We start from the raw sequence: 283,166 nt of genomic DNA, 5'->3' as shown, positions 1-283,166 counted from the left end.
ATCTGTTCCCATTCCCACTGACATCAGAGGAAACAAAATTCAGTGTCTGAACACAACACTTTTTTTTAACCATTAGTGCCTGCGATGGCATCTCAGTGTATATAGTAATTATAACATCAGTGAATTTAAATTAACTGAAATACTTAGAAAACTGTGGACTGGCACTTACACTTCTGAATCTCCTTGGCATTTCTGAAAATCCCAACTTCTCTAATTAGCAATTTCTGATATGCCACGTTCTTCCTGTGTGGACAACCCAATAAAACCCTGTGACCTCCCCATATGACTTTGGGACAACAGACTGTAACTGGATGGGATTTCTAATAGGAAGTGGGTTTTCTAATAGGAAATAGCATTTCAAGTAAAGCAGTGAGCTTGGGAAACCTTTTGTTTGCATTTTTTAGGATGCTGGACTTCAGAAGTACCATCCTTGAAAATCCTGGTCTCCATAAAAACCTCTAAGTTTTTTTTGGAAGTATCCAGCTGCTTGACAAACAGGACATTATGAACAGACAATAAATCAGCTGGTTAAAAGAGATATAAAGATTGTATACCATATTCTTTTTTTGTATCTGTGTGAGGATTGGTAAAATACATTCCAAATCTCTCATCAAAAAGCCTTCAAAACTGAAATTAATCCAAATATCCAACACTGCTGTGCTCCTCCCTGTGCTTCCTCTCAGAGAAGAATCCTTCCCACTAACTCATTCTGCTCTATAAACTGGATCTGAGGCTTGAGACTAAGGGAATTATCCTGGCTTGTTATTTACCTCCATGTTTACAGTTCAGCATTGCCAGAATAACTGCTGCAGGGTACTGTTGTTACAATTATTACTAATAATATTAATAATAATCAATATCTAAAGTATAGAGATTGAGAACACGACTTACCATAGGAGTTCTCTCTCCTCTCCACAATTCCAAACCTCTACAGAATTCTATAATAGTAGGTGGACAATAACAGAATTTTATGCAGCATAAAGTCTTTAGTGGAAATTAAGTACACACTTGGTAAAACTTCCAAGTTACCTCCTTGTTAACTGTGTGTGCTATGTCTCCAAAGTTCCATATTGTTGCTTCCTCACTTTTCCAGCCTTTTCTCTTGCATTGCTCCATAGAGAGCGCTTGTCACTGATCATCCAGGAGCTCAGTGCCAGCACTGATGGACCTTTTTGATATGGACAATATGGAAAACCATCTGCAGGGCAAACAGGCACAGGTTACCTGGGAATAACACAGATTACCATCTTCTACAGGTTTATAAAACAACTCTGCTGTTTGGTTTATATAATAACAGGGCTATTTTTAAAGATGAACTTTGCACTGCTTTGACTGAATCTGGAACCAGAACATAATGGCAACTCTGACCTTAAATCTAGGCACATTACATGTCACCATTTTAATTTAGCTTTTATTTTCCTTTTGCTAATGTGGCACTGTATCCAGAAGTTCATGTGCAGGAAACTGCTTTTTCTATACAGTTGAACTAGAGGTGCCATCCCCCTGAAAAAATCTCACACATTTATTTTTTTATGTGTAGGGTCTCTTGAAATCTGTTAAGGAGCCCTGTACCATTGTGTAAGCACATAATCTGTGTAAACTTCAGCAGGGGCAGCTCATGTTGAAGCAAAGCCTAAATCAGAAAGTTTAGTAATTCCACTATGTGTTAACAAAATATTTTCAGATGAAATCATGGTGTATAACAAAGGAAGAGGAAAAAATAAAAAGGAAAAAAAACCAACAAAACCTAACAAAATCAAACAATACAGTTTAATAAGAAGCAGATTCTGTTTGTTTTAAAAGTACTCAAGGCATGAAAGCACGGACTGAAAAAATCCTCCTGCTACATCAGAACTGACTCTGAGGCACAGAGTGCCCTCATTTCCCAAAGTCATCAATGTCCTGATCCTGCTACAATTAGCAGCTGCTAATGTAGGTGATGAGCAAAAGGGAGCAGGATTTTGGCACAGTACAGTACAGATTTCGGCACAGTACCCAACCCAGCAGCAGCAGGACAAACCAGAAGTGATTAAAAGACAGAAGACAGAGTGAAGGAGAAGGACAAGGTGGGAATGCCAAGTACTGAACACTTTTGGCTCTTCTTAATTTCAGAGAAGGGTCCGAATTCTCTGGAGCAGCACTGCTGCTACCCAAGTCCTCCTTCAGTCATTCAGTCCAATGTTGCAATTGTGCAGGTAATTTCATACCAGTTGGAAGCCTTAAACTACAAAACTAATCCTTGTTCTTAATAAAAAATTAACACATTTGATATCTCTATGACAAAGCACGACAGTGAAGAAAAGGTGTGCTCTAGAAGCAATAACATTTTATTTATGATTAATCTTTCCATGAGCTCTTTCATGATTGTTGTGAAGGTACTCAACTGCTTGTTCAAACTAGAAAAGGTATTTTTAAGTCCTTTGTTATCCAATCCATGGAAATAACACTAGAGCTCATTTAGAATTGTATGATTGATAAATTCCAACACTAAGTGAAGTCTTTTCTTTCTGCTTAAATGCATTAATCAGGTTAACAATATCCTTATGATGAAACCATTGTTGGTGAAAGAAGAAAAACACTTTCTACCATGGCTTTTATTTCAGTTCATAGAGACTTCTTCTAAAAGGCTGACAACAAAAACTGTAATTTGCTTAACCAAAGACTGTCATTAATTTGAAAACATGCTAAAAGTCTTTGTTTCTGCTCCCTCAGCCTTCCTCCAATATTCAAACATATTTACTACATTACTTTTTATGGTGCATCTTCAGGCGCTGAACCAATACAGCAGCACCAGGAATACAGCAAAGAAAGGAGCAGCTCCTTTCACCAGCTTAAAAATATCCTCTTGAATGTGTTTTATTTACAGTAATAAATCATAGATAAGAACTCCTATATTAAAAGAATCACAGTAAAAATATACTTTTTCCCACTGAGATCCATTTGCCATTTAATTTGTACAGTACTAGCTGCTGATAATTTGAAGCAGTTTTAGGGTAACTACAAAGCTGGTTTTAACTCAATATAGAAGTATGTTATTTTAATTACACCCCCTCCCCCCTTTTTTTTAAATTGATGGCTACACTCTCACTGGTGCCAGGTCTCCTTAGCGCTACAAAGTGCCAAGACATCAGTCTGTGTTTAGAGGGAACTTTGAGGGAGGCTGAGGAACCCATATGGCAAAATGTGCCATTATCCCTAATTAAAAATTGATTAGAACTAAATTTTTAAAACATCCAGTTACTGCAAAGAGTGGAAATGGAACGGATATAAAGTACAGAAGTAAGAATCCAAATAAGTAAGAATCTAAATTTATACCCTTGCAATCTGACCACAAGTTATTGTTTCTGTACTTTGCACAAGTTCATTTATATCACAGTGAGCTGCTGTGTCTGGCAAGGAGAAAACCCAACCTGACCCATGTCCAGACTGAAATTCTCGTGGGCTTTTCACAGGCAGAGGACTGAACTCAAACTGAGCATTTAGGAGAAATCCCTATAACAATGCTGAAATATCTTTGTGAGGAAATGCTTGTGGATAATCCCGGTGGTGTTGGGGGATGGCCCAGCCCTGGTGCAGTAAACACACCGCCCCTGCCGTGGCCAATGTGTGCTGGGGAGTTCGGGGAGGAACAAGAGCCTGGTGATGCAACCCACGGCTGGCACAGGGCCCTGGGGAGCCTCGGGCACAGGGCAGGCTCCAAGGATGGCCCCGAACTGCAGGGCTGGGACAAGCCTCTCAGCTGGCTCTGCTGTCCCTCCCCATGGCCGGCTCTGCTGTCCCTCCCACGGCTGGCTCTGCTGTCCTCCCTCCCCATGGCTGGCTCTGCTCTCCCTCCCATGACTGGCTCTGCTGCCCTCCCCATGGCCAGTTCTGCTGTCCCTCCCATGACCAGTTCTCCTGTCCCCCCCATGACCAGCTCTCCTGTCCCTTCCCACGGCAGTTTCTTCTTCCTGTCGTGGCCACAATCCCCTGAATGGGGAATAACCAGCACTGACTCCATGACTGCAGAAGGCTGATCAATTGCTTTATTGTGCTATACTGTATCATTCCATACTATTAAGAAACTTGTAACCCTTACAGACTGTCTGATACAGCTTTGACCTAATTTGTCAATCAATCCAAACACCATCCAGTGTCCAATTAAGAAACCACCCTCTGATAAACAATCTCCATAACACATTCCACGTGGGCACAACAACAGGCGCAGCAAATGGAGATAAGAATTGTTTCTCCTTCTCTCCTCTGAACTTTCTCACAGCTTCCCAGGAAAATCCTGGGAGAGAGCCATGTCTCTTTCTCTGTTCAGAGGATATGTGATTAGCACAGCTGTCCCTCTCCCATGGCTGGTTCTGCTGTCCCTCTCCCATGGCCAGGTGGGGCTGAGGACACCCAAGAGCTCCGTGATGGAAGCACCCACAGGAGTACCCAGGCAGGACACCAGGAACTCACCCAGCTCACACACATCATCTCATGATGGGTCAAAGTCACCTTAAAAATCGTTTGGGTTTGTGAAATGCTGCAGAAGAATCTAGTACTTACTCGAGATTAATATAGAATGTGCTGTAAAAATTTAAATTATTTTTTAAAGATAAAAAATAATCAAATATAAACAAAAATATATTAAAATATTAAAATATAAATGATAAAATATTAAAATATAAACCCATATTTAAATATATTAAATATATAAAACTATAAATATATAAAATATGCCCTATCAAATGGCAATTTTTAAAAAAATAGAAATAAAAATTGAACTTGAAACAGCTTCCTGATTAGGAAGTTGTTATATCCATCCCAATATTACTCAAGAAGGAACACATTACTTTCTGTTCTATACCACAGACTGTGTAAGGACTTTTTCCAAGTGTTTGAAGCAGTTACAGTGGATAGCTTTAATGGTTACACACAAAAAAACCTCTCCAGGAACCAAATGACGAAGTTAGTGTTGAAATTGTTGTTTCCACTCATCTCTGGAAGTCAGTGGGTTACAAGTACCTGATAAATTGAAAACATTTGAACTAAAATGCCCATAGTGACATTATAATGGCAGTGATGCATTTAAGTTCATTAAGCAAGGAAGTACTGGAAATAATTATCAGCAAATACAAATCTAAAGTGGATATTTAGTGCAGATTTCATTTTGAGACATATTAAACCACCTTCGCAAGGCCAGAGCTTATCTTTTATTGTTAGTTGGGACTGATTTTTTTAAAAGTAGCTTGGGATATATTAATTTAAAAACATATATGTGCCATGCAATCAACAGAACAGAAATTGCACCTAGTTCTTCAGAGGAGAAAAAAAAAAAAGCACTTTTAATTTATTATTAAAACTACCAGCTACACATGTGACTGCCAAGTAGGATTAAAATATTCCATTAGATAACATCAATACACTGTTCCCTGGTGATGTCAGAGGAGAAGAAATATTGTCCCTGATGAGATATTGCTGAAAAAGTTCCCAAGCCAGGTGAAAATACCAAAGGGTTTCAGACTCAACTCCAGTTTGGTGCTTGTGTTAGGTTTTTGTGTATTTCCCTACACAGGCTGAGGGTGACTTGGGCTTCAAAGGGCAGAGAGCTGCCCTGGGGACAGGGGATGCCCTGTCTGGGCTCTGAAGCACTGCCTGCTAATACTGAACTAATTAAAGTTGTTAAGTGACCTTCATTTTGTGTACAGGTCCAAGCTTGCATTGGTTTTTACAGATTGCTTTCTGCCTTCTACGTTAACAGGAGGAAAATTAAAGCTGTATAAAGGTAAAGGAGCAGTGGAATGAAAAAAGGAACCGTGTGTGGTGGGAGGAGGAGGAGGAGAGTCCAGAGCAAAGGATTGCTTGCCAGGAACCATTCCTCACTAGTGTGGGGAATAATGTTTTAGTGGCTGGGGTATTATAGTTTCCTATTACCAAGCCTTTGGGAAAGGTTGCTCCCCTGCAGTACCAGGCTTTGTGTGAATTCCTCACTTTTGGTATCTGACTATTTGCACTAAGGTGGGACATTGGATTAAAGTGGTCTGAGTAAATCTTTGCAGAGTTAAATGCCATCCCTTGTGAAATGCAAATTCCTCTTCTAAGTGACCCAGTCAGTGGTGCTGCTGCAGCAGGGCTGGCCCTAGCTCGGTGAAAAAGCAGCACTGAGCTTTGTGCTGTTAAACCCTGGGCTGCTGTTCCATCACCCAGATGGCTGGAGGCAAAGGGAATGGGCAGGGGCGCAGACAGTATTTATTTCTGTCATTTCGAGTCCCATGATGTTTTGACCTCCTTAAAATCATCTGAAAGAAAAGCAGGGAGGCACATGTAACCACACAAATCCAAGTTCAGGGATAACTTCCAAGACTGCATGTAAGAACTGGGTCATGACTTCAAAGAGACCTGCTCTGTCTGTTGGAGTAATGGGATTTTTAAAAAGGGCTGAGAGCCAGGACATCAGTCTGTATTTAGAGGGAACTTAAAGAAATGCTGAGGGACCCATATGGCAAAATGGACCATTATCCCTAATTAAAATTTGATAAGAACTAAATTTTTAAGACTTCCAGTTATTGCAAATAGCGGGAGAGGGCTGAATACACAGCACAGAAGAATCTAAACGTTCAGCCTTGTAATCTGACCTCGAGTAATTGTTTGTGGACTTTGCAGAAGTTCAGCTAAATCACAGTGAGCTGGTGTGCCTGGCAAGGAGAAAATCCCGCCTGAGCCAGGCGCAGGCTGGAACGCTCCGAGAGCGCCAGGCAGCGCTGCTGCCCGCCCGGGCCCGGGGCCGGGAGTGCAGGGTGCGGCAGGACCGGGCTCTCCCGGACTCTGTTCCGCCCGGCAGTCCCAACTCTATCGTAGACCCTTTCCCGGCTCTCTTCCGGACCCTGTGCCGCCCGGCAGTCCCGGAGCCATTCCCGGACCCTTTCCCGGACCCTATGCCGCCCGGAAGTTCCGGAGCCATTCCCGGACCCTGTCTCGCCCGGCAGTCCCGGTCTTTCCCGACCCTTTCCCGCTGCCTGCTCCCCAAACTCTGCGGAGCGCGGAGCCGCCTCCCGTCCCCACCCCCCGCGCGGCGCGATGGTGCGGTCCCACCCCCGCCGCCCCCCCCTCCCTCCCCCGCTGGCGTAGTGGTGCGGCCGGCGCCGGCCCCGCCCCGCGCGCGGAGCCGCCATTGCGGGTTGTTTGTGCGGGCGCGCAGCGATCGCGGGCGGGAGGCGGCGCCGCGGCTCCGCCATGTCCACTCCGGCGCGCCGCCGCCTGATGCGCGACTTCAAGAGGTGAGCGTGGCCCACCGCTGCCCCGCGCCTTAGGGCCGGGCCGGGGACTGGCACCGAGCCCCCCGGGCAGGGCAGCTGCAGTGTCGGGGGGAGCGGGGGCACCGCCGGGGGAGCGCGGGGTCCGGCCGGGCAGCGCCGGCTTTGTTCGAGCCGCCTCGCCCGGGCGCCGACGGCTGGGTGCGTGTGAGGATAGGAGTTGGAGCGGTGGCTGCGGAGCCGGGAGCGCCCGCGGGGTCACGGGGCGCCGGGCTGGCTGGGGCTGCGGGCGCTGCCGGGCCGGGCCCGCTGGCAGGGCCGTGCCCGTGCCGCCCGGCCCGCAGCCCTGAGAGCGGCCGGGACCCGCAGGCTCCGGCTTTGGGGTAGCTCGGGCGGAATTCAGAAGTGTTCCGCGCTTGTTGGGTCGGGGGGTCTCTCTGAAAATAAGTTTGTTGTGATAGGCAGCTGGAAACGAAGCGCCAAGAGTTAGTGAACGCTTCGTTTGTGTGTAATAGGAACCCAAATGCCCTTTAATGTTTTTATGCACAATCATGTGATACTGTGTTTAAAGTTTGCAGTCGTGAAGAATCTTGTGTAATATACGCGAACTGCTAAAGGAGCGGATATTAGTTGCACTCTTTTAAGTGTTAATGACTGAACCACTGACTCTGGAATAAATTATTTCCAGTCTGACACGTAAACTTAGAACAGAGTGTGGAAAAGGGTGGGAGGTTTCCTTGTAGGATGTACAGTAAGAGTTCTCCAGACTGGGTCGCTCAGGAGTAGTTGGAGGTGAGTCAGCTTTGATAGTGTCTCTTTTTTTAGCATAGCTATGTTATACCAGGCTCTGAAAACACATCAGTAAACACTTGATGTGTATTGTAGTTGCTTTACGTGGCTGCACGTAAAGCAACAGCGACAAAAGCCTGATTCGTGAATCTAGAAGCAGGAGGAGGTTTTTGGGAAGTGGAGCCCTCCCCTGCTGTTGAGTGAGTGTTGGTGTTTGTTAAGTGGGTGTTGCTTGATTCCTGTTCAAATCAAAACAGGATATTCAGACTTTTTATTGTATTTGCTTACACAGATGAACCAGTGATTTTTTTTTTTAGGCTGACTACCTCAGTTTTTCAAAATTGCAATCAGATGTGGGTTTTATGCCTTTATATTCCTACAAGGACTGGTTTAATAATTTTGAAGTTATTGCTGGAGAGAAGACTCTAAAGCTGTGGAAAAATATAACCAAGTAGACAATGTATATCAAATCCATTTGTCATGGCAACTTTGATATTCCAAAACTTACATAACTTTTTCATGTCAGTTGTTGTTTTAACTTGCACCACAAAAGAGCAGAGTATGTATTTGTTTCTTATGTTACTTGTACTTCATACTGAAAAACAGACGGTGTGCTGTGAACTCTGATTCACTTCATCAAGTAAAAACTGCTTTTGCATCCTGTGATTGTCAGGAGCAGTCAAGAGAGAAGAGTTCAGCAGATTTCTTACCTCCTCTAATTTGTTTGAATAAACCAAAAGAAATAAAAGCTTATTTATTTCCTTTGCTGATAAAAAGGGAGCACTCAAACCACATCTCCCCTGCTGTTTAGGACTTTCAGGATTAGTCCTATTTGCAGTCCTTGCCAGATCCTGTCTGTAGTTAGACCCTGTGACAAGTAGGGTGCACACTGCTTTGAAGTTGATCTAAAAACCAAAGTCATCTCCCAGATGCATTTGTCAGGCTAATGCTCAGGCACTGCTGTTGGCCTGCAGCCTGGCTGTCATGTAGGAAGAAGTGCTGTTCCTGCTTTCCCTGACCAAAATAGTAGGTGGATTATGCTGTTTATACTCAGCTGTCTGGACTGTGTGTGCTCAAAGAGCAGAGATGTAAACACAGAGTTTAAGGGGGCTCTGAGCTGCTCTGTAGGGCAGCAGGTACTGCTCAGCATCCTTGGACAGCACATGGTGTTACCTGAGGCTGAGGCAGTGCAAGTGCAGGGAGGATTGCCTGGCTATGCTGCTGACAGCTCTCAGTAAATCTGCCTTTGCATATGGCATTTAGCTAGAATTTGTCCCTTGCTCTTCAGAGCTCTTTTTGTGGTGACTTGTTTATAAGTATGCTGTGATATTATCAAACCTCATGGTAACACTCAAGAGTTGTTTGTGACACAAGGGCAGTCACTGCATTTTTCTTATTCTTGCATAACTGTGGAGGTAAAACAGGTGAGAGAAGTAGGAGCTGTCACTGAGGGGGTTTGAGCAGGTGGATTGATTGGGGCCTGCTGGTGTACATTTGTCAGGGTCTTGTGATCCTTAATATGGATCAGTGATGGGCAGAGGGGGGCATTTGGATCCTGTCCTTTGGCTGCAGTACATATTTCTGGTTCAAGTTTGTGAAGCTTTCAGTGAGCAGCATGCTTTTCCGTAGTCCGAGGATTAAGGAACTAAAAATAATTTTAAATGTTCCTGTAATTGCTTTAGAGATAAACACATTTGTGGGGCTGGTAAGAGGGAGTAGCAGCACGCAGGTTTCCCCTTTGCTCCCTTTTGAAGCAATCAGCTTGTCAGTCAAAATAGGCTTAACCAAATATAGCCACTTGTCATGCATGGATCTGGGTGTGCAGGAAAAGCTCCCCTGATGGTCTCTTGCCTTGAGTTGGGACGCAAGAGCAAGAATGCTCTGTGTGTGTGTGCCACTGCCTGAATTTCAGCTCTTGCTTGTGGCTGCGGCTTGTTCTCTTCACTGTGGCAGCCAGCAGGGATTGCTCTCTCATAGTTCAGAGTGTAGCACCATAAATCCCAGCTGTCCATGGTGCTATAAGTTATTCTTACAGTTAATCCTTTGCTCCCTGAACACTTAGACCTCTTGTGCCCTTGTGTCTCGGTGTAAAACATGAGAAAATCTTGATGTGAGTTGCCTTGTAGGTCTGTCTTAGAGAGCATTGATCATCTGCGTGTAATGCTTTGTGTATTCTCTGATCTGGAATGAAAAAATATTTGTAAAATGTGGATATTACTGGTAAATTATATCTGCAGGTGGAAGTATTTTATATATATGACTTGTCATTCTATGTTTGTAATTCTTAGATTGCAAGAAGACCCTCCTGTGGGTGTCAGTGGTGCACCATCTGAGAATAACATAATGCAATGGAATGCAGTTATATTTGGGTAAGAGTTTTTGGTCACTATGAAATTCAGTATTAGAGGGCTAAATATAACAACCTGATGTTTGTTTTTACAGTTGTTCTCTTGTTTCATGTATGTAAAGTTAGTGAACTTTAAAAAAATGGCCAAGGTAAAAATCTCTTTTCACAGATAACGGGGAACAGTTAGGAAGGGAAAAACTTAAATTTTAAATTTGTTTCGCTTTTTTGTTGAAAAGGCTTGCATGTGGCTTAATAAATAGGTTATACTGTGTTATGAGAAAAGCAGAATTACTCCTTAAAGTACATAAGTGCCACATGTTCTCAGCCATTAAATCCAGATGTATTAGAGATTGGATTGAATCCTAGTAGGACAAGGCACAGGATCTGTCTGGGAAGCTACATTATATATCCTGTGGAAGAGGAGGTGCCTTAGTATCCTTTCGTCAAACTGAAGTGTGCTTGTAAATAATCTGCTCATTTGTTCCAAACTAGTCACCTAAAGCCATATGTATTATTTGGGATGATGATAAAGTTGATATCCCAATTAGCAGGTGACTATGGGACATGTCTTAAATATAGCAAAGCTCTCAGAGGTTACCTATTCATGATTCTCTAATAATTTAAATTATTGCTTCTGCCTGTATCTTGGATAGGATGAGAAAGAAGATACACATTAATTGTGCCTGTGTGGAAGTAGATAATGATTCCTTTTAACTGGAGTTTTTTTTTAAAACCTTGCAGGCCAGAAGGGACACCTTTTGAAGATGGTAAGTTGCTAACTTCTGTATTCTTTGTCATTTTAATAAATGTTAACAGTTCTAACATTGTTCTGCTTTTGAAAAATAATAGATGCTATCTGTGTATAATTTGAAACAAACCAAGTAAGTGAAGCAATGAGGGCAATAAAAATATGTATCTTGATCTAAGCAGTGTCTCATCATGCTGGCTCGTGGTTGGTTGGAAAGCTACGAAGCAATGCTTCTATCAAGGCTTTTTCATACATCCTCACAAGAGCTTTTAGCAGGGCTTGTTGGCCTGACACTGCCAGTTATGTTTGCACATGTCTTTAGCTGAGCTCAACAAGAGCTTTTCTCATTTCATCTTTTGGCATGTTTGATTCATCACTCTTCTCCTGATGAAGAGCAGGTGAAAAACCTTGAGGTGTTCTCAATATAGAACTCAGTGAGGTTGAGGGAATCCCAGATTTGTACATAAACATGAAAGCTGGTGTGTAATGACCCTCCCTCAGGCATATGAGGAATAATGAGTTTAATAATTATAGTATTTTTGCAGTAATTGGCAGCAGATGGGTTTTTCTCTGTGTTGGGTTGGAGGAATTACAGTAAATTATTCACTGATCCATAACAAAGGTTTTCAGTGAATCAGTTGTGAGCTCCAAAGACTGAGATTGCTGATTATGAAATTCCAGGGTTTCTTTGCTGGCACCACAATGCCTTCTTAATGAAACACCTGAAAGTCACCCGAGTCCATGGACCCAGCATACCTGGGTCATGGAAAAGTGGGATAATGTTGGATAAAGCTGGCTTTGCCATGTCTGCAGTGAGTCTCCAAGCTCCTACCCAACCCACTACTGGGTTTGTTACTCTAAGAAGTAATTCCATAGTTCCAATATCATTTGAAATAAAAAAAGCAATCAGATTCAATGTTGGTTTTTTTTTTTTTAGATAATGGTGAGGAGGAATGCTGGTCATGGAGCACATAAATTAATTTGTTGTCTGTGTTCCTGGATGTGTTCTTTTGTTGTTAACTATCTCATTTTATTTATCTTTGTTTGGACAGGTACTTTTAAACTAGTAATAGAATTTTCTGAAGAATATCCAAATAAACCTCCAACTGTTAGGTTTTTATCAAAAATGTTCCATCCAAATGGTGAGTAAACCATCTTTATTTAGCTGTAATACTCATTAAATATTACAGTATGGTCATGCATTCTCTAAAGCTCCAGAATGCTTAATCTCTCTTCACTGCCATCTCCTAAGTAGATGTCTAGGACAGCAACTGCTTGACGAAAAATTGAGAGTTATGATGCTATTAAGACGCAGCTATCTGCCTCTTACTAATCAATATGTAGCCTCAATAGCAAAGCCTGTGAGTATTTTCAGCAGCAGCAGCTGCACTTAGGTTGGTTTAAAGAGGCAGTTCTGGCTGCAGATTCCTGCCCCCTTCCATTTAACAGCAGCCGTGTCTGTGCAGCCACAGCATGAGCTGCAGAGAACTGCTGGAGCCAAGTGTTAATTATTCCTGGCAGGTGAGGTTTCACCCAAGTCCCTGCTTTTATCTGGTGCTCTGTGCCCTCCAGGACCAGCACAGGGAAGAAAATGAGGATGCTCAGTCGTACAGGAGGCGTCTGACCCCATCTCAGTGATGAGGGCAGCTATGAGAGTGCACTGTGCTGCTTCCTCTAGCACTGATAGGTTTTGCTGAGTGCAGGAAAAGACCTGCCTGCTGCTTCTCTGTAGAAATTATACCTCACATAACTGTGCAGGCCAGTTTGTCTCTGCCACAAGGTCTGTAATTTGTTGGGAGCAAGCTGGAAGACAAGGGTGTAGAAGTTTGAGCACTGAGTTTCAGGTTCACGTGAACTCCGTCAGACTGATAGGTATACAGACAGAAGTAATATTTCAGGCACTTTTCCATATTTTCTACTGTCTGCCTTGGTGCCTCTCATAGTGAGTGTAGAGTGTGAAAATGGGGCAGGAGCTGCACCTGCTTGTGGTGTGATGGTGTGAGGGGTTCCACTCCTGCAGTGAAGGCCTTGCTGTTCTCTGGGAGGCTCTCCACTGTGACAGTGAGGGTCAGTCACACTGGAGGAGCAGGACACCAAGTCTGCCCCTTCCTGTGTTAATGCCGTAATCTTCAGACCTTCCTTCTCTCCCTCTTAGGTGTTCTGTTAATTTCAGTAATAAATCTTCAAAGTATGTGTCAAGCCACAGAAGATGGTGAGAGAAACTGCTGTTCTCTTCCCTAAAGCATTAATCTCAGGCACAGACTGAATTGGAACAATAACTCTGCCCTGAGCAGTGCCATAAATCTGACAGTTTCTAAGTGATACCTGTGTTGTATTTACAGTGTATGCAGATGGCAGCATATGTTTAGATATTCTTCAGAATCGCTGGAGTCCGACATATGATGTTTCATCTATTTTAACTTCAATTCAGGTAACTTTGCATCTGTTTTACCAAATAATTATGGTATTGTTGGTCTCTATTCCAGAATTCACAGCTCAGAGATGAGGATAGCCAGGTGTATGTATCAAGGGGAGCTTCAAATCCTTATGAGCTAAGCAGTATTTTTTGATCAAATAAAGACAAAGATGCTACATAATCACCAATTCTGAGATACAGAACTGTCATAGTATATTTTTGCACAGGAAAGCAGTGTATTGGTTTGTGTTCATTTTTAACTGTTTTTACTCAAGATAGGATATCAGATGCAGAAAATTGCCTTGTGTTTGAAACATTTAACTTTACTGTGAAGCCCTCAAAGGGACAATATTGCTGAAACACACTACTTGGAATAAGTAAAACTGGCCTGGCACAGTGGAAATGCACAATTCCTTTGCTCCTGTGTGATTGTTCTAATTATTCAACAGTGATGTTTTGTAGGAGACGTCTTAGCTCCTCTTAAGTCCTGAATGACAGTATAATGTAATTACCAAATAGTCATTTATCTCCATAGTGCTGACTAGCACAAACTGTCTCTGTTTGGTTTGTGAAGCTACAAGTGTGTGCAGCTTAGACAGGGTGTAATTTGTGGGTCAGTAATATAATTAGGGGTGCCTAACCATGTATTTAACTAGGATTTTTAACTGGGCCATTCAGAGTTGTCTGCCTCTGAAACACATTTGACTTGAAAGTAAGTTGATTTTTTTTCTTGATTTACATGTGTTGGTTTGTCTCACATTATATTTTCCCCTTTTTCCAGTCTCTGCTTGATGAACCCAATCCAAACAGTCCAGCAAACAGTCAGGCAGCACAACTTTACCAGGAGAACAAACGTGAATATGAGAAAAGAGTTTCAGCTATTGTCGAACAAAGTTGGAATGATTCGTAACAGCTGCTGTGTTACTCTCCATCCTCATAATCATTATGTACAATTTAACTCTCAATAGAAAGGCTACCAGAAATTTCAAGTGCCACAGTTCTATGAATTTGCATAAAAACTAATTTGCAAACAAAATTAAGCCCTCCAGTTTAGGGGAAGCTAAAAGCTTGTGTATCTCAATTAACGTCCTTTTTATTGCATGGTAAGAACTAAGTTATTGCTACATAAATTTGTAATATATCCTGTTTGTATTTTTTTTCCAAGTGTATAATGTTGGTGTGGAGTTTTCATGACAGAATATACACATTTTGTAAATCTGTACTTTTTCAAATATTGAATGCCTTATTTTTGAATTCTTTAGATTTTTAAATTGGAGAAAAGCACTTAAAATAGTTTTTTATATATGAATATTTCATGTAAAACTGTTAAATACATAACCTTAGTGCAAGACATTCTGCTCTCACTCTATCTTTTTCCAAGGGCTCATTTTTTTTGTCCATGCTGTTGATACCCTGCACTTTGCAAACAGAAAAGTTAATCCACAATGCAACTGTCTTCATGGCATTACTTTGCTTCTGCACCACAGCTTGACTTGATTCTGTGTGTCCTCAGTTGTATGAGGAAGAGACATTTTGGTAGCTGCCAATTACAAATGGGGAAACAGATGTAACTGTTTTGCTAAAAGTCCCACCTTAAACCAGCAGCAGAATTGCAAACATAACCTGGGTGAGCTGGCTTGATGAGAACATATTCTAATAAGTTTTATTTTTCTGAAATATTGTATTTTACAAACCTGGAAATGTTGACATCTAAATCTGTCCTATAATCACATAGTGATACTGTAATATAGTTTTGAATATCTTCTAATAATTAAAGAGGTTTCCCATTAGTTTCCTTTGGGGGTAGGGAAAAAATTAATCACCAACAAAAGAAAACGTGTCTGCAGATTTAATGGAGTTATTCTTTAAAGCTGGACTGTGTACTGTGTGGTCAGGTCTCATGTCTGTATCACAGAGGCTCCACATATTCTTAAATTGACAGTTTAAAGAACTTTGGCTTTGTTTTTGTAAGTGTTGATGTGGTGGTAGTTTCTTACTGTATTCTGTAAACCAGGCTACCTGACTGCAGTAAAGAATTAAGCCCTTTTTTTTCTTCCACTGTTAAAATTGTAACAACTTTTCATAATTCCAGCCAGCATTACATATATATTAAACTTCCCAAATCCCATACCAAAATCGAGCTCAGTGATGCCTAAAAAGCAATGGGAATCGATTTCACCTAGAAAAGAAAGTTGTTTATTTACAGCAGTCATTACTAGAAGTTGTTCTCAATGCACTGAAACAAATAATATCAATTTACACCTCACACCTGCTTGTAAAGGTCTGTGGCTTCTAGGAGCAGCACTCAGGTTTAGAAATGGCACTCAGAATACTGTCCAACCAGACTCTGATAGTAGCTTGTGGAGTAAAACTGCTGTGCCTTGGATAAGCATTAGTGTACAAAGGCTCAGAAAATAGCAATGCTGTGTAATAACTTTGCTCTCATTAAGTCAGTTTGCTTTCTTTGAATTGCTGAATTTGTGTTTAAGAATTTTTCAATCTATGTCTGATTAATAACAGAAACTCTAAAGGATCCAATTTGCTTTTGGTTGTGGTGAAGTTACAGTAACACTGGCAAAGTGATGCTCCATGGCTTAAAACATCAATGCAAAGATTTTTGTCCATAAATATAACATGGAAAAGCTTCCCCCTTCTAAGAATTAATCTAAACTTTGATTTTTTTTTTTTTTTTTAATTTGCCTCCTCTTTCAGTATTTTTGTTCCTTTGACGTGTGCATGAGATGAGATTTGCTGTTCATTAGCATTCACATTAATTTGATTTTTCCTGAACAGCCAGTTTGGCCCAGTTATAGATTGATGATGCTCAGAACATGTTTTTGTGTCTCTGGGATGTGTGAGAAACAAAATTGGAGCAGAAGGGGGTTTAATTAATGATGGGCACTGCAAGCTGCCTGTGCTTGGATCCACACTGTTCAGGGACAGGTGTGTCTGAAAGTGTCTAAGAGCATTCTCTACCAAGGGCAGAACTTGGAGCCACACTCAGTAAAGTCTGGCTGGAAAATGTCCTGCTGTCCCTCAGACAGAGGCGAGGTGTCCCAGGGTGTGCTGTGAAGGAGCATTTACTTGCTCACCAGATTTCCCACAGTAACACTTGAAATGACTTTGCAAGCTGTGTGGGAATGTGGGAATGGTGAGAATTCAGCTCCATGGTGACCTCTGGGGGACACACTGGTACAGAGGAGCTGCTGTTTCTGCAGGTGGGATCCTGGAGCAGCTGGGGGCTGCACGGGGCATCTCCAGGGGATGTGGGAGAAAGGGTGACTTCTGTGAGCCCTCCACCATCCACCAATACACATTAAAAACAGTCAGAAAGCACAGGTTAAAATCTGCTAAAACTTGCTAGAAAACAGATCCATTACCAGGCAGAAGGAAGCAGGCCAGAGGTCATGGTGTTAAAGGATGCAATGTGTGTGAGCTGTCTGCACTCACTGGTGCTGCTCAGGGCCACAGATTCCTCTTGGAGCCTTCACATGCCCATGTTCAGCATTTCCAGTGGGTTTAGATGTACTGGCTGCTCAGGCCTGTGTGTTCCTTACTGTTCCCTGCTCCCACCCCCCTCCTTTTGGGATCATCTGGTCCCTGAGCCCTGCAGGCTGCCCTGAAGCTGTGTGTGGGTGCTGAAACAGCAGGTCAGGAGTGTGGGTAAGGGACAGATGAAAGCCCTTTCCCTCTACGAAGAGCAGGAGAGGAGTGATGACAAAGACAAGGTTCAAGTGCACTGATTCACAAGAGCACTCAGTAGTCACAATAAACTTTGTGGCACAGTTACCTTCTTAAATACTATACTGGGAGGCTTGGTTTTTAATGTTTTAGGAGGTGTAATGTACTAAGCTTGCTAGGACAGTGGGATTAATTAAGGGCTGATGGGTTCACAGTTTTGGATTTATAGCTTCTCATGGGGCTTTCGTTCATTGATATTAAACAGTTCATAATCACTTCTTTTCCAGTGGATTCATGTAAAGATTGCAAAACACAGTGAGGATGTCTTTAAGTTATTCACCCCAGAGTTTTTGCCCTATATATCCATGTCATTCCCCTGATTTTACGGGTGGACAGATGGAGGCATCCAGGTTTGCAGTGTTCTTGTGTCAGTCAGGAAGCCGTTGGTGGGGCTGTGGGTGTGAACCATTCTTGGCCATTCCCCAATCTGAGTTTCAGGTGTAAAACCACCTTTGCCTTCAGGTTTATCACACTAACATTATTCATAAGAAGACTCAAACACTGCACTGCTCGTGCTTCTTTCTTCACATCTCAGTTCCCTAGAGATGTCTCATCCAAATGCAGTCCCAAGCCAGAACTACGGGACTTGGATCTTCACAAATGTGATTAACTTCACTCGTGTGAGTCGTCCCATTGGGATTCTTCACCATAGTACAGATAAATGTGTGTAATTGAAGAATCAAGGCCTTAGGCTGTGAAAAGTGAAGAAATCACAGCTTGAGGTACTATATCTGCAGCTTCTTTGTGGGAGGTTTTGTATTAATAGTCAATTAATTCAGTGTGTCAAACAAATAAAGCTCTTAAATATTTAGAGATTAGGAGGTGCCTAATAAAAAATTTACAGGAAAAAAGGAAGACTCCCTGATCACTACAGGGGCATTGAGATATTCAAAATAAAATAGGTAGGATAATGTAGACAGTTAAATATTTCACATTTAACATACAAGAGTCTGTGAGAAGAGCTTTTGATGTATATGAAAATGCACCAGGAAAGGAAGCGACTTCTCATCCGGCCAGACTTCCCAACCTGTGTTTTTATTTGAGGTTTTTACTGTTTGTGGAAGCCGTCCCAGGCAAATACTAAGCTTTATTTGTTTGGAATTGTTTTCTGGAAGAGGAAAGGTGTAATCAGCAGGCAATCTGCTGTAATGTGTGAGTTGGCAAGGCAGGTTCTCCACCTCTGCTTTGGATGGGGCTCCATGGTGAGTGGCTGGTTGGACTGTGAGTGGGAAACAGTGACCAGAGACTCTGGGTGAGTGGGCAGCATTTGTGTGAGCAGTGCCAGCTCCAGCACTCTGTTTAATTTGTTGTTTAAGTATTAAAATAATTATCTGACCTCCTCTCCCTGATTTTGTTAATCTTTCTAATGGAGGAGCTTCAGCGGAATACAGAATGTGTGTGTCCCATGTTGTCACTCTGACAATGGATCACAGACCTTCCTCAGCACATCCAACTTCCTTAGAAGTATAAAGGGGTGTAAACCCTTGGATCCAGCCGTGGGCCATATGAACACCCTGTAGCTAGAGCAGTAAATGATTTAGGAGGTGTTCTTTTTATTTCATTAAAGTTTTGGGGATAAAATCAGTCCAAAACTAGAAGACCAGCAAAGAATATGTGTTATTGCAGGCAAGTGGACAGTTTTGTTGAACATAAATTGTCACAGATAATCTCTGGAAATCTCTTCATGATGGTGAAAGAGGTGAGAGGAAAAGGAGCTAAATCTTAAAAAAAAAAAAAAAATGTGTAGAATCAATGAACAAACCCCATTAACAGGTTGCTGCACTGCTTTTGCTGTGCATTCAAAGGATATGAGTCTTCCAGAAAATAATTTATCTTGGATTATGTGTGTGTATGTACACAGGAGAGGGCTTTTTGAGCTATTATAGAAACTTCAGGTAGTAGTATTTGAAAATAAATGGGCGGGCTTTAGGATTTAAAGGAGTTTTTTTGCTTAGCATTGTTACTGCACCTTGAGTTCATCTCATAGCTCAGCCACCATCAGCAGAGAACAAAAAATAGGCAGAACTTTTTAGACTTCCTGATAATGACTGTAATTAGCATCACAAGCTATGGAAATTGTGATATTCCCTAAAGGTTTCTTGTCATTATCCTTGGTCTCTGCATTGAAAATAAAGATTTTTAAGACAGGGTATCTTCTGTATTCAGTACTATCCCACTAATGGTAACATTCAGCCTCCGTGACTGCGTGAATCCATTCTTAATGCTTGTGTCTGCTGTGGTCTGTGTGAAAGCTGTATCCTGCCAGAAAGCAAACATGCTCCTCCCAAGCAGGAGATGTTCTTCAGCATCCAGAATGAGCCCTTTTTCATGATGTGGTCAAAGCACGTAGCATGGGATTTTCTGAGCTGGTGCAAATGTTATTAGAAGAAAGTTTGTTTTAAAATCCCACTATGTCAGTGTTTCAATCAGGAGTTCAGTGAGGTCATAAAATAAATTATTTTTGCCCTTAAACAAGTGCCAGAGCTGGGTCACACCACACTACTGCAATAAGGGAGATGTGGCTTGATGGCACTGATAACAGAGACTTGACTCTAGAGGCTGTTAGTGGTGAAGGTGGGCAGATGTCCCTGCCCCAGCCTCCACCTGTAGCACAGGGTGTTCAGTCCTCAGCCCCTAGAACTGAAAAGATCTTGTGTTTCTTCCCTTGTTTTTCAGTTTGGGTCATTAACTGCCATGTCTGATGCATTTCTAAGCTGAATAATTTTGACAGCTGCCAATTTGGTACACATACCATGGGCTGAGCTGGGAGCCACCAAGCTGGGGAGGATTCTGAAGCCTGAGCAGCGGCTCTACCTGGCACAGCAACAACCTCAGGCACAAAGGGGGCCCTAAATAGGTATTCATCAGGGAAAAAGTTGGTCAGAGAAAGATCACCCCAAGAGTCTGAGACCCACAGAGTTTTTATCCTGGATAAACCTCTGCTTGCAAAAATCATTGAACAAATTCACATTGTTTTCAAGGCCCTGTTGAACTTTTAACTGCTCAGTCTCAGTGTTAGATATTAATTACACTGTTCATTATCATCACCATTTATTTATTCCATAAATAATATTTTTTATATTTTCTGGGTGTTTTACATTTCTGTCAATTTTGAAATTGGTTTGGGTATGACTAGAAGATTATGGGTTCAGAGATTCATCTAGAATTCTGCCCAATAACTGCAATGTCAAGAAAATATAAATATTGCTATTTTATTACTTCATGTTAGTTCTATCATGATGGGACTTGAAGGATTTCATTCTGAAATACGATACTTCACACAGGCTGAGGCATATTGTCTTCAATGACTGACCAAAATGGGAAGAAGGCAGAAATGCCATCTCCTCTGAATTAATTATGAACCACACAGCTCTTGCTATTATCTGTTTACACATTATTGGCCTTGTGATGTGCTGGTGAGAGATTTTCTTTCACTGTCTGGTCCAAACGTACATTAAGTCCAATTTCATTAAGAAGGCTGCTCGCCTGCCTTGTTGAAAGGGTCATTGTGTAGTTATTACAGTGTTTTCTTTGTGCTGGCTTCCCCCAAATTCCAGTAACTATTTTGTAGAAAAGTTTGAAAGTGAACTTTTGATGCCTGTGAAAGCTGCTTCATTGACTTTATTGACTCCAGAGCCAGAAGTTCTTTATCCACAGAGATCTTTTAAAGGACACTAAAAAGTTTCAGCCAAAGCTTATAGAATTTGGTACTTATAGTATAGTTAAGTATTATAGACCCAATGCTGTTCCCATGGAGACAAAGGAATTTTTCCATTGAATTAAGTGGTAGCAAAGCATACCCTTTATTGAGTGGGAAAAGGACTGGACTGGAGAACTCCATTTGTTGTTCCCAGTTTTGTTTGTGTGCTTTCTCTTCTGTATAAAGAAATAGCAAAATTAAATTTAAGGTATTTTCAGTGAAATTTTAAGCATTTTCATTGTGATTCATCTGCTTTGAGCTTGTGTTTGGGAGTAAGGGAGTGTGTTGTTCTAGGGTGATAACCCATGGCAGGCAAAGGCAGAGCTCTCCTTTCACTCACTGCTGGTGCCTTTCCCTGCAGTCTGGGATGTGAGGAGAGTTTCAGTCCCCTACTCTCCTGCTTGGGAGAGGTCAGACAGAGCTGGAGCTGTTGGCAGGTGGTGTCAGTGCATCTCTCTCGGGTTCTGTGACACCTGTTCTAGAGAACACTTCATGTCAATTTGTGGAAATACCAACTTGTTAGTGCTGGAATTCCAATTGTTTACTTAAAGAAATCCCAGGTAGACTCATATTTAGAAAGAGTTTTCCCATGCTGGAAGTTTGGGATATTGCTCAAAGGGTTGTTGAAAGCCCCTGCTCCAGCCATGGCTTCAAGTGGGAGCTCTACTGCAGGCACATGGCCAGATCCTGCAGTTCTGGGGTATAAACTTACAGAAAAAAATTAAATTGAGCCCTCAGATTGTACAATATGGTGCTAAAAAGTGGTTTTGGTTGAAGCTGTGTCATTAAATCCTTGGCTACTGAAGTCAACAGATTTATGATTGATTTAAGCAGAGTGAGGGTCTTGTCTATAATGAAGTCCTTTCATTTTGTCTCACTGAGATTCCTCTTGTTCTTTCTTAGTGCCTTATGACACATTCACTCCATCCTTGCCTCAAACAAAGAGAAATTATACTATCATGATAGCCCTTTAAATATTTTCTATTTGAGGACCTACTGAAAAGGCTCCAGAGGCAAATTCTTGGTTTAGAAGTTGCTATTTCTGTCTAGACACATCTGAATGTTGTTACTCTTTGAATGTCCTGGATTGCTTGCTGCTTTCTTTGTAGAGATGGATGAGTCAAGAGAGAGAGTGCATTATTTTAAATTAACTTGAAATAAGCTTTAACCAGCTCAGGGTTCTACTTGTTGCAACTGGCTCCCTTGATAAAAATACATAACAGAATAAGTGACACCACAAGGAAAATCCTTATTTATTGATGTTTTAAAGCAGAGCAGAAACAGGTTCTCAATACATGGCATTGGATTCTGTTTGCATGTCATTATTATTTGAATTATTATAGTGTCTCAGACTCCTGGATATGGCAAGGAGCCTACATAGGCTCTACACAAACAAATCCAGTGCCTTGTCTTTACTCCAAAGGACTTCCAGCACAGGTGTAAGGCAGGTGATGACAGGGAATAGTCAGGCACAGAAGGGAAGAAAATCACAAAATCACAATTAGTGACAAGCGAACTACTGATCTCTTTTTGCTAACCAATTATCAAACATCATAATAAATCAATATTTGAGCTTGGCAATTTAGATATTTCATTAGAAATATGCCCACCTGAAGTAGAAAGCCAGATTGTCCTCAGTGTGTGTATTTCAGCTCCACAAGCAGGTTACACAATACAATTCTCACAGACCAGGTGACCTCCACCTCTGTTTTTCTGCAGGTCTGCATTTCTAAAAGTATTGTGAAGCACCACAAGTTAAATTGCTGCTTGTTTCTGTTCTTTCCTGCAAACTGTATTTGCTTACCAAGCAGGTGAAAGTTATGAGGGTCAGCATGAAGAGCAGCCTGGCTCTCCAGCTGTACTGGTGCATATCCATCTGAAAAAGGATGGACTCACAGCTCTGAAATTACACCTTCCTTGCTGTTTTGTAGGTATTTCTCTCACAGCATTCCTGGGTGGGTTATATTAACAAATACAGAGTTCAATCACAAGACTTCTTGTTTCTGAATTTGGTAGAGGCAGGGCAGGACTCGCTGCAATCTTAGGAGGTAAAATGTTAGGTGTGTACAGGTACAGACACAGAACAGAACCATGGAATCATTTAGGTTGGAAAACACCTTTTAAATCATTGAGTCAAACTGTTAAAATCTCCATATCTGCCCTGGACCTCAGGGGTGGAGCTGCACAGACACTGAGTGTCTGTGCTGGCTCTGACATCCACACTCAGCTCAAATGGAATGTTTGGGCAGCATCTCCAGCAACATTTCATCCTCAAACCCAGCAAGATAGAGGCTAGATGTATACAGGAGAAGTGAAACTCTGGGTTTACATCACTTGAAAGACCACAAAATGTCATTAAATCTCTGCATATTAATTTATCCAGCTAAATTATCTCGCTGCTGACTGCATGCTGGGTTACATTCATTTTCAAAGGATGAAGCAAATATTTCAAATGAATGATCAAAAGAATATTTTTCTCTTTTCGCATTCTGAGTATGGAGTCTATGAAACATTTATTCAGGAAATGAAGTATTAGGGCCTGACAGATATCTCTAGTGTCACTGAGTAAGCAGGTTATCTGGAGATTTTTAGTGCAAACAATCCTGCGCTTTGATGAATACACGTGTAATTGCCATTACAAGGGGTTGAAAGCAATATTAGATTGAAGTTACAGTCATTTCAGCAATTATAAATAAACTCAAAATTAAGTTGATTAAAATGAGAAATATCTTTTTTCATCTGTGCATTTTTTAAGCAAAGAATAACAGAGAATCGTGCTTTAGAGTGTAAATAATAATATTTTTGTTGAGCAGGGGGTTGGATGTAAGGGAACTAGATTGATGCCTGGTGTCTTAGGGAATTCTGCAGGAGGATCTGTGAAATGCTGCAGTCCTATGGTCACAGCTTGTTTGTCCTTGATTTTGTGTATGACATTCGTCTGGGATTTTGACACTTTATTTTCACTCAGTGTTGTCGTCAAAATGATGCAGACCTTCTCTGTTAACTTAAGTGTTTAGGAGCTCTGAGACCTTAAATTGTAATTACATTGCTTCAAATGTCAGGTTCTTCAACATCATATCAGTGCTGGTGATAGAAACCTAAGCAGCTCAGGTGATATGAGCTTCACGATGCCATATAATGTATGGGGAATCTCCCTGCACAGGGAACCTGATAGGGGACATCTGAGTCACAGTGACAGCCTCAACAAGCAGGCAGGAGGGGAAGGCAGGGAGGGTGTGATGAGCTCAGAGGAGGTGAGCTGATGATTTGCTATTTATAGATGCACAAAGAGGCTCAGAGACAGGAACTCCAGGCAGGGCCACTCTGCGCTTGCTACGAAAATGATTCCTCGTCAGAGCTGCAAGCAAAACACAATTTGTAGCTGGCAGAGTCTTAGGGTGCCCTCATTGTAGGAACACACAGGCATGCCACAGCAGCAGCAGCTTCTGATGAGAGCCTGAAATACAGCACGTTTTAGCAATTCACTGCTGAATTTTATCTTTCTGTTCCTTGGTGTGTTTTGTTTTTAGAGGGAAGGAATGAAATGATGCTGTGTATCCTCTACACTAAAAGCAGCATCCTCTCATTATTTTAAGCTGAAGGAGTGCCAATTTAGATTAGATATAAAGAAGGTTTTTTTTATAATGATGGTGGTAAAATACTAGCACAGGTTGCCTGGAGAGGTGGTGGGTCCATTGAAACATTTAAGTTCAGGTTAGACAGGGCTCTGACCAACCAACACCATGTCATCAATGTCTTTGCTGATTGCAGGGGGGTTGGACTGGAAGACCTTGAACAGGTCTCCCAACTCAAATTGTTCTATGATTATGATAGGGTACTATTCAGGAAATTAATTATTCCAGTTTAATTTACTGGAAGACTCTCTTCTCAGCCAATTCTGGAAACTAGAGTTGTAGTCCTTAAATCCGGTAACCTGCTCTTCAAGAAAACACTGATGGTTTCAAAAACCAGTTGTAGCTAGCCCCCCCATCACCTTCAATCAAAACAAAGAGATTGTGTTTGTTTCAGTCACTTTGTAAAAGGGTGTCATGGTTTAATGATTTCCTTTAAAAGGGGCAGAAAGGGCAGACTGAGTCCAGAGTTCCAGCTAGAAGCCTCACAATCATTGCTTGGAGACCATGAGCAGTAGTGGTGGCACTATCCTGGACCATTTGTGTCCTAGGTAGGGCTAAAGAGTAGTTTGGGCCATTTTCAAGCCATGGTTTGGCCATGCCCCTCTGCGCCAGGAATGGGAATGCTTTAATAGGTGACAGCAACCCCAGTTCCAGAGAGGGGTCCAGCACTTTCCGTGCAGTTAGGGAGGCACCCCCTTTTTTCTTGAGAAAGGAAAATATTCAATTAAATGAAGCTATAAACCAACAGACATGATAATCTTACAAGCAGGTTGGAAGTTTTGTCATAAATTATTTTCTCAATACTCACAGAATCATAACATTATTTGGTTTGGCAGGGCTCTTACAGATCATCTCATTGCAATCCCCCTGCCATGGGCAGGGACACCTTCCACTAGCCCAGGTTGCTCCAAGCCCTATCCAGCCTGGCCTTGGACACTTCCAGGGATGGGGCAGCCACAGCTTCTCTGGACAGCCTTTGCCAGGGCCTCACCACCCTCACAGGGAAGAACTTCCTAACATTAAGCCTAAATCTCTCCTCTTTTAGTTTAAAACTGTTCCCCCTTGTTCTGTCACTGTCTGCCAGTATAAAAAATCCTTCTCCCTCCCTTTATAAGCTCCTTTTAGGTACTGGAAGGTGCTGTAAGGTCCCCCTGGAGCCTTCTCTTCTCCAGACTGAACACCCCCAATTCTCTCAACCTGTCTTCATAGGAGAGGTGCTCCAGCCCTCAGAGCATCTCCATGGCCCTCCTTTGGAGCTGCTCTAATAAGATCTTTTCTGCCTTTCTGCCGCAAGAAAAAACCACTTCCCCACCCCACCCCTGCATGACTGAGTGTAGCTCTGCTTCTGCTCTGGCTCAGACCCATCCAAGTCCAGGATCAATGTCATGCCTGTTTCCCAGATGCTGAGCCAAGGGCTTAGGGCTGAACCCAGAGCCTGCACACTGTTAAACCCCAATGAGCTCGGAGGGAGCTCATCAGAGGGAGCTCATCACCTCGGCAGATCAGGCGATACTGAAGCACTGAAGCCCCTGTCACATGCTTAGAAAGGTCAGTCCCATTTTTACAGAAGCCCATCAGAGTGTAATTGTGCCCTGATTGAGATTATACTGGAAGGAAGACCTGGCTGTGCTGATGTTGACATGATTTCCTGAGAAAGTAAAATTGAGGCATTTATTTCTGATGGTTTTGCACAGCGCAGAGCTCTCAGCCTGATTTGTATTCAGCTGCTGCATATTAAGACTGGTCATTGCTCTTGTAAATGGTAGATAGGAAGAATTGCTATACAGGGAAATATTTCCTCTGTTTTAGGGTAGACTTTAGCTGTAGCCCTTCAAGTCCTGATAACCAAAGCCAGAGTGATGTGTCTGGCATTCTCTGCCCTGCACTCCCAGTTATTTATTATGTGATGTGCAGGAAGGAAGGAGATGTGTGCAATCTCCATTCTTGTTACCAAGAATTGTGCACTTAATTCTCTGTGCATTGTACTGAAAATGGACTAGTAAGATGTGTTCTGCATCAGCAAAAAGGTTCCCTTATTCAGCTGGAATGAGAACATACACACTTTAACTTGGGAGTAAAGAAAATCGCTGTAAACGATTTCTTTAAACAGAATCTGTTGGGTTTTGCCTTCAATTTTTGCTGAGAGTGAAGATTCTGCAGAGTTTTTTTCTCCTTTTTCCTACCCAATTGCTAACCTTGCTGTTGCATGTGTTTTTGCTGCTTCTAGCACTTTTCATTCTGATGGCAGTTTTTCATCTCTTCACTAGCTTATGGCTAAAACAGTCCTTGTAACAGGAATTTCAGTTACTCACTCTCCAGAATAATTATTTCCATTTGTTCCCACTCTGGTCCGGGGGCAAAGGGCTTCCTCGTGTCTTGCCTTGATGGATCTGTCCTCCCAATTCCTCTGCTTTGTACAAATGTCTTTTCTGCAGGTGTTAACACCAGGTAACAGCACATCCCTGAGATGTATTTTAAGAGCTAATATGTGGCCTGTACATATTAGGACTTATTACTAGGACTGGAATTTCCCAGCTGGCTACTCAATTAATAAAAATGCATCAGCATACACATGCATAATTATGGAAATGTGTGTAATGCTGTGACTTATTCAGTCTGAAAACTTTGCAGAATGCTTCACAGACGGGCTGTGAAGTACCACTAATCACAGCGCAAACTCCAGACACACACAGGGAATGGAGTGGGCTCTCCTCACACTCTTACTCAACAAGTCCCTAAAATAAGCAGGGAAACACATCTAAATCAGGATCTCCTCACCCACTGTTCTTTGTGTTAGCTACTACCTAGATCCAAGGTGTGGTTTCTGCAGCAAAAGTTAGAATAGAAAATTGCAACTCAAGAGTTTTTTACTGAAGTAATTGCTGCAGTGTGTGATTGTCTAACAGTACAGACCTACAGCTCTAAAATTACATGTCTTGATGAATTTCAAGCATCTGAAGCTGACAGATATCAATAAATTAAAGAAACACTAAAATTAGAGAAAGAGTAGCTTCTTATCTGCTCCCTCCACCTAACAGCTGAGCACTGCTCTGTACAATCCTTTTTCCCATCAAGGTGTGTGGGGTGAAGGTAAAGCCACTGCAGGTCTGTAAAGGCAGATGCTGGGGTACAGCATGAGTACCTCCACACCAACCAAGCATGTACCAGGGAAAGAACCAATATTTGGAGCACAGGAAAGGCTCTGCAGAGATGGCAGAGAATCCCTCTGGGGACAGAGCCCCCTGTGCTGGCACCTCACTGAGCTGTCCTCAGCCACACAGCTCAGAGATCACCTACAAGAGAAAGCCACCTGCTACACCTAATCTCTAAATTTCAATCAATACATGTTAATATCAATTTTTCCTGGTTTGGTTGGGCCACATTTGACTAACCTATAATAAGCCACTTTATATGGAAATCAGTGTCAGTGCAGTACTTGCTCCAGTCAAGCTGTATCAGTTTATGGATTCACATTAAGTTCTGCAGCAATACAACTTTCTTCTGCAGCAAAGCCCTCAGAGAGTCATCAGCTTCCTGTAGCATCAAGGCATGGAAATATGAAGTGAAGGCTTAGGACATTTCAGCTGTATCAAAGTTATGAATTCTGCCTGAATTCATGAGGCTGCTGTATTATTTAATGCCTCACTGTATAAAGACTCAGAGCTTTGTTTCAAAATGTATGTTGTCTGCTTCAGGTCTGAGCTTAAAGAGTTTTGAGAGGAACAGCCCAGTGTCACTTACTGCAGTGATCTGCTGGAGGGAGGTGAGGATGCTGACCTGGGTGAAAGGCAGAGGAAATCTGGGCTCTGCAAGCGAGTGACAGCAGTGGAAAAGCCCCAGCAGAAAGGAGTAAAAGCAGATGTGTACTTAAGGGCTGTGAAGAGGGGACCTATCTGGTGATGGGAGGAGCGGTTACAAACACATTGAGGGCAGGAATCATGAAGCAGCCTGTGCCCACAGAGGCCAGGAGGCAAATGACAAAATTAAAGCAGAAACCAAGTGATGATGTGGGTTCTGAAGGGCTCAGAATTGCCTGGAGACGTTTAATATGCCACTTAAATCTGTGTGCACGCTCAGCCTGTGAGTGAGTAAATGCTTTGTGAGCCTGTCTGCCTTCCCCTGAGAGCCCTCAGCACAGCGTGCTGGCTTGGGCTTTATTCCTCAAGGGTTAAACTAGAAACTGATGTACCCTTGACTCAGAGCTGAAGTGAGGGTGGGTTTGAGTATCCAACAGTCTTATAGCAACTGGGATGTGGAGTCCCATTCCTGAGCAGCAATGCCTGTGCACAAAAACTGTCTGCAGAGACACATTGACAGCAGAGACACACTGACAGCAGCTCCTGGGTTTGTGTTGGTCCCAAGCCCCCCAGTATTGATCAGAGGGGTTTCAAGGGTGCTAGCCTGCATAAAAGGAAAAGGGCTCTTCAAATACTAAATAAAATAGCCATTTAGAGTTTCACCACTTTGAGGATTTTTTTGCTTGCTGGGAGCAAGGTCTTGGCACTCATGGACTGTAGAGCTGCTCTGCTTGAGGAATGAACCACGATGGATAAGCACACACAAACAAAATACTGACTCCAGCTCAGAGCTTCTACATTTTATCCAAATCCCTTTGGCTAGTGTTTCACACTGGTCAGGCTTTGCTGGCAATAGGCACAGGGACCAGAGCAGACACTTCACACTTTATGATAAGAAGAAAGAAGAAAGACTTCACCCTTTATAGAAGTAACCATGTGAAGTCAGAACATTCCAAGAGCAAAGGCCTCCTTTGGCCATTTCCAGCTAATTAACATTGTAAAAGTCAGTGCAGGCACCTTGGGTGGGAGATCTTCCTGGGGTGCAGGGGCTGGGACACTGACCTCAGAGCTGGTTTTGTGTCTGGCCTCCATAAGACCCCAATACAGAGGTACCCATGAAATTGCCTTTCAGGTTATACTCAGTGAAAGGATGGTTTTCCTTCACTCTCCAGGGTTTACAGTGGGGATTTGCACACCTAGGCTGGAGAACAGCAGGTTGTGTGACCCTGTTCACCAACATATCCACACATAGGGCCAGATTTCTTTATTTTTGGCTGCCTTGTGCCTTTTTTTTTTTTTTTTTTTTTTTTGTCTTCAGTCTGGTGACTCTGTCCTGGAAAGGAAGTGTATTTAGGGAGGTATGTCTATAGTTGCAGCCTTTTCATCATGTTCACTTTCCCCTGTAGAGAATATTTCACTGCTGCTGCTGGAATGATTCTCCAGTGGTTCACTTTACTAATTATTGAACACCCATTACAATTAAAGTACTCTCTTCTTTCAACCCTGGGGATAAATTCTAGACTATTAAGATTTATTTTCTTTTTTTTTTCAAAACCAGTGCAAAGCTGAACTTTCTGTTTCACACTGCAAACTTGGTCAGTCAAGCATGCAAAAATCTGGTAAAATAAACCCTGGACGCCAGGTTTTAAATGGCCCTTTCACCATCCAGAATTTTCTTCTGCTGAAAGTAGTTGCCCAAACTTGGCACACAAGTTTTAATAATAATTAATTACTCTGTGCCAGATAATGAAAAAAGTGATGTGGACAGACTCCATGTACATGTACCAGTTGAAAGCATTAAATTTATTTTCTTCTGGTGCAAACCATCAGTAATCAAATTTCCATTACCCAGTGATGGGTGTGAATGGTCAAGAAAAATACTTAGTCAACAGAATTCCAATTAGAGATCTGTGAGTATCCTGCTTTAAATATGGCAAAGTAAGGGAATATTTTCCCAAGAGGATGGTCCTCTGATGAGTAAGTGTGGTTCTGGGTATTTCACTGTAGCAAGTATTTGGCAGGAACAAGATGAGTGAAACAAGCCTCTCTCAAGTGACTGAAGAGAGAAGGAGAAGTGGTTTCCTTTGTAAATGAATCAGTCTTGCTCTGAAATTTTCTATAAAACATGGAGAAGCTTAAAACTGTGGTGAGACTGTCTCCCAAACATGACTTTTCATGCTGTATTTACAGTACAATACTATTTATTCAATTTCTTCTGATTTGGAGGCACTGCTTAGATTTGGATGGTTGTTTGTGCCAGGTGAAGGATGCCATGAGAAGCTACAGAGCATGATCATTCCTTGGGAAAACAAGAGCAGCCATCCTTGCAGCTGGGGAGGAGGCAGGGTTGGGTTTGGTCCCAAAGATGAGGGCGTCAGGAGAGGGGAGTTCTGACTTCACTGCAATCCTCATGCCTTTCATAGTCATCTAACTGGGGTTTGCCTCGAAACTGGATGTCTTAGCTACATCACACAAGAGTCTGAGACACAATTAATATTAATAAAGCCCATTATGTAAAATTAGCCATAGCCAGGAGATTCTTTAAAAGGTGAAATCATAATAGTCATGACCGGAGTGTCTGTGTTGCTGGGAAACTGGGAGCTGTCCTGGGCTGCTCCTCAATATTTGCCTTTCATTGCAGATCTTTCCTCCCTACTTGTGGAAAATGGGGTTTTAAAGGAGAGAAACAAAGATGACTACAAAGAAAATTCTTTCTCTGAGTTTTGGTATTTTTTACAGTTGGGTCTCAGGTCTGGCAGGTAAAAGATATGGAGATTCCTTAGCAATGGTGCCCTGCAAGGAAAACCAGCAGCAGCACAGCTGGGTGTAGGGCATGATGCTTGTTTGTTTGGGAGTATTTTTGGGGGATCCTCATTACTCATTCTTCCATTTTGTCTTCAGAAATTGTGGGGCAAGTTCCCAATCAGGTGCTGGATCTGCAAATCCCTCCATTTCCCAGCACAGACTTTGGCCACTGATACGCAAACACCTCCTTCAGCCACCTCAATATCTAGATCTGCCATGAGCATTTAGGTGCAGCCTTCAAATAAAGCAGCTATACACTTTTGAAAAACCTGCAGTAAAAGAACCCAAGCTTAAAAATAATCCCACAAGTGGAGCATTCAGCTAATCAGGAGTTCCGATTGTCTCGTGTTTCTGCTCATAAATCAGTTGTATTTCAGAAGCTGAAGCAGGGAGTCACCACTGGAGCCTGATTACAGATTTTAAGTGCTGCCTGATTAAATTAAACTTGGTGCTGTTTAAGGCTGATTTTGAGCAAATGGGAAAAATCAGAGATGCAATCCAGGCACTTTAAGCTGATCCAGATCTTGAGAATGAAAAATTCAGGACTCAGACCTAGATCCAAGTTTTATCCTGAGGCCCCTGTCTTCAGAGTCGGCTGATTGAAAATCTTGCAAGGAAAGTCTCTGGGCTATTCCCCTGTAGTAAACTTATATTTGCTTAGGAATAAGTGACTTAATTCTTAAGGACTCTGGAAGGCTTGTGTCCTCAGCACTGAGTTCACCAGAACAAAAAGCTGAACCACTGAGTGGTTTACTCAGACACAGAAATAGGCATCAGAAGGTATTTCATCAGCTCCCACAGTACAATCCAACCTTTGCAGGTTGGCACATGTATTCTCTTTCAGCCTTTTGATTAACTGCATAGTACCAAAATCATACGTATTTATAGCTTGCAGAATTAGATAAATTCTCCAGATGTGGCTTCCTTTTAGTTATGCTGAGATGACTGGAGATCAAAGCCTTTGATCTTCAGCCTGACTGAAACCTGCTGCTGATATAAGTCTAGAAAATGATGCAGTGAGGGGAACTGGCCACTCTCAACTTGCCCCAGAAGCATCTCAAACAAAATGTATAGGATGAAACTTTGTGAAGGATATTTCTATACACACCATTGAGTCTCTACTCCTGAAAGTACAAGGCAGATTTCAATGAACCTTTTACTCTTAACAACATATTTAAATAGATTGATTTTCTGTTCCAGCTCAGAAATGATTTAAGGCTTTTCAGTGCATGCATATCCTCTATGATACACAGAACTGGCAGGAAATGTCATTATGAGCTAGTTTATAACCTCAATTAAGGCCATTTCCATTGCTCCAGATGTGTAAAACAGACTTATAGCTGAGTTCCTGGTACAGGGAACTCCCTGATGCATCCTAGGCTCAGCACTGCCAGCTCAATGATATCTTCTTCATGACCCTTGGAAAAAATGATGAATAGCCAGGGAATTGCAAATTCAGACTGAATTCTGGCAACACTATCACTTTGCACAAGTCTTACTGGCTAGGCAGATAGCACAGTCTGAAAACCCTTATCTGCTACCACAGGCTCTTCCAGCAGCCCCAGCTGCAGAGCAGTGCAAAGTTCTGTGTGGCCACTCCTGCCTTCTCTGCCCCTGCAGCTCCCCACGCCCCACAGCAAGGCCACAAACCCTCAGCTCTTTGGGTGATGCTGCCAAGAGAGTTCTGACTCCCATGGCCACTTTAATGAGCTGTTTTCTGTAAAAGAAGCAGATAACAAAACAAAACACAGAGAAAATAAACCCCAACAACCAACAACAACCAAAAAAAACCCACTCAAAAACCTTGTATTCAAACTTCAGTAAAATCAGAGAATGGACAGATTTTCATTGGAGAGAAAAGGCAGAAATGTACTACCCTAGAGAGAGCACAAGAAATGCAATTTATTTACTAAATCATAAATCCTTTATCAAGGATTTATGATTTAGTAAATAAATTTATTATATCAGTAAATAATTTATGATATTTAGTAAATAATTTATGATATCAAGGATTTATGATCAGAAGAAAAAACTATGATGTTACTGAAAATAATCATAAAATATTAGCTCAAATACATAAGGGAAAATTCAAATGAAAAAGGTAGAAAACAAAATACAGTCAGCAAGAGACATCAGTGTCAACAAGAATTAATCCTTAAGCCCATTAATAATGTGAGGAAAAGCAAATGAAAGGTTTGTCCTCATGAGGCGTTTGGACTAAATGATCCTTACAGTGCATTCCAACCCATTCTGTGATTCTATGATTCTATGAATTAATGCCTATTTCACAATATTCAGTAGAAGTAAATAGTGAATAAGAGTTTACTAAATTAATACCAAGGAAAAGAAAATTCAGCACAGATTATGGTAAAATCAGGTTAAAGAATACTTAGGTAAATCAGAGATTTTGAAATTGGCTGGGGCTGACTTAATCCTGCAGTCCTTGAAAAACTAATCTCAGAGCTATTAATGGTATCTCTGAATTCCTGGATGGGCTGGGGTGATACCAGAAGACTGATGCATTGCCCATCTTTAAAAGGTGGGAGAGGTGAGAGAAAAAAGAACAGGAGGATTGTACAACAGCCAGCTTACCCTCAAAATCTGGAAAAATGCTGGAGCAAATAGACACATATCTGGAAAATAAGAAGATGAGCAACATCCAATACAGATTTGCCAAGCATAAGTCATGTCACTGTGCTCTAATTTAATTTTAAAGAGTAAAAGGCCATGGGGATAGAAGTAAAAGAGGAAATATTAAATATATTGACTTCAGTAATACTGATGGTATTCTGCTTTTTGTCCCATGCAGAATTTCCCTTTCTTAGATAATTTCCTTAAAAAATAATCCAGAGGAAAATTAAAATTTAATATCAACCAATTTAAAAGACCCTTTTAAGTTTAACAATTCAATATAATGCATAAAACTTAAGATAAAGTTTACAATTTGTGAAGGGTGCCAGGACAAAATTCCCCCCACCTCTCAAGAGCTCTTATGGGGGCCCACACCCCTCTGAGGTGATGAGTTGTTAGTGCCTGTGCAATCCATGAACCCAAGGAAAGATGTGAGGAATGAAGTGCCTTCCCATGGCAGGCTCCCCTTAGCTAAGGAGACACAGACACCTCTCTTCTCTTTTTTCCTGGTGTGGGTGTTTGGTTGTTGTTTTTTGTTGTTGTTGTTTGGGGGAAGCTGTTTTGTTTGTGGGGTTTTTGTTTGTTTGCTTGCTTACTTGTTTTTGAGGGTTTGGGTGGTTTTTTCCTTTTTTCCTTTTTTTTTTTTCCTTTTTTTCTGTAAGTCTGCTGTTCTCAACTGCTCTGTTACAACCTTACCTGATGGAGACCAATGGAAATAGGGAATAGAAAAGGTTGAAGCTGTAGAGAATGAACAGTGGTCTTGTTTTTGAAATAAGCACAGTGCAGTAGTGTAGGGGAAGCAAAGATGAGCACAGTAGAAAGTCAGCAGTAAGCAGAAAGATAAATGACAAGTGCACAGCTTACAAGCCAAAATATGGCCCTCTGGAGCTGTACAGAGTGAGTAATGGGCACTTGCACCAGGCATAATGTGTGGTCTGAGCCCTCTAACCTCTCTGGGCTGCTCAGCTGAGCTGAAGCCAAGAGCAGGAGTGCTTTGTTGTCTCCTGCAGAGCCCAGGTACCGCCCTGTTCAGCCAGCACTGTGCCTCTCAGTGGAGCAGACTTTGCCCTTCAGCCTTTATGTGATGTCCTGCTGTCATGCCAGCCCCAGCAGCATGCAATCACCTTTTGCAATTTTATCTCTATATTTTTATGGCATCCCCCTCCATCCCACTCCACCTGTCTGTCCTCATTGCTCTTGGCTTGCAGCTCTGGAGCACACAGCTGCCTCATCAGTGCCTCTATCTGTAATGAAAAAAGTTTACAGTCTCCAAAAGGCCCAAGCCCATATGGTTCAACATCTGATTTCTTTCAAGTCACTTAAGTCACAAGCTGAAAACCCTCCCATTGAGCATATGCCTGGGAGTCAGGGTGTGGATTTCTCCAGAAAAAGGTCTCGTGTCTGCCTTTAAAGGGAGCAGCTTTGCCCTTGATGTAGCCCTAGGTGAGGAGCTGGCCTTGTCTCACCGTGTGCTCCCTTCACATATACCTTGGCTGCTGGGCATTATTTACAACTCATGCAGAAAACCAGAAGCAGAGTCTCACAGCACCCTGCTAACCCTGCCCTGGCTGGATTTAAAAACTCCTGAAGCACAGTACAGATGCAGGTTTGGGTAGTGTCACATGCAAAGTACAGACATTGTCACATATTCTTCACTTTTAAGGGAAGTGAATGTTCTCACAGCTCCACGGTCAGGTGTGGGCACTAACAGAGTTTAAAGACCCAGAGCAGCTGGTCCCTTTCAGCTGGGGACACCCCTCACCCTCCGCCCAGGAGCCCATTTAAGCTCAGCCCAGGACCCTCCATCTCTCCCTGAGCTGTGTCAGGGATGTGCTGGGCTCCAGCTCAGCCTCAGGCTGTGCTGTCTGTCCATCCTCTCCCTCAGGCTCAGCTCCATGGACCTTCTGCCACGATGGCCCTGCTTGGGAAATGCTGGATGCTGTCTGACCTGGATCACCTTCCCTGGATCTCTCCTTGACCTGTTGTCCTGTCCTTTGAGCTGCCCCATCCCTGATGATGTGGGCTCTTGGCTGAGCCTGGCTGTGACCTGTGTGGCTGCTCTGCTCCCCTTGCTCAGGTACTGAGGGCTTTGCTGGGTGTGTTACCAGGATGGGCTCCTGCCTTCCATCCCTAGAAGCATTTTTAAACCTTACATCTCTTTGTTTGAAGTTAAGTTTAGTAAAATGACTTGTGGCAGAGGCTGAAGAAGTTAGTGAAATATGAGCCTTCCCCAGGACTACAGGGCTTGTGCTGGGGAGGTGATGTTGTCCAGGGCCACCTTCTAGCTGGTAAATGAAAGTTTTATTTTTGGGTGTAGGTGGATTAGGCTTACTAGTGTACTGTGGGGTATGACATGCCTTTTTTGGGGTGCAGGAGGGCAATGGGAATTCAAAGGGATGTGGAGTGTTCAGATGCACCCACAGACTCCAGCTGACACATGCTCCCAGAACCCTGTACTCCTGAAGTATTAAGAATTTTTAAAAAGAGAAAAAATATAGGTGATAGCAATGGTTAAAATCACAGGCACTGTGTGTCTGGGTTGTCAGTCTGGAAGGTGTTGCCTGACCCCCTGGCATCCCAGCCAAGTCTGAAACCCAGGGCTGCTGGTGTTACCAGGAAGGGAGGCAGAGTCAGTAACATCTGTGAGGCACTCCTCAAATGTCTGACATTTTCCTAAAGAAGGCTACATGATATCAAAACAATTCATTTTATTCTGGTGGACAATGGAACTGATCAATCCAAATAACTGAAGGGTTTAGCCCAAACTGAAGTTGAATCTAACTTCTGTGACTGCTGCCCACAGCTTGCTTTTGTACTTTGAGCCATTTCTGCTGCCTTTGCTCCCCTCCCTAGCCGAGGCTTTCCCTGTGAGCCTTGCAGACCTTCACTGCTGTCTCATGGTTAGCCAGTTGAGCACTGCTCCCATCTTTCTGCACCTGGTGCACATCCAGTATTTTGGATTAGCCTGGTTTAATCACTGGCTGTAAGTGTTCTGGATTGCAAGGCAGGATGTATTCTATTACCATCTGTATGGCAGTTGTCTAGGTGTTAAGTGGGCAATTTCCCCTTATCTCTCTCCCTGCGAGATCACAATCACTCCTCCCTCAGCAGGGGGCATCCCGTGATAAGAGGCTATTGAATGTCACTGCATGGCTGATAAGAACTGTAACATCCCATTGTGAGATGCTCCGCCCAGAGGGAGGAGCCGAGCATTGCTATCCAGATATAATCAGGAGATTCTGACACACCAGCACAGCTTCTCCACTGGATTCACCAGAGGAACAGCAGCTGCTTCTACTTCCACGGATCTGTGGAGGAAGAATCACCCTTTTTATACAGGACCCCCTGCTCCAACAGAACCACACCTGACACCTCAGGAGGACTGCAGCCACTTTTCCAACTGGACTGCTGCCAGCACCCTGACCAACAGCGTGTCAGGTTGAGTTCTGACTCTGTCATTTTAGTGTACTGCATTGTTTTTATTATATCATTTTATGTTTTTTCCCCCCTTCCCTATTAAAGAACTGTTATTTCCTGCTCCCATATTTTTTTGTTGCCTGAGAGCCCCTTAATTTAAAATTCATAGCAATTTGGAGGGGTGGGGAGGGTTTGCATTCTCCATTTCAGGGGAAGCTCCTGCCTTCTTTAGCAGGCACCTGTCTTATCCAAACCAAGACAGTAAGTTACAGTTTTCTGCATCCTAACATTGGCACTGAGCTCTGTCGGGGGTGGGGGGGGCGGAAAAAACTCTTTTCTGATTATTAAATTGTCTATCTGAAGTTGAAGAGTGTGTTGCAGCTGAAATGCTGACAAAAGCCCTAAATGTGGAGCTTGCTAATACAAAGCTATAGCAGCAATTTAGCTGGTTATCAGGCAGTAAATAAGACTTACCTGCTATTCTTTGATCAACCTTTTTTCTGTTACGAACTGCATGTGTTGACAAATTATGTCACCAAAAACAAATCCAAGTCTTTGAGGAAAAAACAGGAAACATGCATGTGCTGGAAGTCTAAAAATTTAAATAAAACTGCTTTAGGAATTTGGATAGCAGTGGTGGATTTGCTCAAGGTGCATGAGGAAGGGCTGGGCTGGACATTGTGGGGCCAGGAGAAGCTGGAGTGGCCTCAAAGTCACCCTGAGCTCCATACAGGTTTTGAGCAGTGTTTCCAGAGCACTGGAACTGCAGCCACCAGATGTGACTGATTCTCTTTGGGTTTGTAACAACAAACTGGCAGTTTTCATTCTGTAAATGTGTGGAAATGGATGCCTCTTTAGAGGATGGGTGCCTCAAAGAGAGCTGCGCTGTGCAGTACCCCATCGTGATAAGCAGCTCTTTAAGGGTGAAATTTGGATCCAGGACTCTGAGACATGAAATATTATTATTATTAGAATGCTAACAGTGGTGCTTGAAGGGTGCAGTGGAGCTTAGACATGAGTCTTGGTCAAATTCCAGCTTTCTGAACCATTTCCCAGAATATTAGGCAGAACTGAAACCAATAGGTTTCCACAGCTGCTTCTTGAAAAACACAGCCAGAGAGCCAAGTGAAATGAGATACCACAACAAGGGAGAAGTGTGAAGTTGGAAAGCACAGATTTGGACCTGAACTCCCCCAGAGTCTGGAGGCTTTTAGATCCAAATTCTTCATTTGCTCCATCTCAGAATGTGAGGCTGCCCCTTGCAAAGTCTCTGCCTTGAATTCTTCCCAAGTGCAGGAGAGAGGCTGCGACTCTTTCTGAGGTCAGTTTTTTCTGCTGTAACTGAGCTCTGCAGTCAAAATCTCTAAAAGCTGCTTCTTCCCTAACTGTAGGCATGTGACTGAGATCAGCTTCTGTCAAGTGTGAAAGGTCTCAGACTGTGCCATGCTGGGGTCCAGCTGGCTCAGTCTCTCCCTGTCTCAGAGGCTGCAGAGAGCATCCAGGAGTTGTGGTGGTGGGCATGTGCACAAAAGCCTGTTCCCCTGGAGTATTTCCTCCCCCCAGATTTGTTAGTCTTATACTCAGGGGGACTGGCTGAAAACTTAATCCTTTCCCAGGCTGTGGCTCTGGATGTACAGTTATATTTACCCACTCAGGACTTGGGGCTCTCCTTGGTTGTTGCTGATTTATGAGCACACAGGATTTCTTCCAGCGGTGTACTTTATCAGTTTTGAGTTCCCCTCTTCACCTTAATGAACATTAATACGCTATGAGATCAGATATGAGGAAAAAATTCTTCCCTGTGAGGGTGATAAAGTGCTGGAAGAGGTTTCCCAGAGAAGCTGTGGCTGCCCCATCCCTGAAAGTGTTCTAGGCCAGGTTGGAGCAACCTGGTCTAGGAGAAAGTGTGGCAGAGGGATTGGAGTAAGAGGGGCTCGAAGGTCCTTTCTAGCCTAACCCATTCTATCATGATTAATTAAACAATATTACAGTTGAATTATCCTTTATGTAGTAATATATTCAAATTAATAAGAATTAAGCCCAGAGGAATTAAACAGGAATCTTTCACATATTTTTTCCAGTGTTTCCAGCTCTCATTGATCTGAGTTCTCATCCCTTTCTACTGAACATTTCCCATGTGAATGGGAGCTACTCTGCCAGAGTAGCACTTCAAATTGACCTTGTCCAGCACATTTTAACCATGGGTGCTCTAGGAGTGAATTCATTTCTCCTTCCCCACTGACTGGCACATGCAGGATGGTCAGGTAGACCCTGCAATTAACAGGGAGAGACTCACAATTCATCTTAATCTCTCTCACATAGAGTGCTCAATAAATGCATTTGATTGCAGCTTTGATGGAGCTGCTGGAGCTCCAGAGGGCTCATGAAATCAGTGTGTTCAGTCAATTTTTAACCTGCAGAAGAAACCAGTGAAAGGTGTAGATCCATTTGTTGGGAAAACAGCTGAGTTGGAGAAATGAAACATCTCACCAGGAACAAATATTGTTGGACAAGGTCAGGGGTAGCAAAATACTTTTCACAGTATTCTTCTGCCTGAGGCACCTCCCTTTTGCTTCCAGTATAACATACAGGAGGGAATGATGGTAACAGTGCTGAGGTGGGGACAGCTTTCCTCTGTTCTTTCTTTCTTTGCCTCTCATCACAGCCACCAGCACAGCATGGGGAAAAAACCCTCAGTGGGAAGCTCCTTTGCTGCCTTTTTGCTAAATTAACCTGCACAGGGGTGATAGCCATGGAGGAGGAAGGGGATTAGCCTTTCCAAATCCCTCTGATCCTCAGTTCTGCACGAGTCTTGAGATTCCTCTAGAATTTTTCATTTGCAGTAAGTGCAGAGGCGTCCATGGGCTCCTTCCAAAGGTCAGGAAGGGTCACTCAGGAAAACCAACCTACTGCAGCCTCTTAGGGGAAATACTGGGGGTTTCCAAGCTGGGGAGGCTGCTGACCACCCCTTGGGAGTGGAGGTACAACCAGGTGGAGCTGTGTCCCTGCCTGAGCCTGCTTACTCCTGCTCCTAGCTCGGGGCTGTGCTGCACAGACTTGCCAGCTGTGGCTGCCCACAGAAGCAGGCTCTATAACCTAAAGGGAGGTTTGTGATTCCAGACAAGCCTTGCTGCACCACCTGTGCTGGGGCAGGTCTTTCTCCTCCCCTCTCCTAAGAATTCACCCATTTGTTTTGTCTGCATCTGCTGGATCTGGCAGGAGAGTCTCTGTAAGTCCAAAGAGTAGGAGGTCACAGCTATGCAGGAATCAAGGACCTTTTTAATTTAGGAAAGGGCTAGAACTGCCATGGGAAGCCTGGGATGGATTTCTTCTAAAGCTTTTTTGTACTATTTGGGTGATGTGAAGAGGACTTGACATAACCTGACTTCATGAGAAAGCCAAGAGACCAGCCCAACTGTGGTAAAATGTCTGTGGTCTCCAAATCTGCCCTAATTTGAACTTGAAAGTGAGCTCCAAAGCCCTGCTGCTCACTTTTGAAACTACAGCCCTCTCCTTGTGCAAGTGAAGTTCAAGCAGTCCCCAGCTTGAAGGCTCTTAGATCCCCATCCCTGTAAAGAATAAACTCTGCCTTCCCACCACCCCTCTCTGCAGGGGAACATCAGTGCCTGTGGATGAAGCTCTGGGAGGATTTTTTTAAGCTTCCTGTAGTTATCTCAAACCTTCATCTCTTAAAAGCAAAGGCTTTTATAGCCTTTGTATTCTATTAGTGTAACACTGAATGCCCTGGTTCTTCAGGTATTTATAGCAACTTCTGCAGCTCCCATAATAACTCTTGGTGGCTCAGCACCTCACAACACGATGTCTTGTTATCCCCATTTCACAGATGTGGAAATAGGGCACACAGAAATGAGGTGATTTCTGCAGGATCTCCTATAACCCCCTGCAGTGCCTTGACTGTACCACCACCTTCATCTGAGTTTCAGCTCAGGTAGGATATTGTGGGCTTCTGCTATTCTCTTCATTTAAGATTATATAAAGAGACATAAATGCTAATTCTAGAGCAATGCCCTGATTTTCAGCAGTTCTGAGGAACCTCAGATGTCTCTGGACTCAATGCAGACATCCAGGAACTCAGAAAATTAGGCTGAGTTTTAGTTGCTTAAATACTTACTGGCGGTGTACTTGCTGGCTGAGCAGGGGATTAACAGGAGGTGGAGGGTTTGGTTAATTCCTGCAGCTCCCTTGGTCTCAGTCAGGAACTGAGCTGCAGGGGAGCCAGAGCCAGGCCCAGTGAAGCAGGGCAGAAGTGGAGTGCAGGGCTCCCCAGGAACTGTGTGGGCACACATGGGATCAGGGGATGGAGCAGCAAGGCTCTCCCCCTGGCCTGATGAGGCTGCAGGACCCCAAACACATTGCTCTCCCTCCATGCCTCAGTTTCCCCACCCACACATCATGCATGGTAACAGTTAACCACCACATTGAAGTGACATAGAGCTGGATCATTTTCCAGCTTAAGTTTCAGGTCTTTGACTATGTGACAAGAGTGTGATGTAGGGGCTGGACTATTTGGATACTTGATAAGCACGATGTTGTTTCGCAAGGTGCTGACACATTATGGATTAAGTTCTTTGTTCCCTAACGATGGAGCAGCTTTGGAATGCACTGTGCATGCAGGCAGTGAAGGATGACTGCTGGGCAAGGGGCTGATGTTGGTACAGGAATCTTTCCCTAAGCTGATGGATAAACTGCTGCTGTGGGATGGTTTCATGCATCCAGAGATGTTTCCTTCTTTTTTTCTGCACAGCAGACCATCACAAAGTTTGTGCATCACCAAAGTCCCTGCTTTGTTTGTGCCATCAGGAACAACTCTGGCTAATCATAGAATCACAGAATGGTTTGGTTGGGAGGGATCTTAAAGATCATCTAGTTCCACCCCCATGTACTGGGCCGGGAGACTTACACTAGACCAGGTGAAAGATCTAAAGAATGGCACTGGACAGAGCTGGATTAGCAGGTGCTCAGCATGACTCCCCATCCTCCTCAAAAAAACATCCAAAGCTGAACCTTCAGCTTTTTTGAGGAGAGCTTGCCTTGTCCCGAACCACACTGCACTTGAGACTATGTGGGGAAACTCCAGGAAAATGGCTTCTCCCAATAAAACTGTATGAGGACAGCTGTTGGTAAGGTTTTCATTAACCTTGCTCTGGGAATGTCTATTACTTCCAGCCACAGTGTCTGGTACTGCTTGGTACTGAGCACACGTGGAACAAACCCCTCCTGCCCCAAAAGAGCAGCAGTGCAAAGCTGTGCCTGCTCTGGAGCCCTTAGCACAGGACATCAAAGCTCTGCAAACCCCTCCGTGTCAGTGTGCTACACAGATGGAATCTTGGAAAACTGGCAGGTACCAACACAGGACATTTTTAGAAGGATTACATTTGGTGCATCACAATAGTCCTTTATAGCCAGGGCCTTGATGTGCTGCTGGTTCACAATGGCAATTAGGTGGATTAAGTTGCACCAACACAAAGTATTAATGAGACAGTTACAGTAAATGGAATGAGCAGCACTCGGCCTGTGCCAGCTGCAGGGGCACTGTCAGGCATTTGGGATGCAATGTTTGTGGCACTGGGGAGGATGCTCACAGCCAAGCCATGAACATCCACCTGCTGTGGTAGCCTCTGCTGCTAAATAGAGCAGGATGGGGAACAGCAGCACTGCTGGCATCCCAGCAGGCAGGCTGGTTCCAGCCCCCAAACAGGCAATGACAAACACTTCATCATGGGAGAGATGAAGGGCTCAGAGGAAAAGGTGAAGCAGCAAGGCTAGAAGTAGGACATAAAATCAGATTACAGCTTTGCTGTGTTTGAATTGCATTGTTTAATTCCAGTTTCTGCTGCTCTAAGACTAGACATGAAATAGAATGTTAAAATTATTTGAAACCAAGCTACAAGTCTCAACATCAGAATGCCTATTATACTTATCTGTGACCTTCTCACCATTAAAACCACCATATTATCATTATTGTACATTTTCAGATTATTATTAGGCTTCTGAACTCTGCTGCAGCTTGATTTATAGAAACTGCTTAGTCACTGGCAGCAGTGCTGTGCTGGGAGTGGGAGAGATGCTCACTGGTGTTTCAGCACAGGCTCCTGCCAAGAAGCAGACACTGCCCTTGACAGATCATTGAGAGCTGGTGAGCATTTCCCTCTCATGTAAAACTTCTGGAATAGCTGCAAACCAAACCAACCTTCTTCCCTACCAAGAACAGGGGTGAAAACGTAAGGCTCAATTAATGCATCCCCTCCAATCGTTTTGGGCAGGTTTATGTTGTCCTTTGCATGGAAAGTGACCTTCTGGTTTGCTGTGTGCCTTGCTGGGAGCACTGCTCTGGCCTTTGGGGAGGCAGAGCTCCTGTGGAATTGGGATTTAGGCTTTGGAAGGAGCAGTCTGATGGGACAGAAGTTGTCAGCAATGTGGGAAGGAGCCAGGTTGGGATGGGAGGTGGGGGGGCTCAGCAGGTCCAGGCACCAGAGCACTGAGGAGCACATCCAAAATGAAATGTGGAGAGGGCACCTGCTGCTTCAGGACATTAATGAGGGTGATGTTTCAGGGACCCCAAGCAAGGAACAAACACTCTGAGCAGAAGTTGCAGGACAGGCCCTTACATGAAGGGTGTTTTCCCTGGCTTGTATATGCACCAGGGCATAGTAAATGCTAATAATTTACAACCCTCTGAACAAACCAAATTACAAACCTGCTTCTTTTAGTTATTTGCTGACTAATGACTATGCTGAGCTCTTTATAAAGTGTAGACAAAATCAAAGTCCTCAGCCCTGTATGCCCTGAACAGGTAGGGAGTGATGTTCACCACTGCTTCAGTCAAACTTGCATCATCCCGAGGGCTGGCTCTCCAGAGCCCTTTGAAACCTGCAACTGAATTGAACTGAAAATAAAACAATAGGTATCAAACACTTCCATCCTGATTTGAGGAAATGTTTCAGCAGCATTAATGAAGTGTGCCTGTTTGCAACATGCTGGTATCCTGGAGATTCAAATCCAACACTTCAAAGAACACACATTGGTTAAGTAGCTTAGTCTGTGGTTTTATTCATGCTGGAGTAAACCACTGCCAGGTATTTTCAGGAGCTAACAGGAGAGAAACAGTGGCTCTATTTGGCAGAGTCCAGTGGATGAAAAGTATAAAAGTATAAAGTCCTAAACTGCTGAAAAAAGTGAAAAATAATGGCTTGGTTCTTCTCTCCTGACTCAATACCTTCATTCTTTTTGACATTTATTTTTTAATTGCCTTTTCTCCTCTAATGCGTTGTGGTGACTCATGTGAAAGGTCTGTAATAATGTTCCGTTGTGAAGTCACCAGATAACCACTCCTCCTGCTCAGGCCCTACACACTTATGTATGTTTAGAATATAGCCAGAAATGGGCTGACATTAATAGAACAAGGTAAAATAAGAGGTGGAAAGAGCATTTAAAGCAGGTTCTGAGGAGTCACACACCCAGAAGACAATGATTTATACATCTGTTGGAAATCAGAAAGGGCATACAATGATCTGGGAGATACACAGAGATATTTCATGGGATAGCTGGTGCCACAGCAGTTCACTTCTGTCTTTCTCCTGTTCAAATAACTGCACTTGCTCAGAGATACAATGCTTAAGTCAACATTTTTAGGAACTTTGCAACTCAAGCCCAGACCATATCTGGCACTTTTTGCTGTCTCAAAGAGCAAATCCCATTCCATGTAGATCCTGCAGATGTGCAGGACTGAGCAGAGATGAGGCTCTGGAGAAGAGACCCTTTGCTTGGTTCAGCCTTGGATTTGGTGTTCAGGAGGGAGGTGCCACCTCTCTTAAAGTCTCTGTGCCCAGTTCTGAGTTTTCCAGTTGGTTCAGATGCCTGGGTGTTGCTGTAAGGAGCAGAGACCCTGTTCCCAGGGACTGAACTTTGCTCTCTTAGCAGGGACAGCTGAGGGCCATATTCCAAGTAGAGACATCATGGCTTTGCCTAATAATAACCCTATTGACTTAGGGCATTTGGGGGCATGAATTCAATAAATTTGTGTTTTACTGAACATAATGGTGGCCAAGTCCCTTCTAGCCAAAGGCCATCTCTTCTGAAGCAATCAGGGCCTGAAATGCAGCAAAATAGAAAATTTATAACTAAAAAATGGAGTGAGGAGTGCTGGTTTGACAATATTGCAGAGTCCTGTCCCAGTCTGCATTCAGTTCTCAGCTATTCTCTGCCTGCAGTTCAATAGTAAAGTCATATTTATTTTCTTGGCTCGGCTGTGTTAATGAAAAAGCCACTTAACAAAACAAATAGAAGGAAGGACATTTGCAACCAATTATGGCATTGCTGATCAGTCACATTGTGCTGGAAACTACACACTGAAGTTCAACCCAGGCAGCTGATCAATGACCTGGTAGCTTGGCACCGGTGCACACTATCAACTTAATAAATCAATGTAATTCCAGTCCCTGTGCCAGCATATATATGTGTAGTCAATATGACATCAATATTATATAATGATGGTTAAAACTAATTGCCCAAACACTGAGGTCTCTTATCTGCTGTGCAACCCCACCAGAACCTGCTCCAGCAGGCAGGGTGAAATTTAGTACTGGCTGTTCCTTAAACATACCCCTGGGCATCACTTAAAATCATGGGGTTTAAGCCTTTTTTTCCTTTGGAAACCACAAGGGAAGTCAGCACTCCAGCATGTCATTCAGGGTTGACCAAATTGCCAGGCAGCTCTCAGCCCCTGGGAGGACGTGGTGTGCACGCTGGGCCCTGGCACGTGTTGCAGGAATGGACTTTCTCCTTGGTGGCAGATGCACATCTTGGCTGCTTTATGCATGGCTTCCTCTTCTTAATTAGCTGTGACATTTTAGCTGTTGGAATATGGGTTTGGCTTAGGAGTTGAGGCTGAAAACTCTGGGAGTTTTTTATTGGAAATGAAGTTGGGTTTAAGTGCAGGGAGTCTGGGATGCTTCTAACTGTGTTTGAGCTTTGTGGACCAGAGAACTACAGGAGCTTCTGAGTGTGCTGGGGGTCACTTCCTCCCACACCTGGTACCTCCAGCTTCAGTGCTCTCTGCCTTGTAGCTCACTCTTGTCACAGAAACTACATAGTTTGTGCTTATAAAAAACCTGCCATTTATATTAACTATTTAGAAACAGCTTTTTTAAGGGTATCTGGACTCTGAAGACATCCTAATAGGATTTTTGTAAGTCCCAATCCTCTCCAGCCAAGTGACTTACTCATCTCCCCACCTTTTATGTTTTATACACAATATTCTAGCTGGAACCACAGCAACATCCACTCTGGCACATATACCAAGCCTCTTACTTGGCCATGGATTCAGCTTTTCTGGGAACACACCTGGCCCTGTGTTATGTGGGACCTGCTGTTTGTCCCACATCGTGACAACAGGAAAAGGGACATCTGGGCAGTACAGATCCACCTTGGCACTGGTGTAACTTTGGTTGTGTCCTCACAGCTCAGCTGCATTTCTCAGATTTATCATGTCTTGGAGTCACTGGAAAGATATGTGAGAGATTTCTATCTCGTTCCTCTGTGCTTAATTCTTATTAATTCAAGTTTTTACTACATAAAGGATATTTTAACTGTAATAGTGATTAATCAATCATCAATGAATCATGATGGAATGGTTTGGGTTGGCAGAGACCTTAAAGTACATCCTGTTCTAACCCCTGCCATGGTCCAGGACATCTTCCACTAGATCAGGCTGCTCAAGGTCCCATCCAACCTGGCTTTGAACACTTCCAGGGATGGGGCATCCACAGCTTCTCTGGGCAACCTGTGCCAGGGCCTCACTACTCTCACAGAGAAGAATTTCTTGTAGTAACCAACCTCTGTCAGTTTGAAGCCATTTCCCCTCGTCCTGACTCTCCAGGCCCTTGTCTGATCAGTCTGATCTCCTGTCCCCCTCTGCTCTGTGCCAGTGACAGCTGCAGTTCACTGGTGGCTTCCAGCTCTGCTGCACCTTTCCCCCAGGGAATGCTCTGTTATCAGCACATGTTTATATTCTGGGAGTCTGTACAGGAATTGAGCCATGGCTCTGCAAGGTGCTCTGAAAGAGTGGAGAGGAAAAGGCAATCCCTGCCCTGAGTGTCTTCTGTTCTGCAGGCACTAGGAGCCAAGGGGGTACACAGCACATGCACACACACAAAATAAATGTGTGTGTATAGATACATATGTGGCAATGACCTTTCTTTAGTAGCATAATTTGCTTTGGCTAATGCTTAGCTGAAAGCAGAGATAGGGAGCAAGGAAAGGAGGGAAGAAAATCCTGATTCATGTTGCCCAGCCACAGCTGAAGCTAGGTTTGGCTGGGATTTTGGCAGAAGTGAGCTGTGAGGATAGTTTTGAAGGAGGAGAAAGGAGTGGCTCTTCAGATTTTATCAGGATGGTTTTCCCAGGCTTAAAAGAAAGCTGGGCAGAATGTGAGTCTGAGCTTTGGGAAGGAGCTGACAGCAGGATTACAGAGCCTGGTGGGGCAAAGGTTGTGGGCTGGCCATGTGTAGGTAGGTTGTTGGTTCAGCCAGGTAAGAGGAGATGTGCAAAGGTAACAGGAATAAAGACTAGAAGGCAAGAAGCTCGTAAATTATGTAACTGAAGGACTGGTATGGTTGTGGAGTGAATTGATGTGGCCTTGAGGGTAGCTGCTAAACCTGAAGTTTGTAATAACTGATGTAAGAAGAGAGAGGCTGGGAGGAGATTATTTTAAAAAACAAAGTTTTAGACATGATAAAAAGAGTGCATTTGAGACACAGTTCCAAGAAATCCATCCTGGTAGCACTTCAGTGAGAAGGAAATGGAGAAAAAAAGGAGGATGGCAGAAAACAACCTATTCCTGTCCGAGTGGGGTGTGTGTGTGGTGGGGGGGAAACACTGACTGGGCTGCTCTATAGATCTCTTGCAGTCTTTTTGAGTTATTTGGGTACTTCCCCAATTTATTTTTTTGATTAATGGATTTTTTTTTTTAAATATTGTAACTGATCCTGGTAACTTACCCAGTGTCACAAAACATTGGTGACTGTGGGTGTACCCAGCCTGGCTCTTCCTCATGGGACACCAGCTTCACACCAACTTGGTTTCTTTTGATATTTCCAGAAGTTCATAGCAGAAAAATACTCTGAGAAAATTTTGTCTTGTGGTGGTTTATCCTTTATAATTCTGGCCATCACTCAAATAAAAAATGGCAGCGGTGTGTGGAAAAAAAGAAAAATAATTGAAAAATTGATTCTTACTCATGTTTTTCCAAACCACCAGAGCAGTTTACCATTTCTGGGAAAAGATACAATCAGGCACCATTTCCCTTAATGTCAGAATGCAGAATAATGCTTAGATGAATTTTTCAAAGAAGACGCTTTAATATTTGTGCTGTCAAATGGAGAAGATAGTCAGCTTTTTCTTTCTCTTACCTTAAATATTTACATCGAGAAACATTAAGTAGATTTGTTTTCCTTCCTTAGTGTGCTTGGTTTGGAAAAAGAATGGGATTTTACATTGATTTTTTTTTTTTTTGGGGGGGGGTATGTTCGTGCTGGAGTATAAAACCAGAATGTAGAGCAGTTGGAAATGGGTTGGGGGATTTATCAGTTACACTTGGAGAGCATCATATCTCAGTATGGTACAATGGGAAGAAGGTGTGAAATCCTGGATCCAGTAGCATCAGCAGCAATCCTTCCTTCAGTTTTCATTACCTTTATTAGATAAGAATAATAGAATAACTTGTACTCTTTCAAAGTTTCTCCAAAATAAGTGACTTCTTTGTGATTATCTCCAAATTGGAAGCTGCCTGACTCTGAGTTCCCAACCACAGCAGTAACACCTGTGTTGTTTTGTGGAGAAACCTTCATCACAGCCTTGGCTCGGGGTTTGCACGAGGGGACCCCAAACTCCTCCTGCGGCTGGGCTGGGGTGGGGGAGCAGAGCTGCTCCTGATCTCTGGCAGATGTGGATCACACCTGGGCTCGTGTGGCTGTGCTGAGGAGGGAGCAGCTCTGTGTGCTCGAGGCATCACCTCCTCCTGAGAGCTCTCCCTGGGGCAGCTGTGCAGCCAGGAGCTCTCTGAGGCTGGCAGGAGCCTCTGGACCTGCCCCCTCGTGCTGTGACAGACATTTCCTCTCCACAGATGGCTGGAGGGGGAGTGATGAGGAAGATGAAGTGATTCAGTCCCAGACTCTTGCCCCCACCAAGAGATGCAGCTCCCGAGGCTCCAATTTGACCAGTGGACCCCCAGCTCTGCAGGAGCACTCTCTGCTGAGACACACAGCCCCAAAGGAGCCCTGTGCCTGCCCTTGCTCTCGGCTGGCTCGCACAGATGGGCATCTCCATCAGCCTGAATTCCAGCTCCTGGCTCTGCCATCCCGCTGGCTGACAGCAGTACATTTGCATGAGGAGCCAGTGGGTGAGTAATACCTGCCTCTGCAGCCAGCAAATCCTGCAAACACCCTGTGGTAAACCTGCTGCTGCTCAGGGAAGGGAGGATGCACTTTACTCTAAAAGCAGAGGATGAAAGACTCTGTGGCAACGGCTTCTCTTTGAAAGGGCTGAGCCCAATCCTCTGCAGAAGCAACTGTTTATTATCAGAATCTCTGATCTCCAGAGCATTAATGCCCCTGCCTGCACACACTGCAGCCTCGCTGCCTTCTGCCGAGTGTCTCAGTATCACTTCAGCAATGTTGCTGCTAATTGCAATAAAATACTGGATTGAAGGAATTCACCTGCTTCAGTCACCGTCAGGTAGGCTCAGGATGGTGCACAGTGACAGCAACAGCCTGAAATGGCTGCATTTGCCCAATTCCTAAGCTACAGGTGTGCAGCCAAGCAGACCTGTGCCTGTCAGCACAGAACTGTCTAAAAATTAACCAGATTTGCACCTTCCCTATCTGTCTGCAGATAAGAGTGTTACCTCAGAGACAGGCAGGGGATATTGCTGATAGACTGAACCTGGGTGCTGGGGAACTCCTGACTTTGACCTTGGCACTTATATCACTGGGGCAAAATTCTGCATGCTTCTGTTTGCTTACATGGAGATAAGGATACTGGTCTCTGGATTAAAAGTGTCATTAAGGAGGCACATTATGATTATAATTATTATTTTACAAGCTGGCGGGGCTGCTGCTGAGGCTCTTCAAGGAGTGTGTGCCTTTGCAAAAGACTGGAAGAAACTGTACAGGAGGATTTTCTCATACACAAGCTGAGGAAAAGGATTATCTGTGAAACAGCTAACAGTTTTTATTTACTGTGAAAATCTGAGTCTCACTCTCAATTTCCCATCAAGATAAAATGCAGGCATTTGGTTAAAATGGTAACTTAATGCTCCAGAGGTTTAATTACCACCACTCTATAATCAAAATCAACACAGAGTGCAAGCTGTAGCTCCCAACTCCAATAAGAAATGCAGCTTCCCACAAAGCAGTCAATAAAAAGAAGATATATAGCATGTGCTTGGATTTTGTGGTCCTTCCCACAGCTGAACTTGCAAATCTGCTATTGCTAATGGTTTTCTTTCAAACCTCAGGTTTTCCCTTAGCTTTTATCAAGTTCCAGAGCCCCCTATTTCTACATTTTAACTTTCTCTGTGTATAATATCTATATACAAGGTAATGAATTAAGGGAATTTGCAGTGCTGGAAGTTAAATTTCAATTTTTTTTTCCCTGTACCAACAGAAAGCACTGAACTAATATCCATAGTGGTTATTATTGAAACTTTATAAGGGCCTTGGTTGGAAAAAGTGTCAGAAAGCAGGGATGTCTTCTGGGCTGGAGTGATCCCTGGCATGGTTCTCCACAGATCAAATGATCCATCCTCCTCCATTGCAGTTCCTGGTGCTTTTCTTTAAGGACTTCAGGACTTCTGGGTCATAGGACCAGCTTGGGTCTTTCTTAGGATAGATTTCCCTCTGCAAATTGAGATTTCTTTTCTCCAGTGCCTTCTCCAGTGCATTTTCTGAATGGGGCTGTGGTGCAGTGCCAAGTGATGATCCCTGTGAAAATTGCACATGCTCTGTATTTTCTCTGTTCCCTTGCAAGTCAGGTTTCTTGTGAGCAAAGCTTTTACCTGTCCTGCAGCCATGCCCCTGCCAGGCAGCAGGGCAAAGGTGTCCAGCACAGGTACTGCTAACAAAGCAGTCCTCTGCCCTCTGCCAGGGGCTGAGCCCTGAATTTACATCCTGGGATGCTCCCAGATGCTGCAGTAGCAAGCACAGAAGTTGCTCTCCAAGAAAAACTTTGCTATGGTTTCTGCCCTCTAAGCAAGGGTTAATTTTCCTCCTAATAAGCCCCCCCAAAAAGCAGCACATTTTGTGAGCTGCTCCTACCGACTTGTGGAAATAAGAGATACCCTATTAGCAATCCCTGTCCAAACAGTGTTGGACTGGTTAGTGCCAGCACTTTCCATCCAGCACTAGTATTTGTTTTTCCATGCTCTTAATCTTAGAAATTGAATTGAGTCTGATAAAAGTGACTTCCTGAATATTGCATAACAGTTTACGTCTGTCAGGAGGGAAGACAAACAGACCTGACCTTGAACTTGAAAAGTTTCCTCCCAGCAGGTAAAAGCTCCCAAAAGTCTGAGCAGAGGCTCCGTTTCTCCTCACTGTCCTGGGACAGCAATGAGGCTTCCCTGGCAGCCATTCCCTCCATAAAAAAAGCTCTTTAAAATGCTTTGGATCCTCCTCTGGGACCTGAGAATCCCCCGGAAAGAGCCGCAGCAGGAAGGCAGCTTCATGTTCCTGCTCCGAAAAGGAGGCAGAGGAGAAATCCTGTCCATATCTGGCAGGGTTTAGCCTCCAGGGATTAATTAAAGGCTTTTTCAGTTTTTCTTTCAAACCTCACAGCATTCATCCCCGCCTCACTGAATAGGGAAAAGGGAGAGGCATTTTCTCTGGTGAAGCACCAGCCTGTTGTTTCAATTCTCAGTTTTACATTGCAGTAATATGCTTTTCCTAAGGGAATACCACAGGAAGGGCAAACTTTGGCTGCTCACCATTGGAGCATTACGTCATTAAAACGGGCTGGAAATCTGAGCAGCGGGCAAAACAAATTCCCTAAACTTTATTATTCCCCATTTCCCTGGTGCTCCTGTCCCTCTGCCCTGCCCACAGGCAAGGCAGGTGGAGGTGTTGGCAGAGCCAGCGTGGGATGAGGACCAGTCGACTGAGGAGTGGGTGATGATGCTACAGGAGCATGGAGGTGTCCTCCATCTTCTGAGCTGCTGGCACTGCTGGGGTTGGGACTAAAGGAGCTCTGGGGCAGCCAAATCCTTTCTTCTTTGACTCAGGCTTTTGGTGGTGGCTGCAGTGGGGGGAGAAGTGGCTCTCAGGATTCCCTGTGAAAGCTTTGGGGTCTTTTGCACAGCTTTCCCACTACCAGAAAAGTGCGGGGCTTGGCAGACTCTGGGTTTTGGGCAGTATCCCGAGGAAGTACCACAGCTCCCAGCCCAGCCCATCCCAAGTGTGTGCGTGGTGCCCTGCAGAGCCCCTGGCTGTGCCCTGCAGTGTTTGTTTTCTGACCCCATTACCCATTCCAGTTTGGTTTTCAGCTGCTTAGGCTTGATTATTTTAAACCCCTCTATCTGATTATCAGCAGCCCAGCCAGGCCAGATATGGGGATTCTGGGGGATCCCCGGCAGTGTTGCAGAAGGATCATTTGCCTCTCATTCATGCTTCTGAGGACGCTGGTCAGCTGAGAGGGCAGGGAGAAGAGTTACAGGGATATTCCAAATGGGGGAAGGCAGCTCCCCGGGCAGCCCTTGTGCCACAGCCTGATGAATCTCAAACGTTGCTGCAGGATGTGGTACCTTGCTAGATCTCAAACTTTGCAGGCAGGATTCAGTACCTTGCTGGATCTCAAACTTTGCTGCAGGATGCAGTCCCTTGCTGGATCTCAAACTTTGCTGCAGGATGCAGTACCTTGCTGCCGTGGGCGTGTGGGATCTCCAGCACCCCCAGGAGATCTCGGTGCTGGGCACCACGGCACACACCAACCCACACTGGCACGGCAGGATGCTTCTGGAAGCACAGCCCAGGGACACGCTCGCATGGCAGGGCACTGCAGATGCACCCAAGCCAGGCATCCCCGTGCAACTTTCCAGAGCTGCCTTGCTCTTGATTTTCGGCTTCCTATTGTTGTCCCAGAGCTGTTTCCCTCCTCCCCCCAGCAGGATGAAGAAGCCTCCAGCTGGCCTAGGAGGCTTATCAGTTCTGTCTGGCTGGGTGTTAACAGTTTATTTGCATAAGTACCTGTCGCCGTCATATGCCGCTTGCCTTTGTGACTCACTGGAGCTGTTTATTTTTCCTCCAGCAGCCAGACTCGCGGCTGCTGCTCCCTGAGGTATGCCAGGGCAGATGCCACCACCCCAGGGCGTGCCTGGCACACTTGGGGCAGGAGCTCACCCTCGCTGGCTCACCCGCTCCTCCTGCCCTGCGGGACCAGCTTGGATTTAAATGTGTAACTGGTCGGGTCCTGATTTCTCCTGGCTGTCAAGATAAAATTAAACTGCCCCCCCCCCCCCCCCCCCCCCCCGCAATTTCACACCTCAGCAGCTGTCCCTGGCTGGGGAGAGCAAGGCTTCACCTGGGACCACAGTCCCAGCTCCTGTTGCAGGGAAGGGTGATGGGTAGCTGCCTCCTCCCTGCTGACAGCACTCTTTGGAAGGGACCCACACAGATCATCGAGTCCAATTCCTGGCCCTGGACAGGACAATCCCAGAAATCCCACCATGTGCCTGAGGGTGTTGTCCTAAGGGAATTTGGACATTGTCCAAATGCTCCTGGAGCTCTGTCAGGCTTGGTGCTGTGACCATTCCCTGGGGAGCCTGTTCCTGTTCGTGATCACCCTCTGGGTGAAGAACCTTTTCCTGATATCTTTATTTTACAGAGCTGAGACCCTTAAAGCATTTTCTGAACTCAGGTCTCGGCTCCAAAGGCAGAGGCAGTGTAACCTGCCAGACAAACTCTTGGGGCTGTGCTAAAGCAAGCACTGTGGAGCTCTGCTCCAAGTGTTGGTGGTGACCGTGGAGTCACCTCCTCAGCCAGAGCCAAGCAATCTTGTTTCTGCTCATTAGCTCTGAAAGGTTTTTCCATCCATAATAAGAAAGTCATTAATGTTAAACTTCCACTGCCAAGTAGGACTGATTTGAAGATTATAACCACTATAAAGGGGGGATGCATCACATATACAATGTGTTAAAGCCCTGGTGTGCAGGAATTGTTGCTTCAATGGTTGCCTGTCATCTGTGGAACTCACCAAAGCTCATCCATGGAGCTCAGACAGATGTGGGACTGCTCAGCAGCCTGGAAGGGGTAGCAAAAAGTGGCTACTTTCAAAGGGAAAAGGTAAATTCAAATCAGTATCATCCTCTACAGAAGGGCTGTTATCCTGTCCTAGGAGACGACAGAATTAGTGATCTAACACGTCTCCATGCTCTTGTTGCTGTGATATTTTATTAATATGGTGCATGGCCCAGAGGTCCTCAGTTCACAGATGGGAAATGCTCAGTGTGGGACCCCCTCTCCAAGGAGCTACCAAGACTGACTTATCTTCTCCTGAACGTGGCCCAGAAATCTGGGTGCAGTTATGTGGTGTGTTCTGCCGATGTGTTCTGCTTCCCCTCCGTGGCTGATGTGTCAGTGAATCAGCTGTCCGTCCATCCATCCATCCATCCATCCATCCATTCATCCATCCACTTCTTGGATGTAAAAGTTATTTTAGACATATATCATTCATCATATAAAAAGCTTTTGACAGTGAACTGTGCAGGTGTGTGTTGCTCCTCTGACTGGGAGATGGGATGGATGGATGGATGGATGGATGGATGGATGGATGGATGGATGGATGGATGGATGGATGGATGGATGGAGGAACCTGGTGAGCAGAAAGAGGGATTTGGCTCAGCTCAGCACATCCAGCCTCAGCTCTGCCTGTGTGATGTTACAGGGCAGACCAAAGTGTGTGAGAAAGAAGTGGGCATGGTAAGGCAGATAACCAGTAATTTGCTATGAGTATGATCACAGAAGAGGACCAGTGGATTTGGTTTGTCCAAAGAAAAATGCAGAGAGAGAAAACAGAGAGAGAAAGAAGCAACCAATACACTGTGTGAAGCATTCAAAAAGTGGTTAAAGGAGCAGAACCACAGAAAGATAAATTCATGAAGCCTGGAGAGTGCTGCAGAAATCTCATTATAAATATCATGTTAAGTTGTAGATCAAGAAATCCCCGACTTTCCATCTTTATCTCTTCTCCTTAAATGCATTAGCAGCTGACTTGTCCTTCTGGCTACTCTCAGGTCTTACTGAAATGTAGTTTCCCATTCCATGTGCTTCCCTCATCCAGGCTGGGTTTGCTGCATGGCAACACTGATGAAGTGTCCATGTCAGCCCCCCTGTGGTGGCTAAAACCAACCCTGTAAGCAAAGCTTCATAATTTTATTTATGACTTTTGGATGAGATAATGGTTTTCCACTTTGAAAAGAAAGCTCACTACTTCAACATTTATTTTCTATAAATGCCATGGCATTTATATTGCAACAGGAGACTATTCAGTGACATTATCTGATAAATATCGTGTTATACAGCTGCAATTTACAATGCATATATTTTTAACGGTGCTTCTAAGCTAAATTAAATGCTTCTAAAATATGATACTTAAGGAAAACAAATGTCTGTTCTAGCAATTTTGTTTTTCAGGGTGCACTATTTTTTAAAAACCAGATACCATCTTCATCCTGTCAGGCAGTAAATTATGCACTTGCACTTTCATAAACTCTCCCCTTGGGAACTTAGTCAATGAAATGGAAATGTCTTTTTCACACCCTCCAACTCCAGAGAAATAAAGGGAAATAGCCAACTTGGTTATAAACTGAATATCTAGAGGGAATCCATATAAAATGCGAATTAATGCAGTCCTGATGCATGTATTGTTTAGCATATGTACCATTCACTCAAATGGTGCATTGAGTTGTGACTGGGATCATTAATGTTTCCCCTCCTTTTCTCTGAATTGGGAGAGTAATTGCAGGTTCTCTGGTGGGATCTGCAGGGACAAAGACACTCACTGGCACTGGATTGTGAACCTCCCTTCCAAGCCAGGACACCTGCAGGAGGAGGAAAGCTCTGCTGGCCTGCTCAGGGAGTAAAGCACGACAGCATTTACACCTCAGTTGGTCTTTCCTGTGTTGTGGGGTGGGATTGGGCAGGACAAGGGCTTGCAATGGGGTGTTCTGCCTGTGGGACAGCCTTTCACAAGGAGCAGCAGAGCTACTGAGGCCACTGAATTTGATGTTCCTTGTAGGTCCCTTCCAACTGAATTATTAAAATCTACTTCTGTTTTTACCATCTATCACCCAGAACCACAGAGTTTTGCCTGTAGCAGTCAAATGCCTTCATATGAAGCCCTGTGTGGTCCAAGGAGTTGTGTTATCCCCTCACCACATCACATGTGGAGAGTGTGAGAAGCCAGCAAAAAGGCAGTAAGGAAAGGAAGCCAGGAAGGGATTTGAAGGGAGTCTGCTGAGATGCCCAGGGATCCCTCAGGAGCAGGAGGAGCTACAGCAGCTCTCCTGAGCCAGGAAGGGCACTGAAGCTGTTCACCTGACTACTGATGGTCCTCATTTTCCCCAATCTACCCTTGAGAGCCCTCTAAAAACCCCAGCTCTTCACTCTGGGGAACGCATGAAATGTGAGATGTATTAGATGCATTCAGCAATGGCAGCAAACTTAGAGAAAACAGGAAAATCAACAGCAACAACAACAAAAAAGGAATCTTGAAATTTGGCAGAAAAACATGCAATGCAAACCCCACAAGAACGTGAGTATCTTTGCACAAAGCCACTTACGGATGCATTCCTTAAAGGTAATCCCTTCAGACAGTGTGAGGCTGCCATTTTTTTGAAAGATATTAAAGCAGCTGTTGCTAGAACACAGAGAATTACTGAGCTATCTGCCAAGGGATGGACATTTGTAATGCTATATCTACTTTTTTTTTTTTTAATTTACAGTTTATTTTGAGACCAAATTTCCAGCTAGTGAAGGTAATTGAGACTGCAAACAAAATCTCACTATCCACTGATCTGCCAAATCAAATTTTTTCTCCTGTAAGTATAGTGCTTTTCCTTAGCTTCAGAGAGGAAAAGAATTATGCAGAATGAATGAGAAAGAAAAGGGGTTCGTTTAGGAAGGGATTAGTTTATATAATGACCATAGCAGCCATCTCTCTGTTGATCTGTCATAGTTCATTCCTGAAGATGTGAATTATTACCATTAAATTACCATAATTTAGAACAGAGCTTGTCCATTTTCCTTCTGCTGCATCTGCTTACCTCTCTCCAAATTAACACATATTTTAATAAAAATTAAATATCCTGACTATAGCTGGGATATTGGATGACCTCAGCTGGGATATGGATGCAGCAAGATTCTTATTATTTTGTGTTGCCCTCTTGGAATGACTCTGCACTGCCCTGGTCCTCCAAAGGAATTAAAGTAGCCATGAGGCTGTTTTGATGACTTTTGGCTACCAGAGGCCTCAAAAGAGGGCATCTAAGGCAGTAAATCAGTAGCTATGTGTCTCCTGTGCTCTTTTCAAGTTGCGTGGTGTTTCTGAGGGGTCTCTAGGAGCCCTCTGTCACTGGAGCATCTCCCTGCTCCATGATGTCCTCCCGCACCAGCACTGGGGCTGGGTGGCTGTCACAGCAGGAATGGGCTAAGGGAGCTGAGCTTCCTTCGTGGCCTTTTCCCTAGCCAATGTCAGAAAACAGAATAGTTCTAAAGATCTTCAAAATTACATTGGATTTTTGCTCTCTTTGGGGACTACTTGCACTCCCATGCACCACTCCCACCTGTCTGGTTCTCCTGTACTATGGTAATCTAATTTGATGCCAACATGGCAACTGGTCTTTCCTCCTTCTCTCTCCTGTCTGGACTGAGATTTTCACTGGTCTCAGCTCTTACAGAGAGGTGTTTTTCAATCTAAGTGTTGAAGAGTAACTAGTTCATATGCTTGTTCTCCTGAAGTTGCTTTAACAATTTTGTATCTCCAAGGTGAGCCAATTCACCCCTAAAATTCAAGTATTCACACCTCATCACTCCAGCAGGATGCTCCTCCAAGGTGGGAAAGCAGCCCTGAGGTGACAGCTCTGCAGCACTTTGGGGGACTCAGGGTAAGTGATGGCATTTGACTCTGCAGAACTCACAGAAAACTCACAGAGACTCTGTCCATCACTTCTAAACATCTGTTAATTCTACTTGTGTGCTCATCATCGAAAGGCTGCCTATATTTTTCCTTTCAGGTTTGTGAAAATAAGCACCAGTGAATGAAGATGAAAGAGAAATGTTGCTGGTTTCTTCCCTGGAGATTGTATTTCTTACTTGTTGCATAACTGCTTATTTTAGCATCAATCAGCCAAGCCTTTGTTGTGCAGACAATTCTGTCCTTTTAAAGGATTTGTGCAGTATTGTTTTTTCCAAAATGCTTTTTTTTTGTTGTTTTTATTATTAGATTTATTTCCTCTCTTAGCAAATGCCAACTGACAACACCCTGCAACACCCTGTCAGAGCTCTTCATAAGTGTTACATAAATGTCATACTATGTAAACTGAGTGTTGTATATAACATATACATGACCTTTCTGGAGAGCCATCCATCAGGTGCTCTGTGTGTCACGTTTATGCATTTGTACACAAACTGTGTTTAAGTGTGCATATATGGTAGCCAAAAATCTCTTAAGGGGAGAACCCAAAAGCAGAAATGTCCGAAGTCCTGTCAGTGCAACTTCATCTACTCCTTTTTGCTGAAGCAGAACAAGACTTTAGTTGCGTGTCCAGACACTCTTTTCCTTCTGCATGGCTGTGTGTGCAGTGAGATGGTCAGCAAGGGGCTCAGCAATGCCTATTGTTCAGCACATGAGCCTAGGCAGAGCACATTATCCAGAGCATTATTCACATGTCTGACCACTTTTGGATTTCACAGCAATAGAAAATACAGCTCCAATATTTCTCCGTGCAGTTTTCAAAGCAGAGCAAGGTGCTCATGTTCTGGATGGTAAAAATCTACTGAGGTTGCAACCAGGCATGCTGTGGACCTGCCATGCCCTGCCGTGACCTTCTTTAGAGGTGTACTCCAGAAATCCTGGAGAAATGGCCCAGAGGGTGGTAAGGCTGTAGCATGCTGCACAGGACCAGAGCAGGGACCTGCAGGCTCCTCAAAAGACAGAATTATTAATTTCCTCATGACTTTTTCTATAGCACTTTCCACTAGACTGCCTCAGTGCTTCAGCACCTTCATTAATCCTCCCCAAACACTCATTCTGAAGATGGGTCAGAGTGACACATGGATGGATAAAGGTCAATTTTGACTAATTCAGGGTACTCCATCTGAAAAGCATAACGTCTGCGGTTTCAGAGCATTTAACATGATACAGCACTTCATACATGCAAGCACAGCACCTACTGCTTCCAGCTGCACAAAGATGGATGTCAGCAAATCAGGCTAAAGGCTTCCAGCCACGCACCACAGTGTGGGCAATACAGCCATCAGCAGCCAAAAGTTTGGGTTAATGACTTGTAGCGTTACACAGCCTGTGGCAAGGACACGGAAAGAATCCGCTTCTTTAGGAGAGTTCTGTCCTTTTGTCACAGTCTGCCTGGGTCCTGCAGCCCTTGCATCTGCTCCTCGGGCAGTCTTTGGTTATGGAGGTAAGACGAGAACATGGCCAAAATTTGTTTTCTTTTTGACTTACAGAGCAGGTCCCTGCCATGCAGGTGTCACAGAGAAATCAGATTGTGACAGTGTAACCAAGAACTGCATTGGAGTATGTGTGCACAAGAAAATCTCCAGAAATTGGTATGGAATGCCTCACTTTGGACACTTCTCATGTCTGGACCAGGTAACACAGCGACCTTCACAACATCCCTTAAGGCAGACTGTGCTGTAGATGAGGTGGGATCTGTAGGTGAAGTCCTGTCAGGGTCTGAAAGACAGGGGCTGTGCTCATGAATCCCATTGCTCTTGTAATCCAAGGAAACGCTTTTAGTCAGTAGCTGATGTTTCCTGCTCCCTGGGGGGCTGCTGAGAGGGCTCTGAGCACCTGAAGCAGCAGGTGCCCCAAGAGCAGCATTTTGAGAGATTTCAGCTGCCAGAGCTGGGCATGCTTATTGCTGTGTGGTGAACTGCTCTTCAAAACCCAGTAACATGACTAATTTGGGTGGCTTTATCTAAAAGCCTATAAAAGGCTGCTTCATGCCAAATTTCACGACGTTATTTCCAGTGTTAGCCCTAAGAACCACAGCAAGCAAGAATGACCAAAGTGATGCTCTTCCCCTACTCTGCTTTCATCCTTGGAAGTGCCAAAGGACTTGGAACGTTCGGAAAACATCCAACACAGACTGCCAAGGCAGAAAGTTACAGCCTAATTCATTCAAGTTTGGTAATTCATAACAAGCCACAACAGGGATGTAAGCTGGGGAGCATCTGGCTATTGTAGCTCTGGTTCCTAATGGTTTATAATTGGTAAATCACAGTTTTAGGGCTGACCAGCTTAATGAATTGAAAGAGATGATGGCAGATTGTCACTGAAAGAGTCTTTACCTTGAATTTTAATCTTCTGCAGCAATGATTTAAAACAGTGCAAGCCAACTTCTGTAGGGCCCCTGGGAGTTGGGGTAGATGTATGCTGTACATCCAATTATTATTATTATTTTAATTTAAGAAGCCGTTTCCATCCCGAAAGCACTGCTGTCGTTGTTTCTAATCCTGTGTTAAACAGCTGGCAACAGGCAGCCCTGAGCCACCCAGAGCCCAAAGCACTCGTGTGGGGAGCGCACAGCAGGGTCACCCCGCGCGGAGTGCGCGGCAGCCGCGCCGCTCCGCACCTCTCCGCGGAAATTCTGCGAAGTTTTTTTGGGGGAACACGCACATGCACACACACGCACGGGCCAGGGGGGTTCTTGTCGCGGCCGCATCCCCAGCCCCGCCGTTCCTCGCCCCTCCAGAGCGGCCGCGGTGCCGGCGCGGAGGCTCCGCGTCGTCGTCCCCCCCGCCAGCCCCCCCGGTTCCCACGCCCCGCGGCCGCGGAACTTCGCTACGCGGGTGCGGGAGGGAGGGAGCAGCTCCGCACCGCGGCCCCCGCCCGCCCCGCGATGGGCAAGAGCCGTCTTTTTGACGCAGGAGAAATGGCAAATTTTAAGTACGTCATTAATATGGCGCCAAAACCCTTTTTTTTTTTTTAAGTATAAGCTTTTTTTTTTTTTTTTTCTTTTTTTTTTTTTTTTAAGGTTGGCGAAGCCGCCCCGTGTACGCGTGTGCACAGCGCGGAGAGGGGGAGCGGGCTGGGGGGCGGAGAGCGTGAGTGTGTGCGAGTGTGAGTGCGTGTGCAGGGCCGGGCTGCGGGGCGCCGGGGCTGCGGGCGAGCGGCGCTGGGGCTCCGGGCAGCGCCATGGGGCCCCGGCGGCCGGCGGGGGGGTGACGCGGGGCGGGCGGCGGCGGCGGCGGCGCGGCCCGCGATGGGACCCGCGCTGCCCGCACCTGGCCCTGCCGCGGCGCCCGGGGAGGGGAAAAGGCAAAGAAATTGAAGATTTGGGGCGGCCGAGGCGGGGGGGGGGTGGGGGGGGGGGGGTGGAAGCACCGCCACCATTATCCGTCCCCGCTCCGAAAGTCGCTTCCCCGCCTCCCTGCCGGAGCCGGAGCCCGGGCGGCGGCGGGGCGCGGAGCGCCGGAGGAAGTGCGGGGTGAAAAAGAAAGAGAAACAGGCGGGCAGCAGGGCTTGCCCGGCCGCGGCGGAGCGGCCATCTCGGCTGGGAGCGGGACCGCATCCATGGAGTTACCGGGCGGGCGCTCCTAAGGCGGGCCCGGGCGGCGCGGCCCTGGCAATGACACCGGATTGAGCCGCCGAGGGGGCTCTCCCGGCCGGGGACTGCGGGAGCATCCCCCGCCCCCGCCTCCTCCCGCCTGTCACCCCAGAGACCGGCGCAACTCCGGGCCGACACTCCTGGCCAAGGTAAAGGCTCGGCGGGGTGGCGGCGGGAGCGGGCTGGGTTTGCAGCGGATGGTTATTTTGCAGCTCCCCCTGCTTTTGCTGTATATATGTGGGTTTTTTATTTATTTTTTTTCCCCTCCCTCCCCCGGCTGCCGGGCGGGGGATGTGCAGCATTCCCGGGGCGGATGGCGCACGGTGGTCACTCTCCTTTGGAAGTGCGGGAGGGAGGCGGCGGGGACGTAAACAAGAACTTTTCAAGGCTCGGTTCGCCGCTTCGCCCCTTTATTCCCCGAATTAATGACTGCGGCAGCGGCCCCGCGCCCTGCCCTGCCCGCCGGGAGAGGAGGGGACGCCCGGGCGCCCCGCGGGGCTCGGGCGGGCAGCGGAGGCTCGGCGGGCGGCAGCGCGGGCCGGGCAGCGCGGTCGGGAGCGGAGGGGCCGCGGGCGCGGAGCGCTGCGCGGGGCCGGGATGGCGGTGCCCGGGGGCGTGGCGGCTGCCGGCTCCCGCCTGCCCTCCCCTTCCTCCCCCCTTCCCTCCCCACCGCGGGGCTTTCCCCGCCGCCTTCCCCCGCAGCACCGCGCCGCTGGGTCCCGGGGCTGCCGAGCCCGGAGGCTCCGTCGCCCCCCCGCACCACGGCATCACCCGCGCTCGGAAACATCCCGTTGTCCCCCCGGGCCGCCCCTCCTTCTCTTCCCGGCCACCTGCCCCCTCCCAGGGCTCCCTCCTGTATCCTTCGGGGAAGCCGGCGGCGCCCCCGCCGCGTTCCTCCCCTTCCCCACCTGCCGAGCCGCTTCCCAGCCGGGATGCGGGGCTGGGAGCGCCCCCCCGGCTGCCCCGCGCCCGGGGTGGGAGCAGCGAGCTGGAAGTTGGGAAGCGCTGTAAAGGCGGAAGGCTGCTGGATTGTCAACCTCGATTGCAATTAGGGGAAAATAAATTTCTCTCTCTCTCCATACCTATACATTTTGAGCGCTATTTGAGTGGGAAGAGAAGGATGGCATGGCATTCACAGGGAAAATTCTCAGTGCCTTTCTCAGCCCCCACAGTGAAAATTGTTTTGAAGGGCTGAAGCCAGGACCCTCTGACCGCTTGGACAGTTTTAAGAGGAGGTTTTGCTTGGGGGTGGGGGAAACCAATTATCTGATCTCAGCCTTCTCCCCAGGGGTAAGGAGCCTAGCTTTTAGGAATGGTGTTTGACCTTTAAGCATTTATTGGCTACTGGGGTTAAAATAAGCTTGAGATAGGAGTAAAAATAGCGTGCAGAAAGGTTAAATCGAAGGTTAAATTTGTTTTTCTTAAGAAAATTGAGGCTGATGTTCAAAAATGTAGGCTTGGAGCAAAGGATGGAGGGTACATGTTAGGGGGTCTGTAGGCAAGGAGATGCAATTCCATAAAGTATTGGTGGCTGCTAATAGTGTTTGACACCCAAGTTCTGCAAGTTGGTGGGTGGGTGGTCCTTCAGACCAGCTCTGGTCTTTACCTTTCTGTGGGTTTTAATCTTTCATGAAGATTGGAGTGTCTGTAGCTCCTGTTGATTTCCTCTGAGTTTTTGATACTTAAGAGACCTGCAGGATGGGACAGCTGGCTGTGGGCATGGAGCTGTGCCTGGTGTCCCTTCTCATGCCTTGTGTCGCTGCCTGCACCTTCCCCCAGGAAGGCAGGGGTGGCCCCAGTGCCCTCAGTAACCTTTCTGATTACCTGTGCTCCCTCTGGGCTTGCCAAAGAAAAAATAGATAATTATAAGGTAACGAGTCAGAAGAGGCAAGTAAAATTATAAACGTGAGTAGTAAAGAAAAAAAGCCCCTTGTAGGTGTGGAGAAAGGCAAAGCACAGGAAGTAAACGAGGGCTTGTTTTGTTTTAAATTGAAATGAGATTAAGTTTTGCCCTGGGGAGCCAAGACAGCAGCGTTGGTATGGAGGAGAGGAGGGATGGCTTCCTCCTCACCTGGGCACCTGAGCTTTTGCTGGAAAGCTGGGGCTGGCAGCAGCCTGTAGAGGAGGCGAGGGACAGACGAGCCCCGGCAGGCAGGGGCAGGCTCCTGCTGCCCAGAAAATGGTTGTTGTAGGTACCAGGATCCTGCTCTTTAGCATTTACACTTTGCAGGGTTACCAGGGAGGTCAGGAAAAGTTCTCCTAGATGCAGGGGCTGAGCACGGTTTGCTGCGGGTCTTGTTGGCCCCGCTACTGTGCATCCTTTGGTCCAAAAGTTTGTCCTGTTACTATGATATTGGGGCTGTGCCAATTTGGGGGATGCTGCTGCTCACTCAGAGCTTCCCATAGTAGCGCTTGGCTCCAGAATTTGTTCATGGGAAAAGGCAATGGGACGAGGACAGCCCTCCCCTGGCGTACTGACTGAGATGTTCCAGCCCTCCACCCTTTTTATTATACTTTCTAACAACTGGCTGGTGTTCCTAGACAGAGGGAAAAAACACGTTTAAGGCAGAGGGGAAGCGCTGAGGGGATGCGTCGGGAGCAGCCCCAGGGCTTGGTGTCAGCCGGCGGGCACAGGTGGCTCCGGGACAGGGTCCCCGGCGCGGGGTCGGTGGCCGGATCCGTGTGCGTGCCGCTGGGGGCACTATGTTCTGTTTGTGTTCCTATTTCTGGGCTGGAAGAACAAACAGGGAAGTGGTTTTTCTGCAGTCTCATTGCAGCTCACAAACAGAGCACATCATTCAGCCGGTGTTGCTCTCAGCGTCAGAGGTGACGGCGCGGGGACCGAGCGCGGCGCATCCCTCAGCCTGCGGGGAGCTGGGAAGAGGTGATGAGGTGATGACCAAATACTTTCCTTTTTTTTTTTTTTTTTCGCTGCAACTTATGCAGATTTCAGTGCCTGTTCCCTGAGGAAGTGGGGAGCACAGGCATGTATGAATTTCTCTGTTTGCTTGCCACAATTCAGAATGGTTCGTTCTTGGAAACAGTGGAAACAGCCTCTGCACAGGGTGCTGGGATGCCGCTAAAAATCTCCCAATCGCACGTGGAGTTGATGTGGAGAAGAGTTTGCAGGGAGCTGGGAAACATCAGGGGGCTCTCCAGAGCACAGGGCTGGTGGAGGGGTCTGCAGAGGAAGATTTCTGCACTAGCTGAAGGCTGGATGAGGCATTTCGGTTTAGTGTGGATGGAAGTGGGTGCCTGTCCCTGGCCTAGCTGAGCTCAGGATCTGGGCACAGGCATCTCTGTGTGCCAGCAGTAGTTGCCTTCACCTCTCCCAGGTTGCATGGGCTGGGCAAAATTACATTCCCAAGAGCTCCTCTCCAAGCTTCCCCTGCTGTGAGGCAGGACCAGCCAGCCTGAGGCCATCATCTCCATTTGAACACCAATCGTGGTGCTAATTTGTCCAAGGACATAGTGATTTACATTTGTTTAGGCTGATGAAGGGCCATCATCTTCCTTGGTTTAGCATTTATCTGCCTTTCTCAGCACTGAACAAAGGCAATGCTAAACATGTGTTGGTTTGCAAGCAGCTCAGTTTTTGGTTTCCAGGCATTAGCCAGGGCTATGCCTGTGGATTTGAGTTGCAGACACTTCAGGGGGATGTTCATTTGTTTATAAAAGAAACCCACATCTGTTTCTGTTTGAATTTTTTAAGCAAGCCTACATAGAAACCTTTCACTTGGTTTTTGGCTCTGTAAAAACTAGATTTTGGGCCAAGTTTGACCTTTTCAAAGTATTACAAATTTTTTTGGTATTTGTTTATGACTTTATTAATGATGCCATGTGGGGAATGGGTCAGTTAAAGGTGAAATTAACTTCTAATGTAAACGAAAGATTAATTTTGGAGCAGAGACGATATTTTGTGGGGACTTAAGTTGCTCAGTAGTCCACCAACTGAGTTGCTCCTGAGAGCTTTTGGGAGCTGGAACTCCAGCCCTGGGAGGGATGTGGGCAGTGACTCCTCCCCACCCCCCAGCCACCCCCCTGCCGTGGGTGCCAAAAGGGGGAAGCTCAGCCACCATCAGACTTTATAACTCTAGGATACGGATGGGGAAATGGCCCAATTACCCCTCTACAGTAAATTCCTCTCTTAAGTGTCATGTGGTTTACTACTGTTTGGCTGCCCGAGATGAGTCCCTCAGAAAGCAGCATCTTCATAGCACGGCTTGGAATGTAACCATTTTCTGGAATGGCCTGGTTTTGGCCAAAACTTTTGCTTCTTTCAGTCACATAGTGCCTTGTGTGCCATCCTCTACCCAGCCTTTCAGAGATGTCTGTACTTTGCTCAAGCCAGAATTTAATTCACAAATTTAATGCAGTTTGGTTTGGAGGATGCTGTCTTGCATCCTGCCAAACAGTGGCAAAATGATTTACTGAAGTACAGATGCTATTTTTACCTGCAATGTGAACCACTTCTGTATGTGAATATCAATTCATCTTGTTACCTAGTGAGTGTGTTAATTCTGTAGGACAGAAGCAGGATGCAGGGACCAAGTTTGGTGAGAGGGATGATCAGTGCATCTCCTCATACATATCAGCCAAAACCAGTGCCAGCCTCCTGCTACCTGAGCATTGATTGCAAACCTTTTTCCCTGCTTTGGAAGGAGAGTGATGTCAGTGATGCTGCCTTGCTGTAAAAGCAAAGATGGGAAACCTGGGAAATCTCACTGGCTATCAGTAGCATTCCTCTGCTTCACCTCAGGTGGTTTTTTCCCTCCTCTTGGCTTTGGCTTATTTAATCTCTGTGATTAGGAACTCCAGAATCAATAAAAGCATTGCCCTGTCTGTGCTCCAAATGTCTGTTTGTCGCTTCAGACCAGTAGGAACCAGTTTTAAAGGTTGAGGTAGGATTTTCACTAAAAGTAAGTAAGCTGCAGTTAGAGCTTTCTTCAAGTTCATTTCCCCCAAGCAAAATCTAATGGCTGTTTGGAACAAGGCTGGTTTAATAACATCTGTTTCCCCTTGAATCACCAGGGGAAAGGTATTGATATTGCCATATTCTTAGGGAGTGTTTTAAGTCACATTTTGACAGGGCAATGCCTTACCACAACACTGATAGTTAAAATGTTTAGCATATTTTGTAGTATTTTCCTTTCTAATGCTGTGATAGCACATATATTGTAAAATACAGCTGTTACAAGGTTTTTATATGCTTATGTGGAACAAACCCAGTGTTTGATTATCATTCCCAGTTGCCGTTTGTGGAAGCAATAGTGGGTATAACATTTGAACACATTCAGATTCGTTGAAAATATCTCAGAAAGTACTAGGAAGATTTTCATGAGGTTAAGACTGTTTTCTGTGGATATATTCTGGCTTACAGCCTGTTGGATAGTGGGCTGGTCCACAGGTAGCCCTTTCCATCCAGAGCTGCCCAAGCCCTGTATTGGAAGTCACATTGATCAGCCACCAGCCACATTGGTAAAATTTGGATTTTCAGTAGTTAGAATACCTTTCCTTTTTTTTTTTTTTTTTTTCCCCTGAAGCACCTACTTTGAGTTCCGAGTGCTTGGTTCCCAAGGGGCGAGTTCAGGAGAACCTGCTGATTTCAGGCACTCCTGTGGCTTGTTCAAAGTCTCAAAGCAAATCAGCTGAGCTTGAAACGGGTCTCCTCATCAGTGCAGTGGTACCTGCCGCTGTGATTTTAGCTCTGGGAGGACGGAGAAGTCAGGGCAGCTGAGCAGAAGGTGCTTGCCCACCCCTGGGAGCTCCTGCAGGGCAGTGTGCAGGGATGGGAGGTGCTTCCTGTGTGACAGCTACTCCCGGCTGAATGGGAAGATGAGTCAGAGGGTAAAACCCCAGGCTTGTGGTACACAGGGGTTTTCTTCAGCTCTGGGATGCTTGTACTTCCCCCTGCAGACATACCGAGAGTGTGCATTTTCCATTCTCCTGTCTTCACACTTCACTTTGCAGCTTGGGCAGGTGGTTCCCTGGACATATCTTCTCCCATCCAACAGCACCATGGTTCCTTCAGGACATCCCCCAGTCCTGTTGGTGCTTCTTCCCTTGGCAGTGCTCTTGCAGTGGAAGAGACGTTTGGATGCAAATCCCGCACAGACAAATTTCCATGCAAAGCTGAGTGATCCAGATGCACCCACTGTAACTACTGGGAGTGGGAAGAGATGGTAGAAAGACAATTAAAGTTTTTTTTTAAATCTGTGAGAATTGTTTTCTTGCATTTTTTTTTTTTCAGCCTCTGGGTAGTTGTCTGTCCTGAGGGTAAGGACTGACTGGTGCTGGGGTAGGAGGGTGTGCAGATACTCATGTAGCAGTGCTTTGGTGCTGAGATGAGTTTTCTGGACATAAAGTGTAATGTTCAATTTCTTTTGTTACAGATGGAAGAAAAACGACGCAAGTACTCCATCAGCAGTGATAACTCAGACACCACTGACAGTAAGACCTTTCATTCAAAGCTTTGAACAAGATTCACCTCCAGCAGTCAAAATGCTTGAATAATTTCTTTACAAAGAGTGGAGGAAACTGCATTTACTGGGCAGTCTCTGCACAATGAATAGTGTGCAGGGCTGGGTTTGTCAGAAATGCAGCAACAAGCTGATATCAATTTATTTAAACACTTGGCCGTGGCTCCTCTTAACTGATGAGAGTGTCTCCCTCGTGTGAGGAGTCTGGGCGAGGAGAGCTGCTGATTGCAGATCTGCTAACGAAGCAGCAAACACCCTTTGTAGATGAGTTGTCCTTTCCTGTGAGCTGCAGCCTGAGACTAGTTTGCTCTTGATTTGGGTTGTACCAGGGGAGAGGGAAGTTTTCACTGGAGTAAGAGTAAAACTGGAGCCGCATTGTTCCCTTCTTGCAAACCTGAAGAGTGATGTGGGAAAAGGGATAAGGCTCAAGCCAGCAAAACTTGCAAGCCCACGCTTGCTTTTCAACATCTACCTCATTTCATCCTCATTCAGGAAGGCACAGAAGCATGTGTTCAACAATAAACATGTGCAAGTGTGCTGAATTTTGGCTATAAATAGAGCACTCTCCTCTCCCACTTATTCCAGGGTTTCACCCGCTGCAGACATACCGCAGTGCCCCGGTGTTCAGTACCCTCAAGGCACCAGCCTAATCCCTTGTCTGGGCTCTGGAGTTTCTTACTAGTTGCTCTTGGTTTCTTACAAATGTCACAGTAATTTCATCTGGGCCGTGCTGGGAATTTGCTCTCCACACTTTACAGGATCTGGCTGCTGGATATCCGAGAACGAAAGGGACTTTAGTAAAGACACTAAACTTCTGGGCTTTTTCCTAACAGGATGATGGAGAGATTACAGGGGGTTATGGAAAGGCTGATCTTTCTGGGTTTGGCTGCTGTTCCCACAGCTTCAGCCAAAAAAATTGTCAGTGTGAGTGGAGTTTGCACCACAACCGCCGACGGGAACCTGCTGTTCAGCTGCCAGCGGGGACCCCCATCCTGCTGGAGCCCAGGGGGCCTGGCGGCTGAGCTGTGCCTACAGAAAGTGTTTCAGGCTCTGTCAACACCCTTGCTTCTCATAAAATGAAACATCTCTATCTCAGAAAGGAGTTTGTTTTGGAAGCCATGCTCCAAACTTCCCGTCTCCTAATCCCCAGATGCTCAAAGGCTTATGGTGCCAAGCTGTGCTCGCTGGCTTCCCTGCCTTGCAGGGGTAAGGCATCTTTAATCATGGTATTAAACAACATGGCCTTATCTCTATGGGGCTTGGATATTTATGCTGCAGGTGATAGCCAAGCTTTTGACAAATGCTCTCCTGCAGGATGGTTGTAAACAGAGTGGTGACCTTCTTTTTCATGCCACTGCCAGGAAAGGGTAGCTGTGGTGTGTTACCAAGCCTGTATGGCTGTAGCATCACATTGTAGCTTGAGAAGAGGGGGCAAGGTGGAAATTAGTGGCTGATCTCTCCATGAAAGCTGTGGAGCTGCTGCTGCTGCGCTCCTTGGAGCAGCTTGCTGAGTAAAGCAGTGTGTCCGTGGGGCTGCAGCATAGGGGAGTCTGCTCTGGTCTTTGTCTACACAGTCCTGTTATGCTCTGAAGTGTTGTAAAGAATTTCATTTGTATGGAACCCTCTTTAATAGCATGTGGCCTGCAACTTCAAAAAACAAGCTGTGTTTTGGGAACAGGTGATGCCCCCCAAGTTTGGCCTTCATTTTGTGAAGTGCAAGAAAGTGCACTGCAAGTAAAGAATACAGGTTGAGCTGGTGCCTCTTCCCCTGCCAGGAAAAGTAGGCATGTGAAATTTACCTGGGCTCAGCTGCCTGAGCTGGTAGAAGAACAGTTTCTCACTGCAGTGGTACCACAGCCTGACCCCTGAGTCAGCTCAGCTCCTGGCTCCAACGTGTTTGGATGTTGCTTATATGCATAGTGCTGTTTCCTCCTATTTAGTCCTCCAAGGATAAAAGAAAAAAAAATCAGTGTTAAATAGGCCTCTTGGTAGTTATTTTGTTGCAATCTCACAAAAACATTTTTATATACTGTAATATGGAGGGGTCCTCCTATACAGAAGACTGAACTGTCATCGTTATTTTACAGAAATTCCAATAATCAGTTTGTTATTTATTATTAACAAATGCAGTGTTACTTTTAAGTGATAATGACACAAATGGGTTGGAAATAAAGATCAGTAGTGTATGGTTCCAGCACATTTCTGGCTTTAGCTACCCTTTCCTTTTGGGGGTGGCAGCAGTGGTGATGATACTGTCCAAAAAAATGTCATGTCAAAGTGTTATTCCATCTTAGTGCTGACCCAAAGTATTGGCTGGGGCTGGAGCAGGGGGGCTGGTGAGGTAAGGAAAAGCTTTGACTCCTTCCCAGGTAACCTGTCTCTGTTGCCTTGTTGCAGGTCACACCACATCCACCTCCAGATGCTCCAAAATTCCAAATACCAAATCCCCCTGGTCGCGGCAGAAGGAGAAGAAGCCCTCTGAGGTACGTGGGCTTTTAGGCTTTTCCCAAAGGAGAGTTTTCCCATGGGACTGCACTTGCCCAGATGTGGCAACCGGTGTGCCCATGGCTTCTGTGGGTAGTGGGTGCCAGGACAAGGTATCCCCATCCTGCAGAGCCACAACTCCCAACAGCTGTGTCAACCCAGCTCCCCTGGGGAGGGAGCTGATGGGGACACACATGGAGCATCTCTGGAGAAGGGGGGGGGTCCTTGTGCCCAGAGCCACTGGGGTCCTTGTCCCCACTCCATCCCTATTGAGACAAGTAAAGAGAAGTTAAGTTTGGTGAGGCTGGGAGGTCCCACAGTATTGGGCTGTCTGCATACCAAGATCCCCTGGTTTGGGTGCCCTCCTGGGTGCCCTTTTATTAATGGCACAGGTCACAGCACTGGTGGCAGGGGAGGGTGACGTGGAGACTCCTCCCATGAACAAGTGGGAGGCATGGAGAGCTGTGAAATGAGAGACAGCACAGCTGAGTTGCAGATTGTGCTGTGTTGGTTTCCCCTTGTCATGGGGCTCAAGGACATTAGGCAGAGGCCATCAGAGTCTGACCTTGCTGCGGGGTTTCCCCTCGCTGGTGTGGGCAGTGCTGCCATTCTGGGGACACTGCCCAGGTTCACCTGCTGGCTCTGTAGTGCAGGGTCTGGGCCGTGGCTGGGAGAAGCTGTTTGTCCCCAGGACTGTTGGAAGGGGTGGTGCTGTGTCCTGTTTTCCTTTTGTGCCTCGGATACATTTCCACTAGCCATGGAAACTATACCAGGCATGAGCTGCTGTTGTAGCAACCGCAGTGTTTGGCAGTGGTCATCTTCATTTCAGCAGCAGCCTGAGCAAAGCCAGAGGGACATTGTTCTCACATTCCCTTCCCTCTGGACTGGAATGTGCTAAGAATAGCAGCAGATGAAGCTGGCATGGCTCATGTGAACTCCCCATTTCACCTCTCCTGATGCTGTGGCCTGGTGGGCACAAACCTCTGCGACATCCTCCTTTTGCATCAAGCTGAGTAGAGATTTTGAGGTTTTCCTGTGGTCACTGCCTGAATTACAGCTGCACTTGGTTCTTACTGCTCTGATAGGTTTACATTGAAATATCTGTGTTGGCAAAGGACACACACTGAAAGAGTCTAAGTTATTTGTGCCTTGGGTAAAGAGAGGGACTGGAAAGCTGCTGCTACCAGCTGAGTTAGTTGGAAATACTCGAGAGAGCAAGAACCAGGTGTGCAGATGTTGGAAAATTGAATATTAGCACCGGTAATGTTGGGTTTTGGCTATAGATGTGTCTTTCAGTGTGGGTGCAGGGGAGATTTCTGTGAGCTGAATCCTCCTTTGGAAAGTGAAGCATTTGGGGCATCTCCTCCTGTGGCACTGTTACCCCTCTCTGAAAATAACTGCCCATGCCTGTGCCTGATGTGTCTGTAAAGGCCTTGGGTGAACCCTTTAGGTGCTGTCAGGAGTCTCTGTCCCAGAGATGCCTCATGTTATATATGAGAAGATGTGACTCATGTCGCAACAGTGTCACAGCTGCCACCCTGCTGCTGCCCAGTAAAATCCTTCTCCAAGAGTTGGGACATCTTTGCCTCACTGGTGCAGACACATTTTTGTCTTTAATATGAGTTAGTTTAATCAGCCATCTAGGATTTTACCTGGCTGCTACTGAATATAAGTCCAAGATTCCAAGTGAAAATGCTTCAGGACTTGATGAATTGTGGTAAGAGCTGGATCCAAGTTGCTGCTCTACAACAGCTGGGGTGAAAACTAGATATTAGTCCATGGCACCTGGGGAGACATCAGATGCCTGCAGAGGGCTCCTCCCTCTGCTTACTGCTCCATTATCCCCTGAGGAGGGTTCTCAGTGGAATGTAGCTGTGGAACAGATAAAGTGGAGCAAAAGCTGAACAGGTCCCAGCTTAGCAACAGCTGGGACAGAAAGTGAACCTCTGTGGCTTATGTGAACTGAGACTCTAGGGGAATTTGGGGAGGCCCTGTGTGATTACTCAAGCTGGAGTTTGGCCAGGATGCTCAAGCTGACAAACCATCTTTTACAAAAGCATGGTGGGCACACAGGCAGATGGAGCAGCCCAGGTCTCAGCTGTGCTCCCCTCACTGTGCATTGCCCCTGCACTTGCTGGTGTCTAGGTCTGCTGGAAATCAGAGCCAGCTGAAACTCAGGGCTCAGGGCATTGTTGGAGGTTGGATAGAGTTTCACCCCAAGACTTGCAGCTGTGCTGGGAGATGGTTTGGAGATCACTCCAGTATGAATTTCCTCTCCAACAGCATCTTCTAAACTTTTCCATGAGTGATCCAACTTCTGCTCTTCCTGTGAGCACCCATGAACGTGTCTGGTCCAAGCACTGTGGGGTTTGTTGCATCCTCCCAGGAACTCTGGGGAATTTCAGGCATAGACTGTGGCAGGCATGATGTCCTGTTGGAGCAAGTACTGTGAGATGTAAAACAAACTACACCGCTGTCAAACTACTTCACATGAAATAGTGAATCACCTTTTCTTTTGTCCATCCTGCTGAGGATGGATGGATCATCACTGAGAGATGGAAACCACAGGAGAATAATAGGGAGAGCAGGATGAATGCATTAGCAGGTATTGAACCCCCATCCATTTTGGGTCTGGACACATCTTTTCAAACTGTATCTCAAACTCCAGGTTTACACATTGTAGCTTTATCAAGAGCTGCCGAGGGTGCAGGCGTGTCCTGAGGGATGGCCATGCTGGAGGATGGGCTGGGCAAATGGCAAATGGCCACCAACCTGTCCTGACCTTCTCTCAGTCATGTCCCCATTTCTCTGGGAGCCACTGTCCCAGAGAAACAGGCATTCCTCCTGACAGCCCGGGCAGGAGATAAAAAAATCAAAAGCATTAGTGTTACATAGTTATTAGTCAGGTCAGGGGGTGATGTTTATTATGAAAGACTCTGTGAGAAGGGATTAACTATACACATTAAAAACCGTCGGATACAAGGCATCTGGAAAAACAAGCTTCTTAACATGGAAAAGTACTGAGCTGTTTGTAAACATCCGCAAAGGGGCCATTGCCAGGGAGGGTGATTATATTTATCTGTGCCTGTCATGGGGCTCTGCCCGGGCTCTTTCCTGACTGTCCCAGGCACCAGCCTCTGTCTTGGCTCTGTCCCTTGCCGAGGTGGCAGTTGTCCTTCCCTGCCCCTTGCCTGGGCAGCGGAGCCTTCTAGGCTCAAACCTGATGCTGATGGTGCCCTGGGCATGGCTCTGCTGCACTGCTCTGCCTGAAGGCAAGGATGAACGTGGGCAGCTGCCAACAGCTTCTTGCATCTGCAGCGATAGCAGTACCAATCTGGTGATTTTAATTAATCTCATTAGTGCTCGTGTGTCTCTTAACTTGTCTGCAAATGGAGCGTGGTGGCTGGTACCCATCTCCCCGGGTCCCTGCAAGGAGCTGCTGCTCATGCTCCCCACCCTGGGAGCTGGAAGGAGGGGATGCTCGCTCAGGTTACCCCTGCCGTGGATCTGGATCTGCAGCAGGGAGTAACACATGCCTGAAGCACGGATTTCTGCTTCTGTTAGTGGCACATCAGTGCAGTCCTGCCCCCGGCTGTAGAGCTGCTGGGGATGTGAGCATGAGCCTCGCTGGTTTGACTTCAGTCTTCAAGCCTCTCTCCTGTTCCTGACAGGGAACTGTTGTCAGTGTCTAAGGAGAGAATCTAAGAGCAAGGCAAGTGTGTAATGATAGTCTCTGGTTCTATCTGCCAGCTCCCAGCCATCAGCAGCCCAGGGACTCCCTCGGATGCTGCCTCTGAGTCACTGCCTTAGCTGCTATGTTAGTCATTACCTCCAGAGCTATTTGAGATCCACAGCGCTCACCTGCGCTGCTGGAATATATTTTGGAGGGACAAAAGCCTGCTTTTTTTGTGCAGAACACCTGCCTGGCAGCCCTCCAGCCATCCTTTCACAGCTGTAGAGCCCTGCACAGTCTGGGCTGTGCTGTGCAGGTGCTGCTCATCCCACCGGACATCCTGGCTGCCCTTCTCCCTCACTCCAGACCTTCAGAAGGAGAGGGGACTGCAGCTGCAGGCAGGGCTCAGGATGAAGGGGAAACCACAATTTTATACAATTTACATTATTTTCTGCTTGCCTTGTTTAGATATTACTTCCGTGTTTTGAAAGGCCTTTTTATATCTCTTTACAAGGATTTAACTCTTTTCCCTTCTAAAAAGTCATTCTTCCTGCATTGGATCGTAGTTTTTTCCTCCTGCATTAGGTATATAATGACCCAGTGCAATGTGAATTCAGTTCCAGTACTCTCCTGTGCTTGGAGAAGAGCTTTAATGGATGTGGCCAAGCAAGACTGGACATGCTTTTATGGGGCTGGATGGGGAGAACATCCCTCTCTGTTGAAAGGTTTGACTGCAGTTTGGCTTTGTCAGTTTTCCCTTGCCAGCGTGGGGATAACAGATTAAAAACATTGTCTTCTGAATGCTGAGAAGGGCTGGACAAAAATGCTTCTTGTTCCTATTTTGAGTTCTGTTGTGCATTGAATCTTTAACATCCAGCATTTCAAGAGGAAACAAGACTAGATGAAGAGATAGGAGGCTGGCTCCCCAATTGGACATGAGAGTTCAGGATTTCTTCCCCCACAGGCAGATAATATCTCCTTGCAAACACACTCCTGGCACTGCCACATTTCAAAACCTTGCTACTGAGTATCAACTCACTTCTCATTTTGGAAAGGGTTGGAAAAATGTGATAGAGCAGCAGGGATGTAGGACTGGGAGATCCAGAAGGGAGTGGGGTGGGGCAGCCAGGGCTGCACCCACAGAGGTGCATCTTGAGCTGATATCAAGACAGTTTGTACAACCAAAACCTATTCTCAGGGCTCCCATTGTTCCCATTGTTTTCTCTTTCTCTAAAAATCCTTGTGACTCATGAGCTATAACAAACAATTTTATGCTTGAGAGAGTGAAGGGCTAAGAGAGCTGGCTGGCAGTGAGGAGGGAGTCCTGTGCAGGAGACAGCTGGAGACTTCCCTGGTCACAGTGTGGATGGAGGAAGATGGTGGTGGCTGGGGGTATGCAGGAGTCAGCTGCCAGGACTGCAGCCAGGGAGGGGAAAAAAGAGTGTTGAGCCAAAACCTGAAGAAAACCTGTTATCTCAGTGTCAGGAAGCAATCCCACACCCTGTCTGCAGTGACCTGCTGCTGCCCCTGCTTGGGAGCAGCGCTCAGAGCACCCACCGCCCCTGCTTGCTGTGGAGGGGTCATCACTGTGAGATACCACGTGGCTGCTGTGGGTGTGAGGCCATCAGGGAGGATTACAGTTCTGCTGGGTGATGGAGGGAGTGAATTCAAAGGTGAGATCTCAGATGCAGGCTGTGACCATCCCTTCTCACCTCTCCTGCCCGTCCTCACCCTAGTGAGCTCAGTGTTTTCTGCACGCACTTCATTTTGGGCTTCTCTTCTCTTACATTGTGTACCTCTGCTTTGGAAAGAGTTCTTTTCACTAAAACTTTTTAGGGACAGAGATGTCATTGTGTAGTAAAAAAATGGCATCCCATCCTGGGATTTGAAGGAAGAGGGATTGAGTTTATTCCCGTGCCCCAAAAGCAAAGTCTGAAAGCTCCAAAGTCAGCTGGGTGCAGATGCAGGGGAAGATGCGTAACAGAATTCCTGCCAGCTCAGGAAGCCTGGTGTGCAGGGACCCAGCCTGCTGGAGCCCATCTGTGTTGGGCTGAGCTGCCTGCTCCCTCAGGAGCTGTTTTATCCTGAGCTGGCTTGCAGCAGGCGCCTGCAGCCCAGTGCCCATGCCGGGGATGCCGGGGCTGTGCCGGGCGCGCTCAGCTGCGCCGGATCCGGCACAGCAGTCCCTGGGCTGGCTGCTGCTTTCGAGCTAATTAAAGCCAGTGCTAGACGAGTGTTTCTTTTCATTTCGATGTTAGGCCCAAAACAGATCCAGCTCTTTGGCTCTCGCCCAGGAGCTGGTTTCGTATGAGAGGGAAGTCGTTAGTGCGGGATCAGAGTTTGGTGTTTTCGGGAGGGCTCTTGGGGCAGAGGGGATGTTTGGCAGGCTCAGACCCACAGTGCGGTTGCTGGGAAAGCCAAGTCCTTGACAGAGCACATGGAGTGGGAACTGAATGGCAGGGAGATTGCTGGCCACTTCATTAGAGGGGTTTGTGAGTGAATCACAGAGCCTGGAAATTGATGTGAGAATTGCATGGAAGGGTGGTGGAGAGGCTCTCAGAGGGGCTGGGTGGTGATGGGGCAGAGGCAGAGAAGGAGGAGAATGCTGGAAAGCAGCACAGTCTGGGAGTCCTTAGCTAAGGGAGGGATGGGGAGCAGCATTTCTGATGCCTCATGGCATGTCCATCATCCTTCCTGTTGTGGTGAGGCACTGTGTGCCTTGGCATCTCCAGGGCTATGTGTTATTCTCTGAGGTTGTCCAGCTGTTGGATGAATTGATGCTGGTCCTTGGAGAGCTCCCAGAGATGCCTCACAGGTGTCACAGGACACAGGAAGAGGCTGCAGGGCTGTGTGCAGTGGGAGGAGCAGCAGATCCTCACCAAGGTGGAGCAGCTGATGTAAAAGATGCCAGGGGCTCAAGGAGGAGCCAAATCCAACCCCTGCCATGCAGGTTTCTGCCATACCTGCAGGAGCATCCTTCCAGTGCCAGGCTGGATCCAAGTGACACATTGAGATGTGAACATCAGAGGATGTTACATTTAGTGAGCTGAGGGTTTGTTTGTTTGTTTGTTTTTGAGACCTGAAAGCAACACAGCTTTTGCTTCAAAATAGCAAATTACAGAAATTACAAAAGTACTGATGTATTGTTGGGGAGCTCCATGGCTGTGGTGTCCCAGTGACTTCTCATGTTGCTGGACTGCCAGGACTGGCTCTACTGGTGTGTCAGTCCAACACCACAAACTGGTGGGCAGCAAGGATGGGGATGTCCTAGGGGTAGTCCAGGCTTGCCTGGCCTGTGGGATACAAGGGAGATTAAGGTTTTCCCCAGGTTCCTTTCTTTGCCTGGAGTCTGAGGCTGCACAGCCACACCGACCTGGTGTGCACTCCATGTCCATTTCTTTTGTAAATATGAAGGAAAAAATATATTGGGATTTTGAAATTTCATGTTCTTTTCCCCCATCTTTAAAGCTGACAGTAACAAAGGAAGAGGCTGGCCCTGGGCACTGTTGTGATGCATCACTAAACCTCCATGAGGTTCCTGAGCAAGCAGAGGCAATAAAGGAACCTCTTGGTTTGGCCTTTCCCATTGCTGGCAGATCGATAGGCAATAACTGAGATCCCATTCAGGGCTGAAAGGGGAGGCCAGAGCCTGGCCAGGGCTGTGGTGGTGGCGGGGGGAGCGAGTGCAGGGCAGCAGACAATCTGTCAGCTCCCACGGCCGGGGAGAAACAGTAAACACTCCTATTGAGGGAAAATTGCTTGTTTTCTAGTACCCAACTTTCTCTTCATCGCCAGGTCCTCGGTTCATCAGTGCCCAATTTATCCTTTATTTGGTTTTCATAAATAATTCAGAAGAGTTTGAGTAGAATAATTGAGTCTTTTCCCAACCCTAATCCCAGACAATTCAAAACAAAAAGACATTTAGATTACAATTTGAGCGTATTAGCTGTTGGGAGATTTCCAGACAACTGATCTGCTTTCCTTTACAATTTCTGTGCTGTTCTATCATTTCTAAAGTGTTCTGCTTTGATAGTTAATAATTTGAGCATATCCAGTTCTTCATGAAAAGACAGAGGCGTCGCTGTGATAAAGTGCGGGCGCGTGTGCTGCCGTCGGATGGGTGAGCTTATCTGTTTTCCAAGAAGGACTAAATAAATGAAGTAGTGAGATTGCAAATCCAGCCTGCAATGTGCCTTATCTTCAGGGAAATAAATACAATCATGCTTATTTGGCTTAAAATTAAAACTAAGCTTCTATTCTGATGCGAGCTGAAAGGCCAGAAGGGATGAATTTGGGGAAGACTTAATGCAGGAAACCAAGGGCTTGGGATCTGCACCGTTCAGAGGGGAGAAATGATACCAAGGGCTGGTCCCATTGCTGTGCAGGCTCCTCCATCTCCCCCTTCATCAGAAGGGAGAGGGTGATGGGCCAGGATTTTGACACTGTTCCATGGGTGGCCAGCCCTGGTGTTACCCAAAGAGACAGGGCTTGTCACCTCACTGCTGTCACCTGGTGCTGACCTAGCAAAAGAAAATGGTGATTTTTGCCTGGGGTAAGGGTCTGGGGAGGCCACAGCTGCTGTGGGTGCCCGGAGGCCTCAGGGCAGGGTAGTGATGTGGCTGGACCCTCCCAAAGGTTGGTTGTCCTGCAAAGAGCAGTCCCACTCCCAGTCTCACTCCCAGTGTTTTCCATTGCTCTGGAGCTGGCTGCCAGGTCTGGGCACTGAGGTGGAAGCAGGAGCATGCTGCCATCCTGCCCTGCACTGCCAGCACTGCCCTGTGCAGCTTCCTGGCAGAATTGGGTGTATTTGCCTGCATAAATAAGAATGCAACGCTTCTGCGCCCCAGAGCATCAAAGGAGGTGTCCTCAGGAGGCAACTGAGCTGGCATTGAGGGAGGAGGGTACTCACATGTCAGCAGGATCCAGTCCAGGTCATTCAGAAAAGCTTTTGGGTGCCCTGCACATTTGGAACCATTCCTGCTTGCCTTTGCCCACAAATCCCTAGGGCATGTGTCTTCAAAACAGTATTTTCTATAACAGTATTGTGCTGTTGCCAGGGGAAGGTTAGATTGAATATTAGGAAAAAGTTTTTCGCTGAAAGGGTGGTTAAGCACTGCCACAAGCTGCCCAGGGCAGTGGTGGAATCACCATCCCTGGAGGGAATTGAAAAGGCATGTGGATGTGGCTCTTGGGGGCGTGGTTTAGTGCTGAGCTTGGCACTGCTGGGTTGACAGTTGGACTTGATGATCTTGTAGGGCTTTTCCAACTTTTATGGTTCTGTGCTTCAGTGATTGCATGGTGCTGATGGCCAGAGCAGGGAGGTAGCACTGTTCCCATCGTGGCCTCAGCCCTGTGTGGTTCAGGCACAAGGGAGCATCTCACCCACCCAAGCCAGGAGCTCTGAGGCATGAGGGATTACTCAGGTTTGTGTTGTCCTCATTGGAGCTGGGCACTGAAACTGGGTTAAGGAGATGTTGTTGACCCAGGCTGTGACCTGTCAGCACAGGGCTGTCAAGAGCAGGGTGTGTTTCTACCCTTTGTTTTAGAAAACACTCTGCAGTGGGATTTCTGCTCTTGTTTGGACCCACAGACCCACACTGCTAAAGGGACTATGATATCTCACATATCCCTTCTCATGTTTAATTAATGCCTCTCTTAATATTTTTTTTTAAATTTCCCACACTGGCAGTGTGTTAAAAGGTTACTGTGGTGTTTGTAGCCATGGATTTGTAACACACAGAGGCTTAAAGGACCCTGATCTTTCCCAAACTGAGCTGACTGTAATATACAGGCTGCTAATGATGTTTGTTGAAGGGTGTGCCGAGACTGTGTCTGACCAACTCAAATCAGGTTTGTATGGACAAAGTTAGAAATTTCTCCAAACAGCTGCATCAGGAGGAGAGTACCAGTGAAATTAAGAGGTCCCAACATAGCAAAGGTTGTTTATATATTGTATTTAACTCTAATTGGGTTAGCAGCTGAGGCTCTGAGGATTAAATAAACTGACCTAAATACTGGTCTCAGTGGTCTTACTTAATGTCTAGTTTCCTGCATTTCAGTCGATTTGGGTTCCCAAATACTCTCCAAAGCATGTTATCTTTGTGTCAAAAAATGTAAAACTATACTGTATTTTTTCTTGTGATTCTGACAAAGCAATTCTCATTTGGAGAGCAGACTGTAAAGAGATTAAACAATATCCAAAGAAAACACCTGATCCATCCCAGCCTTGTGGAAGGAATGCAGAAGTAGCAGGGATGGAGTGAGATGGTGTCCAGGCAGGATTGCTGGCACTGGCAGTTATTATTCCAGCTAATAGCAGATGGTAGAGAGGAGAAATCATCCATTTTCATTTACAATTTATTTTTGTGCTGCAAGAGGCAGGATTGCTCGAGTCATTGCTGTCAGGCAGCCCTCTGGAAGGAAAACCTTACTTACCGTGAGGGATATTTTTAGAATGAGTTTTTCATCCTTGTATATTGGGAGAAGATGCTGCAGGGCCACGAGTGAGATGGAGAATGAGCCCATTCACTGACAGAAGGACTGGAGGATTTTCCTACAGGAGGGGACCAGTGTTGATCTCACAGGGGGTTTATTGAGTCAGGAAAAATCTGTGTTTGTGGATATGTAAGCAGCACCTAGATCACATTTTAGCTGGATAATTTCTGTCTTAAGCTTTTGTCTGTCCCTGTTCAGGACAATGAGGTCATGTGATGGAGACATGAAGGTGCTTGGGGCAGTGAAGTGGCCTGAAGGGGACACAAAGGTGCTCAGGATGGTGAAGTGACGTGAGGAGGATATGAAGGTGCTTGGGACAAAGTGGCTCGGTGTTTCCCACATCTTCATTCAAGACAAGAACAACATTTTCTTGTGGCCTGTGAAGGCCAAATGTGGAGAAGCCCAGTTGCTGTACATCCCTTGGCATTTGGAGTAGATTTGTGTGGTTGTGCTGAAACCACTAGTCCCCTAAGATAAAGCAGCCTGTTTCTTCAGTTTAAAACTCATTTTTGGTCTGCATCTTGTCCAAGCTCACATCCTATGGCTGGATTTCCTGACTGCCCAGTATGGGGGACCTTGAAGGGATTGCAGCTGCAGGGCTTGGGCTCTTGGCACTGCGTGGCTGGAGGGGAGTCCCTTCCTGTTCCCATGTTCTCCTGCCCAAAACCTGCCCTGCAGGGGCTTAATTTGACACCCTGAAGGTGGTGATGCAGACACCCCCTGTGCTGTGCCTTGGGGGCAGTTTCCCTGGACACCCTCCCTGGGCACTGTGCCCCCAGCCCCTGCCTGGCTCTGCACTCAGGATGGTTTGTTCCCCTGCAGGTTTTCCGGACAGATCTGATCACAGCCATGAAGATTCCTGACTCCTTCCAGCTGAGTCCTGACGAGTACTACGTGCTGGCTGATCCCTGGAGGCAGGAGTGGGAGAAGGGTGTCCAGGTGCCAGCAAGTGCCGAGGCCATCCCTGAACCTGTGGTCAGGTAAGTGAGCAGGGTCTCCTCCATCTGGTTCTGTCCACGGGGAACCTGGTCTGGTTGGGGACCTGGTCCTCTGCCTGGTCCTCTCTGTGGGGTTCCCTCTGCCTTGGTGGGGTGCACACCATCTGGGAGAGCACATAGAGGTGATGCTCAGGATGCTGGGCTTGCACAGGGATGCACGGGGACCTTCCACCACATCCTGAGAAGTCCCTCTCATGTGCGTGGTTTTTTTTTGGTCAGTGGCCAGCTGGGACAGCTCCTTGTTTGCTCTTGGTCAGGAAATTTTAAAAAAGACCTGATAAAATCAAAGGAACAATAAAAAAATAACAACAGAAAACCATGCAGAATGCCAGCCTCTGCCTGGCTGCTTGATGCTTCTCTGTTGAGGAGCATGTGGTTGTACCGCTGGTATTTCACGGCAGGGGAGCAGGAGTTGGCCTTTAAATTAAAAACTTCCCTCTTTACCATGTTTGTGCAGATTGGAGACGTGCTGGGCATGCTGAGATTCAGGGCTTGAGAAAAGGAGCCCAGCAAACACAGAAGCATCTCCCAAGACCTTGTAGAGATGACGTCTGTCAGCAGAGATCGGGGGCTCATTAGCTATTTTAAAATAGGGAACTGAGTTTTAAAATAGACACTCAAACAGCTGCTCAGGCGAGAAGGAAACATTGGGGAGCTGCTACTCCCTTTGACGTGTGTGGGGGATTATCCCAGGGCATGGCCAAAGCTGTGGGGGAAAGGTTGGTGCTGCCAGTGGGGGCAATGGAAAAGGCTGGGAAGGGACCCCAGAACTTGCAGGGTTGGATCTGAAAAGTTGCAGGATCAGACCCAAAATTCCCCACAGGGTTTACAGGAGCTTTCCATGTCTCCTGTGTTCCCTTTGTGATGTGTGACATCGTGTGTGCATCCTGCAGAAACACTCGTGCAGCGTTGTGCCAGGGTGATGCTGGGACTGCTCATGGGAGCAGGGTGGCTCCTGGGGGATGTGTTTTGCCAAGGGATTTGGGCACAGAGCAAAGGCTGGTGGAGGCTCTGCTTGTCCCACAGCAACAGCAGCTGCTGCTGCTGCAGCTGCCGACCCCGCTTCTGAAATAAACTTTTGTGTACGCTCCCCTTCCTCCCCCGGGGAAAACAGAGAAAGAAATGAAACTTTAATGAGTCTGAACACATCAAAAGGGAAGTTGTAAAGGGGGCTGTTGAGTTGATTTAATCCTTGGGAAAAAAAAAAAAGCAGCCAAAAAAAAAGAGAAGGGGGAAAAAAAACCAAGCCTGTGTGTGAAATATCTTTTTTTAGTTGTCTTTGATAGCTAACCGCAGTCTGGCCTTGCCAGTGCTCTGCTTCCCAGCTGAGGGCTCGTGCCGGGGCTATTTCCAGCTGAAAAGTGATAGCTTGGCACTGCCTGGGCTGGCAGTGCCCATGTAGAAGTGCTGCTTTCCAGCAGTGGGATTTGGCATCCCAGACCTCACAGCCAGAGGCTCCTGGGGTGCAGGACAGGCTGGAAATGTGCCTCTCTTCTTGTCTCCAAGCCCTTGGATTTGGGGGTGCTGGAGCAGCTCTGCTGCACGTTTTCATTCCTCAAGGGACGCCTGGAACAGGTCATTCCCTCCCAGGTCCCCATCCCACTCTCCTGCTCTGGCACCCCCAGCACCATGATGATGGTGGTGGGGTCCCCCTTTGGTTTCTGGAGGGGACGTCCTGGTGCTGCTCATTCACTTGAGTGTGAAATTTCACTTCCAGTGTCAGTTTCTCTTCCAGTGTTATCCTCTGAAGAATTTCCTAATTCTTGGGATTATTTTACTTGTTTGATTATTCTCAAAATTGGCACTTTTCCATAATCCTTGATGAATTGCCTCCTGAAATAGTTCCAGCTCTTTCTTCAGTACCTCAACATTGTTTTGAGCTCAAGCCTTGCTCTACAAAGAGGTTGTTTTATTTTTAAAGCAACAGATATTAGAAAGAAATTCTTCCCTGTGAGGGTGGTAAGGTGCTGGCTCAGGTTGCCCAGAGAAGCTGTGGCTGCATCTCTGGAAGAATGTCCAGGCTAGACAGGGCTTTGAGCAGCCTGGTCTAGTGGAAAGGGTCCCTACTCATGGCAGGATATTGGAGCTAGATGACCCCTTTAAAGTCCTTTGTAAGTCTGTAATTCTGAAATCTGTCCTATTCTCTGTGACCTCTCAGATACTCATTGCTGACTCCATCACTCCCAGCTAATCCCAGGTGGATTTCTGCAGCCCCTCTAGTTTGTGTCACAGCCTGCTCATCCCAGGCTGCTCCTGGGCTGCTTGGAGATTGTGTTGCTTGCCCACAGCTTCAGCTTCCTCCTCTTTCTTCTCCTGTTGCTCTATCTTGCACTGTGTCTCAATTGCCTGAACCATGTCTCTGCTGGCTGGACAGCAAGCATGGCCTGGAGGGCTTTGTCCTCGGATATTGTCCTGTTTGGGATATTTTGCCTTCCCCAGTGTGATGGGAGGGAAATGAAGAGCTCATTTTACAGCAGTGTTAATGGTTGCACCTGGTTTGTAGCCATGATGCACTCCCAGGGGGACAGGCAGTGATACTGCCAGATTTTTTTTTAATCAGGACAGAATGCACGCCAGAAGGCACAGCAGAGATGGTGTGCTTCTGCTGAGCAGCTTGCCCTCCCAAAGCATCCCTGCCCTCAAGGTTTTCCCACTTGGGCCACTGATGTGAGAATGGGAGGTGGAAAGGGCACTGTTGGACTGCCAGGGACAGTGCAGACTGCAGTAATTTTGCTATCTCCAGGGTTAGACAATTCTTTCTTGCATCTTGCCTTGTTTTGGAGAAATGTCAAATGTTTTTTCACAAGAGATGACTCTATTTCATCTGCCTTGAGAGAGCAGCCTTAAAAGGCCTTACAGCTCCATTTACCTCCCCTGTTTAATTGCTTTTTACCTCCCCAGTTTAATTGCTCACCCCAGTCTCCCTCCCAGGAGCAGCCACCTTGCTGGTCCTTCCTGAGCTGCTGCTTTTGCCCCCCACCCTGTGGCTGCTTCCTCATGGCCTCGGCATCACTTCCCTCCTTTGCTTCCAAATTTTCCTTTCTCCCTACTCAAAAATTTTGTCTAAACCCAACATCCTCTCTGTGTTGGGTATGGACGATCCAAATTCCTTTAATCTGCTGAAAAAAGTCCCAGCATTTATTTTTTTTTGTGGACTGGAAATGTGGAGCCCAGCGGCCAATGCTCTTCCTCACTGTCAGCACTCTGGTTTCCCCCATCTCAGAGGTGTAACAGAGCATCCTGCCCTTAGGGGGTGATGCCTGTGCTAATCCAGTCCTGATGTTGTCAATTCTGACAGCCACTTCCCTGTGAAACTCCTAGAGGGAGGTGGGGAGGCTGGAGAGAAGACACTAGAGCCCCGGGAGCTGGCGAGCAGAAAAGCACTGCCTGCAAAATAATAGCCAGCCCATGGTGCTGCTGCTCAGGAGTTGGTTCCTGGGCTGAGCCATGGGCAGCCAGCAGATTGTGCCGTGGGGTGTGTGGGAGCTGCTTCCTGCTCAGGAGATGGAGCTCATTGTCTGAAGGGTGCTGTGAGTTGGAGCAGAGATGGATCTCGTTGTCCAACAGCTGTGAGCTGGAGCAGAGATAGAGCAGAGATGGAGCTCATTGTCTGAAGGGTGTCATGACTTGGAGCAGAGATGGAGCTCCTTGTCTGAAATGTGCTGTGAGCTGGAGCAGAGATGGAGCAGAGATGGAGCTTGTTGTCCCAAAGGTGCTGTGAGCTGGAGCAGAGATGGAGCTCGTTGTCCCAAAGGTGCTGTGAGCTGGAGCAGAGATGGAGCTCGTTGTCCCAAAGGTGCTGTGAGCTGGAGCAGAGATGGAGCTCGTTGTCCCAAAGGTACCATGAGTTGGAGCAGAGATGGAGCAGAGATGGAGCTCGCTGTCCGAAAGGTGCCGTGCATGCAGCCACTGCTGCTTTTTTCATCTCCCTCCTGGCTGCTTGGAAACTGGCTCTAGGTTTTGTGCCTCCAAAGCTGAAAATGAGATTTTTAAAACATTTTGTTTTACTGAAGCTGTAAAATGTCAAAAACTGGGGTAGAGGCAGAAGGCAAGAGCTGTATTTTAAGGAATGCTTTCCTCAGAAAGCATCTGTCTCAAAATGCCTCCACTAAGAGCCACCTTAAACTCTAGGGTCCTTTCTGGGTTAGCACAAATTGCAGTGCAGTTGTGAGGAAAGCGGGGAAGGAAGAGGTGCAGCATATCTTGGCTTGTCCCAGGAGGATGCTGCTGGCAGCCACCTGGATGCCAGGGTCATCAGAGGCAGCAGAGGAGATCAGCTGTTTCCTCTCCATGATTACTTCTGGCTCACGGCTATTCAAAAGGGTTTTATTTGAACCCAAGAATTTTATTGGCCTGAGAATTGCCCAGAGCTTGAAGGGCTCCTGTGTGCAGATAAAAGCCACTTCCAGTCAGATGGGAGCTATCAGAGGAGTGAGTAGTCAGGGCAGCTTTCCCTTTTAACAGGCAGGCTGGCATCCCCTGCCCTGTGTCTCCTGGTCATCCACCTGCAGTGTGGGTGGTGGTGACACTGCAGCCCTGTGGTACCATGCTCCACCTCTGCTAGAGACCATAGTGGAAGGATCTCCACTGGCTTTTTTGGACCAGAGCTGAGCCTTACAGCCCCTGTGTGAACTCTGCAGTTATTTTACAGTTGTGTAAACAGAAGCACAGAGATTTCCAGCATGAGGAGATCCAGATGCAAGGTCCCAGTCTGCTGTGGGGTGCAGTTGGGTGTTGGAGGCAAAGTTGGCTCATCTCAGTACAGCTTCAGGATTAAACAAGGTAAAGTAAGGGTAAGAGTTATCAGCAGTTTGGGAGCATCAGGGGCTTTGGGTGCCTCTCCTGTTGTAAATGGGAAGATGGGAGAAACTCATGAGTTTTGTATTCTCAGTCACACCATAATAAACCCCAAAGGACATGGACTTTGCTGGTTGATGTGGGTGCTCGTAGGAGGCTGTGAAGCCATTTTTGGGCAGTGGATGTGCCAGGGACCTGGTCTTGTCCCTTCCTACTGGTGGCGATGCGTGTTGAGCTTGCACAGCGGAGCATCACTTCGTAAAGCAGCGGCACCTACATGGGATTTTATGCACCTGTGCAGGTTTTATTTCCCCCTTTATCTGATGATTTAATGTTCTTGGCATGTGGCTCCTTCCCCAGGCTGACAGGGATGCAAGCAGGATCTCAAGGTGGCTCTTGGATCTCGCATTAAGCCACATTAGTATGTGCTGTAGATTCTGTTTCCTGTGAATTTGCACACAGCGGGAGGACGAGCAGGAAGGCTGCTTCTTGCTGGCAGGCTTCCCAGATATTCTTGGCATTGCAGATCTGTACTTGCATCGTCGCTGTGGCTCTGTTTTAACAGAAAACAGAAAGTGCTGTGGTAAGGCACAGCCCCGGCGAGTACCAGCTTGGCAATGGCGGCGGCACCGCGCGAACGCCGTCTGCCATAGCAGCATGATGGCCCTGCCCTGTCCTGTCCTCCTCCCCCAGTGCCCTCTGCCCTTCTCTGATGGCCACACACACAGGTCAGGCAGCTCCTGCTGTGCTCCTGGGAACACATCCAGGTGCAGAGCTGGCTGGATTGGGATGCTGTGGCACTGCCCACTCGGTGTTCATCTCCTCTGGGCTGTGCTGTTCTTTACTGGACTCCCATCAGGAGGTGCTCCCACGTCTCCAGGATCTCCAGCAGCTCTTTACAAGGGTATGTATTGCTGGCAGGTCGTGGTTTGGTGATGCCAGTGTCATTGGCAGAAGAGGCACACAGAGCAGGTCTGTCTGTGGGAAGCAGTGCTGGAGATGAGTGTACTGAGGCGGGGAGAGGCATGAACTGGTGCACCGGCAGTGGGTGTAGGACTGGAACACATCCCTGCCCCCATCTTGCACTGAAAAGACACCTCAGGTCCTCCTCACAGGGCTGGGTGCTGCATCCAGAACACCCAGCAAAGGGAGAAAACCCCTCCAGGAGCAGTCTGTGCTGCAATGTGGAGCATGGTAGCCTGAGGAGAGGTGGCCAGGCTGTCCTGGCAGCAGGGTGGCACGATACAGATGTCCCAGCTATGCCTGGACGTCACCTCTCCATGTCCCCTGGGAGTGCTGGCTGGCAGCCAGGCTGTATCCCTGCAGTCCCAGCCCGGGGAGGGCTTCCCGAGGCTGCCTCCTCAGTGTGTACTCGATGAACCAGCACACTTTGTTCTCACTGCTGAGCTTGGACTTCCTCTCCTCGGTCGGCGACGCAGGCTGGCTGTTGACTCATCAGCTGCTTCCCTTGGGCTTTGCTGCAGAAGGGGCAGGCAGGATTCTGCAGCAGTTTGAGTAGCTTTTGGAGTAGAGCTTTTTTTCTTTTAACATAATCCTTTTTTTTTTCCTCTTTTTTTTTTTCCTCCTGTTTTTTTTTTCCCTTCCCTCCAGCTCATCATGAAAAATGTGTGAGTTTGGAGCTTGCAGATGGCATGCTGGCGATTTTACAAAGGGCTATTTCTTGAGTTGGTTATCCCCGTACTGTTGCTGCCTGCCCTTGAATATGCCTGGGTTCTGGTATGCTCCAGAAATGCATGTACACTTCCCTCAGAGACTGTGCTCTGATCAAAAGAAATGAAAATCCCAATTGCCCTAGGCCTAAATGTTTTGATCACAAGCCCTGGGCTGTGTGTGGGGAGGGGAAGGCTCCCTGCCTGCCCATTCCTGGGGACCCCCACAGTGACAACTGGCTGTGGTGAGGATGGGCTGGCCAGTGGCACTGATCCAGGACTGCAAAATAATCCCAATGATATAACATCAGTGAGTTTGGTCTCCGGCTCTGCCACTGGGAAAGGGAGGTTTCCAGTCAGATCTGCTCAGGCATCCCTTGTTCCTGTAGGCAGTGGGGAGGGATGGCCTGTGCACTGGATGGTCTGTCCTGCCAGGGCTTCAGGTACCTGGTTTAGGATGGGATGAATCACACCCAGGGCAGCAGAGGGTCTGGGCCATGCAGAAGGGGGCACTGGTGCTACAGAAGGGAGCACTGGTGCTGCAGAAGGGGGCACTGGTGCTGCAGAAGGTTGTTGGCTTGTGCCCAGTGCCTGTAAGTGCTTTGCAAAGGAGTGAGTGTGATTTACTCTGCCTGTTACTTGTCATCATTTCTGGTTTACTGTCTGCTTGACAAGTTCTTGTGTGGGCTTTCAGCAGGTCCTCACCTTTATTAGTTTGCTATGGGAAATGTGTTAATCCAGCCTGTTCTTACCTCATTCTGAGCCACTTGGACTTTTATTTTGAATGTTTGCTAATCTTCCCAGTGGATGCCTGTGGTTTATACTGGATCAAGCACACAGAAAGTCAAGTGTATTTCAGCAGCAAATGTGTAGAACGAGTGAGCTGGATTTCCTGCTGCTCTGTAACAAGGTTTACAGCTCTTGGGACTGACTCTGGTTTGATACAGCCTTGGGAGCCTCCACATCTCACTCCATTGCCTCTGCTCTCCATCCAGAACCATGGATTTATTGTGAAGCCAGGCAAACCTCAGCAGCTCTGATTGCTGGGCTTGCAACCAACAGCACTAATGAAATCACCTCTCAGTGATTTAGTGCACCTTGGGTCCCCTTTGAACAATGCAAGCAACTATTACTTTTAAGTGCTCTCCAGAGTGATGGGAGGAGTGGGATAGCCCAGCAGCAGGAACAGCTGCTCAGCTCTTGGTGCTGCTGCGGGTAATCCTGTTGAATTTAGGTGAAGTGTTGCTGGAAAGTGAGCTTCACTATGTGGCCAGGACCTTGGGGAGGTGGAGGAGAGATGTAGGTGGTTTCTCTCAGTGCACTTGAAGAAGATCTGGAAAAGCTGATCTAGTTGAAGGTGTCCCTGCTCATGGCATGGGGCTTGGATTAGGTGACCTTTAAAAGTCTCTTCCAATTCAAACCATTCTGGGGTTTCATGAAGTGCACCCAAACGAGTGTAGCTGCAGTGGGATGGTGGAGGAGACAGATGGACCCCTCCTTGTTCTCTGGGATGGGCTGTGAGCTGCTTGGAGTGTCTCAGCATCAGAGCTGTTCTCATGTGTTTCAGGGTTCAGTGTTAGTTCAGCGATCCAGAACACATTAAAAGAGTCTGGATGCTGCCTTTTCAAATTCCACAAAGCTTTGCTTTCAGTGGGCTGGGTTTCTTTAAGGAGACCCATGTGAAGATACTGTGCTGGTGGATGGGAGTTGTCATCTCGTGCCCATGTCTGTGTTTTGAGCTTTGCCACACTCAGCTCTGTGAGTAACAGTGTCAGCGGGATTTGTCCAGTTCTTGATCTGCTGTGGCTCATGCTCAGACCATGGCAGGTGCAGAGCTGCCACCACTGCTCATGTCTTCTGTTTCTGGTCTCCATTAGTAGGTGGATACAAAGGCAAGTGGAGCTGTTTGCATTACTGAAGTAATTATGGAAACATTATCTGGCTGGGATAATTAATTCCAGATGCTTTAATGTTAGTAGCTTGGCTTAAGTTACATAAAGAAGCAACTTTTTTTTTTTGTCTTTTTATATCCAGAAAACACACACCCAAGTGTCCCTGGCTTCTCTAGTAGCAATTCCAAGACACGTATTGTTTAAATGGAAATGAGCAGGATACTGGCAGCCTGCAGGCTGGGTTTGGAGAAGGTTGGTGTATGACATGGGTCCCTGAAGGACCATGGGTGGGTCAGTGATGCTCTTGGAAAGGGGGAGAGCAGCACCTGTGGGTGCTGGGGCTGGCTCTGCCCTGCTTGCCTGCAGGGAGAAGGTGCTGTGCCCTGGAACTGGAGGCTGCTGTGTTTTGCTGGGTTTCGGAGCCAGAAGAGCAGCACAGGCTGTGTCACCTCCCAGCAGCAGGGAGGGACGGTCCCCCTGCCGTCTTCAACATCACTGTTAGAGCTGAATGGCACAGAGAGAAAAGGGGGAAAGGAATATGGAGAAGATGTTTACCCAGCATCAGAAATTATGTGTGCATTTTGCTCTCAGCCCAGACACTGCTTTTGTTTAGTCTGCCAGAAAAACATCTGCGTTTTGTTGTTCCAATCAGCCCACCAGCAAACCACTGCCCAGCCACTGCTGTGTCCCTGCAGCCGTGGTTTTCCTCTCTCAGACACTGTGGAGATGAACCCAGCTGTGCTATGGTGCTCTCCTCTGCCTTGGGAAAGCAGACACTGCTCTGCACCTGAATTCTTCTGTACCAGGTCCCCGCTCCCATCTACATCAAAATGATTCTCTGGGCACTGAATCAGAGTTGCAACTTAAATAATTCATTTGTTGAGCTAAATCTCAGTGAGATTTAGGCTGGAATATAAATGTGAGAAAGACAGGGACATCAACACTGGTCTTCCTCTAGTCTGCTGTGTATCAGGCTTTTTATGTGGTGATAAACAGCTCAGAAATGGAATTGGAAAAGCTGTCTGGGTTTCACAAGATGGCTGTTTAGTGCCTCCTGTTCACTTGTTTTCCTCTTTTTATCACATCAAAGAAGAGTGAATCACTTTCTCCTTAGAGGATTATGTTATTCCAGGGGCCTGGAAGGACCCATTATGGTTACAGGCTATTACAGAAGGAGATTTCAGATGGGGAGGGAACAACTTAGCATTTTTCTTACTGCACCTGTTAATTGTAATTGGGAGCTTCAGCTGCATTTCTGTAAAACTTCCAGAGCGTGCCTGTGTAAATCCTAAACTGCCAGCAGCTCGGGAGGGGCGACCTTACCCCATCCTTAATGTTCTGCATGGAAATGGGATTGTCACAGGGGGATTTCCAAGCCCAAAGAGAGAGCCCTTGAATGGTCCAGGAAAGGAACTTGGCTGTGCCCTGCGGAGCTGTGCTGTGCTGCTTACGGATCAGATGCTCCCCATGGCTGAGGATGCTTTAAAAGCTGATAATGAAAATTTCTGATGTTCACTGGGTAGCACCAAGTGTCAGAATTCAGCTGGGAAAGAGCAGTGGCAGCTGAAGGGGGCACCCTGTCCTGGGCTGGTCCCTGCCTGGCCGGGGACAGCAGGGTCCCTGAGACATGCTGGGGTCCCCGAGACATGCTGGGATCCCTGCCATCCTGTGGTTCCTGACGCATCCCCAGCGCAGGAGGGCTGGGAGTGCAGTCTGCACAGCCACCCAGGCATTACTGCACAGCCACCAGGATTACGTCACCTGGAACTGCACTCACTGGCTGCTGGCACCCGAGGGCAGGACGCTGCTGCAAGCAGCATTAACCCCTTCCTGAACATCCTCAGTGCCACTTGGGCAGCACAAAGGGACCTTCACAGAGCTGAGCGTTAGCCAGCGATATCTGTGCAGTCAGGGGGTGCATTTTGGGCACAGCTGCTCCTGTTCCTGGATCCTCCTGGGGCCAAATTCAGCTGCTTTGTTCTCTCAGTACAGCAGCAAAAGCCAAGTGGAGCTTTGTGGCTGGAGTATGTGTAACTGCCTGTGTAGGTTTTTGGGACGAGCACTTAAAGGAAGTTGTGGGTTATAGCAAAGGGCAGTGCCAGCCCAGCCACCCTCTGTGCCCATCAGGGGCAGTGGGGACAAACTGCTCGTGGCACTGAGCTGTGTGCTCAAGCAGGGATGTACTCGGGAGGGGCTGATGTTAAGTTCCCTCCATCAACCTTTTTTGCTAGGAATGTGCTTGTTGCAGCCCCTGCCATGAAGATAGCCTACAAATGGTGCAATGTGGGTGGCAGGTGGGGCCATCAGCCATCACAGGTTTCCCTTCCCAGCCCAGAGGTTCCCATTCCCGTGGCTGCTCTGTTGATGTATGTATGTATGATGAATTTTCATGGATTTTCAGAGGCTACTGCCAAATCTTGAGGGGGTTTTGGCTCCAGCAGCCAATAAAGAAATACTGCAAATCATTTATTTTCTGCACAAAGTGGTCTCAGTGGTGCCATCTCATTCTTCTCAGGTTCTTGTTTGTTTTAAAATAAAAGGGTTTGGTGACAGTGCTCTGTTGAGATACACTGTGTCACCTCCCTCCCTCCCTCTCCAGGACCAGCTGCCTCCAGCTACTCTTCTCCATCCACAGGAGGTTGTGTTGACAGACTCTGGGTATCTGTGGTCCCTCCTGCAGGGTCCAGGGGCTCTGGTGTCAGGTGGCTTGTGCCAGTGGTGACAGCAGGGTGCCCACAGGGCCCTGCACTCTGTCCTTGTGACCAGGGTGCTCCAGATTTTACCTGGAGTATCTTCAGCCAAGGAGGGAAGGGGTGAAGTGCACAGGTACCTGTTAGCACCAAGACCTGGGTGAGCCTAAAGACACTTCTGGGCTCATCCAGCTGCTCAGGCCAGCTTGCTGGCAGGTCTGAACCTCAGGCCAGTTTATTGAAAACCTAAATATATATTATCTTCTTGGCCTTCCCTTTTGTCTTCGAGCCCAGCTTTGGGAGTATAGTTTTTGGCTCATGGTTTTATAGCCTTTACTAGAAGCCATAAAAATATAAGAAGTAGGAGTAACATGGTCAGTAAATCTGGGTGTGGGAATGCTGAGGATCACAAACCCTTGTGTGTGGGTTGTGGCTCATTATTGTGACCATCCACCACTATCTCCAACCCTATCCTTCGCCTTTATACCCCCAGGCATTTTTTCTAACTTAAATGCTTAAATTCTGCTCTGCTGTTGAGAGGCAATGTATAAAATCTGTTAGCTTAAGTTCATTAGAAAGTGGGGAATCCAGTCCAAATGGCCTGCTAGATACTATTTTAATAAACAGAAAGTGAAAATCATCCCTTTAAATTGCCCTTTTAAAGCTGTTGTGTGCCACAGGAGAATTCCCCCATAAGCAGAGCTGGTGGTAGGAACAGTATCAGCACTGAGGGCAGAGCTGTCTTTCCACTGACTTTCTTAAGCTGACTTATTTATGGACCTGGGACAAGACTAATTTAGACTGGAATGGAGGTAAAGAAAAGATTACTGACTAATGTCTTTGTTGTAATAAAATTAAGTATTTTTTGATGAGAAACACTATGCAGGATTAATTATTTCTAATATATTAAAAGGGAACATATAGAAAAAAAAGCCTTCTCCCTTCAGCCAAGTGAAGCATTCAGTTTACAGAGATGATTAACCATGGGAATTCGCTGAGTATATTTTATTACTGTGTAATCTTCTCCAGGGATAGATGTGATCCTCAAGAGTGTTGGGGTCCACTTACTCCTTTTCCTCAAGTGCCCTTGAGACCCACTTTCAGACTAATGGCCTCAGGTTTGTTGTGATTTTCAGGCTGATCCCAATTTTCAGCCCTTCATTTAAACGAGCCTTTGATTGATACAGGATTTGAAAAGAATGCTGTGTCTCTGGGTAAATAAAGGAGTAAATGCTCCTCCTGTGTAATTGAGCTTCTGGGAATGGTCTGGCTTGGAGGAGGCTTTGCCTCTGTGATTCTTTGCCACGATGGTGCAGGGAGTTCAGGTGGGTTGGTGGCTCCTCCTGTGCAGACTCATCATCCAGCCTGGGAATTTCTTTGTCCACCAAGCAGCTATTTGGAAAGATAGTATCCCAATGGATTAAGACCTGTCCCTGCACTAAAGGGGAGCCCTGATGACATCCCCAGCTCTTGGAGCCCAGCAGGAGATGGAGAGACACTGGTGAGGGCAGCCTCTGTGCTTTGTTCCCTTTTTCTTGCTATGTCTCCACTGCAGTGCTTGGACAGCACAAAGCTTACAACTTTCTGGGCTCCAGTTTCTTGAAGCAGCTGGAGGTGAGGAAGGGTGCCCAGCTTGGGCTGTTTTCTGTATTGCTGTGAGGCAGCAATATCCTTTCCAAAGGATTGCTCTCTTGTCTTGAACTGTAGGATCTCTTCCTTCCAAAGCTCTGTCACTGCAGTCACTGATCTTTATATCTCAGCCTTTGCAGGTGTGGTAGCATGTGTCAGGAAGGAGTGGGCTGCTTTTTAGGAATGTGATTTTATCCACCAAAGCAGATCCAGGAATCAATGGGAAGCTGTGCACCTCTGGGGCATTGGGGTGCCCCATGTGAGCCTCAGCATCTGGCAGCCTCCAGCTCCCCTCAGGGTGGGAGCAGTGTTCATGGGAACAGGCACAGGCTCTCTTAGGGTTTGCTGAATTGTTTACAAGCCATAAACCCTTTGTGTTTAACTGAGTGCTGCAGATGAGTCAGGGAGTTGATCTGGACTAGGCTTCCAGCAGATCTTCATAGGGTTATACAAGTGTCTCACTGTATAAAAAACAATTTAGCAGCTATTTCAGTTTTTTCATTTCTCTGTTTGCTGGTATTTGAAATGGTGAGAAAATGGCATGAACATGTCCCAGCATCCTCAAGCCTGAGTTAACTCCAGGGGATCCCAGCCCATGCTGCCAGGTCAGCATGGGGTTATAGGAAGGAAACTTCAAAAGTAAAGTTTAGTGATCCTCTTAAGAAGATACTTTTCATATTAATGCTTATTCCTTGTAGGAAAGTGTCTGCTGTGTGCTGCAGCACCTGATCATCCCTCCCTGATCCCTGTGTTCCCAGACAGGGAGAGGCACCTGCCATCACTGCACTGGCAAGTTTCAAACCTTTTAACAGAGTGCTGGTGAGCTTGTTAGATGTTTGTATCTTCATTACCTTGATCTTCATCATCAGTGATGTGATGAGAGGCAAAATGTCACTCTCCAAGTGCCAGTTCCCATTAAACCAAAACAGTGTAATTAAACTGCATTTAATTACAGTGTCAGAAAGAGCCGGACATTGAGTGCTGGTGGAGCTGTTACCATCAGTGAGCCCCTGAGCTCCCTGTGATCTCTGCATCAGCCAGGACCTGAGAGTCTAAACACAAATCCAGGTTTGAGAGTCTGAAATTAATCCAGTTTTGGGGGGGTTGGGAGTGCTGCTGGGGAGGTGGGTACATGACTTGAGGGGACAGTCACTTGTTTCCTGTCTCTGAGCATGAGGTTCAGCAAACTTCTCCATGAGGTATCTGCAGAAAGGAGATGGAGCTGTGTGCCCAGGTGGGAGTGGATGTGCCCAGGCTCAGGCAGGGGCTGGTCCTCACTGCTCTTGGTGGGCAGTACTGTATGCACTGTGTGAGGTAACCCCAAGGGGCTGCTCTATCTTGGTGGTAGAATATAAGAAAATAAAGATGGTGTGGAAAGCAATCTTACCCCTAAGGAATTGCAGCTGGACCAATTATCAAAGATTAGGAATAAGCCTGACTTTAACAAGCTACAGCTGTAAGCAATGAGAAGAAGAGTGCTATAAAGGAGTGGGGTGGTTGGGTGAGAAGGGAACTGGAGTCAGCTGGCTGCTGTGTGAAGAAGAGTCAGTGCTCTGAGGAGCTGCCCATGAGAAACATGAAGAAGGTATGAAACTTTTGTGATAGGAGACAGCAGTGTGGAACCCTTGCAATAAGATGATAACAGCTCCAGTCAGGTCAGCACCCTCATCACACTGAGTGCATTTCAGTGCAGTAAATGACCTGTTCAGGATACTCCTTTGATATGTACACAGAGCATTAATCTTTGCAGGTTTATGCCAGGGTAAAAATAGCAGCTCTTTGCCCCTGCCATCCCAAGTGTCCGTGGCTGGCTCAGTATCAGAGCATCACCTGTTGTAGGGGCTTTTGGGTGAGCAGCTTGTGTAACTTGGCTTAATGAGGGCTTATGGCCCTGACCTTGTGCTGCTAAGGCACCTCTTCCCAACAGAAGCATTCATTGCAGGTGGAGGACTGTTTTTTTCTCTCCAAAAGCCGGTGCCCAGCCTGGCTGCTCCCACACCCAGGTTCTGTCTCTGTGAGGGATGACCCAGACTTGGGCTCATGGAAAGGAGAGGTTCAGTCTGATGTGAACCAATGCATGTTGCACCAACATCTCCTGCTTTATTTTTTTTGTTAATAGCATCTTCCAGTGGCTAAAGGGGCTACAAGAAAGGCTGGACAGGGACTTTTTAGATGGGTGTGTAGTGACTAGACAGAGGGGAATAGCTTTGAACTGACAGAGGGCAGAATTAGATTAGATATTAGGAAGAAATTCTTCCCTGTGAGGGTGGGGAGGCCCTGGCACAGGCTGCCCAGAGAAGCTGTTGACTGCTCCATTCCTGGAAGTGTCCAAGGCCAGGCTGGATAGGGCTTGGAGCAACCTGGGCTAGTGGAAGGTGTCCCTGCCCATGGCAGGGAGGGGTGAAACTGGATGATCTTTAAGGTTCCCTCCAACCCCATCTATTGTGTGACTCTCTGATTTTAAGGGTTTGAGAGCTCCTTAGGTGCCAATCCCAAGGCTGTGGCTTGAGCATACCTCTAGTGTGTGCATTAGAGAAGTCAGTGAATCCCCAGGTCCTATCCTAGATTACAGTGAGATTGTTGTAAAATGTGGGGACTGAGAGCTGTCCTTCCATGTGGCTCTTTTTGGTTCTTTAACTTAAATTTGAAGATGTACTCAGGGCATTGGGTCACATGTTTCTTTTCAATTTACCAGTGGGGAAAGTAAAGCAAAAGAGATAATAAGAACCCATTTCTTGATGTTTCCCTCCCTGAGCCGTAAACTGTTTCTTCTCCTGCTGGTGGCTCTGGAAGTACCTCCAGTGTTTGTGACCACAGAGGACAGCAATTAAACTGCATGTCTGGGTCTCTTGGAACTCCAGGTTCATTTTCCTGCCCTGCCACAGATTTCCTTCCCGACCTTGGCAAGGCGGGTAGGGTCTCATTCCCAAGGCCAGCTGGGCTCAGGTGTCTCTCCTTGGCACATACAGAGTTTGGTGCACCTGGTACCACAACTCACCTGGCTCTGTGATGGACACCGTGGCTTTGCCCCAGACACACCACAGAGCACAGGGCACTCAATGCTCTGACATTAGCTTACGCAGCAGGACAGAAAGCAGATAAGTCTTCCAGGGATCAGCAGCCTTCCCAGCTGGCACTGGTGCAAGAGCAGGGCTGGGTCCTCCAGCTTTGCATGGGGAGAAGCTGTTTGGAAGGGGCTGATGTGCTGCAGTGAGGTATGTTTGGTTGCTGTTTCTTTGCAGCATCTTTCTGGCTTGATATCTGTGCCAGGAGGTGGATTTCAGGGGAGGAAGTGTGAGCTGTGCAAATCCTGCAGCAAGCTCCAGCTCCCAACTTCACTGAGATCTGTCAGCTGGCACAGACTGCTTCTCATTTCCAGCTTGTCCTCTGCTTGTATGTCATTAGGCGTGACACTGTTGACATGTGCATGGCAAGTTTCATGCATGTTGCTGCAGAGTTGCCAAGGAAAGGCAGAAGAGCTGACAGCCAGTGCCTGGTTACTCTGTGCAGGGAGTTTGCAGCAGATGAGGCAGCTCCTCTCCCCTCCCCTGTGGTTGTGATTAGAGAGCACTCAGAACAAATCTCAGAGGCCACCATGGGATGGTCCCCAGTGCCAAGTGTGCTGAAGTGCTGCCCAGCACGGCATGGCTGTGGCGCTGTAGTGTATGGCACACTGGAGGTGTTCGTGGAGATGTTAATGCCTGGGGGGCTTGATGTCAGTACTTGGAGCATCATCTCCATTGCACCTCATTTTTCTCATGTAAAGACTAATTTCTGCGGATGAATGGGAACACTCTTGGTATAGTTGCTCTCCTGAGGCTGTCAGTGCTGGCCCATGGACTGACTTCGGGTGCAGTGGCTTTGTTTTCCTTCACAGAGTCAGGTGCCCAGTGTGGTCTCACCCTCCATGGCAAGAAACAGAATATTTTTCTGAGTTGTAGCTCTTTTTCAACCTCCCCTTCTTTTCTTCCAGGATCATCCCCCAGCTGGAGAGCTCACTTTCACAGGTTTCACCCAGCAGCCTGCCTGGCTCTGAGATTTCAGAAGCTACAAGGACTTACTTGCAGGGAGTGAGCCGCTATGACCTGGATGAGCTCGATGCCTGCTGGTTGGAACTTGTCAACATGGAGCTCAAGGAGATGGGTGAGTATTGCTGGTTTGGGTTTTTTTTCTTTCTGGCCTGGGTGTCCCACAGTGGGCATTCAGGCTTTTTGAGTAAGCATGTGGAACTAAAGGCCTTGAAGAAGAAATGTCAGGAACCCTGGTCCTGTTTCCTGTTCTAGGCATCTCTAGATATCACAGCATAACATGGCCTGCATCCCTGCTGTTATATCACTGCACATTCTTCAGATTCTTTAGTGGATTTTGGTTGAGTGCAAGTACCTGAGCTTGGAATTTGACCATTGGCACTAGTGCTTAGCATGGTCTGCTGGGCAGATTTGTTGGCACAGACCCATGGGTGTGCGTAGTCCTGCCAGACTGTGGAGGGATTTTTCCAGTCCTTGTTAGGGAAGGGTTGCTGTGGTGTGGCTGCTGCCCTGCAGGTAGGAGTAACTCCTCAATAAAGCATTCACCTTGTGAGGTCAGTGAAGGCTCAAGCATGCCTACATGAAGGGTTAGTCCTGGTGGCAAAGGCCTTTCAAGAGTAGGGAAAAGAATTTTACCAGGTGCTTGAGCAGATGGGATAGTGCACTGTGGAGCAGGGGGGTTGTGTGTCTCTCCCAGGCAGCTGGTTGAGGGCTGCAGCAGGATTCAGGCTGAGGTCAGGAAGATGCAGTTCAGTGAGCTTGCATGGAGCACAGGTGAGCTCAGAAGATGGCTATGACATTGACTGATGCTGGTTTTGGAAGATCTGTCTTTCTGGTGTACTCATGATTTACAATGAAATTTTGTTACCATGACCTTGAGAAAGTTCTAGAAGCTGCCTTCACAGTTTGTCTGATTATCTGGTATAGGTATCCTGTATGTTGGATTCCCCATAATCTCAACATCGTGGAGCCTGTAGCATCACAGAGAAATCACAAGTCAGTTCTGCCCTCATTAGCTGGTCGTGTATTAGCAGCCTCAGCTCTGTCATTAGCACACACAGGTTTTGAGGCACTGGCAGCTGTAGTGAAGTCCTTGTGCAGAGCAGAGGGTGCTGCTGGATAAAGCCAAGTGCCTCAGTCCTGCTCAGGACTTGCAGAGGATCCACCCTTCCTAACCATGCACAGCTGCTGTTGCTGCATCAAGAAACCACCTTCAGCCACACTGGGCATCATTCTGACCTCACTGTGCCTTCACTGTATCCCCTGTTACATTTCCCTTGCCCTCTCCACAGCTGCATGGCCATCAGAAGTATCTCTGGGCTCCATGGAAGCGTTGTCTTTATTTCCACTTCCTCTTGTGTGTGTTTCATAAGTCTCTAGAAATGAAGTGGGCAGAGATCTGGCTTCTCCAGCCCAGTTGGATTAAATTTGCTTTATTATTTCTTCAAAGTATTAGGTTTCAAATGCAGTTTCCAGATGTGGAGCTCTTGGGGTTATGGCAGGTTGAGATAATTGGAAGGTCCCTGCCCCAGACCAGATGGGAGCTGGCTGCTGGCTGTCCCCATGTCACCTTTGGGCTGGCATATGCCAACCCCATGAGTGCTGGGGTAGAGTGGCAGCTTCTCCAGCAGCACTGCCTTGGGAGTGAATTGAGTTTAGGAGGGGAGGTTGAGCTTCATCCCAGCCATAGCCCTGCTCCTTGTGTGGGCTGGCACCTCAGCATGCCAGGACACAGGCAGTGCTTTGCTGCTGACCCACAGCCGTTCCCAGCAAGCTGCATTTTCTTCCCCCCATCTCATCATTTATCAGCCAGTCACCTTTTCCAAGGAGTGTCCTTAGGAGATGTTTGTCCAGGGATGGGATGGATGAAACCACAGAATCTGAGGAAGCCCTTGAGCCTTCCTGCCATCACCAGCTGTGAATGGTGATAAGGCCCAAGGTGATCCCAGCAGTGGTAGTGCAGAGAACATCACTGCCCATCCCTGCTTCTCCAGCCCATTCCTGTCACTGAGGGAGCACTGTCATTACTGGCTGAGCCTTAAATATACTGGGGAGAGAGTAGCTTTGAAAAGCAGTGTTTGGCATGTGAAATCCACTGCAGATACAGCTTCAGCCCAACAGATGCTGGTATCTTTCCCTGTCCCCCAGTCCTCCCAGCTTCTCTAGCATTGCAAGGATTGGTGTATTTTTTCCAGTGACTTGGAATGGAAAAGATGTGGCTTTGATGATACCCCATCCCTGATGCTGTGGGGAGCTGGGGGTTTGGCAGGTGGGAAGCAGGATGGGAGCTGGTGCTCCTGGCTGCAGGACCATGGTCACATCACCCATGGCAGCCATGCCTGCTGTGGGGGCTGGAAGTTGTTTGGCTTCTCTGAGGGGATGCATCTTCCTGCCCATGGAAGTGATGGGGTTTGGGTGCTTGTAGAGGAAAACTGTTGTAGCAAATCTGTTGCTGCTCAGCTCCTAGGCTGGGCCAGAGCAGCTTTGCTCCCTCTGCTTCCCAGATGGGAAAAGCCAGGGTGGGATTTGGGTGCCCTTCAGCACCCAAGGCAGAGGGTTCCTGCAGCCTGGGCTGGTCCAAGGCAGTCCATAAATAGCACTTTCTCCCGTAAGCCCTTGACATTAATGACACCATTAATGACTTGCTGAGATTTCCAAACCTGCTTTGCTAATCTCCAAGATCATTAACGTTACTTATGACTTAACTAGAGAATGGCAGCCTCTCCTCCCATTCAGAGGAGTCAGGAGTTATCTCCCAGCATTAATTTAGGAGGTAGGCAGAAGTTTAAATTCCTCACGGGTGTTTGGCTGAACTGTTGGCACTGGGCTGTCCAGGGGCACAATATGTCATTTCCAAAATATTTAATGACAAAGAAGCATCCAGATCTCTGACTGGCTCCTGAGGATGTGCAGGGAGGAGAGCTGGAAAACACCTATGAGATCATCCAGCTTGCCTTTTGTGGGTCTACCAGCACACCGCACATGCCTTTTCCAGTCCTTTTTAGGTCACCCCAGGGATGGAATTTTATCACCAAGATCAGATAAACGTCCAGATAGCTCCAGCTCTCTGCATTCTGCCTGCTGACTCCTCTCCCAATTAAGTGGAATTGCTCCAGAAAGCAAAGGTTTCATGAAAAGCAAAAGTTTTAAACATAAAACAGCTTTAAGTAGTTTTAAACCCCCTAGTAAGATGCCTCAGTAGCTGTTGCTGTACTCGATGGAAATGTGCTGTTTAAAGAACCTTTGTGTCCTAGAGATGAAGTCAGTATTTAGGCATGCCTAAGTGTTTTATTTGTTGCTGCTGCAATATGAGATTGTAGAAAAAGTGGATCTGAAGAGGGCTGAATAGAGCCTGGAGTCAGATTAATGTCCATGCCACTCCAGGCAGCACAGCCCTGTCCTTTTAGACAGCAGCCATGCCATAAGTCTTCATTTTTACATTAACATTTTATGCTGTGTTTTGTGATCTCCACTAAATCCAAAGCTATTGTAAGAGTGGAGCTAGAGAGACTTCAAAGAGCAAGGCTGAAAGATCCTTTTGCAGTGATCGACACTTCATAAACACACAGAAAATCCTCAAGAAATTGCTAAAATTGTTGTCGGAATCAATTTTGCTGAAGGCAGAGTCGAAGTTTCTAAGTATTCCCTTGACTTAATCCATATGGTGTATTCTGCTCACATATGCCCACCACAGCTTCTATCTTTGGAGCTGGAGGTGTTCCTGGTATTTTATGGCAGGAACATGCAAAGGTCACATGGATTGCTTTTGAAGCTCCGGGGGGAATTCATCGCTGCATACTTGAGATATGTCTGTGTGCTAATGAGATGATCCCTCCCTCGCTGGAGGTGAGATTGGTCAAGTAGATGTGAAATAAGCTGGAGTCAGTGGAGTACCCTGGGCAAGATGTGCTCAGTGGAGCAGAGGCTGCTGTCAGTCCTGCTCCTCACAGTGTGGCTGCTTCCCATCCTGGCAGTCTTGAGTGTCACACTCTGAGACTGCTCCCATCCCACTGCATCATTTTTGGGATTCTGGGAGCCCCTTTTTCACCCTGAGGCAGCATGTTGGCATTCCCCAGGCAGAGCCTGTTCCCAAGCAGCTGCTGCCCACCGCTGTGTGTCCATGTCCCACTGTGCAGGACACCCCAGGATAGAATTGTAGAATGGTTTGGTTTGGAAGGGACCTTTAAAGCTCATCTCATTCCAAGCCCCCTGCCATGGGCAGGGACAAATTCCTCTAGCCCAGATTGCCCCAAGTCCCGTCCAACCTGGCCTTGGACACTTCCAGGGATGGGGCAGCCACAGCTTCTCTGGGCTATCTGTGGCAGGGCCTCACCACCCTCACAGGGAAGAATTTCTTCCTAATATCCAATCTCACCCTGCCCTCTGTCAGTTTGAAGCCATTCCCCTCTGTAAAACACCCCAAGCCTCTGGATCCAAGCTTATTTATCTCCTTAGAGATACAGATAATCAATACCATGTGTAAATGAATGTATTAATTGTTTATATGTGATGTATTCATGTATAGATTAGCAGTGATGGAGATCAGTGGGAGGCTCTTAAGACATTTTCCCCCCACATTTTCAGCACTATCAACTTTTACATCGAGTTGCTGTTTTGCTGTTTCCATAAATTCCTGGCAGTAATTGCAGTAGTTTCCAGCAGTACTCCGGTTTTGCTGCTGATGGGGTGAGGAGGCTTTCATCAGGAGTGCTCTAGGACAGCCCTGTCAGAGCCAAGCATCGCTGCAGAGAGGCAGCAGCTTCTAAAGTGGCTTCTGAAACATTTTGTCATCATCTTAAATTTGAGCAATAATTGATGTTGGTGGGTGGCAGAAAGGGTGATAATTGGTTCCTGTAAATCTTTTAAGTGCATTAGCAGGCTGTGTTTGTAACAAAATGTCTGGAGGTTTCACTGTGGATGCTCAATTCACTGTTTGTGCGTTGGTCACACTTTACATGCAGGGTCTGTTTATAAATAACACTGATAAAAGGTTAATGTACAATTGCTGCATCGTCCAAAGGTTGTGTGTCTGCAGGTGGTGGGCTGGAGGTGGCTGTGGGAGTCCCAGGTGGTCTGGTGTGGTGTTCAGGTGGTTGGCTGTCATCCTCTGATGTCCCTGGAGGATGCCCAGGGGGGCACTCAGCCTGGGGCAGGGTGGCTGGTGTCCCCACAAGTGCCAGAGCAGACAGGTTTGAAGTGGCTTGCCCGGGGCGAGCTGGAGGGCCAGTGAGCTGGAGGGAGATTGCTGGAGTGTGTGGTCCCTGTACCATGTCTGAACACCCCATCCCATCAGGGGCCTGTCATTCTTTCACCTCAGGTTTTCAAAGATAGTCAGAGACAAGCCTACATCATCTCACAATTGCTTTCTCTTTTTTTAATTGTAATTTTAAAAAGCAGTAATTTTGAGTGGTTTTTTAATATATATGTTTCCTAAAAAGTAGACTCCCAGGTTTATAGTCTGTGAATCAGCAAATGGCACAGCCTGCAGTCCTGATAGCTGTTTGTTCATGAGCTGTTTCTATCTCCAGGTATTCTCCACAGGGGGAAAGGATTTATTGTTTCAGTAAATTGATATTAGTGGAGCACAGTTCAGTCAGATATAGGTCTCTATTTTGTGAAAGGTGGCTCTCCAGCTATTTTTTTCCTCCCTCACAGTGAGTTGGCTCACACCACGACAAGGAGTAGCTGAGAATTCATTTAGCAGAAGAATATTGCTCCTTCATGCCACATAAACTACAATATTGCAGGAGTAATTGTAATGGAGTACGGCGTTGTGTGAAGGAACGTGCCTGGTGCTTCTCCCCAGCACAGTGCCATGGCTGCAGGGCCAGCCCCGTAACCCCAGTGCCTTTGGGATAGAGGGTTAAAATTCCGTGTTTCAGGGGCTGTGTGGGCAGTTGTAAGGGCTGGGCTGTGTGCAGTTGGGAGCCCCTGGGGTGGTGGGGATGCTGGGTGGCTGTGCAGCTGCAGGGATCGTGGCAGACCCTGACACAGACACACAGGGAAGACTTTATTGCTTGGAGCAAAGTTCTTTCATGTTTTCTTTTCATGAATCAGATCTGGAGACCTCCTGTAGTGCATAATTATCTGTCACCTCTTCTCCTCTGTTTCTGAAGCAAGTCCCATTTTCAGGTGCTCCCTTTAGCTGGGAAGGTGCTACCCTGCAGCATCCTGCCCTGTGCCAAGAGGGGACAGATTTTCTCAGCTGAGAAGCCGTGGGAGGCAGCATTCCCTGGATTACAGCCCTTCCCATTGTGGGGCAATACTGGGGCTTTCCAGGGAGGCTGGGTGGCCACATCAAAGCCCATCAGTGTTAATGAACTCAGTGTTAGTGGTGAAAGGGTGTGGGTGGCCTCCTGGAAGGGGTGATGGTACGCACTTCTCCTGTGTTGGTGTTTTGAATGGGGCTCCAAATGGCCAGGGATTATATTGGCACAGGATTGAAGTCTCACCTCTGCCTGTGTCCCTCCCGACAAACTCTGGAGAAGTTTATGGCTATCACTGCAGTCGTCTGTGGGGGCTCAGAAAAGCTTTTTCTTGCCTAAGACCTTGGCACACCTTACCCAGGTGAAAATACTGTTCTCTTGGTCAGCAGGTAGAGTCTGCTGGCCTGGGGATGGTCCCAAGTGTGGACATCACTGGATTTGTTTGTTGTAGCCAAGATCAGTTGTCTGTGTCTTTGCTTTCCTTCTCTGGGGACAATAGTAGTGTCACTTGTGCATGTACACAGGGAGTGTTTTGTTGGAGGATTCTTTTGTTTGCTGTTTAGCTGGCCATAATCAATAAAGAGAGAGCTTTTGCAGCCAAAAAGATGACAATTTTATGAATGGAGTTTAGTAGCACAAACTTCATGTGATACAGAAGGAGATAAATGGAGCACAAATGGAAAAAGCGCTTCACCCCCAGGCCCCATTGTTTAGTGTTTCATAAACGATTAATTGCTTCATCCCCATCAAGTGCAATTGTCAATTCAATGAGCTCTGAGGTGTTTGGGATGAGGCTTGGCAAACATATTCCTGATGTAATTACACCTAAATGGAGTGGGAGAGTGCCTGTGTGTGTGTGTGAGATCCATGCTCCCATGTAGGGCTGTAATAGCTGCATGCCACAGAGGCTGATGAGGGCAGTGCTTTGCCCCACCAAGGCACTGCTCTCCCTCTGCCTCTGCCCTTTCTCTGGTGCAGGAGTTTTGGGATCAGCATGAACTTTCTCCCCAGGGTTAAGCAGGTGGTGGTGGAAAATTCAGGAGGTGGGATGGGTGCTGCTTCTTTCTGCTCAAGGTGAAGTGGAATGGTGGCAATGCCAGCATGATCCTGACCCTGGGCAAGGTTGAGTTCATGATTCCTGTGGAAAACCCCCTCCCTTTCCTTCCTCATGCTGCCTGCAGCTGCCAGCTCTCTGCCTGCCCTCTCCCTTGAGCAGAGGGCAGCTCTGGGAAGTGTGTGGGGAAAAGCACTGGGAACACCTTGATGATCCTTTTGCTTTGCAGGAGAGCAGAGCCTGAAATGTTGGGAGGAATGGAGTAACTCCAGACTGGCACTCCGGTGCCCAGGCTCATAATCACAGATGGGGAGTTGAAACCCTGACCAAGAGGAGGATATTCTTGCTGGACTGGTTTAATACTCACATAAAGTTATGTTGAGCAAGTGCACCTCGGGTGGTGTGTTTGTAAAGGGACTCCATTAAGGCAAAAATAATGCTCTGACTTTCTCTGTAACAAGCAGGCGATGATAAGACAAAGGGGGATGGCTTTGAGTTGAAAGGGGATCGATTTAGATTAGGTATTGGAAATAAATTTTTCTCTGTGAGGGTGGGGAGGCCCTGGCACAAGTTAGCCAGAGAAGCTGTGGCTGGAAGTGTTCAAGGGAACACTTGGACGGGGCTTGAAGCAACCTGGTCTAGTGAAATTTGTCCCTGCCCATGGAGGGGAGGCTGGAACAGGAAGATCTTTTAGGTCCCTTCCAAGCTCAACCCTTCCACGTTTCCATGGCATCCAACCGGAATGGTGCCAAGAGCAAGATGGTGGCTCCATCCCAGCCCTGGTGCTCAGAACTCGCTGTGCTAGAGCAGGATGCTTCACATTGCTGAGCTGCAGAGGCCCCAGGCCGCCTGTGCCAGCCTGGGGCTTAGATCCCACGCCCATCGCGGGGCTGCTGCGGAATCTGACAGGTATCAGCAGGTTCCTTGGCATGCTGCAGCACAGCAGCCCCAGCTCCTGAAAGGGCTGTGATAAGGAACAGTGTTGTCTGTCTTAGATGGTATCTCAGACTCGACATAGACGTGTAAAATGCCAGGCTGGATGTTTGCAGGGACTTGTCAAGCCAAGGGAAACCGTGCCAGTGAAACATTGGGGAAGAGCTTAAAAAGGCAGACAATTGTGTGTTTGCTTGCTGAGCTCGCCTATGTGATGCTTTCCCCCTTGACAGAGTTTTTTCAGTTGATCAGTGGCTATGGGGGGAGAGATACAGCCTCTGCCAGCCCCTTCCAGCCAGAGGTGCTGGTTTCCCTGCAACCCCATCCCTTGGGGCTTTGGAGCAGCCCAGAACAGGGACATCGCACTGTGGCTTGAGAGATGACCAGGATGCCAGATTTTTCGCTGGATGTTTAATTAGTAACTGGTCCTTACGGGTTCTTCCTCAAGCCCTTTTTCTCCATCTCTGCTTAAAAATGAGGTATTTTCTTTCATTGCTTTGGAGCAGTTTGGGTCAGGTCTTCCACTGTCTTGCCAGTTGAGGATATTTCACACTAATGAACTACAAAGTCTAATTGTTTTGTATTGCATCCTGCTGCTACTTCTGTTGTCCCCATCCCTTCTCCTCTGATGACATAGAGCTCATTGGGAGACACTGTGATGGGGGCTTAACTCTGCCTCTATGCCTTCATGGAGAACCTCATTCCTGCTCCTGACAGATTTTCTTCCTTGCCTGGAGTGACCTCACATTGCATTTGTGGCACCAGGATCTTTGTGTGCAGGTGGGAGGAAGCACTTCTGGGACAAGCCTTCTGTGTGGCACCATTTTGGGGCTGCTGAACTCCTGGCAGCAGCATGTCCTGTCTAAAGGCAGTTAGGTATCTCTCTCCTGGAGGCTGCTGCTCTAAGAAACCTCTGGTGGATATTGACCTTACATTCCTGGTTGTCTCTGTGGAGAAAGCTCTGGTAAAGCATCTCTGCTACCTCTCTCCTTTCAAGATCGTGGTGTGGGGAGAATAAAAGACCCACTTGGGTCTGACCTCCTGATTTCACTAAACCCAAACAAACCCCTCATTTATGTTCGGCTTCTGCCTTTGGCTGCAGTTTTACATTTCCATTTAATTTGCTCTAAGATGGTCAATTTTCAGTCTTAACAATTAAAGCACTGACTTTGTGTTGCCAAAGCTTGTCTGAGCCCTCGCTGCAGAAAGCATCTTTGCAAAACTCGTCTACTTGAACATTTAAACTGTCAGCCCCAATTATCCGCATTGCTTCAGCTGAATGGGTTTCCTTTCTCTCAGCCAGCAGCACTATTTTGTTACTGTCTGTGAAACATAAACTGCATCCCGTGTTAGGAGCAGCCGCTTTCACCCTCGCTGTGGATGTGCTCTTGGGCTGCCATCTGAAATGCTCAGCCCCTAGCCAAACGCTGCCTGAAGGCGGGCGGGCGCTCGTGCTGGAGCTGCTTCCGTGGCTCTGCCTTCACACTCTGCCTTCTGCCTTGCAGAAAAGCCTGAGCTGGACGAGATCACCCTGGAGCGAGTGCTGGAGGAGCTGGAGACCATGTGCTACGAGAACATGAACATGGCCATCGAGACCGAGGAGGGCTTAGGCATTGAGTACGACGAGGACGTGGTGTGCGACGTGTGCCGCTCACCCGAGGGGGAGGATGGCAATGAGATGGTGTTCTGTGACAAGTGCAACGTCTGCGTGCACCAGGTGAGCCCTGGGGGAGGATGGCAGTGAGATGGTGTTCTGTGACAAGTGCAATGCCTGTGTGAACCAGGTGAGCCCTGGGGGGAGGATGGCAGTGAGGTGGTTTGTGACGGTGATTGCAGGGGTCTTAGGATGAGGGAAGAGACAAGAATCTTGACTCCGTGTTTCAGAAGGCTTGATTTATTATTTTATGATATGTATTATGTTAGAACTATACTAAAAGAATAGAAGAAAGGATTTCATCAGAAAGCTTGCTAGGAATAGAAAAGGAATGATAACAAAGGCTTGGACTGACTGAGACAGTCTGAGACAGCTGGACTGTGATTAGCTGTTAATTAGAAACAACCAGATGAGACCAATCACAGATGCACCTGTTGCATTCCACAGCAGCAGATAATCATTGGTTACATTTTGTTCTTGAAGCCTCTCAGCTGCTCAGAAGGAAAAATCCTAAAGAAAAGATTTTTCATAAAACATGTAGGTGACAATGGTGTTCTGTGACAAGTGCCATGTCTGTGTGCACCAGGTGAGCCCCAGGATGGGGTGTGGCTCTGCTCATCACACTCTGGTACCCTCCTCCTCTGGGTTACTCCCATTCCCTCCCCTGGGCTGCTGTAGACACCTGGTAAGCTTTCCTCATAGATCCCAAGTGCAGCTCCAGAAAAGTGGGGACAGCAATGGGGTCTTGGATAGCTGGCAGACAGCAAACTTGCTTTTCTTACTTTCTTACCCCCAACGGGGAGTAAGAAAGTAGAAACTTACAGAAAGTTTTACCTTATCTCCTCTATCTTCATATTTCCCAGCATTGCCATCTGAATTTGCTGAAACCTCTGAAAATGTAAGAGATTGAAATTATTACTGGCACAGTCACCTGAAGGAGTGAGGGCTTGCAGTGGCTGTCACTGCTTCAGTCAAGATGTAATGAACTCTCAGGGAATGAGAAGGGCAAAAGCACCTTGCAACCAAAAGAGAAGGGTCAGTTTCCACCACAAATGGTGGCTGAGGAAGCCGTGGGAAACCCCAGCCTTTATCAAGAAAGAGGAAAACCCAGGGACACCTTCACTATCTCAGGTTGCTACAAGTCCCATGGATTTGGGGCAGCCTGAGATTTGGGGCAACTTTCTTAACCCAAACCATTTATAAGTCCCCACAGAAACACACAACCAGAGGTTGAAGTGCTCCTTCCTCCTTATTCTCTGGTCTCTGGGACATTTTATTTTATGTCTCCTTGTCCTTTACTATTCTTATTCTTCTTTTCCCCATTTATGGAATGCCAGTGGGATCTTTAGGACATTCAGGTGAGGAGCACTGTGTGCAAGACTTGGCAGGTGGCTGGGTGGGATGTGGGTCTGCAGTCCTGTGCCCACAGGGTGGGCTTGCACAGACCCTCCAGCTTCCTCCTCCCCCCCTGCTTTGTCTGGGCAGTGTTTGGACCTTCCAGCTTCACCAGTGTGGTCTCACATCACAGGGTTTCTGTCCCAGCTTCCCCACTGTGTGAATGTGGGATTTCATTTTATTTTGTTGCCTGGAGGAAAATAATTTTATTTTTAGAATTGAGTGCTAATGCTTCAGGCTCTTGCTGGGGGGAGTCTGTCGGCCTTCTGCTCTTGGGGAAACCTTGACAAGGGGAAGGCAGCCACGTGAGGGTCTTGTGGACCCAGGGAGGTTTAACTGGTTGTGCTTCAAGGGGAAGAAGCTATGTGGTGCTGGGATGGCAGCAGTAGCACCTGGGCTTCACCCTCTGTGTGAACGGTTTTGGTTTTTTTTAGTTTTAAAGAGAGCCATTTGCTCATCTTTTGGGCAGCTTTTCCATCAGTGCTTCCTGGAGGTGGGAGAGCACTGGAGATATCTATAGTTGCGGGTGGTGGGTGTTTTGAATGGTTTCCATCAGTGAATCAGATTCCACAAAATACCAGAATGATTCAGGGTTGGGTTCAAGGTATTTTTTTGTCTTGTGTTCTTTTTTAACAACCCCAAGTGGCAATGTCAGGCTGTGAGCTGGCATGAGCCACAGCAGGGACTCAGGAGGAGCTGTGGCACCGTGTGGGCTCCACTTAAAGCGGCAGCCCCAGTACTGCAGAAGGGGATACAGCAGCCTGGATTTCAAGGCTGTTGAAAGAAAAGAGGGATTTTCAGTTGTTTCAGGGAGCAAAGTCCAGCCCTAAGCCCTATGCCAGCCCATAAGCTGCCTGTGATTTAATCTCTGCCCCAATTTACACCCTGAGCCACAGTGCAGGGTGTTACATGGCATCATGGTTATCTAACCTGCCCCATGTTTTACCAGCACCCCACATCCAGAACCTGCTGGGAATGATGCTTTCCTGCAGGGCTGTGGGTGCTGGTGCCATGGGCTTCACCTGAGCCATTCCTTGTCCTCCTGCATCCCATTGGGAAGGGGCTCAGGACACATAGTGGTGGGTTATGGTGCCAGGTGAGATCTTTGTACTCACTTCAGCTGCATAACACTGGCCATGAGGCTTGCTATCAATCAATTCCAATGAAGTGAAGCTTTTAGAAAGCACATGCAGTTGTCCTTTTAAAATTGTCAGCGAGGTGGAACCATGCCCCCCGCTGCTAAATCACAGTTCGTTGCTCTCACAGGGACAACATCACACTTCTGTTTAGCAGGGGAACGATCCACCTTCAGTTTCCAGCCACCATGCCATGGGCCTGTCATCACTGAATTCCCTTTCCCTGGTGTGGCACATGGCTGAACCCACCCTCTGTTCCATGGACCACACCAAGCTTGTCTATGGCTTGGCATCCTCCCTGTGTTTTTGGCATCTCGTTCTCAATGATGTTGCACCCCAAATAGATGCAGCAATAAAAATAGGTGTGCTGCTCCTATTCAGCATTCCTCTGGCTTCATGTTTCTGGAGCACCTTCTGCCTGGTGCTGGACTTGGAAGAGTATGTTTAGCTGATAATGCAGCTTGTTTCTTCTGCTCCTTGTCTGGGACAGAAGACCTGTATTTGCTTCTCAGGAGCAGGATTGCACCTTCAGCTACCCTAAAATCGCTAGAAATAAATAACCAAGATCCATGAGTCTGCTAGAGATGGTCATAATTCCTGCTTTCCCCTGGATTTTGAGATGAGTCTGCCAGTTCATTCTGCTGCTAGTACATATCAGGCTGATTCCTGCCTGGTAATAAATCACATTTTATAAAACTGTGTTCCAGAAATGATTTATCTATCAGATTTAGAAGCACTGTGAAACACAGAGTTAAGTCTCTTTGAACTGTGTAGACTAGCAGCACTAAGATTTCCTCTTTTAATTCCTTGTTATCCCGATAATCTGTTCACAAAATGGCTTTTTCCACTTGGATGCCACTATCAATTTGTGATTTGGGGCAACCTCAAGTCTTGTAGTCTTTTGGGCCAGTAGAGACTGATGATGTACTCTTGCCAAGCTCACACATCTCCATGTGCCCCCTCTGTTCCTGTTACACAGCACTGTTACTTGCAGTGACAATGCCCTGCAGCAGCAGGAGAAAAAGCTGCTCTTTTTGGGGGTAAACTTCAAGAAGTGGAGCTGGTGAATGCCTGGGTTCAATTTGTAGCTACCCTTGCTGGGGGTCCTTGTCAGCACTGGCTGCTTGCCTTCTGCAGGCATGTCAGAGCAGGCAGATGTAGAATTAATTACATCTCCTCGCTTTAAATAGGGACACAGCCCCGTGTTAGTGCCCAAGGCAGTGTGTCGCCCTCTGAAAACCCTTTAAGTGTGAGTTATCAGGACCTGCCAGTTAAAAACTGTCTAGTTTTAGTAGTGGCTGTTTAATACAGTCATAAATCATGGTGAAAGTGGGAAGTATTTATCATTATGTGATACAGCTTATTATTTGGCTCTTCCCCAAGTACGGAAGAGAAATATTTATGAAACACTGGCTTCTCTGTGTCCTGCAGCAGGCACAGAGAGCTTCCATGGGCAGCCTGAGTCCTTCAGGTCTCATTCTCTTGGCTGGAAACCTGTCTGTGCCCTCTTTAGATGTGTCATCCTTAAGATTTATTATCCTTTTTGGTTCCTCCCATCTCATTTACATTCATTACTGTTGGCTTCCCCTTTTTGCCTTTCCGTATTTATTTTTGCTTCCCCTTTGGGCTGTGCTGGGTCTCTAACCAGTGTGGTCAACTTTCTCAATCATGGGCTTGTGGCTTTTCAGCCCTCAGTGACCTCAGAAAATTTCTCTGCACAGCATTTCTGACTTTTCCCAGTCATCATGGGTCAGGAATAGGCAGACCATGAGTGGGCAGAGCTCTGCACCGCAGAGCTGCTGGTGGTGGGGGCTTCTGCCCACCCCCAGCCCGGAGCCAGGTTGTGCTTGGTATGGTGCACAGCACATTTTTATACTTAGCTTTTAATGAACACCCAGGACACACTGATCCACCATAAGCATCTGTGTGAAAACAGGGAGGGGGAGTAAGGAAGAACATCAGCTCCCTGTCTGTGCTGCCTTGAGTCTGCTGTTTGTTGGGAGGCAGCGGCTGCGAGAAAGGTGGGAGTGAGGGAGGAGGTCTGGGAGGATGTTCATCCTGGGCTGCTGGATTAACCCTGGTCCCTCCTGTCTCCACAGGCGTGCTATGGCATCCTGAAGGTGCCCATTGGGAGCTGGCTGTGCCGGACCTGTGCCCTCGGTGTTCAGCCCAAGTGTCTGCTGTGCCCCAAGAGGGGGGGAGCGCTGAAGCCCACACGCAGCGGGACGAAATGGGTCCACGTTAGCTGTGCCTTATGGATACCTGAAGTAAGGGCTTTTCCAGCCTCCTCCTGACACCTGGGTGGGCATAGGGAGGTCTCAGGTCTTGGCCCAGGGTGTTCATTAATGGTGTAAATAACAAATCTGTAAATAATAAATGCAGTTTGGCTCGTCAGGCTGTGCCAGAGCTACGACGCCAGGGCCAGGCACGGGGCAGTTATCGTGTGTTTAATTAGCAGCCAAGGAGCTGCTAATTAGGGGGGGCAGAGAATTGGGCTGCAAGGCCTCAGAGGGAGGTGCAAACCTTTGAGCAGAGTAAAGCTAATTTCATATGCTCATCTGAGATACACCTCAGGTGAGGAATTCATGCAGAGGAAAAAGCAAAATAAATTTTTCCTTCTTTGTCATCCAGATTTGTTTCTGATTTTGGGGGTTTGGGTTTATTTCCAAATTACAGCTGACCCTGAAGAATAAGAAATATAATCCATCCCTCACTCAAACTGCCACAGACACCCCTTTGTAGGAGATTTGGGACCATAGCCAATATTTACAACTTGTGTTCTATCTTGTGGCCAGGTTAGCATTGGATGTCCTGAAAAAATGGAACCCATTACGAAGATCTCACATATCCCAGCCAGCAGATGGGCTTTGTCCTGCAGCCTCTGCAAGGAGTGCACTGGGACATGCATTCAGGTATGTAACTTGGCACTGGAGAAGCTCAGAGCTCTGGGGTTGTACCTGTATTAGCCACTGGAGAGTCTTGAGATGCTGAAGGACATGGTCTGAATGACTCTTATTTTTGTTCTGAGTAGACCTAATGACAAGAGCCTGTCAGGCATCATCAGATGTTGTTTGCAATCATTTAATGCACTGAGTGCCAGAAATCTAGATTAACTTTATTTGCATAACACAGTGGTGTTGCTGTAGTGACACTAATTACTGGGACTGCAAATGACCTTGATTTAGATCAGAAACCTCCAGGAGAAGGGCTTTGTGAGGCTGCCAGGAAAGTGAGATGCTCATGGGATACATAGCACAAGTATTTCACAAACCTCAGGGGGTCAGCCTTTCAGTTGTGGGGATGCCAGGGTGCACCAGGGTTGGATAGTCCTCACTGACCTGCTGGCTGGGAAAATAAAGTACTTACCATGTATTACATTTCCACATCTTCTGTTGTGCCACACCTAAGCAAACCACTGCAGATGCCTGATTGCCTGCTCTCCCCACAACAGGAGAGGCAGAAATTCTGGTTTTAGATAGAAAGCAGGATTTTCCAGGCTTTTCTATTGCAAAAGTGGGACATAGCTTCCCACACCATTATCTCTATTCTTGGGGAGCAGAGCAGAAGCTCCCCTCCATAGTGCAGCATTCTTGGTATGAGGGCATTTGTGGAGCCCTGCTGAACCCCATGATTTCCCCCCCTTCCACCTGCTTGGCCAGTGTGATGTCTTGGTGGTCCCAGAGAATAGCCATTGAGCTTTGAAAAATTTAGAGAAATTTAGGGATGTGTCCTGACCCCAAGTGATCAGCTCCAGTACCTCAGCAGGAGCTGCAGGTAGTCAGTGTTTGCAGCAGTGACCATGGACCAGGAGCTGCTGGCTAGTGGCAGAAGGACAGCAGGGATAGGAGCTCTGCAGTGCTGAGCTGTGTTTGTGCTGTCATCTTGGGTTTAATACCTTAAAGGCAGCTATTTAAAATTAATCCCCATAGTTTGAAATGAAATCTCACAATACTTCTTTAAATCTGTCGCATTGACTCATTTTTTGATGGCTCTGGGTGCTTATTCACCCTGCCAGATGGAGATACTGTGTCAGAATAGCAACTGCTTTCAAAGAACAGAGGGGCAGGGAAGGAGGCAAACAGGCTTGGCAGCATCAAAAAGAATTTAGTGTCTCTCAGGCTTCATCCTCTTAGTGCCATCATGACATGGGAGCTGTGAGATCCTGAGTACTGAATGGATTTGCATTAAAGGTCACCTGAGACAGAACAGGAGCCTTGCTGCCTCATGGGCTGGCAGCTCGTGGTTTATAAGTCTTCATGAGATTGCCACTGGAGCATTTGCCAAGGCCACCCCACCGTGTGCAGGGTGGTTTTGCTTCAAGGAAAAGGGGGAGAAGTGACAAAAAAGCAGGCAGTGCCTTTATGTAAGGATTTATGGGGTAAATTAACACCCATAGGTAAATAAATACGCTCTGTACTCACCCATGGTACAGAGCTCTGTTTTGAAAGCTTATGTTTATGGAGCATATTTTATTGGAGCATATTTTTGCTAGTGCCTGTTTATACAGGTGGGATCTACCCTTGTCAGCATTTTGGGTTTGTGACCCAGCTCTGAAAGGAGGATGTTTTCTGCAAAAGCACTGGGTGTTTGTTCCTGGCAGCAGCAGTCAGGTGCTGCAGGTGGGCAGGTCTGTGGAAGGAAGGCAGTTGCTTCTAGGAGGGGGTTTTCCAAGTGGCCAAGAGGGTTTTGTGAAGGTGACACCTGGGAGGCAGGCTGGAGGAGTAGAAGACTGTCATCCAAGCAGGGCATCTCAGAGGCAGCACTGCAGCTAGAGAAAACACCCACCTCAGCCATGTTTGCAGAGACAAACACGAGAAGTCTTTGTAGGCACCTCTGTGTGTGGAGGTGTTTTTCTCCCATCCAAATTTGACCATCAATAGGGAAAGAAACTCAGAAAAGCCTGAGAAAGAGCTCCCTGCTGCTGTCCATGCCTTTGCCCTTGACTCAACCCCTGCTCTCTGGTACAGAGCTGTGAGCCCAGTATAACTTGGTGTGGCTGTGACTGAGCCTGGAAGCTGTGCAGGGATGCAGCTCTGGAGACACCCTTTGCCTGAGTCCTGTTAAGGGGAAGTCATTACTTCATGGTGGTTCTTGTGGTCAGACATCAGGAGATGCCAGAGAGCTCAGAATGCAGGAGGAATTTTCTTGTTTGCATTTCTGAGATGGAAAAGAGAGTGCCAGGAGCCTGGCTCTGGTACAGCCTGAGTCCTGACCGTGCTTTTTTGGGTCTCCTCCTTGCTTGTCAGAGTGACTGGCAGAGCTCACCAAGGCAGCACAGTGTGCCAGGGCTCTCTTGTTTGTTGGCAAGCTTCTCCAAAGAAGTCATCATCTTCCAGCTTTCTTTTTGCTGTCACTTTTTGGAGAAAAAGCCCTTGGAGGTGTCCTCCTTCACTCCCCCGTTCATCATCGCTTCTCTGCCCACTGCCACCCCCTCCCATTAAGCAAGCAGTGCCCCTGGTCCTCATCCACTGGGATGAATGGTGGTTCCCAGAGCTGTCTTCTGCCTGTAGTCCTGGAAAGGCAGCATGTGGCACCAGGGATAAGAGCAGGGTGTGCTGCCCATGCTGCCCCAGTGCCTTCCATCCTCTGCCCCTCATCCCCCAAGGAGTCTGTGAGGCTGAAATTGCCATTTTTAGCTGAGAAGGTCTACCAGGCTCCAGACCATCTGTGGTCACAAAAAAATCACATGGTAGTTTTTTAAGGATGCAGAAGTGTTGTGTCTGATGGCTTGGCCAGTGTTCAGCACCGGTAATTAATTTTTCCTTCCTGAGCTCCCCTCACAGGTCTGTTCTAGGAGCTGCTTCCTTCCCCTCAGCCCCAAACTGCAGCAGAGCACCACTGCAAGCTGCTAAACTTCTGTTTGAATGACCTTGGCAACTCAAATCATCTCTGTTTCTTCCCAGTAAGAATGATTTTAGGACTAATTAGGAGCCCATGTTCAATCTCTGGGGCAGTTTTTACCCTCTCTCTCAGAATTTTATTTGGGAATGGATTTGCCTGGATAAGCAAAGTGTGCTGAAGTGCTTGAATGAAAGGTGCTGTAAGATAATGAAGCACAATCGATAATGAAGCAGGGACTGCTTCAGTCTTTGAGCCTGGTTTATTCTGTGTGGCAGATCCCTCCCTCCTGCCACAAGTGGCTTCATTCCAGTGCCATTCTGGGATGGATCAATATGTTTTTATTGTTAGTTTATCCAGGGTCCCTCAGTGGCTGTAGCCAACCAGGTATCTTTCTTTGTTGCCCTGTCAGCTGAACTGCCTAATTATTTTCTGTTTGCATTTTGGGCACAGTTTCTGACAAGTGCTGCTTGCCATCTGTTGGAGTAGAGAGATCCAGGATGAGTGTCACTGGATTTGCTTTATTCCTAAGGTGGAGTGATGGTCATTCCTGGTAGCAGGACACTGTCCTGGCAGAAGACATGGGCGTGTTGTTAATGCTGTTTTTAGCACTGATGGCAGAAACAGAAGGCAAGGGACAGCACTGTGTGTGCTTTAAAAGCCAGCATGTGATATACTGACTGCCCTGAGTAAATCTGGAAGCTGCAAGTCAGGCTGGGCTCCCTCTGTCCCTCCTTCGTTGCCAAAAATAAATACTTGGGAACGGAGCTGGTGCTTCAGCTGTGTGTGTGGCTGTGACAGGGCTTGTCCCAGGGGAAGGCTGGGGTGGCAGGGCAGGCACCTTCTGCCCGCTGTCCTGGTGAGTGCCCTGGGCTGGCACAGGGAGCATCAGTGGGTCCCTCACAATGCCAGGCTTCAAGCAAGTGCCAGCAGCATAGTAGGAGTTGAGTTTTGCAAGTTACCAGATATTTTTGTGAGCAATTTCAGACTGAAATTAGGACCAAATGGCCTTTTTTAAACAGGATGAACATGGTGTTGGAGTTCATAATCTGTTTGCTTGTGGTGCCTGCAGGGGTTAATGCCCAGCATTGCTGCCCAGAGCCATGCTGGTACAGCCAGAGCTGCATCCAGCTCTTCCCACTGCTCTCTGAGGCTTTGGAGCAGGGCCTGGAGAGCTCTGGAAGTGAAGGATTTGGACAATGCTTGCCTATGCTTTTCTTGGTCCTGGCAGTTTCTTGAGCACCAGCAGACTCATTAAAAAAGTCAAAGGAAAATATCTAAAAGCAGCAACGTCAAAAGTTTGCCCCCGGGTGCCTGAGCAAGATTCAGGGCTGATGGATGGCGTGATGATAAAAAGCTGTAAAACTTCTGTTCCTCAATTACTACCAGAATATATTTTTGAGAATTAAGGTGCAGCAGAGCCCCAGTAAAACTAAATGGTTTGTCATCAACATTCAGGAAATTTCACATGCCTCCACCTGGTCCTTCAGGCCACAAGTGCATCTTCATCCCCCACAAGAACAATTCTTCTATTAACCCAGTGTAGTGCCTACAGTAATAGCCCACTTAAAAGGTCTCATTATTGCAGTTTAACTGGTCATTAGCAGCTGGAATAAACTGATTTCCTATGGGTTATGGTTGAAATAATTACCTGACACTCTGAGCCATTAAAAACAGTTAATGAGTGGAGGGGGAAAAGGTGCTGACATGGACATGGGCATAGCACTGGCTGGTGGGAGTTCCTCTGTGGGACACCAGGCTGAGATTTGTTGCCTGTGGGATCCCAAGTCATTTAAGCCTGAGGTAAGTTTGGAAGATCATTTAAAAAAATAGATCTGATGCAAGTTTGACAACATTGTAGCCAATGTACAAGTTCTAAAGCATTCGTTTTGTGATGTTTTGCTCCAGTTACATTTTTCTTTCTTTTTTAAATGGAGCAAGTTAGAGGCTGTGTAATTTCCTGAGGAGGAAGGCTTTTAGAAGCATTGGCTGCTTCCGAGATCCCATGTTCACTCCTAAACCTTGTCATGTTCTTTATGCTTTCAGTAAAAATGGCATACTGGCTTTAGGTGTGGTAACACAGGGGGAGGAGCTTGAGGGTGAACTACAGGTGAGCATTTCTCCATCAGGACAAATCCACTGACAGTCCTGGAGCATCCCATGGGCACGTGCTCTTCTTTGGCTTTTGACATGTCCTGTTGAAAGAACCATTGGAAGCTTCTGGTTGTGGTCGGTGAGAGATGAGCAGGGTGCATTACAGAGGTGGGATAAAAAAGGTTAGGTGGGAAAATGCCACCTCTTGAGCCCTGGGGTTCTTCTGCTTGTGTTTGTGGTGTTGGGCCCTTGGGTCTCTGCAACCAGAGGGCAAAACGGGGGCAACAGGAATTCCTGTGGTGGAGCATCCATCACTTCATGGCAGGTGTCGCCGTGGTGCTGTCCCTGGGTTTGTTGTGTTGGTGGCTGTCCCCTCAGCAGTGGTGCTTGCCCTGAGCCCTGTCCTTCTCCCGCAGTGCTCCATGCCCGCCTGTGTCACCGCATTCCACGTCACCTGCGCCTTCGACCACAACCTGGACATGCGGACGATCCTTGCAGACAACGACGAGGTGAAGTTCAAGTCCTTCTGCCTTGAGCACAGCACCGGCGCCACCAAGTTGCCCGAGGAGGCACGGACAGAGCCCGACCAAGCCCAGCTGGACTTGGAGAAGGTCACGCTGCGGAAGCAGAAGCTCCAGCAGCTGGAGGAGGACTTCTATGAGCTCGTGAAGCCTTCAGAGGTGGCAGAGAACCTTGACTTGAGTGAATCGCTGGTGGACTTTGTCTACCAGTACTGGAAGTTGAAGAGGAAAGCAAACTCCAACAAACCGCTGCTGACACCAAAAACGGATGAAGTGGACAACTTGGCTCAGCAAGAGCAGGATGTTCTCTACCGACGCTTAAAGCTCTTCATGCACCTCAGGCAAGACCTGGAGAGGGTGAGTACAGCTTCTCCTTCAGTGGTGTACCCCTGTGCTCCTTCAGGGCTGCTGGCACCCACAGGCAGCACAAGCCCTGCTCCCCCTGACTCGGTTTGCTTCCCCTTACAGTTTTGTTCTTTCATCTTCATTCAGAAACTTAGCAGTGCTCGGTGTGTGCACATCATCACTGCCAAAACACTGACATTGATGGAATAAGTTAGTGTTGGGCTCATCCAGGGGTTCAAAAGAATGTCTGCAGGGAGAGGTGCCTTGGCAGGGCCAGGTGGATGGGAGGCAGATGATGCTGCAGCTTGTGTCCGCTATACCTAAATAGTTTCACAAAATTATCCTGTGCTGCCCCTCAGGTGCTTTGCAGCAGCAAGGCTTGGGAACACGTTGTTATTTACTTACATTAAACATCAAAGATGAGTGAAAGGCAGAGTGAGAGCAGGGCCAGTGGGACTGGGCATGCCCTGCCCTGCTGCAGCCAAAAGTGGGTCAGCTCCTCAGGGAGCTGCTGGCAGAGGCAGAGCTGGGCCAGAGGATGCAGACACCTGCAGCTCCCAGTGGTGCAGGACATCCTCGAATCCTCCCAGCCAGAGCAGAGGAAGCAGCAGCCTCCACAGCAGCTTTTTGGGTGAGAGGGAGCACTGGGGGAGCAGCAGTGCCCAGGTGGTGCCAGAGCTCCCTGGGCTGGGCTTGCTGCCACACCATGCAGCTGCCTGTGGATTTGGCTGTCATGGCTGCACGAGGGCAGGAGCAGGGATGGGGCAGAGGCTGGAGAGGAGGAGCAGCTGGAAGGTGAGAAGCAACAAGAGGAAGAGGCACAGGGGAAGAAGCACACAAGGAACCTGGGATGAGATGGCAGAGAGAGGACAAGTGCAGTAGTGCTGCTGCTGGGGAGGCACATGGGCGTAGCACACAGCAGCAGTGGCGCAGGGACAGGCAGGGCAGGGATGCTGAGCTTGGCATGCATAGGCCAAGCTCCTTCACTTCCTTTGCTTAATCCCCAAGCCCTGCCTGGTCCCCTCTCCCCTGCTCCTGCCAGAGGGGTGAATCCATTGCCCTTGCCCAGGTTTCTGTGTTAGACCACCCACCCACAGCTTAGGGAGTCTCTAGGAGCAAGGAGGAAGGAGAGCAGGAGAATAGCATTGTTCTGACCTGGTGGTTTTGATGCTGTGGTTTTCTGAGCAGGGGCTGAGGGTGCTGTAGGTGACATGCTGTTCCCTCAGAGGTGAAGGTGATGGGGATGCTGCTCCTGCATGTCCCTGAACCCTCTCTTCAATCTGCTGTGGGTCTGTAGCATAACTGAACCTTTGGGGAGAAGGGCAGTGTGGGTGGGCACTGTGTTCATGTCCAGGTGGGACCAACCTGCCCTGGTCCCCTGCTGTCCCCACCTCTCGTGTGGATCCTGGAGCCCGAGAGCCTTCTTCTGTGTAGAAATAGTTGGATTTGAACCTATTGGTCTATTTTCTGTGATTCTGTGGCTTTCATCCCTGTGGTCATCATTGCCATCCCTCTGCCAGTGTGTCGCCCCCGCCTTTACTTACCCCATTTCCATCTCTGTGTTGTGCTGGGCTGGTGCCACAATTAGTGGGTCTCCAGCAACAGGCTGCATCTGCCTGATCCGAGGGTGACGAGTTCAACTCACTTTTCCCCCTCATCTGCTCTATATTGTAAATCTAAACCAGGCTGCTTTGCCTCCTGCTGCTTCCTTTTGTTCCCAGCTTGGGTTTTTCCAGCTGCACTGAGCCACTGTGCATCCCTGGGTACCATGCTTTGCTCAAGGCAGCTTCTCTTTGATTTCTTTGTGTCAAAACTACATGTTTTACCAGATTTCTCATTTTCCAGAGTTGCCTCCAGGCTTTGTAGGATGTGCCCATCAGCATTCAGCCTCTGCTTAGCAACTCCCTGCCAGGTTTCACTGCCTGTCCCTGGAAGAGCTGTTTGTTTGTTCTGCTTCCAAGAGTGGAACAATAAACACCAGCCAGATCAAAGTCCAGTGCTCAGATGGATGATAGGGGTTTAAATCCAATTGTGGGCAGAGCATCCCAGGTATCTGATCCTGCACCTGGCAGGTCACTGCCACCCTGTTTCACTTGCAAACAGTGAGGAATCACTTCAAATTGGGATCAGAGAGGAGCAGCCTGGAAGGCTCTGAAGGCTTTCAGAGGGTGTCCACAGGATGTCATGTTGGATTTTAGCAATTTCAGCAATTAATCTGGCAGAAGTGATTTTGGGGCTGGTCATGGTGTAGGGGTCCAGGAGTTGGGGAGGCAGAAGCAGAGAGCAGATGATATTGAGATAGCCATAGTGATGGTGATTCTGTCATTTCTTAATCCCTGACATTTCTGTACTTCACAGTGTTAGCAAATTAAAGCTGTTACCTGGGAATCCTAATACAGTCCCCCCCATTTTATTTTTGGCCTTTTTTAGCCCTCTTTGCCTTTTAAAAAAAGCTTTTTCCAAGGACTGGGTGTTTAAATTAACTTTAACAAAAAGCTGTGGTTTCCGGGCTTTCACACCAGCATCTAAACTTGGCTTGGGGAAGCAGCACTGGGTGGTGTTGAGCTGTGTAAGTGTGGGTAAATACCAGCAGTCTCTAAGCAAAGCTAAAGTAATGTTTTCTTCCAGGAATATCAAATCATAGGGAAGAGATATGGCCAAACTCTTGGAGAGTCAGGTTGCCAGAAGCAGTTGTTTTCTTCATAAAGAAATAGTTTGTTTTCTCCAATCCAGAAAGAAAAAAAGAGAACATAGTAAAATAAGCTATAGAACTCCCTGCCTTGTATTTACAGCTAGGGGATTTAACAACAGCAACAAAAAAAAGAGCAGCTTCTTCTCCTTTTTTCCTAAACATTCCCAAATTGTCCTTAAGTGAGGCAGGGGTTGCCTGCAGTTGTCCTGCTGCCCTCACAGCCTGTGGTGGCAGATATGAGGTAAGTGTGGGATGATGTCCTGGCTTGCTGTGTCATTGTGAGAGGCACAAAGGCTCCTGGCCACATTGGGACAATCCCCCAAGCCTGGAAATATTCTCTGCAGAGAAGGGTGTGAGCATGAGGAGGGGGAGGAATCGAAGACATCAGGGTCACATGTGAGCGTGGACATACCCATGTGCATGTTCCTCTATTCAGGCTACCTCCTCCTTACCTTCTTACAGACAGCATCAAAAAGCTGAGTAAATGCTGTCAAATCCTGTTAGCTGCCATTAGCATTTTATGCTCTGCAGCTGAAAGCTTCTGCTTGCTCCAAAAGCCTTGATGTCCACTGTGGCAGCAGTGCCAGAGCCTGGCTCTCCAGCCACTCTTACGTGGGGCTGGCAAAAGCATGGCACTGAAACTCATGAAGTGCCAGGTGCCAGGAGCTATCAGCAATAATTCTGTCATCTTCTGCTGCTGGGGGTGTTTATCAGCAGCAGGGTTTAGCTGCTGCTGCAGGGCTCATGTGAGCAGTTATATTTTGTGCTTTGCTATTTGTGCTCAGAGCTTCAGATAATTCATATCATGGGTTGGGTTGGGTTGGAATGGACCTTAAAAGATCATCTTCTTCCAACCCCACTGCCATGATTAATGAAAGTTCTTGAACTGGGACAAAATGCACCAGTGATTTGCAGGTAGCTGTGGAGCAAGTGTGAATAACCATATAGAGGGGCCAGATTTGAGGCAGGGAGCTGCTGCAGCTGCTGACCTGGGTCAGCATCCCCAGGGTATTTTGCTGTGTTTTCTGTGCTTTTTCCTGGTATCTGCTTTGGGGCAGTTCTGTGAGGCTCTGACATCCCCATCCCAGCTCAGTCCCTTCCCTGCACTGGCTGTGGGAAGAGGGTTTATCCCTCCCTGCTAAAGGTACAATTTGTGTTTGAGAACTGGTGCATTGACTCAGGGCACCAAGGTGCTTCATCAAATTTGGCATTTTTGTGCAGGTGGCCATGTCAGGTCTGAACAGGACACGTGCATGATGCAGCTGCTGGGCCAAGGACTCAGCACAATGCTCAGATGTTGGTGCTGGCCCTGTCCATGACTGTGTTGTAATGCTCCTTCTACAGCATCTTCCTTCCCAGCCTTCCCTGCCCACCGTGGGGTCCTGGCTGTTGGAGCCAGGACAGAGGTGTTTGGGCTTGGAATGATTCATTGCATGGTTTTTCCATATGTACCACACAGTTTGGATCAAGAGCCCTCACTGCCAGCCCTGGCTCACCCAAAGGGCCAGGGGAGGAGAGCAGCACAGATGATGGAGAGGTGAAAAGGATGGAATCCCAGGGAGTAGGGATTTCCCTGGGCAGCAGGAGCAGCAACACAGCTTGATGGGACCTGCTTTGACCTTGCCTAAACCAGACACTGTTTCTTGTGTTTCTGTAGGTTAGAAATCTCTGTTACATGGTGACAAGACGGGAGAAAATGAAACACACCATTTGTAAACTGCAGGAGCAGATCTTCCATCTCCAGATGAAGCTTATTGAGAAAGATCTTTACCCAGGTCAGTATCACAAAACTCACTCTCACAGATGCTTCCCACTGAAGCCAAATTGTGTGCTAGGGAAGCCAGAGTTGCCCCCTCCCCGATGTGTTATTTTGGCACAGTTCATATATTGAGTCAGAAACACTCAATAAAGCCAGACTCTGGGTGACGGGAGTGCTGGAGCTATTTGTTTTCACAGATCCCTCTTGATCCTCCCCTTCCCATAAATCACTCAGAAGGACCATGCATTTGCTTAGGTGGGGGTGCTAAGATAGTATTTGGTGACTTTTGTGAGCTGGGACTGCTTGGGAGGAGATGGCACATCCTGGACATGGGGCTGCTCTGCAGCTGGCTCCCTGGCACAGGCTGGGAGGCCTGCTTCAGGCTCTTTGCAGATGCCTTTGAGCATGCTGTCAAGAACCAAGGATTAAGCTGCTGGTGGGGAGTCTGTTGCTCCAGGAGACCAGCTCCTTTAGCTCTGGTCAGCTGCAGCTCCCTGCTTCACATACCCCTTGGTGGAGATCATGCTGCTGACTGCAAAGCCTCTGCCAACTTTTATTAAGGAGCTGAAATAAAGCTGGTTTCCTTTTGTCCTACTTTTTTTCCTTTTGCACAAGCAGTGCTGGAGCCCACAGCTCCTGCTCCCTCCTCCTTCTTCTCCTGTGCCTCCTGTGGCAGGGCAGAGCAGAGCCTGTGGCTGCAGAAGAGTTTTTCCAGCAGCAGCATCTGGTGCTTTGGCAGCTGCTTCCGACGGTTGTTGTGTTTGTGGCTTTGGAGTTGTGTTTGAAGCCATCGCATGGTTGCGGTTTCTTCAGGAACTGTCTGGGCTGAGCTTTCCTTGACAAAAGTCTCCTTTGATTGAAGTTTTGGAGGCTGAGGAATGTGTGTGCTGAGATGTCTGTGACTTGGGCCCATGCAAATTCCTCTTGATAGCCAAGGCCAGGCAGTGGTGGGGCCAGGAGGGCTGGGGCCCCAGGGTGTGCTCTGGGGTGATGTGGGTCCTGTAAATCCCAGACCCTGGCATACTCTGTGTTGCTCTGCATGTCCTTACTGGACTGAGAGGTACAGCTCAGCAGCCTGAACACACACAAATGGTGTTTGCACCACTGGGGACTCCACACTGCACATCCCTTCCCTGGCACCCAGGGTATTATGTGCACATTATTCCTGAGCTGGATCCCCACCTCACTGTCCCAGCCAGCAGCATCCCTGCCAGGAGCACCACCTGCCATGTGCTGTCACTGCCAGCTTCTGTGGGTTTTGGAGGCATCACAGGGGACTTCAGGATGTTCTTTAGCTCAGCTGGGCAAATCCAGCCCAGCATTCACAGCTCTTAGAAGATAGGCACAGAGTAGTTTGCCAGGATGGGTTTTTAGCTCTCCTCTCTTGCAGACAAGGTGTTAGATAGCTGGAAATGCCCTTGGGACTCTTGGGGACCAAAATGCCTTGAGGATTCATGTCCAGCCCTCTCTCTGATGCAGCAGTAGGATGGGAGCCAGCAGTTCCTCCCTGGGAGAGCAAGAGTAGGTGAGCTGGGAGCCTCACCAGTGGGGTGCAGATGCCAGCCAATGATGGGGAGCCGCATTGAGGCTCTGCTGATGGTGTTTTAGGGTCGTCTGCATTGCCCAGTGTCAGTGCTGTGCGATTGCCCTTCCCAAAAATGTTACGGGTGTACTTGAGAAAAGCATGGCTGCTGTGCCCATGATGTTTTTTCTGCCTAAAGGTGAGTGATCAGAGACAAACCCACAATGGGAGGGTGGCTTGGGTGGGGATTGGTGTGCAGGGATCACTTCAGACCTTGTGATGCAGATGCTCTTCTCTCCTGCCCTACCTGGCTGGTGTTTGCACTTTACCACTCTGAACTGACCGAGCTGAGCTGCTTGTCTCTCCTGGGACTTACTGGTTGAGCCTGAGCAGGGACTGACTGCTTCCTCTGGGACCCAGCTCTCATGAGTCCCTGCTGACAGGGAAACAGCCCAGCTGCAGGAATTTGGTCCTGGCATCTCCAGGTGGTTTGGGCATCTGAGTCCTTCCCATGCCAGGGGGACATTAGGGACCTGAGTGCATTTCAGCATCAGTCTGTAGAGTGTCCTGAGATCAGGAGGAGTTTCCCCTGCCAAGACCACACCAGGAGCTGCAGATACTCAGCATCCAGTGGAACCAAAGCTTTGGATAACTCACTGCTGCCTTTTCCAGCATTACAAAGCACTTACTGGTTTGGAAGGGGGAAATGGTTCTGTTAGCATCCTCCCCCACAGCTCCTGACCAGGACACTCTCCATACCTGGGGTTCCTGGGAGAAAGGAAGAAGTCTCCATTATTTCACCAGGATGAGGGCAGTTTTTAGCTGCTGTTACAGTAGCCATCGACTGAGATCTGTTGGGGTTGTTCCAAAGATGGTTTTGGCACAAAGGTTTTTTTGGACCGGCTCCCACACAAAACTCGGAACAGGAGGGGTTTATTTTTCCTGCTGTCAAATGATCATTTAAGCAGGAGATTCTTAATAAAATCAGTGAGAACTTCCCATGTAAAATGAACCTTCCTCTCTTCCCTGTATTTTTCTTGCACTGAGTGGAAAGTAAGCATTGTCTGGCTTTGAAACACGGCTACTATTTTGACACGTTCCTCTTCAAAAAGTGCTGCTCGGGTTTCTCTTTAGCCCCATTGTGCTGTCTAAACAAAGTTAGATTTTGATTTTGTAAGCGAAGTGAAAAATGTGTCTGCCTTCCTCCCATTACTTGGCAGGAACGTAGCAAATACCAAATTTGCTTTTACATTTCTTTCTTTCTGTAAGTCCTTTGGTCAGGAGGGGTTCCTGGCTGGCAACTCCAGGACTGTAAATCCTCTGTTAATTCAGACTCAGGCAGGTGCAATGCAAATTCCCTCCCCTGCCCACCCAGTACATTTCCACTGCTGCTGCAGGGGGAGAGCTGAGGTTATTCCCTCTGACCTGTCATCTCATGGCCTCTCTGCTGAGGGTTTGCTGCTGGCTGACACAATAAACTGATTTCTTCCTAAGATCATTGCTTAGCCTATGGGCCAGACTCTGAAAAACTGCCTGTCTTGCCTCCATTTCCATGAGCCACATTTTGGTTTAAGGGCAATATCCTTCCCTCTCTGAAAATTAACAGAAGTTTTAGCATGGATTTCTGGGGGAGAATGGCCTAACAGAGTAAATAAAAACTGCTGAAGGTATTTTACTTGGCAATACAAGTTGTACTTTTATAGGGCATTTGTCTTGTTTACCCAAGAGGAATAAATCCAGTAGAAGTTCAAAGCCATTTAGGAAATGCTAATTTTTAGCTGACTGTCTTTATAGCTAAGAGTTAGAGCCCTACCTTTCCATAGACAGTCCTGGTCATCTTTCCTACTTCGTGTACCTATATCACTTTGGGGTTTTTTCACTCCTCTACAGTTTTGTCAAAAGGTCAGATCAAGGTTGGGTTTAAAACTGCTGGTACCTTTGCTCTGTCAGTCTGGCAGTGCAGCTGAATCCCTTCTGGAGGTGCTGTTGTTGGTGATGGGTGACACAGCACCAGGTTTGTAGGTAACTGTGGCTTCTGCAAGGTGTCTGAGCAGGATTTGGGGTTAGTCCCTAGTGGGTCCTCACCCCATAGTCCTGGTCCAGATCTGTGGCTGTAGAATCTCCAGCAAGTCATCTGCCTTCAGTGGGGCTGCTCCTGTGGCCACTCTTCTCCAAGGCTAAAATCTCCTTTTTTATAACTTGTAGGATTAAGATTTTCTTAAGATGTAGAGACCTTAGCCTACAGCTGGCCAAAGAATGGCCCTTGCTCTCCCTTTGGCTTGGGGTTGTTTGCAGGTCTGCTGCAGGTCTCCACTGCAGGGGTGTGCCCAGGGGAACTCGCTCACAGCAGCATCCCTGATGTCTCATCTCACATGGCGTTTTCCTCTTTTTCTAAAAAATGCCAGAACAAACTGGGAAGAAGACAAAGGGTAAGAAAAGTGACCCAAGAAGGAAAGGAAGAGATGGTAGAAAAAACAGTCCTGAGAAGACAGAGAAAAGGAAATCGGTCAACGAAACTGTTTTGGGACAACTGGGTAAGTCTGATTTTATGGTGCAGAGCTGACCCGCGATGCTGGAGGCTCCCAGCCCCTTATCCCTCCTGCATGTAACATGTCAGAGTTACACTTTCCATCTCACTTTTGTGGGAATCAGCCTGAATTATCCAGGCTCTACTAGAGAGACTGGCTCATAAACATGCTCGCTGGCAGGGCAGGGGATTTAAAATTCCCCCTTGGGAGAATGTGTAACAAAACCTGTGATGTGCTGCTGGAGCGGGATTTCATCTTTCAGGTGATAAAATCAGACTTACCCACCCCATGGTAGGGCTGCTCCCCTGTGCCTTCTGTGCTGTGCAGTGATGGTGAGTACAGCACGTGGGCTGTGAGGTTTTCTCTACCATCCATGGCATGTACGCCATGCTGGTTGTGCCAGTGGTGCAGGAACATGCAGGAGTCAGGCACAAAGCACATCCATCTCTTGAATTTGCTCAGGAGGTGAGGAGCCTGGCTCTACAGATGCTTCAGCCACCTGCTGCAGGTCCTCTTGGCCTAAAACGTTGTTTTGGACAAGGTCTTTGCCAACTGCGTATGGTTTTTACATGGAATTGGGTTGTTGCTTGACTTCCTCTGGTGCTGCCACCTCCACCAGCAGAGGCAGAAGGTGATGAGTTCATGTGTGCCTAGCTGGCAGGGCACAGGGGAGCAGTGATCCTTTGAGGCACTCAGGCAGTCTGGAGATGCTGTAAAACCCTCCAGGGGGTACAGAACGTTTCTGTGGGAGGTTTGGACCTCTCTGCCTTGCTCTGCTTTGCACATTGCTCACCTGACTATGCTGCTTTCTGGTCATCTCAGAGCTGTTGGACCTTTGGATACGGGGCTTTTGCACTCATTCTGTCTCTGCTCTGTTCTTTGCTGAAGAAGTTTTGGATTTACTGGGGCAAACTCCAGCAAACAGTGGAGGCTGGAGAATCTCAGAGGAAAGCTGTATGGCTATGAGCTTGGGAAACCAGGCAACTTGACCCAAAGCTTCAGCAAGGTCTTGTTACCTCCTGCATTTTGTGAAGGGCTTGAAGCATCCCTTGGGGCTGCTGTCATCAGAGCAGGACTGGGGAAGGTGAGCTGGGCAGTGCTATTACCCACAAAACCTGGGATTTTTGGTGTTTGGGTACCACACAATGGCCAAAGTTCATCCTTGCTCCTGCTTCACCTTCCCTGCCTTGGGCTGCTGTCAGGGTGGGTGCTGTCTTCTCCAGAAAGGCTGTGGTGAGTTGCAGGAGGTGCAGGTGCCTGTGTTGCTGCTCACAGGTGAGGGTGATGTAAGGCTAACACTGCTAGCAGCAAACCTTGTGGGCATGAGTCACCCTGCCCGGGCCACTGCTCTTTCCCTCTCTGTTGCTAGACTGACTGTTTCAAAGGAAAGCTCTTCCTGAAATCCAAAATCAAACCTCATTTTTCCTCCATCCATAAAACCTATTTAAATGTTGAACCCGTGGGTTTCTGTTTCAGAGATTAAAACTGCCTGTGCCTGTGTAGGTGTGCACTTTCCCATTGCTAATTGGACCCAATTAGCCCAGCCCACAGTGCTCAGTCTTGTTCTCAGTGATCATTATCAGGAAGTTTTTCAGCTTTTTCCATTCCAGTTTTCATCTCTGCTTCTCCTCTTCAGATTCCATGCCTTCTAAGATGTTCTCAGACCTGCAGATGTAGCAGTGGTCCCATCACCATGCTGGCTGCCTAGCTCTGGGGCTGGCCTCGCAGCAGCTGCTTCCTGGGGAACATGTCATTCCCATGTCTCGGCACAAGTCCTGCTCTGTCACCATATTTTTAAACTTACGCTTGAATTGTTCGTCTTCCATCTTTGCATGAGAATGTTTCCACCTGTGCTGGGATGTGTCATTCCTTGTCATCTTCCTTCAGAAGGAAGAAGCTTGGTTTGGATTTGTGGAGAGTTGGATGTGAGGGACTGCTTTGGCTGTTGTGCTGTGACCCCAGTGCACCCCAAGTTCAGTACTAGTGCTGGAGTTAACCCTGCTCTGAGTCCTGTGTGGTGCATTATAGTTGATCTTTCGAGTGTTTTCTCCAGTGCCAGGGAGCTTTAGTGGAGTGGGTGATGGTGATAGAGGGAAGCATGGCTGTTCCTGTTCCTGGCTTCTGAGCCAATCTTCCGCTCTTGCTTTTCCCAGGCTTGTCAACCTCCTTCCCCATCGATGGGACCTTCTTCAACAGCTGGTTGGCACAGTCAGTGCAGATCACTGCGGAGAACATGGCGATGAGCGAGTGGTCACTCAACAATGCCCACCACGAGGCCAGCACCCCTGGCCTCTCCGAGGAGCTCCTCCAGGATGAGGAGACCTTGCTGAGTTTCATGATGGACCATTCTCTCAGGTCCCCATTCAAGCAGAGCGAGACCACAAAGAAAGTGAAAAGCAGAACGAGAACGAACACTAAGAAAAAGCTGCCGAGGAGCAGCCCCTCCGCAGTGGGCGGGGGCCACCCGGAGGGCTCAGAGCCCTGGACTAACAACGCCAGCAACTTGTCGGATGATCCCGCCAAGCCCTTCGCTCCGGATTCCAGACCGAGCAAGTCGGAAAAAGGGGCAGCAAAGCTCCCCCCCGACCGCAAAGGGATGGGCGAGGCCAAAAAGGTGGCCAGGAAGGGCTCTCTCCAGAAAGCCAGCGAGCCTCATCCCCCTGCTGGGACACGGGGCTGCGTCAGCAAGGAGGAGGAGGAGGAGGAGATGCCGCGCTGCGCTCAGACGGAGCCCAGCCCCGCAGCCAAAGTGCCTGACTCCATAGGTAGCCCCAAAACCATAGTGCGGTTCAAATTACCAAAGGAGAGCCGGGGGGCGCGGCGGTCGCAGCCCCCCAAGGCCGAGGGCGCTAGCGGAGCTCCCCTGCAGCACTTCGACGCCGACACGGACGGATACTTCTCCGACGCCGAGATGAGCGACTCGGACGGGGAGTCCCGCGACAGCCGGGCGCAGCGGGGCCAGCTGGATGCGGCCGGCGAGGACATTGTCAGGATGAGCATCCTGGCCTCCTAACTCCTCCGCCTGCGCTGGCTCGATGAGGCCTCAACCCAGTTCCAACTGCCATGTCCAATTTCTGCCTGGTATCGTGGCGAGGGGAGTTTTTAATATGTGTATATAGTTGGAAATTCGGCACTGTTGTCGTTCTCTTCTCGATATGCCTGAGATACAGCTTCAGCTTCACCGACATCGACGACTGTGACAGCAGTGGTCCCTCCCCGGCTCCCTGCCAGACCCCACTGCCTGGGAACGTGAGCCGGCACCCGCCAGGACCGATGTCGAGGGGGCTGAGAGGGGTGGAGGGTGCCGGTGCCCGTGCTTTCTGCAGGGATGACAGTTCAATTAATGGGCATTATTTAATGAGGGGCAGATTTCTGCCTGGGACGGTTGCCCTCAGAGCAGGGAGCAAGTAGAGGGTCCGGCAGTGGTCAGCCGTGGGAGGGGAAATTCCCACCTGTGTGTGCGGAGAGAAGGAAGCAAAATAAGCGATTCTAAAATAAATAATGACTAAAGCACAAAAAGCTTGTTGGAGGAAAATGCTTGGGGTGGAAGAGAGCAATGTTACATTTCTATTTTTAGGGAAAAAAACCTCTTGGTCATTATTTTTCCCCTCACCTTTCCATCTGGTTGGGATCTGTCCAGGGGCCAGGATGCAAAAGTCCTCCCTGTCCATGCCCCCAGTGAGGTTCTTAGAAACACTGAAGTGGTTTACTCAGGTGAATGAACCAGCAAGTGGAGAATGGAAATGTGGGGCAGGATGGAGGAGGAAAGCATCCTTTAAAACCACCATGGTGGGGTCAGGGTTGGTGTCACCCAGGAGGCTGAGCAATTTTTTTGCCCATGCTTCCCTCCAATGCTGCCGTGGTCCCGCCATGCCAGGGCAGCACATTTGAAATCTCCCTTGCAAACCAAAACCGTGGCCCCAAGGCCAAATGTGCCGTCACTGAGGGGAAATGGCAACCCTTGCCACCACCATTATGTTTTTCTTCTAAATGCTACAATGGAAATGGTGAATTTATTCCTCTCCATCCTTTGTTTTGTTTTTGTTTTTTTTTTTAACCTTAAATCCTGGTTACAAGCTGTTGACTCGTTGTGGGGGGGGTGATTCACAGAAGCTGACATTATAAATATTACAATAATTTAATGCATAAAATGTCCCCAATAAGCCTTAAATGTTGTTTAAAAGCCCATGTTACCTATAAGTCAGGCGAATTTCCATGTTTGCACTTAATTGCACCATTACTTCGGTTTTGGCTTCAAAGGTCACAGTTAAGTCATGCTACGTGTTTTAATGGAGTGACCCCAGTGTGAGCTCAGGGAACAAAAAAAAAAAAAATTCACTGAAACTTTTGTTGTTGTTGTTTTTTAAAAATAAAAAATGTTTTAAAAAAATAAAAAAAAAATAAAACCAACCCAAACCTGGGACACTTCTGCAACTGGTTAAACCCATTACTAAACAAAAAAACCTTGCAATTGTCAAACCAATCAGTCAAAGAATTTTGTGGATGCCAAAGAAATATTTTGACAGTCAAGCAGCACAGCCAGAAACTGGAAACTTGTCATTATGAAAAAAAAATTGGAAATTATTTAGCAACCAAGGACTAAAGACACACTCATACCACACTGCTGCGGCATTAGGTTCCAAGCTTGCTCCGAGGGATGCTGCTGCTCCAAGACCGCATCCTGCCATGGTTTTTGGTTTCCGATGCTTTTTGCTCATTTCACTGTGAGCTTTCTTTTTGAAACTCTGAGACTATTTCGATTGATGTTTTAGAGTAGATCATCATCTTTATCAGCCTTCCAAAGTCCTTATTATTGATAAAATTGCAGCAAAGATCAGCGATGACAGCCCAGCTGATCCCAGACATGGCGACCGGTGGGGGTTGCAGGTGGGATGCCCAGCCCTGCCTAAGCCCAACACTCACCTGTCTGAGACTGACCGTGCCTGGGAAGGAATCTTCCTCAGATGGGAAAAATGTGATACAAGTTATTAGTGGGGAAAAAAAGAGAAAACAAAAAAACAGCAGAATACCAACAAAACAGGAACTACCTTTGTTATAAATTAGCATAATCCATTGAGGTTGGAAATGAAAATCTGCTCATTAATTAAGGTTCAGTATGTTCAAATAATGTTAAATACAGTAAATAGGACTTAGTTTATCTTATCAGGCTTGCTAGCTTTAGTTCCAGTATCCTAGTATACGAGTCATAACAATAATCAATATGCTGCCTTTTAATGAATCTTGCTTCCGTGTGCTTCACTCAATTATGGTTAAAAAAAAAGCAATCCACAAATTTCACTGTACACAGTTCCATTCATCAGCTTCTGCACTACTTGTCTTCTCAGTACAGGAAAGCAAAAATGGGGAAACTTTAAAGAACAACCAACCTGGCACCTCCAGCATTGGGCAATAGCACAGTTTGAAACACTCCCAAAACATTAGGCATCATGTTTTGCCATCAGGAGAGGGGGGGAAAAGCTAAGCGAGCTGGTGGGGCACAGGGAGAAGAATGGGATGGCAGGAATAAAGAGGAGGAAAAGGGCTCTGGTGAGCTTTGGGGCTGAGCAAGGGCTGGACCATGGCAGGATGGCTGCAGCCACCCCAGAGCATCCCCTGCCTGGAGCGTCCTGGGAGCAGGGGAGTCTGGTGTTCTGGAGAGAAAATGCACAAGGAAAATATTTTTGATGTTAATGTAAATGTATTTTGAAATTAATAGAAAGAGAAGAAAAAAAGGTTTATTTTAGTACAGAAATGTTATCTTTTAAGATGTATAAACTGCAGGAATTGACATTTGCACTGTAAGAGCACCTGTTTCCTTGGAGAAGCAGCCACTGTTGAGATGAGGATGCAGAAAGCATCATTCCCTGATGGAGCACAGCCCCTCACCAGCCCCAGACCTGATGGCTGAGAGAGTTTCCCCAGCCATCCTCCAATTCCCCACTCCCATTTTCCCCACACCCATCTTTTGTGGTTTTGGTTTTTTTTTGTTTGGTTTTTTTTTTGTTTGTTTTTTTTTTTTTTTGTTTTTTTTTTTCCACTTGCACCTATGTTATGGGGTTAGGATGCCTGCTGTCCCATGGAGCTCACCCCAAGGCTGGATGCAGAATGGAGCCAGGATGGATGCAGGCTGCAGGAAGATGCTGCTACAGGGCAGGGCATGAGGTTTGGTTGTTTTTTAAGGAAATCCCCTGCAGTTTGCACCATTCCACGTGCAAAACAACCCACTTCACATCAGTTACAGGAAACGATATGAATGTCGCAGAAGGAGAAACCCTTCTGTTTTCTTTGTTTCAAAGAACGTGATGTGCCATTTGTTAATACAAAAGAGAAATATTGAAAATATATTGAAAAGAGCAATTTTAAATTATTTTTGGCTTATGTTGCAATATTTATTTTCTTGTATTAGAAATTCCTTTGTAGAGAAAAAATGTATTTTTCATTAATGCAAAAACCTATTTCTCCTTTTTGTACATTTTCCATGTTAGTTAATCCTTAAAGCAATATAATGTTATCAAACTCGTTCTGTGTGAGACTGTATTATGCATGCTATTTGTGTTGCCTTGGAATAGCTCTGTCTGCCATTATTTTCATCCTGTTTAGATACAGTGTATGCTTTAATACACATTGGGACCATGGCCCATTGCTTATGAAAAGAAAACCCTTTGCATTCCTCAATGTGTTGGCTAATGCAGTCAATAAAGCAGTGTTTTCTGTGTACCTCGTGTTGGTGTAGTGAACATGGTCACACAGAGCAAACTCATCCCAGGGATGCAGCTCTGTGAGGATGCAGGGCTGGTCCAGCCCTGCTGATGCAGCCACTCTGCCCGTGAGTAGCACATTTTTGAACTTTCATTGCATTTCCATTGCCAAATCTTGGGAAACACAGCTGGAGACATTTGTAACAGCTGGAAGGGCAAGCCCAAGCAAGAGGGTATTCACAAAGTTCCCCATGCCTGAAAGTTTCTGTAATTCAAGGCACCTACCTTTCTGGTGGAGATTTAAGTCTTGTTTTGCAGACTTGGAGTAAAGCCCACAGAGGAAGTCCTGCTGCGAGACAGGATGCTCAGAGGAACAGCTTCTTGCACCAGGAGCTGGTTTAACAGGCAGGAAAACACTGCAGAGATGCTATTCATGGGAGCAAAAGCAAGCTGTGAAATCCAAAATACTCCAGTGATGTGTTCTATTTGTAATACACTACTTGCATCCTGCTGATATCAGCCAGCAGCCTATCCAGTGAGTGGCATCCCTGCCCATGGAAGGAGATGGGAACTAAATGGTCTCTAAGTCCCTTCAGCCCCATTCTTTGACTCTGCTGACATGGGCTGGGGTTGGTGGCCTGACCCTCCTCCTGTGGAGTGTGGTGGGAGCACAGGGCTCATCACACAGCTTTATAAACTTGAATGGGATACACATCTTGTGCATACTTGGCTGGTTTGGAGGCCACAGGCAAGGGTGCTGCCTTGCTTCAGCAAATATTCAAGTCATTAAGGAATGCCTCTTCTCTTCCACCTTTTTTGGCCTTTACTGGCACATTTTTCTTATGTAAAATTGTCCAAGTGCCCAAGCTGCTGAAGGAAAAGGAGCTACTTAGCAAACATAGTTTGTTCAATTTGTTGGTTAAGTGATTAATCAGGTGGGTCATGGTGCAAAGTGAAGTCAGTGCAAAACCATTCATCTGGGATGGGTCTTCTGGGGGTGGAGCAGCTACCATGGCCTCACATTTAGCTCTTCAAAGAAAAGGGAAAGGATTGGTTTATTGCTAAAAACTAAGGATTTTGTTACTGAGCTGTGTTCTTGCTCACAGCTCTCCAGGCACCCCAGTGATGAACTCAAATTCCAGTCTAGTCCCCAGAGCCCCTCAGTGCAGGTGTAATGCCCACAGCAATGTGCATGAACCTGTCAAAAAGCCAGTTCAAGAGTTGCCTTCTCTAGCAAGTTTTTCACCTGTTCTAGGCAGGGAAATATTCAGGAGTTCAATTCCATAAAGCAGGGCCAGCCTGACTGTTATTGTTTAACTTGAAACAGCAACCCCTTGCCCAGCCCCAAAATGTCCAAGGGGATGATGCCAAGCCCAGATGGATCTCAGAGATCTGATGCTGGGGAACATGAGGCATCATCTTTACAAACTGGCAAGGATTTTGTCTCCAAAATATTTAAGGCTCATGGAAGAGAGAGCTGGCCAAATTCCTGGGAAGATGCATCCCTGTCTGCTGGCACTTGCATTAGACCAGAGATGGCTGGGATGGTCTAGCTGGATGTATCATGGAAATGGGTACGGGAAATGAACAGAAATGCCTGCAAGGAAAGGAAGAGAATTTTTGGCTGCTGAAAAGACTACATCACCTCTGTATGTCACCTCCTCTCCCAGAGACCCCATTTCACAGGAGATAAATAACCAAGCTGACCAACTCGCCAAGAACAGCCCAGCAGCTCATATCTGACATCTTCCTGTTTAGACAGACACCTTCTAAAGCCCAAGCTGCCTTTTGAAGGAATGAGGTGCAGGAAGAATTTCCACAGGGCCAGGACCCCAAGCCTGAGTACCAAACCCAGGCAGCAACCCCACAGCCCCTCACCATCACCAGAGGAGAGCCACCAGCCATGAAGGGCACTGCTGACAGGGCAGGGACAGGCAGACCTGGGGCACTGGGGCTCCACCAGCAGCACCACACCATCCTACAGCCCAACCTGAGACCTGGTTCCTCAATGAAGTTACAAAGAGCTATTGTCAAACATGTATTTGTAGGCAGTTAGAGCACATAGGGCTTCACTGTGGTACTCACTCAGGGCTTGCCTATAGTATCCTCAGCACAGATGGTGCTGAATGCCTCAGTTTGGAGCAAGTAGCCAAAGAATCATTTCAATTTAATTGCAAAATAAATGTTAGGCTAGTCTTTATATGTTTTGCATACAGATTGCCAGTGCCACCATAAATACTAATGGGTCAAATACCCCCCGGTGTGAGTAAATCATCAGCAACGGATGTGGAAAGGAATTAATTTTCCTTCAGCTTATCCTGAAAGAATTGCAGTAAGACCTTGTTTTATTGTGTTTCATTAAGTGCTGGTGGTATAACATAATTTCCCCTAACCATTAAAACTGCTGGTGCTGTACTTCTGCATAAATGCCTCTAATGTGATGAGACCATATTTAATATTTACTCTTCCAAAGTTAATGCATTTAGAAGAGACATTTTGTGCACTAAAAATAGTTCCTTGGTCTTGGATTTCCATGTAGGGCTGTGAAATGATGTGTCTGCTGTGATTGCAACAGACGAATAAGAAAAAAAATCCCTAAAAAAATAAACAAACCTATGACTAACCCACAAAACAAGGGAAAAATCCCGCTGCAGCCAGTCTCAACCCTGCCTGATCCAGAGGGTTTCACAAGCACTGCCTCTGCCCTCTTGCTCATCCCAAACTCTATTTGACAAACTCATTCCCTGTTTGTTTTAATGCACAACTGAAAACTAGACTTGTGGAGGGTCTAACTAGGCATTTTTTCATGGAGGGTTTAAACAGATATGTTTTCCCATGGCAACTTAGCCTGGGGATGAGTTGGGACTGGTATTGGTTGCAGGCAGCTAGCTCTTCCTTCTCCTGAGATGGCCAGAATTGCTGGAGAACCAGCAGGAAGCCATGGTGGGGAGGTGCCCAGCCCCCAGGCAAGTTTGGGAGGCACAGGGTGGGCCCACAGCTTTGCCCATACCTATCCCTCATCCATGAGAGAGTGTTATGGGCACAGATCCTGGACCTTGTCTGCCATCAGGTATAAATCATGCAAACAGCAGAGTTTATAGGGGAATGAGGTGGTAAGAGGAATGCAGCTCCCTTCCAAAATCAGGGGTCAGGTGCTGGTGGTACTGTTTGTGCTGTGGGTGCACTGAGAAACGAGCCCTGGAGGAGTCTGAGCTCTGCTGGTGTGTGCAGTGCTGGGATGGATCTTCCCAAAGTGGGATTTTGGCATTTCCCGAACTGCTGGGATGGTGTTTCCCAGCTAAACCCACTCTGCTGAGTATCAGATGCAGTGTTTTTCTTCAGGAGTAGCTGCTGTACATTCAGATGTAATAAAAAATGAAGTAATTGACTGCCTGTGCTTACATTTTAAGTGGTACTTTATAATGCTGACACTGAGCATGAGGAGAAAATGCAGAGGTTAAAATACTGCTGTTACACCTGGTCATTAGCAGCCCTGCAATGAGCTCCAAATGGTCAGATCAATGAAATGGAGTTTTTCCAGGGGAAAAAACGGCAGGTCAAGAAAGCAAAATAACACATCTGCAGCCATAATTCCTAGGAAAATTATTCTCAGGAGAGAGCTGCTGAGGACACCAGCCATCCACATGGGAATGGACCTGCCACGTGCTCTGCCTCCATCCAAGCATCTCCCTGTGCAGGCTGGAGTGCAGTACCCTGCAAGAGAGAAAATTCCCTGCAGACAACAAGGTACCAAAACCCCTTCCAAGAATGCTCAGCTATAAATAGGTGTTTGTTGTGTGGGATACCACAAATAACACTGACACTCCACAGAGCGACTGTCAGGCAGGGGATGAATTCCTGCCCTTAATAAGAAAGCAGGATAAATAAAGCATTTCTAAAAGAGGGAAATCAGCAATTTTTGCTGCTCCAGCTTTAAAATGAGTTAAGTTTGGGGAATAAAGCACAGCAGCAAGGATGCCAGCCCTTGTGCCCCGCATTCCCAAAGCCTGCTTGAGCCAGGTGCCATGCTGGGGGACACAGGAGTCCTTGACACACAGAGAGACCAGCACACAGACCTGGCATGCTCCAGCCTCCCTGAAGGGCTGTGCTGGAGAGCCATGAGGGATGAGCTGGTTCCAATCAGGTTTTTTAATCCACCCCACAGGGAGCAGCTCTGGAGCAGCACAGGGCCAAGCAGCATCACTGTGTGGCCAGAGGCAGACTGGGGACACATCCCTGTGCCACGAGCACCACCTGCTCAGCACCAGCTCTCTCCCAGCGGCAAAAGGACCCATGGCTGAGATTTTAGGCTGAGTCACAAGGATGCCAGGGCACTGTCAGCCATAAGGCACATTTATTGGCACAGCAAGGCCAAGATGTCTGTTGAGCCATGAGGACTGAGGTCGCTGCTCTGATCTGAAGCCTGGGAGCATCTCCCCAGTCCTCTGTGTGTGGTGCACAACAGCTCCAAAACCAGCTCATACAAACACATCAGGAGGAAGGAGGAGTATAAATAAAGGAGCATAAACAGCTGAGCTCCAGGAGCACAGGCTGGGAGTGGCAAGGGCATGGCATGGCACTGGCACAACCAGAGTGTGCCAAGAGTGGCTGCGCCTCCCCCACTCCATCAACAGCTCCCACCCAGCATCCCACCAGCCCCCTGACAGGCATCTGCAGTGTTTTCCATTCCCAAGCATTAGAGGATGTTCAGTGATGGTGAAGTAACAGCCACAACTGACACCAAGGGAGATATCACTGCTGCCCCAGGCTCACAGCTGCCTGTTGGAAAATGTGACCTGAGAGCTGAAACTCAGTATAACTCTCTGCTTCCTAATGGGGGAGCACAGGATGCCATTATTGGCTTCTGAGACTGCTCACTGGCTTTTTTTTATCGTTTCATAAAGTCTTTGCCTTAGCTAAGGGTTTTCACCTCTTGATAATTAAGTGGACAACAGCTGCTTCAGCAAACAGAATTACCTTACACTAAGGCAGGTGGCAGCACTCTCTGATAGCCTGAGGAATCACACTGGGGCCCTCTCAGAAAACACATTTCAGCTGATTTTCCAGTCTGAGGGTGGTGTTTGCTGGCTGCCGGAGAGCTGCGATGCTGGGGGCTGGCAGAAGTGAAATTGTCATGCATACCCAAACTCATTTTGCCTTTTGGTTTCTGTAATGTATCAATGAAAGCAGTTTGTTAGACAATGAAGGAATCAGGGGAAATGTTTGTGGACCTGGAGGGCTGTACTGATGGGGTGAATAAGCAAGGAATTGTCTCATTGCTGAATGACTGGATAGAACGAGGAGTCTGTTTGCAGCAGCAACTGCAGCACCTTCCAGACTCAGCCGTAGGCTAAACCCAGCTGGAATGAGCATCTGCAGCCCTCAGAAGGGAAGCAGCAGGAGCAGGAGCTCTGCTGACAAAATATCCCATCCCCTTCTCTTCATTTTGTGCCTCTTTGTCTTTCCCAGGGAGACTGTGTGTGGCTGTGACTGTGTGCCCCTGTAGGACATGACACTCAGAGCAGGGCTGTCCCCCGGGGCTGCTCCTGCAATCTCGTAAAAGTGGAAAGCCAGACACAGTTAGCAATTTAATTTCCACTTTGCTCTTAGAGTTTGACTCACTCCAGACTAAAATTCAGAGCCCAGAACTCTTGGGATGGGGGAACAAATAACACCTGAAACACCAAAAGCCGAGGGCAGTGGGCAGGCTGACACCGATTCACTGCCTGCACTGTCAGACCTCTGCTCCCAAGCCTGGCCTCCCATGGGTGCTGCAGCCCCTTTTAGGATGCTCTCAGCCCCCATCTGAGCAAGAGGACTGACAGGCCCAGATCCTCCACAGACAAATTTGTTTCACAATCAAACATAAATAGAAAGAAAAGCCTGGACTGAAACACCTCTGCCCACAACCCAGCCCCAGCTCTGTTCCTCTCATCCCCAGCCCATATGCTGGCTTTGATCCCACTCCCCGAGTGCCCCACACAGCTGAGCTCTGGTGCAGCTCAGCAGCACTGGGGGATGCCCAGTTCCCACTCTAGCATGAGTAGTTGTGCCCCCAAATAATCAGAGCAGGGAACAGAACTCCCTCCAAACGAAGAAGAGGAGCTGTGGTGCTGCTAGTGCCAGGCAGGGCTCAACCCCTGCTTTCCCATCCCCCAGAGCCATCATCTGCCCTCAGTGCAGTTTTCATGGAGTCACAGTTTGACCTTGGTTGGAAGGAACCTTAAAGCTCATTTGCAACCCCCTGCCATGGGCAGGGACACCTTCCACAAGCCCAGGTTGCTCCAAGCCCCATCCAGCCTGGCCCTGAACACTTCCAGGGATGGGGAAGGCACAGCTTCTATAGGAAACCTGTGTCAGTGTCCCACTACCCTCACAGGGAAGAATTCCCTTTTAATATTGAATATAAATCTACCCCCCCCCCCCTTCAGCTTAAAGCCATTCCCGTTTCCCTGTCACTCCACGCACTTACAGAAAGTCCCTCTCCGGCATCATTCCAGCCCCTCTAGGTACTGGAAGGCTTTTGGCACCTTCACCTGGGGAGGGGAGGAAAGCAAAGGCATCACTTGGTGGCATGGAGAGCATCACTTGGCGGCATGGAGAGCATCATCCTCGCTGTGAAACAGAGGAGTCACCGCAGCAGCAGCAGCCGGTGCCAGTGGCGCCCGGCTCCCCTTCCTTCCTTCCTTCCTTCCTTCCTTCCTTCCTTCCTTCCTTCCTTCCTTCCTTCCTTCCTTCCTTCCTTCCTTCCTTCCTTCCTTCCTTCCTTCCTTCCTTCCTTCCTTCCTTCCTTCCTTCCTTCCTTCCGCCCTTCCGCCCTTCCTTCCGCCCTTCCTTCCTTCCTTCCGCCCTTCCTTCCGCCCTTCCTTCCTTCCGCCCTTCCACCCTTCCGCCCTGCCCTGCCCTGCCACCACCAGCCACAGCTCTGCTCGAGGCTCTGCTGCTTTTCGGAAGGCTGCGGGTTTTGCGGTCGGTCTGGGCCAGCTGGCTTCAGGAAGACAAAGCAGGGCTTCTGTCCCCTCCCTGATGCTCCCCGAGCAGTTTGTGTTGGCTCTGCTGCAGTGAGAGGGGCTTTGCTCCGGGAGAGCTGCCCCTCACTGCTGCTAGCCCTGCTGGGCACCCTCCTGCTCCAGCAGAGGGGACAGGGACAGGGATAAGGACATGGACCCCGAGGCATGCCAGGATGCTCAGCACCACTGCAGCCTGGGGACCAGCTTCCTTCCTGCGTGCACAGGTTTTCTTAGTGGTGTAAATAGTGTGAAGATGTTACCACAATAGTTTTATGACTTTTCAAGTCTAGTTTGATGGCAAATTGGTACTCCAGCCCCACGGGCAGGTGGTTATGGTGCAGAACACCCGAGCCATCGTGTTCCTCCAAATGACACTGGGTTATTCCTGTGTGCCTGTCCTGGTGGCACAAGCTGGTGGGTGGGAGCAAGGCTGGAGCTGACAAAACCATAAATAAATAAAGCCTTCATAAAGGAACAACACTCAGCCTGCTGCAGACAAGCTTTTCCCCAGTCCACTCCAACTCTCCCAGACCAGTCCCTGGACCAGGGAGCAGAGGTGACCCAGAGTGACACAGGGCTGGGTATGAAGGAACAGCTTTTGTAGTGGGAATTGCTCTTTTCTGCAGGAATATGAGGCCCCAGCAAGGCCATTGCCAAGATCCTGATGATGAACACCCCACTTGTGCATGCTCCAGCCTGGACACTGCTGACTCTGGGCAGGCATCCCAGCACTGGGGAAAGCATTTTTGGGAGTGCAGTGCCACTGGGCTGGTTTGCATTGCCACGTGGACTACACCGGGTGCCTGCAGAGCAATTTCATCCCCTGGGATAGCCTAGGAGCAGCTGAGGAAACTGCCTGCAGTGGCACTTGCTGTGCCTGTGGAGGGACAGGTCTGCTATGGCTCCCAGCTTTGGCACTTTTAGTGAGCTCTGCATGAACCACTAGAGCAGAAAGCAATGCAGCAAAGCCACAGGAGAAGGATGGAGAGTCTGAAATCGTGGGCTCTTGTCAGCTATAAACACTGCTTGGCTGTACAGCAGCTACTTCCTATGTGGTTAATGCAAAGAAATGGTGAAAATAACTAAGAGCAGCATTTGCTGTAGTGATGGAGCAGAATCCACCTGACAGAGACAAAGCCCTGTTTCAGCTGCCCAGAAGCTGTTGCATCCCCAGCTCAGAGTCAAAAAGCACTTGGAGATCTTTCCTGGGTAAAGGCATGGACTGTTTGAGCCAGAGGGAATGGCTGAACTTCTGGAATTAATTGTAGGCCCTTGGTGTGTGGGAGCAGCAGGACAGAAGGAGGCTGGGAATGACAGATCAGAGCCCAGCCTGAGCAGGACTTCTGAGCACTTAAACTGTCAATGTCCCCCACTCTCTGCAACTCCTCTCTGGGTTTTCCCAAGGCAGATCTGAACCCCAACATGAAATGCCTTAGAACACAAACATGGCCTGACACTTGTCCTAGCATTTCCTACCCTACACTAGATGAGAGAAGAACAACCAAGACAGTCTGGATGGCACCAGCAACCACCAAGGAGTAAATCTGTGCTGAAGCTGTGGGGTTAAAGAGCTTCTCAGTCAGCTCCCACCCACGGGCACAGAAGCTACTCAGGAATTACAGCTGAGCAACCCACCAATGTCAGCATCCACACTTTCCTGAAATTACAAAGGTTTTTAGTCTTCTAAAAGTACATTACAGGTGTATCTATATTGAATATCTTGAGATATCTCTATATGAAAATCTATATGGGTAAATACCTATAGATAGATAGCTCTATAAATATAGTTTTTCATTTGCGGATAGTCAAGATATCTTGAATATCTGTAAATGAAAAACTATATAAGGCTGAAAAATCCAATTCCACATGGGAAGAGGGAGAAGAGGTTACTTGTGTGCTGAGCTGCACTCGATGACACTTGTGGGTCTCCTCCAACTCAGAATATTCTCTGATTCTATGTGATTCCAGCCACACCAGCCACCACCAAGGCCATGTCCTGGGGTGCTCACAGCACAGGGGGTTCCCTGCAGCCCCCTGGCAGGTGCTCATCCTGGATAGGATCCATCCTCTGAACTTTGCCTCCAAGGAAATATGACATTGGCAGCTACCAAGAAGCTGGGGTATGCATCAGTGGTTTGAATAGTGGTTATCTTGAAAATATTTTTATTTTTTCTGGTGTTCCTGGGTATTGGGAGCATGGCAGATGGGTGCTCAGGACCAGCAATGGTGATCCAGGCTGAGGACTTTCCTCTTGCCCAGGCCAGGCAGAAACACAGGACAGCCACTGCCTGTGTCATGCACAAATCTGCATTTTATGCTCCAGCAGATGAAAAACTGCTGTTCTCACAGGTGTCTGACACAGAAATCATTCTTTGGGAAGTTCCTGGAGGAGGCAAAGTAAAAATCCACCCAAATACAAGCAGAACACTGCAGAAGCCCAGTTTCCTGGGCAGCCTTCACTGCCCAGGCAGGACCTCTCTCCCTGACCCCCTTTTCCCCCCAGGATTTCAGCACCCACTCCCACCAACACACTACTGGTTTGTAACCCAAGGCCACTGCAAACTAGACTGAGATCACCAGATCATTTTATGTTAGACACTAAACAGACGTGAGATGATCACTTCAACTTAATTATATCATAATTAAGCCTTCATATTCCTGTCATCTGGAACTGTCAGCGGCAGCCTGAGTGGAGCTGCTTTTCCTCTCCAAGAGCCGTCACTCAGTGCTCCTAAGAGGTGTCAAAATAGGGGTAATTGTGTCTGCAGAGCCAGCTCGTGGCTGTAAACAAGAGGCTGTGCTTCACTCCAGAGCTCTGCAGTGCAGCAGAGGCTCTGCCATCCCCTTGCCAGGGCTGTGGGCTAATGATTGCCCAGGAATGTGGCAGCCTCAGTGTCCATGTCACCCATGGCGCCCTTGGTGTCCCATATCCCAGCACTGGTACCAGCATTGCACCCCCACATGAAATCCTCCTTGCCTTGTGAGAGCCAGCTGTGTAAAATGTGTATTTAATCATGTTACTGGGAAAAGTTAAATGTAAGTCTGCATGTACTTTTCCCTACAGGATCAGAAAATGGGGCTGGGGATGTAAATGTGGGGAAGATGCCTTTCCCTGAGGTTCAGCTGAGCACAGCCCCCAGTCCAGCACATGCAGAAAGCTGGATTGGCTCTGTGTCTGCTAAGGAGAGCCATGGTCCCTCCCAGCCTCTCTGCTCACGTGGCCTGATCCTGCTCCCTCACAGTATCAAAACATCCATGCACAGACCCAGGCTTTCTTCTTCTCCTTTGGATGCCTCTCCTCCAGGACAAGTCACAGAGCTCCCTGTGCATATAGGCACTACTGTAACTATAGTTTTATTATTCTTTAATCTTACAAGCACCCTGTAAAGCTTGCAAGGTTTTATTTAGGATTGTCTGTCAAAATTCCCGTCACCTCTGTGGTTTCCAAGTGAGTCATTGCTACTGTTCCTGCAACACCCCATCAGCTACTGGGCAGGTGGAAAAGAATGTCTCCTTCAACTGGAGCAGTGATTAATTAGAGACATAATAACTTCTGTGGAGGGTTTCCCTCACCCTTGGCCAGTGCACCTGCTGCTGACCTTTTCCTTCTCCATGCTTTAACAAATTCCCAATTAATCACCCTTGGATGTGGCCATGACTCAGTGCCTCATTCTGGGGAGCCCTCTGACCTCCAGCCCTGCCTCCAGCCCACGGGGCTTTTGCTCCTTGTCAGCACGACCTGATTTGTTTGTGTGAGCCTGGCACCACACACATGGCAATAGAAGGCAAACCACAGTCAGGCACTGGAGTGTGTTGGCACGTGGCACCATGGTTCCCAGGGTGTGCTGTGCAGCCCAAGCAGGGACTCATAACCTAAAATTAATGTGAGGAGAGACAGTGATGCTGACCACCTTCCTGCATCCTCAGGAGGAGTTGGGGTGGGAGGCTGGAGGAGGGCTGGCTCCCAGCCCTGCCCAGCCCAGGGCAGCCAGTGAGCTGCTGTGGCAGGTGGAGGCATCAGGGTGGAGATCCCAGCCCTGGAGATCCTGAGCAGCCTTTGGAGCTGTAGTTAAAACCACCATGAAGCAGGAGCAGCCACTCTGCCCCTTGCTGTCCCTATGTCCCCAGCATGCAGTGCTGGCCCTGCCACCTCAGCTGACCCAGAGAGCAGCCAGGCAGCACCACGGCAGAGAGAGGAGAGATCCCCAGCTGCAGGCAGAGACACACAGAAGCAAATTAGAGCAGAGCTGCTAAAATCCACACCACAGCTTTTTGCATCCACATACTTTTGCAGGGGAAAGCTGTTAACCACATTAGTCTTCCTGAGCTGCTTATCTGATGAAATTGCTGCCCTTTGTAAGGGTATGTTGGCCCCAAACAGTCGCCTGTTTGCCCTTTCTTGCTCCCGAGTTTGACTTTCTGCTGTTTGTCTTCACAATCCAGCAGTTCAGTAAACAGCTGCAAAGGACGTTTCATTCCTTGGAAAGAATCCGTTCCTCTTTCCCCAGCTCTGTGCACAGTAATTCTGGAGATCGTTGCACAACTCCCTGAGCTCTTAAAAAACATCAGTGGTGAGAGGTTAAAGATTTTAAAGCCTGCTGCCACCTATGGATGGAAGGAAAGCAGTGAGAGCAGGAATCCTCCCGGGAGCATGCCTGACTGGAAGGACGCCTGAAGTGTGGATGAAGTCCTCGGCACTGGGGAGATGCCAGCAGCCCAGAAAGACAAGAGCTCCCTCCTCCTTCACACAAACCCAACAATGTGTAGGAAACAAAGTGCTGAGGAAGGGTATTGGGAAATTTGCTACCCATCATGTGATACAAATAGCACAGAGAGGAAGTAAGCCTGGTTTTTGGCTGCTGTATTAATCTGATTATGGTGTTTTCATTGATAGACTGTAGCTTGCCTTCCCCTTTGCCTATTTGTTCTGTTGTAATTAAATCCTTGAAAAATTTGTACATATTTGCATTCAGATTTCTAAGGTGATAATTTCTGCAATAATACTCAACAAAACACCTGGAATGGATATTTGTGGGGCCATGAAAACTACAGAGCAGCATATTCCACCTTCACAGGAGGAAAGAGGGATATGTCTAATATGGATGATGTTACAGATAACAACACATCTATAATATGGATGTGCTATTTTTATAGCACTGTCCCTAGCAGAGCCCTTAGTTCATGAAGAGGCTCTTTGGGCCATGGCAGGGGACATCTCCCATCCCAAGAGAATCCTAGCAGACCTCACAGGGAGCTGTGCTGCCCTCTGCCCAGCAGGACCAACCTTCACCTCACACTGGCAAAGAGGAGAGGGCAGGGACTGTGATGCAGACAAAGGCCACACTACAGTGTTAAATGAGATGTTGTTTGGTACATGGTGCTCATATACTTTTTTTTTTTTTTTTTTTTCCTTTTTGCTGTGGTTATCACCATGCATGCTCTGGAAGTAGAAAATGAGCTGAAAGCAGATACAACCTGATCCCCTGATCTCAAGCACCCACCACCTTACCCTTCAGAAACAGATATACTTTCAGCACAGGGTTCAAGATGTCCTACTGTTTTATTATTTAATTTTTTTTTTTTGTAATTTCATCAGCTTCTTGAAAAACCTGTTTTTCTTTTATCCTGAGTCATTTCACATGAAGAAAATATTGTTCTAAACTGTGACTCATCAGTTTGCATCACCACTTTCCAAACCTCTCAGGGGCATGTGGGCTTGGAAGCAGGGAATGGGAGCCAGCCTTTATTTACCAATAAATAGGCACTTTATTTCTGCATTGACTCATGGCTGGTTAAGCCTTGGTTTGCTCCTATTCCTCAGTGAACCTGGAGTTCTGTTTGCTTTTGTAATGGTTTTTTATGAGGAGCATTCACATGTACCACAGCTCACTGCCAATCTGTCTGCTGTTTAAGTACAAATACTTGCAAGGAAAGTCAAGAATCTAAATGATAGAGCTGAAATACCTGGAAATATCAAATTTCTATAAACTGCCACAAGGCAGAAAACACAACTGTTGGTTAATGAGACCTCTTTAATTACAAAAATTCATTGGGAAAAGGAGGCCACCATCCAAATTATCCACTTCACTGAAGCTCTTACACAGATCCTAACTATATATTTTTGAAATCTAGATCAAAGGAGCTCTTTTGGAGCTAGAATCCCCTCTGTCATTCAGAGATACATCACCCCACTCCAGCAAACGCAGCACCAGCGGCCTGTGAGAGATGAACAAATTTTGCATCAGCAAAACTGAGCCTTGAGAGTTTAAAGGTGCAAAATTAAGGGCTTGATCCTGCTTTTCCTATGCACCAAAATCTGAATAATTCTCCTCCTGTCCTCCTGCAACTAAATAAGTACCAATAAGGAAAAGAAACTAAGACTTTTGGAGCATTTGTCCTTCTAACCCCATAGCTGTCAAGATCAAATTATACTCAGCATCTTATCCTAAACAACTGATGCTGCAGTTCCCTATAGGACATAAATCAAATCATGGCTCAAATCTCTTGCAGCTGTAGTACTGAGCAAACCTTGCCATGGTCCACTTGGGCTGGGATTCATCTCAAGGGCAGGAGGAATGCACAGGGCCTAGAGCAGCATATTAACACTAATTCTATAACACTAATGATATTAACACTAATAATTGTGTGAATGGTTGCACTTGATCTTAGAGGGCTTTTCCAGCCCAAACAGTTCTATGATTCTGTGTGTCCAAGGCAAAGAAAAGCATGACAACATAACTTGAAAGTGGGAATAAAATGAATGTTTCAACTACGACTAGGATAATTTCTGCTAAGTACCTCAAAAGTGGGGCACACTATGATAAGCTTAAACTGGGACATAAATTTCTGGCTTTCCCTAACAGCAAGTAGCCAGTTATTGTGAAATTTTAACACATTTTTTTCTTGCCATCCTACTCTTCTATGCTGTCCTTTGTACACAATTAGGAAGCTCATAGGAAAACCATTTAAAAGTAATTTCTAGTCAAATTTCCACAGTAGTCACCAACACTTCACTGCTGGCAGAGCTGCCCAGACAGACAATAAGGGGTATGGGTGCACTGATAGGGGGGAATGAGCTGAATTTGGGGTTTTAGGGTTTTCTTTGGCTTTTCTACCTCAGTAACATGCCAACCTCGGCTCCTCACTGAATCCTTCCCAACAGGCACAGCTTTCCACTGAGAACATTTCCAGGACTGTGGAAGGTTTGTGGGCTAGAAAGCTGCTCTTTCCACTTCACCTGATTTTTTACTGAGCTCAAAAAACCCACAAACTTTCTAAAGGTCAGGACTGGGAGCAGGCTATTCCCCAGGGAGATACAGCAACATAGGCTGCAGGGGTCAGATGCAGGGCTGCAACACATGCCCTGTAGGCTGCATGGCACGGGAGGAAGATGAAGGCACATGCTGCTCCAGGAGTTTGGGGGATGTTGTGTGTGAATGGATGGGCACCATCTGTTTCTGAAAGGACTGTGCTCAAGCATTTGCTGAAAATGAGGTGGGAGTTTGATTGCCTCTTCTGCAAAATGAGAAAATCAGAAATGGAGTAAATAAAAAGGAGAGAGATTTGTTGGAGCAACTCCAGGGGAAGCCACAAAGATGCTCTGAGAGCTGGAGCATCTCTGCTCTGGAGTCAGGCTGAGAGAGCTGGGGTTATTCATTCTGGAGCCAAGAAGGCTCCAGGGAGAACTTACAGGCCCTTCCAGCACCTAATGGGGCTCCAAGAGACCTGGGGAGGGACTTCAGACAAGGGTCTGGAGCAACAGGGTAAGGGGGAATAGCTTCACACTGACAGAGGGCAGGGTTAGACTGGATATTAGGGACAAACTCTTCCCTGTGAGGGTGGTGAGGCCGTGGCACAGGCTGCCCAGAGAAGCTGTCCAGGACAGGCTGTCCTGTCCCTGTTCAGGGCCAGGTTGGATGGAGTTTTGCTCTCCCTCCTTGCATGATTTTTTCACCCAGTTCCCAGGGCAGGCTTTGGGTCTCCTCCCACCTGGCAGTACTCCTGTGCCTGCACAGACAGGCTGCTCCTTGTCCCAGCAAGCACCTGCCCAGTGCCACCCTCCTACTCACTCCCTGTGGCAATGGGCTGGATCCCAGAAGGCTCCAGCCAAGGACTCAGGGTAGGACCAGCTCCTTCCCCACCACAGCCTCATACTGTGCAGGTCTGGTACCACCTAATGAGTGCAAAAGCAAAGTCTCCATGACCCATTTCTCTCACATCTTTTTTCCTTCTTTTGCAATCTTGAGACTTGCACTTTTTTTATATTTTGCAGAAAGGATCCAAGTCTCAGGCACACATCTGTTTATTTCAGGTCTGGAACATACAAAAGAAAAATTATTGAGTTTTTTTCTAGATGCTGTCTTTGTCAAGTGCTCTTATGCCCACAAGGTGTCTGAGATATTATTACAGAAACTCACAGCATTTTCCCTCTTATCTATAACACAGGATGCTTTTTTTGCTTTATTGCATGAACCTGCTTCTCTTTCACTAAACATCTTCCAGCAGCACAATGTTCTGCAGCAAGTTTAAATTTGCTTTGTACTCCCAGAGAGGTGCAAGCCAAATGACAGTTGACCAGGTCAGCCGAGAACCTCACCAGCCCCATCTCCATGGTGTGCATTTCATAATTTCATGTTTACAGAGACATAAAGAGACTCATCCCACAGTCACATGTGTGAGGATCTGTTACACATTCTTCACTGCAGTCAGACGCAGCAGCTCAGTTAACTTCAGCTACCCACAGATGAACTTTTTGGGTTTTCTTCATTTCTCACAAAATAATAATGGCCAAAAACACGTGTGAACTTCACACTGCTTCTCTCTTGCATTGTGCCTGACAATGGCTCTGAAAACATGACCAGAATTTCTTCTTTGATAGAGGTCTCTTTTTCTCAGAATTTTTAAGCATCACAGTGTTGGAATAAAGCTCCCCCCAAAACAGCCCAGTGTGCCACTAATTTACACAAGGTTTGTGAGGTATCTCCAGTAGCTTCTGTGTGAAGGAGGCTTCTGTCATCCTGTTACAGACATGGGCAAACAGTGCCCACGTTAGGGAGGCACCACTTCCTTCGAGGCTGCTGTGAGAGCTCTTCTTGTTCAGGCAGAGCCCAAGCATGACCCAATCCCTCCAGCCACCACTGGCACCAGAGGTAAAACAAGGACAGGAGCCCTTCTACTCACAAGGATGATGAGGCAACATTAGCAGATTGAAAGCTCTGAGGCCTTAAAATGAAAGGCATCAAAGGCTCCAGAATATTAATGTAAGATTTCTTACTATGATGCAACATGTGCAGTAAGAAACAGGGCTGTAAGAAAAACAAGGGATATATTTTAAAATGATTATTTTACCATACTTGCTCATCAAATTTTTAATTGCAATTAAAAAGCAGACAAAAATAATTTTAAAAATGTAAACTAAGGAGAATGTATGCTTAGGGTTGGAAAGTAGTTCTCTAACAGTAGGTTAACACACTCTCCTGTGGGCTACACTTGGTTTGGTAAGTTTTAACTCAGTGGCAACTCCCACTCCATAGTCCCACCAAGAGGGCCAATTCTAGAGGGCAGCTGGATTCTAAGGATATATCACTCACCTCTAAGATCATATCTTTCCATCTTATTTTAGAACTGCAACAAAGGAAAGGCAATTTTTTTCCATGTTCAAAGAGTTTTTCAAATAGAGGATTTTTTCCCATACACCCATGAACAGAAGTTGAGCAAAAATGAGATAGTTTGGGTTTTCTTGGGTGGATATAGTAGTACTTACTCCTAGACCATATACTGAGCACACTTTTTTCCTGATTTTGATAATTTGACAAGAACTACCTGTTTAAAACTCCTTCAAATTGCAAGCAAAATTTTATTTTCTATTCCCAATACTTGTATTTCCAGCATAGGATGGAACAAGATAATAACAAATGCATCGACAACATGTTAAAGAACACTTTCACCTTTAGCTTTTCTTCTGCAGTCTATTATATAAATTATGATTTTCAACATTTAGTGCACTCACATCTCAGAACAGAAACACCAGTGCAAAGAGTGGTTTGTCCAAGTGCAAGGAGTTACACATCCCCACTGACCCCAGTGGATGAAGCTCAAATGTAACTCCTCAGTCCACAGCTAACAATAGCGTGACCTAAATGTGAGCACGTTGTAGTCAACAGAAACACTGGACTTTGGTTGGTAACAACCAAATACTTTGACAGGACAAACAAGAGAAGAACAATTTGACCTCCAGCAGACCTGTGAATTCACTGGGATTGGAGACCACCTCCATCATTTTTCTGAACTGACATTATTATAAATAAGTGAATGCCAAATGTTCTATTTGATGCTCAGATCCAATTATCAAAACACAATAAAGCTCCCATGCATGCAGGTACTGTACTCCAGTGAATGCCACAGGTCACCTTTGGCACATCATAGTCAGGACCTGAACACAGAAATAATCCTGATCTGGCAGAGGATAAATGAGAAAGCTTGGAGAGCTTTCCCATCCCCAATGCCAATAATTGTTGCTGAAAAATGTATTAAACCAAGACTGAAATACAGCAATCACCTCTCAGTTATACAGTACATACTAGACCCCAATTTTAATTACATCCAAGCAAAATAAATCTTCAACCCAGAGATGTTAGTAAATGGGGTCACTGCCATGAAATACAGGCCACTGTCAGAAGTTGTTAGTAGGATCTTAGAAATCTGCATTCATTTACCTTAAGGAACTGTTGCAATGTAAAAACAAAATGAGACAATTCATAAATAACATCTTTATTAATGAGTTTCTTTTTCACATTCTTTAAAGTGATGGTCAATTAAAATCTGCATAGTCAAGAGTGCAAAAAAAAAATCATTTAAGTCAGACCTAAATGTGAACACTACTTTTTTTTTGAAGCAAGACCGGCCACAGTCATAGGAATAAAACAGAAATAAATGGCCAGGGGGATATGGAGGGGGTGGGGATGAGAACCACCAGGAAAATTCTCATCAGTATACTTGTCTATTAATAAAGTCTTCACACAAAGACACACAACACTCATTCACATTCATGTGCACAACAGAATGTAAACTACAGAAGAAAGGTCCTTCCTCTGCTGAATGAAATGAAATAGAGCAAGATTATTTATGTATTTCACTGAGCATTGATCACCTATTCCAACAACATACCCAGCTGGATAACACAAGGTCCAGGTTTCTTCATGCCCTTATTACAATAACATTTCAGCCACCATCCCAGAGCAGGAACCAGGGAACCAAGGGTGTTTCCACACTGGGAACTATTCTTAACACACACTTTAAAGCATCATCACCTCCCTTCCTTTTTAATAGGATTACCCCTTTCTTTAGTGCTGTTGTTCACAGTTGGTTGGAAGAGCAGGTGAGGAGGAACCCTCCAAGCCCATGCAATGGCTCAGCCTGTGGAAGTGCAGCACAGCATCTCCACTTCCAGCTTCATTTCCATAAGCACAGGCAACACAGTCCCAAATCCCTCACATCAACACCGCAATGTGACTCTGCAAGTAGTACTTTTAATATTTACACTGTGGTTCTCTGCATTATAAACATCATCAGAAAAAGCTAGAGTGAAAATCCAAGAGGCATATCTCCTACATAATGGCTGTAGGTAGTAAAGACACACACACTGTCCACACAGTGGTGAGAGGCCACTTCTTGCCTCCAGTTTGGATTTATGCAGCAGAGACACCACTCTATAGCTGAGCATGAGTTAAAATGCAGAATTCTCTATGTTGGTCATTTGGCAAAGCCCTCCAATGCCCTCACACTGAACTGCATTACACACAAACTGGGCTTAATGTTTTGCATGTGATTCTGCAGTAATAAACTTCATTTACAATTTGTATTAGTTAGGTTCTGAATTATTCAGATGCACAATCTAGGACTGTGAGGAACTGATAATCAATATTCTAACATACCAGTTCAGGTTTGGGCAAGGAATAAGTCTCATTTATTTGCTTTGTGCCTACAGCCTTTAGATCTGAGATTCAAGCCCAGAGGTCAAAAGAAAGTTATTTGTGAAATCAAACCAGCCAGAAATACATTTGCTGCCATGGATATTGGAAACATAAGGCCTAAAGTATTTTGGAGAAGATGTACAACAGGAAGTAAAAGGATTCAGTACAACTTGCAGCAGTTTGTATTTGTACAAGGACAAAACAAACTACACAGTGAAACTCAAAGCCATCATAATGAAATGGTGACTCCAGGGCTGAAACCTCACATTCATTTGGCAAATTAGGAGTAAAACTTGCCCAGCACAAGAAAGCACCCACAACAGCTCCCAGCCAGCATCAATAAAATGTGCTGTGGCACCCTTTCTTCAAAGATAACTTGCTTTCTCTTTGGGGAACTAACACTCAAAAGCAGGGAAAAGCAGTCAGAAACTGAAAAGAGGGACTGAATTTTACCTCAGAAATAAGTGCCCTGGGCAGCCAGCAGCTGCCACACTAGTCAGGTTTCAGGGCAAAACCAAGTAAAAGAATCCATCTTGTCCTAAAAATAAAACTCATTTCACAGGCCAATGAGTGTGAGCTGGTAAACTTGCAAAAGCAGCAATGGCAGCCCCCTATTTTTCCTGGAAATTTCATGGGCAAGTCTTCTGGTAGACCCAAAAATGAATGAAATTGGAAACAAGATATTTACTGCAGTGGTATTCTTATTTCTTCAGAAAGAAACTGTATTTCTTGTGTCACATCAGGGGTTTAGTTCAAGAGACCAGTAGATTAAGACCACTTTTGTCATTAATTCAAGATTTACTCTGGCACAGCTAATTTAGACTTCTTGTATTTGTGGTAATTATAAGGACATCACAGTGGATTTTTCCTTTACTATGGAAAATCCTAAAATAAATACAATTTAGTAGTCTGAAAAAACCTACCTTACTCAATTCTACAACAAAACTACTTTGTGGCCTACTTGTGTTTCAGGAAAATATCCCACATATTCAGATCAGCCTCACTAGTTAAGACACATTAAAATGAAACATTTCCCATTAAAGATGCCAAAAACGGGATTTAAATTTATTGCATGACGTTGCATAAGAAAGAGTATTATTGAAAACTGTAAGGCATCATGCAATTATCCATCAGCTAATTATTTATTATTCCTTGAAAGATGGTTATATACTCTAAAGTTATAAAACCAGTTTCAAAAAAGTACATAAAAAATTTAACATAAGCATTAAATATTTTTCACATGTTCATCGTTTTCAGCTGTTAAAAAGTGCATTCAAACATACTGTACTGGAAAGTCGCTCTGACCAAAAATGGTGCTGGAGACTCATTAAATTAAAAGCTGCAAAAGGATGTTGCATGGGATTAGAAAGCTCACAGGTTGTGGTATTTAAACTTACAAACTTGCTTGAAATAATTTTGCAATCCTCACACTTACAATTTAGCATCAATGATATAATTAGCTAAAAATGTGTATTTTTAAAATTGAACAGTCAAATGAATTCAAGTTACGTACACTGAGTGATCAAATAAGGAGCAGCCACTGAGCCCCGGGCCAGGCTGTGCTGCTGGGATCTTGGCAGGCTCAGTTGATGTACTGGGCCATCCAGCGGAACCCCTCCCCGTAGCCTTGTCTCTTCAGCACGCTGCACATGAACACCTCCAGGGGCCTGGCATTCAGGTCCTTCAGTGGTGTGCTGCCCTGCAGAGAGACACAGACAGGCCCTTACAGCTCCTGGTAAAACATGCCCTTACAGTTCCCTTAATAAACAGCATCTATTCCACATGGACATCTGCTTCTATGGAATGCCCCTATTTAACTCCTGTTTGACACTGGAATTTTGGAAAATAAATTAATCTAAAATCATAGAATGGGTTGGGTTGGAAGGGACCTTAAAGCTAATCTCATTCCAAACCCCTGCCGTGGGCAGGGATACCTTCCACTATGCCAGGTTGCTCCAAGCCCTGTCCAAACTGGCATGAAACCACTTCCAGGAATGGGGCATCCCCAGCCTCTCTGAGACTGACGCCTCCACAGCGAGACCAGAACATGTGATCTTCACCTCAGTAACTTGTGTACAAGAACACCATGCATGCTCTCAAGTGCATCCACACTGGAGAGGGGGAAGTAGGTGAAACCAGAATGGAACAGCAAACATGCAAAGAAAATTTTAGAGTGTATATCTGGTGTTCAGTCACAGTCCCCTGCTCTGTTTGCAACAGTTTTCCAACCAGATAAAAACATTTGCTACAAATTTTAGGAGTGACCAAAGCAAGAGTGTCATGTGCTTGCTTGCCAAGAGTGCAATAAAGCTGCTGTTCTACTGGAGATTCACAGTGGTGTCCATGCTTCATCAAATACATGTGGTGTAAAGACCAGAAAACAAGAGGGCAAAATGCAACAAAAAAGAAAATAAAGATTCCTTCTTGCCTGACCTAAACTATGACTGACACTGAACTTAAAGGGAGGCACCTAAGAGTGAATAAGCAAAGAGTAATTGCAAGGCAGGTGCCCTCAGCAGACCTGGTCAGCTAATGGGAGCTGTGATTGGAAGCCACAGTGAAATGACTCTGTCAGCTGCAGGGAGGTTTCTTTCCAAGGGCCAAGGACATCAAGCACCATTTCTAATGCTCACAAGCAGAGCACTGTACTAACTTTACATTAAAAGGAGCTGAAGTATCACGAAGATCCTCACTAGAAATCTGCCTTGCTGCTATGGATGCCAATAGGAACTTCTCCCTTCCCACAACGCACAAACTTAGACTACAGTGGTGTAAATCCATCTCTAAGCTTTAGGCAAATATGTTAGGTAGAAAATTATTAAAGCTTGCACTTAAAATGAGAAAGATTCTATTCAGATTTCTCTCATAATGCACTCTACAACTCTGAAAAATGTTTAAAAATAGTGCCTAAGAAAGTTGAAGTACTAAAAATTATTCTAGGTACAAATACATTTTCTCCGAAAAAATGCGGCATTAAATACAATGTAAAAAGTTGCAGTAGACATACATTTAACACACGCACACACACTCTGGGATTCATTCTATACACTGTTATTATGTACTAAGTACTTTATAAATTAGAAAAACATTTATTTTGTATAGTTGGAGCGAACCAGAGTCAACACAGAAATAAGGCAAACTAACTGCCTAAGCAAAAAACCTCACAAAAATAAAAAAACCAAACCAAGCAATACCTTTCCTGTTGTCTGGCCATACAGACCAAATGTCTCTCGTAACCTCTCTTCACTGATAGCTTCAGGTCTGTCAATCTTGTTACCAAGAATTAGGATAGGCACATTAGCAATAGTTTCATCTGTCATTAGTGACTGCAAAGGAATGGAGAAAGGAGGACTGATTAATTTAAAATACATAAGGTCAAATCACTACTACTCATTTGCAGGTGACAGCAGAGATCTGTTGGGTATTTGAGCTTAGTTCTTAGAAGTTCAAACCTTCAAAAGCTTATTTAAACTTACATCAAGTTCTTCTTTTGATTCAAGCAATCTTTCATGATCTGCACAGTCCACCAAGAACACAACACCATTAATTGCAGGCAGGTAGTTTTTCCACACCCTGCGAGCTACAGGGAAAATAAGAAATGAAAATAAAAGGAAATTATCCCCAAATAACAGTGATGCACACTGGTAATTAAAAAGCAACAGGTGTGTGTGGGTTTATTAATTTGATTTTGATTTTTTTTTAAATTCTTAGCTTATGTTGCTAGTCTTTGGAATGCAATTTCATATTTTACAAAGCTTGAAATAACAGAACAAAATTAAAATTCACTCTAATGTTATCACTGTTCTATCCCACATGAATGCTGATGTGTGGAAATGGTTTTTGTTTCCCCAAGAATTATGTCAACAAAGTAAGTTTGCAGGTAAATGCAACAAACTCAAAGTACACAACTCCTCCTCACAGTATTAGTCAAAAGTTTCTCCTCTACTTGCTAAATGATATTTGTGATTTCTGATAAATGGTGGAGATGGGCAAAAGAGCAGCCAATGTCTTTTATGCTGTCCCAGAAGAGTTTGGGAAGTCAGTCTCTGAAGCAGGGCCATGTTTCTGATTGGAAGCAAACTCCAGCCCAGTTCAGTGAGCTTAAGTGAGTCAACACACACTCTTACCTTGAGCATGTCCACCCAGATCAAAGGTAGTGAAAGTCATGCCAGCAATTGTCAGCTCTTCTGAAGCTGGAAATACACAGAATTATGTTCTAGGTGTAGATTACGCAGTGCTTTGGAAAAGTCTGACCTTCTAGCACACAGATTTTACTTTCTTTTGGTTCTTTCCAGTATTTTGTTATTCAAGAAGAACATGAGAGTAATACATTCTCTCAAAATCAATGGTACATTTGTGTATCACCCAAATGTTATTAACCATTAAAGCATGTGTGAAATATCTACAATGCTAAGAAGAGCAGGGTATTCCTACATTATTTATCCCTACATGTTACACAAACAACAGTTGACTCTGACATCTGGTTTGCAAAAAGATTTTGCATTTAGCATTTTGTTTTCAATACTGTTCAAGGTTTCTCCTCTTCACACCCTTTCCCAGTTTCTCACCTCCTTACCAGACTTCCCAAATCCACATTTTCAACCTGCATTGAACTTTTTCTCCAGCAAGGTTACCAGGATAACAATTACACAGCAACCTCTGAGACACAAACACTGATTTTCTAATTATACAGAGAAGCTGTTCCCAAAAATTGCAAGCCCCTATTTCTTGCAGCTTCTATAGAACAAACTCTCTGCTTCATTGTTCTGCTTGTCATTCACCTCTTAATTTTAAATATCACACTCTGAACTATCCTATACACATTTTTTTTAAGATTACTTGAACTATCCATGGATTGCAATCCCAAAAATCCCTTTGTATCTCCCCAGTTACACTAGTGGTCTTATAATCAGATCCTGCTTTTCTTGCAATCCCTCAAATGCTTTCTAGCTAAGGAACAGCACTATGAACTTACTGGGGTGTAACGTAGGGACATGTTGTCCCAGTCTGTCATCTTTGAGCATGTGCAGCAGTGTAGTTTTTCCAGCATTGTCCAGTCCAAGAAACACTAGTTTGCCTGATTTCTTGTACAGTCCTAGAACAAGAAAGGACCCAGTGATTAATCAGTTCAACAGAGTTCATTTCCAGCACTAGAGATGATTTTGCTCCTAGGAACAAAGTGTTACAGTCACGGTACAAAATACAGACCAAGAAAACTCCACCACACCTTTATCAGTGCCCTTTATCCACATTGTACAAATGACATTCCCACTTACCAACAGCTCGCTGCACCAGGTAACATGCAGCTTACAGGATACTTGGCAGGAGAGGCACAAATTGGTGTGAATGTGTCAATCATGGAAATGCACTCCATTATCTTAGGAAAAGCTTATGACAGAAAGGACTAAATGCTATCAGTGTAGTTTACTCTGCCCCAGCAAAAGAACAGTTCTGCTCACAGGTGGTGGAGAGATGGGCACAGACCCAACACTAACAGCAGGTTCTGGACCATGGACCATTCTGAACTTGAACTCTGTTCACCTACCTCCAATTACAGCAAAACACTTGTCTGAGACAAACAGAAAACTTAGACCTCAATCACAATAATATGGATAATTGGATTCAACATCGATAAACATAATTTGTGAATGAATTCTTTAGTATTGGTTAACACGTTATTTGGGCAAAAAGGAACTTTTACCCACACCCCCAGGAAAACTGTTGGCTACATCTTGAATGGCATCGTCAGGACACTTCTGACATACTTTGTCCCATGTGACAATGCTTTCCTTACAGGAATAAGAAATTTTATTTTCATTGGTTGTCATCTTTATAAAATGTCTTTTGCCCTTCTTCTCTCCCTCCACTTGTAACCCTAGAAATGCAACAGTTGCTGTGAAGGAGAGGAAAGATTTTTAAAAACACAAACACCATATTTTCTTAAATTGGAGATTATCGAAGGGCAATTCTCATATAACTTGTCAACACTGCAACCTCTGCCAGAATTAGTTTTCACTGCTTCAAACTCATTGATATTCAAAGTAAAACATTAAGATAAATTAAATTTAAAACCAAAAAATTAATCCTGTTCTGGACTGAAAAAAACCCCAATCTTCTGTAATGCGCTATGCTCTGTGTGCTGGGATGTTCAGCCAGCCCTGCTGAGGCTGCAGCATTGCAGGGGCAGAGGTGCCTCTGCTCAGCAGACCTTTACACCACTGCTGTTTGCTCACCTCTCCCTCTGCCTTCGAGCTAATCTCAGGGATCACATTCCAGCTGGACATGTTTTGTAACTTGTAGAAATGAATATTCTCTCCTATTCATCATCTTATTTCATCAATGATCTGGATTACTCCAGTCCTGCAGAGTGTCTTCACAGTTTTTTCAAATACAACAACTCTTATTTCCCAAACTCACCTTCTCACGTGCCCATATCCATACTAACTATTAAACTATGGAATGGAGGAGGAAGTGCTAATGTTTACAGAGAAAGAAGTGGACAAACATTTTCATATACTAACTTACATCACAGGAGAGACTCCAGTTCACACTCACCTTATGAGTTAAACAAAACTCTACTAATCTATAGGAAAACAATAATATTTTTCCCACTCTCAGCCTGCAGATCGAGGAGTCTTTGCTTCCCAGTCAGATGTTGCTGGTTGCACCATAACATTTCAAGCTTCCCAGGCGTCTTTCAGAGAAACACAAGACTAACAAGGAGCTTCAGCTCCTGGCTACACCAAGACCTGAGTTTTTATACATACATACAAATTAAAAAATGTTTTTGTGCCTCCCAGAAGTATACTTGTGCAAAGATGTTCTCCCTAAAGTGATCCCATTAACCTTCTGACAGGACAGCACAGGGAACTGGGGGTAGTTTCCCAATGTTAAGATCTGCCTTCTTCAACTCTAACTGAGAATGCAAAGAGAAAGTGTTTCTTTTAGAAAAAGAGGGACATAATAGAGGGAGCTGCTTCAAGCTCCTCTATCTTTCAGCAGAATTAGCCTTTACTTGCACAGGAATGGAAGAGCAGGCCAGTGTGCAGTAATCACTGTGCAGCTAAGGAAGAAGAGATAAGAAAGATTAGTCAACTTAGTTAAAATTTCACTGGCTAACATTTTGATAGGAGGCCAAGGGTCTGACATTCAGTGCAAAACTTTAAACTTTCAACTGATAAAAGGTAGGTGGCACAGCTTGCTATGACTTAGACTCAAATGCTTTTTGATCACTTCAATAAAATCCTTTCAACTTGGAAATTGTGTCTTTTACCTATGTGATTTGCAACTTCTGATCCTTTTTTTAGTATCCTAACATTAATTGTTTCCTAACATTAATTTTCCTCATGGTTGTGGAGTTTTTTCACCTTGGACTGATATGGATTGCAGACTTTTTGAAGAGCGAATAATTTTCTGTGGCTCTTGAGTAGACGCTAGTGAAGTTTCACATTAATTTCTGTGGCACAGAACAAAAAAATCACAGAGCAATGTGCTGCTGAACATGAGAAAGGGTTTCAATATCTGACACTAATTTTTTGCAGACAGTCCCTCCTATTTGGATTCTGAAATGATAGCTTCATGTGCAAAAGAACTGAATTAAAATAACTGAGTTCAGTTCTTTACAGCAGAGAAAAATCAGGAGAAGACCCATAAAAGCCAACTGAATTACACCAGCTTAAATTTAGTATGATTAGAAAAGTCCGACCTTTTATGATCATGAAATAAAATGTAATTTTTTTCAGGAAGGGTTAATGTAAGACAGAGCAGAGAGCACACTCTGGAAATGCTCAGTATTGATAAGTGAAACTTTGTTTGAGTGTTACTGAATGTACACCAAACCAAATATTATTATTTATCCAGCAGTCTTATTTGAAGATAACAGAGGTGAACAGATATTTTACACAAAAATAGCAGAAAGGAAAAGACCCAAACAATTATGTCTTACCTAAAAACTGCAACACACTACTGAAACCACTGTAAATCCAGTCAAATAGGAACATATCTGAATCTTGTAGTCTGAAATAGAAAGAAAACATAATACATTTAGGTTCTGTCAGAACAGCACATTAAGCATTGTAAAATATTTATAGGTAACAAAAATAACTTAAAATCCTCTGTTAAAAAATTTAAAAAAAAAGTTTTGGTAAACTGTATCATAGACCAGTTAAATGACAATAGCAAAGATTTTCCCTCCTTGGGAAAACACTACATGGACTGAAGTCCTTGCAAGAAGTAAAAATAATTTTATCTAAAGTACAATTTGTTGAAGGTATGTGATGATCCACTGAAGGCTTTAAACAGGATTTTTACTTTTCAGCTGGGGAAAGGCAGCACTTCAGAGAGGACACTAGAGGGATATCAGTGCAGATTTAGGGCTCCAGCCACCCCTGGGAGCTGCTGGGGTTCAAAGTGGAGGCAGTAAGAAGTGAAGAAGTTTTGCATAGTTGAATCTAGAGAAGTTTGATACCAAATAAATCCTTGTCCACACAGAACTTGTCTGTTTGGCTTGTTATGGAAAACAATTACCAAGCACAAAGCACTGGAACTACCCTTCAAAGACAGTGACCTCCTGTATTGCCCTGCACAGGCTGCCACAATTCAAATCTTAAATGCAAAAGTTTTGTTTAAAAAATCCCACCAGACTCCCATATTTCCCCATTGAATTCCTTCAGCTTGGATTCAATAATAGAAGCTGAGCTGAGAGCCTATACTAGGTTCATTGTGTAGCCATGAGTGATTACTTTCCTAGCTTTCATCTTAATTTCCTCATTATTCAAAGTGAGGATAACCATAGAATCATTGACGTTGAAAAAGACCTCTAAGACCACTGAGTCCAACTGTTAGGACAGCACCTCCATATTTAACACTTAAACCAAGTCCCCAAGGCCACATCCACGGGACTTCTGATGCTTCCAGAGGTGGTGAACCCACCACTGCCTTGGGCAGCCTGCACCAGGGCTTGGCCACCCATTCAGTGAAGGAATTTTTCCTAATATGTAAACTGAATCTTTGCTGGCACAACTTGAAGCTGTTTCCTCTTGTCTTGTCTCTTGTCACCTGAGAGAAAACACCAACCTTGACCTGGCTATAACCTGTCAGGGAGTGGTAGAGAGTCATGAGGCTTCCCCCTGAGCCTCCTTTCTCCAGGCTGAGCCTCCCCAGCTCCCTCAGCTGCTCCTCATCAAACTTGTGCTCTAAATCACACTGAAAGCACCAGTTTGACACAGTGAGCTGCGAGCATTTTAGCTCTCTTGGAGACTAAAGGGCAACATCCTTATAAGTCTTTAGCCAGTTAACTCCTACTGGAATACATGACCCCTGTGGACACTGGAGTCTGACTGCCCTGGAAAAACTGGGCTACACTGCTAAACACAGCTGGGAGAGGCATCCACACTGCTACAGGTTCTCACCACACTTGTTTAGAAGCTGCAGGGCTGCCTTGGGGCATCACAAGAGGACTTCAGGGCAACTCTGAGCCTAGAGCACAGCACACAGGAGTCAAAACACAGGTCTGAACCAGCCCAGAAATCCAGGCATCCATCATAGCAACTACACTCATGACAGAGTTTCTTTGCTACGCAACAACAGGCACATCATACAGAGCTAATGTGGAAAGAGGAGTGGGTATTTAAATGACCTTTGCTTCCACTGGAATAAAATCTGTTCAGATGACGAAGCACCAGGTGTCTTGGTTTCGCCACAGCTAACCCTTAAACCTTTAACCACATCTACATTACTCTGAATAACACAGCAGATGCAACAGGCACAATTTTTAAGAATACCAATCAAATATGCTTGGCAATGCATAAACACCCAGTTACACAATGTCATGACTGAAACTGTCCCTTGCATGGCTAAAAATCAAAGGTCAAGAATAAGCAAACATGGCAGAACACACACGTCAGCAGATTTATTTATTGCTTGAGCAAAACACCAATCGAGAAAAGCCTCTGTGGGGCTTAGGGAAACGATCGACTCAAATAACCTGCAAATCAGGGCAAACAGCATGATGTAAGAGAAGTGCTCAGATTACTGAGGTGAGAATAACTTCAGTGTTCTGTTGTATTAAACTGTTCCATCTATTACACTTAGGTCTACAAAAAACATCAACCAAAACAATCTTCATGCATTACAGAAAAAACTTTAAGGGGTGAGATTCAAATGATTAATCTGAGAATGGGATTACTCCACAAACACAGCTCAAGTGGCATTAATACTGGTTCAATTTCCATCACCATAAGAAAAGTGGTGCTGGAAACAGAGCTGGCCAAATCCTCCCAGAACAACCTCCATATCAGCTGGCAGCAGTTAAAGGAAAACACTTCAAAATGGGAAAAAAATGGACAGCTAATTGTAAAGGCACACAGGTGATATTTGCATAGCGATATTAAATCTACTCTTATCACGCAGGAAAACTTTATAATTCAGAGCCGTGTCAAATCAAAGCATTACAAAACCGGAGTGGCTCTGCTCTGGTTTGAGAGGTGCTACGCTGAGAGCAAATTCAGGGAGGAGCTGAGGCTGTTGACCATATACAGACTCAAACTCTCAGGCTCATGTTAAAAACACCACAAAAGCAGAACAATGAAGACTGTTCACAAGCCATGACGGAGATGAAGGTACTATTTTAATGTTATTTCAAGGGTTGATTTGAAAATAATCCACTGGAAGCAGACAAAAGCTTTGAACGAAAAGCTGTGCTGGACCAAGACAGTCTTTTGATACCAACTGCTTTTACAGATATCACTGTGTCTCCACTGCAAAGATACCAAAGTTAACTTTCTAGTATCACTTCAGTGACACATGTCTACCACTGAAAAACATCCCCTTCAACCCTGGTCAATGGTATTTCATCAGCAAAGCATCACCCAGTAACTGCTGTGGAGCCAGGTCCATCACTCCACAGACCAAGGATGCGGGTTCAGTTACTGACTGTGGAGAATGAGGAATTCCCCGCAGTGGCTCTGGTAACACTGAGCCAGCCTCCTGAAGGGAAAGCTGCTGACAGCATGGACTAGCAAGCAAACTCACTCACACCTCTTTTATCTTCTGAAAACTAGGAAATTTTTTCCTCCTACACTCAACTTGCGTTTTTCCTAGCTAAAAATTCATCATTTCACTTCCAAACCTTAGGACACTACTCACTTCCGAAGTCTCTTGAAGTTAAGGCAAGAGACAACTTCAGGCTTTTAAAAGAGCATTCTAAATGCCTTTATGGAACAATGAGGAAACAGAAACCAGTGACACCCAAGAGAACAGCTCCTGCATGAACTGGGAACACACTGTGCTACACCTGTGTGGGGACTGTCAGCAAGAGAAGAGATCTCAGTCCAGCCTGAGAGCACCAAACATCAGTTTCAACCACAGCTCAGTCTGAAACCACAACCTGCAAGCAACAGCTTAAAGCCTACTGCCAACAGCGTATTTTTAGTTTTTCAAGCAGGATGGAAACATGATTACTTGAAAGTTATAATTTCACACATGATCACCATAACTTCATAAAATATTACCACAGGCAACAAAAGTAAAAATCCCTAGGAAACTCAGTGGATAAACTGAGATTCTACAACACAGTTTATTCTTTAATTTGAAACTGCACTTGGATGTTGTATATCAAGAGCTAAGGAAAGGCATAGTTAGAAAATGAGGTAAAAGCATAGACTTTCTTAAAGTATTTTAATATTTTTTTGCCAGCAACTAATTTTTAGACACAGCAGAGTTTACCTGTGAAGACAGCACTACAACACACAAGTTCCTAGGGGCACCTGATGCAGAGGTTTAGGCAGCCCTGGCTTACAAAGTCCAGCTGTCAAAGCACATCCTCGGTGCAGGGCTGCTGCACCATTCACTGACTTACGAACAAAACCTTTAAAAGCAGCAACTTCTGAAGACATAACAATACTTCAAACAAGTACTGCCAGGTCGGTACAACGCGGCAGACGGCTGCCCAGGGAGGTTGCAGGGCATCCGTGGGTTATGCGGCTCCTTAACGCACCTCACCATCGCAGACCCCCGGAGGCAGCGCTGCTCGGTACATGCGAGCACTGTGACCCGGTAGTGCCGCCAGCGGCCTCAGCAGCCCCAGGGCTGTGCCGGGGGGAAAAAGGGAAGCGATAGAAGCGAAAGGCGGCAAGGGAGAGGAGCGGCCACCCCCAAGCCCCTCGCGGCACGCTGCCCGCGGCCCCGCGCAGGCCGCAGCTCGTCGGGGCGCGCAGGGACCCCCGGCCAGGCCCTGCCGCGGCCCGGAGGCCGCTCCCAACAGGACACGGGAACGGCCCAGCGTCCTGGGGGGCCGGCTGGGGAGAACAGACCGCTCACCGCCCACCCCACTCACCCACCGCCGAGCCTGAGGTGCTCCGGGACTCGGGCAGCACCGACACCGACCGACACCGACACCGACCGACACCGACACTCACCCGCGGCTGCGCCCGCTCCGCCCCCCGCCGCTCCTTCCGGCACCGGCACCCGCGGCGGCCACACTCGGGAGGTCCTGTCTGCGTTCGGATCGACTCTGCTCTATCCGGATGGGCAGGCGTGGTCTAGGTTCGTCTGGGCAGGCTAGGTTCGCCTGGGCTCGCCCCGGTTCAGTGTGACTCGGCTGGGTTCGACTAGGTTCGGTTCGTCTTCGCTCGGCTCCGCCCCTCCGCGTGCCCGCCCAGCCCCGCCCCTGGCCCCGCCCCTTAAGCCGCTGCGCCGCTCCCGGAAGTGCCACGTGTCCGCAGTGCGGCTGCGCGCGCCGCCCGGCAGTTCCGGTGGGTCCGTCCCCCCCCGCCCGGGCCGGCGCCGCCACACGGGCGGCACCGAGCGCACCTGGCCGAGCCATGGCCCAGCCCGCCGGGCCCCCCGCCGGCCAGGAGCCCTACAGTAACGGTGAGTGCGGGGCAGGCTCGCGGGGCTCGGCGCCGGATAGGGCCTGGCGGGGATGGCTCCCGCCCCGGGGCGCTTCCCCCGGGCCCAGGCCGCCCTTCGCCCCGGGGCAGCGGGGGCCGGGGCCTGTGCCCGCGGGGAGGGGGTTCTGGGGACGGCCCGTTCGCTGCCTGGGTCGCTGGGTCGCACCCCGCTGAGCTCGGCGGTGCCCTCCGTGCAGCCCGGGCACCCGCGGCCCCGAGCGAAGCGCAGCTGAGCTGGGGCGGAGAGCAGGACCCGAGCGGCAGCGGTCCTGCTCCTGCCGCGACCCCGGGGCCGCTGGGAGCGGGGGCGAGGTGCTGTCAGACCGGGCCCTGCCGCAAGTGTCACTGAGCGAAGAACCGAGCGGCTCATCCGGCAAAATAAATCTTCATTCTGGTTTATTTTAGTGGCAGAAGTATCCCAGAGTACATCTGTCTGTCGGTATGAACGACAGCGTCTTTCAAAGAGCCCGTGTCTGTGCTGCACGCACGGCGCAGGTGGCCCGGACCGTCCCTTAGCCCGGGTGGGTCCCTGTCGGTGACGAGGGTGACACAGCCGAGATTTGACCCTTTGGAACGGGGCTGTACATGTGGCACTGTGGTTATCGCTGAGCTCAGCCTGTGGCGCTGCGGGGCTTTCTTGTCATTCCCGTAAAGCCGACATTATCTGGTTCTGTGTGCTGCGAACTGGGAAAGTCTTGATTACTTTCTTCCCCTCAAAATGTATTTCTTTACAACGAGATACTGGAAGGTGAAACTGAGCTTACTAGCCAGTGTTTTAATATAGGAATAAAAAAATTCAGGGCCAGCCTTGTCTCTGTGTCTGTTTTCGTTGCATGTGTGCAAATCTGTGCTGATGGAAGTGTCTCCTGATTTCACATACACATCCTCTGCACTTGCAGCCTTAATTATACACTTGTGTGTTTCAATAGCTGTGCTGCATCATAAGCAGTTCAGTTATAATGAGATCTTTTGATTTTTCTTCCCCCTCCTCCTGCACAGCGTGTTTATTGCTTTTCTTGAAAGTCATCAGCAAAACGACAATTTGCAATTAACTGTGTAGGTGCTTCTAGGGTCAAGGGAGTGGGAAGAGTATGAATATAATGTGGAGAGAGAGGCTCTGTCCTGGAGAGCTTATGGTCTGAGCAGAGAGTGTACAAAGGGAATGTTAGCTAATGGAGTAACTGAGTGGGATGATTTACAGACTGGCATTGCTTTATGTTTGCTCATTTCCCTAGTGTCAGATTAAGCACATCATGGAAGTTATGGAGAGGCAGCCGAGAAAGAGGAATTTCAGGCTATTCAGCTGTCAGGTGTATGAAAAATAAAGAACTGAAATGTAGAATTATGCAAATTAAATAGTTGTTACGGTATGTTAGAGATAAGGTTTGGGTTGCTGGCCTTTCAAATAAATCAAATTGTTCAAGCATGGACTGTTCATAGCGTTGTTTAAAATGTATGTTGAGAGGATGCTGTGATCCTTGACTTTTATACTGACACCAGAGCTTTATAAAACAGTTTTGGGGTACTGAGTGCTGTAGTGGTGCTTACAGTGGTATGTGACGAAAGAAAACCGTCAGCAGGATGATAAATTGTTCTACAGCTGTCAGCCCTGCCTTGCAACTTGTTGCTTGCTGAAGTGTTTGCAGGTAACTCCCTGAGCTTGCAGGTCCACTAAGGCAGTAAATTGTCACAGCAGCACCGTGTGCTGCCCGGGAAATTGTTTAGCAGAGGGCTTTGGGTTGCTTAGCAACAACCTTCCTCTCCTTCATTTCTGTTTGTCTTTTAATAGGACCAGTATTCTGCACTCATTTAATTGCAGGTGTCTAATTTGCTTTCCAGTTGATAGATCTGACGTTCAAGCAAGAAGGAGAAACAATTCTTTTAGAATGTTTTGCTCTTCTCATGTGAATACCTTAGCATGGTACTTTGATGTCATGAGGTGCTTTAGGAGCTGCTGGGTTTGGAATCCAATGGGTCAGAGTCAAATGAAGTGGACACTGGTGGTGACTTGATTCCACACCGTCTGTTGGGATGTAACTTTTCAGAGTGTTTATCTTTGCATCTCCCTGGAGCTTGGAGAACTTGTGGCTGGCAAAAGTGATGTGCTGAGTAACTGGCTTGGAGTAGGGGACAGTGATATTCTGTATGGCAGAAAATACAACTTGGATCCTGGCAGTCCACATTAGTACTTTGACCATTTTATAAAACCACCAAGTGACCTTCATACATATTCTGGTGCTATTCCTGATCTCTCAGAAACATTAAATGGCCTTGTATTGTTGCAGAGGAGACTTTTGCTATTAAATAGGTGGCCTTTCTTTTATTACTGATTCATTTCTGTGGTCTCCAGGTGTTGGCTGTGTTGCTCCTGTGCAGATGAAGTAGCTCTTCAGTCCACACAGAATTCCTTGTTTATTTCTGGCTTCACAGAAAACCAGCAGCATTTGGGGAAAGCTGGACAGCCTAGACACTCCTTGATGGGTCTCAGTGAAGAGGTCAGGTCAGGATGGGTATCTGGCTGCAACCAAGCAGCCTGAAAAGTTTTTGTGCGCTGTGAAACTCTTCGTAAAAGGATTTTGTCCCTTAGTGCTGTTTCTATAGCTTTTTTTGGCAGCTTAGTGCAGACTTGTCTTGGAAACATGAACTATTACTTGAGGATGTCAAGACTTTTCATTGTGCTTCTGACTTTAAAAAGAAAAATTGAAGTTGGAACATTTATATTTTTGCATAAAGTGCCATAGAAAATATCAAGTAGGTCAGTTTTTGATATCACCTCACTTCCACTGTTTTATCCTCAAGCAGAGAAAACAGTGCCAAAGAGAGCAATCCAAATACTCTGGTTTCTGCCTGGGATAGAGTCATGCCCTAAAGTGAAAAATCAAGATATTAAATCAGTTTGTATTTGTTTTGTATTTTTCGTACATTTTTTGGTGATGATGTTGTATCAGTGTTTGTGTGGATGCAGTCGGAAGGTTTGATAAGAATTCATAATTTTTAAATTAGCAAGTTTAATTGCCAATAGGGTTTGTAAATCAATTGTTAAAAATCCATCTGATACACTGCAGGGTAGTTTTTGAAGGTTACTAATAACTGTAAGCATTTTCATCTTGGTGAGCTTTTTCTTTAAATACTCTTGATTTTAGAGAATTATTAATTGCAAATATCTATGAGCAGCATTGTAAGGACAGTAGAGTATAACTGGATTTCCTAACTGAATGATAAATTACAGGTTGAAATTAATGGTTGGAGAATAATATGGTGTGTACCTTTTATGCACACGGAAGAGGTAGTGAGGATGAGATCACTGGCCTGTAGTAGTCATATGGACCTGTGCAATATTCGGTGAATTAACAGCTGTTTGTGACCCAGAGCCTAAGGTTTTCTAGAATGATCAGTGCAGTGTTTGTCCTAACTAAGAATTTCAATGTATTCTGTATTTAGCTTAATATATTGTCAGAAATGTGTGAGTTACTTTAACTTGGAAATGTGAACTTGCTCGCCTTTCAGAATTCAACCATTACATTCTACTAGGAAACCAGCCATCTTTTTTTTAATTTGTAACTCTGTGTGTGGAATATCTCCAGTATCTAAGCTGTAGGGGATGAGGAGAGCCGCAATGTGACTCACTGAACCGAATGATACAACACTGGAGAATGTTTTGGTAGTTGTGAAGGAGTCATAGCTGGCTGTGGCCTGCAGCATCTAGTGTGTTCTGCTCAGAAGGATTTCACTTGAAAATTGATAGTCTCTCTTCAGCATGTCTATTTTGTATGGTATGAACAATCTGTAGTGGTACCTTTCTTGATGGAGCTCTTATTGCACTGGAAATCCCATGGGATTCTGTCAGCCTGTTCCTCTGTAAAGCAGAAATCTGATGATGTTCTTGCCCATCTTGTTTACTCTTTGGAGAGTTATTAACCTTTTTTGTTCAATTTTTTTCCTTCAAATGAGTAAAACTTACTTGATATATACCAACCAACACATGCATAAAGAGCATCATCAACCTGTCAAGTTTTTTTTCCTGTCTGATGAATTATTTTATGATGAACCTACCCTTCATTCTGTGTTGGTGACCAGCTGGCCACTCACATGAGCCCTATGTGTACTAATAGTTCTCATACTAAAATTAACTGCAGAAACTTTCATAGATTAACTCAGTCACTTGAGAAGTGGCGTGGTGACCTATGCTGTCACTTGGCTGGCAGTGTCATTGTGGTAAGCTGACATGTAGGTTAGTGTCAGCCATCGTGTGAAATGGAGTTCTTATGCAATGGATCTTCCACTTTCGGTCTGCTCGTGTGTGCTACTGCCAGTGCTGTGGGACTGTGCTCCTCTGTGGGCAGCTTGCTTTTGGGGGTTTCTGAGGACTGGATGGGATCCTGCGTGAGTTTCAATCCAGTAGCATTGATGGCACTGGAATGCTTAGTGGTTTCAAGGTTACTGTAAAACAAAACAAAGATGTTCCTTGCGGTAGTACTTCTGTCACACCTAGTGGTTTAAATTAAAAATGGCTTGGAGACTAATAAAATCCTAAGGAAAGACATTCGCAGGAACATCTTTTATTTCCAGAAGTGATACACAACACTGACTTCCTAAAGAGTGTAGTTTTTTTTTTCATTCCAGGCCCTGTTCAAAATCAGCTGATGCATTCCCCAGATGGCCAGGGATACAGCCCTGCAGTTCCAGGATCGTACTCCCATCAGATGCCAGCAAAGGTTCCTCCACATCAGTCTCCTGGACAGTACAGCTATAGTGGCTCTCAGAATGTTTCTCAATTAAACAACTTCCAAGGACCTGGCCAGACTCTCAATAGACCACCAGTGGCAGCTTTCTCTGGGTCACCAGTACAACAGCCAGGTCCTGCTGCACAAGTGCTGCCACCTGCATTACAGAACTCAGCTGCTGTATCAGGTGCTGGGAGCTTTCCTCCTGGAGCCAGCCCACCGGTGCTTTCAAACTGGCAGTACAGCCAGACTCCTGTGAGTCAGCCACTTGGGGCTCAAACAAGCCATTTGGCTCATGTGCCTGGGACAGGGTCAGCTCAGCCACCATCATCATTACCAGGAAGTACAAATCCTGCAGGGAGTTATCAATATGCTGCTTCTCCAGGGGCTCCTCCACTGCAGAACAGCTACATGAAGCCAGGTAATAAAACTTTGTGTTATTCTACCAATGGATGTTTTTCAATGACCTTTTAACATAATGAGTATAGAACTGACTCTGCAGTGACATTTTGCTTGTGGAAGATTGTTAAAGCAGATAGACCCATCAGAAATACCTGGATGCTTTCTTTGGGTTGGAAATGAAAGTTCTGGGTGTTTCAGCTGGCTGGAGCAGGTAATTCCTGAATAGTATCCCATTGTTTTGGGATGCTGTGTGTGGGTGATGCTGTTTCTGTGATCTAGACCATTTCCTGGGGTAACTGTTGAAGCATTAGTATGTTTCAGTCCAGGACTTCACCATTGAAAACTTGCTCTATTTAGTGAGCATGGTTAGTAACCACTTGATTCAGGTAATTTTCTGAAGAGCCTGTCAGGTTGATGCAAATAACTGGAGCACAGCCTGGAAACTGAAAAGCATTCTGTGCTTTTGAAATAGAGGTCAGTTCAGTGGAAAGCTTCCTTCCCCCAAACTTGTAATTTTCACATTTAATTATAATTGTCAGTCTTCAGAAAGTTCTCTTAAAGTAGGAGACTTTGCTCCTACTGCTTTACTGCTGGTATATCCAATGACAAAAGCTTTTCTAATACAAAATAGCTCTATTGTGCAAGTTGTGATTATTATGGAAACACAGTTAATACTCAAGTTTCTCTTTGCCAAACCTGCTGTATGTTGTTAGTTTTTTCCTCACTAAGCACGCAAACAGGGCTTATGTACAAAAATATTTTCCATGTAAAAGCAAATAATTTTTCTTGTTAAGCACTTTTAGCCTCATTAGAGATTTTTATTGATGCTTTTTTTTGTTATATGCCTGCCTGATTTTCTTTTGCTGTTCAAAATGTCTTAAGCTTGCAGAATTTATTAAACTGTTTCTGGTACTTATTTGGAATAAACAGTTAATAGCTTGGAATTAGTGAGGAAAATGCAGAGAAACTTTGGAAAGTGGCGTATGAAATGAGAGGAAGTGTTTGAAATAAGTAATTCTTTTGTTTTTTTTTTTTTTTTTTTTTTTGATGTTTTTGTATAACAATGATCACTTTAATTAAACTTGTTTGGTGATCATTCCAGACTTGCTTATAGAGTTGGGATATTTTTTTGTAAATCTTGAAGTTCTTGCCAACAATGGCAACAAAAAGCTGAAAGAGATCAGTAAATGCAGGAACCCAGAATAAGAAATTAACTTGAAGTTGAGACCTCTACCCACATGTTAGGATTTATGTATCTCATGCTGTTCATCCTCTGAATAACAAGAATATTTAGAATTCAATCTGTTCATTCTTGTAACAAAACTTTTGTGATTTTTTCAGCTGGGTTAAACTCCTCCTAAAAGTTCATCTCTTTATAGGATCTGCACCTCCGCCAGTGACTCAGCCTTTAACTCCCCTCCACCCTCCAAGGCCACCTTTTGGACCTCCACCAGTTGGTGGTCCCCCTAGGCCACCAGCAGCAGTAGCAGGACCACCTAGTGCACAGTCTGTGCTAAAATCAGCTGTAAACCAAGAAGGTAAGAAACAATTTGCTCTTTATGTTGAATTCAAACACTGCAACTTGCTGTAATATGCAACCTTTAAAGTTGAGCACGTTGTTCTATTAGAAACTCAAATTGTAAAATTGCTACTAATACAGCTAATAATTTAATCTGAAAAGAGTAGGTAAGGACTGGAAAGAAGAAAAATTCTTGTAAACAGACATTATAAAATTTAAGAAATTATCAGCTGAAAATAGATTTCCAAGTGCTGTTTTACATGGCCCTGTCTGCTGTAGTTGGCATCGCTTCTCTCCTTTTGTGTGTTGTAAAGTGATAAGGATCTCATTTCTATGCATCCCTGACTATTGTTAGAAGTCCGTGTATGACTCCCTGTATTGTTCATTCTACAAGGAGAGATAAAATGTGGACCTTGCAATTCCTTGCTATTTATGTAGCTGTACCTTATTCTTCTCTGTGTAAAATCACTAAAATACATATCTTGCATTTGTTAGCTTGCTGAAGGAACTTAGTAGAGGCTGTGAAGTGTCAGCTGTTGAAGACAGACACCTGACTTAGTGTCTCCTGTGGGCTCTGCACAAATATGCCATTGTTTAAGAACTCCTCAGGGCTCTATATCAGAGAGACTCCAGTTGTTTGGCATTTAGTGCCCATACTAGATGGGGCCATGTGTGAGTTGGTGGCTTTATTTTTACAAACACAGTTCTGTCAAAGCTGTTGGTTCCTTGAATGTTCAGATTGACAGTTTCTCATGTGTGGTAGCTCTGTGAGCACAATAATAGTATATTCAGATTTAACTTTGTTAAATCTGAATATACTATTCAGATTAAATTATTATTACTCAGATATTATTATTATTCAGATTAAATTATTATTACTATTCAGTTAAATCTGATTTAACTTTGCATGTATTAAATGCATTAGAAACAGCTTTTGCTTAGAAAATATTTTCTTCATCGTGAAAAGAAACATTTCCAGAGCCCTGGAGAGATAAAAATGTTTAGTCTATGAAGCAGGTTGATTGCTGCTAGGAAGATTCAGTGTGTAATGGAAGTTCCTTTTTTTGGGTCATCTTAGGAGATTTTAATAAAAAATGGTTATAAAAATAGAGTGCCTACTTGTCCTTAGCAATATATAGTTGTGTTAGTATATTTAGACATAGCTGGCTTACCAAAAACTGTCCTTTGGGAGCACTCTCTGAGTCTCAAGGTTTTTCCTATCTTAGATTGAATTTCTATCTTGACTGGTATGTGACTATATCAGAGCTGTTGTTGTTTGGTGAGCAGTAGTGAACTAAATGTGTAAGTGTAGGGAATTTGGTGTTTCTGTGAATTACCAGGGGAAAAAAATTCTTCAGGGTTAAGCTGAAGGTTACTAAGGAAATCTAAGCTACACTTTACTTAGAAAGCTACTGCTAGCCTAAAGAGACTTCCTCTGCTGAGGAGGGAGCATCCCCTGATCCTTTGCTGCATGTTGACTTGGAAGCTATGGCAAATCCCTGATTGGAAGGAGTCATAAAAGATTATTCAACGAGAAGTGTAGGGACTTTCATTTTCCTTAAAAAAAAAAAATAAAATTGTGATGTTTTATGAATGTCCTTTGTTGAGGTCACATCTGCAAGGGACGTGTGTGTGAGAAAGAGGATAAAGTATATTTAATTCAGTTTCATCCTGGGTCAAAACCAAAGTAGATTCAAACTATGTTTATCTTAATATTCATCCAGCAAGTAGGATATTTTTTGCAGTTACCTCATTAAAACTTCTTCATAACTTGTGCAAGTTTTTCCTGTGGTTGTTTTTCTTTAAAGGTGATGCCAGATCTGCTGCCAGTGATGGGTCTGTAGTGCAAAACAGCTATGATGCAATTGAAGGTGGTGGCCTGATGGGTAAGGCTTTGGGAGTAAAAATGGTTGTTATTATTATGGAACTTTTAAGAGTCTGGGAAAGATAGTAGTTTAAGCATTTATATACAAACATATGTACCTGCTTCAATGCCTGTCTTGAAGCTAAATGTGAAATTTGAAGCATTGACAATTAGCATGTGTTTGCCTGTGATATGTAAAGTAGGTGAGAGCCCTTTGAAAGTTGACAGCAGCTGTATTTTTTAGACTTAGAAACTAAACAGGCAGCTCTCCTGTTGTACTAATGCCTCAAGTAAGATACAGTTCTTCAGCAATTCAGTATCTGTCTACTCTGCTTCCAGCAACTCCACATCATTCTCCTGCAGCCCCAAATCTTAAGATGAATAGAAGTGTTGGGTATTCTTACCCTGCCTTACCTCCAGGCTACCAACATACTTCTCCACCTGGAGCCCCAGGAATGAATGCGTCTGCTTTGCAATATCCAGATGGATCCAAACATTTCCACCAGGTAAAGGTTGTCTGGTTTCTGTCTCAGTACTACCTCTGGTGGGGGTGTGTGGATAAGGAAAAGTGATGGTTGGTAGGTATTGTGCATCCCTAGGATGCTGTTTCTTTTGTTCCCTGTTTGGGCACCATTTGTTCAAGAGAACAGACATAGCCCAGAATTAAAGCTTTTGCCTGTGCCTTGGTACCAGTTGGGAAAAGCTGTGTGCCAGCTCTTTATGAAGTGTTCCACCCTCAAATCTGTTCAGGATGTTTCTTTTGAAACTTTCAGCTGCTTTTGGCATGTTTCTCTTCCATGGCTTTGTTATTGTTAGCTGAAGTGTTTGGTTTTTCTTTCCCTGAACTTTCAAAGTGAACTGACCAACACTTTCACCAGCTGAACCTCTGTATTTCAAGAGTTTTATAGGCAATTTATGCTTTTTTCCTTATGTTACATGCATAAGTCAAGTTCATGTGACAACCGGCATTTCCAAATACATTGATACAATGGCAGTTAGTACATGAGCAAAACAAACTGAAAGGGATATAGATGTGGTTTTAACAGACTATGGGTTTCATCCAAGTAGTTTGTGCTAATTTGTGAAATTTGATTTGACTCTAGCCTGCCCTGGGCACTAATCACTTAACTGCATCATTGGCTGGCCTGAGTCTACAGCAGGAAGGGTTAAGACCTGTGAATCTTCTTCAAGAAAGAAATATTCTTCCTACCACCCTTTTGAAGGCTCCTGTCCCCAACTTGCATGAAGACATCCAGAAGCTCAACTGCAATCCTGAGTAAGATTTTGCATTTGCTATAAGAGATCAAAATTGATAGAAATATAAATTCCTCCTTATAAACATAATTTTACGAAATATTTTCTTAATTTTATGAGTAAAAAATACTGAAAATGGGCTTCACTGTTACAATGAAGCAGTAAGTGGGTTTAATTTTGAAGAGGGGAAAATCATCTTTGTAGAAAGTATGAGGAAAAATTAGTTAACAAGGCAGCTATAGATAGGTGCAGTATAAAAGTTTTATGCCTGGCAGTGAGCATGGATGAGAAGATATAAAATAGCAGTTAATTCAGTCAGGTGCGGTACATCAAAAAGATTGTGCCTGAAGAAACATGGGTGACCTCTGCATTGAAAAATAACCATTTAAAACAATGGAGTAAATGAAATTTCAAACAAGAGACTGGCAGTTGGTTAATCAGTTATTCTCTCTGAGGAGACCAACCAAACTGTGACTAGCCAGGGACTTCTGCTTTGCAAATATTTTTATGGTAGACAAAGGAAATAACAGCGCCTTTGTGATGTTCATGCAAACAAGCTGGACAGGATTTGCAAAACTGCCACATACATCTGCACCTTGTAGAAGCTGCTGAGTGCTCAAGACTCAGAAAATGATTGTGGGATTGTTTATAGATACTATGTTTTTAAAACCACCTTTTAAACATTGCTGGTTCTGATTTATTCCAAAATAATATTTAGTATATAAAGATTTGGTGCAACTTTGAATATTGCTAGGCTTAACTTTGAATTGAGTGACTAAAATGACACTGAGTTCTGTGTAAAGAGCATTTGTATAAAATAAGAACTCAAAGTATGTATTGTGGGTCAAGCTCAGACAGAAGCAAAAAGACAGAGATAGAGATCTTTCATCTGGAAACAGAAATTCACCATTAACAGCTCTAGAAAAATATACTGTACTACTGAAATCATAATTTATTTGAAAGCCTCTGAAAATAACCCTTTGTCATCCATGTAGGTTGTTCCGCTGTACCCTGACTAACATTCCTCAAACTCAGGCCTTATTGAATAAAGCCAAACTTCCTTTGGGGCTCCTGCTTCATCCTTTCAAAGACTTATCGGTATGAAAATGTTCAAAACTTTACATGCTGAATTATCAACTATGCCTTTACTAGAGTCCAGACAATGGACAATGAGTTATAAAACAAGGGCAGGTATCTTGGCCCAGAAGAATTACCTTAGTAACTGACATTTCCTTATTCCATACAGATTGCTGTAATTTTTCTCGATTATTTTTCCCTACCGTATTTAAACCTTCAGGTCTCACTTCTTAATAAAAAACAAAGCCTCCCAGACCTCAAAAAACCAAAAGCTTAAAGGCAGTACAGAATTTGGACTGTGATAGAAGACAACACCTAAATTCGAGGTTGTCACATATCAGTTGTAGTTATTAATTTCAAGCCTTGTACTAATTCTAAACTCGAGCCCTGACAAAGTTGAAGGGATTTCGATGTCATGAAATAGCCAGAAGACTTTGAATTTAGCAGCGTCTTTCTTAAACATTGGGGTTTTTTCTCACTTTAATTGATTTTTCAAAGATGTGGGCTTTTTCTTCCCCTCTGCTTTTTGATCTGTATTGGGTTCAGGACTTGATCTTAAACCATCAGCGTAAAACTCAAGAATTTAGAGCCCTGGAAAGGGAATCCACACAGTCAAATATGTAAGAGTTCAGTTCCTACCTATCTTACTAAGGAATTGCAGTGATGCTGTGAGGATGCAGAAGTACTCCTTCTTTCAACAAGGATGCTTTGCCTCACTAGGCAGCACAGTGTGGGTGGTGTTGTTACCACAGATGAGCAGCTGCAAGGTGAGGATGCTTTAGAACAGGAAGTTTTTCTTTTCCAGCAATTGCCAGTGGTCACTTCCAGTATTATTGTGAGATGCCGTTCCTGCCGGACGTACATCAACCCTTTTGTCAGCTTCCTAGACCAGAGGAGGTGGAAATGCAATTTGTGCTATAGAGTCAATGATGGTAAGTTTTAGATGTGCTTGAAAGTGCTGCAATTAACCTTTCCCAATTAACCTTGCAGCACCTTAAGTGCTGCAATTAACCTTGGCCTTTGAGACTGGAGGGCCGCATCAGTAGGATTGTTGTCAGTCATGCTGGGAGTCATGAGAAATGCTTCCCAGTGACAGTGGTGTCCCTAAAGAAACATGATGAGCCCAAGTAGTCCCTCACAGTACTCTTGCACAAGTGTAAGAACTCCACTGCTTGGTGTAGTTCTCTATGTGTTGCCCAACAGCCACAAAAGAGTTGATATACTTGTTTTAAAATGCAGCACAGCCAATACTAGTGTGAAATACTAATATATAAACTTGTCTGAATAGTTCCTGAAGAATTCCTGTATAATCCTGTGACAAGAGTTTATGGAGAACCTCATAAAAGACCTGAAGTCCAGAATGCTACTATCGAGTTTATGGCTCCATCTGAATACATGGTAAGGCTTTATTTACTTCTACTCATTCTCTCCCTTTGTTCTATTCAGAGGGAAGTCAGAGAAAGCTTTGTTTCAGAAGATGCTTTCCAGTTCAGTAGAACAGTTGTTACCTTAAGGAGTGTATCTGAGAACTCATGGGGAGGACCTCAGAGAGTTCACTTCTAAACATTTATGATGTCAAAGTTGTTCTGTGTTTGGAATATGTAGGTATCTTTGGAAGAAAACTAGAATTCTGGTATTACCAAATAAGAGGCAAATGCATCCAGAAATTTTAGCTGTCATCTGTGTGCTGTTTTAGCAGTTTAAACTTGGAATAGAATGAATAAACCCAAGGTAACAAATGCTATTTGAAAATTAAAGGTGATCTTTTCTTTGCTCAGCTGCGTCCCCCTCAGCCACCCGTGTACCTCTTTGTGTTTGATGTGTCTCACAATGCAATTGAGACAGGATACTTGAACACAGTCTGCCAGACCTTGTTAGACAATCTGGACTCGTAAGTACTTTTTTCTTAAAATTTCCAATATTCATTTGTCTTAAGAAACTTGTGGTAGACACCAACATGCCAGTCCTTTCTGTGTGGAAGACAATTTTCTAGTGTGGGCAAACAATGGCCAGTGTTGTGTTAAAATGTGCCATAAAGCTGTAGTCTTTTTCCCATCACAGCTACACCAGTATAAAAGGTAATTTTGAGACTTGATTTTCAGTTTGACTCTTTCCTATATGCTTCATAAATCCCCAAAAGAATGTAAGCATCATGTTTATCTTTTGAACTGTATTTTTTAAAAGCTGAAATCTAGATAAGTGTTTGCTGAAAAGAGTCATATATCCAATAAACTTCTCGTAAAATGCATACTGTTTGAACTTATATAAACACTGATTGGGATTTTGCAGTTTATTTATTCCTTTTCTTCCACTTCTGATTTACCTTCTTAAAAGGTTTTCACCTGCCTGCTAGGTGACTCTACCATGAGCTCCTTTTTTGTTGTGATGTTTGTTCTTTCTAAAATGACTTAGTGAAGCTCTTGGAGTCTAGCTGTTAAACTAACTGCTTGGTAACAACCACAGAGAGATGCAGTGGATGTTAAAAAAAAAAAAAAAAAAAAAAACGTGCAGAAATGAAATTTCATCTTGTTGAACACCATATGTCTCATTTTCAGGCTTCCTGGGAACACTAGAACAAAAATAGGCTTCATAACATTTGACAGCACAATCCATTTCTACAGTCTTCAGGAAGGTCTCTCTCAGCCTCAGATGCTCATAGTTTCAGATATTGAAGGTATGCAAAAATAATTTTTGTGATCAGTGCCTATAGTGACTTCTGGTTATGACAGCCTTTAAAAATATATATCTGGTGGGAGTTTCTGGATCACACCATTAGTCTCTCTAGTAATGACTTTAGAAGTACCATATGTGTGAGTTTGTTTATGAAGATATCTCCCTGATGTCTGAGCAATGCTGTGGCTGCTCATGACTTCAAACATGAAGACAGCTTTCCTACCTTCTAGTTTAATTTGAACAAATCTCTGGATTCCTCTTGAAATCCCAAACACTGATGCTAGATATCTTTCTATAGATTTTCTTGTGGCTGGTGCTTAGTGCTAGTCCTTCTGCCTTTTGTTTCAAATCACCTTTCACTGGATATTATTGGGCAGGGTAGAATGAACACTGGAAATATTTGCTATGAGATTTTATTTAATAGTCTTGATTATCCTTCAGCCTGTTGATTGCTGCTCTAACATGGAATTCTAGCCACAGGAATGCTTATGAGAAAAAAAAAAGAAATCCACATAATTATGTTTAAATGGGTTAATACACTGATACTGTGTATTTTTTTCCAATAATTATGATGATTGGCAAATAAAGTCAGGGAAAGCTTGATGTGTTTTTAAAATAACTCAAATATTTTTTGCCTTTCAGATGTGTTTATACCAATGCCAGAAAACTTATTAGTAAATTTGAATGAAAATAAAGAGGTAAGAAGCAAGGACTTTCTTACATAACTAGTGACTTTTACACAATTGGGGATATGTTTGGTAATTTTTTGATTAATGCTCATTAACACTGGCTGCTCAAATGCCAGGTTTGAGGCAAAAAAAAGAGGTCTTTTACCTATGTCACTGTGAATTCTTGCCAACCTGAAACAAGACAGTACTTCAATTTTTCTAGGACTTTCTCTTTACTACTTTAATATTAGAAGTGTTAATACTTGGTTGTGTTCAGCTATTGGGTCCATATAAAGTAGAAAACCTTGAAGACTCATAGGCCTAATACAGTTTTCTCACTTGTAGCTAATTCAAGATCTGCTGAAGACATTGCCACAGATGTTTACCAAGTCCCTGGAAACTCAGAGTGCTCTGGGGCCTGCATTACAGGCTGCCTTTAAGCTGATGTCCCCCAGTGGAGGTAGAATCACTGTCTTCCAGACACAGCTCCCATCTCTGGGAATGGGAGCACTAAAGTCACGAGAGGAGCCAAACCAAAGAGCAACAGCAAAGGTTAGGAAAGCAGAAAGGTTGGGAGTATTAACAACTCTGTTCTGTGAACACAGGTGGTTCTGGGATTTCCTCTTCTGGGTTAATTTTGTGCTTGTCTTGCTCCTTTTAAAGTAGCAGAAAAAACCAAAAGAAAAACCAAGCAATATAAACACAAATTAATGACCTGATTTTTAAAAATAAAATATTTTTAATCAATGATGGAGAATTGATTGTGTCCCTGAAAGCAGGCAATAAATGTATGAATCAATTTGAATTTCCTTTGTGTTTTGTAATAATACTCCACTGTGTTAACAGGATATACATCTGACACCATCGACTGATTTTTACAAGAAGCTGGCCTTGGACTGCTCAGGGCAACAGGTTGCAGTGGATTTATTTCTTCTTAGTGGGCAATATTCTGACTTGGCTTCTCTAGGTAAGTCATATAAAGCTCTTTTGGGGCATGTAACTCTTGTATTTTGGGCAAATGCATGGAATCTACCATAATATTTAGTAGATATCCCTGATTTGGATTAATCCAGTGTCCAAACTTGTCCTTGCTGAGCAGTGACAGTGAATAGAATGTCATCTTTAAGTCCTGATTGAACCTACTTATTTTCATGTTCTCCCTTAGTGAGTCAGGATCCTTGTGCTACTGATACAAGTAGTGGAAATAGTTTCTTCCTTTTTTATGCCTTTTTAACCATCAGTGTCATTGCCTTTAGAGCAAGTTTTATTAGCACCTCAATTATTTTTTTCTATTTACCCAAACTTTCAAGTGACAGCAATTTCAGGTCAATGGAAAATCATTTCACACGTGAAATTTATCACATATTGGAATATACAGTTGTAGCTACATCTGTCTCTCTAGGCAGGTCTGTAACTGTGTATTTGAGTGATTGGCAGGTGTGAACAATTTAATACTTTAAAGGCTACAGCAGCAACTGTCTGCACTCTCCAATGTATACTGGTTTTCTTTCAGGTTGTATATCAAGGTATTCTGCAGGTAGTGTCTACTACTACCAATCTTACCATCATAAACACAACCCTGTCCAGGTGGAGAAATTGCAAAAGGAACTGAAGCGATATTTAACTAGGAAAATTGGGTTTGAGGCTGTCATGAGGATAAGATGCACCAAAGGTCTGAATTCACCTTCTTAGATTCTTGTGGGGTGGAGAAGAGGGAAGTGGGTGTTTGCTGCTCTTTGGGAATGTTTTCATTGGTATTCTAGCTATTTTGTAACCTCAAATGATTAAAAGGAAAAGATGAGAAAAGTAAAATTCAGTACCAGGGATAAGACAATTTTTTTTAAGACTGTATTTGCAGTGTGTTTTCTGGCATTCAAGTTCCAGTTTATAATGGAAATTTTCCTGAACTATTTCAACAAGGAACTGGTTTTATAATCTAGATACTTTCTACTACTTTGCATTGATTTGCCTTGCTAATTCCCACTTTCTGCTAGGCTTTGTGGATTCTTTGGATGAGTTGTCAGTTTGCAGTATTTGCCTTTTCTGAAGATAATGTATTTTCATTGAGAGGGAGCATTCCAGTAGAGTCTTATACATTGATGACAGCTCTGTATATGGTGCCTGTACTTCGCAGCTATAAAACCCAAACTGATTCATTATTATCTTGTAGGTCTTTCCATTCATACTTTCCATGGGAACTTCTTTGTACGATCTACAGACTTGTTGTCATTGCCCAATGTAAACCCAGATGCAGGATATGCTGTGCAGATGTCAGTGGAAGAGAGTCTTACTGATATGCAAGTTGTTTCTTTTCAGTCAGCTCTCCTGTACACCTCCAGCAAAGGTAAGGTTAGATTGAGCCAACAGTGGCATTTGTAGTGTTGCTTCATGAAAGAAGTATGGAGGTTACAGTTGTCTTTCCTTGCAGGTGAAAGGCGAATTCGTGTCCACACTATGTGCTTACCTGTTGTCACAAACCTGAGTGAAGTGTACCTAGGGGCAGACGTGCAGGCCATCACAGGGCTCTTAGCCAATATGGGTGAGTGTGCTAAGAGCTTGTTTGGATATGTGTGGATTGTATCCTTAAAGGTCTGAGCAATAATCCTCTGGATTAGGAGAAAAGATTCTCCCTTATCCTAAGAGTGCTTTCGAAGTTGCAATCCTAAAAGAGTTTTGGTTTTAATGCTTGGCTTAGGTGAAGGATCAGTAGAGCTGTGTATAATCACCTGGGCTTAGGCTTAGTCTGGTGCATCACCGTGGGCCCCCAGCTTTTTTCTGAAGCACTTCCCCTAGAATGTGGTAAAAGCTTAAACTGCATCAGCAAATATGATAAAGTGAGAGGAATTAATGTATGTGACTGCATTCCTGCCAAGGGAGGAACCCCTGGTTTGAGCCTTGCACTGTGTTTTCAGCTGTGGACCGCTCTGTTTCCGCCACGCTGAGTGATGCTCGCGATGCCTTGGTCAATGCAGTGATCGATTCTTTAGCTGCTTATCGCTCCTCCGTGCTGAACATCCAGCAGCCTGGCCTCACAGCTCCCTTCTCACTGCGCCTCTTCCCACTTTATATACTGGCACTCCTAAAACAGGTAAGAGGGGAGAGGATGATTGTTCGGCAGGTCAGCCTGAAGTAAAAGGACAATTCTTCGATGGAGAGTGGTTTAGTCCAAAAGCAGGAATTTAGAAGCATGCGGAAAACCAAAAGTATAACTGTTTTAAGCAATGGAATGGCAAAATAATAAAGACACCGACTAGTGAAGAGAATGTGTCAGGGTACTGATAGTGTTTTCTCAGGAATCTCAATTCTGTGTGTCTAGAAATGTAGATCCACAAAGCAGTTCAGTGTGGATTAGAAGAGAGCTGGGTGAGGCAGAGAGGAAGTAGGCTGGCTGTTCTTGCAACAGGTTTAAAGCATTTCACAGTATTTGCTCAGTGTAAGTATTTTTAAATTTAATTTCCCTGAACTGATACTAGAAGTCATTTAAGTGTTGGACAGAGTGGTTTCTTGGATCAAAAAGAAGTTTTGGATTCACGCATCTTGGTTAGAAATTAACCAGCATGTTCATTTTGAGCTTTTTCATGTGAAAGGCTTGATAAGCATTTGGTCCAGTCAGGTGGGAAGAGTGAGCTCTACTTTGATTTATAACTTTTTCTTTGGTCCCAACAAGCCAGGACCATCTCTTTCTTGTTAATACAGATCTAAGATTCTGTACATTGAAGCCAATTGTAAACTGCTCCAATATTTATGCTTTTAAATTTCATCAAGTAGCATTTTTGAGGTGTATGTTAATATTTCAGGGTGCTTTCATCTCAGCTGTAAGAAGGACTGATTGTGCCAGGTCGAGGTTAATTCTAAAATCCAGAAATTGGAGAGAGACTTGTATGATTTCTATGTGAAACACTGAAGAGAACTATGGAGAAGTAAAATATAATGAGAAAAGACTTAGGGTACATCTTTAAAACTGAAGTTAGAAATAAGCAGTAGGTGATGTGTTTTATCCTGCAACTTACCTTGCTTTGCTTTAATGGTTAAACTAAATGCCTGATTGTTTGCAGAAAGCATTTCAAACTGGGACAAACACACGTTTGGATGAACGCATCTTTACCATGTGTCAGGTGAAAAACCAGCCCCTTGTTTACCTCATGCTCATGACACATCCCAGTCTGTACAGAGTTGATACTCTCACAGATGAGGTGAGTCTTGGCCTTGCTACCTGATCTGTTTGATCCTAAAGATCTGTGTGATGTGAAAGTAAATGTGTTAGAAATCTCCCAAGTTTTCCATATTAAAGCTGCACAGCTAAAATGTAATGTTTCATATTCTCCCGCTTGTTGCATTTATGCATTTGTTATTTGGAACTGGATTGATTAATTCTGGAGAGAAGCTGTGCTTTGCTATGGATGGATGGGGAAAGTTTTTTCCTGACTTATTTTACCTTTGCCTTGTGTCATTATCTTGTGCTATAAAATCACATATACATAAAGCATCATAATGTGTTTTTTGTCCCTTTGTAGCTTCCTTTATTTTAAAATATCAAACAGTTTTGAGAACAGAGAATGCTTACGTAAAACCCTGAACAATTTTAGAAATCACATCTTTGGTACATAACTAATCAGACATTCCAGTTCTAGAACTAATTAACTAAGACACATTTGATTACATTCACCCTCTCTAAATAAAACATTAAGATTTATTAGTAAAATACTAATTAATAAAGTAAATTATCACTTTAAGTATGGCTTGAGCTAAAAAATGGTCCAGCTCCAGTATTCAGTGTAATAGAGCCTCCTCTTATTTAGCATTCTGTTCTGTTTTTTGCATCAAGATGTGAACCACTGTTTTTCATCCTTCTTTTAGGGAGCTCTTAACATAAATGACAGAACTATACCTCAGCCACCCCTTCTCCAGCTGTCAGTGGAGAAGTTGAGTAGGGATGGTGCTTATCTTATGGATGCTGGCTCTGTAAGTTGTGTGGTGGGGGGGATTTTAAAAAGTATCCAAGTTTACTTGATGTGTTCTTTCTGAGAACCCAAAATATGCATGGGACTGCTGAGGTGTGTTTTGGGTTGGATTAATGTTGTTATTGATGGATGTCTTTCAGGTGATGTTTCTGTGGATTGGGAAGAACTGTGGGCAGGGTTTTATCAGCCAAGTCCTTGGAGTTCCAAATTATGGCTCAATACCACAGAATATGGTACGTGCTTGCTCTGCACATCAGTCATACATACAGTGCTGCCAGAATATCATTTGCATGAGAATTAAAATACACTAGTCAGATATTAGCCCTCTAGTGGTATAGATCCAGATCCAAGGAGAGAAATTATTGCTGTTACCTCTTGGAGTTTGTTCTCATGAGGACACAGTAGGAAGAGGCTGACAATGATTGAGTTTCCCAGACCTGTGGGAGCAGACTAAAAATGCTTGCAAATAGTGAGCACAGTGGGTTAGTGGGAAATCCTTTAGTTTCTGCAACAAAACAGGAATCAATCACAGCTCAGTCATCACCGTTCTGACAGCTAATTGCTCATTGGAGTTTAGTCCTCTTGACTATTTCAAGCCCTTCAAAGAAGACTGAAACTATACATCACAAAACATACCTGTCTGGGTTTTCTTTATACCTAATCACTTGGGCTAGTTGAAGTGTTCCTTGTAGCGTTTTTCTGAAAAATTTGTATTAATGAAACCCTTTGGCTTTTAGACACATCTCCCAGAACTCGAAACGGCAGAATCCATCAGAACACGAACTTTCATTTCTTGGCTGAGAGAACAGAGACCTTTCTTTCCTATACTATATATAATAAAGTAAGTGGTTTTTAACAGTCTTTTTTGCTTTGTCAGCAGCCTGTTAACAATACATACTTGGATATCATATACTGAACTTTCTTAATGTCATTCTTAACAATAGTGTGTGCTGTGCCTGACAGATTTGACTTATGAGTTGTCTCCAATTAGAATTTCAAAAGACTGAATGTCACAGAAGAATCTTTAGGTAATGTCAGATAAATGAAGTAAATGCTGGTAAGAGCATTTGTTAGGATGATTCACTACTAAAGGCTAATTGAGATCCTCTTTTCATATGTCCTTAAGCTTTTGAAATGTCTTGCCACTTGACCTGTAACTTTATTCATGCACGGTAGCCCATGGCAAATGTTAATTCCACTCAAACACTTTTATTTTTGTTTTTAAGGGATGAGAGTCCATTGAAATCAAGTTTTCTGCAAAATATGATTGAAGACAGAACAGAATCAGCCTTATCATACTATGAATTCCTCCTTCATATACAGCAGCAAGTGAATAAATGAAACACTAGCCTTTGGCTTACTTCTTTAAGGAAAGATTTTGCAGTAAAGAATGATTGTGCTTGTAATATCTTCATTAAATCTGTGGCCTGAGGCAGTTGATGAGAAGTTCTCACTGTGATTTCAACGAACTAAAGCAAATAAAGGACCACATCTGAGAATCAAATGTGCAACTACACAATATTGTACCTTAAAGAAAATCAAACTGTTGGAACTGGTTGAGCACCTTTAATTTGCTGCAAATCGTGTTTTTACTGTAAGTAGTTGCAGCATGAAGTACATTTACAAAGGCAATACTGAAAAGGTGAAATACATTTTGTAAAATAAAGAGTTCTTTGTTGTTCAAAATGTATATTTCTGTAACTTTTTTGTTTTGTTTTTCTGTTTGTTTTTGTTGTTGTTGTTGCTGCTGCTAGATATAAAACCTCACAATACTGATCATGATTTGCAGGGAAATTCTTTCTAAGTGCATCCAGTGATTACAGACAGAGCATCTCAATGTTCAACTTAATGCTTTAAGTAGCAATGAAAGAAGTGTTCATTGTGAAATGAACAAATGCTTGTGTAGAATCCAGTGCTTGGATTGGATTATGGCTAATAGGACTAAAGGTAAGCTTAACCTGGATAAGGTGGCTGAATTTGTTGAAGCTTTTAATAAGTCAGTATTCTAATTTTAAAAACAGTGGGGAAGAGTGGGCCCTACATGAGACAGATTTTAAAAAGTCATTGGCTGAGTTAGCAGCAAAAGTAGACTTAGGTAGATTGTAAGCTTTGCTTTTCTTCAGTAAAAGGAATAGTTTTAATTTCTATTTATGAATGGTGTAGGAGGGGAAGAGCAAGGAAGGTTATCTCAGATTTTGTTTGGTTTATGTTCAGTAGACTTTTGGTTCTTGTTTACTTTAAGTGAATGTTGGGCCCCTCAGATCTGGCGTGTTTCTGAAGCAAGTTTGTTGGCAGCACTTCAGACAAAATGTTGGTCTGCAAAACTGAATATTCTGACATTAAAACTGGAAAATTATTTTTCCAATAACAAAATTATTATATTGAATTTGAAAATTTGTATATGGTTGCAGACATGCCTGAAGTTTAAAAAAAAAAAAAAGGTTTTTGCTGCAGCTGTGTAATGAGCCCATGTCCAAGGCCAGTGTGCACCAAATAAAAGCTTTGAGTATACTCTGAGATCCTGGCAGAGCTACACATCAAAGCTGATCTCGGACTTGAAGTAAAAACTTATATACAAAATATATTTAAATAATTTTATAGAGGTGTATTGATAATTCTTTTGTTTTCAAGATCAAGCTATCATTGATAGCCAGCAATGTAAAAAGTATTTAAGTTACTGTGTTCCAACGCCCATGGAAGTGTTGCATATGGAAAAATCTTGGTTTGCTTTTTTATTTAATAGTGGTGAACTTAAAGGTCTTTCAAACTTTCTGGGGCAAGTAACTTGAAGAGGTAAAACACTTTTGAGTGGTCAAATGTACTGTGCTTAGGACATTTGGAGATGCAGATGTCAGTAGGGTCAACATTTGGGTAAACATTTGCTCCCATTTCAGGCTGTAGCTGCTTTTGGTTGTCAGAATTTGCCTCACTTCAGGGGAGGAGTTCCTTGGGAGAAATTGTTCTTGAGCACAAGAAGCTGAAGTTCAGAACAATGGTTTAACAAAGAAGTTAAACAGCATGAAAAGATTATTGTAGAACCAATTTAAGCTTCCCTGTCTGCTGCCTCTGTAGCAGACAGGAATATATTTACTTGAACTGCTTTTCAGAGAATTGCACAGTTTCTAGTCATAGTGAAGAGGTGTCTTTTAAGTTTTGACAGTCTGACTTTTATTTTTTCCCTCGGGAGGGGGAAAGGGGTCTCTTCATTTAAACCATAAATGGAACCTCTGCACTTGCATAGGTTTTACCCTAAACCTTGTGTTTTGGGTATGTTATCACTCAGATGTTGAATTGAAAACCATCCTTGCATCAAATAGCCCACGCAAAGTCTATTTCTTATACTATGACAGTATTTTGCTACTATATCCCTTTTTTAAAGAAACATAAATACTGGAGATGGCCTCGTTGCTTTATGTCCACCAGACCAGTGGCTGAAGATATCAGTCCTTGTGGCAGTTAACAAGTTTGAGACCCTAAGTGTTACAGAGCAAAACATGATAAATGAGTCAGATGAACCCTCTGGGAGTTCTCTTCACTTTGGAGGAAATTCTTTATTAAACTTTGTTCGTTTATTCCCTTGCAGTGGGGAAGGCCTGCTGGTTCACTGCTACTGCTGTAATGGCAGTACAGGGAACATGAACACACACACTACCTGTGATTGCTTTTTTACATACAATTGAAAAATGAGGACACTGAAGATGGACTGCAAAAGTAGGCAAGAATGGTTCTGGTACTTAGATCTCAGCACCGCTGAGATCTAAGTACCAGAACCGCTGTAAATGTGTGGTAAAGGTGTGTCTCTTTGTAGTAAAACACGTTTTAAAAAAACTGTTTCTTATTTTGACTCATTAGTGTTCAGCCAACATTGTTACCATCCATTTTACTTTGCTTTCATTATTGTTTTTAAATTAATATATTTGAGTCTAAGTCCACATAGGCTATGTTGCAATAACTAGAATGATTCACTTTTATTTAGAATTAATTTCTTAACAATTTAATCAAATATGCAGAGTGGCTGTTAAGGGACCATTAAATGTGATTTTAAGGTTCTGTTTACTATTATGGATGTAATCCTTATAGTAAATTTAATTTTGTAAAGTAGTGTATAATATTGTAATATTAAATCTTTGTTCTCTGAACTCAAAGATTTGATCTTCAGTATGAAGTTATAAATCTTCCCCCTTCTGAATTTGAGACAGGATTTACTTGTCCTCCTTTTTACAGTTTGTAATTTTCACTGTTTTATTCCTGTAAAAAGTCATTTATAACACATGCAAATGCTTATTTTATCTGTGCTAATTTATCAGATTTGGCTACTCAATAAAATTAATTGAAAGAACTCATGCCAGTCCATCACTCTTTTCTTATAAACAGAAGTAGAACAATGTATTTAATTGAGATAAATACCATGTTGGTCACTGGAGCTAGCTGACAGTGATGGTTGGAATTTAGCCTTCAGTAGCACTCCAAGATGGTGATCAATTTTATTTTAGGTAATCCTGTATCTTCATTTAACATCCCATTATTTCAGCAGCTTTTTCGTAAAAGCCATTCCATCTTAATGCTTGCAAATTTTTTTGAGATGTTGTCTCTGCTACCTCTGGCCCATTATAGATGAGATAATGCATGAGGTTGGTACTCTGACTTCTGTGTTTAACTGGTTTAAAATCAGAATTCTCTCATTCAATATTGTCGAAATAATAATTGGATTTGTCAGCTCTGTTTTTTTTTTGTTTTTTTTTTTTCCCCAATACACCTAACACTGTCCTGCTGCTACTGAACTCCACCACTGCTGTAGTGGCTGGGGGATCAGCGGGCACCTGTCCTGGCACGGGGCTTTGGGATTGCGGGCTCTCCCGATGAGTCCCGTGCCCAGCAGGGATTGCGGGCTCTCCCGATGAGTCCCGTTCCGGGCAGTGCCCCCGGGCAGGTGCTGCAGCTCTGCGGTGCCAGGGCCGTGCAAGGCAGTGGTGCTGATGGGAACGCTCTATGTCATGGGGCTGGTCAGGTGAGAGAAGAGTAACGTGGCAGCTTCACCACCTGGCACACCAGGAGGGGTGTACCGGACTTTTGGCGCACATATAGATGAATATTGTGCAAACCGGATCTTACTGGAAAGAAGTCAGCTCCCTGTTCGATAATGCCAGTGGCTCTGGCGTCCTGGAGCGGTGTTGTCGGTGGGTGTTTCCTCGGTGTGCCCGTCAGTCCCGCGGCGGTGCAGTGCCAGGGCGGAGGCTGCCCCGAGTGTGCAGCGGGCCAGGCCGGGGCTGGCCCGGGTTGTCCCCGTCACCTGGGTCCCCTTAGCGCCGCCATCGCCCCTTCCCGGCCTCGCACCGTGACGTCACTTTTGAGGCCGGGGCGGCCATCTTTAGTGCGGGCGCCGCGCCGTCAGAGAGGGGCGCGCGGAGCGCTCTCCCAGCGCGCCCTATCCTTCTCCTGCCCCTACCCAAAATGGCGGCGCCCGCTTCAGCGGCTGGAGGCGGGCGGGGCCGGCGCCTGCGCGCTGGGCGGGGCGGGCCCGCGGTGCCGGGCCTGTGGTGCCGGGGATGGCGGACGGCGGCGCGGGAGCGGAGCCCACACCGCCGGGGCCCCCCGCGGGGCTCTCGGCGTCCCAGCGCCGCGCAGAGCTGCGCCGCAGGAAGCTGCTCATGAACTCGGAGGAGCGGATCAACCGCATCATGGGCTTCCACCGGCCCGCGGTGGGCAGGGGTGAGCCCCGTGGCGGGTGCGGCGGGGCTGTGTGAGGGCTCCGGGGCTGCGGTGACGCCTCGGCCTCTCAGGCCGTGATCGCTGCCCGCGGTCCCCTTGTGAACGGCTGGCTGCCCGCACGGACAGGGCCGGCTGGCTCCCCGGTCCCTCAGTGCCGCCTTCGTTCGTAGGGATGCCTCAAGCAGCGCGACCTGCCCTACTCCGCCAGGGACCCGCCCATAAAATCCCTGTGCCCTCAGAAAGGTCGGGACTCGGGCCCGGCACGGTCCCTAGATAGCGAGCATACAAGCTGTCATTTCACTGCAAGTAGTTTTTTTTAGTTGCAGAAACGATGAGCCTCCCCCATGTTTTTAGTTAGTAGCTGCTGTCTTTCATTGCTGGCTTTTTATAGCAAAGTTGTCTCACATTTGGATAGCGACATAGATGTTTGTGGTTATGCAGAATTTTCTTGCAGAACCGTATCCTGGGTAACTCAGTTATATCTTTTTGCATTCTTCAAATGGGCTGTCTTGTCAGGAAAGAGTTTTCAGATTTCGGTTTACAAGGATGCCCATGAGCTGTGAATCAGTCTGACACTGAAAAGTACTCCTAAAGTGTTAATTCTTGCTCTGTGGTAGGTCCAGACCGTTCTTGATTTGCCTTTTGTTCTCTGCCATCACCTCCCTCTCTCTAAGATGGGTCTTCAGGCTTGATACAGAGCAGGTTAACACTGCCCTGCCTCTGACACTAGACATTAAGCTAAAGTGCTTAAAGTGCTTCTGTTTGCTTTTTTATCAGGTATTTGTGCTCTTCTGGTTGATACACTTTCTGCAAATCTTGGTGTTTTGTTTTTTTTTTATGTCAGTCCATGTACTGGGATCTTTCTGTTTGTGTGTGCAGTGCTGTTGCTTAAGGAAGTTCAGTATTTTTAATATCTCCATTGCTTCAACTTCTGACTTGCATTGCACAGCTTTATGTCGTGTCTGCTCCATGAAGAATGCCCTCTTTAATCATACATCTGTCTTTTCTCTTGAGAAGCAGAGACCCAGGATCCTGAACCAGTATAGCTGAAGTGTTGTTCCATGGACACGGCGTACATAACCCTGTTTTTATTTTTCTTCCTTAGATGATGAAAGTCACACAGAATTAAAGCTTCAGCATGAGCAAGATAAATCAAACTCCCTTCCCATTCCTTCAGTTTCCAAGCGGATTGTGCTGGGTGATTCCATGTGTAATGTGACAGGCTCGACCGACCACGCAGGCAGCGTGGCAGAGCTCAGAGGGGACAAGGACTTGTTTGCTAAAGCCCCAGAGCTGGTCACTGAGGGGACAGCTGAGCTCCGGCAGCGACACAGGGGAGAGCTGCCCTCTGAGGCTGTGGCACGGCCACCCAGACACGGCTTGGAGCAGTACCTGTCCAGGTTTGATGAGGCTCTGAAGCTGAGGAACCAGCTGATGAGTGAGAAGCCAAGCCAGGAGAACGGGAATGCAGTGGAGGAGTTTGACTCTTTCCGCATTTTCAGATTGGTGGGGTGTGCTCTGCTCGCCGTCGCGGTCAGGGCTTTTGTGTGCAAGTACCTGGTGAGTTCAGGGACACAGTCCTGCTGGGGTTTGCTTGCTGCAGATTCTTGGGAGATATCTGAGGCTGATTGGTAGTGACCAAGTTGGGAATTTCAAGCACTCTTTACATTTCCAAAAATTGTATAAAACCTAAAAAAAAAAAAATCACTGAATTCTATGAGATTAATCTGCTACCAGCACAGCCACTGTGTAACCACTGAGAGCACATTTGGTCTGTTGTGGTTCAGGAGCAGATGCACTGGAAAAGTTGTTGCACTTAAATCCCCTGCAAGTTTATTCCCATCTTGGTGAGCATATGAGGCAGCTGCTCCTCTAGTTCAGGGTCTACAGAAGAATAATAGAGTGAGAATGGAGTTCTCATCTGTGGAAGTGTCCAAGGCCAGGTTGGATGAAGCTTGAAGTAACCTGGTCTCGTGGAAAGTATCCCTGCCCATGGGTTTGGAATAAGATGGCTTTTCAGATCACTTTCAACCCAAGTAGTTCTGTGATTGTAAGAATAATAGTTGTACCAAGATAAGTAGATCCTACTCATTTATCAGCCTGGGAAGGGTAGTTCCTCAGTATTTCCAGTGCCAGCCAGAACAACAGCACAGAGGTGTGATGCAGGTACAGCCGTCCAGCTCCTGGATTCCTGGGCTCAGTTTTACACACTGGGCTCAGTTTTACACCCTGCTGTTCTCTTCTGCCATTTCAGTTCTTTAAGCTCAAAGAATAGAGGGCAGAACCTTATTTTTGGCATGTAGCTTGTCTGCTTAGATTGGTAGTGTTCAAGAACAACATTGCTGTGTTCCACAAATTAATTTTTACCTACTATTCTTTTATGCTTTGGAAGCATTAAATCTTTGTGTTTCTTAGCTATTCTGACCAAGTTAATTTTTATATATTCTTTTCTGTTCCTTCAGTCGATATTTGCACCATTTCTTACTCTACAACTTGCTTACATGGGGCTGTCCAAGTACTTTCCAAAGGTAATTTTTTTTTTCCAGAATTAGATTAATTTGAAGTGTTTTCAATTTAAACTTGTGTTTAGATTGTATTGTTTTAGGACCAATGCATGTGAAGTATTCTTCCCTTATTTCAACTGTAGAATTCAATGACCAGTGCTGATAGTTTATACTAGTTTTTAATCTTTCCAGATTTAGTCCAGAATCTTTTTTAAAGTTGCATTGAAAATATGGACAAGCAGCTTGTGTAGCTGTTGCCTAATTAAAAATGTTAGACCAGAAAATCCAGGTAGCTCTTTCATGTCTTCAGAAAATTTGCTTTTCTTCTAGACCATGCTCTTCCCTGTTTATTATTTGCTTTGCTAAGCAGCTGTTCTGCATATAATGTCAGGATGAAATCTGGGAGAGTGTTTGCTAAAAAAATGAGGCAGAATGTTGAGTTTTAAGGGCTCTACATTCCACTGCTAGTATTGGTTTGAATGGCAGCCTGAAATGAGACATTTATCTGTGTGTGAAACTTGCTGCTTATTAGCAAGATTTGCTGTACTACTTGCTTTATATATTTACAACAGGTAATTGTTCCTGAAGCATTTGTTAGGTGGATGATTTTGTCAGCTCTGTGGGGAAGAGTGGGATTGAATGATGTTCAATCCATAGTTAAAAGGGAAAATTTGCATTTGAAAAGGAATAATAGATTACTTATAGAAAATCAGAAAAAATCAGCAGTTGTTTTGTAGTGAAGTATATCATAATAGTCATTCTAAGCTGATGTGTCACAACACAAAACAGTAAGATTAGCCTTAGATTTGCATAAACTCATCTTCTACATCATCTTGTTTCTGGTGTACTTAAAATCCACTCTTCATTTTCAGAATTCAAGTGGTAACTCCTTTCTATGACTTGCTTTTACTGCAGTTAGACGCGGGTGGGTGAGGTCAATCCCTTTGTTAACCTTCATTTTTCTCCCATGAAACAGAAATATTCTTGAAAGCCTAATTTAGACTGTATTAAATTAAAATACCCAGCAAGTATCATCAAATTATTAGAATTTTCAGCCACTGTCACATTTTCCTGCCTGTCAGACTCGCTTCAATGGGATTCCTCATCTTAAGGATGGAACAGCTTTCAAAAGGTTTTGGAGCATTTCTGAGTTCAGAGGATAAAACTGCCAAATTAAGTTGTTCTAAAACAGAAACAGTTGGTTTTCAACTCTAAAAAATTTTTCTGTTATAAAACTTAAAAGTATTTATGGGGTTTTGAGCAATCTAGTCTAGTGGAAGGTGTCTCTGCCCATAGCAGGGGATTGGAAGGAAATGAGCATCAAGGTCCCATCCAACTCAAACCATTCTGGGATTCTGTTTTTTTGCTGAATAGTGTGATGAGATTAATCCATTTCTGACTGGAGATGCCAGGCTTGGCTTCTTACACCTAGATTTCCCTTGTCTGGCCATGTTCCCACTCATGCAGGAGCAGCTGCCCAGCCTCACATCTCAGCCTGCTGGGAGAAATAGTGTGAAGGAGGCAAAATATCCGGGATGAATTTGATCTGCTCCTTAGCAGCCTCTCTTTGGTAGATCCATCACAGCAGGAATTTGTGTCTAGGGTAAGGGCTGTGACCCTGGAGTGTGTCTGGACAGAACCCATCCAAACCTGCTTCTCCTACCAACAGATTTGGAACGCGTGAAATTGGCGCAACATTGGTGACACTTAAAGCAGAATTGGATTAGGAGAACTAACATGATACTGGTTTTTCTCTCCCTTCTAGTGTGAGAAGAAGGTGAAAACGACAGTACTGACTGCTGCTCTTCTCCTCTCTGGAATCCCTGCAGAAGTGATCAGTCGCTCCATGGATACCTACAGCAAAATGGGAGATGTTTTCACAGACCTTTGTGTCTATTTCTTTACTTTTATGTTTTGCCATGAACTTACTTTGGTTTTTGGCTCTGAAGTACCATGACAGCTGTAGAATTCCACACAGTAGCTACACTAAAGGTTTCTGGACTGTGTTCCTTTTAACATTTGACTGTGCAGGCAGGTCTAAACCTTCATTAAAATTCTTACCTGTTGGAATGCTTGAAAGGGGCCTTAAATCCAGTAATTTTGGGAAAGGGAGAGCAGGGTCCCTGATTGCCAGTTGTGTTGGTTCAGTTTATTTAAATACTGTGTCTGCGTATTACAAATGTGAAGGTTAGGATGCAAGTGACAGTGGATGATTTATTTGTTTTAGTTAGGTGATGCCCTTCTCAGCCTCCTTCATAAACATTTACAAAGCTGCCTTTGTTCTTTTCAGTGAGAACAGGAAGAGAATTTGCTTCAGCAGAACCATATATATGTGTATATCCTGTATGACTATAGCTAACAAGACCTGCTCATTTTGTGGTGTTCCCATTTTTTAAAGAAAGCTCTAAAGAAAAGAAATCCCTGTATTCTCTTCAAATGTTCATGTTCAGAATATTGAACCAAGTAGCTGCTTCTGGAGAATGTTGGTGAAACTTGCCACTTTGTTGTCCTTATCCTTGCCTTGCCATTCATTACTTGTTGTGATTGTGATTAATTTAATTTGATGATTGTTGTGGAAAAGAGCTAGGCAAAACCAACAGCTAGAAGGTCCTGGTGCTTATAAAGGTCATTAATCAAAAAGTAAGAAGAAAGAGAACTAATCACATCTGTTTATGAGTTTCCAGCAACCTAATCCTAGTGCAGCTCACACCTGTGCTTTTTGATACTTTTTTTTATATTAACAGTTATCTCATGAGAATTTTACATATTGGCATCCAACCTGCAGTATCAAATCTTTGCTCTAGTGTTTGTAAAACTTACAAGAGAAACAGTTTTGTTTTCAATCTCTTAGGAATTTTGTGAGAGGAAGTATCATTCCAAATAGTCAAACACTGATAAATCTCTGAAAATCTCTATTGAATCTAAATTTGGTAGTGTTTTCAGCTTTCTGTTTAAAATCTGGACTTTCAGGTAGTATAGGCTGTTGCCTATTTTTAGCATGGTAAACCACATATTTAACTTGGTATTTTCCTGCAGAGGGTTTTTTAGGGAGCAGATGTGTTTAATGTACCTCTCTAAATGGCCCAGCTTGCAGCTGATTATTCTCTGTTAATGCTTCCTCCTGTAATTTTAGTGATGCATTTCTGTCTTTTAAATTAGATACATGTTTGTGACCTCAATACAAAAACCTTATGACCATTTTCATGGGGGTTTTTTAACAGTTCTGTTATGGTGAGTATTATATTACAGATGTACAGGGCTGGGCTGCAGAAAATTCTAACTTAGGTCTATTAGCACAGATATTGATTCAGCAGCTTTAAATTTATTTATATTAGATAGTCATTTCAGAAAATTGAAATTACAGTAATTTAAGATAAGGTTGAGATATGTAAATAATGAGTTTGCTCAAAAAATTACTTGTTCTGATTCTCTATTTATATGCCCAAATGTAATACAAATAAATTGGAAAAAGCCCTATACCAGTACCTGCAAAAAGCTATGAATTTTTAATGCTTACCATTAATCAGGTAAATACCCTTGGCATGGGCAGAGCACCAGGAGGGGTGCTAAGAAATTGAAGAAATCTTGATGAAGAAATGGAGATCAAGAAACCAATCTCTTTTATTCCGTTTTTAACTTACCTCTGTTGGTGTACATAGTTCTGTTTCATGTTTATTGCCGATTGTTTTCTATTAAAAGCCTGTTTGTTACCCGCTTCCTTCGCGCTGTGTGCGGCTGGCCCGGGCCGGGCTCGGTTCCCGCCCTCTGCGCCCTCCGCCCGCCGGGGGGCGCTGGAGCGGGGCGCGGGCCGGAAGGGGCGGCGCTCCCCGCCGGGCTCACCCGTGCGGGCGCGGAATGGCCGCCGCCGTGTAGCGGGAGCGCCGCCGCCATGGGCCGCGAGTCCAGGTGAGGAAGCGGCGCCACTGCCTCGCCCGCCCGGTGGTCGCGGCGCGCTCGAGGGTGGTGGCGCGGTGAGGCGGGCATGAGGAGGACAACGGGTGGCGCGGGCTCTCCCGGGCGGCGGGCGCGCTGAGGCCGCCACGGCAGGGCCCGGGCCTGGAGCCGGCCCTGAGGGCAGGGCCGGGCGCTGGGGCTCTGGCCGGAGCCGAGGGTCCCTACGCTGGCTGGATCCGAGTTGCCGGGGCTCATCGGCACCGACCCCGGGCTCCCGGAGCACCTCCGGCCTTCTCAGGCTTGTTCCAAAATGTCATAATTAGCCACGTAGGGATGTTAACTTGGTTTACATGTTTTTGCTTTGCTTTTTGTGTTTATGGGCCACGTATATTTTGCCCTTTCCCAGCTGGTGTAAAGACCTGATCAGGGTTGTAATCAGCTCGGCAGTATTGTGCCCTTATGCTGCGTGCATCTCGGGCCAAAGCTGTGCTCCACATGATACGGAGCTGCTCACACCAATCAGGCTTTAAACCGCTTCCACGCTTTGAATTTGCTACTGCTGTCGGGCATATGCCTCTGTCTCGTAGTTTAATCAGATTTTTATACTAAAGCTGACACGACAGTCCCCACATACACTTGAACTACACTATAACTGCTCCCAGGTCCATCTCCGCCGAAGGAGACAGATTACTTGAGATTTTAACAACCACCTTAGGCTCAAGTTAGTGACCTAGTGAAGAGCTGGGCACTCCCACAGATCTATTTAAATTAGTTCCAGATGAGCGGGGGCAGCAGTGGGTGATACAGGGCACCCTTAGAGCCTCCTGAACTGAAAGCCAAGCTCTGGCACTCCAGCCAGCAGGACTCAGTTGCTTGTCATAGTGTAGCTTCTCTGCTGAAAATGACAGGGTTCATCTGTTTGGACTAAAAATAATGTTAAAAGTGGGTTTAAACTTGTATTAATTTTCTGTTCTAACATACAAAAAGTTTTAAAAGTGAAGGAATGGTAAGAGGGTGAGAGTGAATGGTGGGTGGACATGGGTGGGGGCTGCATGTGCTGGGGTTGGTGTGAGGAAATGTTCCTCACACTGGGGCTTCTGCAATCTGAAATCATCTTTTTGGCTTTATTGCACGCTATAGAGAAAAAAATTTAAAACCAAGATTAGTTCTCTACAACGAGAAGGTTAGAAAGAGAGGAAGTACAGAGCAGATCCAATGGCATTTTGTGATGGAGATGTAAAAGAAGTTAAAAATCTCAATGCTGATGGATGTTCTTTGCAGTCAGTTATCCTGCTGATAGGCAGGATGTGGGTGTGTGCCACTGTACTAGCTCCAAGTGTATGTGCTGCCTAAATATACAACATAACATAGACCAGATGTAAATATACTGCTATTTTTAGAGCTGAACTATTTTAATACTACCATGGAAGTGAAACAAAGAGTGGGGAGCTTAAAATCTTGCCTTCTCTGCTTCTTCCTTCTTCTGAAGCATGACTACTGGGCTTGTCAGGAGAAAGGGTCTGTGGGTCCTGACCCTCAGGAGAGTGAACAAAGGAATTATTCTGGCATGGTGTCCGAAAATCTGGGATTGGAGGAAGAGGAAATGGTCACAGTCAAGGTCCCTCTGTGACTCAGTTGAAGACTTTCCTAGAAAATTCCTAGCTCTGCTCTGCCCCACAGTGTGTTTGGGATAAGAGCATTAATGAGGGGAGGAAAGGAGACACCCATCTCCATCACAACCCTCAAGCCTTGCTGACTTCTGACAGCTTCTGTTGTGATGTTTGAAATTAAAGAATTTCTGTTGATGTCAGCCTGGTAAAGGCATTGACCACAGCTGTGTCACTTCCTCAGGGGTTTATGTTTTTTTAATTCCAGTCTGACAGCTTTCCCATTGAGCAGAGCTATAGTTCACCTACCTTACATGGGTAAACATTCATTGTATAAAAAGCAACAAAGAGCAGTTTTGTTTGCTTAACAGATTTTGGGATAGCTTCAAAGAGCCTTCAGCTTTTCCTATATATGAAATGGAAATCAGTGGATTTCTGAAAAGGAAATTGTTCTTGATGTTCTGGTGTTCTCATGATGTGCTTATAATAGTACTCTACAACTAAAAGAAAATCATGACCAAATAATCCTTCTAGTTTCAGCGCCATTAAGAGTGCATATGCATATTACGTATATTATACATATAGTATGTATATTAATCAGTTTGGCAAGATGATTGCAAAAGTTTAGACATTTAAAAAGTCCAAGAAGTTCAAGTAATTTTTCTTGCTGGCTGTGCATGGTTCTGGTGCTCACACTCTGTGCCACGCAGGCATTATCGGAAGCGCTCTGCGTCCCGGGGGCGCTCCGGGAGCCGCTCCAGGAGCCGCTCCCCGTCGGACAAGAGGAAGCGCGAGGACAGGCGCTCCAGGAGCCGCGATCGGGATCGCAGGAGGGACAGGTCGCGCAGCAGGGACAAGAGAAGGTCTCGCTCGCGGGACAGGAAGCGTCAAAGGTATGACATCAGCTCCAGTCAGAGTACCTGAAAGTGCCTGTCTGCTGAATATTGGTGTTCCCCCACTCCAGTTAGTTACTTTGCTGATGGCTGTGATGGGTTTCACTATGCTTAAGGCTTTTTGCTTATTGAATGCTTGCTGGTGCTAGAGTTTGTAAGTTCTTAGTGGTCTTGATGATTGGTGGGTTCCTTTTACAACCTGTTCCTCAACAGAAGGCTAAAGTTATGCTATGAGCATGTCCTAAGTAAAGACAATTTTGTTGCATGTCAGACGTTCAAGGAGTAGAGAAAGGGAACGGAGCCGAGAGAGAAGACGATCCCGGAGCCGAGAGAGGAGGCGCTCAAGGAGCAGGAGTAGAGGGAGACGATCTCGATCCTCCAGTCCAAGCAAGAACAGGAAAACAGAAAACAGGTATTCTTCTGTTCTTAGCTTTAGAAATGTGTAAAAGCTTGCTGCAGGTCATTGTCTTTTAAATATATCTTGATAAAGTTTTCAGGTATAATTGAAAACAGGATATAGTTAGGCTCTGCTGTGAAATGAGTGGGAAGTCTGTAAATGATAACAACAGCCTGTATACAGCATAAGTAGTGATGGCACTCTAGAAATCATGACAAACTGGAATCACAAAAGCTTTGGGAATAAGTGTATGTTTTGTATCAGAATAGTCCAAACTGGAAAAAAACTTAATGATATTTAATTAGCTAAAGGGAATTTTATTTTTATTGTCATCAGCTAGCACAAGTTAGGTTTAGATGCTTTCTTTTAAATTGGAAGCAAGTAAGTACAATAAAACCTGTTATAAATGGTTTTTATATTCAGTGCAAGTCTGCCTGTTGTGTTTGCAGTACATGAGTAGCTTTTCCCAGGAGAAGAGCTTTTGTCTGTCAGCCAGGACAGTGTGTTTAGGGGGATGCTCACACTTCCATGGCAAAATGCTAGATCACTTTACCTTTCTCTGGAAATTCCACGGACAGAAAATTTGTTCTCTTTTCTAAATGCTGACTTCAAGGAGGTGTAAAATAAAGTGCAGAACAACTGGAGTATCAATTGTAAGAGCTCTGAAAATGAAGTCTGCAAAGAAATGAGAAAAGCATGTGAATTGCTGGATTGGGTTAGAGTCTACATTACTGGTAGTTAGAGGAAGTAATTCCATGACATGGAAAGATTGTCTGGGAAGCAGTGTGTTTTGTGAGGTGTTTGGAAACATAACGGGGTGATTATAATTCTGTTTCCGTCTATCATATATATATATATATCCTTTCCCTGAGAAAAGCTGTAATGTTCTAAGAAACCTTTGATCTTACCTTTCAGATCAAGATCTAAAGAAAAGACAGAAGGTGTGGAAATTTCCAAAGAAAAGAAAAAAGACAAAGATGACAAAGAGGAAGAGAAAGACAAAGATGCTACCACAAATGCTGTGGCCACTGAGGTAGAGACTTCAAACACTCGGCAATTTAAAAGATATAGAATCTAAACAAGGAAGTTTCTGGATGTCCAGTCTTCTACAGCTTGCTCACTCAATGGTTACATGTGTTTCAAGAAGCTTAGGCTAAAGCCAGTGGCCATTAATTTTCACTTTTTGTTATTTTTTGTCATAGAATTTTGATCAGAACAAACTAGAAGAAGAAATGAGAAAACGAAAAGAAAGAGTGGAGAAATGGAGGGAAGAACAACGCAAGAAGGCAATGGAAAACATAGGAGAGCTAAAAAAAGAAATTGAAGAGATGAAACAGGGGAAAAAATGGAGTTTAGAAGATGATGATGGTATTTAACCTCTTTATATATAACAGAATTCTTCTGTTCCTAGTAATATTTTTATTACAATATCTTTAAAGCATCTAATTACTCTTCAGAATGTGAATCATAAAATAGAAAAGCCTAAATTTGGTCATGGTGTCAGATGGTTTAAGATAGATTTTTGATAAACCAACTGGAGAGATTTGTATGGGGAAAAATTATATAGTAATATAATGGGCTGTAGTTATTTGGGTAGACAATAATTTGACACATGTAAGGACTTCTGTCTTTCCCTGTCTTTTATCCCCATCTTTTTCACTCTTACTAGATGATGAAGAGGAAACTGCAGAAGGAGAAAAAGAAGGCAATGAGGTTGAAGATGAGGAGTTAGATCCTTTAGATGCTTATATGGAAGAAGTAAAAGAAGAGGTCAAGAAGTTCAATATGAGAAGTGTGAAAGGTGGAGGTGGGAGTGAAAAGGTAAAATCACTTGTTAAATATTTCTTGCTTTTAAAAGATTTTGTGTTTTAATAGCAAAATGGCTCAGGGAAAATAGGGGAAAGTGCAAAAAAGGCAAGAAATTATATGAACTTAATGCATGTTTGCTTTAACTAATTTCCTGGCCTTTTTATGAAACTGTTTATCAAGCTTTATTCTGATAAAATTTCTCTAAGGGAAGTAGGAAATAAATTGCTCAGCATAATGTATCCAGAAGTACAAATATTCTGTATGTTTTTTTACAGGATGGGTTTTGTTTATACAATAGGGCATTCATTTTTTTAACATTTTTTATAGAAAACTGGACCAACTGTTACCAAGGTGGTAACTGTAGTGACAACCAAAAAGGCAGCTGCTGAGTCAGAAAAGAAGAAAGGGGAACTCATGGAGAATGACCAAGATGCAATGGAGGTAATGGAAATGTTTTGTATTTCTCTTGTGAACAGGCAAGTGCCTGTTCTTGCTTCCTGTGGCTGTGTGTAGTGTTTGGCCTGAGGAGCTGTGAAGGTGTGGGTATTTTGCTGCTCAGGAGGCTGTGGAGGGTCAGCCTTCCCTGAGTCACAGACTCAATACCCTGCAGGCCCTGGAGCTCAGCCACTTCAGGCCATGCTCTGTGGCTGCAGTTCCAGGGCTAGTGGTGCTCCTTCAAATCTGAGCTGGGGACAGCTGTCAGAGCTGTGACTGCAGTGTGACACCAGTCTGCTGGCTGGCTGCTTTCTCTTAATTTCCTCTTACTGTTTCTTTGGTGTCACAGTGATTATTTCTGAATGACGGGGCTGGTAGCTGGCATTGGTAAAGCCATGAAAGTGACACAGAACATGGTGAGAGTTAAGGTTTGGGAGAAACATGAAAGCATTAGGGAAAAGAACAATTGGGACTCATAAGTTAAGAGCAGCTCTTCAGTTTCATCTCTAATACAGTAAAAAGTAGTAAAAAGTACCTGTTGCTTCTGAATAGTTTCTCTATAAATGACAAAAGCCAAACACCTTCATAATTCTTTAATCCTAATGCACACAAAATTTCTGATCTCTGCAGTATTCCTCAGAAGAGGAGGAAGTTGACCTTCAGACTGCCCTGACTGGCTATCAGACCAAGCAGAGAAAGCTGCTAGAACCAGTGGATCATGGAAAGATAGAATATGAACCTTTCAGGAAAAACTTCTATGTTGAAGTACCAGAACTAGCTAAAATGACTCAAGAAGGTAAAGACAAATACAACCAGAACACCTTGGGTACTATTGAAGAAAAGAATGGTGGATTTCAGTGTGTTAAGGCCTTAACAGCAAATGCTTTGCAATGTAAAAAGCATTTGGAGCAACTTGCTATAGAAGAATGTTAAATCATGTGTATCTCTATTGTGATAACTTACCATAATTATATATGAAGCTTTGATTGGAAATTAAGCTGAGTCCTTTCATCCTAACTCCTGTTTTTATGTGCAAGCAAAAAGCTGTTTTTCTGGTAGTGATAAAAATAGTATTTCATGTTAAGGGACAGAGCAAGAATTTTTTGATCAGGGTAGTAGAGAAGTGTCAAGTTTGACTCTGTTAAAAGATAAACTCTATTTCAGAGGTCAATGTGTACAGGCTGGAGCTGGAGGGAATTACAGTCAAGGGAAAAGGCTGTCCCAAACCAATAAAAACCTGGGTACAATGTGGTATTTCCATGAAGATTCTCACTGCCCTCAAAAAGTAAGCAAGCACTTTATGAACTGTATCATCCTTGATTCTGCTCGCTGTGTTCTGTCCTGTGTCCTTGAGAAGGACCTTTTACTTTGCTGCATAATGAATGCCTCATGTCCATGTAAATGTTACATTTATAGTCATCAGAGTGTTTATCACTCTGTGTTGAATTATTTTTATTAACTGTTCTCTGCCATTTGTATCATGCTTTTGCTGCTCATTTTGATCTGTATTTTTTGAAGGGTACTGATATATATATGTAAATATGAATATGTAAAAACATTTAGCATAACTGCATGATTCACATCTGTCAAATTCTATTTTGTTCTTAAAATATTTTTTTTCCTTCTTTAAGACATGGCTATGAAAAGCCCACTCCAATTCAAACCCAGGCTATCCCAGCAATTATGAATGGACGGGATTTGATTGGCATTGCTAAAACAGGAAGTGGAAAAACTATTGCATTTCTGTTGCCCATGTTCAGACACATTATGGATCAGAGAGCATTAGAAGAAGGAGAAGGTCCCATAGGTAAAAAGATTGTATTTTCAGAGTTACTATTTAAATAAATATAACATCAAGTACATGCTTTAGATGGGATTTCAGTTCTTTGGTTATAGGGAGAAGTGCTTACTAATATCCATTGATAAGTGTGGGGCTTTTTTATTATTTTAAGATCACAGTGGTCTTTAATGTTGTTTTGTGATTACTGTGCCATCTCATGTTGTTTCAGTAGCACTCCCATGTCCACACATCTGGGAAACCTTCCTCCCTTGATTTTTACACTTGGATCAGATTTCCACCCCTTCCTCATAATGTCTCAATTATCTTTTCCTTGAAATGACATTCTTAAAAATAGGAAGTAAATTGCTGTAAATATCATTACAGAAGATTGATTTCTATTGTGGAAAATACAATGTCTCTTATATTGCAGTGTATGAGGAAAGTGTTTTGCTTTTCAGCTGTCATTATGACACCTACACGTGAGTTGGCTTTGCAGATTACCAAGGAGTGCAAGAAATTCTCAAAGACACTTGGGCTTCGAGTTGTCTGTGTTTATGGAGGAACAGGAATCAGTGAACAGGTATGCAAAACACATGCCTGGCTTGTCAAAGAGTCCTTGGGCTTCATTAGTCAGTGTTTCTTTTGTAGCAAAGTTAGTTGCTCTTTCTTTTCCATTAATCCTGTACATTTGCAGTCTTCATTATGGATTTTCTCTGTGGGAATGGTAGTAATGCAAAAAGCTTTGCTTGTAACTTAGCCTTAAACAATAATGATCCTGAAAAGTCTTAGATATGATCCTTAAAAATTTCAGACTGTTTGTCTTTATGTATGTACTGAGCATTAAATTAAAACTGAATTATTAGTGGGATATAATAGTTTGAAATTTACTAGGAAGCTGTATTTTTCTGAGAGTTCCCTTAAAGATAACAAAAGCCAGAAAATGATAACTTCGGTTTATTACATTATCAAATACTGCATCTTGAAGCAACTTAGAGATTAATTTCAATGTTTTCCACACCTCCACCCCACCCGTTTATGGAAACAACAGGAGTGACCATCTGTGGTGGAAGGTGGTGTGTCTACTATCGCTTGTTCCTGATGTAACACTGACAGTTCTTACAGGCTCTTAAGTGTATTGAAGTCATATCCTCATTAAATCTGCTCCAGGTGGTGGTAACTCAGACTGTCACGGGTTACTCATTTTGGAAGCAAAGTTCTCCAAAGACTTGAAGAAATTGCTAATTAAAATCTTTGCATAATTCATGTTAGTAGAATAGATGTATTTCAGTGTAGGTGGTTTTCTTTTTTGCAAGGTGATATATGTTTAAAAAAATCTGAAAGAAATCACAGAGCAAAAACTAATAGATTGTTTACTGTGTTTTGAAATCAGATAGCTGAACTTAAAAGAGGTGCTGAAATTATTGTTTGCACACCTGGACGTATGATTGACATGTTAGCAGCTAACAATGGTGAGTAGAAAACCTTTTCCTTTGGAGATTTTTTTACATTTGTTGTGTAATTCTAACAGATTCAAAAGATCATGTATTTTGATAAATGGTCTTACGGAATTTTCTTATATCTCTTCAGGCTGCACTATATAGCTATTGAGAATATATAGCACTAATAATAGGTTTAAGCATATATTGATTTGACATTTTTGGAGAGGACAGGAAATACTACATTCTTGAAGAGTTTTTGAGAATGTTTATCATTGCTTAACTTGAAAAGTGCTGGTCCAAATTTTTTAAGTTGGAGTCGTTTAGATAAAGGTTTCGTAACAGTTGCTTATTTTGTCTGCCCATTGATCTGTTATCTGTGCTAGAGTAGCTCAGCAGTTCCCGGCTTTACAAGACTCTACCTTTATCTGTTGGCTTTAAAAACAGACAAAGAAGCCCTCCCTAAATACCTGCTCAGAAGTAAAAGAACTCACCTTATATCAGATATTCAGATTGATTAAACTGAGCCACTGCAGCTTTAAGAGGTTTTGTCCTAGTGTAACCATTGCATGCTTATTAGATAAAGTTTTATTATTAAATTATTCCACATCAAAACCTCTACTAAACTGTTGACATTATTTAACTTCTGTGAAAAAAGTACCTTCAAGACATATAGAACTGGGCTTCCAAGACTTATATCGTCAAAGGTAGGTACATTAATGCTGTTCCCAAGTAATTTTACAAAGTTATTATTTGGGGATGAAGTGTTAAAGTGTTAAATAGATATGTAGATATAAGGAATACTTGCTTTGTTCCTTAATATTGAATTCTGTAACTTAAAAAATGCAGCGCGTAATGTCTTAAATAATTTGAAGATTCAGCTACAATTTGCTGAAGCTGAGAGGACCAAATTCTGTAGTTTGATAGGCACAAGTCTGAGTGATAGTTGTAGAAAATGTGACAAATCTTTCCCATTCAGAGAGTATTTGGCAGTGTCACTCCACAGCTGTGTGGAGCTGAATGTGTTTATATTGTTTGAGAGTATGATTCTAAAATCATTGAGTTAAATCCTTCTCATGAAAGAGAATCTCTTCACTGTTTGGGAAGGGTGCTAGTTATCCTGTCCATGATAATTTCTAAATGTTCACAGAAACACAACTTACTTATTTTATTTCAACCTGTCCCAGAGTTTGGGGTGGTTCTTGATTTTAAATTTAAATTCAGTACTGTTACTGGGTAGGTTTTTCTCTTTATATAATAGTTATTTTTAAAAGACTGCTTACTCTGTTTTATGCCTATTATTAGCAGTGATCTAGAACTAGTATGGTTATCCTCATAGTTATTCTTAATTCCAAGGAAGCATTACAGATTGTGTATAAAGGAATTTTCTAAGGCTGCAGCAGTTAGCACTGGGCTTTGCCTTCCACACATGCGCTGTAATCTCTAATATGTTCTTTTCTAGGTGCCGCTGTCAGATACTGGCTGATGTGGCTCCTTGCTTCAGCTCAGTCTTAGTTTTATGATGTGTTTTGGCGAGGGCAGTTTTCTGAATTTTACAGGTTCTTCTGGCCCTATGATGGTATGCAAGAGAAGAGTTTGACAAACTAAAAGGGCCTTGTGCATACTTACACATTTCCCAGAATGTATGTGTGATTAAAGTGTGAACATTAAAATTCACATTCAGTGAATTTTTTAAAAATATAATTAATGTCTTTGTTAGAAGATAGTGAGACTATATAACATTTTTTTAAAATATTCCTAAGGGAAACCAGATTTCCATTTGATTTTGTTTCCCATGTGTTTTTTCCTCTCCTTTCACAGGTCGAGTGACAAACCTCCGAAGAGTAACATACGTTGTACTTGATGAAGCTGACAGAATGTTTGACATGGGGTTTGAGCCTCAGGTAATTCAAGACATGGGGGGTGGTGCCAAAAGAGACTGTTTTTCACATTAAGGGTTTTGCAGTGCTACATTATTACTACACTGCCAGTGGGTGTTCAAAAGGATGTGCTGCTTATGGACAGCAGTTTAAGCTAACTCTAATATTTCTATTACTCTCCTATCTATTATCACATTATTATAACATCACATTATCCTCACATCTAGTGGAAGATATCCCTGCCCATGGCAAGGGCTTGGAACTGGAAGATCTTTAGAGTCCCTTCCAACCCAAACCATTCTGTGATTCTCTGTTTTGCTTTCAATAAATTTCTATACAGCTTAGATTTTTCTCTAAGACACAGAGTATTTTACACACTCATTTTGAGTACTTGTGGCAATGTGGTATCCCTTTGTAATTCCTTGATACAGGTGTTGTGTTAATAGTTGCAGTCTGTTTATAAAGTCTTTGATGTCTCTTGGCAAGAGATAAGAACAAAATGTTGGAAATGCTGCTGACTTGCTGAGAACTTTGGACATCCAGGGCTCTTCCAGTTGTCATGGGCTGTACTGTTCAACAAAACTAGGAAAATTCCTTTTATTTGTCTCTTAAGCTGTAGGGTTTCTGCTGCATTTCCCAGGATTTTTGCTGAGCTGCTGCCAGATTGCATATTGCCATGCAACTTCCTTTTGAATCCAGCAAGTTTTGCAGTCTTCCAATGCCAGCAGCTTGGTGCCTAGAGGAAATCTGTAAAGAATGTTTTGTGGTCTGGGAGGTGCAGATACCACCTGACAGCTTTGTATGAGTGTGAAATGGTGTTACAGCAGTTGGATGTTAACAGGGAATATTCTCTCACCACAGGTCATGCGCATTGTAGACAACGTCAGGCCTGACCGTCAGACTGTCATGTTCTCTGCTACTTTCCCCAGAGCTATGGAGGCCCTGGCTCGCAGGATCCTCAGTAAACCCATAGAGGTGCAGGTTGGAGGCAGAAGTGTTGTCTGTTCTGATGTGGAGCAGCACGTGGTGAGTATGATACACCTGCCTCGCTTATGTCCTCAATTGCTTGCAAAGGATTGTTCCCAGCAATGTTGAATAGAAACCAATATACCCACAGAGCTTTTATTTTTAGAAGTTTAGTGGCCTTACTAAAAATGAACTTAGAATAAATCAACACCCTAATCTGCAAATGCAGTGTGATTTTTAAAGTTGGTTTGTAGCACTAAGCTGAAGAGCTGTTTTACCACTAGCTGTGGGAACAGCCTGAAAAACTCATCTCCTGTTCCTGATTTTTACTTTTATACACTGGATTTGTTTAATGACTCAAGATACTCTTTTGTATGTCTTTTTCCAGATTGTCATAGAAGAGGAGAACAAATTTCTGAAGTTACTGGAGCTGCTTGGACATTATCAGGAGAAAGGATCTGTTATCATATTTGTAGATAAGCAAGAACATGCTGATGGGTTGTTGAAAGATTTAATGAGGGCCTCTTATCCTTGCTTGTCTCTCCATGGAGGTAATATGCAAATTTAAGGACTGATATTAACTACTCCCAACTAGAATGTTGGTATCCAGTAGTTAAAAATCACTTAGTTCCTGTATAGTACCAATTTTATTCTTCATAAGCAGGTTTTGCTTTGTAATTGGGGAGGATAATTGATTTGATTAATTTGAGATAGACATGATAATTTTGTGTAATTACTCTTCATTGTTTTCTGTGAGATGTCATCAGATGCTAAATCTTGTGTCTGTGCAAGAGGACTGTTACTTAGAGTTAACACCTCTCAGGGATATATTGCTAACTACTTGTTATTGCAGAGTAGTGAGTGCCATTGGGGAGTATCACATGATATTTTTATTTGAGATTCCACAGTAACAGCAGCTGTCGCTTTACTTCTATCAAGTAGTAATAGCATGGAAGTAGCAAGAGGAGAAAAATCTCTTTCCAATGCTGTCCATCCCAGTGTATCTTAAAACTTACAGTATTTTTTTGGAGCATGTTACATAAAATCAGTAAGTACAAAATCACTGGTCAGCAGGAATGCAGCAATGGAAGAGGGAAAAATATTCTTGTTCTTCTGAGATTTCTGTTGCCTTTAGAGAATGGACAAAGCTTCCAGATTGAGGTGTCAGCTGAAGTACAAAATAGAAAATAATATTAAAAAATGTTTTGAGGATCTTGGCATGGGAAAAACATCTTGTGGTAGTTGACTAATTAAAAGTTATTCTAAATAATAGAGGTCATTTTGGTTAATGTATTTTGCCTTCAAAAGTGTGAAAGTATTGAAGTTTTGTTTGCTTGTGGATTTGGTTGTTTGTGGTTCAAGGGTATTTTGACCTGTGTACAAATTCTCATGGCTTAAAGCAGAGCTTTATAATTAACTGATTTTTCTTGCAGGTATTGATCAGTATGACAGGGACAGCATCATTAATGACTTCAAGAATGGAACCTGCAAACTTCTGGTGGCCACGTCTGTAGCAGCAAGGGGCTTGGATGTGAAGCAGCTGATGCTGGTGGTCAATTACAGCTGTCCCAACCACTATGAGGACTATGTGCACCGAGCCGGCCGCACTGGGCGAGCTGGCAATAAAGTATGTACACTCACTTGGCAGGTGTGGTTAGTACTGGCATTTTCCCCTTCTTTACTCCTTGATGAAGTTGTTCCAAGGGATAGCTACAGAGGAAGTAGTTTGTATTGTTGGTGGGAAGAGTGTTTTTAGTGTGTTTTGAACTTCAGCAGTCTGAAATTTGGAAGATACATGTTTTTGTGATGTCTGAGTGTTCTTTTAAATCCCATTTGTGACTGAAAGTGTGGGTGTTTTTCACTGTTGGAAATGTGCCCTACTAAATTGATAAGATTTTAATTTTTCAAACTTTTAACCATGACAACACTGGTTGGAAGGAGAGATGTCAGTGTTTACTGTCTTTGGATGATTACCTCTCTATCAGCTTCCTAGGAAATAACATTATTCATTCTACACTTCCACTAAAAGAGAGTTATTGCATGACTGTCGTGGTTACATTCATTGATTAGAAATCAGCATCTGTGCAAGGGTGCTTCAATAAATTTAGAGATAGTGTCTTTAGAGCTTTTTCCTAATTGTCTCTTAAATGAATTTTGACCAGGGGTATGCCTATACATTCATTACTGAGGATCAGGCACGTTATGCTGGTGATATCATTAAGGCTTTGGAATTGTCTGGGAATCCAATTCCTGCTGATTTGGAGAAGCTCTGGGCTGACTTTAAAGACCAACAGAAGGCTGTAAGTAATTCTTTCTTCTGTAGGAAGCTTGGACCAGCTGTAATGTCTGTGCACGCATGTGTTTCCAGTTGTCCAGTGTACATGCATGGGTCACCTCTCTGGAAACACGTGTGTGCTTGGCTGAGTGTGTCAATGTCCTCAAGATTGGGATCTTGAATGTCCTTAAAGAACTGTTCTTCAGAATTTAAATACTGTCACTGGGTATGTAATAAATACCTATGGTATAAGAGGCACTTTGGCTTTTAACAAAATTCACATACAAGATAATGAAGCCCTTTCACAGAACTTGTATTATTTACAAGTATTATTAGCATTATTTACTTGTATTATTATTATTGATTATTTCTAGAGCTCTCACCCTCAGAGGATCTTACTCATGCTGAGAAAAGTGACTTTAGAGGTTTTCTGATACAAAAAAATGGAGGTTTTTTTTTTACTGAATTTGGAAAGCATTTAAAATGTATACTTACAGAAAACCCCAGTAGGGTACTGTCTCTGCTGAATTGACATATGTTTTTTAAATTACATTTCATTGTGAAATGCAGCTTTTAAATTTGAAGCACTTACGAATGTGCTAGGATTTGCTTTTTAAAGAATTTCAAAATTATTTGTATAATCTTAAAGTTATTTTATGACTATGAGAACTAGGATTTGAAACTTCTAAGTATGATAATACATGTTTTTGTTTTCAGGAGGGAAAGTTGATTAAAAAAAGCAGTGGATTCTCTGGCAAAGGTTTTAAATTTGATGAAACAGAACAGGCTTTGGCTAACGAAAGAAAGAAGCTACAAAAAGCAGCTCTTGGCTTGCAAGATTCAGATGATGAAGATACAGCTGTTGATGTAAGCACTTGGAAATAGGATTTAAGTTGCTTATGAATTTTCTCAATACATTTGATTTTCTTCCCCAGTAGGTTGCATAATACATTGCAGAGTGCATGGTCACAGTGACTGTGACCTTTGTTACTGACTGCACGTATTCTTCAAATATAGAGATATAGCTATGAAGATCAAGGTCTAGAAAGATTTTCAGTGTCTCTTTTTGACTTACTGGTATTTTACACTTAATGTGTGTAGTTATGGAAATGTCACATAAATTATTTGGAACCTTATTCTTGCATAAATGAAATAGAACAATGGTACTCAGTTGCAAACATATTTTTATTTGAAGTGTTTTAAAGACATTATTGGTAGCATTTTCTATTTTAAATCTTACTAAATTCCTTTCTTAACGTTGGATAGATTCCTTTTTGTGACCTTGCAGGTAAACACTGTGTTCAGACTTTTTCCTGATTAGATAATCCTTTTGTTTAGCTGTAGTTTTGGGCAGGCTTCTGCCATTTATGCAAAATCAATTTCTTTAAGAACATGTAAACTAAATGATCCTTAGCATTTCTTTCTTTATGATGGCAAGATTATATAGTGGTAAATGCAGTGATCAAATAATTGTTTTTCTCTTTAGATTGATGAACAAATTGAAAGCATGTTCAATTCAAAGAAAAGAGTAAAAGACATGGCAGCACCAGGAACATCAAATGCTCCTACACCATCAGCTGGGAATGCAGAAAAATTGGAAATTGCTAAAAGATTGGCTTTGAGAATCAATGCCCAGAAGAATCTTGGAGCAGAGGCACAAGTCATGGTTCCCTTCCACTTTAAGGTCAGGCTCTTTACAGACCAATTTTACTCTTTTTTAATAAAGGTTGTTCAGTTCTTTGTTCTGTGGTTGCCATTTGATTTAGTGTTTCTGCACACTAGTAACACTAGTAACACATAGTTTATCTCATTTAGGCTGGGCTAACTCACTTGTATAGGATTTGTAAGTGAGCTGATTTGTTTTTAAGACTTATTATAGAACCATAAATGCTTTGTCTGCCCTGGCAAAGAGTTAATTCATTACTGATAACATTACACAGTTAGTTTTGTCAGCTTTGGCAGAGTTGCAGAACATCTTTCTCGGCTGAAGCATGAGATGTATGTGTGTGATGTACAATGTGTTTAGATTGAGTGTAATTTTTCTGGAATATCCAAAGATATTTTAAGCTGAAAATACAAAAGACCACTAAGATCTTTTCTTTGCAGGTGTGAAGGGAGTTGTTGAGAGGAAGGAAGGAAGAGCAGAAGTCTGGAGAATATATTTGTTATGTAGACAATTACATTACATAGAGAGCTTTAATGAAACCCTTATTGGTTTATATAGGACTTTTTTTTGCTACCTTGTTCTCAGTTTGGACCTGTGCTTTTACAGGATGTGATGCAGCAGGCTACAAATGCTATCCTGAGAGGAGGCACAATTCAAGCTCCTACTGTGTCTGCCAAAACCATTGCAGAGCAACTGGCTGAAAAAATCAATGCCAAGCTCAATTATGTACCCATAGAGAAGCAGGAGGAAGAGAAACAGGATGGAGGACAGAATGAATCCTTCAAGAGATATGAAGAAGAATTAGAGATCAATGACTTCCCACAGGCAAGTAACCATTTTGCTATAATCCAATATTAATGACCATCATTTAACAAAACTTCTCTTCATACTTACACCAGTAAAATACTATGTCTATATTTCTGATCACACCTAATTGAAATTGCTACATTAACTGTGATTACTTCTCAGGTTATATAAATGCAAGGCTTTGGACTTATTCCAGAGAGTATGAGAAAAACAAGTATTCGTTATCAGATAAAAATCTCTTCACCCTCTACCCACTTCTCTAATACCCAAATCTCTGAAACTGGTGTTTTTTGCAAAGGCTTTACTGCCATAACTGATACAACTCTTTGCCCTTTTTGTAGTACCTGAGTATTTCTGCCATTCAGAATATTGCTGCTCAGATCTAACTCATCTGTTATTTTGAGGATTTATCAAGTACAAATTGCCTTTTTTTTTCTTTGAGGTTCTGCCCATGCTGGCGGAACTAATGGATTGCCATTTTGTGCGGTGCCTTTCTCCTTGTTGATCCCCTCCTGTCCTTCACCTTGCAGACTGCCAGATGGAAAGTTACCTCCAAAGAAGCACTGCAGAGAATCAGTGAATATTCTGAAGCTGCCATTACAATCAGGGGAACTTACTTCCCTCCAGGCAAAGAACCCAAGGAAGGAGAACGAAAGATTTATTTGGCTATAGAAAGTATGTATTCTTTTTATAAATGTTTCTATTAAAGCTATGAGTCTAGTTTTGTAATTAGACATGAAATTTCTGTAGTCGGTGTTTGGCCACTTGAGTTATAGAGTCACTGCAGTTACTTTGCAATTACTGAAAAAACACTTATCTTTAACACTTATCAAATGATCCATGGGGATCACAGAGAGGCTTCTCCTCACCTGCCACAGAACAACAGCTAATGTATGAAATCAGTTTGGAGGAGAAGAAAAGAACAGAGGAAGAACCATTAGCACAACGAGGTCCTGTACCAGTGTGAAATAAGGAAGAAAATAGAATTCTGTTTAGGCTGTGAAAGGTTTAAGAAATTGCGTCAACTACTACAACAAAAACCTGGCAAATGTCATGATGGTTGAGTTTTTCTCAAGAAACCTCAAATCCTACATATTTCTGAACAGTATCATTTATGACTGGAGTATCTTCATTAAAACCCAGTCAAGCTTTGGAATTCTGTGTTCTTCACCAATAGAGTGTTCTTCACCAAATAGCTGAGGATATTCAGCAAATTTTACTGTGCTTTTGAAAGTAGACAGCAGTTTTTATGCTGTAGGCTTCATATACAGAAGGTGTTTAAGATAATAATACATATTTTTATCTTCAGGTGCCAATGAACTTGCTGTACAGAAAGCAAAGGCAGAAATCACACGACTTATAAAAGAGGAGCTCATCAGATTGGTGAGTGCAATGTCCAGATTCAGAGGGAAAGGGACTTAATGTATGTTTATGAGATTGACTTGTGGAAATGTTGATGCTTTGGCACAAGGCTTTATTAATATCAGGGACTGGGACCTATAGATCTCAAAACCAGTTTTCCTGAACAGCCTAAAAATCCATGACACTGGGTTGATCAGCCAGAACACGGCTGCTGTCAGCCAGCAGATGGAGATAAAACATTGACAGAGCTTTTTGGATGAAAACCCCTCAAAGAGTTGGGTCTCAGTACATTTCCTAATTTCAACACCATCAGGCAGGGGAGAGGATTATTCCCCTCATTTTGATACTTTATATGTGTTGAGAGATCTGGTTTGCTGTAGCTTTACAACATACCCAGCTAATAACCTAGTAGGGTTTTATTGCAATTCATTTATCCATCTTCACTTTTAACTGTGATTATCCTCTGCTTTATTTGCAGCAAAATTCTTACCAACCAACCAACAAAGGAAGATACAAGGTTCTATGAGCATTTGGAGTTATTTGTCTGCTAGCAGCTGGTGTGTGAAACTTTGTGGCTTCTGTTGTTTTTGCTGTTTACACTGCTTATTGTAAATTAAGAAAATTTTTTTATTTCATCTTGCGGACATTTTTTTAACAGAAAATTGATACTTGCTGAAGGATCTTAATTCTCTCCACTAAAGTTATCAGTCTTAAAGCCAGACCAGTTTTGGTGGAACGTGATTTAATTTGAAAGTGCAGTTTATACACTTTTCATCATAAAGAATCTGAAATAAACCACCTTTTTTTGACAGACAGTATACTGTTAAGTAAAATGAAAGTGTTGGGATTTGTGTTGGAAATTTTTAGAATGTACCTGCTTCATATTGTTGAAATGGTTCACACATCAGTTTCTAATGGAAAAAAATCTAAAACACCAAAATAAAGGCAGGATTTTTCTCCTGATCCATAGCATATCTCTGGCTGGTTCCACACACATTCATTCCCTGTACAAATGTCCCCTAAGGTCAGAGAGTTTTGCATTGATCAGAGTAGAGAATTTTATCCTTCTCATGTTTCCATTTTTCTTTATCATCCAGGTTATAGATAACTCTTTGGGGTTGTTGTAAAGTGAAATGTTTTGTAGTATGACAGTAGTTTTCCTGTTTTTTTCTAAACATCAGAATTTTTGGATTTGATTTTTTTTTCCCTCATTTGGTGACATAAGAATGAAAGCCTGTTTTAGTTTAAAAAGGAATTCACAGGAAAAAAAAGAGAAACCTCTTTTGTAATGAAATAGAACTTTGTCACTCTTTTATATTGTTCTTATATATACATTTAATGTGATTATTCCCCCAGGATTGTCATCTTTATTACTGGTAGGACATGGCTTTAAGTAAAAATGTATAGTGATATTTATGAGTGAATTCCACAAATACTATCATTGCAGTCAATAAGCTACTGGGACTGGTAAGACCGATGTTTTTGAGGGCTCATCCTCATAACCAGTAGGATTAATGAGGGACTTTACTCCTAAGCAGTTAGCTTCTCTCTGCTTGTCTGGAGCCAAAGCAGTAGCAATTTCAGTTGTTTCATCATAGCAGCTGCAAGACTTTCAAGATGATAACTTTCAAAAAGACTGTCATAGGAAGCTTTTCTTACCTGACACACTGAGAAGAAATGTGTCATTTTAAACCAGCTCTGTATATACTGCTTTAACCCTGCTGAAGACAAATCGTACAATCTGCATCATGGCTGTATAAATTCACAACTTTTCTTTCCAAACTTCAGGTAATTTAAGTGACTCTTCATGTTTGCATACAACTGTCTGTTACCCTGTCAGTGTACCTTATTTGCAGTACAGGGAAGAAGCAAAGGAATGACTGTACCAGCTTAACAGTCTACTTTTAGGATAAGAACACTCCTAATGTAGTACTTGCCAGTATTAATACATGGAATAGAGCAGAGAGAAGCAGCACACATAGTAACACTTCTCAAAACTGAAAACAGAAATCCCAAACTAAAGTTCTGTGATTACATTTAAATACATGTTTTCCTTCCTTTAAGGACTGGGGTTTGATGTCTTTCCTAGAAATTCTTTGCTGAATTGTCTAACTTTTGGACAGTGTCCCTTCCCAGAAATGACACATTTTGTGTACTTAATGAAGAGCACTGTGGAGTTTGGACAGCCTGACAGGTCTTTAAAAGTCTTGGTTCAAAATGTTCATACATTGATATTTCCAAAAAAAGGCATGATGGAGACACTTTTATTGGGTTTCAGAGATACAAAAATGTATAATCTTTAACCTACTGGGGGTTTTAAATGAAATGTCAATATTCTTATGTTTTTTTAATTCCAGCAAAAATAAAAGCAATTTCAATGTATATTTTTCAGAAACTGTCTTTCTGAATAGCTCCTCTGTCTTCTGCATTTGCACTGCTTCTATGGTTTTTCCTATGACAGTTAACCTCACGCTGTTTGGAGAAGGCTGATGTGAACAGCAGCTTCTACTTTTGTTTTTGTGCTGGAAATGCAATGCCACACAGCCCAGACTCAGTTAAGAAAGTCACAGTGAAGGTGTTTGGATACGTAAAAAGAGGAGCAAAATGCATCAAAGCTGGGGGAAAAGAAACTCTCAAATTTACAAATACACAGGAAAATAAACAGTGAAAACAGGATGAGAATAAAAGTTTGGAAAAGCTAGAATTCAATAATGAAAATCTCTATGTAGTTCTTCGCAAGGGTGTCCATGGATCTAGACAAGATCTTTATAAACATCATGATTTGGCTGCTTTTCAGGGAATCTGCCCTGGTCAGATTCATGTTGCCAGTTGTGGGAAGAGCACAGTGATGCTGATTTTTTTGGGGTTTTTTTGTTGGTTTTTTTTTTCCTTTTAAATACACATAAGCAGAGTTTCCTCTGTTACCTGCCCAGGTGCTAATGCTACCAGCTTTCAAGGTTGCCTTTATGCTCTCAGTGAGTGAACAGTGATGTTTTGGGTGGATAAGTGATAAAAGTATTTGGCACTGGATCATTAATTACCTTTTTCTTGCATGTCACATAACGTGGTGGTGGTGTCACTGTGCAGCAGGCTCACACCAGGGAGGGGAGGCAGGGTGAGACCCCTGCTCCCAGCCCAGCTCCCTCATTCTCCATGCAAGTGACCCACCAGAGATTCAAACAGCAATAACCCCCCACCACCACTCCTGTGAAGGATGAATGCCCAAGTCATGAAAACAGGAGAGACTAAATCCAGTATTTTGTGTAGGGAGAAAAAATTCACAGCAAGAAAAAAAAATGTGTGCTATCACAGTTCAGACTGTTATACTCCCTGAACTATATGGTTCATGGTGCCACCTTTTGAAACAGGCAGCTCAAGGCCTGTTTTGCATGCTGACTTTATGCTATAAACATAAACCTGGACAGTGAGTGTTGATCACAGCCAGCATGTTCTGTAGCTGTTCCCTGTGCTGGCTGCTTGAGATTTCGCTTGTACAATTAAAGCACTGCAATTTAGTTAATGTGCATTTGGCTGCTAATTAAATAAAATATTCAGAGGCTAGAAGTACCATCTGTAGGGGGTTTTGATACTCGAGTCTTCCAAGTGGAAGGAAAAAAAAAATTTGTTAAGCAAAGTTTTCCTGAAATTCTGGAATTGTGGCAGCCAAATATAAAACAAACACCAAAGGCTGGATTTGGGATCTTCCTAAAGTAAGAAAAAGAATGCTGGAATTTCAGGGAGTGAGAGAACACTTTGGTGTTTCAGTCCTTCGGGCATGTTTACAGTTGTAGGAAATGGTCATTACTTCAGCCAAAGTAGTGGCAGGGTTACAGCCAGGTACCTGTGGCTGTGAGGATGGAGCCTTTGGAGCTGGATTAGTTTTGAACTTTCTGCTATGGTCGTGATACTGTTGAACAGCTCATTTCCAAGGGCCTGGCTTTGCCCCAGTTTGCTGAGGTGGTGGTCAGGGTGAGCATCAGTGGCAGGGAGGCACTGAGGGTCGTCCCTGAGCGTTAGCGCCCGGCCCTGTGCGCTCTGTGGCCTCCTCACGTGGTGCTCCAGGAATGCACTTTCCTTTGATTATTTTCCTTGACCCAGATCTCTTCCAAATATGGTCTCAGCTTAAACAAGTTTCTGTTCTTAGAGCCTGGACATTTGCAGAATAAATTCTGGCTTCCAGCTAATGGTGGCTGGCTGTATGGGGGAGTGGAGGCAGAGAGCAACCTAAAAATGCAAAATTAAAAGGGGCACAGCTGGATTCAAATTTGTCCCAAAATGTACATTTTGTACAATGTTTATACAATGCTAGGCAGAAAGATTTGTTTTCATAGTTTTAGCTACAGTGGAAACAATTGTTTTTAAATAGATGACCATTAGTCTGAGTGATTGCCACCCAAACATTGGTTCTCTGAGACTTTTCATCTGAAACAGATTTAAATATTTTTCTTGAGTCAAAGTGAGAGATACAAGATTGTTAAGCTGACCAGCATAAGCAAAGGTAAATTAATTAACATCTCAGATCTAAGTTGTTCTAGTGAGCTAAGAAATTATTAATAACCTACTGTGGAGTGAGCATATGATTAAGTTATACTTTGGCCATTCTAAGTATGAAGTTCATCATCACAAACATTTCTCAAAATAATAAATACCCCATGGCAATTCTTCTGAAATGAAAGGCCAAGCAAGGAAAATGTTACACTTAGAGTTAAGAATAAGGATTTTCATTAAAACCTACATTTCCTCTGCCTGTGCATGTTAGCTAGGAAGCGAATTTGTAGAAATGACCAGCTCTGATAATTCAGTTAAATAAATAAATAAATAAATGGGAATTGTGGCAGTTCCCATACTGACTTCTCCCTACTGACTCAGCATGCTCTGGAGCCCAGGACTGGTGAGAAGCTCCTGTATTGGCAGAAGAAGGAACTTGTGCTTTGAAGCCCTTCCTCTCCTTGAAAATGTGCATCCTTCAGCAAAATCTCCACTGAGAGGAGAATGGCATTTTGTGGTTTGGATGTGGGAAGGTTCAACATTTCTTTGCATCACTTATGTTACAGATAATGCAGTCATTTGGTACTGCTAATGAGTCAGTCCTTTAGAGGAAGAAAAGGAGGAAGCAGATTCACAACCAGAGTGCTTCAGGCCCTGGAAGCTGTGACAAAAGAAGACAGTGGCAGAGCAGTTTATCAGTGTTTGTTCCCTGTTGTTATCAGCACAGTTTTACATGAGGGGACCGGGCCCTGTTGCTACCAGATGACAATTTGAGCTGGCTCAGCTGGTGTGGGTTTGCTTGGAGTTTGGTGCAGGGCAGTGACACCAACCTGGCCATCACAGAGCCATGGCCAGTCCCAGGTCAGACAATTAGATCTTGCTCTGCTCTGTCAGCAACAGCATCGACAACAGCTGGGTTCCAGCTTCGCAGCTCAGGATGGAGCCTCACACTGCACTGCCACTCCTATAGGGTCTGATGGCTTCTGTGTTCTGGTGAGACCAAAATTTCTGCAGAAACCAGGAGGATAAGCCCAGCCTGACTTCATCACCTTCGAGATTAAAATAAATATATTGCAAATAACAGGACACTGAAAAGGTATCAAATGGAACCATTTTTCACTGGCATTTCCAACAGGCATTTGAACAGCAGAAAGATGAGCTTTGTAAATAAACTGAATCATTTGCTAAATTAAGCTAAATAAATGCTGCTTTTCCCTGCTGCTTTCTTATACTGCAAGTGAGGATTCCTGCATGCATTAGGAAGAAATGGCAAGAATACGAATCATCAACTTGGCAGGATGTTTCATGGCAATTTTCGGCCTGAAGAGCTCCAAGTATTGCAGAAATGGAATATCTTAGTGTTGGAGTACAGCAGTCTGCTCCTCAAACAACAGCAGGAGAGGAAAATATTTTTAAAAGCAGAATTAACCGTTTGTGAAAGGTACAAGTTTGTTTCCTGGCATTTTTTGCTTTTATTATCTAAAATCACATCTGAATAATACATAGTATTTTTCAGGCTCTTTTGTGTGTCAGTCATTTAAGGACCAATATGGTCACTCAGACCCTGGACCAAAGGTGCTCATGAAGGGCAGGAATCTGTTATAATCCTTAACAAATGTGCATTAAAAAATACGTTGGTCACAGCCCTCCACCAAGTGGGCAAAAGGTTGGATGGTAAAATGTGCTGGGCACTTAAAATGTTTATATGGGATCTTTTTGTAAACAGCTGAAGTTGCAATTCCTGCAGTTGCTGTTCCTTCTTGTAGGTATGAAATTGTGTTTACAAGGAAGTGCTACTCCAAGACTGAACTCTTCAGAATACAGATGGATGAAACAAAGCAAAGTATTTAATAACTAGCAGTCCCAGAGATGGTCCATACCCAGAGCCAGCCCTGTGTGAGCTACACTGGCAACGGCAGCTGTTCCACTGCAGGGTCAGCAGGGAGACAGAACTCATGTCATACATCCTTCTAATAGCCCTGAAGCTGGATTACTCCATAATGTACTGCAGCGTGTGGTGGAGTGGAGGTGGTGGAGTCACCGCCCCTGGAGGTGTTTGAGTAAAGACTGGAGGTGGCACTCAGTGCCATGGTCTGTTTGACGGTGGTGTTGGTCACTGGCTGGGCTCGGTGACCCCAGAGGTGCCTTCCAACCCAAGTGAGCCTGTGTATGTACTACTGACACAGAAGATACCACACTCCTCTATCCAAACGGCAGTGATGGAAGCACCAGTAATATTTACGCGCTTCTAGGGATGTGCAGTGCCACAGGGCCTCAATCATTGGACACACGCCTGTGCCCTCATAGGCCTCACCTCTGCCCACCCGCCCGCCCCACAAAATGGCGGCGGCCGCGCGGTCCCGACCCTCTTCGGCGGGTGGGGCCTCGCCGGCCCCGCCCCGCGCGCGCCCCCGCGGCGCGGCCCCGCTCGGGAGTGCGCCCCGCCCGCCCCGCCACCCGCGCCCGCTGTAGCGCCGCTCCCTCCCCTGCGCCCGTCTCCTCCCTGCAGCCGCCCGGCGCGGTGTGGGGAGGCGGCCGCTCCGCCCGCCGCCGCCGCCGCCCCGAGCTTCTCAGGTAGGTGCGGGTCGGGCCCGCGGGCCCCGGCCCCTGCTCCGCGCGGTGGGAGGCGGGGGGCGGGCAAGATGGAGCCGCGGCCGGCGGGGGAGGGGAGCGGAGCGGGGCTCTCCTCTCCCCGCTCCGCTCCCCTCCCCGCCGCTGAGGGCCATCCCGCGATCTGCTCGCCCCAGGGTGCGGTGCCCGGGCCCCGCGGGGCCGCGCGAGGGGAGCTGCGCCATCGCCGCCTGCCCCGCTGTCCCCGCCCGGCCGTGCCCCAGGCCCGGGGCCGGGCCCTGTCCGTGCCCCCCGCGCGGGACGCGGGACACCGAGGCCACCCCCGGCGCCGTGTCCCCGGCTGCGGCCGAGGCGGAGAGAGCTGTGCAGCCCCTTTGTCCCCTCAGCCGGCCCTTGGCCGCTCCAGGTGGGGCTGGGCCCTCCTGTCTCCAGCCTGCGGCCGGGAATTGTTCCTTCCCTTCAGCAGCCTCAGCTCCGCGCGTGGGGCTGGTCTGTGTGCGGGGCTGTTTACTTAAAGCATGTTCCCATTCGCGTGGGGCATATGGATGTGTGCGTACAGCCCATGGATGTGTTTCTTGACGCACCTCAGAGCCTCACTGTGTCCCTTCTGTGCCTCTTTGCGTTCTGATATAATGCGTGTCAGTGCTGTGTATTCTCGTGTTTAGTTGTGGATAGTTTAGTGCATTCTTGTTTGTGCATAGTTCTTCTGGTGTAATTAGTTAGGGAATAATTGCGCTTTAAATTTTTGTGCAGTTCTCCGTGGATTAACAGTTATTTTAATCCGCGTGTTTTTTATTTGTGTAAAATGAAAGGGTAGGAGGGGTACTTTGTTAAAATATTCTTAAATTATGGTTTATTTCAGTCTTCAGATGCCACAGTTTCTCTTAGAATTGTGTGTGTGTGTGTCTGTACCCATATCCCTCATATTTTAGATGCAGCCTTAAATAAAAAAAAGGCCAACATGTTCTTCCATTGGCCATTGTTGAACAGATTCAACAAGTGGACTTTGTCTTTCAGCAGTCTCACACAAGGACACTGTCGTGGCTGTGTTTGGGTGGGTGGACAGGTGTCCAGAGCCTCCTGCATGGTCCCATCACAGAGAAGCATTGTGAAAATGCACATCAAGAAGGAGATGCTGGATCCATCTCTAAAGCTTGAAAGTCCTTTTGTGGTAGCAGGCTAGGGAAAGGAGAGGGTAGGTGAGAACACCCACTGAGATGAATGAGCACCTCTTACCTCTGGAGCTATTATGGGAGACTGCAGCCCTGGGGAGAAGAGGGTGGGTGAGAACACCCACAGAGATGAATAAGCATCTCCAGCTCCTCAAAGCCCTTGTTCTAGGCTATGGCAAGGACTGCTTCTTTTTATTTGGGAATAGCTCCTTGAGGTGAATGGACAATTCACAAACACTAATAATCCTTTCTTTATAAAATCCACCTCTACCTGCTCCCTCATTCATATGCGTATTTGGTTTGCCTTGAAGTTTGGTAATTGCAGAACCACAGAATAATGAGGATGCAGTTTCACCTACTCTCCTAAGCCAGTCTGTCTGGCCTAATAGCTGCCTCGATTCCGTGCTGCTCCATCCCCAGCTCTGGGGTTTTTCTCCAACCTCCATTACTTGTGCTGTGTTTGGGACTTGTCATGCCTGTCATCCAGATCTCTGAAGTCCACTAAGACCATGTTTTTGAGATTTTGTTGGTTTTTTTAAGTAACAATACCAGGGAATGGGTCAGTGGCAGCCAGTGGGTAATGTGGCTTAGGCTCACCTGGCACTGTCTCTGTGCTAATGGAAATGTGGGTTTCTGTTACTCTCTTGCTCCCATGCGTACACACTGTTGCTTTTGCTTTCTTGTTGGATTAGTTTTCACCTGGATCAAATCCCTGGTGTTGATTTGTCCTGCTCTTGCACAATAGTTAGTGTTGGCAGAAGGAGTGGGAATGTGGGAGAGGAGGAAAGGGCAAGATTGTCCTGTTCAGAAAAAGGGCGGATTCAGAGTGGTTTTACTGTTGATTATGAAACCAAACTGGCAGTTGTGTCAGTGTGATTGGAGGTGCACAGATAATTAAATCATTGATGCCATCTTCTTTAATTTTTGTGAAGTTGTCTCAAGTCTTTCTGTTCATCATCATCATCATATATGATCTTAGTTTTGGGGTGGGAAGAAGTCAGCTGACATCCTTGCTAATGTTAGCATCTAGTGAAACTCTGCCCTTGGATCTGGCTTATTTGGTTTTTAGGGTTAGAAAGCCTAACAGTTACTTGTTTGCCTGGTTTTACAATCAAATAAGGAGTGAACCCTAAAAGTTCAGTTTACTTTACACTTGGCCTAGTGGTGCTTGCCAACATCAACTCTTTGTGAGAGCAGTTGAGCTTTGTCTGTAAAACAAAGCTGGTCCTTAGGCTTTGGAGAGCTTTGTTTCTCCTGGGGTGTCTGAGTCAAAAGACTTGAACTCCCGGGGGCACCGAGACTGCGCCCAGGTTGCAGCTCTCTGGTGAGGAGCAGGAGGCACAGGTGCTAGTGAAGGAAGGCTCCCACTCTGCCTGGCACATCTGGGGAAGGGGAATTTGAAGGGAGTGGGTGTTTCAGTTCCAAATAACTCTTCTCTTAACTTGTCATATAAGAAAATGACTCTGGGTCACCAGGGGAAGGACCACCTTTGTAAGTTTTATTGCTTGGAGAACTCTTAATTTCTAAAATTAACCAAAATTCCAAAATTATGATGTCTCTTGATTTGCAGTCTTGTGTTGTCATGTAGTAACTCTAGGAGGTCACTGCTGTAAAGAAATTACTTCTTATATTTTGACATTTTACCTGGTGTCAAATGGTGAGAAAATACATATTATGCACCAGCTGCAGAAAGGGCTTCATAAGCACAGTGTGGAAAAGCTGGTTATCAAGCTTCACAAGTAGATAAGATTTCAATTGTAGGTTCAGGTGTTACAGTGTGTGTTGTGCCACTGATAGAATTTAATACTTAGTATTTTTTAAATATTTACATTTATGTGACTACTCCAGGTAAGGTGCATCTTTGTGAAAACAAGGAGTTACAGGGTTTTAAAAACTGAGTAAGACCCTACTTTAGCAAGTGTTAAAGTGTAGAGAAGAAGCTGACAATAAAGGGGACATGTGAAAAACATTTAAATTGTAGAATTCTTAGTGAGTGATGAAAGGATTTCTCACACATGCTGTCCTAAGAGAGAAGGACAGAACTGATGCCATATTTCTGTTGTGGTCTTGAAAGGAAAAATATTCCTCCTGCTGCTGTTGCTGTTGCTGCTCAACCCCCCTGCAAAGCAAAGGAGGCCTGTGAGGCTCCCCGGGGCTGTGGAGCTCAGCATAGAGCGTCCTTTATGAGGGATCCTGAACAGAGCCAGGCCTGTGCTCTGCTCCTGCAGCGTTCACTGGCCACAGTGACCTTCAGAGAGCTGTGCACAAATGATGCTTGTGGCTGCTTGTGTTGTTAAGTACTTTGTACGTGTTGGATGATGATGAAAATGTGCAGCTACAGCCTCCCACAGCCCCATCGATACTGTGGAAACTCTTGCAAGGTCAGCGGTGAAAAACCTCAGAAAAACGAGTGGGTGTTGTATACTAACCCTCATTAAAAGCAGAACTGTCCATGTTGGTGTGAGGAGTTTACCCTTCCTGGTATTCATCATTTGGAAAGCTGTAATATAGGTGGACTTCGAGTTTTGTGCAGTTTTGCTGTGATTCAGGTGTGTTTTAGCAGAAAGCAGAGGCGCGTGCTGGGTCAGGTCTGTTCTGGCGCTCACTAGGCCACAGAAGGCAGGTGGGGTGGGTGAGAGCAGAGCAATTGCCTGTTGCTTGTGCTGGAGCTGATTATTCTGCTCAGTGCAGATAATGGGTCTCAGGTCCAGTACTCAGTATAAAATAACAACTGAGTGAGTGCCCAAGTGCCTGTTATGGAGGGCCCTGTGGACTTCTCTGCTTGTCAAAGGTTTCATCTTATCTACACTGGCAGCTAAATCATCCCTGTGAAGAAGGCAAGGTACGATGTTTGAAAGCCAAAGATGGCCTCACATCACAGCCCAAGAGGATGTTTTTATGTAATGTGATTTAAGTAACTTTGATATTACAATTTTGTGTAGTGAATAGGTCATGAATGGGAATTTCCTGCAGGAGGAAAGCCTGGAGAGAGAGATGGGCCTTAACAATACTGGGAGCCTTAGCAGCTGTGAGCTAGAGCTGTATGTTAAGCTGTATTTTAGGGATACAAGGGGGGTCATGACCAAGTCCAGACATTCCCCTGTAGCAAAGCTTTGTGGGTCCCAGCTGGATTGTCCTGTTTCTTTCTAGCAGTGGTGGGACTTTTGTGCTTTGTTGCATGAGAAGCTGCCTCTCTTTTCCCAAAGCTAGCTTATCCAGTGCCTCTTCCCTTCCCCAGCACTTGTATGGATATAAATTACCAGGCACTAAAAGATCCATACAGAAAATCCTCCACAGTCACTTTCCAGTGAATCTTTTTGAAATACAACTTAATTTCCCTGTTACAGTGCCTCATCTTAACTGTTTGTTGATACAGAGATATTCAGCCAGTCAGTTAAATCAGTTTAAAAACTGATTTAAGTAAACTGTTGCAAATACTTTTACTTGTCTATTTACAGGTTTAAAATGAGAAAGTTCTATTTTATTGGAAACTTTTTGGAGGGTTTTATTCAAGAATGATTGCACACAAAATTGTATGTGTTTAGCTATACAATTTAGCTGGAGTGTAATTTTTAAATTGGCATAGCTTTGCATTTGATACCAATTTTCTTTTATACTGTATATCTCCCTGCCAAGAAACCTGCTTCCACTCCATGGATAGACTCTACATTCTTTTATTCCCTACTGTAATGTGAATGAAGGAAAATTGTGCTGGAGATTCCATGTTAGAGTAATTAAGCTTGATTACAGATTTCCTTTTAAAAACTTTTCAAAAAAAGTCTTAAAGAAGATAAAAGAGGAACCTTGGCTACTATTTGAAATTTGCATGGTTTGTTGAAAAATGGTGCAGAGAGGGGGGGAAATGAATTAAAAAATCCTATTGGCAGTCTTCCACTGAGATTGGGGGTTTTATTAAGCTTCTTCTAGAAAGAAATTTTAAACAGTTACTGATTTGTACTGTCTTTCTTCATTCATCCATTCCAGTGATGCTGGTTGTTGCCAGATGGAAGGTAAAGTATCATCAGCCAGGGCTTGTGTGTGAAGTCAGTGTTTGTCAGTGGTATTGCAGTAGACACAAAGCACATGCATATGGTGATGAAGTTCCAGCATTCATCAGCTACAGCAGAATATATTCCCAGTCTTGGAGTGCTTATGATGGTTCTCCCGCAGAAAGATGGGTGGAAAAATCCCCCCAAGTGTAATGAGAAGCATCAGAGAGTAAGAATGTAACACAGGAGTGATTGTGAGCCTGGTCAGTCTCATGAGAAATAGCTGGAGCCTCTGCTCTTATTCAGTGCCTTCTCCCTGCTCTGTATTCCTTATGTTCCTTGGATACTGGGCAGCTCAGCTGATCCTTCTTTGTGGCAGTTGAGCTTGGAGCAGTTTTTTGGGGCTAAAGCCAGTATTCCTGTGCTTAAAATGACTACTGAGACAAGAATGCTGCTCAGCACTCCAAGTGTCTCTAGTGGATCAACAAACAGCTGAACAGCCTTTCAGAGCTGCTGGCCTTTACACTCTCTGCAGCAAAAGGACATTATAGAACCTTCATGTTTGCAGTTACATATCATGAAAAATCTTAGGTATTTTTCGCGATAATTGCAGGCACTTTTCTACTGGGGTTAAATAAAGGTAACATTTTTTGACCGTGAATTGTAGAAAACCCTAAGCTTCCTTCTGTATTGCTGCACAGATAAGTCTGTCTGGTCTCTTGACCTGAGCTTATTTCCTTTGTCCTTTGCTAAGTGCAGGCTTGCAAACTATTCTTAGTTGTTTGGCTTGGACGTTAACAGCTGCAATAACAATGGTTTCGCTTTTGTTGTACTGTACCCCATGCAATGCACCAGGATTGTAGCGCTTGGATTATCTCTGCTAGAACATCTAATATTTAAACTATATTTCTATCATAATTTCACTATTTGACATAAACCCATATTCATATATTTGTACAAGAGTAATGCACACTGTAATGTGCATTTGACAAGCCAAGGTAGATTGAGTGTTCCAACAGGGAATGTATCCTTTGTAATCAGGAGAAAAGAGCACGGGGATTTACTTCAGGGTGAATAGACTGTGCTGTGTGCTTTCTCTCTGGCTGGCAGGAAACATTTGTAACTGCCAAGGAAATTCAGTAATCAATTGTAGGGTTTAAATTATGTTGCTGTAGGTGATATTCCATATCTATTGTAGGGAAAAGATAATAAATGTTCCAGACCATATCTTCTTGTGAAATTTAACATGGGAAGTAATTTTGCTGTATCAAGTATGGCTCTAGGACGTAGAAATACCCTGAAGGGACAGATATTTATTGACTTAATATTGTCTTCAGCATGGCTAAATATTACTATCTTAGACTTTGAGTATTTGCAGCTTACTTAAGTTGTAGAACCACTGTAGGTGAATGGAAGATGTAGTTGCTTTATTTCCCAGAGTTGTTGGCAATGCCAACAATACCAACATATCTCTGCTGGCATTGCTAGCAGCTTGTACATGCTCTCCTAACTAGGACAGTAGTGGCATTTCTGCAATCCAGCATCTTGTACTTTGTTACAAATTCATTTCATCCCTCTGCTTTCCCAACCATGGCACCATTGTGTTGCCAAATGCCTTATGTGTTTATTTCTTGGACACTAATTGTGACATGCAATAAGAAAATTGATTCGCACTTTATTCTTTGCTGCAGTTAAGCAAGTAAAAAAAATCTTTAGGATCCTGTATCTCCTATACCAAGAGAGTTACAAGATATCTTTCTTTGGTTTACAACTGAGTCACATATCAATCTTAGAGGTAGAGAACTAAAATTTAGATGATAATTGGTTAGAAAGGTTTTGGAATCATAGATGAGCAAATATTGTAGGTCTTGGTTTCTGAAATGCTGTTGTTCAGTTTTTTAACTTACTTTGTCTCTAATTATACCTCTGTGAATAATACGTGGTTTAAACTCTCCTTTTTAACTATGTGTAAAGGTTATTGTGTAGAACCTCAAGTGAAGGTGTAATAAAACTCATTCCAAAAGTAATTTACTGACATCAGTACTATTTACTAAAAATAGACAAAGTAGTTTGAACTAATTTATGAAACAGAGGTAGCTTTTGAAAGATTCTCTTTTGTGCAACACTCTGCAGTATTATGATATATTGATACATATTTCCCTCTCCTGTTTCTGGTAGAAAATGATGCACCCTGTTGCCAGCAGTAATCCAGCTTTCTGTGGGACCGGCAAGAGCTCTTGCCTGAATGAAGACAATGTGAGGGCTGCGGATCAGTTTGACCTCTATGCCACGCAGCAGAGCAAGTACAGCCACGCAGTCAGCCACAAACCCATTGCCTGCCAGAGACAAGATGCCTTGAATGACCCCCACTTGCAGACCACAAGTGGCAGGAATATAGAGACAAAAGATGAACTAAAGAAAAAGAAAAACCTCAACCGCTCCGGGAAGCGCGGAAGGCCGTCAGGGACCACGAAATCAGCGGGGTACCGAACCAGCACAGGTCGACCCCTGGGGACCACCAAAGCAGCTGGATTTAAGACAAGTCCAGGCAGACCCTTGGGTACAACTAAAGCAGCAGGATACAAAGTCAGCCCAGGCAGACCTCCAGGTAGCATTAAAGCTCTATCACGGCTTGCAAATCTAAATTATACTTGTGGCAGTGCAGCTTTTCCTTACCCTATGATGCATAACAGAGGAGTCCATACTGCTGGTGAAACAAGCAGCAAAATCAAACAGCCTAATGAATGAAGGGAGGGAATGAGTAACTCCTTACTAATCTGCTTTATGCTAATTTTGGGCATGTTTCTTGAGTTTTCTTGTAATGTTTGCTTAAGTCTGAGCTTCTAGATTTTATTCCAATAATGCCATAACCTACGGGTGCGATTAATAACTTTAACAGAATGTTGCGAAGGCTTTGGTTTAAAGAGGCTTCTGTTGATTTAAAATCATAATTTATAAGGAAGTCTAAAGTGATATATTATGCTTTGGTATCAATACTTAAGTAATGTCCATGTCCCTAATTTTAAGTTCAGTTTGTCATAAATCTAATAGCTGGCTGATGGTTCAGGATGTGGCCTATCCCACAATAAGCAACTTAGCCAGTTAAGTTCTTACTTGGTAAAAAAAACTGATGAAGTGGCAAGCCACATTTTCAACTTCTGCAGGACCTTCTACAGACCTCAGATAGACTTAGAATAGACTTAAAAACTTAAACAAAAAAAAACCCCTTTTTTCCTAAAGTGATTTCCAGTGACTTTTATTTCTGGAGTTGTAGCATTAAGTGAATTTCAACTCATGCTCCAAAAACATTTCGGAAGATATTAAAGAAACGTGAGAATGTGTACAGTGCGTTACAGCTGCACAGCGCCTTACAAAGACAAGTTACTTTGCCATTAGGTGCGAGTTGTTCTTTTAGGTACACTGTTACAGGATTCTGCTGGGTAATTTTGAAATGCCTAGTAATACATATACCAAACCACAAATAATTCTTTGCAATTTGAAATATTTTATAAGAAATTAAGTACTGTTCATTCTAGTTAGGCACTTGATTAATATTAAACAGTATGTTCTTAAATCTGTAAATAGCTATTTACGCTGGCTTTTGCCTTTCAAATCTGTGCTTAGATTGCGACAGTTTAATAGCTTTTAAAGTAATAACCAATAATGTTTACAAATTAAACTTTTTAAATAGACACTGTTGCCAAATTTTTAGACTCAGTTTTGCCAGATATTCCTGGAAATAGTTATTTCATTGTTAGACATTTATACTATATTTAAGTTATGGAAGCTTATATATCTACCAAAGGACACCATTTTCATGATTTTTAAAAGCAAACTGTATAGCTGATGCAAACAGGATGCAGTTTACTGCACTGCTTGATCCCAGATATAGAGTAATTAATCTATGCATGCAAATCAGAAAAAATGTTGGTTAACACCTTTCTTGACTCAAACTAAAACCTCCCCTCCTCCCAAAAGAAATGTTCAATTTTTCAGCTGGGTGTGTGTAATTTTTTTTTAAGTGTGGGAGAATGTGTGAATGTGAGTGTGTAAAATATTTTCATCCAGACTTCAAAAGAAAAAATAATCAGTCCTCAGTGTTACATATTGTTTGTTTGAAATTAATTTTTTTTTTTTAATCTGGAAGAAAGTTTATGTTAAAGTCATTTCACATATAAAATGACTTTATGATAAATTCATAGCTTGGAATACCTGGGGAGGGGGAATACGTAGAGTTTGCAGATTTGGGGGAGAATAAAATTTGGGTTGAACCTGTGCTTAATGGGTAATGATGGTCATTTTTGTTAACATAAATGCTATTCTGGGCTGCTGTCATTTTGACTAGACCTCTTGCTTTCAGTGATGACAACTTAAGAAACAGATGTCATGTTTCATACCTTTTTTATCAGGAAAAAAGCAGCAAGCCTTCAGGTGTTCCAGTGATGCCTAACACATATTGAGCTGGACTTTTGCTGTACTTTACAATAGGTGTGTTGAATTGTTTTGGGGGAACTGTGTATGGACTGGCAACTAAGACAATGAACCTCAACTTATACTGGATGGCTCCTTAGTCAATAGATGAACTAATGGCAGCTAAATTGCTACTAAGGAATAGTTTCTTCATGCTGAAGCTCTGAAATCCAGTTGTACATTCTGTTCCTCAGCAAACTCGCAAGTCTGAAATTTAGCAGTCTCTCTCAGAAGCTGTAACTTCTGACACATGCAAAATGCTAACGTGAGTTCATTCACCCTCAGGATCTGTGTTGTATTGGCTGTTTTTAATCAGATAATTTTTCAACAAAAGACTGCTTTAAGTTCTTTCCTGAACTCAGCTGGGCAAGCAGTCCTCTTCAGCTGAATGTGTAACTGCAGGAGTGTCACACCTCGCTGGCAAGGAACGTGTTGCATGTCACCACTGTACCTTGGAGAAACTCCGCTCCTTACCTCCTCCTGTTGATCCTGTTTCCTCCTGTCCGTTCCTCACTTGTGCATCCACTCAATGGTGCTGTGCTGTGTGTCAGGAGATAATGCGATAATGCAGATGTATTGCTGTTCTGCTAGTATAATTTGTATTCAAGTATGCTGATGAAATAATGAAATCACCTAAGCAATTTCTGTTCCTTACAGTGTTGATTAATTATATCAGATGAAATATAATCCCAGTAAAAACTAATTAATGTTGTCAGTTGTGAAATGATGAGCATCAAATAGAAAAGTGTTCAGAGAGCCCGCAGTGTGCTGCTTGGCACTCTGGATTTAGGAAGGAGATCAGAAGTGCACTGCTGGTGTTTCCTAATTCTGCTTTATTTTATATCTGACTAGAGTTTACTGGTGCCATGCAGTGAAGGGAAAAATAAAGAGGAGATTCAAAGTGACTAGAAATGGAATTTTCAAATACTTCTGTTCTTCCTATGTATACTCTGCAGAATACATTGTGCTTTTTTCAACACTTTTTTTTCCATGAGAAACACTGAAACAGCATGTTAATGCCTAAACTTTATTACTGCCAATGGGAAAACTGGCATTTTCCCCCCATAGTATGAAAACATTACTTGTAAGGTAAATTGCTTATTTTATATTATATATCATAATTCAGCTATTCATAAGCTAGGATCACTGTTCTGTGTTAACACTGTTAAGAAGACTGACATGTCAAGTTTAGGTTTTAATAATTTCTTTTAATTATCAAGTTTCTAATGTCTTATTTATACATAAATGAAATGTATTAGCTTGCTATTATTCCTTAATGATGCTATAAAGTTCACTGTTTAAGATACATATAGTAACTACTATTCAGTTTCTTGATTAAATTTACTTAAACTTTAAAACCAAATAATTTTGCTACTATAAAGTCTTGCACTGGACAGATTCAAGATGCTAGCACCATATTTTGGCAGAAAAAAATCAGATACCATCAGAAGCAGCTGACTTTGGTATCAAAGATGGTATTTTTAAAACCAGCACTTAGCTTTGTCATAAAAGCAATGTTCTTTACATCTTGGATTTAGTTTAAAGTAATCAAATTAACTAGAGCCATTAAAGATCTCTCTTCTGAATGAATATATTTTCATTTTGTCTGAAGGATCTTAATGTTCAGTCAGGACAAAACCAAGCCTTGTCAGTGAAAAGTGATGTATCTGTGAAGAGAATTACCAGGAACTACAATACACTGAGTAATTCAGATGAGAATTTAACTCCCTTCCCCATTTTGAAGAGCTTTAAAAGGCAGAGCAATGTGAAGTCATTTGTGCAATGGTTTCATTAGCTGTAGCTCTGCTGGTCTTTGTTATATGTATAACAATGTTTCATGCTCCCCTTAGAGTTGACAGTTAAAACAGCTGATAACAATCATAAATACTTGGAACTGCACACTTCATTTCTGATTACAAAAAGTTTATTCTTCTCTATTTTAAAGCATATATTTTAACACCGCTAAATATATTAATGACTTTAGTAGACACTAGACCTTTCTCCTTGTGACTTTTTTTCAAAATAGAAGAATCTGTACTCTGAAATTTGAACCACTTTCTGTTCCTTCAATCTTGCATCATTTGCTTTACTACAGGTTTACTTTGGGGGTAACAGTAATCTGTTAAATAACTCGTATCAGCACCCTGTCCTCTGCTGTAAAAAGCCTGATTAGATACTGTGTATGTTTTTATGTCCATGAACTTGAGCTACTCGTGTGCAATTATGTGTATGGGAATGGAGTAGTGTTCATGATCTGTATTTACATAATCATATGGATGTATATTTATTAATAAAGTTAATACTTTAAAGCCTAACTATTTTCCCCTGTTTTTCTTTTTTAATACCTTTTAAATTCTGGCTGAAGATGCCAGTTGACAGCATTACCTACTTGTTACAGGCATGTTACATATATTTGCATTAAGGTTAAAACACTGTGAGTTGCAAGGTGTCAGGAGATAAGAGGAATATTGCTTATTTTTTAGTGAATTGAAAACAAGGTGACACTAACTTAATTGTTCTTGTCCTTTAACTCAAATAGGAGAAAAGGGGGGGAAAGGAACTATAACCCTGTATAGATAATTAACTGCCAGCTTTTCCCTCTGTTGCACATGGAAATCAAATTGAAAGTACTCATAAACAAAATTTTCATGGAATTGTCATAATTCATTATTCTGTGATGAATAAGACATATTTATCCCAGTATTCCAGGAATATTTGTGCTATAGCAGGAAGGAGATTATGTTAGGATTAATTTCACAGTAAGAAATTGTTTTCAAGTGGAAAATGCTGTTTTGACTAAAACATAAGGAGAAGGGGGAATGGGGCAAGTTGTTCTTTGCTGGTCTGCACCAGTTTGGATTCCCTTTGTGCTTTTGCTTTCAAGCTTGCTCCTGTATCAGCTGATCTAATTAAATGTTTTCCCTCTATGTGCAAAACTCATGTTTTCTATTTTTAGACTATTATGTCTTCATTATTAGTGCTTATGCAAATTGGACTTTGAAAGGAAAAGCTTCAAGCAAGAAAATGAGTGCTGTAAGGAATGACACAGTTGCAGAAGTACACAGTTGGAGTAAAAACAAAGCTAAAAATCCTGTTTCTGTAATAAATGACCCCCATCTTCATTTATACACATGTACATGGTTTTTCCTGCCCTTTCCCTGTGTGCATGGTTCATCCTCTCCTCATGACTATCAGTTTTTGACAGATGCTGAGTTTTGGCAAAATCTCATTGTGCACTGCTGGCAGTTTTAAGTAAGTGTGTTAAAAAAGATAGCAGCACTTGAAGTAATGTGCTCATTTTCAAAATGTCACAAATAGTCTTGAGTCTTCACTATTAAACTGAAATAAAGTAAATACTAACTCTGCAACAGGAAAAATACAATTTCCTGAAAAGGAATATGCCTTTCTGCTTGGGAGCTTTGCTTGATAAGCTGCAGGACAAGAACTCTTCTTTTTTAGTTTTAAAAACACGCCTTTAGTTTGCCGCCTTTTACCCGTACCCCAGCCTACTGTAGGTTAAGGCACAGTTTGTGTGCAAGCAACTCCCGAACGGGACCGTGCTTCCCTAGCGAGGGTGGGAGTGGGCAAATCCTTCACCAGGCAGCCGCGGCTGTAGGGAAGTGCTAGGGCTGCGACACGCTTGTACCAGAGCGGGCTTTGGGATGAGTTCCAGGCACTCACTGCTCAGTCACAGCAGCCTGCCGAAGCCGTGGGATGGTACTGGTCTCTTTGCAAGAATTTCCGAGCTGAGCTAATTTCAATCAACGGTGAAATGCCTCCAGCAGCATCAGCAGCCCGACAGCCGGCCCAGGCAGCAGCTCCGCTCCCCGTGCGGGCTCAGCCCTGCAAGGCGGGGGTCACAGAATCACGGGAGGGTTTTGGTTGGAAGGGACCTGTAAGAAGAACATCTTGTTCCACACCCCTGCCATGGGCAGGGACACCTCGGACACTACCCCGGTTGCTCCAAGCCCCGTCGAGCCTGGCCTTGAACGCTTCCAGGGAAGGGACAACCACAGCTTCTCTGAGCAACCTGTGCCAGGGGCGCACCATGCTCACAGTAAACTTTTTCTGAAAATAATTTTGGTAAAGATTTTTTTTCCTAATATCTAATCTAAACCATTCTTCTTTGTCCTGTCACAACATGCACTTGTAAATAGTCTCGTCTCATCCTTCCTACAAACTCCCTGGTACTGGGAGGCCGTAATTAGGTCACCCGAAACTTTTCTCTTTTCCAGGCTGAACACTCCCAATTCGGGGTTCGGCGAGGCCGCGAGAAAACTCGGTTAGACCCACCCGCTTTGCATAATACGAGCAGAGCCCAACCCCACTCCGCTGCCCCACCACCCTCACGCCCAGAGGGGGTCTTCCCACGGAAATACGAACGGCAGCGGAACTGGAAGTGTCCCGGGGATCCGGCGGAAGCGGTCGTTGTCCGGGGAGACGCAGCGGCGGCCGCCGGGACTGGGCTTGTGGCGGAGGATGTGGCGGCTTTTGCTGGCGCTGGCCTGGCTCGGTGCGACCCTTCCCGCAGGTGCGGCCTGGGAGCTCTGGGTGCGCGCTCGCGGGGCGGGCGGGGCGCGGCGCTGACGCCTCCCTCCGTGCCTCTGTTTCCCTGCAGGAGCCGTGGAGCGGAGCGCGGGCGGCCCCGAGCCGGTGCGGTACCGCACGGCCGAGATGGCGGACGCGATGCAGGGCAGCGGGGCCCTGGCCGAGCAGCCCGTGCTGCTGTCGGCGGTGCCGGCCGAGGCGAGCGGCGGCTCGGCCGGGGCTTGCGATGCGGCGGCCGGGGGCGATGCGTGCGGGCCGGCGGGGAGCGGCCCCGCGGCCGCCCAGGCCCGAGAGCAGCCCATGCTGGAGCCCGTGCTGCCCGCGCCCGCTCAGGAGCAGAACGGCACCGACAGCGCCAAGGCTCCCAAGGTGAACTGCGAGGAGAGGAACACGACGGGCATCGAGCGCTTCACGCTGCAGATCCTGAACGTGTCCCAGGTACGCGGGGGGCCCGCTCACTGCCCGCTGTTGGTGTGACCCCGTCAGCCTGCTGCTCTCAGTGCCTGACTTAGCGAATTTCCCTCTGTAACGTGCTTAGTTCTACCGAAGAAAATAGATGACTGGGCAAGGAGGCTTTTGGGGCCATTCTGAGCAGGAAAAAAAATGGAGTTATGGCTCGCTTCATGTGCCTGTGTGTGTTATCTCTGTGCCTGCAGGGTGCTGCCAGCTTTCCTGCTCTGTGGACTGGTGTTTCTCTTGGAAATCGTTAATGACAATTAGTGCCAGCTCTTTTCTTGTGATGGTTATGTGTATGTGTATTTTTAAGTAATAAACTTTTACAACGACCTTTAAAAAAGGTTATATACAATTCTCCACCTGTTTTAAAAGGTGCAGCTGCTTGATCAGTATTGCCAAGTATCTAATCGAATGCTGAATGCTGCATCCCTACACAGAATTTAAGTCTTGTTAAATATGTAATTGTCCGTGTTTGTTCTCATGCTTTCTCCAAGGACCTGATGGAGTTCCTGAACCCAAACAGCAGTGACTGTACATTGGTCCTGTTCTACACACCGTGGTGCCGCTTTTCTGCCAGCCTGGCACCTCATTTTAACTCTTTGCCCCGAGCATTTCCAACTCTTCACTTCCTGGCACTAGATGCATCCCAGCACAGCAGGTAACTCACACTCCTTATGCTCTAGCTGCAAGCTCATTAGCTTTGAGTTTTATAAACAGGACTGACTTTTTTTCCTACATAAACTGACAATTTTATTTAGTGAAACTGACACTTTCGGTATTGTGACTGTCTTTATTTCTTCCTCCAGAAGATTTAATTTCATGCTTTGTTTTTTCTTTTTGTAGTTTATCAACTAGATTTGGAACTGTGGCTGTACCAAATATCCTCCTTTTCCAAGGTGCTAAACCTATGGCTAGATTTAATCATACAGACAGAACGCTGGAAACCCTGAAAGACTTCATCTTTAACCAGACAGGTGTGTAAATCAGCTCTGGTTTGCCAGTGGGAAGGACAGGCTGGCTTTAAGGTCCAAACTGGGTTTTCCTGTTCCTGTATGTGTTCTTTAAAATGAATGTCATAAAGACCCTGTGAGGACTCAGCAGAGGTTCACTTCATCAGTTGTTGCTGTGAGCTGGATTTCAGCCTGTGCTGAGATCAGAAACTCAGCTCCTTGGGCTGCTGTCACAGAGCAGGGGGAACAGTGGAGTTTAGCTAGAGAGGCTGCCAGAAGGATGGAGCGTATTTTCCTGCCCAAAGATTTAATTGAGAATGAAATAAATTAAACTCTTTGCCGTCCAGCTAGCTCTCTTCTAATCCACACTGAAGTGCTGTCTGGATCTGCATTTCCAGAAATGCACAAAAATTATATTCCTGAAACACTCTAAATTAAATTTCCATGTGATGAAAAACTCTCACAACTTATCCAAGGCTGTCCTGTGGGAGGACAGAACAAGCCTTCTGTTTTGCAAATACACCTAAAAATCACTAAGTTTTTATATCAGTAAATCATATCCTGGGTATATGTTAATGTACAAGGGCCATCTCACCAAAATTTTAGTCTACCTGTGTTTGAGCCTTAGTCTGAGACCACAAACAAAGCTCCAGATAGAAGCAGCCTCTCTGTATTTAACGATTATGATGTTGACCGAGTACTTTGTTTTTTAGGGATAGAAGCTAGAAGCGATGTGGCTGTGACAGAGGAAGACTGGGAAGGGCCCCTGCCGAGTGTTCTGACCAAGGGCATAGACTGGCTGCTCCTGTTCTCTGTGCTCTTCCTGGCTGCCTTTGTCATGTACGCCACCGTTCGCACCGACAGCATCCGCTGGCTCATCCCGGGACAAGAGCACGAACACCAGGAATGACCTCAGATGTTCAAACAGGGACAAAATTTTGCACTTATTGGTAAAGTGGGAATTTTTATGGACTAGAAGTACCTAAGAATGAACTGTTGAATTTGTTGGTTGTAATTTATAATAATGACTAAAAATTGGCTTTATTTATGAACTGCTGAATCTGTGACAAGCACATTTGTGGTGATTCCAGTGGTAAGTGAACAAGTATGAAAAAACATGAACTAAAGTATTTATTAAGCTGCTCTGATTGACTTCTTTTTAATGGACTTTGATGTAATTAGTGTTATCTAATTTGTAGATCAGGAAAGATTTTTACAGCACATTGGTCTGTGCGTGGCATTGCAAGGCAAACACTGGTGAAGGGAGGTGTTGGTACATTAGTTTGACTGTCCATAAAAAGAACTATGAAGATGTTTTAAATGATTTTTCACTCCCATGGAGGTGACTGTTCCCACCTCTGGCACTGGGGTTCAGTGCTGGTTTTCTCATTCGCTTTGCTCTGAGTTTTGACTTAGTAACAGTTCTTTATGAGATTTAGTGACTTCCCAAGCTCACCTAGCTATATTTAAGTGTATACAACTTATTTACCACATTCCTGTTGGATGAAATTGTAGTAATTGTCCTTTAAAAAAAAAAATAAATCATATTTTTAGTGTAACCTTGTAAGTCCTTTTCTTTCAGAAGTAAAAACATGCAATTTCTGAACTATGGCTTACCTGCCTAAATTAGCAAGACCAGTCTTGATGTTTATTTAAATTTCTAGTTCCATGTTTGCTAGTTCCATACTCTCCACTTGAAGCCACATAAAGAATTTATGGGGTTTTTTTAGTTATTATTAGTATAGAAGGCTTGGGATAAGGTATGGACTGGTATGTTGTGTGGGGTTGGATTATGTGATTGCATAAAATTTATCATGGTGGAGGCTTGCCAGAGTATCCTAATAGGGTGATTTAGAGAGCAAATTAAACTAACATAAAAAAAAGACAGTCTTAAGACTTATTGTTTGACAGATAGCTCAGATCCCTGCAATGTAATTATTCGTGAATTTCTCTGCTGGCTCTGTCTTTTCCTCTGGAAACCAGAGGTCGTGTATATCTATGTCCAAAAAGAAAACTGCACTGGTAAAACTTCAGTGTTACTGAAGATAAAGCTGGGATGGATGTTATTAATAAAGATTGTGAACAATAAATTGGAGCATTCTTGCCTCTGCCATCTAGTTCGTCTGAGAGGCCCAGGGTTACATTGTCCCCAGTGCTCATGTCCGCACTGCTAAAGAAACAGGGATGTGTTTACAAACAGAACGGGGCTGTTTTAGTGCGATCCCGTGGGGTGGAAATGACACCTGCCCGCTCTCTGTGGGACAGAATCCACCCGCGGCCGGCAGCTCTGCTCGGCCGTTCTCCTCCCGGGTAGGTGTCACAAATCATGGAATCATCAAGGTGAGAAGAGACCTTTTAGACCGTCCAGACCAGCCCTCCACCGGCACCGCCACCGTAACCCCTAAACCACATCACTCAGCGCCACATCCTGGAGCCCCTGAAACCCCTCCAGGGACTCCACCGCCTCCCTGGGCAGCCGCTCCAATGCCCGGCCACCCCGACAGTGACAAGGTTGTCCTGAATATCTGATCTGAATGAGATCTCTAATTTCAGTTTGAGGCCAGTTCTGCTCCTCTCACTGCAGGCACGGCAGAAGCGATCGGTGTCCCCCCACTCCAGCCTCCTTCCAGGGAATCGCACCGAGCGCTGTGGCACCCGAGCCTCCCCGTTTCTGAGCGGTGCCCGCTTTGCCGGTACCACCCGCGGCCCCGGGCGGCTTTCGCGGCGCAGACAGCTCCCCCTCCTCCGTGGCTCTGCCTCCCCCTGCTTCCGCCGCGGGCTGCGGCTCCTCCCGCGGGCGCGGCGGGGGCGGGCCCGGCCGGCCGGAGGGGCCATGCCGGGCGGCGGGGCCGTGCTGCTGCGGCGGGCGGTGCTGGGAGCGCGGCGGGCGGCGGGCGGCGGCGGGAGCCCCGCGGCCATGGTGAGGGCCGGGAGCAGCGCGCCGGGCCGGGGGCGCGGGGCGGAGGGGAGGCACACGGACAGGCCGCGGGCTCGGGTCAGTCCCGGCCCTGTTCCCAGGGGACCGGGGGAATTGGGATCGCTCAGCCTGGAGAAGCCTCCGGGGAGACCTGGTTGGCGCCGTTCAGTACGAAGGGGCATGGGGAGAGCTGGAGAGGATTTTGGGCAAGGGCGTGGAGGGAAAGGGTAAGGGGGAATGGCTTCACACTGATAGAAGGTTAGATGGGATATCGGGAAGCAATTCTTCCCCGTGGGACTGGTGGGGCCCTGGCACTGCCAGCCCCGAGGAGCTGTGGCTCTCGCATCCCTGGGAGTGTTCATCAAGGCTGGATGGGCAGGGAGCAATGGAAGGTCACCCTGCCCATGGCAGGGGGTGGAATAAGATGGGCTTTAAAATCCCTTCCAAATCATTCTATGATTCTCCCTGTGTCCCCCTGCCATCCCACCTCATGGCTGATTATTTTATTTTTCACAATGCTAATAGTTCAACCCTCGCCCCTCAGGCATGAGAGTTAGTTCTATTTTTTTTTTTTTTTTTAACTTAATGACTGTTTTGCCTGGGCTTCCTCCTAACAACCATTATCCATCACTTGGTCAACCCCAGCACCCAACAGCCCCTGAGTGTGGGTCAGGTACCAGCACCTTGGGTGCTCGGTCAGCATTGGCACCCGGTACCCATTCCTCCTCCCCGGGCTCTGGCCATGCCCCTGACGAGCTGCTGGGGGCTGTTAGTGTGGAAACACCATTAGAGTTTTATCTTTGTCCTTGCTGCTTTCTGCTCCATTTCTGAACATCGTGATGTGTCAAGGGGCTGACTCAAGACGTGGCCTCCACAATGCGAAACGTGCTCAGTGCTCACCAAGGCCTGCAGTAAATGTGGTCTCCATATTCCTGCTAAAAACTCTGAGATCGAATTTCACACCACTGTCCTGTCTATGGCCATGTGTCAGGTGAGGTATCAGGAGAGCAACACAGTGTCCCCAGAGCTGGCACAGGACCTCTCTGGACTTTGTGTTTGAGACAGCAAAGTCCAGCAGTCCTGGACTTTGCTGTCTCAAAAAAAAACCACCACCCTCATGATTTTTTGTGCATTTGCAGTCTAATTTCATCTCGTGCCAGATAAAACAGTACATTTCAAGACAGCCTTTGGCTTTGGTGTTTTTTGTATATGCTTGAAAAATAAAGAAAGAAGAATGTAAGAAATTTATGCCTGTGATGCAGTTACAGCAATGACAAATCTGAAATTTGTGTTCTTGCAAGCCTAACATGTTTGAAGTGTAAAGAGCTTAAATTAGTTCAGTTTGGGGCCTGTAAAACCCATCTCTTGTTACATCTCTGTATCCCCCTAAACGCAAACAACAGCAGTGTTGCTGTTAGATTGATTTACTCCGTTTGGGGCTTTTTATTCTATGTTATTGGTGTAAATGTTGCTCCTTGGCCCTCGCGCATCTCAAGGCCTTGCTCAGGTCGCATTAATTGCATTAATTCCTGCTCTACTCAGACTCACAGCCCCATCTGGTGGCACCGGGGCTCGGCTGGCAGAGGTGAAACTCCTGAGCTGCTGAGCTGGTCCTCACTGCCTCCCATGTCTGAGTGAACCTCCGGATGAACCTCCGGAGCAAACCTGCCTTTCTGGAGGATCTGACAAAGCTGAGCCAGCTGCTGAAAGAAAGACTAAACCAATCTGCCTGTCACTGTACTGGGGAGAAAGGTTCTTCCCACGAAAGCATTGCATTTGTCGTGAGAGCCTGAGAGCCGTGTCTCAGAATATGTGGTCTGAGGAAGGGCTCATGCTCTTAGTCCCTGCTTTTAGAAAAGGAATCAAACCTCTTCCAAAGGCCCCTCAGAACGTTCCTCTGTGTCTGGAGCTGGCCTCCTGTGTGGTTCAGCCCCTGATTCAAATATCTAAGCAGAGTGTTAATCTGTCATGTCTGTGCTCCCAGTGGCATCAGGAGGACTCCAGTCACTTCAAGTAACACTGCTGCTCTGCAGAATCTAGTGCTTTTACCACTAGCTTAAAACTTTTTGTAATTGTGTCTGTATTGACATTTTTTTTTCTTTTGATTTAGTTACAATGATCTTTGTTCCTTGTAGAATTCCATAGCATGTGCTGTCTTAAAAGGCCATTCCCACTTTCTTAAAATAGTAAAATACGAAGTAGGTAGAGTGCAATCTCCTGTTTTTCTTCTCTCTTTTGAAATAGGTATTTCCTGATATCTTTTAGCCTTATAATTGTACATTTAGCAAATAATGTAAATCATCCTTTACTTACCAGACAGAATGGAACATTCGGAAATTAAATGTGATGTTACAGAATCTGGATAATTCAGATGACCAAGGGTACAGGTATGCTGATGTCCATCTTCATTCCTGGGAGTCTGTTGCTTTTCACTAGTTTTTTCAAAAAGCACTTGGCCAAACTTACCTGCCCAAACAGAAATGGCAGGGTTGGGCTGGATTAGGTTAAACTGGTCTGTGAAATCATAAATGGTAAGAAACTGCACAGTGAATTTTCCATATCCTCACCTTTGCACCATTCATAACCACAATTTCATCGTGTGGTTTTCTTATTGTTGTACAAAAGAGAACCTCAGCCTCACTTGTGCCATGCCTTTATTTTTTCCTTCAATAGTCCTCCCAGTCTCACTGGTTGACGACAGAGGAAAGGAATCAAGTTTTACTGGATCTCAAAGCTTCAGGCTGGTCTGAGCTGGGAGAAAGAGATGCCGTCTACAAGGAGTTCAATTTCAAAAATTTTAATCAGGTAATGATTGTTATATGCCACTTTTAATATAAAGGAAATGTAATTGCTCTAATTTCCATATGGTCTTGATGGGAAAATATTTATATTCAGAAGTTTGGGAGTATCCTGGTGGGGCCAAATCCTCTTGGTTTTGCCCTGATGATTTGCTCTCAGATTCTGATCTCATTAGGTGGAGTAAATGAATTCCATGTTGTAGTTGATAAGTAGATTTGTTCTAATATTACAGTTTCTTCATTCTAATATTCAGGTTGGGGTCAAGGTTGGGATTGTGGAATCAGACAAAGTACAAAGATTTTTTTTTTTTTTTCATTGCAGCACTCATAAATAAATGCTGGAAATACATAACTGATGGGCAGTGGGGATTATTTTTGTCAGGGAAATACGTGAAAAACATAGGTGAATATAAGAAAGAACAGAAACTTTTGGCAAGCAAGGTGGGGAAAACAGGAACGTTTCACCTTCTAAAGAGGAAGACAAAGTTCTAGTATATCCTTGATTGAGTTGTAGTAGCTGATCTTGCAGTGTCTTTGGCACACAGAGTGCACAGTGCTGGTTTTTATTTACCTCACTGGGTTTTTGTTTGGAAACAGGATCCTGGCCACATCTCACACTCACAAGAACTTGTCTCAGACACTAGTCATAAACTTGCTTTAGAAATACTGAATATATCTTGAGATCCCTGCTCGGCTGCACTCCACTGAAAATTCCCTTCTGAAGAGTCACGATATTGCTTAGAAAAAGTCACATTCCCAGAACATGCCTTTCCTTTCTGTTTTATTTCTGAGGGAGGGGTGAGCTTTTTCTTGGGAGGGAAAGAATTTCCAGGGGTTTGTTGGGATGCTGGGTTTCACCAAGCTGGTTCTTTACCTCACTGTGGAGGGGCATGACAAGCTCCAGTTTGGGGATGCTGTGGGTTTGTTGGTGTGGGTAGGGACCAGGAGCTGTGCTGTGAGCTGTTTGTAATGGCTGTGCCTAAACCCAGAACAAGAGGTTTTAGGAAACCACAGTGAGCTGGATAAACAACAATTTGTAATGCTGGCCCTTTTTTTTCTGCTGTTTCAGTAGTTGTCATATGAAGGAAAGCCCAGGCAGTAGAGAGAAGGTGGCTGAGGTGAGCTGGGAGAAAGCAAAAGAGAAAACAACTGCAGAAAAATCCAGCTCATTAGCAGGACAGTGCTGGTCCAGGGAGCACATCCAGAGCCATGAGTACATTTTTAACCTGAATGTTAATACAGAGCAAATAGAACCAAATCAGTTCATTCCAAGGGCAGCGAAGGGGAGAAGCCCATGAGAGGGAGCTCACAGGAAGCATTGGTGAGATGTGCAAGCAGCTGGGGGCTGGAGCAACCAGGAATGTGGCAGGATAGAAGTGACCCTTGGAAGAGTTGAGATTTTCTGACTTGAATATTCATGAAATGGCATCTCTGCCTGGTTGTGGTCAAAGTCTTTGTTGGTTCTGCACAAATAGAAATGAAGTTGCCCTCAAAATTATTTAAAAAGTGGTTTTGCCCACTGTAAATGAGTAACTCAGTTTGATCAGATGCCAACAGACAGGTTAGGAGACAGATCAGTGTTCTGCACCAGCAGATATCTGGAAAACACCTTGCTTTGACAAAAATTTACGAAGTTGTATTTTTTTTTTTTTGGCAGTGTAGATTTATCTTACCTACCAGCTTAGGTAGATATCCATATGTCTTCCTGATCTGAAGGTGGATGGAGCACATGCCAGTATAGGAAGTTGAGTATATTTAAATTAGCTTGTGGGTGAATGATGAACTATATGTCAATACTTCTAGTGCCTGTAGTCATGGGAGGCATACTTTTAAAAAGTGCCACTTGAATTTTTTGGAAGATATTAGAACAGTCTTTCATTCTTAGCTGCTTTCATGGATGCAAGGCAGAAATGAGAGCAGAGGCTGGGAGTTGGCTTCAAAATGAAATTTCTGCCCCCAGCTGGGAGAAAAAGCCGTGCAGGTGAGTGCTCTGGGCAGCTCTGCTTGGGTCAAGCATAGCTCTGAATATCTGAGGGCAGAATTTCCCCTGTTGATTTTTATGGATTACTGCAGTGTTCCCTTTGCAGTTGCAGAGGGCAGAAATCATTCCTGTTCTTGTGGTCCACGAGCAGGAGATCCCAAGGGCATTAGGTCCTTAGCTGGTATTAGAGAGCAGGTATTTGCCTTTCGATAAGTTAAAGCTGAAAATAAATTTAAATTATGCATGTATGCTTAATTTAATTAAATTATGCACATATACTTGTATTTATAATGACTGTTAGTAAACACTGTGTTTACTGCAACCTAGGAAACAAATGACAAAAGTGAAGCTATACCTGCCTTGTACTTTGGGAGAATTTAGTCCTGCAATGAAAAAATTGAACTTGTAGGTACAACTGCTTTCATTTCATGTAATAAATATTCTATTTACAGGATTTAAAGTGTTTAGTAAAAGTCAAAGGACTGAGAAATGTCATTTCCTCAGGATCTTCTTGCTGCCCTTTTATAGATGGTGTAAAATCAGGTGTGGAAAAAAAATCACCCCCAAAAATACACACACAAAAAAAAAAAGTAGTTGAGCTGACATGAAAAGTATTTCAAATTTATGTTTTGCAAATGATATTGGTATGATTAATGTATTCATTGCCTTTTTTTTTTAATTGCTTCTTGCAGATAATGTTCATGATGCATGGAAAATTCTGTGGCTTCAAAATCTATGCCAGGTTTACAAAGTCTATGTATGTCAACAGATGTTAAGAATATAAACACAACTTTTATTATAAAGTTGTGCAAATGTGTAGACATGAGCTTGGTTTATGTATATTATTTTCAGCATGAGAATGAAATGAAACTTCTGTGAAGCAAGAGTTATTTGGATTCCTGAAGCTTTCAGGCTGAGATTAGTTCAGTTAAAAGCTATCAGCAGTGAGCTGCCTTTTTAAGGCTGACAAGCTAATGACGCTTCTGGCTCAGGGAATTCGTTTGTAACCCAGAATTTGAAAGCACTGATGGTGTTTGTAATTCTGAGGATACATTTTCACAAAAATGGACTTTGGTGATACAATTCTCTGAAATAAGCTGGAAACCAGCCTGGGTTTTCAGCTGAAAGCTCTTGGTTGGTTTTGTTGCTGTGGATGCCCACCAAGCACCAGTTCTGGGGGACTGGATGGCATTGGCTGTATATTCCCAGTATGTCAGGCAGGCTCCTGGTGATTTGGTGTTCTGCATCTTGTATAAAATAAACTACACCAGTGGTGGGGGGAAAAATGCAATTTAGCTGTAGAGGAGAGTGCTGTGTCCAGAAGAGCTTTGCTGATGACACCCATGCCTCTGTTCCTCCATGTGCCTTGAAATTGCCCTGAGCTATTGCCACTGTGAAGTGACAGGTAGGCAGTGATGAGTTAACACTGGAGTCTTTTAGCTCCAGGACCCTCAATGGGGTGCACTTGCTCAAAACCCCTGGGTTGAGTCCCTTTTCCAAGGGAGCATGTGCTTGGCTGAAACCTCTGGCTGTGAGTGAGGTTTTGGGGTGGAGGTGGGCTTGGAGCATTCCATGGCAAGTCCCAGTTCCTGCTGTGCATCTGAGTGCTCGTTAGCCTCTACAAACCTCACATCAGGGAGCCTCTTTGGGGCCTCTCTGCCAGGCTGCAGGGCAGAGAAAAGTGGCTGGTGAGGCTTTCAGGCCATGGTGTAGCATCATGAAGTGATGTTGTCATCCATTCACATCTTTGTGCTACTGAAACAAAACAGTTTTTTTCTAGTGGAACAAGCCCTGTGCTTGCAGTCTGCTTGAATAGGATTAGGAATTGGGATAGAAAGTTAATTTGTGCCTCCAGATCATGCTGGCAACTTCTCCCAGCATTTCAGGTCAGTTCACCTTGGGAGCAGTGGTCTGGAAGAGGGGACAGGCCTGGTTTAAAGATGAGAATTTCTCCCAGTTTCATCTCAAACTCAGTCCTGGGCTGGGTGTGCAGCTGTGAAAGGCTGTGAGTGCAGGGTGCCAAGTGCTCAGTTTGGGTCCTGTATCCAGCTGCTCACTTTCCCTGAATTTGCAGAACATCTTAGATCTGAGACTTCCATGTCTCTTGTCAAACTTGGTTGGATTTGACCAGAGGGTTTAAGGGGCAACTGCCTGTGTGATTGCGTTTCCGTAGGTAATCACACCAAGGCAGCAAATGCAGTTAGGAAATTACAAAGGTGGGCAAGTTTGCTGATGGTCAGGTTCAGAATTTACAGCTGCTTTCTTTTATAGGGTAAGTTTATAATTAAGTTTGTTTTTGAAAAAAAAAAAAAAAAAGAATGTGTAGGAAGTCTCCATAAGACCTCTAACATCATTTTCTAAAATGACAGGAAATCAAATGCTCTAAGAGTTTTAAAGCTATTTCAGGTACATTTTTTGTCTTTTGGGGCAAGAGGGTGGAGGTGGAGGATGAGTCTGAGTGGAGGGGACAGTGTGGAAATGCTGTGCACTAAGAGTAGAGGCACGTGTGTCTCAGTGCAATTTGTGTCTTGGGTTTTGAGAACGTATTTAAAGATGTGCAAAAAATCTAGGAGTATTAAATAAGTTATTTTTCTCACTTTGCATTTCCTCTCCAGATTTGCTGTCTCTCTTGGTTGGAATCTGGGAGAAAAAAGTCAGACAAAGCATGTTATGGTACATGCCTTTTTTTCTCCCTCCTGGTGATGCCAATTTTTTTTCTCTTGGCTGTAGGCAGACATGCTCAGATTTGTCCCTTTAAATTGATGATCCTTGTTGTATGATCCCAGTTACACATCCAAACAAATTTGGTGGGATATGCAATACATACTCTTGATTACTTTCAATGTCAGTACTTGGTGCCAGTGCCTTCAATACAATCTGGGTCTGTTCTTCCTTTTACTTCTCCTGGCGCGTTGCTTTGTTTTTCACATTCATCAAAGGTTGGAAAACTTGGTTTTATACATATAGGCAGTGTATTTAGTTTCCACTTTATGTACTTAATCTTTTGGCTGTTTGTCTAAAATACGTCCACGCCTTGTATGTATTGAAAACGTTATATCCTTTAACTTACAATCTGCAGAGTTAAAATGAATTTTATGGTAAATATTCAGTTGTGGACCACATCTCCAGCTTTTTATATGCCACAACGGTCTTGTGGTTTTTTTTCTTCTCCATTGTCTGATAGTGAGGTAATTTTCAGTCCTCTTGAGATATTTTATTCCCAGCCAGATGCAGGCCATATATTAAAAGTAGCACCTGTGGCTAATATCACAGCAGCTTACCATAAATTTACATGGTAACTAGGATTATATCTGTCAAGACTGTTAAAAAATGTCTAGTTTTAATTTGATTTCCAGTATTGAAGAGCTCTCCAACATTTTGCTTCATAACTATATTTTAAAAGTTAAAATCACTCCATTGTTAAGTTTTATAGCACTCCCAGTGCCCATTAAGTTGATTTGTTAAATGGGGGTCAGAATAAAGCAAGTTGGCTACGGGAGGATCGGAAACCAACCCATTTGTGACAAATTTAGTCCTTGCGTGTGAATCTTCTCAGAGTCCAGGGAGTGATTGGATTCAGGTGCAGCCCATGTCAGTTGTGTTTAACCTCAAAGCCTGAGAAGCCTCAGCCCAACTGTCACTTCTACTAATCGAAAGTTGGACCTATTTTCATACATTTTTGGGGGAATTGCTATTTTTAATGTAGTAGTGCTTTGCCAGCTCCTTCTGCTAGAGTTTTGCATTTGATTGCCTGTCGACTAAAAATAAATTATTTTTTTATCCAGCAAGGTAGGTGCTGGTTTTCATATAGGCTTTCTGAAACTGCTTCATTTTCCATTATCCTTTGAGTCCTCTCCCATATGCTGTGATTTGTGCACCTGCAAAGTTATGAAAGTATTTCATAACTTTGGTAGTTATGTTGTTCACTAAATTCCCAGCGTTTATGAATACAATAACCGATTTACAATAAATCAGAATTATTTATGAGTGGGTTTACAGAGTTGGAAATATCTTTGTATCTGAAAATAATGAATTTCGGGCGCATTTGCCTGTTGACATTTTCTTTTATTAGAAACTGATAGTGAAGTTTCTGAGACTGGCAGAGGTTAATCTGCAGGCCAGAACACAGTCAGTGAACTGCATCAAGTGTCTCAAAGCAGAGCACAGTAAAAATATATGATTCCTGGATGGTCACACCTTCCTTGAGTTTATTCTTGGGATTGAGTGAGTAAATAAGAGTCTCACCTCTGAGTCGGCAGGTCAGGGTGCAGCTGTGGGACCTGGACATGATCCACCTGCCCGTGCTGCTGCCTGCCATTGCTCGTGGGACAAAGGTAGTGCAGGGTCTGGGGGAAATGAATGAGAGATTCCTTGTTTGGAAGCTTATGATTCTCCTTCCTTAGCCTTGGAGAAGGAGATGACACTGGAGCTCTGGTCAGCATGTCTGGTGTCCAGTGATTCTTCCAGCTAATTGGCGGTCAGTGGTGAGGAGTTATGCAAAAGCTTGGAGGTCTGTAGTGGTGGAAATGTGTGATCTGATTGTGTCTAAGAAGAAATGAAATCCTTGGAGCTGGGAGTTGGGAAATAAGGTATTTATTTTCTTCTCACAGCCATCATGGCCTGCCATGTACAAACCCAGAGAATCCTAGAATGGTTTGGGTTGGAAGGGATCTCAAAGCTCATCTCATTCTGTACCACTGCCATGGGCAGGGACACCTTCCACTATCCCAGGGTGCTCCCAACACCATCCAACCTGACCTTAGACAATTCCAGGGATCCAGGGGCAGCCACAGCTTCTCTGGGCAGCCTGTGCCAGGGCCTCCCCACCCTCACAGGGAGGAATTTCACTCCAATATCCGATCTATCCCTGCCCTCTGTCAGTTTGAAGCCATTCCCCCTTGTTCTGTCACTCCATGCCCTGGTAAGAAGTCCCTCCTCGTCTCTCCTGTAGCCCCTTCAGGTGATGATTCCTTCTTGTGCTGTTGACAATCCCATCTCCTCTTTGCCGGGCTGTGTGTGCAGATGCCACCACCCTTGTGTCCCACCTGCCTGTGACAAGTGCTGTCATAGTACCCACATCACCATTGTAATTTCATTGTGGCACTGCCAGTGGTGTCAGGCCATCGGAGTTATTTAAAATGTCACAATATTAATAATATTTAAATTAATATAATTATCTTTAAATTGAAGACTGATGCATGGTCATATGTCCTTCATCTCCTTCATTATGCAAAATGTCTCATCCTGTTGTGGTAGAGTTTGCATCAGTTTTTTATTTTGATTGTTTTTGTGACCTAACTGTAATTTGGCATACTCCTTTTCTTGATGAGCTAATCATATTTCTCCCTAGAATAAACCATTATTTTATTGTTTATAATTATTGGGGTGTGGTGTTTCTAATTGCTGATTTCTCCCCTCAGTAGACCTGCTCCATCTCCTTTTATGCACTCCACTGCTTAAATTCTGCCCAGCTGACCTTTGGGCTGCTCTCCAGTTGACTCCAATACAAATGCTTTTCTTAACAGATGGATTTATTATCACTCAAGTAAAAATTATTACAGCATTTGTTTTATACTTGTTGCATGCATCGATCTGAAGATGCAAAAGAAATTATTTGTCAAAATGCCTTTTGGATCTCACAAGCTGTCTTGTAGATTTGTAGCAAAAGAAGAGTTTATCTTTTTTTTTCAGCTGCACAGATTGATTGTTTTAATTAAACAGAATAAATAATGTCCTATCAGCCATATGGACAGTGCTCAAAGAGATAAACGGGAGCAAATCAATCTAATTTTAGCTACATTTTGGGCACTTTCCATCATAAAACACCTTTGAAAAATGAATGGAAAAGTCAGTGGGTTTGAATTGAGTTGAATAGCTTCATTTGGTAAAATGCAAGTATGACTGTCACTTTTGAAGAAGATGGTTACTCAGATGAATGTTTTTATCTTTTCAGTTAAGGAAAACTGGTTTCTTGAAGCTCTTTTATGCAATAACATTTATTTTTATGGGAGGACTGGAACAATGCAGGTTAAATGCAGTCCTGGTTGTTTAACCTTTTGCATCCCCTTGCTTTTGGAGCAATGCCTGCCTACAGTTTCAAACTGTAAATTGCCTTTAGCACCAGCAGCTCTCGCTTTCTCATACTCCCACAAAGGAGCGACACGCTTTGGGATATTATTCTCTGCAGCTGTAATTAAAACTGGACTCCGGCTGGCAGAATAAACTAAAATAAAACTACAACGCCCCTATTTCAGAATTAACCATTACTCACCAAAAGCACATCAAACCCACTTAGCGGACATCCGTTAATCCCGCCGTGAGCCGGTTCAGGCTTTAATGCACACTGTTTTACACGTTAAGGGGTTTGAAGTGCCGGGCCAGCGCTGACCTTTCGCATCTGCTCCTCTCGCAGTAGAAATCTCCGCTCGCCGCTCCCCGTCAGGCCGGATTAGCGTGACGAAGTGCAGCTCTTCTGCTGGCTGCAATTTCGGGTTTTGATCAGAATTATTTCTTTCACAAACAATCACGTTTGGCTAAAACGTTACATCTGCTCTGGAAAGCCACTGGCAGGGCCGTCGTTTATCAGGGCAAGGCATGTGGAGGTTTTTTTGGCCCTCTTTTATAAAGCTGCAAACCCACTTCATGTGGCTTTTTGCGGGAGAGTTTCTTTTCTTGCTCTTAGCCTTGCCCTTTATTCCTTTAGTTTTGTTTGGCTGAGATGAAAAGTCATTTTGGACTAACAAGAAGCTCGGTGTGATATCTTGGAGAGGTTTAGTGGGAACACAGTGATGAGTGGGAAGCCCTGTACTGAGTCAGCACTGCACTGTTTGGTTATTTATTGCTAAGGATGCTTTGAAGTAAAATGTTATTTATTCCTAGGATCAGAGGGAAAAGTCCTGATTACATGATCTACCATGATTTTCCTTGGACTGGGGTGAGAACAACAACAGACAGTTAAATATATGTCTGTGTATGTCCGAGGTGTCCCTGGTTGAGGGAACATTTACTCTGCTTACAGTGGGTGGGTGCTCATAGTGAGCAAAAATACTGTTAACTGTACAAGCCCAGAATGTTGGGTTTGTGCACGTCTTGTAATGCCCAATCTAACAAAACACCCAAGAATTTTACAAAGGGTTTCCCTTGGTGGGGTGCTCATATGAATTACTAAAAGAAATTTGGTGTTCACCGGAGGACTCAGAATTACTGCTTGCCTCCCCTCCTGAGCCTGTGTCTCCATTTCCAGATGGACCCATGTACAAGCAGTGTGGGTTGCCCAGAGAAACCTTTGTGTTCTGGTAAAAAAACAACCCACAAAAACTTTGCAAAATATTGCTCATCGAACATACTCTGTCACTGCCAGGCATGTGCTTGGAGCATAAGAAGGGGTCTGAAGACAGTGGATAATGTTAAATGCAGATTGAGTACCTGAATTGTTGGCAGTTAGGTGAGCCTTGTTCTAATAACACAGCTTAATATAGCTGCTTTTATCCTTTTCTCTGTGACCTGCTTCAGCCATTCTTCCAAATAGTAGAGACAGGAAATGAACCTACAGATCCCAGAGGGAACAGTGGGCATGGCAAACCAGGCAAGGGATCCGACTGTGCAGAGCTTGAAGGATACCCCATCTTGTCTGGGAAAATTCTTGGTCTGTCCTACTCTTTTTCCCCCAAATGATCTGTTGTTTCTAGACTTGAAATGTCTTATTTGCAAAATAACATTTGAATTTTATGGTGCAATATAAATTAGCAGCCTACCAGTGCTGGTCCCAGGTAAGTCTCCTCCTGAGTTCACTGCCCCTAAACTCTACTAGAAAAGATGTCCAAACATTAAAACTCGTTCTGACAGTTCAGTAGGACACCTTCAGCAGTTCAGCTGAGAGAAATGATTCCCTGACTAGATCTGACGTAAATGGTCCTTAGTTTGCTTTATTGCAGATCTCTATATCTTTTTAGCTTCTGGCTTGACCAAGAGAATGATGGGAAGACCTGTCCAAATTCCTCACATCTCCATCGTGTTTTCTCTGTTGCGTGTTTGAATTGCTGAACTTGTCTTTAAAAAAACAAATTAAACCAAATAAGCTGACGGGATAGTGGAAGATGAAATGGTCATGAGACCAACATCTTCTCTTAATCCATCAAAAAGCAAAGCCTTTCTTACCACTCTTTGATGTGTTCTTAGGATCATAAATGGCAAATATTTAGAGGATTATCAGAGGCAAGATATGATTGCCCTTGGATGCTCAGCAGAGAAGATGTTGGATATTAAACTGATAGTGTATGTAATCTTGGCCAAAAGAGCAAGGTGAATTTTGTCTGAGCATCCCTGTGTTATCAACAGCATGGATGGCATGTGAACTTCACTTTCATGTCTACAGAATGAAATCATTCCTTTGCATCTGAGTAAAAACAAACACTGGGGAAAATTGCAGAATATGTTGTTCTGCTCCAGTCAAATCTGTTTAATCCAAAATGTGGCATGATGGGATAGTGAACTTCTGTGTTCTTCTGCACCGTACCTGCACTCTGTAAAAGTCAGAGGGTTTGAGAAACTTTTAGAAGGGGAATATTTATTTAAATTAATTCTGATTTTTTCTGGTTTACGATACCTTCATGTCATGGGCTGGCACTGTGCTGTCAAGGATGATTCATTGCCCTGTGCCTTAGCAGAGGGCTCAGGTGCCTAAATTCAGAAGGTTGGAACTGGGGGCTCCCTATGCCTTGTTACTACTTAATTTTTATTGTGGTTTGTGTGATGGCTTTATTACAGTACAGCCAAGGGTTTGATTTGCTGGACCAAACATTAGTTTTAGCAAGTCAAATTATCATTGTTCTTTCAGTTGTGCAGCCAAGAGAGTTTATTATTTTAAGTGCCTGATTACTTTAGCAGGTGCTCAGTTAATGGGGACTTCACTGTGTTATTTCATGTTTTTAGGTAGGGTGCAAAAAGCTCATTTTAAAAAGTCATGTTTCTTGAAATAGCTTTTTTTTTTTTTTGTGCAGACCTCCTAAGGGCAACCTTTATATTCCATTTTTTAACACAAAGCACACAAAAATGGCTTGGGAGATGGAGAGCTGCATTGAGATTATGACATGGCTGAAGGATTTCCACCATGCTCTAATTCAGTCCTGACACCTGGGAATATTTCCCTCTTTTTTTCCCTGGAAAATGTAATTCAGAGATCTACAATTTTTAATAAATAAAATCATATTAATTAGTTCGTAAGTGCTGAAGGATCTGGGGGGAAAAAAAGGAAAAATTAAAGCATTTATTTTCTATACTTTGATATGAAATGATGCATCACAAATACCACATGACTTAGTTGCAGGTGTGGTTGGGACTTAGGGTATCTACTCATTTTGCAAAAGTTTTATGGGCAACTATCATATTTATCTACCTATAAACCAATGAAAGTATTTTGTAATATGTTTGTATTGGCATTGAAACTTTTATCACTTCCAGAAAGTTTTTATGCTGCCTTAAGACATCTCCGTCTTCTCTCTCTTCTACTCCATCAAGTCTATATTGGATATAGAAAGAAATTCTTCCCTTTGAGAGAGCTGAGGCCCTGGCACAGGTTGCCCAGAAAAGCTGTGAATGCCCCATCCCTGGAGTGTTCAAGACCAGATTGGATGGAGCTTGGAGCAGCCTGGGATAGTGGAAGATGTTCCTCCCCATGGCAGGGCATTAGAACTGGATGGTGTTTAAGGTGCCTTCCAGCCCAGAGCAGTGTGTCCTCCTGATCCTGTGGTGTCACAGCTTCAATCCTTGCTGAACAGGGAGGATGAAGCCCTGAACTCCAGTCCCTTTGCAGAGCTGCATCTCAAGCACTGTCAGAACTGTGTTGTGTCTAGTGCTGCCCTGGGTCTAGAGGGTGCTGATTAAATGCAAATTTCCCTTTGCCACAAGTGTCATGGGCTTTTCCTGGGACAGCATTCCTGGAGTTGCCTTCTGTCATCCCCTGCGGCTCTGGACATTGTAGCGGTACCTGGGTGAGACCCGTCCCCAGCGAGGCAGGGCTGTGCCTCCCAGCTCCACTCCTCTCTGCCTCCAGTTATTCTTCATGTTCCTCAAATTGGTAAATCATATGACAATAAACAGAAATACTCTCAGTGAAGAGAGAAGGGGAAACTGTTGTTTATCTGGTCAGGTGGTTTAGATTAGCAGTGATGCTGATCTGTATTATGTTACTTTAAATCATAGTGTCCCAACAGGACATAAATTATGAAGATTGTTACAGTATGTTTCATCCAATGTAAGATCAACAAATTGGAATAATTTTTTTTAATAGGAAAATCAGTGCTTTGGCAAGGTTATTGTTGAAGAATTTAATTTAACTTGAGCTTTGCTTGCATTATTTCTTAATATATAAAAACTATTTGCATAATGTATGAAGTATAAACATTTTTAGAATCAAAGGCAAGAATGCCTTTTCCAAGATTACATGGAGTGGCAAACTACTTAGAATAGATCAGTGTTTGTGCTTTTGCTGTCAGAAATGTTTGATATAGAGCTGGCAAGCTGGTTTCTTCACTGACATAATTGTAAACAAGTGTTGGGAGACAGAAACAGCATTCTTTGGAGAACATGGTGTAAAGGTTTGCACATTCTCTGCTGCACATCTAACACAGCAATGTTTACAGCTGCAATAAGAATGTAAATAGGTAACTTTTTTTAGAGTGTAAAGCAGCATTGCATTTTTGTGTGAATGATGTGTGGAGATAAGTATGGGGGATGCGAGCGGTCAGCTCTGGATTTTCAAAGAACATTGTAAATGCAGAAAAGCATTGGCAATTCAGTTGGAAATTGGCATTGTGAGTGTTTGGAGTTTTTAGTTTCAGATATTACTATGAAGATGGAAATGGCATCTCAGTCCATGCCAGAGTGTCTTTAGTATTATTCTTCCATCCTTTTCCCTCATTATTATCATTCAGAGTTAAGAGCACTGCTTTCCCCAGTCACAGGTGATGCTGTGGAATGGGAAGGTTGCCTCTGTTCACAATAGTTTGTTGCTCAAGTTATTAAAGAGGAGAAAACCAAATTTCTACTAGTGGTTCATCAGGTGTTGTTCACCTTCAGACCCTGTTGGCTGCCCATGCCAGGATGGAGAGAATAGGGAATTGTAGTACTGTACCTGATCTGTCTTGTCCATGCCTTGAGGCCTCAGCAGAGAGATGGGGGACATGAGTAACCTGAGTTTAGCTCTGTTTTGGTGCATGATTATTTCCATTCTTAATTACTGTCCTGCTGTTCATAGATTGATGTTAAAAAGGGGAAAGACATGGGAAGATGTTCACCTGATTGTGTTGTATATGAATCCAGACACAGAGAAAAAGGAGGAGGAAAATATCTAATGCCATGTGGATCCAGTGTCCCTGAGGGTGGTTCAGGCAGATTGATGATGCCAACAGGGAAGAATCCCAATATTGGGATTCCTGTGGTTTTGGGAATGGGTGCCTGTCCTTCTGTGCTGCCATCAGCTTCCTAAACACTAATTAGATTCCTCTTTTTGTGTTTTAACTATGTTGTCATTTTCAGATAAAGAGGGTAGCTTTGTGACATGATTTATGAATATTTATACAATAAAAGTATTTATATGATAAAAGTGATGGAGTAGATAGAATGAAAATAAAACAAAGTCCAATTTTTTCCTGAGAGCACAAGAGAAAATGTTGTGAGAGCCCTCATGACTAGCAGCTGACTTGCAGTATCTTGAGCTTTTTCCTTTTATCTGCTGGCTTTTAGCTCACTGTTAGGTAGTAATGTCAGCTGGATATGTGAAAGCTTCTGGAGTTTGGGAGTGAACTTTAATGATTGATTTTATTGTTACACTTGTCAAGCTCTAAGGAGAATACCTGCTGTATCCTGGGTACTTTTTACTCAGGTGAGTGGAGAGCAAATGTGCAAAGTGTAGTCATCTCCTGTGTGTCACTGTAACCTGAGTAATTCATTAATTTCCCACTGATAAATGGTACAGATGCAGCCTGGGAGGTGGAGGAAGGGAAGACAGGTAGCCCTCGTGCTGCAGAAGGTCAGGGTTAATGCTACCTCCAGCGTTATAATGACAGATGGGAGGCAGAAACCTTAATGTACTTGTGATTAGCACATGCTTTCCTTGGCTGCGCGTCCAGAGGATTTAAGAAGCCCAAGTGCACGCTTCAGTTTAAAACAAACAAACAACAAAAAAAGTGTGCATGGTTATGTCGTTGAGCCTTTCAGCTGTTTTGCTTAAATATCTCCACTTGGAGTCAAGTACTGTCAGCTGCTTTCTTCTGGAGATGCACGGGGTGATCCATCACGGGGGACTTGCGGTGGGTGATGTATGAGCACAGCACGACGACCTGTGAGCCTTTGATGTATAACTCATCAAGATAATGTTGGCAAGCATTGTACAAAAGCAGCCTGTTTAAAAAGTATTAAGATGAATGGATTCCTTGCTTAAGAAGTGTGAAAGGAAGAATAATAGCAGATTAGCTCCGGGATCCCGCGGTTCTCCCAGAGCTGTGCAGCGCTCAGCGGGGCAGAGGAGCGCATGGAATTTCATCTTTCCTCCCAGTTCTGACAGCAAAGTGTCTGGCCCTGGTTTTCCCATTCTCAGGCAACAAAAGTAACATTAAGTCTTATTTTGTGATAGTTTCAAGAGCAGCTTGACCAGTCACAAAACATCATGAGACAGCTGAATTTTTTTATAGTTTACCTTGGGTTTTTTTCACTTCTTTAGGTTAGCTTGTTTTTCTAAGAGTAGCCCTGATTTTTATCTCATGGAGGCATATTAGGGCTGCTAGTATTTAAGAAACATTTTAAATGTGATGTTGTGACTGAAACACCATTAGTTTTTAGTTCCTTCTTTCATGATCTTAAAAGATGTGAAGGGAAGAGATGTACCAGCACACCCAGGCATCTTGTCTGTGCAGGATTGCTTCACCCCTTACTTATATTGCACTTCATAGTTTGTTGCAGGGACTCTGCACCCTGCCACCCCTTGGGTGTTGTGGTCTACATGTGGAGTTCCCTGAATGTCTGGATACTATTTTAGCCCAAATGTTCTAAAAGGGTTAGGTTAAAAATGTGTCTAATATGCCTATTACTAGAAAACCAGAATACTTCATAATATTTACTACATCAGAGTCTCTTTTAGTACTTTTTAATGGCTTCTAGAAAATGCACAAAACCCTTCTTTCTCCAGTCTTTTTATTTTTGAGGGAAAAACCAGAAAAAGTTCTCATCTGGGGCTGAGGGACTGCACTTCCCTGTTCTTAATAGAGTGAAAGTCAAGACTGTGTTGGGTCTCACTGTCATGAGTGAAGTGGTTGTCCCACTTTCATCAAGAAATGTGTGATGGTCTGATAAACTCTGCCCACCAGTGCAGTCTTGACAATGATCTTGCACTGCAGACTGCATAATAATTTTCATTATTTTTAATTAAATTTGAAGAAGTGCAGACTCCTGTTCAAATTAGGGTTGGTTGTGTTGCCGGAATGCGGTAATTACTTTAATTGATCACAAGATAGTTTCCTTGATCACCAATTAGACCAAATTACCGATCAAGTTTCAAGACGTGAAGAAATGTCCAAACTGATTTTGTGTAATAGTGTTTTCATATCTAATCAAACGTAAAGATCTTTTCCTTCCAGAGCCAGTTGTATTTTTCCAAAGAAAGGTTAAGGCTCTACAAATATAAAGGTGATTAATAAACAATAGTGTTCCAATTCATTTAATTAGTAAAGGAAGTATTTAAGACCTTAAAAGAGATTGTGTTGGTGAAATTGCTCAGTAGAACCATAGGTCATTTTTTTGTGAGAGCTACACTTTGTGTGTAATTAAAGTAAACTGAAATGCAAGGACTAAGTTGCTGTGGTTAATGTGCAATGAGGGAGAACGTTTCTGAGTGGAGCAGGACATGCACGAAGGTGGGCAGGCTTCATCCTTCACTGTGACACTGGATTGCCCTGGTTGGGACAGTTGTGGGCAGCTGGAGCAACAAGCAGCAGGATGTGTCCTGGGGAGAGTCCTCTGTGCTGGAATTTATTCCTTTTCATGAGCTGGCCAGCCTCAAGTTGAGCAGTCTTTGGTAGGATGAACAGTTTTGTGACCAATGTCCATTTTATCCAGTTGGAGACTCTTCTCTCTGTGGGGAGGGGGCAGTGGGATGTCATGTTGTTGCACTGACTGGGAGGATTTGGTGGTCTGCTGATGAGGAAGATTTGTCATCTGAACTGTGGAAGAAGGTCTATAGAGCAAATTAATTTTTTAGAGTAATTTGCTTGTCTAATTCTCTCCGTATGCTTTCGTTGGAGCAATGATTATTGTCTCACTATCAGTGACTGTTTGCGGTGTGACCTGGGTCTGTACATGGGCGGGTGAGTTCCTGGGATGAACAGACACCAATAGAGCATACACAAACCTGATAGGGGGTTTTTAAAATTTATTTTTATTTTTTCCCTGGCAGTTTGTTTCTGTACAGGAAATTTGGTTTCAGACACATCACTGTTTTAAACTTTTGAGGATATATCTGTGTATAGATTGCTGTGTTGGAAATAGCATTCTTATTAAGACCCTGGACACTCTAAAAACATTTAAATCATCACTATTAATGGAGAAGTTTTCCAAATCATTGCTAACATCTGATGCACAACTTGCAGCTTTCTACTTCAAAGCATGCTGCTGAAACATGGGCAAACTTTTAAAAGTAATTGTTCACTCAAAGTAAAACTAAACCGAGCAAGAGCTTCAAGGGAAGTTAGATTCTCCTGAATTTTGGAAAGCTCTTGGGTCAAAGAAAAAAAGCTTTTTAATTGCTGACAGTTTGGTGATTTCCAAATGACAAACCTCATTGGAATGATTTTCTCTGATTATAACGTTTGCATTCATTTGACTGGCAAAGCGACCAGCAAAGTCATTCTTCATCCAGGCACCAATTCTTTTTTTTTTTTCCTTAAAGGTTTTTGCAATTTGTGAGAGGGAAAAAGACTTGAAACTATTATCAACCATTATATGTTATTCATTGACCACATGTTTGTTTGAAATGGTCATCACTTGGTGGAATGTGGGCTATATACATTCTCTTCCATAAATTAGCACTAAAAACCTACCTAAATCAGGTATGGCTTTGTAGAGCTTGTTGTATTATAATCTGAACCAGACTGTAATGTGGATGTCCCTCCAGCTTTGCATGTTAATTCAGGTCCTGAACCCGATGGATGGAGCTTGGTATGAAAAAAGCCTGCTGCTGAGAGGCGTCCTGCTCATGCTCCCAGCCCCTTTGGGCCCCACTGCATAATTACAGTCTTGATTTGCATGGATGTTCTAATTTTCTTTACAGTGCAGTGATTTGCTCCTAAGTATTTTGGCAAGTGCCTGCTATTATTTTCCTTTTAAGCCTCTGATAAAACCTGTGTCCTGGGGGAGCATGTAGGGACAGAGGATTGGAAAACCTCTTTTAACCCATTTAAAGGGAAAATATGTCTCATTAAGCAGAGGGGCAGGCCCACCTGCTGCCTTTTTCTCCTCAGTAAAATAAATAGCAGAATGGTTAAATGGAGGGATGGGTTTCTGGAAGCAGTGTTGGTCATACAGTGGCATGGTGCTTAATTTGAAATGGCATATTTCTAAGATGCAGTTGGGCATGGGGGAATTGGGATGGATATTTAAAATCCCTGCTGATGCCAGAGGTAAAATCACTGCTGTCATGCAATAGCTTTGAGTTCTGGGCTACATCACATTGAGCAGGCTGATTTACCAGGGTCTGCAGGGGATCATTTCAGCTATTTTGAGAATGCACCAGTGGCATGAGAAATTCAAATGCTTCTTTAGCACACACAAACGCAAGGTGCAGCCATCTGGGGCATCTTGAGGAGATTTTGAGATTTTGGAGTGAATCTTGCCAATCCACTGCCAATCCAGTATTTTCCTCTTTGCTCTCTCTTTCCCTAGGCTTTTGGATTTATGACACGTGTTGCTCTGCAAGCAGAGAAGATGAATCACCACCCGGAATGGTTTAATGTCTACAGCAAGGTAACATGTTCACCAGCTCTAGTTACTCACACAGCAGTGGAGTTAAGGAGACCAAACCACTGGCCCATTCTCTCTGCCTTTATTTGTAGCTTGTCTACAAGGTAAGGGAATGGGAAGTGTCTCTATAAAGAGATTTGAGGTTTTAAAGAGATGCTGAGATTTGCAGTGGTGAGGAATCAAGAATTAAGCTCTTTGTGCCTGCTGCCAGCTACATGGTTGGGGCCTGTGTTTTCACTTCTCTGGCTGAGATCTAAAACTAAAACAGAAGCCTTTAAACTCTTATTTAGCCAACCTGAATAAATTACTGTTTTAAAGCTACTCACCAGCTCTCATTCCTGTGCAGCAGGTCAGGAACTGAGCAGTGTAGGGTAGCAGACTGTTGGTACCGAAATGGGAGCCTGGCAGTCTCAGTTCAGATTTGATTTTTTAGAAATTGTAGGCTCCTATGTCTCAACATAGCAGCTTATAAAATTTGTTTATAATATTACCTAACTGATGGTGGTCTCATATTTACAAGGGTTACAAGGATTACTGCAGCCCTCGAATGAAAGGTGCTGTGTGAAGGGAGAAATTATTGCTCTCCCTTCAGTTTTATTTTCTAATACTTCTCATTGCATTGTATCACATTGTTTGTTGTAGCATTTAGTGAATTTATGGCAATCCCACTAAAAATATGCCAAAAGAAAGGACATGTGGACAAGCAGTCTGCAGCTCAGACCACCACCCTCAGAGCAGGACATCCCCCCTCTCCTTGTAGCTGACGCTCCCAGCAGAGACTTTTCCTCATCAGCCCTTCATGTCACCCTGTTAAGGGGACATGAAATGATCACTGGAAAAAAAACTAATCACCCACTCTTCCTGGTTTTCTTGGATTTCTAGAATATTCAGATTTTGCCTCTTTTTTCCTTTTGAGTCTTCCTAAAATCTCAGTTGAAGGCAAGACAAAATAATGCCCAACTTGTCATCTGGCTCAGTCTAAACAGATCTGTGAGGCAGCTGTCACCTATACTTTTCTTTTTTTTCATTAATCTGCAGCAAGCTTAAGAATTTTTTCACCTTTGGGGTGCTGATTCTTAACAAAATATGAGCCCCCGATCCAGCTCTTGGCAGCTTGGTCACTTTCCCGGGTTCTTCATGAAACTGATCCATGGAATTTAAATGTAAAGAGTGAATGATTTAATCAGATACCTCTTCTTGGATGAAACCCAAGAATACAAAGCCTGTGTTATTCTGCAAAAGGGCTCATCTGGTGAGATTCCAGGCTCTGTAAAGCCTCCTCACCTACAGCATCTTCTGGTTTACATGAGCAGGGAGGGTCCAGCTTGGTGCTTGCCAGGAGCGCCAAGTAAAACCAGCTTACTGTGGAGACACACCAGGTTCCCAATGAACTGCTGTTCTGCCTGCGTGTCGGAGATCAAAATGCCTTTGCAACCTCTTTCTTTTCCTTTGTGACAGGTTCAGATAACTCTGATTTCCCATGACTGCGGTGGGCTGACCAAGAGAGACGTGAAGCTGGCTCAGTTTATTGACAAAGCTGCTGCCTCAGTTTAACCAGGATATAAATATATAAATAGCTTTAATACAGTGTTCACCTATATTTTGTTTTTAAATTGTATCTCTCTTTCCTTGTAATCCTGATTTCCGAAACTCATAGAGGGAAGATACTTTGTCAGAGGAGTGGCTGTGCTTTTCTGACCTTCAGTACCTTAGTCTTGAGACTCCTTTTAATGCCTGTGCTTGTCCTTTCCCATTGTCCTTTCCCATTCCCTGGCTCTGCAGGAGGGTGAAGTGGATAAACCAGCAATAAATAAGCTTTGAACAATCCTTTTTTAGAAACTAAACTGTGCTGGAATGAAACCAGGAGGCCACCCATGTGTGTTGGTGTTCCCCAAGCTCACAGGGACTGGTGGCAGCTGCCATATGAGCTTCCCCCCTGCCTGGCCACTTCCCTTCTATGGCTTTGTACATCTCTGCACTTCAAACAGTGTAAGTGCAGCCTGGCCAGGTCAGTCCCCTCTCACTTGGTACCATCATCTTTGCCAGTGACCAGTGACAAGTGCAAGGACACTGGGGAGAGCAGTGCAAGCTACTGCTGATGTGTCCTTGGAGTTGCAGCTCAACTGGTAGGAACAGCTGTATCCAGAGTCGCTGCTTGAGAGCCTTTCCCTGTCTGAGAGTAGAATCACATAACCACAGACTGGTTTGGGTTGGAAGGAGCCTTAAAGCTCATCTCATTTCAACCCCCTGCTGTGGGCAGGGTCACCTTCCACTAGACCAGTTTGCTCCAAGCCTCCTCCGGGCTGGCTTGGACACTCCCAGGAGCAGGACTGGATCTTGGAGTTGCTGAAAACTTTGGCGCCGGTACTGCAAATGCAGAATGTCCCGGTGAGCTCCCAGCTCCCACACCATTAAATGAAACCTGTGCTTAAGTGCTTGGCCAGGTCAGTGCTCAGCTCCCTGCAGGATTGAGCCACTGTTGGTATTGTAATGCTCCAGTACCTGCTGGATCAGGCTGGGGATGGCTTGGCCAAGTGCCTGGAGCACTGGCCAGGGCTGCCGGCGGTGAAGGAAGCGGCATTAGCAGGATTCTTGCTAAGCTGGGCTTGACTGAAGCTATGCTCACCCCCTTTTTTTTTCATAGCTAGAATCACTCGTTGCAATCATTGTTGCAGGAGTTGCAGATCTCACTGACAACGTTTAAAATAGTTCCTTCCGTGGTTTGAATGTCTTTGTTTTTATCCTATGATCCTCCCCAAGACAGATTTCCAGTGCCGGCAGGGAGATTTCATCCTGCTTAAAGCTTGCAGGAGGGCCTCTCCCCCTGCAGTGCCCCTGCTGGGTGTCCCCAGCGTGCTCTGTCATGCCCTGCCAGCAGCTCCGGGTGCGGCGCTGCCGGGAGATTGACACCTCCCAAATGCCGGAGTGCATTGCTCAGATGACACCGGCGGCACAGCTACCAGCTACCGAGAAGGGAGATGCACCACTGCCAAAATCTATGTCGGGGCTCCGTGCGAGGTGTGTGGTCTCTCAGATATTTTGGGATGCAAAATGCCGTGAGTTGCCCCTCAAGTGACTGAGTCGATAAAATGAGAAAGATATTTTTTGTAAATCCTTAGCAAACACACGTCACGTGCTAATTGGTCACACACAGGAAGGAAGATGTTGGGGTTTATTGTCAGTAACCCTGCTTGGGATATCAAGTTAATTCCTAAAAAGACCCAAATTCAAACTACGTGCTCAGCTGTTCTTTTCTCACAAGTGCCTCTCCCCAGTGAAGTGGAGGATTTCCCTGATATGGTTTGAAAATGGTCGCTGTTGTGAAGAGCGAATAAAACTAAAACAAACAACCAGGCTGTGATGTCTCCTGTTAGTGGTGGGGAAGTGAAATGAGCTTCACCCAAAGTTTTGACAACATCTGTAATGAAGTGTGTAAAGTCTCTTGTTCAGAATTGATGTATAACGCGTGGGCTTTGAATAAAACCAATAAAATCAAATTCCTCCTTTGTAATTTGTTTCTTTATTATTGTATATATGTGACAAAGCTGTTTGGTTTGAAGACAAATTTAAGATAAATAATATTTAGTTACTGGGAGGTCTTTGGTTTAGAATATTGATATTTATTTACATACTCAGAGGAAAAAAATCCCCATCAACTAATTCTGCTCAGAGAGCTGCACTGTCTGGCTATGGCACAAAGCTGTGCTGGGGATGTTGAGAATCTTGACCAGCAAAGAGGCAAAAATACTCAGGAATGAGAAGGATGAAGCTTTGAAATTAAGCTTTGAAATGCTTCGTTTTATGGTCTGTGCTTGTTTAGCCATAATTTTAGTCATTTAGGCATAACGTAGTAATTTCTTGATAACTTCTGGGGTATCCAACAGACCTGTAAGCAAGGTGAGCATTGCTGTGAAATGTAAATAATAATATAAAAATAGGTCATGGGGAAGGGATACACAGTGTCCATGAGCTGGAATTTCACAGCAAACTTGGACAGCAAGGATTTAGTGGTAGGCACTGGTTTGGGGCCAGGAAACTGAGCCTAAGGCTCCTCTTGAGAAGAGCATAATTTGCTCTGCTCTGAGCAAAAGTAGCCAGTGTACAAGGTTTGGGCCTTTCCCAGGTGGTGGCATGGCTGGAGCTGTGCTGCTCTGTGAAGATAGGGCTCAAAAATGGGCTGCCCCAAATGCAGCTTTGCTGTGCTGGCTTCTCCTCCCAGGCAGCTTGATACCTGCTCCCCAAAGCCCACAGAGTTGCACCCCAAGGCTGAGTGTTGCTGCTCCTGCAGTCACCTTTCCCTGTTTGCTTCCAGGTTCAGATCACCAGTCACCGGGTTAAATATTCCCCTGGAGTGCTAGGGTGTTTTTTTCTTTAAGGCTGATTGTGGCTTGAAATATTTGGATAATGCATCAGAAACAGCCTTCTTGCTGGCAGCTCCCCTGTGCTGAGACTGATGTAACTTACTGTGTCACCCCCACCAACCTTGACAATGGTGTATGGGAAACACTGTCCCTGGGACACCCTCCAGTAGTGCTCTGTGGCCACAGGAAATTAAAAAGCAAAAACTTAAGGCTGAGAGAGCAGAGCAGGAGAGATGCCTGCAGTCCGCTGTGTGTTGGGATCACTGCTTGGCTCCTGTGAGGCTGTAGGTCAGAGCTTCACAGCACTAGCTCTGAAACAGGGCCAGAGAATAATCCTTTTCTTTCCCCACAGTGGGAGCTCAGGTCCAGTAAACTGCAAAAATCATATTGAAATGGGAGGCAGTGGCATCAGATGTGCTATGGGGCTCTGGGAATGGGGTTCCACAGCTCTGCAGGAGCACATTAGAAAGCAAAATGTGTGAGTTATGGCTCAGTCTGGCTGCAGCAGCATTCCTCCTCCTTCTCCTCCTCCTGGCTGCCCAGACTGATGCTGGAGTGGCTGAAGAAGAGGTGGGTTCTGTTCATTAACGTCTCACCTTGGACAGTTTGGACATGAGAAGGCTGATGAGGACCTGCCCTCACCCAGCCAGCTCTCCAGGCTGGAAGGATGGATTGATGTGGTTAATTTTAACATGTGCAGGACACATCCCTGGCTCCAGGATGGGGCTGGAGGGATCACAGCATCCCTTGGACATGTCTGGGCTGCTGTGCTGGTCATCTCTGCCTCTTCACTGGCCTTGTCTGGGGCCTTGGGGGTTCAGCAGAGTAAAACCACAGGGTGGATCCCATTGGAATTTTTGGTTAGTTTATGTGCACCAGATGGCTCAGTGCAAGGTCAGGGGTGCAGCATCCATGGATCTGGGTGATGAGCACAATTCCTGTGTTTGCCCATCCCTGCTCCAGCACTGTCCTTAGAGCCTGCCAGATCCTCAGCCCTGCTTTGCCTTTCCCTCCTCTGAGGGGCTTTTCAATCCTGGAAAGAACAACTTTGGAAGCTTTGCCCTTTCCATAGCTTCTTTTAGGTGTGTGCATTTCCTCTGGCCCTTTCAGCCTCAGGTTAACAAGGAGATTGCAATTAAATGAAATTAATGAGTTCCTCTGCATGAGCTAGTTTCAATTCTTCGCCACTGTTTGCTCCAAGAAGCAAATATTTGTGGCTTGCTCAAAGTTACACCTCAGGAAACATGTGTGTGTCCTGGAAAAAGTGCTCACAGCGTGTCCAGACTTGCAGCACAGAGCTGTTGACTAACCAAAGTAAATTGGCAATTGTTAATGCTCCTTCTCCTAAAGATCCAAGGCAAGGAACAATCATGGATGTGAGCTATCCCACTGACATGTTTACATAAAGGCTGAAGATCTGTCACAGAGCTGGATTCTTTGGTGAGGAACTGGCCACTCATTTGCAAGTGAGCTCTGCAAAGAGCCCAGGAATAGCTGCCAGAGGTTCTCTGGTGAGAGTCAGACAGTCCACATGGACTGCAGGGATGCTGGAGCCTTGGGAAGGGTCCCAGTGAGAGCAAAGTCTGTGCTTGGGCTCCTGCACTGCTTCCAGACATGATGGAAAGAAGGGAGGACGACCCCCGAAAGCTCAAAAGGCACAGCCCCTCATGGCAGTGCTCAGCAGTTTCTGCTGTTAGCCTACAGGAAGGGGGGATGCCTTCCATCTCACTACTGGCTGCTCCCACCTTGGCATGGGGGCAGGCTGTTCCCCTGGGATCCCATTCCACACAGCACCAGCATGGCTGATTTTCTCCTCCTGATAGGAGCTGGTGTGCCTGAACTGCTCAGCCATGCAAACCCAGTAAATTAAGAATAATCAGCCTGTGCAAATGCCAGAATTTTGTCTATCCAGGAATTTGCCCCAGAATTTGCCTGTGTGGTATCTTCTGGAAGTGACCTCATAAGGTGGTGATAAACAGCAAGCCCCCCCTCCCAGCTCTCAGCTGGGGAAGAGTAAGAAGCAACCAGCTGTTTCACGGAGCCATTGTGGAAGTGGCACATGGAGCATCCAGATCCTTCCTGTGATGAATGTGTTGCCTCCAATTTTCTTATTAAGTCCTTACAACATTTACTTGGAGCTGTTGCAATGTGTGCTCCCATGTGCTATGGCCTGGGTGGGGTGGATGGAGGGCATGGGGGTTTGGCCCCTGTGGGCACTTGGGGTGGCTGCCAGTTCACTGTCCTCCTGTGCCACTGCCTGCACTGGCCCAGAGTCTGTATGAAATGCATTTCAGCTTCAAATCCCCTCATCTGTTTGATACTTACCATTCTTATAATGCAATTGTTTGCTCCTTTACTAGGCAGCCCTTTCCCCCTTGTGGTTTTGGCTCAGCTGGCTTAAGCACCCTTTTAGTTCTCAATTTTCCCATTGAAAAATCCTTCTTGGTCACACTCCTTGATTTCCTTGTCTTACAAAAGCCAGCTACTGTATGCAAACCTCTGAGCCTTAATTGTATATGCCAGTAATATACAGCCAGGCCTGGCTAATGTCAAGAAACCCAGCCACGAGCACCAGAGCTTTCCAAGAGCTCTGGGGCAGGACCAGGCTCCCTGCAGGGACCGAGTGGCATGTGCCAGGCTCTGAGGGGCCAGTGGGGTGCAGGATGTGTGGCCAGGTGGGGAGGACCCCCCCACACTGGGCAGTGGCCCCTGATGGTGACCGTGGCAGAGTGAGCTGCCTCACACTTGAAGCTGCCGCAGTGGGCAGAGAGATCTTGTTTGGGACATTTAATGTGAAAGTGTTGGCTCAGTATGCAAGGTCTGGCAGCCTCAGGCAGCTGTCTGGGCTCATCTCCCCCTCTCTCCAGGTCACAGATCTCTCTGGCTGTTTACACCAGGGAGCTTTGGCTAAGGCTGTACACAAGTCCCATTCCCTGTGAGAGCGGCTGCAGCTCCGTGCAGCCAGCTGCACCCTGGGCTGCTTCACAAAACCAGCAGGTGCAGGGAGGGGACTGTCCCACTCCACTCCACTCTCGTGACACCTCACCTGCAGCACTGTGACCAGCACTGGGGTGCTCACCACAGCAAAGATGTGGGCCTGATGGAACAGGGCCAGAGGATGCTTTTGTGTAGAGTAAAAAACAATCCTGAGCCTTCCTGCGCTTACAGGAGGGGCTCAGACAGATTGAAGCAATGGTGTGCAAGGGCAGGAGACTGCAGGACAGCAACCAGCGTGAAGGGCCACCTGTCATAAAGGGAATGGAGGTGCATTTTAAACTGAAAATAAAATGTTAATGGCAGGAGAATGCAATGACAGTGCTGAGTAACTCAGGATAAATACAGGGTGCTCAGAAGGATGGAGCAGCTCTGCCCTGGAGGCAGGCTGGGAGGGCTGGGGTTGTTCAGCCTGGAGAAGAGAAGGTCTGAGAGCCCCATCCAGTGCCTAAAAGAGCTACAAAAGAGCTGTAGGGGGACTTTTCACAAGGGCCTGAAGTGACAGGACAGGGAGGAATGGCCTCACACTGGCAGTTTTAGATTGGATATTAGGAGGGAATTCTTCCTCCTGAGGGTGATGATACACTGGCACAGTTTTTTCCAGAAAATTTGTGGCTGTCGCATTCTTGGAAGTGTTCGTTGTCAGGTGGGATGGGGCCCTGAGCAACCTGCTCTAGTGGGTGGGTGGCATCTCTGCCCATGGCAGAGGGGGAAATGAGAGGGGCTTTAAGGTCCCTTCCAATCCAATCCAAACCATTCTGGGGTTCAAGGATCTCAGTCCATGCTCCTCACTGCCTTTGCCCCACGTGTCTCACCTGTGGACAGCACTGCACACACCCCCCTTTGGGGACAGCCAAAGGTTTCCAGCCCCTCTGCATGCTCAGGCTCCTCAAGTACAGCAGAGGGATGAGTGTGGAGCTTGCTGTGGTCAAGCCTCACTAGAGATGGGGATCCAAACCCAGGAGCCAGGTGAGGCTCTCCTGTACCCAGGTGTCAGGGGCCACCTGGCCCAAGAGGGGCTGATGCCTGTATTAGCTTATGAGAAAAGGTGAAAATTAATAATTCCTTATTTTTTTTTGAGAAGCCCATGGCTTGGCCATTGTATTCTTGCACAGTTTCTTTTCCCCTAAAGCAGGGGTTTTTTTCTTTTTCTACTACAGCAGAGTAGACACAAAATATGCAAAACCCTATAATACACAGGTTATGTCCTATTCTTGGTCTGTGTGTATTTTTCTCTCCAGCGCACCATCTCCTACTTCATTTTTTCCTGACGACTCTGGAGGTTTATTTTTCAGCAAGGAGCTTATGTGGGCAATGAATGCTCAGCCAGAATTTCTGCCTGTAATTAATTGGCTGGGTAGCCCACCAGAAGTGGGATGTTTATGGGCACAGGGCTCTTATAATGTTCACTTCTGAGCCTTCATTCCTCTAGTTTGGATTGTAAACTTCACTTATCACCAGACTTTTATATGTTAATTATTCTATGTCGCTGGGAGAAGGGAGGACATGCAGAAGTGCATGAAATAATGAATGATTTAGGCATGGGGGATTAGATGCTCCAGTTTGGCCTGATTGTCTATGAGAGAGAAAACTGATGCATGGCAAAGTGGGGAGAAATTTAAATCAGGGTAAGTGTGTTTTTGTTGGTGGAACCTCACACTTTGAACTTGTGGAACCCAGTGCCAGAAGATGCCTTCCCTGGGGACCATGAGGAAGAAAACCTGTAGGATAAAATTTGGCACCATTCCCCCCTGAGACACTTAAAATGTTGAGGTGCTTTGAAAAAAATCCCACTCAGCACAAATCTTCACTTTTAAGAGCCTAAATGCCTTTGAAAATCTGGGTCATGCAGGATTAGGTTTTGATGGAAGTCAGTGAGACTTAACACCTAAGGGACTGGGACCACTGGGAAATTGCATCCTGGCTTTGGGTGAGAATGCCTAAAATGCGGCAAAAAATGCCAAACAAAAAAATTCTTTAGTGTCTCAAAGTCCCTTCCTGTTCCAGGGGTGCTATAAATATCCTGCCAAGCCCTACCACGCTGCTCCTCTCCAGCTCCAGGGGCATTTGGTACTTGGCTTTGTGTCCTGACCTGAGGAGACAAATGCCCTGAGCTACTTGCCACCCCAAGAGACAGCACCTCTTTGCCTAAAATTTGCTTAAAATGTGATAGAGCCATCTAAATGTGTTTTGCTGAAGGTGCAGGAGGCTGTTTATGCCTCTGTGTGTATTGTTATTTATTAATTGAAGTCTAAATTAGCCCTCGACAGGTTAGCAGTATTTAATGCAGAGAGTTCAAACATGCAACACATTCTTGGCACACTTCCCTTTATTAATTAAAAACCTCTTTAAAACATTCTGCCTTCCACCTTGGAGCAATAAATTTCCACCTTGAGGAAATAATTTCCTTGTTGTATTCCATACAGAGACGTTCTGTTAGCTGCAATCCCTGTTTCAGTGTAGGCCCCACTCAGCCTTATTTCAATCTCAAAATAAACTTTCAAAAGGCCAGGTTTTTCTGTTAAAAAAAAAGGGAGGGTGGAGAAGAAAACCTTAAAAATCAACTTTTCTGCATTTTAAAAATATATTTGGGTTTAATTCTGATGTAGTTTACTGTTTGTGCAGACAGAACCACAAAACTCCTTCTTAATAAGAGCTCACAGGACTCTGCAGCCGGTCCTGAAGCAGGTAAAGAATCCTTGGCAGCCCCAAATGAGCTGATGGTCCTGCATGGGAGGCACTGCTGGGAGAGTTTTATGGCCCCCCTGCCACCCCCAGCTCTGGGTGGCTGGTTTTCTTTATATGTGCCCCTTGCCCAATGTCATGACATAACCTGGCAAAAATGTCACCTGATTTTGGGGGCTGAATGGCTTTTGTTGTCCTGCCAGTCCCAGGCTGTGCCTGCCAGAGACCTTGGTGTGCGGGGCAGCAGGAAAGATCTCTGCTGGCTCCTGCAGGAGCTCAAACCAAACTCAGCAGGTTTGGAGGTGAGAGACGATTGCAGACTCCTGTCCCTCATCCTGATGCCTCCTGCATGGCAGGGGAGGAACAGCCAGGCACTGAGGGCAGCAGAGATATTGCTCTGTCACCAGTTTGTGCTCAGAACATGAGTGACCAGCCCCGTTTCACTGGAGCAGGTGGGCTGTGGGCAGTCAGCACTGTCTGCAGGTGTCAGATGTTGTTTAGCAGGGAAAGGTGTGAATGAGCTGCTTTCAGTGGAGGAAACGTTTCCTTTTCTTTCCTTGCTCACTTTTATAATTATTCAAGCTGTAGATCCTATACACCTCCTTGGTAGGTTCACCACAGGGGCAGCTAAGAGTGTTCTGACAGCACACAGACCTTTAAGTGTCATAAAGGTTGGGGAAAGCTCCTGATCAGTTTTGCTGTGCTTTGTCTGAGTTTAACTTCAAAGGGAAGTTTAAAAAGAAGCTCTTTTAGGTCATGGCAAGCCAAGAACCCTGTTCAGGATGGCTTGGACTCACTTTCTGTGAGCACTCACGGGAAGTCGTGCTCCTTCCTGCAGCCCAGTGAAGTGACATACCCAAAATGCTGCTCTGGACTAGCAACACATTCTGCAGGAGAGCTCTGCACTGCTTGATAAAGGGCTTTTGCAAAACTGACTTGAAATAAAAGCAGTAAAGCTGTCACTGAAATATAAATGATTAGAGCAACGTGACTCCCTGCTTTCCCCAATTCTTCTGCTCATTCTTGCTTTTAGCAAATGTAATTTAAAAATAACCCGTTCAGGATGCCTTGGTGGAACGTGTTCTTGCCTTTGAGCCAGAGAGTCACTGGTTCAGTACTGAGTGGGTCAGTGGTTTGGGTCCCACACAAGGGCAGGGATCCCTGCAGGGCTGCAGGTCCTGCCTGCCTGGGTGGGCACTGGGGAGACCCCAGGCTGCTCCCTTGGGATGAGCATCCCCATGCCATCAGCACCCAGGAGCTGCTGCCCTGCCTGGCACATCTGCCTTCTCCAAAAGTGCAGTGGGGATGGGGATCACAGACAACCTCCTGTTCAGCCAGAAGCTGGTGTGAAGCAAGTGGGGTGACAGCCCCAAGTGTCACCTCCTTCTTGCTGACAATGCTTTCTTCCTGTTCTTGGTCTTTCTCACAGCACAAAATCACTGAAGATTTCAGTGAGCTGCTGGATGACATCAAAAAGACTCAGTGCCACTCTGATATCATCATTATGGATGGGTTTTGTTTCACCATCCCATTTATTGACCTGTATTTGCCCTTCCTGGACCTCCAGGATGACACACTGAACAGGAGTAGTGGAGCAGCTCTCACAAGAGAGACTCCAAGTCACAGAACAAGATACCCTTCAGAGGCAGTGAATTATTTTCTTAGAACAAATGGATATTTTAAGTCTGTTTTCCCTAGGGAAAATGTATCTGCTCTCAGCATGAGCAGTGCTGAGAGTCAAGGAAGGCACCATCATACGGAAATAGGCAGGTTTGGTTCCCATCAGGAGGACTAATGTCATTTCCCAGCACCATGTAGTGTCAGTGTGGGATCAAGGTTCATCCCAAATGTGATTAATTTCCTGCTGGAAAATTCACTGCTTTTCACTGTTGTTCATTGTGCCTGGCCCTGGCATGCCCTGGGATTGGTGGGGTCCTGGGTGTCCCCTGAGTGCAGAGCCCTGAGCAAGTCTCCATCATCATGATCTGGCTCACATGTCCCTCCCTTCAGCACACCTGGGAGGGAGATGAGAGCTCATTCCAGGTTATGGGGATAGTGGGGTTGGAGAATGTGCTTGCTTTAAAGTTTGGGAGGTGAGGAGGACTTTCCTTCTTCTTACAGCTGTGGTTCAGGCTGTTGTGGGCTTTCCCTCAGCAATGGACTTCTCTGGATCTTGTGTGGGGAACAACTAACCCCAGGCAGCAAGTCTAAACCATGTAATGGGAAAAGCCTCCCACAAATCCCCCAAATGGAGACTGCTGAGTTTTACATATCTTGGGTTAACCTTAATGTGATTCAAGCCTATGATCACAGCTTGATACCCATTTGTTTAAAAAACCCACAGTCTGGCCTGGAGTCCAGAAAAAATTCCCTGAATAGAAAAAAAATTCCCTTTAACCCAAAACTCCAGGTGACTGTGGTTATTGTCAGGAGTCTCTGTGTTATTTCCTCCCTATCAGTTTTCAGGACTGGGTCTTCTGCAAATGTTTTGTGTGCACATGGCACATGTTGTGAAGCAACTCCTGACTTGCCTCCTTTGATCTTTTGGGAGAAAATGATTTTGAAAGATATTAAAGAAAGTAAAGATATTAAAGAGTCAGGAGGCTCATCTCCCAAAATACCTGGGATGTCTCCCCTGCTCCTTGCTCTGCTGTGTGGGTGGAGGGGTGCTGCCAAGGGTGCAAGTTCTCCATGTGCCTTGGATGTGGCCCTTCCCATTTTGCACAGCATTTGGGGATCTTTTTACCATGTTCCTCTCTCCCTGCAGGTTGCAGCATCACCATTGTGAACATACTGGCATACTGGGAGAGACTGTGGAAGTCATGAAAGTAAAATCTTCACCAGATCACGAGAGGATGAAAAGTAAAACTCCTTTTAGGCAGAACGTGATCCTTGGTGGCCATTAGAGCTCTGCCTACAACTTGTGCTTCAAACCTTCATTGAAATAAGCCAGAATGATTGACAAGTAAGCATTTGTGATTGAAAATAATTCTGGAAATATCTTCTCTTTTTTTTCTGTGAGCTAAATGAGTGGAAGTGCAGCCACCAGCTCTGGCCCTGTGCTGAGGGCAGCTGCTGATGGAGGGAGGAACGTTGCCATTGAGGGCTGGGAAAGGATCACAGCCCAGGTCCTTTTCCTGGAAACCTTGTGGCAAGGCTGGGACTGGAGCCCAGGCCTCCAGTGCTCTCCTGCCAGCTCCCTCTTTCTAAGATCAGGCAGCCTCAGCACAGCAAGAGCTGCTCCCAGTCAGCAAAGCAACCCGCACTAAGGAAATAGGCTGTGATACCTGGGAACAAAGCAGCTTGTTCTGTGCCCTGGTGCTGATTAGCACCTTGGAACAACCTGCTTGGCCTCCTGGTCTGGCAGTTCTGGTGCAAACACACCCACAGAGCTCGGGGTAATTGGAGAAGGAAAGAGGAGACCTGTGAGCAGCAGCCGCTCCTGCGTGCAGCACGAGCTGTGCCAGGACAGAGCTGCACCCCAAGGCCTGGCACGGTGACTGGGATGGCAGAGGCTGCTGTGCCAGGGACGATGAGGGCTGAGGCACCCTGACCCCCGCAGTCCTGTGGCAGTGGGGATTAGCAGGGCAGGACTGGCTGCACAGCTTCCCTTCGCCCCCAGCTCCATTCCTGCTCTCGTGCCACAGCAGGGACTGAGAAATGATGTGGGGTGACCAGAGGGACAGAGTGCCTGGGGGATGTATATTTGGGGGCTTGGCTCTCTCTTGGCTGGGTGGTGGGGGCAGAGGGGTGTGTGCCTTGCAGCAGGGATGCTCCTGTGCTCCTGTGCAAACAGGCTCCTGCCCTCGATGGCCTGGCTGTCAGGTAGCCACAAGCTGTGCCTGTGATGACATTGCTGCTGTAACACCAGTGGGTTTTTCTCAGATTTTATGGCCATTCCCTGTGATTCTGCACAATCAGTGGGAGCTCAGCATTGCCAGAGGAACACAGAACCCCAGAATGGTTTGGGTTGGAAGGAACCTTAAAGAACGTCTAGTTTCAGCCCTGCTGCCAAGGGCAGGGACACCTTCCGCCTGACCAGGCTGCTCCAGGTCCTGTCCAACCTGCCCTTGAACACTCCTCAGCTGGGACATCAACAGCTTCTCTGGGCAACTTGTGCCAGTGCCTCACCACCCTCACAGGGCAGAATTTCTAGAAAATATCCTCTATTTCACTATATTATGGCTTCCAGCCATAAAATAAATGAGACCCCAGCATGAGAAGTATCTAAGCAAAATTATTGCTGCACCCCTACAGAGCAGAGTGGATCAGTCTTTCAGAGCTCTGCCTGCCACTGCCTGTCCAACCCTAGAGAGTTCATCTGCATTGCTCTCCAAAATCTGTCTTTCCAATCCCAGCCCTGGGTTGCCATTTGTAGTGTTTGTGCCCCAAAGCCTTCCCCAAGCCAGCTGAGAGCTGAGAACAGCAGCTCCTTGTAAAAGGGTGAGGGAGGAACCAGTGACACAAGCTCCTGCTGAATTTGTTTTTCATGTTTTCATTTGTAATAATTTTGTGTTTTATGAGGGATACTTCCTAAAACCTTGCCAACATGATGGAAACATATGTGGTGCTCTTATTCATGATGTGACTCTTTTGGTGGAGAGATGAGATGAAAACCTGCTTTTCCCTGACATCCCCACAGTATATGGTCCAGTGAGATGGAAAACCAGTGGGGTGTGGGGTACCTACTCTTCACCCAGCCATGCAGACTCCGTTCACTCCTCCAGAGTCACAGCCCACATAACTCTGCATGTACAATCCCAATTGCCAATTATTTATTTAAACCTTTACTCCTTCTCTTAAAATTTTATTTTACTAGCCCAGCTCTGTGGCCTGAGGGTGACACTAAAAGTATTGTTTGGAATTCTCTCTGAATTGCACGTTTACTCCTGTGCTGGTTTCAAGGACAGAGCCAAAATGTGGGGAGCAAACACTCTCCCTAGAAATAGTTATTGCAGGTTTCAGAGCTAATGACGCCAAGGTTACAGGACCTTTGCTTATTTATATTAGCAAATCCCTCTGCAAAGGGCATGACTGAGTTATCAGCATCACTGGCTCTTTTTGGGCCACACCACAGCTGTCACTGAACAGGGACAACTCCTGCAGCATTTGTGTTTGGGTGAGTGACAGGGGTCACCTTCAGTCCGTGAGCCAGGACTGCTGCCATCCCTGGGTGCCCAAAAGGGCAGGGCTGGCTCTCACCAGCAGCACTGCACCTGCAGCAGCACACTGCTCAGGATGTAGGTTATTGGTTATCCTGGTTTTCATTATTTTAGTGGTGAGAGAAAACTTTTGTGTAGAGTAAAAAACAATCCTGAGCCTTCCTGTGCTTACAGGAGGGGCTCAGACAGATTGAAGCAATGGTGTGCAAGGGCAGGAGACTGCAGGACAGCAACCAATGTGAAGGGCCACCTGTCATAAAGGGAATGGAGGTGCATTTTAAACTGAAAATAAAATGTTAATGGCAGGAGACTGCAATGACAGTGCTGAGTAACTCAGGATAAATACAGGGGCCAGGCATCAAAAGTAGCTACCTGAAAGGTAGAGTGGCACAATCCTCTAACCTGACCATGGGCTGAGAGCTGGGGTTGTTCAGCCTGGAGAAAAGAAGGCTCCAGGGAGCCCTTAGATCCTCTTCCAGTGCCTAAAGGGGCTACAGGAGAGATGGAGAGAGACTGCTTACAAGGGCATGAGGTGACAGGACAAGAAGGAATGGCTTTAAGCTTAAGGAGAGTAGATTTAGGTTAGATATTAGAAGGAAATTCTTCCCTGGGAAGGTGGGGAGGCACTGGCACAGGTTGCTCAGAGAAGTGCTGTGTTGGGATGCTGCTCAACTCCTTTGCTCAGGCAGGCAGGGCGGCGAGAAGCAGCCCTCTGAACAATGTCTCTGGTGCTGGGAGGAGCCAGCAGCCAGCCTGGTGCCCAGCAGACAGTGGGATGCTGCCCCTGGGCTTTGTCCTGGGGAGACTCGCTGAGCAGACAAACTAGAAATGGGGGTTCTCAGCAAGGACAACCCCCCTTATTAATGAGGGAAACCAATGTACTTTGTCAGTTGAAGTCTCCTGCAATCTGGGCTGGTGAAAATTAGGACTGGGCCAAAAAAATCAAGGAGGCCTGCACCAGTGTGAACCAGACTTCATAAAATAGAAAGGAGAGGCCCCTTTTGTCAGACGATGGCTTTTCCTCAGAAGCTAAATGATACATAATGTTTATATAGTGTTTTGCCTCTCCTAAATGCAGGCTAGACATTAATTGATTCCAGGTTTGCTCTGTGAAGTAGGTCAGCTCTTTCCATTTTCAGATAAAGGAGTGGTGGGGATCGCTGGGGGTGCACGGGGGGTCAGCTCCGGCGCCAGGGCACCTCCATGGATGGCTGCCCTCCCTGTGGGACCACGCTGCCACCCTAAATATACACCACCTCTGATGTATGTGCAAATCAGCTGGGACTCTGTAAACCCAGCTACATTAAGCCTGGTTCAAATGAAATCTGTTTATGTCTCCATTGCTCGCCACTGGTCAAAGCAGGACTTAACCAACCTAACGCTGTTTGTGTTCAAAGCCTCTTAAACCCTTGCTCTGACCGTCTTGAAGTGCGATATAAAGTACTTGCTGGGACCTGGCTGGAGGCCAGGGAACTGTTTCAGACCCCCCTCTCTCTTCTGCTCATGGGGCAGTTTAGAAAAAGCATTGCACATTTCAAACAGTGATGGAAAAAAATAATTTTAATTCACTTCTGTTTACATAATGTTGGAAGCTTGGGAGGGTTTGGGCAGACAATTATTAATGGTTTAAATTGGTGTGATAAAAGTGTTGCCTTGGTCTGGGAGCACGAGCTGGCTGCCCAGGACCTGGTGCTGGGTCAGCCAAGCACTGGCTGCAGGACTCAGGGAGAGAGCACCCAATGAATGGCTGGGTGGGTCCCACTGCTGTGCTTCCTTTTGGCATCCTGGAAAGAGCCTCCTGCCCATTCTGCTGAGGCTGAACTGCAAAAACCCAAAGCCTGGGTCTGGGGAAACACCCTGCTCTTCCCAGTCACCTCCATTTCTGGCTGCCCAGCCTGGAGGTGTTTGGTGATCAGATCAGAGGGACCCAGGGCATGCCCACCCTGGGAGCACCCCTCCTTCACTGCAGTCTCAAAGCTTAACTGCTCGAAGATTTCGTCCAGCCTTTTGGGAGCATGGCCCTTTATTTTTGGTTAGTTCCTTGTGTGAATCAGCTCCAAAGCAGGTGAAGCCACTCCTGAATGTGCAGCATGGGAGTGAGAGGGTAATTGGGTCCCATGTGAAGTGCCCTGAGCTCTCAGGTGTCAGAGGAGGTGGGGATGGGCAGGCACTGTCCCACCTGCAGTGTCAGCCTAGCCTGTGTGTTCCATCCTCACATCCATCCCTCAGAAGATTCAGACACAATTTTACTGGTCTATTGCTCAGCAGGACCTGGCACCTGTAAAACTGCTCTGAATTACTTCCCAAGTTTCTCACCAGGGTGATGTTGATTTTATCCTATAACATAATAGGACTCTGCCTATTTAGTATTGAGCACTGCCCACCATAACTGTTGTCTTATTTATTGGTGTGTGATCATACACGGTGTGCATGTGTCCATGGCTGGATTTTGGACACCACTGGGCTGCTCACTGAAGCTGCCCATGCTGTTTTTGCCTTCCAGCCTGTGCCTACCACACTGCAGCACCTCCACACACAGAGCTGTGATGCTGCTGTGAGGCTCTAGCAGGTTTTTAAGTGCCTGCACAAGGAGTAAGAGCATGAGAAGCACCTGTGAGCCTGGTTTGGAGGGTGACAAATTCCATCCTGATGTGTCCAGCTCACACATGCATAGGAAGCAGGGATTGTCCCCTCTAGCCACGACACTGACTGCCTCTGATCTTCTTTGCTCTGCTTTGACACCTGAGATTAAAACAAGGGCTGTAGTAGCTAAGAAAATGACGGTTGGGAAATTAATCCATGCCAGCATCAGTTCCTGCAGCACCTAGACATTGCTTTGAAGCCCTGCCCTCAAAGTATTCCCTCCATGATCCATGGGATTACCCTGCACTGTGGAATCTGAGTGCCAGCATTATGAAATTCATAAGCCCACGCTTTATCTGCCTACTTTGCAAGTCATTCTTGCCCAGCAGACAGCAGGACTCTGCTCAAAGGCATGTTGGTGTTGGAGGCTGCATCTCTTACTGCTGCCACTTTGGCTGTGGTGAAACCAGGCTGGGACTAATCTGGGCCCATTAACTGACTCTGACGTATTCAAAAGCCAAACCTGCAATGTGTGAAATATTGTATTCAAAAGAGAAAAATTAATTTATGAGGATAAAATTTGCAGGTTTAATATGCAGCCCAGTGACTGGTTTTCTCCAGAGGACTTCCTTGAGGGGTTATGACTTATTTCTCCAAGGCTGCAGACCCTGGCAGTGAGACATGGACAGAGAAGAGGTTTCCCACTGCGATCATTAGGTTGCAGTATGGTTTTTTCCTGTGCAGGGAGAAGGTGTTGGATGAAAGATCTGTGAATAACACATGGGCTGAGAAATGCTTCATGAGCTTAGTCAGCACCTGAGTGAATCAGACAGGGAAAACAGCCTTAATTCTGCAAGATAACTGCATCCCACAGAGATTTTCCACTTGAGAAAGGACTCAAAGTTTGTTCCAAAATAGTGCAATGGAGTCCAGCCTCACTCTGCACAAGAGGTAATCTTCAGATGGATGCTGTGCTTGATATGACACTCACAGGTAGCATCATGCTCTGATACATAAAGTTGTGTTACCTGGAGCCATCTCAAGGAATATTTTAGGGAAGGGCTTGAACTGAGTGGGACCTCCTGTAGTTCAACAAGTGGAGAGTCCAGTTAAAAGAAGATTAGGAAAAGTCCAGAAAATGGGTTTTCTGTTATAAAAGGGATCAGTACCTGAATTCTGCCATTCCTGCTCCTCTTGCATGCCCATGCACCAGGGCCTGTTCCAGCAGATGAGGTTATCCTGGACTGATGCTAACATAGGAAGAGGATCAGTGCCAGTGCTTTGAGACTGTCATTAAAATATTCATGGGTATGAAAGAGCATGTGGGGAAAATGCAGCTGGGGACAATGGTGAGAGGAACAGCACAACAGCTCAGACCAGCACAGAAGCAACTGCAGTGAATGTTTCATGGCTTACCACCCTCAGCCTGGGATGTGCTCCAGAGGCTTCTTTTCTGTCCAATTTTCCATTTTGCACTGGAACTGGGCACTTCTGAACAGACATGTGGATTTCTGTTGGCCTGAGGAGCTGCTGCTCTGCGTGGCAGGCTCTCCTCTGGGATATCTCCAGGTAGGCTGAGCCCATGCCAGGTCCTGGCTCACCGTGGGGTTACTGCCTCTGGGTGCAGGTTGGTGATCTGGATGGAGACTTTCTGGAGTCAGGTCCTCAGCCCCCAGGCTTAGATGCAACAAAGAAGAGATGGTAAATCAAAACATTTGGAAATCTGTTTCTTATTTATTGTACTGCCAAGCTGCTGTAAGGCTTGCTGGAATCACAATCCCCGAAAACCAGAGTGGGAAGGATTTTCCTACTGATATTGTTGGCAGTGTGAAGGACCTCGCTGCCTGCTGTGGGCTGGGACAGGTGGGGATGGGATGAGGGACAGGCTTTCTGTTTGCTTGTGAGGGTAAGGTAAACATTGCAAACATTCCTTGTCTCCCCTCAGCTCTTCTCAAGAGGGGTGTTTATTAAATATTGGGAAGGACTGAAGGCAGAGTGGAATATTTGGGGAAGGGTTACTTAGAGACACGTTTTAGTGGCGACGAAGGGTAAATGTGTCAGATTATAGTGGCAGGAGAAAAGAAGTCAGATGCTCAGGCCACAGCAAGTTTTGTTGGATATTTTCATGCTCACAGTATTGCCTGAAAGGATCTGCCAGCACTACTTACCCATCAGGCATGGGGAGAGTTGCCAAAGTGTGCAGAGGATGGTTTATGGAACCAGGGAGCTCTTCCTAATGCACCGAGGCCCCACATCTTCCCTTTCCCTGCATCTCTCCTGGGAATGTCACACATCATCTCACACACTGCAACCAGGGTAAGCTGAGCAGGGAAAGTTTCCCAGAGACTTTTGGGCTGTGATGCCAGGAGTCATTATTGCCTTGGCAGAAGCAGCCACAGTTGTTGAAACCTGCCCTCTACCCGTGAGTCAGAGTGGAAGTGCTGGAGTCATGGGATGGCTCCGAGCAAAGATGCAAAGTTGGGAGTTGCTTTCAGAGATTCTTATTTCCTTGAGGGAAAGTCTGAAAAACTATTAGTATAAAATTTTAGTATAGTAAAACTATACTAAAGGGAACTAGAGAGAGTCCAGCAGCCTCAGAGCCTGCCTGCAGCCCCCAAGGGCAGCACTGGACTCTGCCAGCTGGGATGGCAGGCAGTAACACCGGGAGCCTCCACTGCCTTCAGGGGATGGACCATCTCTGGGGTCCCCAGCAGCAGCAATGCCATGGGAAGCAGCCATGCAGTTTGTGGGTGCCCACTGGTGGGCTGTGGCACCAGGGACATGTCCTGTGAGCTGTTCAGCGCAGGTTTAGCAGAGGCAGCATTCACTGAGCAGCCACCTTCCTGCTTGGAACACAAAGGGACACAGTCCCAAGTCCTGTGGAAAGATCTTGTGGAGAACCAAGCTCCCATGTGTGGGTCTGCACATGTAAGTGTGTCCTGCTTAGTTCAGAAAGCACGAGGAGATGGTTCAGCAGGGTTTCCTGAGCAGAAATGGCTTTGGGCATCTCAGAGGATCACTGGTAGGGAAACACTTCTGCTCAGGGGATGCCAGTCCCCCTCTGGTTCACGGAATGGAGGAAAGAGCAGAGCCAAGGGGAAATAAACCTTCAGCATCACCAGGTGGGGTACAAGAAATGTGAGCTGCTCGCTCTCCCAGCATCATGTCCATGACACCTGGCTCCATCTGAGCGTGGGAAGAGGCAGCAGAAAGGACTGGGGACCCAGGAAGTGTGGGATGGGTGCTGGTGGAGCTGGTGCTTTGCAAAGCTTCTGTGGGGA

The 283,166-nt window shown here is 45.0% G+C and overlaps 9 protein-coding genes and 2 long non-coding RNA genes across 16 annotated transcripts; 9 read left to right on the top strand and 2 right to left on the bottom strand.

Annotated features, from left to right (window-relative positions):
• Positions 1-7,096: 7,096 nt before the first annotated feature.
• On the top strand, positions 7,097-17,482 carry UBE2B (ubiquitin conjugating enzyme E2 B). Its single transcript, XM_059860316.1, has 6 exons — positions 7,097-7,250; positions 10,304-10,384; positions 11,104-11,129; positions 12,163-12,252; positions 13,453-13,541; positions 14,308-17,482. Exons 1-6 carry the CDS (start codon positions 7,207-7,209, stop codon positions 14,434-14,436), a joined length of 459 nt encoding a protein of 152 aa, XP_059716299.1. The 5' UTR covers positions 7,097-7,206; the 3' UTR covers positions 14,437-17,482.
• A 36,315-nt stretch (positions 17,483-53,797) lies between these two features.
• On the top strand, positions 53,798-60,865 carry LOC132334279 (uncharacterized). Its single transcript, XR_009488368.1, has 3 exons — positions 53,798-57,359; positions 58,306-58,424; positions 60,004-60,865. It is a non-coding gene; the product is annotated as an uncharacterized LOC132334279 (long non-coding RNA).
• A 1,006-nt stretch (positions 60,866-61,871) lies between these two features.
• JADE2 (jade family PHD finger 2) lies at positions 61,872-135,337 on the top strand. Of its 3 annotated transcripts, XM_059860216.1 has the most exons (13): positions 61,872-62,257; positions 64,875-65,000; positions 68,501-68,558; positions 70,985-71,070; positions 82,062-82,219; positions 98,889-99,058; positions 108,642-108,853; positions 113,421-113,588; positions 114,117-114,233; positions 119,670-120,131; positions 124,469-124,586; positions 128,498-128,626; positions 130,774-135,337. In XM_059860216.1, the coding sequence occupies exons 3-13, from the start codon at positions 68,501-68,503 to the stop codon at positions 131,631-131,633; spliced, it is 2,538 nt and encodes an 845-aa protein (XP_059716199.1). In that variant the 5' UTR covers positions 61,872-62,257; positions 64,875-65,000; the 3' UTR covers positions 131,634-135,337. The 3 variants fall into 3 exon arrangements, with proteins under 3 accessions (XP_059716199.1, XP_059716198.1, XP_059716200.1); XM_059860215.1 differs by lacking the exon at positions 64,875-65,000; XM_059860217.1 differs by lacking the exons at positions 64,875-65,000; positions 128,498-128,626.
• Positions 135,338-153,082: 17,745 nt separating this feature from the next.
• On the bottom strand, positions 153,083-166,947 carry SAR1B (secretion associated Ras related GTPase 1B). 3 transcript variants are annotated; one of them, XM_059860497.1, is made up of 7 exons: positions 166,635-166,947; positions 162,246-162,316; positions 159,276-159,395; positions 158,428-158,493; positions 157,777-157,880; positions 157,495-157,626; positions 153,083-155,999 (listed from the first exon to the last, which is right to left on the bottom strand). In XM_059860497.1, exons 2-7 carry the CDS (start codon positions 162,298-162,300, stop codon positions 155,883-155,885), a joined length of 594 nt encoding a protein of 197 aa, XP_059716480.1. In that variant the 5' UTR covers positions 162,301-162,316; positions 166,635-166,947; the 3' UTR covers positions 153,083-155,882. The 3 variants fall into 3 exon arrangements, with proteins under 3 accessions (XP_059716480.1, XP_059716482.1, XP_059716481.1); XM_059860499.1 differs by having other exon boundaries at positions 166,639-166,947; XM_059860498.1 differs by having other exon boundaries at positions 166,717-166,947.
• Positions 166,948-167,023: 76 nt separating this feature from the next.
• On the top strand, positions 167,024-190,671 carry SEC24A (SEC24 homolog A, COPII coat complex component). The gene is made up of 23 exons (XM_059860495.1): positions 167,024-167,170; positions 171,814-172,335; positions 173,696-173,854; positions 175,644-175,721; positions 176,039-176,205; positions 176,803-176,975; positions 177,949-178,051; positions 178,836-178,962; positions 179,319-179,428; positions 179,809-179,921; positions 180,586-180,704; positions 181,346-181,401; positions 181,717-181,923; positions 182,218-182,338; positions 182,885-183,043; positions 183,542-183,715; positions 183,800-183,910; positions 184,284-184,459; positions 185,427-185,564; positions 186,229-186,333; positions 186,473-186,565; positions 187,070-187,173; positions 187,559-190,671. Exons 1-23 carry the CDS (start codon positions 167,122-167,124, stop codon positions 187,671-187,673), a joined length of 3,279 nt encoding a protein of 1,092 aa, XP_059716478.1. The 5' UTR covers positions 167,024-167,121; the 3' UTR covers positions 187,674-190,671.
• A 1,174-nt stretch (positions 190,672-191,845) lies between these two features.
• Positions 191,846-198,260, top strand: CAMLG (calcium modulating ligand). The gene is made up of 4 exons (XM_059860496.1): positions 191,846-192,041; positions 193,147-193,601; positions 194,504-194,569; positions 196,311-198,260. The coding sequence occupies exons 1-4, from the start codon at positions 191,879-191,881 to the stop codon at positions 196,500-196,502; spliced, it is 876 nt and encodes a 291-aa protein (XP_059716479.1). The 5' UTR covers positions 191,846-191,878; the 3' UTR covers positions 196,503-198,260.
• A 91-nt stretch (positions 198,261-198,351) lies between these two features.
• On the top strand, positions 198,352-218,134 carry DDX46 (DEAD-box helicase 46). Its single transcript, XM_059860581.1, has 23 exons — positions 198,352-198,451; positions 200,757-200,939; positions 201,211-201,351; positions 202,252-202,369; positions 202,539-202,704; positions 203,006-203,157; positions 203,473-203,586; positions 204,211-204,376; positions 204,745-204,865; positions 205,212-205,387; positions 205,819-205,940; positions 206,751-206,829; positions 208,618-208,700; positions 209,538-209,702; positions 210,031-210,193; positions 211,076-211,269; positions 211,805-211,942; positions 212,635-212,784; positions 213,404-213,601; positions 214,190-214,408; positions 214,921-215,065; positions 215,700-215,773; positions 216,231-218,134. The coding sequence occupies exons 1-23, from the start codon at positions 198,435-198,437 to the stop codon at positions 216,276-216,278; spliced, it is 3,132 nt and encodes a 1,043-aa protein (XP_059716564.1). The 5' UTR covers positions 198,352-198,434; the 3' UTR covers positions 216,279-218,134.
• Positions 218,135-222,665: 4,531 nt separating this feature from the next.
• Positions 222,666-234,757, top strand: C15H5orf24 (chromosome 15 C5orf24 homolog). Its single transcript, XM_059860330.1, has 2 exons — positions 222,666-222,814; positions 230,151-234,757. The coding sequence occupies exon 2, from the start codon at positions 230,154-230,156 to the stop codon at positions 230,718-230,720; it is 567 nt and encodes a 188-aa protein (XP_059716313.1). The 5' UTR covers positions 222,666-222,814; positions 230,151-230,153; the 3' UTR covers positions 230,721-234,757.
• On the bottom strand, positions 231,200-236,963 carry LOC132334355 (uncharacterized). Its single transcript, XR_009488376.1, has 2 exons — positions 236,826-236,963; positions 231,200-236,335 (listed from the first exon to the last, which is right to left on the bottom strand). It is a non-coding gene; the product is annotated as an uncharacterized LOC132334355 (long non-coding RNA).
• TXNDC15 (thioredoxin domain containing 15) lies at positions 236,841-240,486 on the top strand. The gene is made up of 5 exons (XM_059860329.1): positions 236,841-236,973; positions 237,061-237,428; positions 237,941-238,104; positions 238,290-238,420; positions 239,110-240,486. Exons 1-5 carry the CDS (start codon positions 236,922-236,924, stop codon positions 239,304-239,306), a joined length of 912 nt encoding a protein of 303 aa, XP_059716312.1. The 5' UTR covers positions 236,841-236,921; the 3' UTR covers positions 239,307-240,486.
• A 737-nt stretch (positions 240,487-241,223) lies between these two features.
• Positions 241,224-265,597, top strand: PCBD2 (pterin-4 alpha-carbinolamine dehydratase 2). Of its 2 annotated transcripts, none has more exons than XM_059860116.1 (4): positions 241,224-241,316; positions 243,987-244,118; positions 262,023-262,103; positions 263,559-265,597. In XM_059860116.1, exons 1-4 carry the CDS (start codon positions 241,230-241,232, stop codon positions 263,652-263,654), a joined length of 396 nt encoding a protein of 131 aa, XP_059716099.1. In that variant the 5' UTR covers positions 241,224-241,229; the 3' UTR covers positions 263,655-265,597. The 2 variants fall into 2 exon arrangements, with proteins under 2 accessions (XP_059716099.1, XP_059716100.1); XM_059860117.1 differs by lacking the exon at positions 241,224-241,316 and adding an exon at positions 242,165-242,304.
• Positions 265,598-283,166: the final 17,569 nt, after the last annotated feature.

The sequence above is a fragment of the Haemorhous mexicanus genome, chromosome 15 (genome assembly GCF_027477595.1).
Source record: "Haemorhous mexicanus isolate bHaeMex1 chromosome 15, bHaeMex1.pri, whole genome shotgun sequence".
Lineage (NCBI taxonomy): Eukaryota > Metazoa > Chordata > Aves > Passeriformes > Fringillidae > Haemorhous > Haemorhous mexicanus.
The sequence above is the reverse complement of the archived record's forward strand: the minus strand, read 5'-3'. Positions and strand labels throughout refer to the sequence as shown.

What these genes read in the sequence shown, in the direction of transcription:
- UBE2B (XM_059860316.1), top strand. Translation starts at nt 7,207, where the DNA reads ATGTCCACTCCGGCGCGCCGCCGCCTGATGCGCGACTTCAAGAG. An exon ending in TGGAATGCAGTTATATTTGG is followed by an intron (nt 10,385 to 11,103) that starts GTAAGAGTTTTT and finishes AAAACCTTGCAG; the next exon opens with GCCAGAAGGGACACCTTTTG. An exon ending in AGGGACACCTTTTGAAGATG is followed by an intron (nt 11,130 to 12,162) that starts GTAAGTTGCTAA and finishes TTGTTTGGACAG; the next exon opens with GTACTTTTAAACTAGTAATA.
- JADE2 (XM_059860215.1), top strand. Translation starts at nt 68,501, where the DNA reads ATGGAAGAAAAACGACGCAAGTACTCCATCAGCAGTGATAACTCAGAC. An exon ending in GCAACGTCTGCGTGCACCAG is followed by an intron (nt 108,854 to 113,420) that starts GTGAGCCCTGGG and finishes CTGTCTCCACAG; the next exon opens with GCGTGCTATGGCATCCTGAA. An exon ending in TGAGAAAGATCTTTACCCAG is followed by an intron (nt 124,587 to 128,497) that starts GTCAGTATCACA and finishes AAAAAATGCCAG; the next exon opens with AACAAACTGGGAAGAAGACA.
- SAR1B (XM_059860497.1), bottom strand. Translation starts at nt 162,300, where the DNA reads ATGTTCCTATTTGACTGGATTTACAGTGGTTTCAGTAGTGTGTTGCAG. An exon ending in TGTCCCTACGTTACACCCCA is followed by an intron (nt 158,494 to 159,275) that starts GTAAGTTCATAG and finishes GTGTATTTCCAG; the next exon opens with CTTCAGAAGAGCTGACAATT. An exon ending in AATCAAAAGAAGAACTTGAT is followed by an intron (nt 157,627 to 157,776) that starts GTAAGTTTAAAT and finishes ATTCCTTTGCAG; the next exon opens with TCACTAATGACAGATGAAAC.
- SEC24A (XM_059860495.1), top strand. Translation starts at nt 167,122, where the DNA reads ATGGCCCAGCCCGCCGGGCCCCCCGCCGGCCAGGAGCCCTACAGTAAC. An exon ending in GTGCTATAGAGTCAATGATG is followed by an intron (nt 178,963 to 179,318) that starts GTAAGTTTTAGA and finishes TTGTCTGAATAG; the next exon opens with TTCCTGAAGAATTCCTGTAT. An exon ending in TGGCTCCATCTGAATACATG is followed by an intron (nt 179,429 to 179,808) that starts GTAAGGCTTTAT and finishes TTCTTTGCTCAG; the next exon opens with CTGCGTCCCCCTCAGCCACC.
- CAMLG (XM_059860496.1), top strand. Translation starts at nt 191,879, where the DNA reads ATGGCGGACGGCGGCGCGGGAGCGGAGCCCACACCGCCGGGGCCCCCC. An exon ending in CCGGCCCGCGGTGGGCAGGG is followed by an intron (nt 192,042 to 193,146) that starts GTGAGCCCCGTG and finishes TTTCTTCCTTAG; the next exon opens with ATGATGAAAGTCACACAGAA. An exon ending in CTTTTGTGTGCAAGTACCTG is followed by an intron (nt 193,602 to 194,503) that starts GTGAGTTCAGGG and finishes CTGTTCCTTCAG; the next exon opens with TCGATATTTGCACCATTTCT.
- DDX46 (XM_059860581.1), top strand. An exon ending in AACAGGAAAACAGAAAACAG is followed by an intron (nt 201,352 to 202,251) that starts GTATTCTTCTGT and finishes CTTACCTTTCAG; the next exon opens with ATCAAGATCTAAAGAAAAGA. An exon ending in GAACAGGAATCAGTGAACAG is followed by an intron (nt 205,941 to 206,750) that starts GTATGCAAAACA and finishes TTTTGAAATCAG; the next exon opens with ATAGCTGAACTTAAAAGAGG.
- C15H5orf24 (XM_059860330.1), top strand. Translation starts at nt 230,154, where the DNA reads ATGATGCACCCTGTTGCCAGCAGTAATCCAGCTTTCTGTGGGACCGGC.
- TXNDC15 (XM_059860329.1), top strand. Translation starts at nt 236,922, where the DNA reads ATGTGGCGGCTTTTGCTGGCGCTGGCCTGGCTCGGTGCGACCCTTCCC. An exon ending in AGATCCTGAACGTGTCCCAG is followed by an intron (nt 237,429 to 237,940) that starts GTACGCGGGGGG and finishes GCTTTCTCCAAG; the next exon opens with GACCTGATGGAGTTCCTGAA. An exon ending in CTTCATCTTTAACCAGACAG is followed by an intron (nt 238,421 to 239,109) that starts GTGTGTAAATCA and finishes TTTGTTTTTTAG; the next exon opens with GGATAGAAGCTAGAAGCGAT.
- PCBD2 (XM_059860116.1), top strand. Translation starts at nt 241,230, where the DNA reads ATGCCGGGCGGCGGGGCCGTGCTGCTGCGGCGGGCGGTGCTGGGAGCG. An exon ending in ATTTCAAAAATTTTAATCAG is followed by an intron (nt 244,119 to 262,022) that starts GTAATGATTGTT and finishes CTCTTTCCCTAG; the next exon opens with GCTTTTGGATTTATGACACG. An exon ending in GGTTTAATGTCTACAGCAAG is followed by an intron (nt 262,104 to 263,558) that starts GTAACATGTTCA and finishes CCTTTGTGACAG; the next exon opens with GTTCAGATAACTCTGATTTC.